The following is a 263,228-nucleotide window of genomic DNA, read 5'->3' on the forward strand; positions in this document are numbered from 1 at the left end:
CGTAGAATAAGTCTTGCTACCAAGCTTAAAGTTTACCAGGCAGCAGTGCTAACTACCCTATTGTATGCTAGTGAGACCTGGACAGGGTACAGGAGGCATGTTAGGCAACTGAACTACTTCCACATGACTTGCCTTCGTAGAATTCTGAGGATCCGGTGGCAGGATAAGATACCAGACACAGATGTCCTCTCCAGAGCAGGCCTATCATAAGTTTACACTCTGTTGATGAAAGCCCAGATGCGCTGGGCAGGCCATGTTGTAAGGATGCCAGATCATCGCATCCCTAAACAGCTCTTCTATGGTGAGCTGTCTCAAGGAAAGCGATCACATGGGGGACAAAAGAAGCGATACAAAGACATGTTGAAAGCCTCTCTTAAGTCCCTGGATATTAACACCATCTCTTGGGAACTTCTGCCACATGATCGACCGACATGGCGCACCTTGGTGTACCAGGGTTGCCAGACATATGAACACAGAAGGACAATCTTGGCACAAGAAAAGCAAGCACTCCAGAAAGCCAGAGCTGCAAATGCTGAAGTAACAGTGTCTACATTTCTTTGTTCAGTATGTGGCAGAACATTCCGTGCTAACATTGGTCTTATTAGCCACCTATGGACACATCGTTGATGGCCCATAACCCACAAGATGTCAAGGTCTTCATCGAAATCGATGGACGAACAACTATATGTTTATAAATGTATAAATTCTTTTCCAATGTTCAAACACTCACTTTAAATATCCCTAATTTGTTGATTCCAATTCATAATAGGCCATAAAGGTGTGATTTTCAAATACAGCATTGTTTTGTTTTGTCTGTTGTTGTTCTACAGGGCTAGGCCATGGTTGTCCAGCCATAGCTTCTAAGTCCTCTTGCCCACCTGTCAACAGATGTCCAGTAATTCTTACATGGTCCTTGATTACCTGGGCAGCAATCAATCCAGTATTGGATTCTCAACAGTTAATGATTTGATGGATACACTTAGTCTGGATTTTCTGCTGAAGCCTATCTGGAATGGATGACCCTTCTGTTAGTACACACTACCACCAATATAGCTCTCATTTTTATTGTCGTTGTTGTTGTTATTGTTATTATTATTATTATATTTATGCCTATATACTAAAGGAAAAGAGAATCAACCAGAATTGCAGATGTGAGGAAGGAATGCAAAAGATGCAGAAATCTAAATCTCTCCAACAAACTGATAAAACACATATCATTGTTTATTTTAATGAAAAGGAAAAAACTGAAGAAGTTTCTTGGATGAGAAAGGAAACATTTTTAAAGAAAAAAAAATCAAGAAAGTCCAATTGCCTTTTGGAAAAGCACCTTTGAAACAACTATGACCTGGATAATTGAGAATCTCCATGTACAAAAAAGGACATAAACTTGAAATGACCGTTCTTGTTCTCCATAAACAAATAAGTATTGTGTCAAGGCCACAGGAAGCAGTTTGAGAGGGAAGGGCTTGTATCGGTATTTCAGACAGAACTATGAAGTTGTAGTGCGTGATCATTCCCTGCCACTTTAGAGAATTGTGTCCAGGTAGCCTTCGAGTGAAACAAATATTTAAGCCTCTCCATTCAAGCATCTAGAATCCACTTTATACTCTTTTTCCATATCTATGAAAACTGATGGGAAGAAGAATTGAGGAGATAAGAAAAGTCCATCATACTGCAAGAAAAGAAAGATGAAATGCTTGATGTATTTGTATTGAGATGGACAATTACAAATGGAAGGCCACTGGGTTTATCTGATCGATGATAAGGAGGGGGGGCAATACATTTCAAGTCTAGCTAGTTGGATAAGAGGAAGCTAAAAACTTAGTAAAAACTGTACTTGGTCTCTCCAAAGTACTTTCTTGCTTATGTGCATTTGCCACAGAGAGAGGAATTTTAGAGGGCAAATGACAGAGTTTATAACAAAAGTTGCTTGAAAGAGTGACCTGCTGATCAAGTAAAGCAGAAAGTTGCTATATACAAATTCTACAAATGACAAATTAGGCAAGTTTTCCCGTTCATAGGAAATGTAACAACATAAAAATTGTACTAGCATAATTTTCTCTGCCCATTTGATGATATCATGATAAATGTATATGAATTCAGCAAATGGAAGAGACTGGATATAAATTGAGTGATGGGGCATATAACAGTTTAATTTGTGAACTTCAAACATGGGTGATATAAAAACTGAAGCAAGAGAAAACTGTGCACACCTGATCTAATGTTTTGATTTTTTGATTCTGCTGTTTTTCTTGCTAGGGACACTTTGCTGAAGATGCCATAGTTCTGGTCTGGCAGGAAAAAGAGTCTTGAGTAAAAAGCAGAAATTCAGTTTGTTTAACAAAAGAGAGACTGTATCAACTGAATTAAAAAGACATTTTTTGAATCCTTAAAAGTGGCTTGTTCTTAAATAGATCCTTTAAATTCATACCCTAGTGCAGTGATGGTGAACCTTTTAGAGACCGAGTGCCCAAACTACAACCCAAAACCCACTTATGCATTGTCGGGTGCCGGGTGGGTGTGGCCCATTGGGTGGATGTGGCCCATTGGGTGGGCATGGCTGTAGTGGTAACAGCAGACTAGGTGGGACTAAAAAGTTCAATCAATCAATTCCAACTTTGCAAGATCTTTTTTTTTCCCCCCGCAAGAAATTGAAATTGACTGAACCTTTTTTTTTTGTACACAGCGGCAGACGCCTAAAGCGAAAAGGTTTTATAAAACCCAGCTGAAGGCCTAGGACTGGGGCGATGGCGCGTGTGCCCACAGATAAGGTTCTGAGTGCCACCTCTGGCACGCGTGCCATAGGCTCGCCACACTGCCCTAGAGGGCACTGTGCCAGATCAATGAAAAATCTTCAATAAAAGTTGGCAAAGCCTAGACAATCTTGGAACTTCTTTGCTCTTCTAGGTGCCTCCCATAAAAAAACTGAGTTTTTGCAGAATTCATCTGCATGCCTTCTCTAGAGATCTGATATTCCAAATATCAGATATCAGCATAGGAACTGAAACACATTCCTGCCATGAGTGTAACTGATGGCTTTTTCTGAAAAAAATCAACATGTAATCCAGATAAACTATTACATATTTGCACAAAATGTCTGAAAATGTCTAAGTCATGAATCTGAAAAATACAGCTGGACAGTTCATTAGACTATAGTGCGTTATTGTGTATTCATATTTGTCATACCAAGGGTCAATGTGCTCATGTCCCTCTTTCATCCAAATCAGATTGTAAGCTGTCCTCTGATTTATCAAGTGGGTAGTGATTTGTAATGACCACAAAATTTATACGTTTGTACAGTAATCAGGTCTTGAAGAAGTATCTTTTTTTATATAAAAAACAAGGTACAGATGTAAGGAAAACAGGTAGATAAATCCTTGTTTTCAGATTGTAGTCCAGAATTTTTTTTAAAATCAGTTAATTCTTGAGTAGATGTGGGATATTGCCAATTAAGTGGGATCTGGGCTCCTGGTATGAGGTTGAAAGTCCAATGTGGAGGTAAAGTTGTGGTTTCCCTCAAAACAATGGAAAAATCCATATACTTTTTTGGCATTGAAAGAGGTGCAGACAGAAGTGTTGAGATGGGGCGAGATGAAAAAGAATCCTACATTTGTTGATGTTGACTTTGTGAAGGAAAAGTAATCCTTTGCTCTCAGTAAATATCAGGATTGCCCGTTTGAAGTCAGGCTATAGGCTTTTCCAGTGGTAAAATGTACTGTAGCACAATAGCCTTATCTATAAAATTGGCAATTGTCCTGGAGCCCAAAAGAGCTGTATTTCTAAACCATGAATTTGCAAAGGCTATCGGGTTATAAAGTACAATTGCATAATGTCACATATTGGACCTAGTGTACTGTAGTAAAAATACAATCCAAGGTTTCACTTTCATTGTTTCTCTTTTGCAGTGAGGGACCTCGTCATTTCTCCTGTTTGCACAGGCTCCACATATTTGGAGTCTTAGCAGGCAACAGGGAAAAAGAAAATTAACTGCCCATGTGGCTGATCCCTCTTTCAGTAGGCCAAGAATAAAGGCAACCCTAGTTCAATCTGTAGGAAATCCACTGGCATGCCCATGATGAACAGTTTACACTGTGTTGTGAAAGTCAGGAATTCACCTTGACCCATTCTGAACCTCTCATGTAGACTTTCAGGAGAATGGAGCAACATTGGTCAGGCAGCAGCTTTGAGGCCTATTCCCAGATGAAGTAAGCTATATCCCAAATGCTATGCTAACTGTATCATTGTGTTGGAAGAAAAATCAGTTCCAGTTCCAATCTGGGAGAAAAGGTGCTGGAAATAAAAATGGAGGCTAGCTGCTTAGGAAAGAAGGTCTGTTTATTGATGAGCAGAACTAACAACAGCATGCAGTTCTGGGACAGCTGACAAAATGGAGTTGAGAGTAGATGGATTTTTATACATTTTTTGTGTCTTTGTGTTTGAGATGCCTGTTTGTTGTGAAATGTACTTTGACTTGTGCTTGACTGTGCCCTCTTAGTATTCTAATTATTGTTGCCTGACTCCTATTGTGGCTAGGTGGTCATGCCCTGTCCTTGGAGCTGGGTGGGAAATGTAGATTTTAAAAGTCTTTGTTTTCTAATCCCATCAGCTCCAGCTTTCTGTGGGAGCTGTGGCTGGAGGTGTTTTGCTTATGAACAGAGTGGTCCAGGCTTTCTGAATGGATTACAAAATCTCCATTTCTAAAGATTAGCTTCTTTGGGTTTCTGCTTGAGGCAGAAAGACTGGGGCTCTTTTTGCATTGCTGGCAATGGGGTGGGTGTGGCTTCAGTATGATGAAACTGGCCCACTGGCCGGCAGTTTGACACCCCTGATTTAGTCATTTGCTGCCAAGAAACAAGGGAATGCCAAGAGATTGAAAGAATCTCAATAATGAAATTGATAAGAAAGAGCTGGGTATCAGCTTTTACTCTCTTGGCATCCAGACAGAAGAAGAGTAAAATGGAAGTTACCTCTTTAGCCAGAAACAGAAGACAGGATCTTCTTCAGTATCTGAGGCTGGCTGGAGCAAATGAGATCAGTGCCCCAATGGAAACTTAAAATGTACAGCAGACTTCAAACAAGGAAATCTGAGACTGCAGGACAGTAGTTGGAAAAGGAAAAGACCAGACATTCTCAAAGCATTCAGATTTCAATGCAGGAAGGCATCAACCACAGAAGTCTGGATTCCAGTCAAGATACTTACAGGAATTAAATTAACTCTTAAGCTATCAGCCAATACTCTGTATCGGTATTGCAAACTGGTACGGTATATGGATGCCAACAGAGCAAAATACAAGACAGATTGTTAGTCCTGTATGGGAGTGAGCCAAATAGCTAGGCAAGCAAAACACAGCCAGTTGTTGTCCTATTGTCTAACAAAGCAAACTTTAGGATACAAGAGACAAAGCCAATAATGTCTTTCAAAGACAAGTAAGGATGTATATCTTTAATAATTTTCAGTTTTTTTCTTTCTTTTACATGTCAGAGAAGGTTTTTGTGTCTTATCATGACATTTACTTTTTTCTGTCAGAAAAGTAACACTGTGTGCCGTGCCTGCAAATTGAATTAAATTTCTCTCCCCCCCCAAAAAGCTGATTTCTAGGTCAAATTTGGAACTAAGGTACACCATTTCTGCAAACTGCAGTTTGTATAATTACCACTAGATGGTGATGTTTGATTTTATTCTAAACTTTTGAGGCTTGTCTTCTGATTGGTGTTGTAGGATGAAAAATTAGAAATCTACTCCATCTTTGGCAATATATTCACCTTACATATTTGTTATTTGGTTTATTTTATCCCAATGTGATTGCAACTTCTGATACTTTACAGAAGTTAGAGGTTTTAGAGAATTGTGTGGGGTTCCTAAGCCAGCAATCTTTTCTTAGAGGAACCTGAATAAATTGGTATTATTCCTGTAACCTAGAATAAAAAGTGTGAATGACCTGTCTTGGTAAACCAATGGTGGGCTATATTAAACAACATGAAATTCATTTCTTATGGTGTTAAAATGAGATATGCACAACAGCTTACTATGTCCTAAAGAACATTCACTAAGTGTTGTGTATAATTACATTATTATTGGACACGGAAAACAGAAATTTGAACAGTAATCAATATGATTAGATCTTAACCTGTGGCATTACATTTGGAGCTATAATGCTTCCTTTTCAGCAGAATGACTGTGTGGCAATCCACAGATAGTTTGGGAATCACTTTGAGAGGAGAAGGAAGAGAGAGGAATAGAACAAAGTATTACATTGAATCCTTGAACAGGAATGTTGTTATGCTATTAATTTTTATTTCAGGTTCCATTTTATATCGTGCATCTTTTTCTGTTGGGCATTCTCATGCTGTATGGCATGAACCAACCATATTAATATGCAGAGACACAATTTAAAAACATAATATTTTGAATCTTTGCCCTTGTTTTAAATTCCTGGATGTATGAAGCACATATGTAACAGGGGTTGGTGTTTTTTTTTCCTCTTTTTTGCTATCTGTACTTTTATTTCCCTTTGAAATTATCTCTGAATAACTTCTTAAAAATCTAAAAATGTCCCTGCTTAATTTACTTACTTTTGGGGAGGAGCAGGAGATAAATTAGTGTAATATATATTTTAATTTATATTTTATCAGCCTCATAATTAGGGAATTTCTCCCTACAGTAAAATACATAATAATGCATTCATAATGTTTGTTTTTAACTTTATTTGTTTTTAATCTTGTTTGTTCTTAACTTTAATTACTTTTTTTGCAATGTATTAACATAAATGGCAATGCTTGCAATAATTGCTAGATTTGGTCTACGGAACTTTTAATTAAGAAATAATTGGTACTTAATAAATACAGAGATAGAATGGATTTATATTTAATAATTCTTTTCTTTTACATTTTAATTATGTTATTATATACTGTTGAATGACATTTTCTAAATATCAGTCTATACTTTTGCAAAAATAAATGCAAACATAACCGACTTCCCCACTCAAAACCTAGAAAGTTCATGGCGACAGCAACTTGAATAATGTCATATTTAGAAATAAAAGAACATACTTTGTGTTATCTTACAAGAAAAAAACTGTAACAAATCCCTTCAATTCTTGTAGGCCAAATTAAACAAAAATAGCCACATATTGGCATGGTAGTGGGAACACTGACAATTATGATTCATTGCTCTCAATAGATGTTTCGGAAGCTGTGACAATTGAAGTTTTTGATTCTACTTTGTTTCTGTTTTTATTCCTTTTAAAAAAATTTACTATCTGGATTTCATAGATATGCAGAAGAAAAGCCGTAAAGAGAATCCCTCCTATTGACACAGCTACAATTGTGCTGATGAGATATTGTCCTGGGAAAGCCAGCGGGGAATCATCGATATATATCTGCAATAAAAAAATATATCCTGGTAAATTGAAAAAATCACACTACTTTAAAAGTTGGGACTTGAGATAGATAACTCAAGTTTACATTGATAAATGTACTTTTGAAGGCAAGGTTAGCATTGCAGGATTAAAATGCAGATTTGAAAATTTATTGCAAGAAAGAAGTGGGAAGAGTTCTTTCAGCTGAATTTTCATTTTAGGAGTATTTAGACTTTCAAATGCAGTATACATAGTCCTTAACTTATGACCACTTAGTGACAGTTTGAAGTTCTGACAGGGCTATCTGGCGGGGGTTACTTATGACTTCAATTTGAAGAACCAATAATTGCACTCTATGTGGTCACATGACCACACTTTAGATACTTGGCATTTAGGCTGTATCTCTAGCCATTTGCGATGTTCTGTGGTCACATAACACATTTTATGATGGTTTTATTGAAAAACCAGTATTTACATCCATTTTTGGGCAAAACTGCATGTATAGTGAAAAAATGGTTTTCTTTTAATGATCACAGATTCACTTAATGACTGTGATAATTCTATTAGCAATTGTCACATAAAAGGTCATAAAATTGGTCATGTAACCAATAATTTTATACCCATCATAAGTTGCAATAGTGATGGGTAGGTTCCAGTACAGTTGTAACCTGAGGTTATATGTATATTATAAGAAATGAATGAATGAATGAATATCAATAAATCAGTCAATTAATCCCTGCCAAATTCTTGTAATGTTATATTTGAATTCCTTAATGGTATATTTACTTAACTTGCTTAATTTCTAGAAAGGGACAAGTAGGGGCTCAGACTTGTGGTATATCCATTGTAGTCCTCAAGGGAACTACATCTACATGGAGGGAAGTACGAAGTAGGGTATCCCAAGGTCTGTCTTAAGTCCAGTGCTCTTCAACATCTTCATAAACAATTTAGATGAAGGAATAGAAGGGGAACTCATCAAATTTGCAGATGACACCAAGCAAGGAGGAATAGCCAAGATAGGCTCAAGATCCAGATGGATTTTGACAAACCTGAACACTGGACCCTATCCAACAAAATGGAATTCAGTGGTCAGAAAAGTAAGGTTTTATGCTGGATAAGAAAAATCAAATGATAGCTGTTGAATAGATAGTACCTGGCTCAACAGTAGTAACTCTGAGAGGGAACTTGGAGTCCTAGTGGACAGTCACTGAAATATGAGCCAGCAGTGTGCTGCAGCTGCCAAAAAAGCCACTGCAGTCCTAGTCTATATCAACAGAAGGGATAGCATCAAGGTTACATAAACTACTTTTACTGCTATATATTGCCTTGGTAAGATCATACTTGGAACAGTGTATCCAGTACTGGTCACTGCAATACAATAAAAAGGATATTGAAGCTCTAGAAAGAGCACAGAGAAGAACAACAAAAAATGATTAGGGGGCTGGAAGCTGAAACATATCATGAATAGTTGTCTAGTCTAACAAAGAGGAGACTAAGGATGACATGATAGCAGTCTTCCAATTTTTGAGAGGATATCACAAAGAAGGGGTCAACCTATTCTCCAAAGCACTTGAAAGCAAGACAAGAAGTAACAGATGGAAACTTACCAAAGAGAGAACCAACTTAGAATTAAGGCAAAATTTCCTGACAGTGCGTACAATTAATCAGTGGAACGACTTGCCTCCAGAAGTTGTGTGTGCTCCAACACTGGAGGTTTTTAAAGAGGAGATTGGACAGCCAATTATTTGCAATGGTATAGGGCAGTGGTGGCGAACCTATGGCACATGTGCCAGAGACGGCACTCCGAGCCCTCTCTGTGGGCACATGTGCCATTGCCCCAGCCTTGTCTCTCCCCGCAACCCCCTCCTCACCAGCAGCCCCCCTGGAGGAGAGTTGCCCCCAAGCGTGGCCCACACGGAGCAGCACAGCCAAGGACATGGCAGCCAGGCAGCGTAGACAAGAATCTGTCCTCATGCCCCATCATGCACAGTTGATGCTGCGGGGCGTGGGCAGAGGGCATGGCCACCATGGCGCTGCTGGGCTGCCTGGGCGATCTATGGCAGGCCCTGGAGTCGGTGAGTGGCCCTGCGGGCAGGCAGAGTGGAGGTGGGGCAGGGGGTGGAGTGGGGGCAGGGCCAGTTTTGGGGCACTCAGTCTCTAAAAGGTTCACCATCACTGGTATAGGGTCTCCTGCTTGAGCAGGAGGTTGGAGTAGAAGACCTCCAAGGTCTCTTCCAACTCTGTTCTTCTGTATTCTGTGTATTTCTGTTACAACAAAAGTATCAATCTTTGTTGTCTGTGAAAAGAAGCAGGAGAGATTCCTCTTGCTACAAGGAAAGGAATAAAGAATCTGCCTGAGCCCATGGCTCTTTTATTATGTTGGGGGCTATGAAGATTGGATTTTGGCATTCTATCAATATTCATTTATAGAAATGTTATCACTCAGACATTGTTGTAGGGACAGTTCAGACAATATTACTTAAATTTGGTGAAGATGAAGTTGTTGGTGGTTATATCTGTACTAAGATACAATTACTGTATATAAATAGTTTTTGCCAACGTAATTATTCTATATATTTGTGATGTGTTTCACATTCTTCTATATTTCAATGCTATGAAAAAATATACCTGAAATTCATCAAATAAATTGCAAAAGGACACTCCGGGAATAGTGGATACTCTAAAGTGGAAAAGTTCAGATCCCTGTTAAAAGAAACATTATTTTTATTAGTGCATAATAATATTTCTTTTGCTACAAATACATTTTCTAACATTGCTTAATCTGTTAAAATTAGTGTCATGTATTAAATTTATATTTTGAATGACATGAATGGAAATGTCTATGGGGATTCTCAGTCATCCAGGTCATGGTTATCCCAAAGGTGCTTTTCCAAAAGGCAACTGGACTCTCTTGTTTTGTTTTTTGTTTTCTCCTGAAAACCCATTCTCCACCATTCAGACAGAATTGAAGAAACTTCTTGGATGAGAAGCAAAATGTTTTCAAGAAAACACCCCCCAAGAAAGTTGAATTTCTTTTTGGAAAAGCACCTTTGGGACATGCATGGAAATGAATTGCTTTCTCTATTACTATTTTACTTTATTTCCAAAGTGAGATTTGCTGCCCTAAATAACTTGATTGGTTTTAGATAGGTGTCTTTATTTGGGCAGATGGACAGGGATTTAAGCGCATGCTATATTTATCCTCTATTTGTCTATCTAGGCCAATTCTGCCTTCTCTGAGTATTCATGAATATGAATATCATGGTGCCGTTTTTTTCTATTGGGAAATTACTAAAATTAGAGAACTATGTGAGAATATTTGTCCTGAATTATTTAATGCAATGTATAGACTAACCAATTGAGTTTATTCAACAAATCATAGATAGCAAAATCATGCAATTTTAACAAATATGATTTCAGATTTTTTGTTGAGATACAGGTATTCAATTTAAGATACAGCAGTAGGGTGGTAATTAACATTAGGATGGGAAAATTCGCCCTTTGGTGCCAGAACAAAGATTTTTCTCTACAGTTAAAATTGCCACTTCTTTGATTGGTCATTTTGACCAAGATCATGACCAAGGAAGAAAGGTTTAACCTATCTGTGGCTTGTGATGCCGATGTCATTCACATTTTCCCCAGACTGTCAGTAGTAAAGAATCTTTTTGACCTGCTTGCCTTGCTGAATTTTCTTTGTGTCAGACAGTTCTTTTCAGGGCTTTTTTTGGTCACAGAACGCCCAGAACGGAGTTCCGGCACCTTTTTTGGATGGAACCTTTTATAGTAGGCAAGGCGGGTTGTATGACGTGTGTGTGTTCTGGCACTTTTTTTTTTTTTTTTACAAAAAAAAGCACTGGTTCTTTTGGTTCCATTGGGGGCGGGAGTGGCGGAGGGAGGGTTACAAATATAGTTTCTATTTGGGTTGCAAAAACCTGGATGATAGGTACTTGACACATGCCCTCTAATGGTCATCCAGATTTTTGAAGCCAAGATATGGTAGCCCTACAACAGGCTGAGGTAGAATTCAACATAAAAATGCTTTATTCTTTATTTCTGCACCATTTTTTATTAACACAGTGCATTCCAAAACAGTAAATAACTTGGCTGTCATCACTCTTGATGAGAGTGGGAAAGGGGAAAATTGGTGCCATTTGTTTAAAAATCTACTCCTGAGGAAGGGGAACATCCTGCTAGGCCAGGGGTAGGCAACCTCGGCTCTTTTATGACTCATGGACTGGGAGCTGAAGTCCATGAGTCATAAAAGAGCCGAGGTTGCCTATCCCTGTGCTAGGCTTTAGTTAAATTGAGCGCATCTCCACCTTCAGGAAAATTGAGTGACAGTTTTAATTTCCTATCCCATGCCTAGGGAAATGGCTACATCCAAATTACTCTGGAACTCAAGTAGGGAATGGAAATGGGGATTACCTAGTGTTTTAATACTAGACAATTTACTCAGCGTCATCTGCAGAAGGCACAAGCTGGTGGCTCTGATTAGGTGATCAAAGTCTTGCCCTTTTTAGTATTTTAACAGTTTTAGCAGCAGGTATGCCAGATTGTTGCAACACTTTCAGTTTTTCTATTCAAAATATGTATTTTATCAGAAGCTTACTGTTATTGATATAGTTAGCCCATCTGGATTATACAACTTGGTTTTGACCTTACTCTCCAAGTGCATCCTTAGTTTTGTCAAACTTAATGTTTCATTGGTACCTGGAAAAAATAAATAAAATAGTTAAAGTTATAGTTCCACATATTGTCTGATTATACATTTCAGTGGTAAATAAATCCTACATAAAAAGGGTGAATTAGCCAGTGCTTTGAATAAAGATATCCTTTTGTAAAAGCTAAAACTAAAAATTTAGATTAGAAATTAGGAATGAGAGCTATCTGCAGCAGAATTTTTTTGTTATGATGATAACTTAAAACTTGGTAAAGCAAAGTATAATCGAAACTCTTTATCATGGATAGTGTTTGGGTGGAAACAGGGTTGGGTGAAACTCTTCAAGAATAGTGAAAGTGAAAATGAAAGTAAATAGATCTGGAAAACAATATTTTTCGTTGTACGTTATTGTAGATATGGCAAGGAAGAGAGCATTAAAGAACAAATATTTTTAATAGAATTTCTCAGAAAGATTCCTTCTGAACCCCAGCAGTCTGCTGATTACCTGAAATTTTCCAGTTGGTTCTATTATTTACTTCTTTTATGGTGACAAAATAAGGAGATGTCAGATTGAAAAAATAACCCTCATCTTCCACCATAAAATAGAGAGGAAGCTTTTCTACTGGAAATTTCATCCGCAGAGCCTAAAGACAAATGAACCATGGAGACAGAGATGTTAAAATCATTATATATATATGAAGTTAAGGATCAGTGGGACAATCTGTTTTGAGAATATTTTTCCATTTGAAAGATAAGAAGTTAGAGAAACTACATAAGAAGAGTTACTTTGTGTATAATTTTGTTTCTCCCTCTACCAATGTCTTATAGGGCAAGAATGGGCAATTAATTTTTTCAAGGGACCATGTGAGAAACTGGGATTATTTTTTTTTAACAAAATTTTATTAAGTTTATATAGATGAGGAAAAATAGGGACAATACAGGTATGGTAAAAGGAGGGGGTGGGAGGAGAGGGGAAAGGGAAGGGAATGAAGGATTTAGGGTAAAATAAGGATAGGTACAATCACGTATTTCAACAAACAAGCTACCGTCCGGATCATAATGAGTAAATATCATTTTCAACCATTTTTACCGAAGCTTAGACTATAACATATTAAGAAAAATTAGTAAACAAATACGTTAATCTATTAAGTAAACACTACTAATAAAATCTCAAAAAATCCTAACAGTCAAAAGTAACAAATAAAAATCAGTAAGTCAGGGAAATAATCATATCATCAAAATGTTGGTTAGAACTCGGTTACAAATCAGTCATCTATTCTAAAATATTGAATCCTTCAAGTTCTAACGTGTCTCTAACCATTGGTAGAATTTTTCCCAAGTTCTAAAATAAATTGAATCATCTTTTTCTTTCATTTCTAATGTTAATCTATCCATTTCTGCACACTCTAAAATTTTAGTAATTATAATCTGGTCAGACGGTAAGTTCTCATTTTTCCAAAATTGGGCAAATATTATCCTTGCAGCTGTTAAAACATGCAATATCAAATAATCATTCTCTTTACCATAATTAGATCTTAATATTCCTAACAAAAACAATTCCGATTTAAATTCTATCTGTAATTTCGTCATCTTTTCCAACCATCTATGGATCTTAGACCAATATTTCTTAGCAATAGGGCATATCCACCAGGCATGGTAATAAGTGCCTGGCTGTTGTTTACATTTCCAGCAAATATCTGAAACATTTTTAAACATTTTTGCTAAGCAAACTGATGTCATATGCCATCTATAAACATCTTATATAAGTTTTCTTTATATGTTACCGCTTTTGTAAGCTTAATATTTTTATCCCAAAGTTTTTGCCAGTCTTCCAAATCTATAGAATATCCAAAGTTCTTTGCCCATACTATCATTGTTTCTTTCACTTGTTCTTCTTCCATCTTCCAGTTTAAAGGAAATTTATAGAGTTTTCTAATCAAATTCTCATCTGTTTTTAACAAAATTTTATCTAATGGGGTCTGTTCTTTGTAAAAACCTGTCGATTTTATATCTTTTTTGTATCTTGTTTGAATTTGTAAATAGGACCACCATGTCAAGTCAATACCTTGTAGTTGTAAAGTTTACTGGTCCTTAAGTTTTCCCTCCTTGTCCAAAATGTCTTTATAACTAACCAGTTTGTCATAGTTAATCAGATTTGGATGAGCAAATGCTTCCATTGTTGAAAGCCACTCAGGTATTTTCATATATATTTTATGTTTAATTTTCTCCCATTCTGAGAGTAGTACATTTCTTATCGCATGATTTTGAAAGTACTTATGTGCTTTAGATTTCTTGTACCATATAAAAGCATGCCAACCTAACTGAAGGTCGTGTCCCTCTAAATAAAGCAATCTTTTATTTCTCAATATAATCCATTCTTTAAGCCAAAGCAAAATAGTCGCTTGATAGTAAAGTCTCCAATCTGGAAGGCCAAAGCCCTTTTGTTAAGAAAGAATACTTAACAAAATGGACTATAGAGCTGCCAGGAGAACCATTAGAGTCCAGGAGACAAAAAGCATATATTTTACGCATTCTGTCTTCTCCCCTTCCAACAATACTTACAAAAATACAAGAACTTCCTGCAATCAGAATGTATCAATTTGAAAAGCTACCTGGCAAAAGAAGAAGGCCAGAGACAGATTCAAGTGATTTGACTCACCCTACCAGATGGAGTATTACTGTACATGAGCAAACACTTGTTTGAATATGCTTAAAAGAACAGATAACTTTGGATATAAAGGGGCCTTACAATAAGAGGGATAAGAGATATAAGTAATATAGTATTTTTCATAATATATAAAATGTAAAAATATTGGGATGATATATGTGAATGAAAAGTTTGAAATTTATTGAAAAGTTTTACAAAAGTTTACAACAAAACAATCCTAAAACCCCCCCATCCCCTCCCCCTCCCACACTTCCCAGAGTTGAATACAGGGTTACAAATATGATAATCATAATCTAAATAACATTAACCAACTATATAAAAACCAAATCCATAATACACTTTAACTCCCTTTTAACATAAAATAAACAAATTCCAAATAAGCATAATACATAAACAAATTAATATCCTAATTCTTAAACAATACGCTATAATAAAAATTCCACTATAATAAACTATTGATGATGATGATGATAATAATAATAATAATAACAATAATACTAATACTAATAATACTCATTATTCAAAAAGTAAATGAAACTTTTTATTCCCATATTTATTTTGAATATAGTCTATCCATCTTCTCCAAACCGAAATATATCTTTCTTGTGAATAATCCTTCAAATAAGCAGAAATTTTCACCAATTCTTCTAAATTAGACATCTTAAGAATCCATTCTTCCATAGCAGGCAAAGAATCTTTCTTCCAATATTGCCCGACCAATAATCTTGCAGCTGTTATAAGATTCCAAAGTTTGAAATTTAAAGGTAAATTAAGTTGAAGAGAATTAGGACTAAGGAAGGATTGAAATACTGAGGGGAAATTAAGCTTAAATAAGAACTTCAAAAATAGGATATATAGTGATTTAACAAATTAACTTTTACAGTCCTAGTGGACAATCACTTAAATATGAGCCAGCAGTGTGCTGCAGCTGCCAAAAAAGCCAACTCAGTGCTGGGTGCATTAACAGAGGGATAGAATCAAGATCACGTGAAGTACTAATACCACTTTACAATGCCTTGGTAAGGCCACACTTGGAATACTGCATCCAGTTTTGGTCACCACGATGTAAAAAAGATGCTGAGAATCTAGAAAAAGTACAGAGAAGAGCAACAAAGATGATTAGGGGACTGGAGGCTAAAACATATAAGGAATGGTTGCTGGAATTGGGTATGTCTAGTTTAATGAAGAGGAGGAGGAGGGGGGACATGATAGTAGTGTTCCAATATCTCAGGGGCTGCCACAAAGAAGAGATAGTCAAGCTATTCTCCAAAGCACCTGAGGGCAGGACAAGAAGCAACGGATGGAAACTAATCAAGGAGAGAAGCAACCTAGAATTAAGGAGAAACTTCCTGATAGTTAGAACAATTAACTAATGAAACAACCTGCCTCCAGAAGCAGTGAATGCTCCAACACTGGAAGTTTTTAAGAAAAGACTGGACAGCCATTTGTCCGAAATGGTGTAGGGTTTTCTGCCTGAGCAGGGGGTTGGACTCGATGACCTCCAAGGTCCCTTCCAACTTTATTATTATTATTATTATTATTATTATTATTATTATTATTATTATTATTATATAAGTGAAATATAAACCAATCAGAAAAGATGTTATAGGCAGATGTCATAAGATAGATAAGCAGTATAGTATTTTTATAACACAGGAAATATGAAAACCTTGGAATGGTATATCTAAATGGAAAATCTGGATATTTAGATGATAAATATTGAGAAAATTATGACTGATAAGAATTGTTTGAATATTAAGGGGAAATTAAACTTAAATAAGAATGATGAAAATAGGATATATGGTGAACTAATAAGATGATGTTTATAAAAACAGCACAAGCTGGTAAGAAAAAAATGTCATACATGGATGTTATTATTTGTACAAACATGAAAAAAATGTTTATATTTAACCATATATGCATTGAAAATATTAAGAATTATATTTGTTTAAGGTTGAAGGAGAATACTATTGGGAGAAGGGAAGATCAAAGAAGTATACTATTAATTAATATACTAATTATGGAAGTTCAAAAATTAATTATTATTGACTGTTAATGAACCACCATTATTTTTTTTTCAAAATATACGAACCAAGACAACACGCTGTACACTAGGCACTAAGGATTGTTACTTAAAAAAATCAATAAAACATTTCTAAAAAAATAAATAAATCATTGATGAAGATGTTGAAGAGTAAGGGCTTAAAACAGAGCCTTGGGGGTACCCTACTGCATACTTTCCTCCATATAGATGCAGTTCCATTAAGGACTACACATTGAGTGCGGTTGGCCAGCCAATTATGAATCCATGTGGTGGTGGTGTTGTCTAACTTATATTTTCTATCTTATCAAGTAGTAGGTTGTGGTCTGTTTTATTAAATGCCTTACTGAAGTTCAAGTAAATTATATCTGTAGTATTTTGTTGGTCCACTAATTTTGTCATCTGGTCAAAGAATGCAATAAGATTTATTTGGCATGATCTGTTTTTGACAAACCCACGTTGGCTTTTGGTAATGACTTTGTTTGCCTCTAGGTGTTTGCAGATTTGTTGCTGGATTATCTTTCCCAGAATCTTCCATGGTATTGAGGTCAGGCTGATAGATCTGTAGTTTCCTGGATCCATATTTTTCCTTTTTTGAAGATGGGAACTACATCAGCTCTTTTCCAGTCCTCTGGTAGTTCCTCAGTGCTACAGGATCTTTGAAAGATATAATTCAGTGGTTTTAAGATCACTTCTGCCAGTTCTTTCAGAACTTTGGGGTGTAATCCATCTGGTCCTGGTGATTTGAACTCATCTATGGTAGACAGGTGCTCACTTATTATTTTCTTCTCTATTTTAACTTGTGTTTCTAATCTGTTTTTTATGCTACTGTTTTTGATAGGTTGGACTGTTTTTTCTCTTTGTGTAAAGACGGATGCAAAAAACAAGTTAAAGAGTTCTGCTTTCTCCCTGTTGCTTATCACTTTCTCGCCACTTTCTCCCACTAATGGACCAATCATTTCCTTTTTTCTTGTTTTTTACATGTTGAAAGAAGGTTTTTTTTGTTATTTTTGACTTGTCACAAGCCTTAATTCATTTTGGGCCTTAGCTTTCCTTACTTCATCTTTGCAGCTTTGCAGCTAATGTATTTTGCCTTAGTTATATGCCCTTTTCCCACTTTTTATATTTGTCCTTTTTGTCTTTCAGCTTATCAGAGAGTTCTTTGTGCAACCATGCTGATTTCTTTTGAGATTTTTCTTCTTTATTAATATTGTGCTAGACTAGCTTTTTATAATCTCATTTTTAAAGTTACCCAAGCTTCTTGGGTCATTTTCTCCTTGAGGATTTTCATCCATGTAATCCTTCCCAAGTTCTCTCTAATTTTATTTAGATCAGCTCTCTTAAAGTCCAAAACTCTAGTTTGGCTTTTTTCTATTCCTTGTGCTTGCATAATGTTGCATTCCAATACTGCATGATCACTCCCCCCCAAGGTTCCTGTAACTTCAACGCCGTCTATCATTTCATCTCTGTTAGTGAGAATTGAGTCCTGACTCTGTACTTCAGGGGTCTCTAACCTTGGCATCTTTAAGACTTGTGGACTTTAGTTTTAGCTGAAGTCCACAAGTCTTAAAGGTTTAAACTTGGGAAACCCCTGCTCTACTTCCCTTCTCTATCTTTTTGGAGACAAAGCTGTCAGCTAGATTTCAAGGGAGCTATGTTTGCATACTAAACTTTCTGTGTATCAACAGAAGAGAATATTTGTCGTTCAGGATTGAACTGTGGGATCCTCGGTGCACTGCTGATGTTACCTATTTTAGTAATGCAACAACTGCAAGCTCAGAGGGTACCAAGGATGCACACTACCTGTACCTTAGAGACTTCTCTTTTTTTTACAAATGTTATTTATAATACAGTTAAAAACAAACAAACATTGGATTTAACGTGACATTCCAGTATATACATTCTTATCAGATTATTCTACTTTTTACAATCAATTCTTCATCTCTACATATACATCTAAGTTTTATATACAATACTTGTTCTAAAATAACATATGTTTCTATCTTAACATTCATCTTCAAACTCCTCCAGCGGTAAAATTTATCCCAGGTTTCATAATAAACTGATCCACATTTATCTTTTAATATCATTGTGAGCCTGTCCATTTCCGCACATGCTAATATTTTATGTATTAACTCTTCCTCTGTGGGAATTTCCTTGCTCTTCCATTTTTGCACTAAAGCAAGCCTAGCAGCAGGTAGATTGTTCCCTTGTCGTATTTTACCTTAGAGACTTCTTGATCCACATTGGGTGGTAACAAATTCTTTCACTTGGACAACCCATCTTTTGGAATTCTTTTTTTAGAGAGGTGTGCCTCTCGCACTTTTTTTTTAAAAAAAATATTGCTAATTAAATATCAGGTAGTTGATTATATTTCATTCTGAATGTTACTGTGTTTTTGTAAATCCAGTCCTTATCTTCAAAAATTATTTCTAGAATGAAGCCCTTTTCAAACACATTGATTTAATTAGGAGGCAATTAATGCTTACCTTCTCTTTACAGTCTGAAAAGGCAACAGAAAATGACAACTTCATATTATCAGCACATTTGCATTCAGCTCGGCTTGATTTGTTAGCACACTGTTTGTACTTTCCAGAGGTCTGTGGAAAAGATATCCGTTGAACTAAAACTGAGAGATCAAAGAATGACTAAACAGTGATCTGGTTTTTAAGTTAGTGACATTTTTTGACTATCATTTGTTCACATATAGGCTCCTAAATGGTAGAGCAGGGACGGAAAGGGATTTGCAACTGCTTTTCAATATTATGAGTGACTTGTAATTTATGAATACACTTGTATATTAACATTGTACATTAACATAATGCATAAAAGCAAGATATTTTAAGTTTATTTAAATCTTAAAAATCATGGCATTCAAAAGACAAACATGATTAATAACCAAAACTTACTTTTGATCCTTCAAAATAATCTCTCATTCTAGGTTTACTTGGATCTGCATTATAAAAATTATCTGTGAGTGGAACAGCAATTCCCATTTCAGATGGTGGTCTATAATTCACCTATATTAATAATAACAACAAAAACTGTGGGGAATATGAAAATTACTTTAGCATCCTTTTTCTAACTTAATTAGAACTTAATTTCCTATGAATTTCCTAGTATCATTGTTTCCTATGAAATTACCCTGATTCCACTGAAAGTGGTCTTTAAATTGTGATACAAATCCCAGTCTTCAGTATAATTTACATAATCAAATATGTATGTGGAGATTTTTTTTCTCAAAAATATTAGCCACCTAGTTGATGCTCATGTCTGTAATTATGATGAAGTGTTGTAAGCTCCAGAGAGAAAAACACTTGGATATAGTAATTTGTTAAAAAGCAAAGAAATGAGATCAACAAACCAACAAACCTCAAATAAACAATAGCCAAACAAAATCTCTAGCTATATTTATATGAGGGAGAGTTGGTCACGGTGCTGCTGCTAAACCCACAGGCTTTTACTTACCAGACTGTTGAGGGCAATCTAGTTCATAGAAAGCAAATGGATTTCAGGAAATACATATGCAAAATATCCATCCAATTCTCACACAAAAGAGGGAATAGGTACATATGTACATATAAAAGACAAATAAAGGATACAAAACTTTACACAGAGTTTAAGTATAATGCACTCATTTGCTTCCCACCAGCTCCGGACTCTCACTCCATTTCACTCTTGGGACCTCGGAACTGCCCTTCTGGGATTCTGAGAGTCCTGCTGGAATTCTAAAGCTTGGCTATGAATTTGTAACCTAAAATTGATGGGATCACCTGGGCTTTTCTATACTCCTGGAGTTTGGAGAGGGAAATTCAAAGTGCACAGTTGTTTCTGATGGATCCAAAAGCCAGGACTAGATTTGAGTTGTTCTCTACAAAAAGGTTGAAAAATATGGCTTCCAGCATTTTCCATTTAATTTTCAAAAAATGCTTGAAAATGTGCAGAGGGAAAAAATGTAACCCTGGAATAGGCACAACTGCTTTAAAGTTTTACATACAGGTGCTACATTATACCGCTATATTCCAGAGACTAAATTCAAACATTGCACAGTCCTAATGTTTTGTGACATATAGCTTTGACCAAGAATTTTGCAGTGGCTGGATTTCTGCTTCACTATATAAAATGATTGTACAGTTGGGTTAACAGAGGCGCTGCCAGAGATCAGGATATGAAAAAAAAAAAACAACCCAAATGATTTGCAAGAAAGCACAAGGTGGGAAATGTTCAGAATTTCTTTCAATGATACTTCGGAACAGATTTTGTTTATTAAATGTCTATGCTGCCCATTCACTGATACAGTGACTGGGTGGCTTTAAAATAAAAAAGTACTAAAAGCAGTTAAAATTAGAAAAAACGAATAGAAAAATTAAAAACCAAGATGATGGGAGGCCTGGGGTGGGAATCTTCTCTACCAGTCAATCACCCTCCAGGCCAAGCAATAGAGTCAAGTTCTTAGGTGCTGCATAAAGCCAGGGACATTTGGGTGGACCTCACCTCTGACAGGAGAATACTCCAGAGGGCAGGGCCCAGAGTAATAACTACTTTTTCCTGGAACCCACAAGCCAACATTCTTTGGCTGATGGGATCTGAAGTAGGCACTTTCCTTGGGAACGAGTGGGGCAGGCTAGTCCCATCACAATGAGACGGTTTCTCAGATAACATACTTTATCATTGTCAGATTGCCATTGTACTTGTACCTTTTTTTTACAAGTGTCCTGTACTCTGCAACTTTTTTGCTGCCTATACTTCTCCTCAAAGTATGGTAAAAAAAATCAAGAGGGAAGTTATGAGATTGAAACTCTGTTTTTTATGTTAATTGCACATGCAGTACACATATAAATATAAGCAAAGTTTCAGCAATCTTCTTGTGGCCCGCCATCTTGACCTTTTTGATCACACCTTGGGGACTTCACTGTATCAACTGAGAGTTTCTCCTAACTTCTAGTTTCCATATGGAGAGTCAGGAAGCTAGATACTACTGGAATGATTATACACTGAAGATTATCAGTTTCTCTCACCTTATTTACCTCATAATAAGTATAATTATGAGGTAAATAAGGTGAGAGAAACTGACAATCTTCAGACAGGTTGCTACGGTATACAATGCTATCTCACAAATAAGCGAAGCACACTCATCTATATCTTAACCATGGCAAATTTGCTATAGCTGCCTTATCCTTTTTAAAAAACAAAAATAATTCATTTCCTAACTAAAGGAATGGTTACAATGAAATTCAGTGCCACACTTTGATTCCAGGTGTCTGATTAGATCCATCTCTGAAGCGGTTTAATCTGTGGCCAAAGACCATATTGCTACACCTTTGTTTTTCTCCTGTCTAAAACATTTTGGAATTTTTTTAGTATCCTTACCGGCAGAACCTTCAAATATTTTCTGATCTCTGAATTACTGTACTCGGCCGTATTCTCTGGAGACAGCCAGTCTGATGGAGACAATTCATAAGGTAGAACATAGTGCATTGCTTTAAGGTAGGAGCAGGAACTCTTCAAGGTTAATACAATACATGCAACATCACATAAGAGACTGGCAAATGGCAGAATCACAGCTAAGGTAGTTTTACCCTAGGGATGATAATTAAAAAGCATAATATTAATTCACCCCAATATAAAATAAATAATTTTTATCCCTTCATAAAGCTTTATCTATGAAAGCCCAATTATTAAAATGGTTAAATATCTATGCTAGTTCAAGAATTTTCAGTGGGAGAAATACGTCTTCAGTGGTGATGTTCTTTGTATATTGAAATATAGCAAATATAATGCATGCATTTTAAGTGAATGGTTTCATTCAGCTAAAAAGAGAAACAATAATACAAAAGTTATCTATTAAAAATTATATATTGTTGCTTTCAGGAATCTTGCAGTGCAGTCCTAGAAATACTTGGAATTTAATTGGGCACAAGATAGTACATATCACAATTTAAAATACAGTAGTTGGAATAGAACAGATGCATTCCCACCCTCACACAAACTTCTTCAGGGATTCTCCTAGAGGGCAATGGCTTATGTATGGAGAGTGATGGGTCTGTATATGCTGGGGGCATACGTCCTTACCTCCCTAACTGTTCTTCCTATTTGAGCAGAGCAAGATGAGTTCTGCTGGCGGTTTGCTTGAATGTGAGTAAAACTCTATTTTGAATTGTGGATCCTGCTTTATCAACATATGCACTGTAATCTCATGAAAAATTATACCATGTTTAAGTTCATATGAGTGAAGTTTCCACTTAAGCTGCCTTGTTTCCGCCTGAGAAAATCTGAAGGGACCGAAGAAAGGAAAAGACTTGCTTTACATGGTGCTGATTTATTCATTTGATCATTTCTGGTCTGTTTTGATACTATTTATCATAGCATCTTCTGGACCACCTGCAGTGTTTGGAGGTTTGGATAATTGTTTTGAAGTAGGTCTGCTCTTTACTATCCGTTGCAGTGGAGAAGGAGAGGTTGTCCCATAGCCCTTCATTAAGGCGTACCTCATCCCCTTGCTTTGTAACATTTATATGAAACCACTGGGGGAGTCATCCAATGTACTGATGGATTATACTATAGTATAGTATAGGATACGATACAATTTGATACGACACGACATGACACTACCCTACCCTATCCTACCCTACACTGTACTATACAATGTCTCATGAGGAAGATCCTGTTCTGACTTGGCGCCTGGCGACTGTTATGGTCTGGACAGGAGAGAACAGGTTCAGATTGAAGCAAAGTAAGAGGTTTATACATTGTGGTTCTTCTTTGGTGTCAATGTTAACCCTAAACAGACAGGCATTTCCTGTCCAAGAATAGGGTCATGATTTAGGGCAGAGGTCACCAACCTTTTTCAGTTGGTGGACCGGAGGGAAAGGGAAGAGGAAGCATTTTAAATGCATGTGCACGGGGCTGTGAGCATGCACATGATGCAAACAGGGTGGCGCTAGTGCACACATGATGCTCGCTAGCCCTGCCCCATTCTTGCATGACACAGCACCCCATTTTTGTGCCCTGTGGTGTGGCTCCCTGTTTTTGTGTCCTGTGCTGTGGCAGTGTCCCATTTTCATTTTCATGCCCATGGCACGGCAGCATCTTGTTTTCTTGCCCTGTTTTTGTACCCCGCAGCATGGTGGCATCCTGTTTTTGCACACCGTGGTGCGTCATCATCTTGTTTTTGTGCCCTGTAGCAAGGCAGCAGCCCGTTTTTGTGCCCTGCGGGCTGCATGAGTGGGGTTGTGTGCACATACATGTGTACACACTGGCCAGCCTGTCCCGCAGCCCAGTGGCCAGCAGGCCATGACCCACTACTAGACTGTGGCCCACAGGTTGGGGACCCTTGATTTAGGGGTCTTTCTGGATTTGTGGCCAAGAGGGATTAAAATTAAATATGAGTTATTTATGTACTAATTTTTTTCCAAAAGGCCCTCAAAACTTAGTTATTATGCCTGGGGTTCCCAGGGTACTAAAGATTACTGGGATGGTTCCATTGTTGAGCTGGCCATTTTTATCCTTCTTGTTGCCCAGGGTTTATATCTTTGGTTTTTCTAATATTAATATGAAATTTTACATATTATATCTGTGGTTTTTACTTTGTTACTTTATCTGATTGTTATGCAGAGTCAAACAAATATGGAAAGTCCCTTCCTTCCTTCCTTCCTTCCTTCCTTCCTTCCTTCCTTCCTTCCTTCCTTCCTTCCTTCCTTCTTTCCTTCCTTCCGCATGACAACTGGGACTAGAAAGTCTATTGTAGCAGGAAGCACAAAGCTTCCTTCATCCTAGAATTCACTATCTACCTATGTGGTGACAGGAATGGATTGGGAATTGAAGGGATGACAACCACTGGTTGAGAATACCTGAAGAAGATAATTGGCTTACAACTGTTTGAACTATTCCACATTTATTCTGTCCTGAATATTAATCCATACTAGAATCTCTCTGTTATACATAGTTAATACTCCTTTAATATTATTTCCCTATAATATACCTACTTGTCTCTAATTATATTAAAAATACGAATCCTGGGTAAAGCCATAAGATAAAAACAAATAAGTTCGAACACCAGGATAACATTAAACCACTAACTGTTTAATACAAGTGCTGAGCTTTCATCGGCCAACACTGCCAACATCGTCACTGTTCTTTTTCTACCTTGGAACAGCAACCTTGGAAACTATTTCTGTAGCAGCAAATGCATGCTCTTTAAAAATAAAACAACCAGAGATGATGAGTGGACCAGTGACCAGGTCGAAAAGTCGAATGCAGAGTCAACTGGTGATATAAGAGAACTCCCAGCAACCTTGCTTTTATGCTCTGACGATGTCGGCAGTGTTGGCTGACTAAAGCTCAGCACTTGTATTAAACAGTTTGTGGTTTAATGTTATCCTGTTCGAACTTATTTGTTTTTATCTTATTATACCTACTGTATATATCCTACCCCAAGAAGAGATTTCTACTATAAGCAGATCAAATCCAAAATAAGTTTATTGTGCTATATGTATTTGATAGAAAGTGCTGGCATAAACATTTGAGATGTAGATACACAGTAAACTTTACCAAACAGTTGAGAAAAACAGTTTATGTATTACCTGTTCAAAAAATTTACTTTGAACAATGATACTGAATACATAACTATGATTATCATCCCAGTAATCTTCTGTAGTCATATCCAGTAGGAAAGGCCTTCCAACTAGTACTCTCATCAGATACTGATGAAACACTAAGAAAGCTGTTGGTTGAAACAACAATGAAAATTATATTTATCTTTACTATTTGCTTTCTGCAGAATAATTCCACGTAAGAGGAGGAGCACCTAGTATTTTGCAGGCCAGTTACGCAGATTATAATTTCTAAAAAATAAATAGAGCCAAATAAAGCTGTTAACTGGAGCTAGTAATTACACATTGTTCCACATAAAGCCAGATTTAGCATTTTGCCTCTTATTATAAAGAAATACACATATGATAAATCCTAATGCCACTTTCTGTCCCTATGTGGGTATTCAGTCTGCACAAACAATGAGACATTGGAATCATGCTAGCTTGGGCAATTCAACTTAATATAAACTTGAATGAATGGGTTTTCACATTTGCATAAGGGTTGTCATGTGAGAAAACCAACACACAACCATACAATATTTGGATAGTTCTCAACATGCATCCTACCACCATGTTTGATTTTCCTAATCCACTTGTTTCCCCCTATTTTGGTTTACAAGGCCATTCCTTCTACAGTGACATCAGTGCCATGATGTATACCCTATAACTCTCAAGAATCAAAACAATATTTTATAGTAGGAGGAACTGCCCTGCCACTCTTGAAACTCCAACCCATAAATACCTTGTTTAGAATGATTTAGTACTGAGTTCCCTGTGAATGTGCCTTGGGTAAGAGATAGTTCAGTTGGTGACTATTTTTCAATTGATTGCAATAAGGGAGCAAAACACTTAAACATTAAAACACTTAAAAACTTCAATGGTAAGAAAAGGTTTTACACATAGGGAAGAAAAATCAAATGTACAGGTGGAACCTCAATAGCAGCAACTGCAAGAGAGATCTAGGACTCCTGTTAGACAACCACTTAAATATGAGCCAGCGGTGTGTGGCAGCCACCAAAAAAGCCAATGCAATCCTAGGCTGCATTAAAAGAAGAATAGAATCAAGATAATGTGAAGTGTTAGTACTGCTTTATAATGCCTTAGTAAGACCACACTTGGAATACTGCATGCAGTTGTGATTGCCATAATATAAAAAAGTTGTTGAGACTCTGGAAAGAGTGCAGAGAAAAGCAACAAAAATGATTAGGGGCTCGGAGACTAAAACATTTGAAGAACGATTACAGAAATTGGGTATGTCTATTCTAGTGAAAAGGAGGACTATGGGTGACATGATAGCAATGTTCCAATATCTGAGGGGCTTAATAATAGAATAGAATAATAGAATAACAGAATGACAGAGTTGGAAGGGACCTTGGAGGTCTTCTAGTCCAAACCCCTGCTCAGGTAGGAAACGTTATACCATTTCAGACAAATGGTTGTCCAATCTCTTCTTAAAAACTTCCAGTTTTGGAGCATTCACAACTTCTGGAAGCAGATTGTTCCACTGATAAATTTTTCTAATTGTCAGGAAATTTCTCCTTAGTTCTAGGTTGCTTCTCTCCTTGATTACTTTCCATCCATTTCTTCTTGTCCTGCCTTCAGGTGCTTTGGAGAATAGGTTAACTCCCTCTTCCTTGTGGTAGCCCTTAGATATTGGAACACTGCTATCATGTCACCTTGGTCCTTCTTTTCATGAAACTAGACATACCCAATTCCAGCAACCATTGTTTATACATTTTAGCCTCCAGTCCCTAATCATCTTTGTTTCTCTTCTCTGCACTCTTTCTAGAGCAGGGGCTCCCAACCAGGGCTGCAAGACGATATTCCAGGGGATGCAAAAACTTGGGTTTTCAAAATTATAGTGTATATGCATAAATCGTGGCTGTTATTTCAAACTTTTGTAAGAGGTGCGAGCATATATCAGAAGCTTTCTAGGGATGTGCAGTATAGAAAAGGCTGTTCTAGAGTCTCAGCATCTTTTTTTACATTATGGCAATCAAAACTGGATGCAGTATTCCAAATGTGGTCTTACCAAGGAATTATAAAGTGGTATTAATACTTCACATGATTGTGAGTCTATCCCTCTGTTGATGCAGCCTAGAACTATGTTGGCTTTTTTGGCAGCTGCAGCACACTGCTGGCTGATACCGTATTTTTCCATCTATAAGACGCACCCTTCTATAAGAAGTTCTGGCATGCGAGTTTCTCCGTGCCGATCAGCTGTTCGGCGGAGCGCTGAACAGCTGAACTGGCAAATCTGGAAGTTCGGCTTGCCGACAATCTTGCCCTCTCCCCCCCACTAGTGGCAAGCCCACAGGGGCTTGACATCAGCACCAGGTGGCATGGCAACCTACACAGGCATGCCCTGGGCTGTGAAGGTTACCATTATTTTTCTGTGTTTAAGATGCTGCACTTGTATAAGACACACCTGATTTTTGAACAGGGTGTTTGCAGGAAAAAATAGCGTCTTATACACAGAAAGATAAGTTATTTAAGTGATTGTCCCACAATTATTACTATTGAGCCTGGTACCACCTATACTATACTTGTGCAATTCATTTTTCTTGCCTAAATGTAGAACCTTACTTTTTTCACCACTGAATTTTATTTTGTTAAATAGGGCCCAATGTTCCAGTCTGCCAAGATCCCTTTTAAGCTTATCTTAAGTCTATCTTCTGGGGTTTTGGCTATTCCTGCCAGCTGCAAATTTGATGAGTTCTCATCTATCCCTCATCTAAATCATTGACGAAGATGTTGAAGAGCACTGGGCCCAGAACAGAGCCCTGGGGCACCCTACTACACACTTCCCTCCAAATAGATGCGGTTCCATTGAGGACCACACACTGAGTACGGCCAGTCAGCCAGCTATGAATCCATCTGGTGGTGATGCTGTCTAATCCACATTTTTCTACCTTATCAAATAGTAGGTTGTGGTCTATTTTATCAAATGCCTTACTGAAATCCAAGAAAACTATATCTACAGCATGTTGTTTTGTCCACTGATTTTGTTGCTTTATCAAAAATGCACTAAGATTTGTCTAGCATGATCTGTTGTTGACAAACTTATCTTGACTTTTGGTTATGATTTTGTTTGCCTCTAGGTGTTTGCAGATTTGTTGCTTAACTATCTTTTCCAGAATCTTCCCAGGTATTGATGTAAGGCTGATAGGTCTGTGGTTTCTGAGTCCATTCCCCCCTCTTTTTTTAAAGATGGAATTATATCAGCTCTTTTCCAGTCCTCTGATACTTCCCCGGTGCTCCAGGATCTTTGAAAAATATAGTTCATTGGTTCTGAGATCACAACTGCCAGTTCTTTCAGAACCTTGGAGTATAATCCATCTGATCCTGGTGATTTGAACTTGTCTAGGGTGGACAGATGCTCTCTTACCGTTTGCTTGCCTATTTTAACGTGTATTCCTAATCTGTTTTTTTATAATATTGTTTTTGATAGGTTGGACTGTTTTTCCTTTGTGTAAAGACAGATGCAAAAGATGAATTAAGCAGATCTGCTTTTTCCCTGTTGCTTGTCACCTTCTTGCTATTTTCTCCCATTAATGGACCAATCATTTCCTTGACTTTTTTCATGTCTTTTACATGTTTAAAGAAGCTTTTCTTTATCATTTTTTTTACTTTTGTCGCAAGCCTTAGTTCATTTTGAGCCTTAGCTTTCCTGATTTCATCTTTGCAGGCCTGGACTATTTGCTAATATTCTGCCTTAGTTATGTGCCCCTCTTTCCACTATTTATTCTTGTCCTTTTTGTCTATCGATTTTTCAGAAAGTTCTTTGTGCAAGCATGCTGGTTTCTTTTGAGAGCTGTTATTTTTCTTCTTCACTGGAATTGTGCTAGACTGGGCTTTTATATTCTGATTTTTCAAAATTTCCCAAGCTTGTTTTCCAAAGCACTAGAAGACAGGACAAGAAGCAGTGGATAGAAACTAATCAAGGGAGAACCATCCTAGAACTAAGGAGAAATTTCCTGACAGTGAAACAATTAACCAGTGGAACAGCTTGCCTTTAAAAGTGGTGGGTGCTCCATCACTAGAGATTTTAAAGAAGAGATTGGACAGCCATTTGTCCAAAATGGTATAGGTCTCTTGCTTGAGTTGGGGGTTGGGCTAGAACAGGGGTGTCAAACTGCCAGCCCGTGGGTCGGACACATCATCCGGAAGCCACGCCCACCCCATTGCTGGCAATGGGAAAACCATCCTGATACATTGCGCAGCTCACGTGATGTCGTGAGTTTGACATGTCTGGGCTAGAAAATCTCCGAGGTCCCTTACAGCTTTCTTATTCTGTATTCTCTTACTGTTTAAAAAATACCATACCATAAAAAATAAGACTGCCTGTTCCTATGTCATTAAACTGAAAGGATTGGATAGATGAACTGTGCTTCACAGAAATTTAACATAGCTAGGTGAGGGTTTAATGTTGTCTATGGAGCTACAATGCCAGCCCATCTTTTTCATTAAATCTTTTAAGTGCTATAGGTAGTCTTCGTTTAGTGAGTGCCTTATTTAGCAATTGTTCACAATTACAATGATGAACATTTTACAATTTTACATTTATGACTTTTACATTTTACATTTATGACCTTCACAGGCCTGTAAAACGAAGGAAAGCTGAAGTAAGATCACAAGCACAATCACAGCTTTAGTTAGCAACCATTTTGCTTAACAACCTAGTTGCTTGTCCCAATTGTGGTCACTGAATAAGGACTGCCAATATTACCTTATTTAAATCCTATTGATTCTAGTTACCTATGCTAATAATTTTATTACAATAATCTTACATTAAAATGATAAGAGCTTGAAAGGCAATTAATGATTAATTAGGGAAGGATAGCATTTTTTTTCCCACTGTGGTGTCAATCACCAGCTAAGAAATTTTCCTTCAGAAGGTTGTAGTTGAAATTTTTCAGACTTTTCTACAAATTGAAAAGCAGATATATGAATTAAGCATTTCAGAGTCCTGATATTCCTATTTTGAACATTTTAAAGATATAAAAGGCAGAGCTGTATATATTCATGGGGTCAAATTGCCTACTCATGAATATTTGCACTGTTACTAAAGACATACATTTAACAAATTAATATTTTCATATTTTAAAAATCTATTGTATACATGCTTATAATACATTGAGAGTTAAAAAAAGAGAGAGACACATATATAATTCCAATGGTCTTACCAGTATTAACTGGAGTTACTCTGAATGAAAAATGCAATTTTTGTCCAAGATCCAGGTATTTAATGGCATGGAGTGGTAGATCATCAAACTGTTGTATTACATATCTACATGTGTCAACTACAATTTTCCATTTTCTACCATTTGTTGTACCAAAGTCATACAGAAACCATTCATCAGGTGGAAAAGAGTAGTTTAGAAGCATTTTTTCAGGCAAAGTGATAGTTCCTAAAGCGTTAAGATCATCCAACACCTTAGTGATAAAGAAACTGCTAGTGCCTGGAATCACCACTGTCTTTTCAACATCAGATGCCTTAAATACATTAGTACCTAAAAAAAAAAAATCACACACATAGTAGTACAACTGTCATTTAAAATGAGTTGACATTATAATGAATAAGGTGAATTTATTCAAAACTAGTTACTTGACCTATGCCAGTTTCACTTAATATAAGGAATCTTAGATTTTATACCTTAGTTAACAATAAATGACAAATTTTAACCACTGTCTACCAGCCATGTATGGTAGTCCACTCAGATTAATTCAGCCTGCCATTCTTCTTTAGAATGAGGAAACCAAAAAAACAACAATAACCCTACAGGCTTTCTGGGAGCTAAGAATGAAAACCTTCTGCCTCAGGTGACTCAGAAAATGGTAAATATGTGGGGGGAAAACCAGGGGAAAGCCCTTCAAATTGATAATATGCTAAATGAAGTTCTTAACCACTGTGCTGTTTCAGCAGCACTGGTAAGGTAAAGATATACTGTAGAAACTTTAGAGTGCATGATAAGTTGTTTTGGATATGTTCACCGCCCCGAGTTATTTGTAAAAATAAAAATGGCAGGACATAAATAAATAAACAAACAAACATTAGTTCAATTGAATAGGTAATCCTATGCAAAGTAACTAATGAACTAGTGAGGATAGCTCACAACAAACTATAGCCCAAATTGCCCAAATGGTAGCCCAAATTGACAAATGTACTCCAAGAGACAATATTACCTGGAATTTTGGGGCTTCATTATTAGCCTTTTAATAAAGATGATATTAGCATTATTAGCATGGCATCCGTGCCTCATTCTGAAGTTCGAGAAACCATGTTTTCTTTATCTAAAAAATGTGGTCTAAAAAGGACTATAGCCACTGGAACTAAAGTTGTAATTTAACAAAAATCAATTTTTCAGACTCAGAAATACAAAGATATATGAATAAAACAAAGGCTGATGTGTGTTTGAAGGAGGCAGACAACTGAGCAGCCAGGAGGAGGTGAACAGAACAGAACAGAATAGAATAGAATAGAACAGAACATGTTGGGAGGAACTCCCCTGTTCAGACTATTCCAGCCAGGATTCTCACAGGCGGCGCAGAGGAGAACAAATAGAACGTGAAGCCAGCTACTGGAAAGAGAGATTTAATCATGAAGATTAAAGTTGAGTGACAATTCAGCACAAATCCCCAGCTAGCTAGACAGAATGGTCCCCAAACGTGAGTTCTTATACCCTTTCATGGTTTTCAAAATTGTCATTTCTGATTTGTGAGTTTAAAATGGTAATTTCTTTATCAATTCTGTCTAGGAAAATCTTTGCCCCAGGAGGGATCCTGTGTGATTTATTTTATTATTATGTACCTTTCTATTTTAATCCTGTCAATCTTAATTGCTGCTAGTGGGTTCTGCATTCCTGTGGTTTAGACTTGATACTTTGTAGCCAATGTGTGTTAAGTATTTGTTTATTTTGCCGCTGAGTCAGACTAATTTGTATTGGGTTCTTCCTGTATTTGCCAAGGTATTTTCTCTTTGGGGTGAGGAGGGGGTGTCCTGCTCTCATCGAATAGAATAGAATAGAATAGAATAGAATAGAATAGAATAGAATAGAATAGAATAGAATAGAATAGAATAGAATAGAATAGAATAGAATAGAATAGAGCTGGAAGGGACCTTGGAGGTCTTCTAGTCCAGCCCACTGCTCGAGCAGGAGAACCTATACTATTTCAGACAAGTGACTGTCTCGTCTCTTCTTAAAAACATCCAGTGGCAGAGCGCCCACGATTTCTGGAGGCAAGCTGTTCCACTGGTTAATTGTCGTCATTGTTAGGAAGTTTCTCCTTAATTCCAAGTTGCTTCTTTCTTTGATCAGTTTCCAACCATTGTTTCTTGTCCTGCCTTCTGGTGCTTTGGAGAATATTCTTTGGAGAATAAATGCTAGCTGATAATCCCTTGGGAGAGAACACAATGTAAAGAAATGGTAGAGAGGAAAAGCACACTTCTGAGGAGCCAGTTGGGGTTCTTTGTTCAGTTGTGTCACCTATACATTGATCAGGAGACAGACATTAGTCATAGTGTGCACAGGAATGTGGACAAATATACCAGATACTTTTCACAGGAGAAGTGATGGTTGCAGTGAGGCTCTTTTTGACTGGAGACTGCTGGAGGCAGTCTAGATGTAAACTAAACAGAACTATCCCTGCCAAATGAACTTTTGGATCCCGTTGGCTGAAATGGCTGAGCAACGAGTAGCCCAGAAGATGGTTGTAAAGATTATGCCCTCACCACTTCCCTTGATCAGCCATCCCCATCCTACTTCTGAAGTGCTAATGATGGTCTAATTCTGGTCTCGTGTCCTCAGGAAGGAGCTGTGAGAGAGCAGAGTGCAATGCAGAACCTGCAACCATGCAATTTGATACACAAGAGGGAATGTATGGGCATGGGAATAGAGTGGAGAAGCCTCTTTGTGAGAAAATCAACTAAACTGCAGAACATGGAATCACAGGAAAAAAGAACAAATCAAGAACCAGCTCCTACCTAAAGCAGGGGTTGAGAATAGGAAATTGATCCTGAAGATCTGCCATTTATTGCTTGCCATTTTTCCCTGGGTCCTGGGAAATGTCAGCTCTGATAGCTTAAAAGTCTCAGCAAAATAAACACCTGAGAGAATTTGCAGGATTAGGACCCCTGATCATGTTGAGGAGACATTGAATGTGGGTGTGAGAAATCATAATTTGGAATTTTAGAATGTTTTCAAGAGATTTGTTAAGTTGGAATTTGACCAATGTTATCCAGCTAAAATCATTCATTTTGTATAACAAAAAATTATGGCTTTTAACATTATAAGCATAACAATTTTTTTCTTATTCTTATAGGATTTCAGATACCACAGTACTACACTTAATGCATTAAAAAGTATACTTGTTCAGAATTTGGAAAATGCTGGCACTTAAGAGAAATATAAGCAAATTCAGAACCAAAAGTTCTTCATTATCAAACAATTGACATACCTGCAGTAGCAAGTTGAAGCTGATATGAAGTAGAGTTAGGTTTAGGAGGTAGAATGGTTAAAGTATTTGCTGTACAAGGGCTGTCAGTTATAGATTCAACAGGAAAATTTTCCAGAACATCTACCAGAACAGATGATACAACTCCTGCAGGATTCATACGTGTGAAGACTGTGTTAATTACACCTGATCCTCCTGGCCTTAAAAAAAGTAAATATTATTATCTTGATAGGTTTGTCCCATTGCATTTTATATGTACCACAATTAAGGCCTTAAAAAAGTAAATATTATTATCTTGATAAGTTTGTCCCATTGCATTTTATATGTACCACAATTATAGCTTGTCATATGTCATTCTTCTCTCAGAAGCCCTGTAGGTCTGATCCTGCTTTCTGCTTTGGGTTAGCACGTGACAGTTTCTGCTGCTAACACCTGTCTTCTAAGGGGTTCCCATTGGGGGAAATAACCAATCCTTGATTCTCTGTAGTATAAGAGGGAGCACTTGATCTTTAATATTCAGATTAAAAACTTTGGAACAAGCTCCATGATAAACAAACTCATCCTCTGTTAACTGGGGTTTTGTGGAGTTCAGCATGATGTCAGTTTTAAGGGCATCTCCATACTTTTCACTGCTGCTATACTCTCATAGGATTTGTTTGGACTTGTTTTTTCCTCCTGAATTCTACTGTGCATAAGATAAGGGACAAAGCTTGAGGAAGAGGAAGATAAGTTTGAAATTATTTGTCATTGACTCATCACAAGGTAACATTTTATCAATAAGTTTTAAGAATTGATGGAGGTTATATCTTGGCTATTAGAGGTAGGTAGAACTTGGAAAGAACTATGTCAGTATGAAACTCTAACACGGTTATTTTTAAATCTTCCAGCCCCCAAAGAATATCAACTAGCTCTTCCTCAGAAAATTGTCTGAAAGAGTTTGACTTAAAGTTTCCTCTATAAGCTGTTCAGATGATGACCTTATTAAGGATTTATTAGGGGTCATAATATCTTTTCTTTTCAAAGTCATCATATTAAGCACATTGTGGCCATCAGTGTTCTCTTCCATTTTATGGGTAATTGCCTTGACATTATTCCAGGATTTTTTTTATTAAGCAGCAGTGTTCTAATATATAGGTCAAACTCCATATTTTGGATAGATTTGAAAACACTCCATGAATTTGTTTAAGTAACATTAATATAATAATTGAACTTTTATATTTAATTATAACTCTATAAGTACTGAAATTTCTTGCAAAACCTATCAATAACTTCCATTAATCTGCAACATTTGGATATGGAGAAGCTGACTCAGAGAAAATATTATTGTTTTATAGGAGACTCGTTATGTTTTGAAATGGAAAGGTTTTCAGCATTAAGCACTATTTGGAATGGTTGCCAAACTTGGAATAGTTTGGAATAGACCAAACTATTCCAAGGAATAGACCCTCATCAAATAGCATATTAGCATATGTGTGTCTTTCTTTACATTGATAACCATTTCTTCAATCATGTGAGCTCTTATAAACCTTATCTTATATTCTGGTCTCCTCCTTATTCGTACTAACTTATTCATACTAACAGGAGAACCAAGGATGGTTGGAATTTCTCAACTATATCTGATCATTCCTGAAAGATAATAGACATTGTATTTACAGTCAACAGACTTTAACTTACCACAAAAGCCATCTAAACGGACTCTGACATAAAGATCCTAGGTAAACAACCATTTTCCTGACTAGTTTTGGCTTCCATTTTCCAGTATTTACAGAAATTATGATCTTTCTCTGCAGCTTAAATCAGAGCCAAAGACTTACTGTATATTGGTTACATAATTGCAATAGAAATAATTAATCTACTCTTACTAGAATACTTTCTGTAGTTGATAGCAAATCCCTAATCCTCAGTTGTTTTGAAGTTTTCCAACATTGTATCTACCCAGAGTTTAGTTTTAATCTTTTTTCAACTCCCCACACCAGAACACTTTGTCACAGAAATGAAAAAAAAAAAACTGTTGGTGTCTCACACTATTAACAAGAAAAGTGGGGGGAAAAACTCTAAAATCATAAATCCAAATGGCTAAAACCTAAAAGATTTAAGTTGACATCTTTATTAAGCCCCCTCCCCCAAATCAATACATTAAGGTGGTACATTAAGGTGACCAACTTTTTTACAATGAAAAGGAGGACACAAATAAATTGAAGAAAAAAATATTATAAATAAAAGAAACATTTTATTCATTGCAACAATAATACAGACAACTTGCATGTGCAAAGTTTGCCAGCTGGATGTTTTGGCGTGCTCAGCAGCAATTCCTATTGGCTTTTGAAAGCCAATAGCGGGAGTAGCACAGCTTATGCAAAAGTTGAAAAAACCCATCCCAAAAAAGGTGCTGGAATGCCGTTCTAAGCGTTCTATGAGAAAAAAAAGCTCTGCAGATTAGTCTTCAAATATCGAAAAGGAGGACATGTAGGAGGACACTTTTCGAGGGAGGACAGAACCTACAAAAGGAGGATTGTCCTCCCTAAAGGAGGACAGTTGGTCACCTTAAGTACATGCACATTTCTGTTAAACATTACCAAGACCCAACAGTAGTGGCAATGTAAAATGCTAAAATATAATCTTCAAAACTGGGTTCTGAATTAGATTTTTTAAATAATTTTTTAAGCCACAGATATTCGCACCTAGCATTAAGGGATGTAAAATCTATGGCTTTTGTTTTACATTTTGAGACTCAAAAGCCCCTGAGGATCATGCCTCTGAAATCTAATGACACTTGAGCATTTTAAGTGGCACAGTATTTCATTGTCTTCCTTTCAAAATAAGAGCTAACATAGAGAAGTCCCTCCCACCCTCAAGAATAGCTGAAAATATCAACCCTGCCCTTTCTGGACCTTCAGCAGCCTGTAAAAAAGTACTACTGTTGTGCTGACCCTTCAACTATGTATGGTACTCAAACCACAGTGGCTGGGTTCATATAACATGCTGAACCAAAATCAAATAAATCATATTATACCTTACCATAATGTACAAACCAGGCCTCTATACTCTAATCAAAAAGAAATGTTAAGGGGGTCATGTGTAGTCTCACTTCTGCATTACTGGAATAATTTAATTTCAGAAGCTGACAAATGTGATTTCATTTTTAAATTAATTAATTAAATAATAATAATAATAATAATAATAAAGTTGGACGGGACCTTGGATGTCATCTAGTCCAACCCCTTGCTCAGGCAGGAAACCCTATACCATTTTAGACAAATGGTGGTCCAATCTCTTCTTTGTGCCAGGTCTGTTAACACTTGCCAGATATATTACAGGTTCTTTTCCTTAAATCTGTATTTTAAGAATGAGTGCTATTTATTTTTAAATTAATAATACAAATAATTAAAAAAACCCAAATAATTTATTTTTAACAGATGGTTCTTAAAGTATATGCTGTTGGTATTTACTCATAGTCTATGCGTTTTCCACTTTGTAAGTTGGAGAATGTTGGTATAGTATTTGGTGGCCCGTGGTGAAAAAATAGCATTTGTTCTTCAGTAACATAATGTGGAGATAAAGGACCATCAAATCCTAAGTCAGTCTCCTGAAACAAAGTGAAGAAGTAATTATTTGGTTTCTTTTTAGATGTACAATTTTTAACTATTTTAGGGGAAAAATCTAAACTGCTCTTGGTCAACAATATGGCATAGTATACACACACAAAAATTGTACTGTATATTCATGTCTCTAGGCAGCATATTGACCACTCATTCTTATATTCAGTCCATATTCTATTCCTATTTATTCACAACCAATTGATCCTTGACTCTGTCTCTACTTGTTTTGCCATGCAGATACCATTTAACCAACACAGTAAAAGCTATTTTGTTGTATCCATTTGTTCAATAGATTTAATATTGGCACAATCTATATAGCTGATATCAGGGGCCTGACCATCTCATATAAACATGAACAGCTGTGACAAAATCACCTTGTTTTACATAGGGCTCTTGGTTATGGCTCATGAACCAGCCAAAGGTGATAGAAAGCATTCCTGTCATCATCAGTAGCTACAAAACAGAAAAATCCCAAATGTTCACCTAGTCCTTTAATCAATGGAAGAGAATCCTGCTCTGACACTAGTCATGTATTTTTACTTGCAGCAAAAGGGTTGCCCACCCACAGTATTAAAATGACTTAGATTTAGGAATGAGGAGCAAGATAACCAAGTTTTCTGATGCTTTCAAATTGCTCAAATCAATAAAATAAAAGATGAATTGCAAAAAGTTCAGTGATGGAAATGTTATGTAAGCAAATGTAAAGTGATGCATGCTCATCCATAAATCTCTGATTTCATATATGCAGTAATCCAGAGCTGATAGTAAAATCAAAAAATAAATATTAAATCCTTGGTTAACAGATCAAAATGTCAAGCTACTCTCCAACAGCAAAGCAAATTCCACACTTGGAATTATTAGAAAGGAAAATAAATAAAATAAAATAAATAAAACTGCTACTTCAATGATACTTATATAGAGTGTGATGGCTCTTGAGATACTGTAAATTTTTGTGGAGCCTGCATCTCAAAAAATATATTGATATCACAGCATGTATTGTATATGAGCATTTAGACAGGCATTCTAAAGATTTAATGGGAGCTAGTGTGGATTTATAACATATAAATCATATTAGACTTGGTTGTAAGTCAAGAACTACATGTACAGATGGAATCCTTGAAGGTTATGACCATTCTAGAGTCCTTCTAAAGCAGTGTTTCTCAACCTTGGCAACTTTACGAAGTGTGGACTTCAACTCCCAGAATTCTCCAGCTAGTATTGCTAGCTGGAGAATTTTGGGAGTTGAAGTCCACACATTGTAAAGTTGCCAAGGTTGAGAAACACTGTTCTAAAGTGACATTAATATTTCATATCCAGATGTACGAAGAATTCTAGGGGAATTTAGATCTTAAAATTTTACTATGTGTTACAGGTTGTTGTTAATTGCGAAGTTGTATCCGACCATCACAACCCATAGACAACGTTCCTCCAGGTCTTCCTGTCCTCTACCATCTTCTGGAGTCCATTTTAGTTCACGCCTACTGCTTCAGTGACTCCATCCAGTCACCTCATTCTCTATCGTCCCATTCTTCTATTGCCCTCAATCTTTCACAGCATTAGGCCCTTCTCCAGTAAGTCCTTCCTTCTCACTAAGTGGCCAAAGTATTTGAGTTTCAACTTCAGGATCTGGCCTTCTAATGAGCAGTCGGGGTTGATCTCTTCTAGGACTGGCCGGTTTGAATGCTTTGCAGTCCAAGGGACTCACAGGAGTCTTCTCCAGCACCATAGTTCAAAGGCCTCAATTTGTTGCTCAGCCTTTCTTATGGTCCAACTTCCACATCCATACATTGCAACTGGGAAAACCATGGCCTTGACTATACGCACTTTTGTTGGCAGGGTGTGTTACAGGACTCAACTATAAATCTAATAGTTACTGAAAATACTTAAAAATGGATATGATTCAATAAAAGTGAACAATTTCTAAAACTCTCACTAATTTCTAAGAAATCTCTAATTCTTTAAACAAGTTTTGTCATAACTTTGGCTTATCTGCTGTTCGTACAATAAATTAGTCAAATCATATTTTAAGTACATTTAGTATCTAGTTGGAAATAATTTCAGTGTATTTAGGCTATGTGTTTTCAAGGAATCACAGTTATAAGTAAATATGCACTTCATACAATCAAATTGAATAAGCTTTACATAACCCTAACATTTTATAAATCATCTTCAGTAGTATACCAAATAAATGATAAATGTCAAACCTGCATTAAAGAGTTCATATCCATCACAGAAACTGACAAACCATCTTCAGATGTGCTATTAAAACTTATATGACTCAAAATTCCCAGGTGATCAAAGTACATGTCGAAAACACCAAGTGGCATTGTTATAAGCCAGGTATATGCAACTATTCCTACACAGAAAAAAAATGTGTGTGTACCCCATCTTACTATCATAAACTTTATGACTTCACACAGAAGTATTTTCAGCAGATATTCAAAAAGAACATTTCTTCTAATCAAACCAAGTGTGCTCTATGTAATCAGGAAACAAGAAATTTGATTTAGAAAGAAGTGAATGTAAATGTTTTACTCCACAGATCCATGTCAGTTAAAGCAATAGTATCAACCATCCCATTGGCATATGCATTAAAAGAAACTACTGGGACATTATTTTACCAAGAGTATAACTTCACTGATAATTGCACAGAGATACAGAAGAAGAGAAGCCAGTTCTGAGGTTTTTGCAGGTGAAATAGTGTAGTTAAACTCCCCTTTTCTCCCTTGGGCCACCCACTGTTCATTGTCTATCAATCAATCACAGTCAATTTTTTTGGGAAATGATCTGAGGCCTTGGCACTTCTCCATCTTTCAGCCTTGGGCACCAGGTCATTGTCAGCAACAATCAGCTCTTGCATTCCACAGGTCCCTCCCTTGCATTCCAAATCTACCCCCCTCCCTGTTTTGTTGTCTGCTTGTGTGTGTGTGTGTGTGTTAGTAGTGAGTCAAGCATGACAAATAGTTTCTTTAAAAAATACATCAGTGGACAAATCTACATGTATAAAGTGCTTCCTGTGCAGAAATGGAGATTGGCAGTACTGATGGCTTCATTTTGGAGTGATTCTATGCATTTTATAAACTGCAGTTTTGACTGGTCCTATGTCTTTTGTCTTTGGATCCTGGTCCTTTGTCTTTGAGTAGAAACTGCATAAAATATTAGTGAATGAAAAATATTCAAGAGCCTATATAGAAGATTGCACTGAGTTTCTTCTATTCCAGCCAATAAGGACCCCCTTTTCAACTCTGATCCTAATGAAAATCAGTAATTCTGACTCTAATCCCCTCCTTTGAAAGTTGCTATAATATTTAGAGAAGGGGAAACAAAATAGCAGATACCAACATAATTTTTGTTTCTGTTGCCAGGTCTTTTTCCAATCCTGTAACTCATTTTTGGACAGCTGCCCAGGGATAGCAGCTGCATGGTCTTTGTTAACCCTGGCAATGACCAATCCAGTATGGGATTCTTTTTCTGTTGTCTCATCATGGTTAATGGGTTGTGGGTATTCTTAGTCTGGCTCCTCAGTTGATACCTATCTGGCTTGGGTGATCCTTGTGCTAAATTTTCTGGTGGATACCTCCAGCATAGCACTCAACCTTAATAGAATACACAAGCCCTTCCCCCATGACAAGGGGATATCCACATGGAGGGGATGTATTCAAATAGGAAGATTTTTATTGGCTAGATGCCCAGTTTGATGACAGCATCTATCCAACTTATACTGATTCTCAAAAGCTAAGCAGATTGAATAGGAGCTCATCTGACCATGCTGTACTAAAGTTATAAGCTAGATTGTAAGTAAAAAAAAAAAAAAGACTGGAGAAAATCATTGTCAAACTATTTCTATGGCGTTGACAAGAAAACTGCAAGATTGTCTTCATGAAATCACCAGAGATCAAGCTCAGCTTAAAGGAGCCTACTTACTTTACTCAACAATTAAAGTTTGAGAGAAAGAAAGAAAAATATTAATACAATAATTTATGTGTCTGGTACACAAAGAGATCAGGTGAGTGACTCCCAGAAATATCAGGCCTAATTCTGATTCTGATTCTCTAAGATGATGATATAAGTGCATAAATTTTCCTTAGAAATGTCACATCTTGTGTTTTATGATCTTTTGGCCCTATCTCACACATCATCACAGCTGCACTAATTTACGCTATTTTCTAGCTATCAAATAATATTTTATGTACACATCTGTTCAGCTGGTCTTGAGAGAACTTAAGCTCATTAAAAGCTTCTTATTTTTAAGACTACCAAGTGTTTCATCTTAACAGACTAATACAGTTATTTCTACTTACAATAAATACATTCTAACCTTTTTATTTGCTATTCTTGATATTTCAATATTTGATGTTTTATTGTTCTATATGCCAATGGGGAAAGGCAACAATTTGCATCAGGTCATATGTTGAAAGCTTCACAATTCAAGAGTAATTTTAATTTTAAAAGAATTTCTTACCTGCTTTAGTGTAATAAATATTTGCCTTGTCTGTAACAAATACAATTCCCTGAGTGTAAACACATGAATCTGCGCGTATAATAGTCTCATTAAGCAGTATAATCAAAGGTATAAATGTGTTGCCTCCATCAAAAGAACCCCACATCTAAAAAAAGACAAAATTGAATATACTTTAAGATCACAATGACTTAAACTTTTTAATTACTTTGTTGGAGCTCAGAAGGAAGGTGTGGTTGGAGGAACTCAGAAATTAGGACCTTTTAGTTAAACTAAGAAAGGAAAAAAATGTCCCAGAAGATGGCACTGTTTCCATACATAAAGAAATGGATAAGGTTGGGTCCAATTTAGTCACCAGGAGTTCACTTGACTTAAAAGCACTTTTAGATTTATTTTACCATATATTATCAAAAAGGATAAATATAAGATTACAAGTTCCTTCAAAAAGTTTTGTTTCACAATAAAGCTCTAAGATCATGAATGCAGACAAACAAGTTCAAAGTAGAATTATTGAATGTAATTTAGAATGTGATCTAAAGATAAATGTATGGTCCTCTTGCCTGCGGACAATAACCAAGCAAATATATTTAACAAGATAATAAAGACACAAACAAAACAATACCACAGAGAAAGAAAAACAAGAGACCAGCACGGTTGTACAAAGAGTCTCTGACAAGCTGAGAGATAAAAAGGACAAATAAAAAAAATGGAAAGAGGGGCCTATAACTAGAGCAGAAAACCAGCAAATAGCCTGAATTCATAAAGAAGGAATCAGGAAGGCTAACAGTCAGAATGAACTAAGACTTGGAACAAATGCCCCCCCCCCAAAAAAAAACAATATGTAAGGGTAAGAAGAAAGTCAAGAAAATGGTCGGTCCACTAATAGAAGAAGATGGTAAGAAGGTGACAGTCAGGAGGGAGAAAGAGAGCTTCCTTAATTCCTTCTTTGCATTCTTTTTGTCTTTATACGAAAGGAAAATCTAGCCCAACCTATCAAAAACAGCACTGTGTGAAAGACAGAACTAGAATGCAGGTCGAAATAGGCAAGCAATTAATAAGAGAGCACCTATTTGCTTTGGATGAGTTCAAATATCTGGGACCAGGTGGTTTACATCCCTGGTTAGTGAAGGACCTAGCAGATGTGATCTTGGAACCACTGAATGAAATCTTCCAGAGATCCTGGAGCCAGAAGTCTGGAAAATGCTGATGTGGTTTCAATCATCAAAAAGGGTAAAAAAATTGGATCCAGGAAACTACAGACCATTTAGCTTGACATCAATACTTAAGAAAATACTGGAAAAAGATAATCAAGCAGTGGATTTGTGAGCCTCTAGAACAGTGGTTCTCAACCTGTGGGTCGGGACCCCATTTGGGGTCGAACGACCATTTCACGGGGGTCGCCAAACAACGCAGTCCGCCATTTTTTTCCCTTTTCCTTAGCTGTGCTACTCCCTTTTATTCTATTGGCTTTTGAAAGCCAATAGAATAGACTCTCTTGAATAGAGTCTAATTCTATTGGCCTTCAAAAGCCAATAGGAATTGTCCAGGCTATCTCTGTCCTGCTGAGCCCGCCAAAAGTCCCATTCTGCAAACGGTGCTGCACCAGTTGAGTAGTCCTCGACTTACGACCGGTTGAGTAGTCCTCAACTTACGACTGGTTGGGGGTTGCGGCATTAAAAAGGTTGAGAACCACTGCTCTAGAAAGGAAGAAGGTGATTATTGGAACCCAGCATGGATTTCATGCCAGACAAAGCTTATTGCCTTCTTTGATAAAGTGACTAAATTAGTGGATCAGAGAAATGCTGTGTATTTCAGTAAAGCATTTGAGAAAATAGACCACAGCCTACTTCTTGGTAAGACAATGTGGAATAGACAGTACCATCACCAGATGGATTTGCAGTTGGCTGACTAAACCACTCAAGAGTGTGATTCTCAATAGAGCTACATTTATGTGGAGGGAAGCATGCAGTCGGGTGCCTCAAGATTCTGTCTTGGGCCTGGTGTTCTTCCATGTCTTCATAAATGATCTACATGAGGGGAGTGAAGGGGAATTCATCAGATTTGTATACAACACCAAGCTGGGAGTGGTGGTGGTACAATTGCAAACACTTTGGAAGACAGACTCAGAAGAATCTTGAAAGACCTGAGTATTGGGCTCTATCTAACAAGGTGCAGGTCAGTGGTGAGAAAAGTAAGGTCCTGCACTTAGGTAGGAAAACCCAAATGCATAGGTATAGAGTAGGAGGTACCTGGCTCCACAGTTGTAACTGTGAGCAGGATCTAGGTATCCTGGTGGATCACTACTTAAGCATGAATCAGCAGCATGCTACAGCTGCCAAAAAGCCAATGCAATCCTAGTCTGCATCAACAGAGGGATAGTATCAAAATCATGGGAAGTGATAGTACCACCCTATATAGGTAGTCTTCGACTTACAACAGTTCAATTAGTGACCGTTTGAAGTTACAACAGTCTTATGACTTATGACCATTTTCCAAACTTATGACCATTGAAGCATCTCCGTGGTCATGTGATCAAAATTCAGATGCTTGGCAACTGACTCATATTTATGAGAGTTGCATTGCCTTGGGATCATTGATAACCTTCCAACAAGAAAAGTCAATGGGTAAACTAGATTTACTTAACCAATTTACTAACTTAACAATTGCAATGATTCACTTAACAACAACAACAATAATAATAATAATAATAATAAAGTTGGAAGGGACCTTGGAGGTCTTCTAGTCCAACCCCCTGCTCAGGCAGGAAACCCTATACCATTTCAGACAAATGGGTGTCCAATCTCTTTTTAAAAACTTCCAGTGTTGGAGCATTCACAGCTTCTGGAGGCAAGTTGTTCCACTGATTAATTGTTCTAATTGTCAAGAAATTTCTCCTTAATTCTAGGTTGTTTCTCTCTTTGATTAATTTCCATCCATTGCTTCTCATCTTGCCTTCAGGTGCTTTGGAGAATAGCTTGACTCCCTCTTCTCCCTCCTCCTGAGATATTGGAACATGCTGTCATGTCACCCCTCCTCCTTCTCTTCATTAAACTAGACATATCCAATCCCAGCAACCATTCTTCATGTATTTGAGCCTCTAGTCCAGTGGTAGGATTCAGCCAGTTTGCACCACTTTGGCACAACTGGTAGCTAATTTTTTGTTGGCCAGTCCCAGAATGGACTTCTGGAAGTGGCATCCACACAGAGAACTGGTTGTTCACATATTTGAATCCCACCATTGCTCTAGTCCCCTAATCAACTTTGTTGCTCTTCTCTGTACTCTTTCTAGAGTCTCAACATCTTTTTTACATTGTGGCAGCCAAAACTGGATGCAGTATTCCAAGTGTGGCCTTACCAAGGCATTGTAAAGTGGTATGAACACTTCATGTAATCTTGATTCTATCCCTCTGTTAATGCAGCCTAGCACTGTGTTAGCTTTTCTGGTAGCTGCAGCACACTGCTGGCTCTTATCTAAGTGATTGTCCACTAGGACTCCGAGATCCCTCTCACAGTTACTACTATTGAGCAAGGTACCACCAATACTGTACTGTGCATTTGGTTTTTCTTACCTAAATGTGACAAGTAAGGTTGTAAAATGGGGCAAAACTCACTTAACAAATGTTTCACTTGGCAACAGAAATTTTGGGTTCAATTATGGTTGTAAGTCAAGGACTACCTGTACTGCATTAGTGAGGTCACATTTGGAATACTGCATCCAGTTTTGGTAACCATGATACAAAAAAGATGCTGAGGTCCTAGGAAGAGTGCAGAAAAGTGTAACAAGGATAATAAGGAATTTGGAGGCTAAAATCCTATGGCTAAAGGAACTACATATGTTTAGCTTAGCTAAGATAAGATTGAGCGGAGACATGATAGCAATCTTCGAACACTTGAAGAATTGTCACAGAGAAGAGACTATCTCCATAGCATCTGAGAGCAGAACAAGGAGCAACTGGGTTAAATCTTATCAGAGGGAGTTTCAACTTGTAGATGCTCCATCATTGAAGGTTTTTAAGAAAAGTTTGGACAGCCATTTGTCCCTGGGCCCTTTTAGCCCTATGATTTTATGTTTCTACAAACTATTCAAATTGCTGTCATATGGCAATTCCAACTAAACGACCTGATTTTGAGAAGTTTCCAGAACTGTAGCCAAATTTTGTACCAATGCTGGGACCTGATTGTTTTTCTTTCTTTTGACAACGCCTCATTTCATAATTGTTATTTGGATTATTTTTTAATGTTATTGCTTTAGAAAAAAATTAAGACTTTTTGGGTTTTGGGTTTTCTAAAATATTCAACAAAAGGATGAGTAGAGTGTTGATTTAAGGAAGTTTTGAAATATGTTAATGAAGGCTCAATCAGCCAGGCCAAAGTTAGACAACTTTGGCCTGGATGATAGAGTCTTCATTGACATTTTGGAAAGAAACCCCTGAAGTTGATTTAGCAAGAGCTGATACATTCCAATGACTCTCTGACTTTGCCTAACTAATTTTGTTCTGACTGATGAAGTTGCTTGGATGAGCAATGAAACATTTCAAATTAACAAAGTTTGGTCCAGTTGCCATGATTCAACCTTTAGACACAAAGTTTTGAAATGTACTAAGGACTCAGATGGATTCAGATTAATTATTTTGAAGTCAATTGAATTCTTTCCCCAGGAAACTATCTATGATTACATTTGGGATAATTAATAAGATGGCTTTGAAGGTTGCCAACTAAATGATATCTGATGGAAACAAATAGTAGATCTGATGAGAATTACTATTGGATTCAGAAAATTATTTAAGAAAGACATACATAAAATATATTACAATCATTTTAACATAACAGTTCAATCCACAGTATTCACACTATCAAATCTCCACTAAAAATAACTAAATCAGACATCTGCATCAAATTGAATCATAAGAATACCAACAGTATTTCTTCATTGGTTTTGAAGAAACATGTATTCTACACTAATAGTTCTACACATAGTTGAAAAGTATCCCACTACACGATCTTGAAAATAAATTTTGCAACTTCTTTTAAAATTTCTTTTAAATTTTTATTTGTGTCAGCTATAGAAGAATAACTGAGTTTATAAATGTCCCAAGGTTTCAGATGGTACCAGGATGTAATCACTCTTTGTTTTCTGTTACATAACTCTTCACATATACTTACAGCCCCCTCCCCCCAAAAGCAACAGTTCAAAGAATAGCCGAAGATAGTTTGAAGGACTTAATCCATAACAAAATAAAATACTACAAATAATATCATTATGGAATTCTAATTTTTAGTTTCATATCTCTTCCATTTTACACACCTGGTTTCCATACACATACAAAAAATGACTTCCTGGATGAAACAAAAATCCAGTTGGCACAAACGAATCACTTGGAAATGTGAAAGTAGGAAATTTGGTTTTTTTATTCAATGCACCATCTGTTAACTTGTGTACAGATACAAGTTTTTTGTCCTAGGAAGAAAAGAAAAAAAAATACCAATCTTTTTACCTTAGCAAGGGCACAGAATAAACTAACTACATGTAACTTAGCAAGTAAATTTGCCAGTGGAACAGCATTCATCTGAGCTTATGAGGCCATTATAAGAAACTAGCATTTTTCTTAGTACCCAGAAAGCTAGAAGAATTGGGGTGAGGGTTGCATAGAGAGAGAGAGACAAAGAGAGTAAGAGAATAAGCAAAATTGAGTGGAAACCTTTCTTCCAGCTCAGCTGTGGTATGGAGACCAAATTGCAATATACATACTTTCCTGTCTTTTGATGAGGAAAACATCCTTCCACCTCTATAAATGTAAGAATTCATCAGAATCATTTCTTCTAATTCTAGCAGGAATTCAATGAATCAATGAATGTGAAAACATAGTATACCCTAATGGCAGACAATTACACTATTTATTATTTTTTTAAATTCCTTTGCCTCATAGGTTCCTAAGGATCTGTGTTACAGTAGTTAGCTGCTCAAGACTGACATTGACCTGGAAAAATTTGTTTGGTGTTCTTGTGAAAAAACATGCCAATATCCAAAAGACGGCTTGTGGGTCTCTTTCAAATCTTCCTCAAATACTACAGAAACTGCTCTACCTACATAACAGAATTCAATTTCCTAAAGAATGGTCCTATTATCCAGGAATTTTGAGAGAAAAGGAGCAGGAAAGGACAACTGCCTGTTATTTTTAATTTTCTCTTTGTAGAGTGGGGAAATTCATTCTACAGAAGAATCTGGATATAAAACTGTTCTATTGTAAGGGACAACACAATAATTTTTCTTTGCTGATAAGACACATAAGGCACTTTTTTGATCCATATGAAAATATTTTTAACAGGTGCTTATTTTTAAAGATGTTATTCCCAGGAGACTTATTATAAAAACTGTAAAGGCACAAGTTTATAATGAGAAAATATCAAAGAATGATAATAAAACTGGACAGTTATTTGTTCTTCAGGAAGTGATAAAGGGTAAAATCCTGGTAGTCTTTATAGTGGATGTGAGCATGCCCAGGTTAGCCATACATCTAAAGATGTAATGATCCCCATACAGGGGAATAGATATTATTCAGGATTGAATAGCTGTGTTCTTAGTAGTTTCTGAGTTTTTGCTTCTCTGTAGGAATAAAAGCAAGTTCAGAGAACACCAAGAACTCAACCCTCTGCTGATTATTATTTAAGACTAATTAAAGATCGTAGCAACTTTGAAACCTATAAACTCGTAAGATGCTCCAGACCATGAAAACTACCTTGGTGTAACAGGCTACAATACCAGTTTGAAGGGCTCAGTGAAATGAAATAACTTTGGTTCAGGTTCCTTGAGAAAACCTTGTTGATTAATTGGCTCCTGCTATTTATACATTTTTATAAATGTATTTATATATTTACTTATTTATTTATTTACAGTCAATGTCCAGCAAATTAGCCTTAGCACTATAACAACATATCAAAGCAAGCTCAAATAATAAAAGCAACAAAACCACCATAAAGAACAGCCAATTAACATTTACACACATATAACAAAGAGATTGAAATAAAACAAAACAAAAATAGATGTTAGATAAAATAAAAGGACTTCCTCTTGACATTGTTCCAATATTAGGATAGCTTAAACCTTGTTATGGCAATAGGTGCCAATAAGAACTTGGGAATTCTGCATGTAGTAGCAGGCTTCTGGTCTGAGAGTGTAAAACAAACCACTTAGGCCTCATTAAAGGCTTGAGGTCTACCAGGAGGCAGTTTAAATATTCTAGCATATCGCTTCTCGTAGAACAGACTGTGAACAAATACATATTTTAAAATCTCCTTGTGGGTGAAATGCTTCAAGAGAAGCCAGTGTTCAACTACTCTCTTTACCATGCTAAGAGCAGTGGTGACTGTTTCTTTTTGTCTTTCCTTCCAAATAAAAAAAAATCCGAAAATCTTATTGAAACATTTATTTAAAAAATCATAATACCGATAGTTTGAAAGAAAAGCTTCAGCATGTATACCAGTAACATAAGGATGAAAATGGCAAAAAGCATAAAGATATCCAACTTATTTTTCAAAAATATATTTAAAGAGAAATAAATTTAAGTCACTGAACCATCAAATATAAGCACTGAGGTAAGAAGCAAATTGAGGCAGTTTTATAAGCACCCAAGGACAAAGGAAAAGTAAAGTCCCGGGTTGCTTCAAATCTGTTATTCCATTGTTGTTCTCTATACATTGCATAATTGGAATATCTTCATCAAATAATTGGGTTATTAAACACAGTTTTTAAAAATACAGAAGAGAAGAGAAGAGAAGGTCTCAATAGTAACAAAGTATACATAAATGGATTGATAATTGAAAAAGTACCATTTTTAATACTATACCTTTTGAGATAATAGAGCTATACCAGTATTCTGCTCATAATCAACCACAAAAGAAATTACCCGTCTAGAAATATGCTTTTCGGCTAGTGGTTTATGTGGTAAGCAACTGTGCCATTTTGTAAATGAATCGTTACTATAGAAGCAGGTGGATTCCTGTAAAAGCATGAGAAAGGTAAACATAAAGAGCAAGATATTAAACTGTTTATATATCTAGAAATATATTATATTCTTGACTTAAATGTGCTGCCAAAGAATCTGTTCATCATATTAAAACAAATCAAAAGGAAAGGGATGAAAGCCAAGAGTTCAAGCTTCCAATCAGAATGCGCTTCTGAAATGCACTGGGATCCTGTATTAATTTTGTATTAAAATTATTCCTCTCTCTGTTCATCCTGCAACTGCAGGTACAAAAACTAGCAAGGCTGATGGGATTTCCAGTTGGAAATTACCTGTATATATAAAGCACAAATAAAACAATCATATAGTTGACTCTAGCAAGTAGGTTAAAAAAAACAAAATTGAATTCACAAAGGACCAAGTATCCTTCTCTGAGAATGCACATATTATATTCTGCTATATTGGAGATTTTCTAGTTGTGTGAACAATTTCTGATTGGCAAACAATGTCTTTAGATTAGAATTATGCATGAATAATTATACATTATTAGCCAATGAGGGCTAATAATATTGGGAATACAGTTGATATTTTAATGCAAGTATAAACTTTTGAGCACGTGTGCTTTCTTCACTTCACCTCTATTTGGTCCACTGTTCAATATGTTCACTGTCCAATATGTTCAACTTGTTTGAGATTTGATGGAACTTTCATTTTTCCATCACTTCTGGTCTGAGTATTCTTGCTAACATCTCATAACTTAATTTATAATCTAGTAAATAGCCTAGGCTCTTCAGTCCTGAAAAATGTTATTCATCTACATGCTAATAAACCTTTATTTTTCCTCATTGTCTAATGTTTTCTTCCTTCTTTTTTCTTTTTTCCTTCCTTCCTTCCTTCCTTCCTTCCTTCCTTCCTTCCTTCCTTCCTTCCTTCCTTCCTCCCTCCCTCCCTCCCTCCCTCCCTCCCTTCCTCTCTTTTTTTCTTTCTTCTCCACATAGCATCAAACCTTCTCTCCAATGAACAATGGCAATTGAAATTTCCGTAGCAGTAGCAGCAAAGCTGTTGACTCTGCATGGTTATCAATTAGTAAAATTGGATTTTTATGGATATTGTGCTCAATCCTCTGTGTGGTGTTTCTGGATCAACTTCTATACAGAACAAAGTAGACCAAGCCATGATGAAAATGATCATTATTTGTCTTACCTGACTCAATGTCTTATCTTTGTTGAATGAGAGACTGACATAATCCACTAGAAGAAAAACGAACTGCATGTAATTGTTTGCATTTTTAAAGATGTATGCATGCAGTTTGATATGAACAATTGCAAAAAAATGTAGGTTTTTTTTTAAAAAAAACAAGCTAGCACAAATTAACATGAGCTTCTTTTTTCAAAAATCTTTTGATGTGTAATTCATTTTTGAATAATCACCCAGTCACCTTATAGAGAAGATAACATAAAATTTAATAAATAAAATGGTCAGTAACCTTGTAGCATCTCCATACTCAGACACAGTATATCTTTTAATTGCTAAGAGATAAATAAAATAGGGGAATAAATAAATAAATAAATAAAAAATAGGATAACAAAGTGATCCTATATAAAAAAAACAAAGACTCTGAAATGCATGGAGACCTTGGTTTGATCCAGTTGGGCTATTCTGATGCTCTTATGATTTAATTCAAAGCAAATACGCCAAGCAACTCATCTTTATTTCTTCACTTCTGAATAGACACATGCTTCTGGGGGGCATTAAACCGAAGCTACTCATCTGTAATATTATATCTTTTATTGCAAAGATGTCTCTGCTAAATTTAGTTAAGTCTAGTTTAAAGGTTTTTTTTTAAAATGTGTCAATACCTGACAAAGAGAGAATTCATATACAGAATAGGTTCATACTTACACACTTTACGCTAAATCATAATTTGATTTGTCTGGTTTTATCTTAGTATGATGTGTGATTCCAATTATAATATTGGAGTATGGTTAAAGATTAGCTATGATTAACAGTTTGCTATGTTTTCTTGGTATTTTCTGAGAGAATAAAAAACCATTGGTTGCCTTATATCTTGTGAAAACTAGTTCAATTAATTAACAGGGATTCTGATTTTTTTTAGCATCAAATATAAATAATTAAGTTAACGTATAATAAACATTAATATTTGGCAGGATAGCTTTCGCAGACTTTACTAAACATTTAAATTAGTTTAATGGGATTGCATTGTAGCAAAGTATCTACTTTGTCTCATGAAAATTTCTGAAAACATTTGATGCATTATATACTGGTTTATAGACTGCCTTTCAAACAGGAGCTGAAAGCACCATATTGTACATATCACACTCCCCCCCCATAGCAATAATTCTGGGGTGTACATGGGGATGAAAAACAATGGTTGCCCCAAAATCTCCCAGTGAGCTTCTATGACTGAGAGTGATCTTGAATTTGGATCAGTCCAACATTTTAATATTACAACGAAATATTGTGTGTGAAATACTCTATAGAGAGAAAGGAAGTTCTGTACTTAAACTCAGCTATGTGTGAGTTTACTCTTCATTCTTTAATGGACTTAACAAAAGACTGGATATTTGTCTAATTTTGATCGACTATTGTGGACTTGAACATTCCAATATGGTTTAAAAATGAAACAGTTATTGATCTTAAAATAAACTTGTTTTAGCTCTTAATGTGAATTTAAACTTTTTATAGTGCTATCTTAGTTAACCGCACATTTTTAGTTTCAACATTTTATAAAGAGTTTATAAAGAGTTTATAAAGAGTTATTAAACAGAACTCTTGAAACTAATCTTTAAAGGAATTAGATCTTCATAGCTTTTACACAAAAGATCTGGTGTGGCTTTGATAACATCATGTAATACTTATTAGTGGGTTCAGCCATGATGTCTTTATCACTAAATCCTTACACAGTTGCAGACATACATCAAGACAATCACTTAAAAAGCACTGATAATATAATTTTCATTTAGTATTTTTGATATTGCTTTATGCATCATACTTTTTGCAATTGGAAAAATCTGGTTTTCTTACCCTCATAGTCTTCTCTATTAGCTAAACATTGTTTATTATACCAGATTTTTGCTTCATAATAATCATCCTGTCGAAATCAAAATGTGAAACAATTACGTAACATATAAACTGGAACATGATCTATATACTGTAGGTAATATACACAATTTCAACTTCATTATCCTTCTGCCACAAATGAAGCTGAAGAAGACAGATGTTAGGATTATCAAATGCCAGCAAGGATAGATGAGGATCCAGGATCTCTAGTTGTTGTTCTGGTGATAATGGCAATTAATAGCAGTGACCTTCACTATAACATTATTATGGAAGAGTAAGTCTAGTAACTCAAGAATAAGAATGGAATTAACCAGACATGGTCAATAAAAAGAAGCACATAGGCCACATAATAATTACAAATACATAATTCACAGGTCCTTCTTGATGCAAATCAGAATTTTGACTCTTGCTAGGGATTGAAAGAAAAAAAGTATAGTTATAGATGATGACAATTGGGAGCACTACTTGTACATATGCCATAAACCAAAACACAAGACAGGGCTATCAGATCCAGTTTTTAAAAATCTACCCAACATCCAAAAATCTCTAAATTCTTTGCTTCTGTTCCAGGGTTACTACTATATCCTTGTTTTTTTGTCCAATCCTGGACAGCTCCATGGATGGTAGCTTAGCTAAACACTTGCAATCAACATAATCTTGACACCAAATACACACTGCTACTTCATATCCCTCCCAAATACTTTTTCTTATCAGGCATGCAACCATCATAATCCATCAGTAGAAGAGTAACTGTAGGAGATACAATGGCCTTGTGACCAGTATGTCTTGAGGTGGTTTTGAACCCTCAGCAATAATATTTACTGCAGTATAGCCCTGCTGTAGAATAGGATAAAGTAGGCAAGACTGGAAATATGTCAAGAAAAGAGGAGACATTAACTAACTTCATAAATTTTCTTAGAACATTGCCTGTCCATTTCTTATCCCAGTCAACGAGTCAGGGTGGGGTACAGGATTGTGATCAATTCTGTAGTAAGAGTATGACACTTGCCCAGCAACAATATGGCTTCACAAAAGTTATTTAATAGAATCATAGAATCATAGGGTTGGAAGAAACCTTGGAAGTCTTCTAGACCAATTCTCTCCCCAAGTCAGGAGTCTTCATACCATTTCAGACAAATGGTTGTCCAATCTTTAATGAAAACCTCCAACAATAGAGCACCCACAACTCTGGGAGACAAGCTATGCTACTGATTAATCATTCTCACTAATCAGAAAATTTCTCCTTGGAAGATTGGCATCATATCTCCCCTCAATCTTATATTTGTTAAATTAAACATATATAATTCCTTTAACTATTCTTCATAGGACTTAGCCTCCAGACTCCTAATCATCTTTGTTGTTCTCTGCACTCTTCCTAGGAATTTAGCATCTTTTCTGTACTGCGGCAACCAGAACTGGACTCAGTATTGGCTCACCAGTGCCATATAAAACAGTACTATGATGTCCATTGGTCTTGGTACTATTGCTTTGTTGATGCAGCCCAGGACTGCATTGACTTTTTTGTCAACTGCAGCACATTACTGGCTTATACTTAAGTGGAGTTCATGAGGACACCTAGATTCCTCTCATAAACACTAGTGTTAGCTAAGTACTGCCTATCATGCATCTTTGCATCTGATTTTTCCTGCTTAAATGAATGACCTTATATTTCTCATCACTGAGATGCATCTTGCTGGATAGGGCCCAATGCTCAAATCTGTCAAGAACCTTCTGAATCTTGAGTATCTTCCAAAGATTTAAAAATTCCTTCCAGCTTTGTGTTATCTGAAAATTTGATGAATGCCCCTTCAATTCTTTCATTTAGGTCATTTATGAAGATGTTAAAGAGCACTGGGCCCAAGATAGAACCTTGAGGAATCCCTCTGCATACTTCCCTCCAAGTATATGTAGTTCTATTAAGAACTACAAGAAGTAGGCTGTGATCAAATAATGTACTGAAAACTGTATACTACATTTCATAAATTGGTTATACAGTAAATTATTAATGTATCATTTTGAAGACCCTCCTTCCTTCCCTCCCTCCTTCCCTCCTTCCTTCTTGTCTTGTCTTTTCTTTTCTTTCCATTCCTTTCTTTCTTTCTTCTTTTTTCTTTTGAAATAAAGATGTTAAAAACGAGTACTTAGAGAAGTCAAATGCTTCCAAGTGTTTGTTATTATGTTGTGAAAGAAATAGATTATGTAGTGAAATAGCATGGCAAATAATTGAATGCTATGCCTAACTATAGCAAAAATATTAGCAATTTCTCACCATTTCAAAGCCACATAAAGCTGGTTTGTTGAACTGGAAGAAAGAAAAGGTAAAATGAAAAAGCAGAAAAATATGAATGAATTAAAACTTCTAAACCAGTGGTTCTCAACCTGTGGGTTGGGACCCCATTTGGGGTCGAACGACCATTTCACGGGGGTCGCCAAACAAGGCTGTCCACCATTTTTCCCCCTTTTCTTTGGCCATGCCCCTGGCACCCAGTGATGTATAAGTGGTTGGGGGTCACCACAACATGGGGAATTGTATTATGGGGTCGCGGCATTAAAAAGATTGAGAACCACTGTTCTAAACCTTGCAAAGCAAGAAATCAGAAATATATAGATTATTATATATTCACCTAATACTTAGGCTACTTTGATACAGTACTGTGTCCTAATATTATACATTTTTCTTGCATTTATACTAGCATTTAAATGTCAAATATTTCAGGCATGGGAACTTGGTTTAACTGAGGAATTTGGCCACTAGAATTGCAAAGGAGGGGTATCTATATCATCATTCTTAGGTCTCTAGTCTCAAATGTTTATACAGAACCCATTGTTTTGGGTTCTTTGTGGGCTGTTTTTTCACAACCACAACTGCTTATCTGAATGGTTAACCTTGTCCAAGTTAATTTTTTTTTTGTAAATTTTTCCTATTTGCTTAGAATGAGTGCCACAAATAGCAGGAATTCTTACACTTATAGAAACTATTTCTAGACCACAAAATCTTTTACTAAAAGACTTCAAGTGGAAGCTGTACTGGAATTATGTTACCAGAAAGTCGGTATCTAATTCAATTTTTTTTTTAAAATCAGCTCCGTTTACATTGGCATTTGTTCTAAGCTGCCATGAGGGAAAAAGCTTGATTGCCTTGAATTCATAGCAGAACAGTAGAACAATAACAAGGACACCAAAGAACAGGATAAAAAGTTTAACATCATATTCTCTATTATAGCTGCTTTGCCATGAGAACAAGTTAATAGCTTTAAAGCAGATCAATGACTTAAATAGAAATATAGGCTATGTATCTTTAAAATAAATGCACGAAAATAAAGTGTTTATTTGACTACATCAAGTCCAAATCTTGAGCTATAATCTTGATTTTGGATGATTCAATATATAGCCATCATCAGATTTGCCAGTAGTTTTCATTGTTATAGAAGAGGCAGAGAGAGTAATTATGAAACAATTTGTGAATATTTTTCTACAGAAACAAACAGCGTATTACTCTGTTTCTGTTCCTTACTACACAGAGAGTTTTCTAACTTTTTCCTCTAACTCTGTGTTCTACTTCTTTAGTTTGATCTAGCTTACTGTCACCCCTCACTTTCCCTCAATGGATTTCTGAAAGCCTAAAATGTCACAGTTCAAATGTCCTCTGAACATTTTTTCAGTATGTTCTTTGTTAACTTTACTACATCATATCATAGGGGAAGGATACATTCAAAACATACTTTCAATTTATGTTCTGAAGGATACCGCAGATCTTCACTGACAAATAGACCCAATGTAGTAAGTATTATTAAACGAGTATTTATTAGAAGGATATCCACAAGTGCAAGTCCAGAGCAATCTGTGGAAAAGAAAAGGATTCATGGTTATTTTGTTTTTATATCTTTCAACATGCATCATGGCTGGGGACATGAAGGTATGTTTACATTTGTATGCAGAAAATATTGTGTTGCTATCTGGAACTTGAATGATTTACAATGGATTTTAGATGGAGTGTATGATGCAATAAGGAGTATGGACATTTATGTTAATATATTAAAGACCAAGGAAGTTGGAGCTGACAGATAAATAAACAACAGCAAGGTATACACAAATAACAAAACATTTAAAGCAAATAGATTTGTGTCTTGCAGAATTTTTAGTAAAGATTAAAAACTAGATGGAGAAACTGTTAAAACCATGAAACAGAAATATATATAATATTTGTCTTCTGAGTCCTATCAGAGTGAGTTTCTTAGCAGAAAGGACCAATAACATGCTCCTCTTGCCAGACCTGATGGGATGAATAGATGTAATTAGGGAGAGATGGTCCCTCAGATAACTCAGCTCAATGTCATGTAGGATTTTAAAGGTCAAAGCCAATAGCTTGAATCGGAGCCACAAGCAAACTGGCAACCAATGAAGTTTGTGGAAACAGAGGTATAACATGTATCATTCTAGGGGCACAAATAATTTCCCACACCAACTTATTCTGCACTTGCCTCCTAAATCAGGAACACACACACTGGGCACACAACACAAAGTTGCTCCCAGCCACAGCCTCTGCCTGCTATTCAAGCAGGGATCATGACACTAGAAGAACTCCCCAGACTGCACACTGGATCTGTTTGGGGCAGTGCCATCCATCCAGTAGCAAAGAGGTAAAATGGCCCTAGAACTCAGAACCATGGTTTTGTTGAAGACTGTTTTTCTCCATCCAACCCCCCCCCCCATCCTTCTGGCACCAGGACAGGACATCAACAGCATACTTAATTTTCTAATGGCAGAGTTGTGATGGAATATCATCAGCATACTGGTGAACATTGTTGCCATGGGTGAAGTATCATCAGCTTCAACATGTAAATGTTGAAGAGGTGTGGAGAGAATACTGAACTCTGCAAAATCCCACATAGTAATGGTCAAGTATTAGATCATTCACTCCTGATCAACAATGACGGTATACCCCTAGGGAGGAAAAGAACCAGTACAATATAGTTATGCCCACTTCCATCCAATCCAGAAGAATACCATGGTCGATGGCATTGAAGAATGGATGCACTATCCCAAACCTGTTTTTGAGATCATTCAAAAGCATGACCAATGCTCTTTCTGTCCCATCCTCAGGCCTGAAACCTGTCTGAAAAGGTTTCAGATAATCTATTGCATACGCAGTCCACTGAAGTTTGTTGCAATCACCTTTTCCACAATCTTCCCTAAAGAAAGATCAAAAATTGTCCAGTATGGTGGGATCTAGTAATATCTTTTTGAGAAGGGGGTGAATCAATACTTCTTAGAGTCAGAGGAACAACTCACTCTTCACCACTGCTAGAACTCAATCACACATCCCTCCTCAGCAGCTTAACTAGCCAGGAGGAGCATGGAACTAATTGGCAGGTGGTCGAGTTCGCAGTCACAAGAGCTCTGTTGTCAGATAATAGGGAAATTCCCAGATAACAGAGCATTCTGCTAGTGTAGTGCCCACCTGGTATCCATCAATCTCCCTTCCTGGGCTGAAAGATTTGGTTTTGGACCTGGGTTGAGAATGCCCAGACTGATTGTCCTGGGGGATCTGAATAAATATATTTATTCTGGAGGAGAGTAGGTCTCCATAGCTACCCTGGGACTCCCACAACATGTCATTAGTCCAACGCATATTGCAGATCTTATTTATGATGAGGCGTGGTGGGTCAGCAGTTAAAGATGCTAAGCTTGTCATATGATAAGCTGAGAGCCTGGGTTTGAGACTCAAAAGCTGCATGACAAGATGAGCTCATGTTATCTGCCTCAGCTCCTGTCCACCTAGCAGTTTGAAAGCATGCAAATGCAAGTAGATAAATAGGTACCACTTCGGTGGGAAGGTTAACAGCATTCCGTGTGTCTTGGCCTATAGTCATGTTGGCCACTTGACCATGGAAATGTCTTTGGACAATGCTGGTTCCCCTGGCTAAGAAACAAAGATGAGTACCACCCCCTAGAGTCAGACATGACTGGAAAGGGGAAACCTTTACCTTTTTATTTGTGACATAATTTTCTTAGCTGGATGGTATAAAGGTGAACTCAATGTGGGAGACTTGCTAGAATGCCCTTCCCAGAGTGGCTTGACTGATGCCCATATTAGCATTATTTTGTCATTGTGGGAAGACCTTTTTATTTTTCCTTTATTTTCTTTTAAATTGTTTTAAATTCATATTGTTTTAGATTCTGAAGACTATCTTGTTGCTGGCTAATTTGCATGATATCTTTATTTTATTTTACTGGATATGTTTTAACTTGAATTGTATTATTTTTTGTTTGGTGTTTTTATTGTAATCTATCCAGAGAGCTTCACTTATTAGGTAGTTTATTTAGAAATAAATGCTTAAAATGGGAACAGAAGCCTATTTCCATTGCTCATGTGTCTAGTCTACAGTAGGTTTGTTTTGTCCTAATTTTGTATATGTTTTTTAAAAAATTAAAGTATTTATAATTAAATGTTATTCTAAGACACTGATATTTGTACAGCATTAAGAATTTATGAACTGGTTTGAAATTTTGGGAGAAATGCAGAATGTATTTGAACCCATATATTTAATCTAGAAATTGCAAATTGGGTGCATTTCTATAAAAAGAAGACAAAATGAAAATAGCATTGATAAGAGGATGGTTTAAAATACAGGGAAGGATCTGGGTATGTACAGGGATACCGATTCACTCCAGCTTGGACCTGGAAATTAAATAATCGTGACTGAAACATCAGCAGGACAATTCATGGGAAAAGCCAGTTGCTTATGAGGCATTAATTGAAACCCCTGAACTCCAACTGCTTATTTGACTTCAGAATGAAAGGGCACTAGCAATTATCTTTTAGGATTAAAAGGGTAATGATTATCCTGAGTCAGTGATTTGGAGAGTCTGAAGAGATGACATAAGTCACATGACACATCCTGATCTTCTCTTGAAAGCATACAATTACAATACAGAATTCTAATAGGCCTTAAAGAATGGGGTGTACAATGTTTTCAGGCTCTTTCTCCAAAAAACATCAGGTAACTAAATTTAATAAAGGGACCTTGAAGGTGTTCTAGTCCAACTCCTTGCTCAAGAAGGAAACCCTGTACCTTTTCAGACAAATGGTTATCCAATCTTTTCTTAGAAACCTCCAGTGTTGGAGTACCCACAACTGGCAAGTCGTTCCACTGATTAATTGTTCTAATTGTTAGGAAATTTCTCCTTAGTTGGTTGGTAGATTGGTTCTCTCCTTAATTAGTTTCCATCCATTGCTTCTTATACTGCCTTCAAGACAAGAAGCAATGGATGAATAGGTTGACTCCCTCTTCTTTGTGGTAGCCCTTTACATATTAGAACACTGCTATCATGTTGCCCCTAGCCCTTCTTTTAATTGAATAGGCATACCCAATTCCTGCAACCGTTCTTCATATGTTTTAGCCTTCAGCCCCCTAATCATCTTTGTTGCTCTTTTCTGCACTTTTTCTGGAGTCTCAACATCTTTTTTATATTGTGGCAACCAAAATTGGATGCAATATTGCAAGTGTGGTCTTACCAAGGCATTATAAAGTGATATTAACACTTCATCTGATCTTGATTCTATTTCTCTATTAATGCAGCTGAGGACTGTGTTGGCTTTTTTGGCAGCTGCAACACACTGCTGGCTCATATCTATGTGATTGTTCACTAGGACTTCTAGAAGCAGGCATTGCCTATTCTGTACCTGTTCATTTGGTTTTTCTGGTCTAAATGTAGAACCTTACTTTTCTCTACATTAAATTTCATTTTCTTAGGTAGGGAACAATGTTCAAGTCTGTCAAGATCCTTCTGTATCTTGAGCCTATCTTTTATTTTCATTAAGCTACAATTAAATTAGTATGTTTTCTTTCCAATCATATTATTTAATATTTCTCCTTTAGACTTATCAAAAATGATAATTGGTACAAATTGGGGAGAGGGTTCTGAAGCCTACAGTTAAATTTTTTAGGGCTACATGAGTCTTATGCCCTTTAGGATCTATATACAGAAATCTACAAATGAAAAAAGACAAACACTAATTGAAAAGAAAAATTACCATAATCCATGAGAACACAAATGTTATCTGTTAAATTATGCCAAATTACATCTCGATTCATAAATCCATCTTCAGTGACTCCTATAACTATTCCTATAAAAAGTATACAGACAAGAATCATAGAATCATAAATAAATCTGGATACATAGTACAATATTGTATGCTGCTAATTTCTACAAGTGATATAGAAATTTCAGAGGTGTAACAGAGATTTGGATTCCTGTGGATGAAGAAAAATAACACATTTCTTTTATATTTGATTTTACAGGATAGGTGGAAACAACACTGCAAAAGGACAACATCTACTACAGTCATAGCCCATCTCTAGATGGAAGCCCTTTGGCATCTTCAGAAGCTTGCAGAACATAATAGCTCAACTGAATTTCTTGTTCTTAACAAAACATGGTAGGTAGGAGTAGCTAAATAGACTACTGTGGAGTTTTATGTATGTGCGTGATTCTGAATTCAATTCAGCTAAACCAGAAAAAGATCAACTCAAAGTCCATGTGGAAATGTCCTCATTCAACACGTTTCCCAACAGAAGAAAGATTTCTATGGAGATTCTCTGTCATCCAAGTCATTGTTGTCCCAAAGATGCTTCCCCCCCCCAAAGGTAACTGGACTATGTTTTTTCCTTGAGGAAAAAGAAGACATTTCACTTCTCAACCAAGAACCTTCATCAGTTTTGGCTGGATGGTGGAGGTGGGGAGGAATGGAAGGTTTAATTCTGACTAGTCATCAGAACTTATCCTTCCTGTTATGTCCCGAGCCTTTGCAAACGGCTCGGGCGTTTGCAGGCAGTCCCAGGCAGGTGCAAAGCTGCCCGGGACCAGACAGGCTGTCGCCAGCGCCGTGCGCATGCGCGGGTGCTGGCGCGGGAAAAGTAACCCATTTACCCGGGAGTTGCCTATATAAGAGGCTGCGAGGCGTTTGGGCGAGGCTGAAGCCATCTTCCTGTAAGCTGAACGCTGAATAAAAGAAACTGAGAACTCCAGCTGCTTCTCGTGTCTGTTTTCCCGCCAAGGACGCAACACTGGCGACGAGGTGGGATGCCTTGCACTACCTGGAAAGGAAGAAGTGTAAGCTTACCCAAGGAGTCCTGAGCGGCGGAAGAGGAACGGCGTCGACTCGGCAGCTACCCGCCAATCCGGTGCGCATTCGGGGGTAGGCTGGCTGATAGACCCGTCTCCTGAAGATCCGAAGATGGCGAAAATCGGAAGGCTTTCGGAATTCGACGTCTCACATCCAGAGCGGTGGGAGTCCTACGTATCCAGAATGGAGAACTACTTCAAGGCAAACCAAGTGAGGGAAGATAGCTTGAAGGCCGCCACCCTGCTTTGCGTTTGCGGCCAAGACGCCTTCGAAATCGCAGAAAATCTTGCAGCACCTGTTCCAGTAGAGTCTGTAAGCTACGCAGACCTGAAGAAGCTGCTGAAAGAGCACTTCCACCCCAAGGTGTCCGTTATCTCATGGCGCCACACCTTCGAGCAGAGGGATCAACGGTCCGGTGAAACAGCCAAGGAATACATCGCCGCGCTACGGAAGGCCGCCAAGCCCTGCGAGTTCAAGGACCTCGAGGAACGACTGAGGGACCGATTCGTGTGCGGGCTAAGGCATCGAGAGCTACAACAGAGACTTTTTGCCAAGGAAGAATTATCCTTCCAAGACGCCTTAAGGGAAGTCACCGCAGAAGAAGCAGCAGGCGGCGCCATCAAAAACATGCGGCCGATCAGAAACAGTGCAGAGGGTGCGTCCGTGCACCAGGAAGACGTCCGACGAAACTCCGAGGAGGATCCGGACGAGGAAGTCGACCGTCTACACCCCGCGAAGGAAGAGAACCAGAAGGGAAGCTCTTCGGCTCTGCTCAAGTGCATCGGCTGTGGAGGTCGCCACAGGAGAACCGACTGCAAGTTCCGCTCCGCTACCTGCCGGGCATGCGGCAAACAAGGGCATATTGCAGCTGTGTGTCTGAGCCGACGAAAGGCACAACCCCAAGAAGAACGCCTGAAAGGGAGAAGTCCAGCTGAACTTCGTTGGGGGCGCCAACTTACTACTAGACTTGACCGGTTGCATCCGGACAGACTGCCTTCATCTACCTCACATCCTAGGGCACCTAGACAACTACTTGTGGGTGCCCCGGTTTGGGCTCGCAATTACGGGCCTGGTCATACATGGGTCCCCGCTTCTGTGTCCAGGATCACAGGTCCTCTCTCCTACGAGGTTGCCCTGGACAACGGTCGTGTCCTACGTCGGCACATCGACCAACTTCGCTCTAGGCGAGACTTTTCTGCTGAGACTCCTGGGTCTTTTCCAGGGGGGGAGGGGGACCCTTTGGAGCAAAGGGAAGGGCAAGAGTTACTGCCCATCTCCACTGAGGGAGCCACAAACGGCCCATCCCAGGGTTCCGCGAGAGCTCCGAACAAGAATTCCATGAGCTTACCTAACTACCAGGCATCCACGCCTACTCCAGCCAGGGAGTCACCCCGGGGGCATACTCACGTTCCACACACGTCACACAGCACTCCAGTCACGGAGGATACCCGGGGGCATCCCAACAAATCATTCCCCGCAAGAGAGCTGGCACACAATCCCCAAGGTTGGCCTGACCTTACCCCAAATCCTACAGGGGGTCAAACATACACAGAGCTAGTCGAGGAACCAAGTCCCGACTACAACAACCCTAGCACAAATCAGGGAACACCTGAGTTTTGGGAAAGTACAGAAACCCACACGAGCCCGAGCACAGAATGGGGTTCAGGGAATGGACAGCCTCCTGACAGGTCTTGGACTGACCTAGGAGGTTCTACAGAGACGCCCAGCAGTGGCTATCACTTCAAGGGGCCTGAGGGTCTACAGCTAGGTAGGTCAACCAGGTCACAAAGCAACAGAAGCCCTGGCCTGACGAGCCCGGTGGGCAAGCAAGCAGGCCAGGCATCGGGGCACAGTCCTTGGAAGACACCAGGGCACAATAGAGAGAACAGGCTCACGCCTCCCTCCAGTCAGGGGACTTATGCCAGTAACCCACAGCTAAGAAGGTCACAGAGAGCAAAGAAATCTCCTAAGTACTAGAAGACTACATAACATTGCTGGCAAGGCAAAGGCCAGTAAACAGTGGGAGCACTGGGGAGCAAAATGTCATATAAAATAAATGTTGTATGTTGGTAGTAGTTTTAGCCCGGGGGAAAGGGGTGTTATGTCCCGAGCCTTTGCAAACGGCTCGGGCGTTTGCAGGCAGTCCCGGGCAGGTGCAAAGCTGCCCGGGACCAGACAGGCTGTCGCCAGCGCCGTGCGCATGCGCGGGTGCTGGCGCGGGAAAAGTAACCCATTTACCCGGGAGTTGCCTATATAAGAGGCTGCGAGGCGTTTGGGCGAGGCTGAAGCCATCTTCCTGTAAGCTGAACGCTGAATAAAAGAAACTGAGAACTCCAGCTGCTTCTCGTGTCTGTTTTCCCGCCAAGGACGCAACACTTCCCTTCTCCCCCCCCCCACCCATCCAGCCAGAACTGATGAAGCTTCTTGGATGAAAAGCAAAATGCCTTCTTCTTCCTCAAGAAAAAAGCATAGTCCAGTTATCTTTGGGGGAAAAAAAGCACCTTTGAGACAACCAGCAGAAGAAAGTTATGCAATTTTTTTTTAGAACTAGTCACAAGATTCACCATTTTAGCATTCTTTGAAATTACTGTTATTACCAATCACTTCTTGGAGATCATAGCTAACTAGAAAAATAGGAAGGCAAGTGATAATCAACTCAGAAGCCTGCTGCATTGGGATCTTCTCTCATCCCCTCAGAGGACTGTTACTTCCAGAAAATGGATGTTCTTGTAGAGAAAAAACAACAACATGCAACTACCAACACAGAATCCTGCCCAGTAAGATTTTTTTCCTCACTCAACTTAAGTTAGAAACATGAAAAATATGGGGATGAAGTACCAATAAGAAGAATAATCTGGAAGATGCCAAATTTCTTACACTTTTGCTTGTCTCTGGGTGTGTGTGTACTTGAAATAAATTTACTTAATTCTTGTATTTATAGATTTCTGGAAGTAAAATAGTTTCCAGTCTTAAGCAAATCCTTACAGGTTTAAAAGACAAAGTCTATTATGAGTTGAGCTCAACTCCCGATGAATTCATTTATTTATTCAGAAATTAAACCCACTGAGCTCACTGTGATTTATTCCTAAATAATAATAGTAATAGTAATAATAATAATAATAATGTTGGAGGGTACCTTGGAGGTCAACTAGTCCTACCCCCTGCTCAGGCAGGTAACCCTATACCATTTCGGACAAATGGCTGTCCAGTCTCTTCTTTAAAACTTCCAGTGTTGGAGCATTCACCGCTTCTGGAGGCAGGTTGTTCCACTGATTAATTGTTCTAACTGTCAGGAAGTTTCTCCTTAGTTCTAGGTTGTACAGATAGTCCTTGACTTATAACAGTTCATTTAGTGACCATTCAGAATTAAAACGGAACTGAAAAAAGTGACTTATGACCGTTTTTCACACTTATGACCATTGCAACATCTCCATGATCAAAATTCAGATGCTTGGCAACTGACTCATATCTAAGATGGTTGCAGGGTCCTGGGGGTCATTTGATCACCTTCTTGCAATCTTCTGACAAACAAAGTCAATGGGGGAAGCCAGATTCACTTTACTAAACAACTGCAGTGATTAAATTAACAACTGAGGCAAGAAAAGTTGTAAAATGGGGCAAATTTCACTTAACAAATGTCTCGCTTTTGGGCTCACTTGTGGTCCTAAGTTGAGAACTACCTATATGAATAGGAACATGTAGTGAGATTTGGTTCTAAGTACACATAGATCAGATTACCTTGTTTGATAGCAAATCTATTATCATTGGTGGTTACAGCTATGCAACACTCATCAAATAGTATGCAGTCACAAGATGTTGTACTTACCTGTATCTTTCTTTCTATAAATCACACCAATTATTGCTACATCACTTGCACAAGGACTCTTTGTTATTGACAAATCTGTTATCTCAGACATTGTTTTATTAATATTTACATAAGTACCAAGTTTATGAAGCCACTGAAGAATTGGCTCTGTAAAATATAAGACAGTGAGGTTAATATGTAAGAAATGTGTATTCTGCACAGTTTTGTAACTTTACTATAAAATACGGAAATATAGATTTTCATTACTAAAATGAATGAAAATATATTTTCAGCCCCATTATTATGAGCCCAATCCTAAATACTATGCATCTAATATCTAAATTCCAATACTTCCTGGAGAACAATGCCATTAAAAAGAAAACATAGCAAGACTATCTATCCTTATTTGATTCTGATTTATTTGCCTTAAATACCAGGAATAAAAATCACTTGAAAATCTATCTCAGCTGCCAGCAAACAAATCTCTCCTCATGAGCACAGTGTTTTAGCCATTCAGATGACGAACATTTAATATTTGAACACCTTCAGAAAGCTTTGAACTGAATGTAGCTACTACAAGTTATTTCACCGGAATGGAGCTATAACTTACCTCGCTTTATATCCAATAATGTTCCTTCAGTAGTGAACATACCTAACCCATGATGCATATTGAATTTTACAAACCATTCCTCTACTGGAGCAATATCTAGTCAAACAGGAAATAGAAAATGAGGATAATTCCTATGAACATCCAAGTGTAATATTAACATTTTTCTTTAATATACAATACAGCCAGGCATATTCAGTGGACTTTTCAGTAATGAGTATGTTTCCATATTTGGGGGTTCATGTCATTTTCTTATTTTATATTAGCATTTTACATTTATATTTATCATTTTATATTGTTTATGGTTAATATGACTTAAAAAATAAAATAAATGGAAAGATAAGATATAAGATAAGATAACCTTTATTGTCATTTTTTTACTGTGGGCACAATGGCACATATCAAAAATGAAATTTAGTTGCCCGTTCTCAAAGTGAAACCCATACATGACACACACCTAAACATACTATATACAACATAAGGATCACACTACTGGAATATTGGTGCAAATTAAACTAAGGAAGCAGCAATAATCCCATTAACAGAAACAGGCTATTATAACAATCTCTCACCTGTATTGTATGTAATCCTTTCTCTAGGGATATCAATAAACCATGAATCCACTTCTTCGTCTCCTTTTCCCTTTAGAAATTGTCAGAAAAAAACTTTCAATCTTAAAGTTTAAACAGCCATAGTCATGTATATGTTCTTAATTATGCATCATGATTTTAATATATATTTAGTACTAGCTGTACCCAGCCACGCGTTGCTGTGGCTCAGTCTGGTTAAATGGAAAAGAAAGAAAAGAGAAAGCGCACGTTTGTAATATGTTTAACTTCACAATACTTGTGGGTATACAATATTTGTTGTTGTTCCATTGTCTGTGCAGATATAGAGATTATCTGAAATCGTAGCGTGTGTTGCTTTTACGTCCAACAGATGGCGCTGTTTTTCAAAAAAAGCATGTTTTTACCTGTCACTTGTGTGACATCTATATAATATTGGTATATAAAACACGCACGTATTCGAATGCAACTTTGTGTCAAAATTTCAAAGCAATCGGTGAAGAACTTTCGGAGATTTAAGATTTTGAACAAACAAACATTTACATTTTTATTTATATAGATTGTATGGTATGGTAGGTTTAGATTCAGTTCTCTTCTCAGCCAAATTTACAAGCTTAGCCTGCGTGAGCCAATCTTTTAACCAAATTTATTGTTTGATGCTTAGGTGGGGATAAACTACTTTTGAACAAGTTACGAGCTCCTTGGAAAAAATGAAAAACATAAGTAATGGAAATTTCTTATTTTTATTGGGACATCTTGCAAGAAGTACACAAGGTCAAGCTTGATTAGTATTTGGATAGAAGACTACAAAAAAAACCTCAAGATTATAGACTAGACGTAAACTAGGTGTAGATACAGTATATATACTGGAAGAAAACAGTGACAAACCAACTTTGGCCAAGAAAATAAATGAGTATGTATTACAAATATCAAACTAAAATAACATTCTGCCATTTCAGAAATGAACATTTTAACCTTATAGGGGAAATGGGCAGCATAAAAATGTAATAAATAAATAAAACAAACATTTTAATTCAAATTAATGCAAATTATTTTTGCCCAATTCAGCAGTCTTTTCTCCGCAAGAGCTGGTTATGGCAGCCCATAAATGGACTAAAGTCATCTCTTGCTGTAATTCACAGTAATTGATGACTGAGATCTGATCCTGGAAATAGTATAAATCATTATGAATGCAGCATGTACACAGACACAGACACATATATACAGTATGTCGTATATGTATTTGCTTGAAATTTTATATTATCAGGTACAGTGGTCATAATATGCCTTCTCTGTTCAACTACAATACACTTTCAGCCTGAGCAATGTTATGAATCTCAACTTTTTTGTTTACGAAGACCACTATTTTTTATTTAGATCTTCTAAGCACTGTGAAATCTGGTAGTCCAATTCTTGCAGGAATCATGGCACACATGATTCTCTTAAAGGAAACCAAAATTAAATTTAAAAAGTAAGATAATTTATTTAAAATAAATGGTGTAAATTCCATGAGATTGCCAAATTCTATACAATGTTAGTGGTATAAAAAAGTTCCAAGTCTTGTAAAATTACTATTTTTGCATGACAACTGCAAATTCAGGCATTCTTTAAAAAAAAAAAAAACACTGTCATTTTGGAAATGTTCTACATTTTTGTAATACCTTTTGTAACATGTAAAATCAGACAATAATGCCCATCATCTGAAAAAATTGCTGATTTCTGCTACAAAATAATACAAAGACGAGATGCTGCTGTGCACCAGATCTGACTATTTTAACATTTATCTATTCTTGCCTCATACTACTGGCAGTCTCTCTCTCTCTCTTTTACATCTTTCAATCATTTGCCACTTGAATCTAACTGGTGATATCAGGAAAGGAATCTAAGCTTTTCACTTTGCAAATCCTGTTCTCTCCCACTGAACAATTTACCCTCCCCAAATGCTTTACCAGAGTCATTTCGAAGAAGAAGACGTTTGAGTAGGTACTATTGAAGATCTGTATGCTGGGAGCAAGACCTGCTGAAGTATAGAGCAGTAGATTTTTTCTTCTGTTCTCCTTGGTATCCTCTTCATTAATATTATACAAATGGCAGATGACTTTCTTTGAGATGAGATGCACAAAAAAAGGAAAAAAGTATACACAAAGCCAAATTGTCCAACCATAGCACCGAGCATCTTTAAAATGTTAAATAATATGCCAATACATTGACAGTGAAATTACCTAGTGAGGTGATGGATTTTCTGTCATTGGATTTTTCAAGCAGATAATAGACAGCCAGCAGTCAGAGTACTTTAATGTGAATTCCTATACTATTCCTATATATGTGTGTGTATGTGTATATGTATATGTTTTCTGAGGTTTTCGCGGGTATTTGTATGTAGGTCTTTGGTTGTTCGGGTTTTCTCCCGCGTAAAATTGGAATCCAATTTTACGCGGGAGAAAACCCGAACAACCAAAGACCTACGTATATGTATATGTGTATATATATATATATATTCAATAACACAGCCTTTGACCTCTGGGAGAGGTATAAAGAATCTCCCTACCCCCTAAGCTTTACTCTGAGGACGCTGGCAGGGGATCAGCGAAAGCTAGTAGTTGTTTCTTTTAACATTGTAAATAGTTGTTTTTATTGTTTTTAAATATCTTTTTAGCAATAAACAACTGGTTTATACCTCTCCCGGAGATCGAAGGCTGTGTTATTGAACAAATATGCCTGGGATTCAGATTTTTGCAGCTATCAAGGAGATTTCCTTTTATAACACCGGCCAGTTTTGTGCACGGCTCTTGGACCTAGTCATCGGTCCCTCTGATGTCTCTGATTGTTTCATTCTTGAAAGGCACATACTCGCTGTTCCCTTGATGGTTTTTAAAGCCGCAATTCCCTTATCCACTTTCTTTTCTCCAATCTCCTCCCTTGTGCACCTCCTGCTGTCCGTCATTGCACCACCAATTTCTAGGGCTGCTGTTCCCCCCCTCTCCTTCCTTTTGCCCAATTAAGGGTGGAGTAGAATTCAATGCACACCTTGCAGAGAGTTTGGTGTTGCAAGAGCGAGGATCACGGATGATGAAAGATCAGAGTTAATGCCAGGAAGGAGGCTCTCAATATGCCTTGGGGCATCCCTTGAGAGGGACAACATCCTCCAATAGAAGAGTGGAGGCAGGAATGGGCATGCCAGAGCCCTCCTGGACAAACATTCAGACCCATTTGGTGGACCATCTCAGAAACACTCACGCATGCGCAGGAGTAGCGGAGCGAAAAAGCAAGAGGACTTTATTGGATACACATCCTGCCAACAGCCCTCCAGGGAAAGAACGGGTGTGCTTTGGGGTAGAAATGAGGAGAGGGAATGAGCGAAAACATGTAACACAATGGGGTGGTTGGAAACACATGAACGAATCAACGGTTGAAAAGGAGGAGGGGGGAGTAACGACCCTAAAAATCATTGAGATTACAGCAGATAGCCGTGGGCAGGTGAGGAAAACGACCGAAAAAGAGGGGGAGGAAGGAACAATGAATCTGGATGATGGGATGCATATGAAGAAAGCGATGGGCAAAAGAAAGGGGGGGGGAACAGCAGCCCTAGAAATTGGTGGTGCAATGATGGACAGCAGGGGGTGCACAAGGGAGGAGATTGGAGAAAAGAAAGTGGATAAGGGAATTGCAGCTTTAAAAACCATCAAGGGAACAGCAAGTACGTGCCTTTCAAGAATTAAACAATCAGAAACATCAGAGGGACTGATGACTAGGTCCAAGAGCCGTGCACAAAACCAGCTGGTGTTATAAAAGGAAACTCCCATTGACTTGTTTCTATGCTCTGATGATGTTGGCAGTGCTGGCTGATGAAAGCTCAGCATTTTTATTAAACAAATCCTAGTTTGATATTATCCTGGTGTTCGTATTTATTTGTTTTTATTACACACACACACACACACACACACACACATATAGTTAGCTATACAGGTAAAAATCCGACTCTTGGGTATATCCATGTTACAAAAAACAAATAAATAGTGACCACCAAGAGAATAAATAGAAAATATTTAATAACCAAACCTAGCTTTCGTCGGGTGCTCCCGACATCGTCAGGGTTTAAAAAAGGCAGTCATTGGGGGAAGCTTATATGCAATCCCTAATTGTCTGCATCTGGCTTTTAAATCATGTAACTGGCCCCAGCTGGCCGTGCTGAGTTCCGAGTGCATCTCTCATGTCAGCATGTGATTCTTTCTTATCACCTCTCCGTACTCCACCGTGCATACTTCTATCATTGACCCTGGGGCTGGACAGGATCCTTTCCCTTCTCTTTCTAGCAGTAACCCTTTCCATTCCCCCACCCCTATCAGTGTAACTCTCTTTATTAGATGGGGGGTGCAGATCATTCAGTCTTCCTCCAACCCCTTTGTATGTCTCAACCAAGTTACAATCGATCGTAACCTAGGTGTCTCACCCCCCGCTCCACAACATCCACCCTCCTGTCTCCTTCCATGCATGCCATCCCAGTTCATTCACCATCCAATCCGACAACCCTCCCTCTTTGTTCACAAGGACTATCTCTTCTCGCCATGGCAACAGCGGCACTCTGTCGTTCTGTTCACCGCCGATCGGTATCCCATCTGCTCCATTCAAATCTCCCCTTCTCATTCTCCACCAGAAGACTCCAAACTCCAACAACAGAGTGCCGCTGTTGCCATGGCGAGAAGAGATAGCCCTCGTGAACGAAGGGGGAGGGTTGTCGGATTGGATGGTGAACGAGCTGGGATGGCATGCATGGAAGGAGACAGGAGGATGGATGTTGTGGAGTGGGGGGGGGGTAAGACACCTAGGTTACGATCACCAAGGGTGAGAAAGATCGATTGTAACTTGGTTGAGACATACAAAGGGGTTGGAGGAAGACTGAATGATCTGCACCCCCCATCTAATAAAGAGAGTTACACTGATAGGGGTGGGGGAATGGAAAGGGTTACTGCTAGAAAGAGAAGGGAAAGGATCCTGTCCAGCCCCAGGGTCAATGATAGAAGTATGCACGGCGGAGTACGGAGAGGTGATAAGAAAGAACCACATGCTGACATGAGAGATGCACTCGGAACTCAGCACGGCCAGCTGGGGCCAGTTACATGATCTAAAAGCCGGATGCAGACAACTAGGGATTGCATATAAGCTTCCCCCAACGACTGCCTTTTAAAAACCCTGACGATGTCGGGAGCACCCGACGAAAGCTAGGTTTGGTTATTAAATATTTTCTATTTATTCTCTTGGTGGTCACTATTTGTTTTTTGTAACATATATATATATATATATATATATATATATATATATATATATATACACACACAGTATATATACACACACACACACACATACACGGGCTTGATAATTAGGTTGCAAACATTTCATCTCCATTTGAGGGGATATCTTTAGTACAGTTTGAATTGTGTTCAGTTTGTTTGGAATGTTGCTTCTGGTATTTCACTTGAAGCAGCCCTCTCTCTCTCTCTCTCTCTCTCTCTCAGTGGTTGGTAGGCAGAGTCGATGTCAATGTGTCTGTTTACTGATTGGTTGGTGGAGAACCAGGCCTTGAGGAATTCTCTTTCTCTCCTTGACTTTGCTTGATTATATTTGTGGTCCCGGTTAGATTGAATCTGTGTCCTTCTGCGTCCTTGTGGATGGACATGAGGGACAATTAAGATTTCTCCCCGAATGGAGACGAAATGTTTGCAACCTAATTATCAAGCCCAGAGATCAGAGCTATTAATATTCAAACACACACACACAAACACAAACACACACACATACACACATACTAATTTGTAATTCCTACAAAAACATCTTCCAACATGCTACTTTTGTGATGTAGCTAAATAGATTCACTCTATATCTTTATTATCAAAGCTGATTTTTCTGGCCTCTGTGGAAATAAAGCTATGGGACCTTAGAACCCAAGCATATTTGAAAGGACCAGATTCAGAAAGCTTCCTTTAAGTAAATATAAATCAAATCCCCCCCCTTTCTCTCACACATACACACAAACATTTTTGTGGACCTCTCTCCAGTGCTTAAGGGTGATGCTTAAATGATAGTGTAAATGAGGTAATGGAGGATTTTTTTGTTTGTCTCCTTCTGCCATGGAAAAGGCTCTCTCTTGGCCAATGACAGCAAATAAATAAGCTGTGTTTTGGCTAGTGAAAAGTGCATACTGGAAAGCTTTGTAGCTGCTACCAGTAGCCATAACAAAGTTGTATTTTTAGTTTTCTTTTCCAAAAAGGAAACTACTTTCCAATCTTTACAGGTATTATATCCTTCAATAGGCCAATTAAGATTGTATAAGTCTTTCCTCTATTCTTGCTGGTTACTTCTCTTGAGTTGAGCAAATATAAAAAGGTGGTATACTACTACTACTACTACTACTACTACTACTACTACTACTACCAATAATAATAATAATAATAATAATAATAGACAGCAGAAGAGAAGAGAAACAATTGAAAAAAACTACAAAATACAAAGACTTACAAATAGAATAATTGTGATAAAAGAAAGCAAAGATAATAACATTAGCCAATAATAATAGATGCATTGGGTGCAATTCCAAAACATCTGGAGCATCATTTGAACACCATCAGCATTTACAAAATCCCTGTCAGTCAATTGCAAAATGTAATTTTACTTGGAACAGCTTATATCCTGTGATGATGCCTCACCATCAAACAACATTTTCCTATCTCAGGTCCTTGGGAAGGACTCAATAAATGGATAAAAATGCTAAATCCACTCTAAATATCATCATCATCATCCTCATAGACTTCACCATTCACAATGAGTGAAGTTGCTGATGTCAGCAGTTCAGTTTTCAGAAAGTGGAATCTTAGCTCCTCTAAATCCTTGTCTTATCAATGGGGAACCATACAAAGAAGTGGTTCTTCCCAGGCCTATTGCCATTAGTACATATTTTTGAGATTAGCTGTCAACCCTGAATGAAAACGTACTGCTGCAAGAGCTGCAGATGTTTTTTCTGAATGTTTTTCTTAAGCATCAATACATTAGAAATCACAGTTCACATCTCCACAACTCTGTCCCCTGCATCCCGTTTTTAAGATCCTTGTTTTCCCTTGTTGCTCTGGGCAGGAAGTAAATGCTGCCCTTTGAAAACAGGTGTGAAACGCCAGAATAAAACCTCATCAGTACCAAGAAAATGGTACATGTGGAAAGACTGGACAATATGATTACTACTTTTTATTTTATTTTATTTTTTAAAAAAATAATCTCACCTTTATTATTATTTATAATAATAATATTCCCTCCTCCTATTTTCCTCATAACAACAACCCTGTGAGGTGATTTGGGATGAAAGGGAGTTACTGATCCAAGATCAGCAGGCGGCTTTCATGCTTAAGATGGGAACTAGAACTGATAGTTTCTTGGTTTAGTGCCATTTCTTTTATTTACATTTTATTGTATCCTTTCTATACTTCCATAGATATAGAAAATGTTCCTAAGCAAGTAAAAACTATTTTTTATTTTCGGACATGTTTTTTATCCAAAGTACTTGTATAAATTCAAGCTGAATTTTATAGAAATAACAAACTTTCATTCATACAAAGAAGAAACCCTTGATTTAATGGACTCATGGGAGAGAAGCAGAATCGTGTTATGTTTAAATAAAATGGCATTTTGCCTGTTGTTTATGAAGTCTGTGAAACAGAGATTTGGTAAACCTCTTTACTGAATAGTGAGGTTTTTTTTTTTTAAATGTCATTGTTAATTGCCATAATTTAAGTTTCTGTACATTATATGAAACTGAATGGGAAACTCACTAAGCTCGTCTGTGGAAGATACAGTTTAACTGCTTTAGTCTTTGCAGTATCCTTCGTGAAAGTATCTGTGTAGCAGGCAAAACTTGAAGTGGACACCTCTGAGAGAAAATACAGAGATTAATATAATACCATCTCTAAACATGTCTATTTATACCAAGGATGTACAAACTTTATGGGGTAAAGGCTGCACCTGGTCTTTGCTCATGTATGTCTATGACTAGAAGGGTAGCAGGATAAAAACCAAATTTCAATTTAACTAAAATGAAATTAAATGTAATTAATATAACTCAGTGACTATAGTATTTTTCCTCTTGTGTCACATTACAAATTCTAATATGATTTTTCATACATTCTAGGAACAATGCTCAAGACTTGGGCAAACAGTATGCAGCCAGTGATGTTTAATGTAAATGAAAAGTTGAAGCAGAAACAGATAAAAAGTTTAGAGAAATGAATGGGAGATGAAGAAAGAAAGAAAGAAAGAAAGAAAGAAAGAAAGAAAGAAAGAAAGAAAGAAAGAAAGAAAGAGAAAGACAGAAAAATTATCAGTGTTGTCTACTGTTAATATTATCTCTTGGCTTGTAGTAAAAATTAAGTTATATAAATTGCCACCTTGCTCCCTCTTTTGGGCCAAATCAAATGCTTAATTGCTTACAGAAGTTTCATATACCATAGAATTGCAAACAGAGAGATTATTCTTTTAATTTAAATAACTAAATTTAATTTAAAGTACAACTACCGCTTTTATGAGTAATAACAAATTTTGCACTAGACCAGAATTGGTTTGTTGATATTCTTCTCTAATGAAACCGTGGTGTAAGAATGATTGTTCTGGTGTATATATGAGACTGAGGTTAATTAATATTAATTTGTTTCAATTCTGACAGCAACAAGTTCTACATAATGCATTCAAAGAAGAGATAGATTATCATCATAACATCTAATACTGTATGTCTTATTTTGAAATTTTCAATAGCTATATTTGCAAGATAATCAAAAGTTTTCCAGGATGTATACAGTAGGACTGCCAGATCTGGGCTGCAGAAACCTGGAGAACCACTAGATGGCAGCCATGAGTTCTTTGCCAGGATCATCTGAATTTTTGCATTCTGGATTTGCTAGACCTAGGATATAATATGATTCTTTAGAAGTCTAGTCAGGAAGATGAGGATGCCCTTGTAGTGAATGATGCATACCATATCAATTAGTATTTGTGCTGCAGATGGATTTATTCTAATTCCTGGAATCACACATGTACATAGATAATTTTTATTATAACATAAACATTCAGGTAATGGTTCTCTTATAGCTAAAATTCACTGTGGTATAAAGGATGAATGATGGTAGAATGGGATTATTTAAAGAAGGATAGCCTGAGGTCATAATGTTGGAAAGAATGGAGCTAAGTAGAAAACAGAACAGAGTAAAAGGCTCTGGACTGGAAAGCAATCTGAAATCAAGCAAAACAAAACAAAAACATTCAAGAACAATTAGACAAAGCAATGAGAGAACAAAATCTCATAATGAAACAAGGACATTACAACAACTGAAACAGAATCCATCATGAAACATAACAAGCATGATTTCAGCTGTCATTAAAGCAAAATTTCCTTATGGTGTCAGGAACATGACTGATGGTCATTGCAGCTGTCTGGAACTGCATTGTATGCACAAAAAAGCCAGCATAAGCCTTCCTATGGCATAAACAGGCAAAGAAAGAGAGAAACGAGCAAATTCCTCAACCTGAGTGTCCATCTTTCCCTTTTGAACATCCTAACAATCAGAAATGAATGCATTTGAAACCACAACTTGCCTTTTTTATTGTAGGCAATGCCTGAAGAAAGTTTCAAAACAGCTCCAAGCAAAATATAAAGCCACAGCAGCTCCATCTGTGAAATAAGGAAGGAAAAGAAAATGTGAATATAACACTATACTTAAAGCTATTTCTCTTCCAGGCATGGTCAAATAAAGTCAAGATAGGAATCCCAGCTGTGAGACCCCAGCTGCATCTGGTTTTATGTGCATTGCTTGGGCAGATGGCACTTCATTATGCTGCTGTGTATGTCATATTGATCTTTTCAACCCTTCAGATACTGTTTACTGTGCTGCATCCCACTCTCGTGATATCCCCTACTTAGTGACTGGTTGATCCTTATTTAGCCCAGGTTGCTAGGCTGTGCTATCCTCAAGGGATAAATAGTTTCCTTTAAAAAAAATAAAATAAAAGCCAGTTGATCACTGAATCCAGTAAATTCTCCTGACTACTCTATTTTCCCCATCAGTTCTTCTAGCCCTCCTCCACATTAACTTTATATCACTTGCGAACACTGTTTTTGACTTTATTTATTTATTTATTTATGAGACTTATATACCGCTTTAAGTGCAAGCACTCTCTAAGCGGTGTACACCAGTAAGCAATGTATATATATATTTACATTGCCCCCAACAATCTGGGTCCTCATTTTACCTACCTCGGAAGGATGGAATGCTGAGTCAACCTTGAGCCGGTGAGATTTGAACCGCTGACCTGTTGAACACAGTCAGCTAAAGTGGCCTGCAGTACTGCACTCTAACTGCTGCGCCACCTCGGCTCTTTGCTTACATTCTCCTTTCCTTCTGATCCAATGTCCTTTGTATTACAATAGTCCCCTTCCCCGCTTTTTAAATCTTTAAACTACAATTTAGGCATGTTGGAATGAAGTCACAATATTTCAATGAATACTATTTCTTTGCGTCTATGAACTATCAGCTTTTCATTGCCACAAAATTGTTATGTACCTAACAAAGGAACAATGTGTTCTTTTCACTTTAATCTTTCTATCAATAAGGCAACAATAGTACAATATAAGAGAAAAGAAAGATAGAAGAAAAGAGAGAGGAAAGAAAGAAAAAGAAAGAAAGGAGAGAGAGAGAAAAAAAAGAAAGAGAAAGAAGAAAGAAAGAAAGAAAGAAAGAAAGAAAGAAAGAAAGAAAGAAAGAAAGAAAGAAAGAAAGAAAGAAAGAAAGAAAGGATCTGCTAGTGTCAAACAAGAAAGTGTCAGAGTGGGTTCCAAGGTGTAAAAATATTTGGAAAAACAATGGGGACTAATGAAGAGGGATCAATCCATAAAAGAAAAAGATAGACACTGGTAGACCTGTCCACACCAAGTCCAGTCAGCAAGACTTATGTTTTGTGTATGGTAGGGAAGGGTAGGATGCAAGGGAATGACTAGTTACGGCCTTCAATAGCCATACTCTGGAGGGAGTAGCAATCAAACCCGAAAGCTAAACCATTGTAACCTGGACTTTGTAAAGTTTGCTTTAGAAACCATTGGGAGCATCATGGAAAACAAGAAGGTTAGGGTGTCATTTAGAATTGCCCAAAGCATGGCTCAAAGCCACTCTTTCTCGGCCAAAGATTATTGTTATTGTTGTTGTACACCATCTAGAGTCACTTGTTATGAAATGGGTAGTTATATAAATTAGGTAAATAAATGAATGAATAAATAAGGTCTAAAAATTAGATATTCCTGTTAAAGTAGAGGTCCCCAAGCCTTGGTCTGCAGCCTGGAAACGGACTGCGGCCTGTTGGGAACCAAAGCACACAAGCGGCGGGTGAGCACATGAGTGTGCAAAGCTCCATTTGAGAAAACAGCAGGCACACATACAAAACCATCCCCTGCCACTGCCATTGCCACTGGTCCACAGAGCTGGAAAGCTTGGGAACCACTGGGTTATAGCATTGCACCTTGCCTACCACACCCCACTGACTTTCAATTTTTTCCTACTACCAGTCAATATCTGTAAATCTCCCATAAGGAAAAGCATAGTACTGGACTTATAGAACCAGGTTTTGAAAAAAACAAAATCCCACTTGCTACTTACTGCAAAGTAGCAATGACCTAACAAAGCGGACTTTCCCCCAACAACACATTTTGAAGTATTTTTTCAAGGATCCGGTCATTGTTTTGGAAACAGATGAGAGAGGGAGAAGTAGCTGTGGCTGTGTAACAGCATCCTCTAATAGCTCTTTCCTAGGATTGGGTGTGATGATTTGCTCCCTGATGGTATTCTGTACCTAAAATTCTCTCTTTTAGTCCTTTTTTTTTGCTTTTTTCAATCATTTCCCCCAAGGAGCAGTATGTATTTTTGTTCTTAGTGTGCTATCGATGTTGCTTTACTTGCTGTCTAAGCCTTAACCTTAATATGTGAGCTGCCTAGAATTACAGAGGTGAGGGTGTCATATAAATAAGTAATCATCACTTCCTGTGCTAAACACACTGATAAATAAGGAATGAAATATATAAATCTTACCTAACTTCACCACGGATAACTTTACCAATAGGAGAGATTAAATGAGATGCAGCTTTGTTAATAGAAAGATTATCTAAGTAGTTCTTTCCTCTACTTTGTAATTGTATACCTTATGAAAGACAGAAGTGTTTTAGCAACTGGCGGACGATATTAATGATGGGGATTGTCGTCAAGTATATGTGAGAAACATAGGACTAGGGCAAATAGTCACCTTCCTCTGCTTTCTGAGGTCTTCTCCCTTGTGCTTTTGCCTAGTTCTACCTGCCTCCCATGTAGGGCTTTGAAAGAGCCAGTCAACTGATTCTTCATTTGAATCTTCAGAAAGGCAGTTAGAAGAATTCAGATTCTCTTCCAACCAACATGTTACACAAGCAGATCAAACTTCAGGTTGTTGCTGATTTACAACCATTCGCTTAAAGTTACAGCAGCACAAAAGTGACTTATGACTATTTTTCACATTTCTGACGATTGTAGCATCCCTGTGGTCACATGATCAAAATTTGGATGCTTGGCAACTGTCATGTATTTATGGCGGTTGCAGTGTCCCTGGGTCATGTGATCACTTTTTCTGACCTTTTGACCAGCAAAGTCAATTGGCAAGTTAGGGAAGTTAGTGTTACTAACTTAACAACCACAATGATTCATTTAACAACTGTGGCAAGAAAGGTCATAAAATGGGACAAAACTCACTTAACAACTGTCCTGCTTAGCAATAGAAATGTTGGGCTCAATTGTTGTCATACGTTGAGGACTATTATACAGTGATGTTACATCCAGACAGTTGTTTTTCAGAATTATTTTAATTGGAAGCCGAAGATTGCCAGAGACAATCCCATTGCAGAATATAATTCCTAAATATAAATTGGCAGAACTAATTTGGAAAAGCTATATGTTTATAAGGCAGTAAAGTAAATAAACTGTATTTATAGTGCAGGTCAATTGCTGGCAATTTATTTTGGCAACAATATGGAAATAAACCTCATGGAACTCTTAGAGAAAAAGAAGGATATAAATTAAAAGAAATGAAAGGACATAAATAATTATCTAAATCTAACATTTAGGCTTACAAAAGAAGATTATGCAACACTTGACTGCAGAATAGTAGTGTCAACTATATTGAACTAATAGCATGCCCCCATTCAATTTTTGTCCTAACCCCGCCCACTTTGCTTTGGCCTCCCACCACAGACTCAAAGACTGGGTGAGAACTGGAGCCCAGAAAGTCACCTTTCTCTGACTCTTTAGTGATCCTTTGCAAGAGAGTGTTCTCTGTATGCTCTGACATGCATACTCTTCCTGGTTTTGAAGCCCCCTTCCTAATATCTCTGACACCTTCCTGGATGGATCCCTTAAGTACCAGTTGCAGGTATTAAAAATGTTGCCCACACTTAAGATAGTTGATGATATAAGATGCCACAAGGACTTTATTTTCAGAGTTTAATTTACAAAAAAAAAAAAAAGGAAAGGAAAGAAAAATAATTTGTCACCAGGCTTTTGAGTGTAGCTTAACTGCAGTGAACTGGACAAGTAGAAAAACATTTTTTTCAAATGCCTGGAATTAAATCGGTAAATTGGCAGAGAGCCAAGTGACAAAATGCTAGGTGTTCTGGGCCTGATGCGTTTGGTTCCAAGCCAGGAAATTATGTGTGAATCTAGTCTGTATAAAAAAAGCATGCAGATAAAGGTGATGCGAGTAATCCTTGGCCCTGTTCCCTGTTTATAGCAAGTGGGACCATAAGGGAGAGGAGAAATGTGTTATGCAATTGTTTTAACTTGCCCAACTGACTTTGATCCTGGGGGGGGGGGTTGCCCAGTGAAGTTGCTCTAGTTCCAAACAGACAAAAGTTTGTTTGAACTAAAACAATGGAAAATGAGTGTGATTGCTTGTGGTTAAAGTGACTCCACCCAGTTAGTCATGTACTAATTCTTCATTATCGCCTCATTTTGTCATTCAGTGAAGAACGATAAAAGGATCTCACTTAACTAGAGAAATGGACATCAAACCAGCAAATGCAGCTCAGTTGTGAACATTTAAAAAACATTTCCTGAGTTCCTATGTAATCAACTCCAACTAAAAGCCAAGTTTATATTTGTTTATAAGTTCACTTTTCAATTAGCTAGGTCTCCGTCAGCATAGAAATATATACCGTAAATGCCGGCGTATAAGACGACTTCCGCGAGCGCTGAAATCGGCACCAAAGATGGGGGTCGTCTTATACGCCGGAAATACTGGTAGTTTCCGGCGTATAAGACGACGTTCTAGGAATGCGGCCCGGCTATAAAGACGGGGGTCGTCTTATACGCTGGGTCGCCTAATACGCCGGCATATACGGTATTCATTTTTATGCTATGTCCAAAAAACTGGGTTTGGTCTTGTTATTTAAGGGCTATTTTAGCCAGAACACAACTAAAACATCAACATTTCTTCTTAATAATAGCCCCCCTCAGGATTTAGTGAAGTAAATAAATAAAGCTGCAGTCAGTTTTTCTTTGCACAAAATGCTTAATTCACCAGCTTGTTTAATAAATATCTCAATGCTTTATCACTGGGGCAAAGATCCATACAACTGTATATTCTGTGAGCTTGAGCAATTGAAGAAGAGAGCAGAGGTTTTTGTTCCACTTGTGCAGTCTAATTCAGTGTTTTTCAGGCTTGGAAAATTTTAGATGCGTGGACCTCAACTCCCAGAATATAAAAATATTCTGGGAGTTGATCCACCGATCTTAATATTGCCAAGTTTGAAAAAACATATGTCTAATTGGTCTTATGGCAGCCAGAAGCAAACCAGTTAGGAGATTGCAGAATCCACTGGCACTATTTGATGCTTATAAGCTTTGTTCAGGTCTGCCTGTCCCATAAAGCAGGGGTCTCCAACCTTGGCAACTTTAAGATGTGTGGACTTCAACTCCAAGAATGTTGAGGACCCCTGCCATAAAGGGATGCAACTCTATAAAGCTCTCCATAAGAGAACACTGAATTTTCTATTTCACTTTTTTGACCTACCATTAAGGCATCCCTCTGTATATTATCTTAGTAACCATTATATCACTTTGGCTGGGGTATCCAAGGTTTGGATTTGGGTGTGAAGCTGTGAAATTTCAAAGCCTCATCCCAAGTTTGTGAGCTGATTAACTAACTTTCCTCCCTCCATTAGCAGATGGCAAGAAAAATGGCATCAGGTTCATGCCATCAAACCTATATACCTGCTGTTCCTGGAAATTATCCAACACATGAGCTCCCAGAAGATTAGTCACAGCATGGAAGACATGGTCTGGATGCTATTGTGCACCAGACATTTTGAGAAATTGTTATCAGTTATCAAATGGTATAAGCTGCCCAGAATCTCTTTCATCTGAGATGGATGGATAAATCAGCATGATTGCTCCAATAGAAGAGAGTATATGTAACTCAGGTTGAAACTGTTAGGTTTTTGTTGATCTCTGAGCTTGGCTGTTTGCTTAAAGATGTTTCATTTCTAGCCTAGGTGACATCATCGGTACTTGCAGAGACCACCAAAACCCAACCATACAATTGTGCCCAAGATTTTTCCATCAGCTCAATTACTTTGTCAATTCTTTTTAGACATTTCTTTCACTTCTTCATTCTTGCCATGGCTATATTTTGGACAAATACACATATCTTTCCTGCTGCAATCGAGGACCATGTTTATACTTCTGCATATAAATTATGAATATATAAATCCAAATCAAAGTTGCAAATATTCCTCCACAAATTACACTTCAATACATTTATGTATTTATTGAATTTGCATGCATCCTATTGCATCAATTGGATTCATGGTAGTTTACAGAACAAATAAAATCCCCACAGTACAACATGAAAGTAAAATAATAAAAGATCTATAATAAAAATATAAAAAATAACTAACACTGAAATATCTATCACAATTTCAATCAGTAAACATTACGTAAGTATTCTCATGCAATATTTACATTAACAATACAATACAAATTATATTGACAGAGAACTATACAATAGAAATCCACAGAGAATAATCTCACTATTATATACAAGATAATATTCCACTAAGGCCCTTCATAAAAATTTGATTTCCATTGCCTTCTGAAATTTCACCACCATAGAAACTAACACAATATCCAAATGGAGTTGTTCTATAATATCAGTGCCTTAAAAACATTGGTTCCTAGCTTCACTCTTCATTTCATGAAAATGTAGAACTTCCAAATTCTTTTCCCATTACGACCATGTCAAATAGATAAAGTCTAGTCAAAGAAGATGCTCCTCAAGATGCCTCAATGCCAAACCATAGATGGCTTTATAAGTTAAAACCAGGAAACCTATCAGCAACTAGGGCAAGCCTTGAGCACAGAATATCCTCATGGCAGTCAGCATCTGTCAACAGTTGTATTTTGTACCAATTATAGGTATAAAATACAGAAGTTTTCAAAGGCAGCCCTATAAAGAGGATGTGATTAACACATGTGATGAGGTCTTGAGTTACTGTTGCAAAGCTGTTGTGCTGTAGGTAAAGTTACTACCAAAACAGCCATGGCCTCACCTACTTGATAGCTTGAGACATTGCTGCTACCACCCAAAGGGTATTTACCGTATTTGTGTGAATGGTCGCTTGACCTGCATAGCAAATACTTGGTGGAATGGGACTGTGCATATTACCCTATTCAAAATATGTTTTCCTGCATATTTTGTAGTTTAGATCTGGAACAACCACAACTCCATCATTAGTGAGGGAGCATGACAATATTTCCTTCCTTCCTTCCTTCCTTCCTTCCTTCCTTCCTTCCTTCCTTCCTTCCTTCCTTCCTATTAGAAGTACTGCCCCATGGGTGACCAAGTGTGAGTTATTTGCATGTGCAGTTTGGGTTGAAAGGCAAATGCATTGTTGTTGCCTGGTAGCAGCCTTGCATCAGCTTTTGGAATTCATATCTGGCCTGACATTGGAATCTTCCAAACTTCTAGTGTTGACAATTTCAATCTCCATATCTTGAAACTACATTTTGGTTGGGCTTAAGATCACTTGAGACAGCTCTATTTGTGCTTATTGTTTCTGCACTCAACCTTCAGGATTAAAACTGACGGATTATTGTGATCCACCCCAAGCACCTGAGAGATGTTGGGTTTTTGAGGAATTCCTCAGAGATCAAATAGGCAAATTTATCACATCTCTAGTTATACTTCTCTGGAGAGCATTGGGTGAAATTGCCCCCTCAAGTGGCCTATCCTAATTTGCAGATCTCATTGGAAAATCAAGGAGCTCCAGGAAATAAAACAGTTGAAGAAACATCAAAGCAGAGGGTAACATAAAAGAGTGAACGTGATCAAAGAAATGAATATACTGTATCTTTAATATTATTACGTCTATACAGTACTTTTATTGAACCTGCATGTTTCTGTAAAGCACCCTTAAGTTTATTCTTATTTGGAAGGTAAAAATAAAAAAGGTGATCTTCTTACTGACTGCTACCACATACTGTATTTATGAGACTCTTTGCAGATAAAATTGTTCATATTTGCTCATAGCTAAATTGGCATCTGAAGAGATGATTCAGGTGATATCTTGCAAAACTAACTGGGAAGTTCACATATAGACACAAGCTTCACATATAGACAGAAGTCTTCATAATAACATAGTGATGAGTGACCAATCAGCAAATGACGTTAAATGTAAAAACTTCTGAAATAATTCTCAGCTTCTTAATTTTCAGAATGGTCCTAATTTTAGCAACACTAAGTACTCTATTAATCAACTTTTTTATTTTAAAGCATTTTTATAATTTTAAAAACTAAATTAAAAACAAGTAATATGGGAAGGCCAATATAAAAAGAAGAGTTGAGAAAGAGGTTCAAAATGTATTAGTTCTCTTGGTCCAGCATACTGCAGAAGGAAGACCATTTCTAAGGCCAGGTATTGTTTTGAAGCCATAGGTAGCAGCCAACAAAACTAGGGTATAGAAAGCAAGTTATTCTCAAAAAATTGCAGGTGTTACAGAATTGCTGTAATTATTCATACAAGAAGGTATACTCTGCTAGTTTTCTAATAATTAACTAAAAATATGCCCAGGTTATGGAGTTAATTGTCAATAAAAACAGCATGTGGGTTAATAATAAGACTTGAAGTGTACTGTACAGCTGTGCCAGGATCCGGGATTATTCATGAGGTAGATTAACAGTGACATCACTGTTAGCATTTGGCATAACCCAGCCTGTTAGTCAATTCATTTCACACCCTTCTTAAACAAAATCTTGGCATGAGGCCCAGCATGTTGCATAATGTGAAATTCTAGGTACTCAGGTTCAAACCATCATCAGGAAGCTCTGAGAAAGATTTTTCCCCTCTTTGCTTGTGTTTTGTTCAATAAAATAATCTCTCTGTGTGTGTGTTTGTATGTGCACTAATATGAAACATTTGAAAAAGCAAGCTAAATATTTTTGGCTAGAGATTTTTGCTAAACAGATCAGACCACAGGTAGAAGGCAAAGGCAGGCTAGAATCTATTTATACAAATGCTTCAGTCATTATATTTATTTCATTTGTTCATTAAACAAATTTATATGGCTGCCCAACTCACACAGGGTGACTCCAGGGGGCATCAACACACACACACACACAGAGAGAGAGAGAGAGAGAGAGAGAGAGAGAGAGAGAGAGAGAGAGAGAGAGAGAGAGAGAAAGAAAGAGAATATATTCATAAAAATATGTATTAACATATACATATACAATAAAACATCTGGTCATTTGTGTATTACAGTACTATAAATTCAATAGAACTTCTATATATTCCAATGTTTGAATGTGAGCTCCCTAAGAATGTTATTATTGCATGAAGCCCTCATAAGATCTGCATTTATCCTACTAGACAACATGTACAATGTTTATAAAAAAGAATAAAGAGAGGAAATAAAATACTGTACCAAGACTGTTAAGCAGCTTTGCTCATAATTTCATTGTTCTAATTTCAGTGATTATTTTGCTTAAAAAAGTTATTTTTTCTATCAATTACTTTGCAATACAGTAGATAAATGATTTTTACAATGACACACTAACATCACCTTTGCCATGAACTGATGCACATGAAGTATGCTGTAAATAAAAATTGTAACCAAAGAACTGTCGAATATTTAAATTTTGATTTAAATTTCTAATGCAACTTCTAAACAATCAGTTTTTTTTCCAACTATACAGTGACTATATTGAATGCATTGTAAGCCACAATTTTCTTTTTGCTTTTTATTTGCGAAGATTGAGGACCAATGCTCTTCCAAAAGACTAGCTACTATATCTACCACTATTTCATTTGCTCCTCCAGATTTAAATCCAACTATGTTAGCATTGAATTCATGCAAGTAGTCCTCAATGTACGACAATAATTGAGCCCAGAATTACAGTCTCGTCAGCTTAATGGCTACAACAAAAAAGGTTGTAAAGCCATTGTGGTTAAGCGGGTCACCACATTATCATGCCTGATTTTACTACTTTTTGCTGCAATCATTAAGTCAACCTGTTTATCCAATAGATTTTTGACTAGAAACCAGAAATAAACACTCGAAACCATCCCAAAATGGCAAAAATTGCAATCACATGACCTTTGGACACTGCAAATGGCTGTAAATGCAAGCCGGTTGCCAAGTATCCAAAATGAGATCACATGATCATGTAGGGGTGAAATTGGATCGTAAGTATCCTTTGGGGGGGGCTGCTGTAACTTCAAATGGTTGCTCAGTGACTGGTTAAGCAAGGACTTAGTTTTGCTATCTAATTATAATATTTGAGGATACAAAGAGACATTTTTTTTCTGAATTATTCAAGATTTCATTGTTTCGGGGGTAAGTGTGGTTCTATGTCTTCTCCAGTTTTATGTTCCCATTATTCTTTTCATTTGCTTTTCTTAGTGTGGCTTTTAGTTTGATCATTTTTTTTCACTTAATTCAATTTCCTCTCTCCTGAATGTTGGTTTTCATGCTGTCATTCTGCCAGCTTTTCTACACAAGCCTTTTTTGTCCTCCTTCCTCATAAAAATCTGGATTCTTCCAGCTAATCACGGTATAAGTATACCTTCTGATTCATAGTTCATTATGCACTGAGGGCATTCTCTGTTTCATGCATGAATACCAGCCAAGTCTGACTGAAACAGAATTCAGATCTGAGCCTTGTCATTTTTGAAACCAGTACACTTTAAAATAGTATAACACTCTGCAGACAGCAGAGAATAGTTTAACGATCTACAAAAATATTCATTTGCTGGAATTCTACTACGAAAGTTACAATTATGTATGGTTTTACTTTTGATCATTGCATGTAAGCATCCTATGTGCTTTAGATGTTATGAGAAATAGGAATGGTATTGTGAGGGCTGATGTGATGGACTATAGTGAGGTGGCAGTCTCCCAGGAAGGAGGGAGCATATTCCAGAAAGAGAAGGAAGACAAGAGGCAGCGCACCCCAGAGCTGGAGAGGAGGCAGAGGAAGAAAGTAAGGATAACCATTCCTTAGAATATCTCAGGGTGCCTTCATAAGGCTGGGACTAATAAAGGTTTAGTCTGGCAAGAATCTGCCTGCTATGTGAAAGCAAATAAAGAACTGGCATCACTTATGGTTCAATTGTTCCATGTCCTTCTTGGGCTTTGTCTGACAAATAGGCCTGAGATTACATCAGCATGAGGATTCACATGTTAAATGTGCCCTTCCAGGTTCATATGGCAACAGCTTTGAGGCAAACCAAATCCTATTTATTGAAAGCTCAGCGTGAACTGTTAATCTAATGAAAGAGGCAACGAAGACATTCAAGTTAAATCATGCTGCATTTCAAATCCCCACGAAAGTTTTTCAGATGTTAATGATCCATTTTTCCCAATGGCTTCTCTGCTGCACAGTGCCTACCAGTATTTCTACTACCAAGCTTTTTGCCAAACATCTCAGTAGTCAAGACATTGTATTGTCTTGATTACAACGTCTTGTGCCTTAAAAATGTTTTATCTCTAGAAAGTACTCAGAGCACCTGCTTGATTACAGCCAAAGATCTCTATATAAATCTATATAAGTGGTGCCAGTTTAGTTATCCATGGACTAGTTAGGCATACAAGCTCTATTAGCCTTTATCACTTTATATGTTATTTTAAAATACTGAAGGTTGGGAAGGTGCTTATTTCTCAAAATAATTGGTTAGACTGATGATTGCATATTTTGTTTTGTTTCTTTCATTTTATAAGGATTGGTGACTTCAGTTTTCTTAAAACACGGAATAGTTCTAAGGATGAGATCAAATTCTATTGAATTTCACCATTAGAGTACTTCTTGTTAATCTATCTCTCTGTTCAAAACAGTAAAGCAAATTTTATGCTGCAGAACTATGAAACTGAATTAATTAACAAAAAAATTGTTACTTCCCTGCCTATCTCTCAAATTTACAATCCAACATAACAACTATTCTTAAAAATTGACCTTAAAATGATTATTTCAAGAATTAAATGGTAAAGTATTAGTTCTACTTTCCTGCCTGCTTTATCTCACTTGTTCAACATATTGGTAGAAATAATAAAGTGTCCACAGAATACTTTTAGAAGCAAAACAATAGCTGGAACATGGTGGTCAACTAACTAACATGGAACACAATCTTCTTGAAGGATAGCTCTTCCGTGGTATTTTTTTTACTAAAATCTATACAAAGTTTTTAAATTAATTTTTACTTTAGAATATAAATATTTGAATGTTTCATATGTACGCTTCATAGTTTTTTTAAAACAGTCAATTAATAATCAAGCCATTATTTTTCAACGTGGCTTTTGAATTTCATGTACTTTGCTAGGATTTCCAACATCCTTCCCTTTTCAACTCTATTGCTTCCTCTGTGATTCTCTTGTGCAGAGATGATATTGTATGTGTCTATATAGATATTTCTTTTCTGTTTTTTGTTTTTTTGTTATCTGATGGCTGGTCATTTTAAATAAGTGCAAAAGTCTCTGGAGTCAAATCCAAATCAGTACCAAAAGGGCTGTTCAAAGCAGTATCACACTGGAATAATGTTATGCCATTTAACCACAACCTTCTCTGGATTAGCAATTGTGTCCCTCCATTGATCAGCAGCTTCTGCACTGTTACTGTCACTGCTTAACCAAACCTGCATGATAAGAAAAACAAAGAATCATTGTAAAGAATCCAAAAACTGTTTTTGACATTTATCTTGATCAGTGTATAAAAACGATGTTTATACAATGCAGAACATGAATCAAGAACAGAGAGGACGCTAAGATGAGATACAAATATGCATTTTATTAAAAATGGATTCTAATAAGATTATGGTATCTTTTATCTTGATTTTAGGATTTTGAAAGACCAATTTTTACATCCCATGATCTGGGATTTCTGCTTTAATACCTTCTGAGCATTTGATCTTTGCCTTCTAATAATACTTTACCTGTCTTTTATAAAATTATACTCTCTTACATAGTGATTCTTCTAGCCTATTAAGATTGTTTTGAATTTTATTTCTGTTTTCTAGGCTGTAAGATATCCTATTTCATGTTGAGTCATCTGCGTAATCTACAAATAACATCTTCAAGATTTAGCTTTATTGAATTCAATTTATGATATCTATAGTTTTATGATGGATGGATGGATGGATGGATGGATGGATGTGGCTTCTGAGCTATTCACAAATTTATACTTCCTAACAATTTATAGAATGGAATCGAATGGATATTTGTATCTTCTGACAAATCTGAATTGTAAATTTGAGATCGCTGATATAAAGTTGCATAAGAGGAAATTATTTATGGTACAAAATTGTTTATTCATAATGAGATAAAATTTTAAAGGATCTAGCCATGAAATTAAACCCATATTTAAAGAAATTGCTGAATGTCACCTGGCTAGACAATATTCAGCAAAATCTAGAGGGCTGCAGGCTTCCTATTCCTGTTTTATTTCAACCAGGATTATATTAATGGTAACATGTTTTTTTTTTAAAAAAGCAAAGTCTATGGTCCACATAAATTTTAAGTTTTAGAATTCAGAAACTTGCATTGGGTGTCATAGGTGGGAAAAAAAAAAACCAACCTGTCCCAGGAAATGTTTTCTTCTCACTGAGCTCCTACTATAGAGTTTGATGAGAAAGTTTATTCCATGTTCATTCTGGCTCACAGGGAACATCAGGGTTTCTCCCCATTTTACTTGACTGTTAGTAGATTTCAGCAGACGAGTTTTTTTCTTATCAACCAAGCCTTCAGTGCTGAGCATCTCAATCTTTACAAAAAAATCTATGGTAGAAGCAATGACTTTTTTTTACCGTTTTCATTGTGTGAAGTTTGAAATCCCAAAGAATATATTACTGTTAATTATAACTGATGCAAAGTCTTTGAATACGATATACAAATGGGGAGAGAGGGAGCCACTGGGTGGATGCAATTTAATGGATAGAAACATAGTGCTCACTCCTTAGAAACAAGTCTCTGCTCACTGGAAAGCAGCTTTGATTCCCAGTATTAGGCTGTTATAAAGACCAGTGGAATTCACCTTTCTACTTAAAGTGCAGATTTTTGCTTTTTGAACCACTAATGCCTACTTCCTGAAGTGGGTCCATTTCCTAGTGAAAACTTTCTGGATGATGCAATTTTGCCTGTTAAATTTGTCCATACCAGTCAACAAGTGTAACAGATAGCCTGCTGCTATCTCAACTGCAACATCCCCACAATAGTATAACTCTACTCTAACCTCTAAACATATTTGACTATCAAATAATAAGCTTTAAGAAAGCAGTTTTTAAAATAAGCAAGATCAACCGGGAGGATTCAGAGGAAATCTTTTTAGTTTTACTTTATGCATCTGAGAAGCCTAGATCAAGTCATGACATATATGTGACTTTATATAAAAGTCATTCTACAATCAGAAAAGAACAGTAGCAGCCACATATGTATTTAAACATGCTCTCCTTTATGGAGTTTGAGCAATAAAACTATAGTATTTACTTGAAGACAATGGTGTGGATGAACTTGGAAGGTTCTGAGCTTCTAGAATTTGCAACTGGATCCGGCTGTTTACTGCTTGAAAACAGGTGCCTATTTTCAATTCTGCAGAACACACCTACACAGAGAGTCAAAGAGCAAAGGAATGTTCCATCTTCATCTTAGCCAACTTTCACAAATCAAATATTTTGTTACACAGGTGTGAAGTGAAAAGATCAGACTTTTCATTTTGACAAAGAAACATCAGCCCTATCTTTTTGTTTAATGGCCTGATAATGCTACTTTTGTATGCTATAAAATTATAATTTCTAATCCTTCCAAATTTGCCAGAATCAAGACTGGGATCCAAAAAGCTACTATATATATTTTGGGGAAAGTTCTTTCAGGATTTCTGTGGAATCTCTTCATTTTTTAAAATGGCAGGATCTCTTTTTTTCCAGATTATAAATTGTTTTTTAAAAACTGCCTTCCATTTCTAAAGACGTTTTCATGAGGTTGGGATGACCTTTGGTTTATGGAATTCATTTCCTGGTTCTTTAGAGCCGGTTCTGGCAGATGTTAATAAGTGAAACTACAATACTACTTCCTTGTGTGAAATTCTATAGTGATGAATTTTTATAATTAAAATACTTTCATTACTAATGTAACTCCATGTCAGAGGAATGCCAATCTGTCCTAAATATGGAGAGTAAAGAAAATGACCTTGATAGATATTTTCAAAAACTCCTGCCACGCAAAAAGGGCTTACAAATTCTAGGAAGCAAGATAATATTCAGAAGCAGGCAAAAACCTCCCTGATTCATGGAGTAAATGAAGGAGAGTAAAATACAGAACACTCTGCCTTGCAAGGTCTCTTATTGTAGCTTATCTCAAGAAATTATAGTTCTGATTTTCTTGTGGAGATATTAGCCATTCAAGTTAGGCCAGACCAGAAAATAATTGACAGACTTATTAAGGCTGTCCTTTTCAAAACAGATCAAATCCTGTTAAGTGATCCAGCCTCAGAATAAAAACTACTATTATATTAGAGATATATAGCTATTGTGAATTTATAGCTGGAGTGGAGGGGAATTTATAACAGGTGAAGGGAAAGAAGAAGTTGCAACATACAAAAAATTACAGGCTTTGCATCCTATTTATAATTTTTCAGACATTACCTTGGTAGATAAAAAAGAACAGGTTGCAATTTGGCAATGGGAGAAGTGCATGTGGAAGTTTTAGCTGATAGGGCTACAAGTGAGGGGACTCTTTTCTCACTACATCCCCTCCCCACCCAGCGTTGCAGGCTCCTGACAGAAGTGGGGAAGAATCAATGAATATTAACAAAAAGGAAATGACAAAAAAAAAAAAAACAATTATACATTTCTGTTCCTGCATAAAACCCCATGTATCTCCTTCAAGAATCCTTAGGATACTTTAACTTACTAAAGCTTTGGAAGGAGGCGTTATCATCAGCCAATAATCCACTTCCTGTGAACTGAGGTCTCGCAGTGGCAAAATACATTCTCCTATAGTTTTTCTTCTGGGAATCAGAGATTGTACTTTGAACACAAGTCTTGCAGTTTGGAGGAGTTGCAGTTTAATAGCAAACACAAAGGTTTCCATGAATTCAATGTCCTAGATGCAAGTGAAAGTCAAATATGAGATTTGAAAAAAAAACCCTCCTTTTTCATAATCACTCTCGTGTCTCTGGTTTTATCAATTCACATATTCACATATGGAACAATTTTGAATTTTTTTTTAAAGTGCCACTTACATTGGAAGCTTCTTTTGCTAAACATCTGAATTGCACTGGTTTGTGTAGGGTGAGGATTCCTTTGATGGAAATTTGAGGATGTTCTTCACAAGTAGATGACCAGTTCAAATCTTTGCACTACAAAATTGAAAATTAAACAATTACATGCCTAATTTCCTTATGTCAGTTTGCTTTATTTATGATTAACATTATTCATCTTCTCGCTATAAAATATGCTTTTTCAACTTTATAAAATCTCAAGGCAACTGAAGAATCAACCCTTGCCGATTCAAATTAATTGCATTAGATATTTATTGCTGAAAAAGTGATTTAATACTGGCTATCTAAGATATAAGTTACACTAATGTCTCCTTATATCTTCATAAATACCGAATAGTTAATAAATATTAACACGATAAAAACTGTAATGAAAATGAAGTAGATTAAAGTACAAATTATTCTTTTTCCAAATAATGTTATGTCTGAAGATGCACTGGTTTATGAAACAATATATTCTCTGTACATAATCTGTCCCAATCCAATTCCTCTCATTTTCAAATAAAAGGATTTCATACAGCAAAATTTGTATGGTATATCGTCTACTGCTAATAAAACCTAGCTAAAACAATAATGACATTCATATATATAATAAAAAATGCCATTGTCCATTAAGATTTGCTTAGATGGATCTATTGTTGAAGGGGGCATTTTTCCTCCCTTCACACAAGATTTGTATATTTGTTTTTTTATGATAATTAATGTACTTTTTTACATTTTTATCTGTTGTTTTTATATTTGATGTTTTATATGATTGTACACTGCCCAGTATCACTTTTGGTGAGACAGGTGGTTATACAAATTCAATAAATAAACCTTTGTCAACCCAATGGTTCTTGCTTAACAGCTGAGTTTAGGATATAAACTAGATTTTTTTCACCAGTGCCCTTAATCTAACCATTCAAGCACCAGTAACTGAATGCTTTTTAGGATTACTTACTTTCAAGATGGTGATCCATATCTGTTCAACAGAAAAAATGTAGCACACCTTCACGTTCAGCCTGCCAAATTCTCTTTCGTCACCTGATAATGTAATTGTATCTGGGGATAAATCCAAAAACACTTTTGGAACTTGTTTTCAAAGGCTGAAAAAACATTAGTTTATCCAGTGAATTCAGACTTCTTTTTAAAAACCTGTTCTCATTACTTAAATATTTATCCCTACTGCCAAGATATGTCAGTTGTTATGTATAAGGAAATACATGTGTTTGATATAAATCAAATCTGCCAACGTTTCAGCGTTTATGAGTAATCCTATCTAAATGCATCATAAAAGGTGTTTTCAAAATTACATAAACAATATAGTGGGTTGCCAACTTTCTTCTTTGGCATACACCTGCACTGGCAGAACCAGAGAGATTAACCTTTTCACCAGTGTGGTATCACTCTGCCAAGCAAAGTTTATGCTAAACAGCAGAGGACCAATGTCATAAAAGAAGTGGCAATTGAATCCAAAACAATGTACTATACTAAGCTTTAGTTTACAGCAACCTTTGCCAACCTGCCACTTTTCAGAGCAGTAGGACTGCAATTCCCAGAATTCTGAACAAGGATGACTTAACACAGGATGCACTGTGTCAAAAACACTTTCAGTAAAGTTCACTCCAGTGTAGTGTGAGAAATATTTCTTTATACCAATATAATGCTTGCTTCCTTGCCATCAGCTTTGGAGCAGGGATTTCATGAGCTGCAACTTGAAAACTCATTTCATTCTCTTAATCCCATTATTTTCTACATGGTACCCTCACTTACTACTCAATATTTGCCTATTTCCTACAAATTTTGTTTTAGTGGATTTTCCCAGTTCTTGGCTCTCTTTTTCCCTATTCAGAATTTCCAATCATTCTTTCCACCTAAAAAAAGCATTGGTTTTTAAAGAGAGTATATGGTTCAGCCATTCCATATTTGTACCAATTCATATTGTAGTTACATATTTGAATATATAGAGATAAAGAAGTTTCCATGTGGAGAATAAGGAGGTCAGCAAACCACTATTATGAACTTCCTCTACTCTGGATATATTAGCTTTCCATTAAAGGGAGAGAGGGTTCTTTCTTTTAATACAGAGGATTAAAAAATGTGTAACTCATGTTTCTATTTATTATATCAAGTACTGTAGTCTAGGAAGTCATGCAACATATTTTAACTAGGTCTTATTTTTGTTGGGTTCAATCAACTTAAGTTAAGGCTTAAGGCTATACTGTAACTTATTCCAACCTATATTTTTCTTCCAATAAAATCCATTTTTAACTATTATTAAGATACCAGTGTAAGCTCCGTTTCTAATAAAGCTAAAAAGAGAAGTGTAACAGAATTCTAAGTCAAAATATATTTTCATTTTATAAAAACATAATGTAGGGCCTATATTGGCCTACATCTTTAGCATGCTTGTACCAGATATTTCTGGACTTCACAGACCTCTCTCATCATATGAGACCCAGTTTACCCAATCTCTAGCAGAAGCAAGATAAGACAACACTGTTTATTACCTAAGCTCCTATTACTACCTTGTGAATTATTTCTGGAGGAGATGCTGCTTGGTGCACTGGAGGCGGAATCATACCTCTTCAACAAACAAAAAAAAGTCTGATTAGTTAACACAAAACAAAACAAGAATAAGGAAATACAGAACTAGGTGTGAGATCAAAATATATTATTAAGGAATTACAGGTAGTCCTCAATTTATGACTTATGACTGATTGTTTAACAACAATTTGCAGTTATGACACTCAGAAAAAGTGACTCATCCTCAAAGTTAAAACCATTGCACTACCCTTGCAATCATGTGATTGCAATTCAGGCACTTGGCAACTGGCTTGCATTTACGAAGTTGCAGCATTTTGTTATGCAATCATGATTTGTGGCCTTTCTGGCAGGTTTCTGAGAAACAAAGTCAATTGGGGAAGCCAATTTTGTTTAACAACTGATTTGCTTAATGATTGCAGTAAAGGTGGTTATAAAATTGGATCCAGTCACTTAATGGCCACATCATTTAGCAACCGATGTGGTCTTAAGTCAATACCTGTGGTCAATCATTTACAGTTATTAATAAAGCTTGGTATCACAATAACACTAAATAACACTTATTTACCTGAAGAAATCGGTGGGGTGGACTTGTAAGATCAAACATAGAATGACTTAAAGAGGAAGAACAGGGCAATGTGCTACTTCTTAAGTCACAAACTGAAAAAAGAAACAGAAAAGGAAGCCCATCTTAAAAATTTCAAGATCAATTTAGTTTTTTTAAAATTCTATATCAGAACGGGGTTGAGATGAGGTTGCTATAAAGTGTTATAACATTTCATAATTTAGTTTGATTCATAACCAAGTGAGAAATTGCTATCACTTCCTAAGAATAGACAAGTCTAACTCTGTGTCATTTAAACAATCACAAATAAAAATACGGGAAATCAGTGCAAAACATCACCACTTGAAATGTTACAAATTGACTGCATTTCAATGGAAAACAACCAGACATTTCTAATATTCTAGACAATACAGGAGGAGAGCTGTGTCAATCTATAGAGGCAATAATAGGAGGAATCTGGTATCATCTTTTCCTATTAATGAATATCATTAAATTGCATGAACTTTCATGAGCTACAGCACACGTTTGATAAAGTGAGCTGTAGCTCACAGAAGCTTATGCCTTTTAATGCAACCTGTTAGTCAGAAAAAGTGCTACCAGATTCGTTTCTAATGTTCTAACCATAGCAAGCAATGGCAACCGAAGATCAGAGCTTTTATTATAAAAGAGGAGGTCAGGTGTCTCTCTATTCTGACTGCTATTAGAGACAAAACTGGAAACATACAGTAATTGCCAGCAAAAGAAAAAAAAAGCACTGGAAAAAGACAAGAACTGAAGCAGAGGTTGAATCTTTTATCAGAAAAAGACTGCCCAATCTTATGACAGAGAGAGTTTTCCTTTACATCCTTTGCATTCCCTTAAATTTTCCCTACCAAGAACGTAACACAAGACAAAGAGAGCCACGCTTTAACTCCTATATGAATCGACATGACACTACAGCACAAAACTGCAATGGCAAGAAGCAAAAAAGTCAACAACCTAACAAGAAGTTCTGTCCTAGGTTCTATGAACAGCAAGCAAGTCTGAAAAAGCTTCACACCCATCCAGAACTGAGTCAGCAAAAATTAAACAGCGGAATCAAGTGACAAAAAGAGTGCGGTATGAAAGCAAGAGTCTTCAACTTAGGATTTTAAAATATATTTTAAAATTTAACAGGGCACAAGAGCATATAAAAAGTTGATATAGGCCCAAAATTGCAATAAAACAGTCCAGACCAGGGGTCTGCAACCTTAAACACCCAAAGAGCCACTTGGACCCGTTTCCCAGAGAAAAGAAAACACTGCAAAACTTGTGCGCGCAGATGTGCGCAGAAAGGGTGGAGAGCTTCATTGAAGAGTTTAATTAAAAAGAAATAGAGGCTGCTGTGCATGACTTCTCTCTCTCTCTCTCTCTCTCTCTCTCTCTCTCTCTCTTTCTCCTCTCCCTCCCTCTTTCTTTCCTCTCCCTCTCTTTCCTCTTTCTCTCTCCCTCTCTTTCTCTCTCTTTCCTCTCCCCCCTCTCCTCTCCCTCTCCTCTCTCTTTTCTCTCTCCCTCTCTCTTTCCTCTCCCTCCCTCTCTCTCTCTCTTTCTCTCCCTCTCCCTCTTTCTCTCTCCCCCTCTCTCCAATCTTCTGCTCACCTGGCAAGCTGGCTTCAGGCTGTTCTCCAACAAGCTGACACACATTCTTATTGGGCTGGCTCTCTCCTGCCCTTCCTGCTTCCTGCAGAGATGCAGCCAAGGCAGGAGCCCCACCCAATAAGCTTGTCAGCTCCTTGGAGAACAGCGTGACCCACTCTCTTTTTCTCAAACACACACAAACACACACACACACACACACAGAGAGAGAGAGAGAGAGAGAGAGAGAGAGAGAAGGAAAGCGCAAGTGCCTCTCTCCGTCTCTCTCTCTCTCTGCAAATGGCGGAGGAGGCTGGGAGCTGCAGAAGAAAGCTCAAAGAGCCACATGCGGCTCCGGAGCTGCGGGTTGCCGACCCGTGGTCCAGATCAACATGGAGACTCTACATTTTTACCTGCATTCAGACATTCAGCATCAGAAAGATACAACAGCATGCAAACAGTAAATCAACCCAGTTAATGTTCTATGGATATTTAAATAGCTTTGTACAGCGTGAATAGCAACATCTGTGTAAGTCAGTCTAATATGTACATGCATGCATGTATAAAAGCACATACGTACATATACATGAAATATATATCCAGTATGAACAGACATACGATATCTATTTGTATAGTACAATGTAAGTGAGCTGCTCACCTACAGGAATTCTTATTTCCCTATGCCAAAAATTTTGTGTTTAATAGCTGTTCTCCTCTCCATATTCCATTCACACATCACTCCAACTAATCTAAACTAACAACAGATAACTGTGACTGCTGCAATACTAGCTGAGCTGGAAAACATTTGAAAGGAAAGCAACCCAACTAAAGGCCAGAAAGTAGTATGAATAGCAGTTAGAAAAATCAAAGATGATGCCACACAAAATATCTAAACTTGGTTCCAATAGCAAAAACAGAGCACATTTTGTTCCTATTTCAGTACAAAATTCTTAAAATACCACAACTGCACCAAACTGGCTTTCAATGTTACAGAATGCTTGTGAAAAACTATTTATTGATTAATCCTCTAAAGCAAAACCATTAAATTGGGCTTGAACTTTTCTGTACTTCACCTGGTCAGTCTAGGTCAAACAATGATCATCCTTAAACTATTTTCTTCTTTAGACAATATCGGCAGCTTCTGCTTTTGCTTCAAAGAAATGCAGTCCATATAAATACCACATAGATTTATCTTCTCAAGTAAAGCTGCTCTTTAAATTAACGTGTTCTTCTTCCTTTCAAGGTTTTGCACCTAGAGTATGTGGCTTTAGGGCATTAAAGAGCTTGAATATCTTGCCCAAAAACTGAATACAAATACAAGAATGACCTGAAAGAACAAAATACAGTACTGTACTAATAGGAGCAGCCTAAATGGAAGGCTATTTAGGAAATCAATCAGAAATAGACACATAGACATGTAGAATAATATTAGCCTTGTTTTGGAAAATAGTTTTTAGGACATTTATACTTTCCTAGTTTAATGCAAGCTTACTTTATTCACAACTAATATAAAAAGGCAGAATTCATGTCTGCTGTCTTCTAATTCTATTCTTTAAAGTGGGGGAAATGCATGGTGTTACAACTGATGAACTCTTTTACCTGATCCATATAATCTCCTCTTCGCTATTTTTTCTGTGTGGTCTCGACTGAAATCCGGAGAAAGATGTGGCAGTTGCATATAGAATGGGTTATATACCACATCAGCAGGAGGTCTTTGATGGTATATACCAGAAAGTTCTGCTTTCCGATCACTGAAAGACGTTACAACTGAACCTGAAAAGTATGATATGATATATGTATATTATTAGGCAAATCAAATGGATATGGCTGTTGGGCCACTCTACAGCAAAACTTTATGGCAGTCATTATCCTTTTGCAGAAATGTCGAAGGGAAGATCATACCTTTTAAAACTGAAAAGCCAGGAAGCATTGGTCCCAATGAAATGATACCAAATTGTCCAAGTAACAAGTCACTGTTGGAGATATACCTCCCTCACCTCAAAAAAAAAAGTATTGTTTCCAAAGATGGCCAAGATGGTGAGGAAAAAATGTAGTGATTTTATTCAAGCAGAAGGCCAATACTGACTTTGGAAAGAAGGAAATATCAGGCTTCCGGTTCCGGGTCGCAGCACTGCGGTCATGCAGACAGACTCGTCTCTTTGCTGGCTGAGTTTCCCCCACCGGTAGACCCTTGATTGGGTCGAAAGTCGCCCTGGAGGGGCGACCACCGTTGAGGAGGCTGCCTGTTTGACAGCAGAGGGGCGGCGGCACCCTCTGCTGTCCAAGCGAGCTCCTTTGGGCCGACGGAGTAAAGATCGGTCAGTAAAATGGCCGATCACTTAGCTGCACCAGCCATAAGCCACAAGAACATCTAAGCGAAATAGAACTACCGTGGAAGTTTCGGTGAGACCTTTCCTTGCCTCTCCCTTTCCTATTTATTCCTGTGAAAAGCCTTTGGAATCATTTCCTTATCTTTTTAAAGTAGCTTTGTTGATGGGGGAAGAAAAGCCTTGGAACAAAAGAAAAATTAATTTTAACTTTTTCAATGGTTGATTTTATTTTTGAATATTTGGGAGTCCTAAAATCCTTGTTACAACTTAATATGCTAGCAATTTGGAGGATTTTTTTATTTTCTACTATTTTTATAACTAAAGAAAAGAAGGAAAAAAGGAAAAGAGGAAAGAAATTATTTTTATTGAGGGTCTGGAAAGACTGAACAACTGGTTAACCCTCGGGAGACATCTTGTGGTGAAATTATTTACTGCAATTGTTATTCCCTTTCTTTGGACTCTGAGTCTGACTTTGACCTTCAAGTTATCTCAAAAGGGAAAGATAAAGAAGCTGTATAGCTGGGTAGAAGCGGATATTGACTGATTGTTATTAAATACAGCCTCCACCAAAAGAATAATGGCTTTATATACTACTGAACTGGAGGAACTCTGTCCAGATTTCAATTACAACTATATATTGGACAAAATTCTTGAAAATACTGAACAAATAATTGCCTACACAAAAGAGATTATTTTTCAATAACAAATTAAAGCACAAGGTATAAGTGAGCACTAGTAAGCCAAGAAACAGCAGAAGGGTGTATACTCAAGAGACCCGTCTTCAATCTTATCCACAATTTACTGAGATGAAGGAATTAAACTTATAGCAGGACTACCAGCCTACACCGGAAATTTTTTTTGATGCTAATGCTAATGAACAAATGACTTTTAGCACGGAAACTAAGGATGCTACCCCAGAATGGCAGGCTGATCTCCAGACTCTAACTGATTACCTGACAGATAAAATACCAATAGGAGGAGAGCAAAATAATATTAAAGAAGACTTTACATTATTTTATAGACAATCTATTGAGACTTTGGGTGATTCAAAAATGACTGTAATTAAACTAGATGCAACTTCAAAAAAGATGAAGATGGATGTTCAACCACGAGCTATTGAGAATTGCTACAACTTTTTCACTAGCCTATTAAAATGGACAATGGAAGATTCTCCCCGACTTATGCGCTATGGCAAGAAATGGAGGGAGTTTTATTTGTGGACTTAGAGGCCTTACTATGGAAACCTGTTTGGAACAGAAAGAAAGCTAGAATAAGATATAAATATGGAATTTAAGATTACATTTATGGGTTGCAATGGCTTTATAGAGATATGGATTGATTTGGATTTTTAAAAGGTGTTTTTAGGATAAGATTTAGAATTTAATATTGAAATATAGTAAGAATATATTTTTGTAATAATAGATCTTCCTTCTTTTCTCTTTCTTTTTCTTGGTTTTTTTTGTTTCTTTCTATTATTTTTTTCCCTATTTTTCCTATGCTTTTTTATTATTAAATATGATAGCTAATTTGTGGAGCTATAATGATAAAAAGATTGTAATGATGGAAGAGATGAAATTAATAAATGAATAAGACATAGAATATAGTTGAGAAATGTAAGAATGTAGTTATGGAAATAATATGCTTAAATAAGAGAAATTATGGACACCCGAATTGTAAATAATATTTTTATTTAAGGCTAAGTTAGATATGGTATTTGGAAATTAATAAACCTAAAAACAGGGTTTGATTTATATCGATGAAAGGTTGCTGATAATTTCTATTGATTAATTGAATTCTTATTTAGGAATGTATTAATGAATTAATTTTACCTAGAAATGTATCAGTTTGACTATACTATTCTAATTGTTAGAGAGGGAAATTTCAAGGAGCATTATTTGAGCTATATATGTATGATGTTATTGTACCTAACGGATTACCCTATCTCCACATTGTTTCATAAGCGTTCTGGTGTAAAAAGGGAAAAATCAATAAAAATTGTTTGAAGGAAAGAAGGAAATATCTGGGTGAAGGGCGAGCAGGATCTTTTCATAAGGCAAACCTTGTACACCGAAAAAACTAACAGCAATTAAATGAGGGAAAGAAGCAAGTGAGTGTTCTGGTTGCCATACATCTTTCCTCTAATGTGTTTTCTAAGTTATAAAGCTGCTTTTACTTCTAAATTTCCAAGATAGAGTTTGCAGATCCAATCATAGATTAGCTAATGTAATGTAAATGAGTTTTGTGGTGTTAGTTAGCTTTTAAATAGCATAAATAAATAAGCACACTTGTAAGTTGCTTTGCTCTTCAGTTTGCAGGCAATCATATTCATCCTTGGTATCTTGTTTCATACCCAGTGGAAATTATATTTAATCACTTAAACAACTTAATATATAGAAGCTAACTTTAGAACAAGGTTTATCTTAGATGGTTAGAAATTACTCAGCATTGTTCTCATTTCTCTTCTCATCAATAAAGAGGCAAAGGGGTTACAAGAATCATCCCAATTCACTTTCATGATCAAATTTATCATTATGGTAACAATGCTTAGAATTGAGCATTTCAAAAAAAGAAGGAATTGCAAGTATCCTCTCTATATCATATGGCTAGCTGGGCAATTCTGGGAGTTGGGACTTCACGTCTTAAAAATGCCAAGTTTGAAACCACAAGGGCAGATTCAGTGTGCAAACCTTTTATTCTAGAATTGTTATGTGGTTTAAACTATGTTTAAGAATAGCTTAAATATTTAAGATTTCCAGTAACACAATTTCCAGTAACGCAAAACATTTGACTTTTTGTTATTGTAAGGCCAGAAATACACTGTGCTCTAAACTTGTGGCTTGCACAACTCTCTGCTGAGAGTCCTTGAGGTGCATACATTTCACAATAAGATACTGTTCTTTCATTCAACAGACTCTAGGGACAAGTAAGGCTAGCAAGTTCAGAAGTACAAACAAAAGAGCATATTGTCATGAGAAGGGAACTATATCTGGCTGAAACAAGACCTTTGCTCTATTGTCCAATCCAGATTAAGTCATGGAGCTGGAATAAAAACTATCATCTGAAAAAAACAGCAGTTTTTAAAAAGTTTGATCTCTATGTTTAAATAATAAAAAGACTAAAACCAATCTCAGTAGAAAACAGGAGTTTTCTTCTTGCACATGATGAATGAAATGCATTTTAGGTTAACAAGTGGTGGATAGGACAGACTTCTCTGAAGTCACAGAATAATCCGAACCAGTAAGAATACTGTACATATTTTAATAACCTACAATCCATTGTAGAATTTGGAAACAAATCAACCTTTACAATACAGTATAGTATATATTATTTTTTGGTCTTACTTTTTACTAAACCACAGTCAAAAATAGCTAACAATCCAAAAGAGTCAGCCACAAATAAAAACATCAAATAAAATAAAACAAAGCCTATGGGGAAAAGCTGTGTTTTTACTTTATTCATTAAAGCTAAAGAGTATCAGTGGTCTGCTTCTATTTCAATGTTGTTTGTGTAGAGAGGACTGGTGAGAACCGGAGGAAGCTGTCTACCTAGTTTTGCAAATGTTCACTTTTTGCTACATGTATCCATACAGTTTGATCTTGAGTCTTAATTAGCAATTTGAAGTGGTAGTCAATTGCATAAGCAAGTTTCCAATGCATCTAAAGGCAACCTGTCAAAAAGAAACATTAATTTTACACTGTTTCATCTTTTTACCTTGAAGTCCCCCAAGATGTGGATTACCAAGATTCCGAGGTTGGATGTAAGCAAGTTTGAACTGAGGAACTACAAAGGGTATTTCTTTGCCACCTGGTGGGAACTTAGAGAGAAGATAATCTTCTGAACAGCCAACCTGCCTTTTCATGGATACAGAAGACAAAGGAGGTTTCTCCACTACTTTTGATCTATATTGGTCAGCAACTGCAGACTGTTTCTCCAGGGAAGCTGTGATAAAACACAAAAAGAAGCAAACACATCAGTACTCAATTCATGACCTTTTGTATTTTAAAAGGGTCACATTTCCAACATATTGATTGAGATACGGAGTAGTTTAATGGTCAATATATAAATATTGAGAAGGTTTTCAATGATTCCAAAATATTATAACTGATGATTTCAGTTATTTGTCAATGTTAGTTAAGAGAAGGTCACGGAATCTGTAAATTAGCAATTTACTTAAAATTATAAATGCAGACAAAACTTAATTCTAATCATTACAGTATATATGTATACTGGAAAAAGGGTAAAGTGCCAGTTGACTGGAGTATGGCCTATTTCATGCCTCTTTAAGCAGCTGTAAAATATTTGGATTTTGGCAAACCATTTCATATGACATTCTGGTTAGCAAACTAGCTAGCTAGCAAGTGTGGGCTAGATAGTATGGCTACCTAGGAGCTGAATAACTGATTCAAAAATGCTGCCCATCAAATTGGAAAGAGGTACATTTAGCGACTGTTCAAAGTTACAACAGCACTGAAAAAGGTGAGTTATGACTATTTTTCACACTTACTATCTTTGCTGCATCCCCATGGTTATATGATCAAAATTCAGATGCTTGGCAACTGGCTCATATTTATGACGGTTGCAGTGTCCCGGAGTCATGTAATTATCTTTTGTTACCTTCTGACAAGCAAAGTCAACGGAGAAGCCAGATTCACTTAACAACCATCTTACTAACTTAACAACTGCAGTGATTCATTTAACAATTGTGCCAAGAAAGGCTGTAAAATGGGGCAAAATTCACTTATCAACTGTCTTGCTTAGTAACAGAAATGTTGGGCTCAACTGTGGTCATACATCGAGAACTACCTGCACAATAGTTAGAGTGCAAGTGAAAGTGAGGCAATGGCTACTAGTTTTGTCATGTCACCATTAAAAAATTAAGATATTTACATTAGCTAAACTTACCATCATGCTTTTCTTTATTAGTATATAAACATCCTCTACAACAATTCTTAATGCATTCTGTTGCCATTACTGCTTCTAAGCAAGCTGGAATCAATGAAGAAGGCAGACCTAGAAATTATTAGAAGATTAGATCAGAAATACAGAAAAATTCCTCCTCACCCACCCATCTTAAAGTTGCCAATGTTGAGAAATACTGGTCTAGGCCAGTGGTTCTTAACCTTTTTGAACGAATCGCCCCCTTGAGCCAATGAGGAAGTTGTCATCGCCCCCCTCCCCCAACATAACCTCTCAATCACAACATAGGAAATAATTCTTCAATTTATGCAAACACTTTTTTTGTTTTCTTTAAAATTGTCATCAGGACATATGATGCAAATAATTTATTTCCTGTCTTTTTCCCATATCTCAACTGTGTGAAAAATTTTGGTGCCACCCGTCACTTTATTCCCAAACTTTGTGATACATGCATTTCATTATTATCTTATTTACTCAAGACCCTAAATGTAATGACCATTGTAAACAAAATTCAATTGCAAGAAAGTGAAATGCCCGAAAAGAAAAACAATAACATTTAATGATTGAATTACAAGTGAAATTTAAGATGCAAAAAGAAATATTAAATATTTAATATTAAATATTAAATTAAGATTTGAGGAAAGTATATATAGTCACGCACACTGTAAAAAGGATTAAAAAGACACAAAGAAAATATAATATCGAACTGGAGTGCACGCTAAAAAAATACAGTACAAAGAGACACACAAAACAGCATGCGATGTTTCGAAAGAAGCACTCCCCCCTCCATCACTGCCCATTCTGGCCAATGGCGCGCCATTGTATGGGTAGAGCAGGGGTAAGCAACCCAAAATACTCAAAGAGCCACTTGGACCCATTTCCCACCGAAAACAAAACACTGGGAGCTGCAAAACCCTTTTGACAACTAAAATGAAGATAATACTGCATATATTCTTTTTACCTTTGTTTTATATATATATCTTCGGTGTTATCTTCATTTTAGATGTCAAAAGGGTCTCTCTCTCTCTCTCTCTCTCTCTTCCTCCCTCCCTCTTTCTGCCCTTGGTCTGCCAGTCCTCTTCCCCCACTCAGCGTGTGTGTGTGTGTGTGTGTGTGTGTGTGTGTGTGTGAGAGAGAGAGAGAGAGAGAGAGGGGGGGGGGGAGAGAGGCACTTGCACTTCCTCTCTCTTTCCTCTCTCTTTCTTTCTCTTTTTCTCTTTCCCCTCTCCCTCTCTTTCCTCTCCCTCCCTCCCTCCCCCCTTCTTTCTCCAGGTGAGGAGAGAGGGGGGGAGAGAGAGGCACTTGCGCTTCTTCTCTCTTTTTCTCTTTCTCTTTCTTTCTCTTTCCCCTCTCCCTCTCTCTTTCTCTCTTTCCTCGCCCTGCCTCCCCCCTTCTTTCTCCAGGTGAGGAGAGAGAGGGGGTAGAGAGAGGCACTTGCCCTTCCTCTCTCTCTCTTTCCTCTCTCTTTTTCTCTTTCCCCTCTCCCTCTCTCTTTCCTCTCCCTGCCTCCCCCCTTCTTTCTCCAGGTAAGGAGAGAGAGTGGGAGAGAGAGAGGCACTTGCACTTCCTCTCTTTCTCTCTCTCTTTTTCTCTTTCCCCTCTCCCTCTCTCTTTCTCTCTTTCCTCTCCCTCCCTCCCCCTTCTTCCTCCAGGTGAGGAGAGAGAGAGGGGAACAGAGAGAAGCACTTGGGCTTACTCGCTCTCTCTTTCCTCTCCCTCCCTCCCCCCTTCTTTCTCCAGGTGAGGAGAGAACGAGGGGGAGAGAGAGAGGCACTTGCACTTCCTCTCTCTTTCCTCTCTTTCTCTCTCTCTTTTTCTCTTTCCCTTCTCCCTCTTTCTCTCTTTCCTCTCCCACCCTCCCCCTTCTTTCTCCAGGTGAGGAGAGGGGGGGAGAGAGAGGCACTTGCGCTTGCTCTCTCTTTCTCTCTTTCTCTTTCCCATCTCCCTCTCTCTTTCTCTCTTTCTTCTCCCTCCCTCCCTCCCTTCTTTCTCCAGGTGAGGAGGGGGGAGAGAGAAGCACTTGCACTTCCTCTCTCTCTCTCTTTCTCTTTCCCCTCTCCCTCTCTCTTTCTCTTTCCTCCCCCTTCTTTTTTCAGATGAAGAGAGAGAGAGAGAAAATGAAAGGCAGAGGGCACCGAAGGGGCAGGGGGGGCAGGAGGCAGCAGAAGACCCTGTCGCTGCTGGAGGCACCAGCTTCGCTGCCCGCCGGGCCTGTAGGGATGCCCCGGCTCACGGTCACGTTGGCAGGCCATCCCACGTGCTGCTGGCATCCCTGAGCTCAAGTCGGAGCCACGGGGCATCTGCGGAATGCCCCGCCCGTCGGCTGCATCACCAAGCCTCCCCTTGCGCCGCAAATGTCCCCGGGCTTAACTCGCAGGGCACCTGCAGAACACCCCCATCAGCTGCTGGAGGAGCTAGGGCCGCTCCGCAATGCACGATGCTCCCGGCCATCTGCGACCCTCCAGCGTCGCCCAGGGAGTGATGCCCCCACGGCCGCCACCCCAGCCAGGACTGCTGCCCAGGGGGCAACAGGAGGAAGAAGGGGAGGAGGAGAGCAAGGAAGCCGGCGCTGGACCTCAGGAGGAGGCGCTTCCATGGGTCTGGTTGGAAAATGCCTCCCCCTCCCTTTCTCTCCCCCCCCCATCTTCTACTCACCTCTCAAAGTAGCCAGGACTCCGGCAAGCCTTCCTGGCCAGCTGGGCCAACAGTCCCATGGCTGGGGATCGTAGGGGCAGCTCTCCCTCAGGGCCGCGGCTTGCAGGAAGGCTGGCCCGCTAGGCTGAAGCTCTGGTGGGCTGCTCCCAGTGAGGATCCCGGAGATCCCCTGCACGGTTCCCCGGCCATGTGCACCTGGGACAGGGCCACCCAGGGAAATGGATTTCCTGGCTGTGCATAGTCCCAAGAGGCGGGGCACCCGGGCGCAGGGCCAACCAGGAGCCCTGTGAGGGGACCAATCCGAGAGAGAGAGAGAGAGAGAGAGAGAGAGAGAGAAAGAAGCACAAGTGCATTTCTCTCTCCAAATGGCGGAAGAGGCTTGGAGCCGCAGGGGCTGGCTCAAAAATGTCCCCAAAACTTCTTGCTCCATCGCCCCCATATCACCCCCTTTTCGTTCCTTTGCCCCCACGTCGCCCCTTTTCATTCTATCGCCCCCCTGAAAAACAAAATCGCCCCCTGGGGGGCGATATCGCCCAGGTTAAGAACCACTGGTCTAGGCAATAGGTTATTTCCCAGTGCAAAATTATGTGTAATAGAAGCTCCTATGAAGGAGATCTACTCTGCTTCTCCAACGTCAATATGGCATTGCAGTGGCTTATAGGGGATCCCCAAAGACATCTGAAGAAACCCGTAAAGTATAATTCCTCTGTGCCCTGTCTTCCTGCTGAAATAAACTGCTATATTCTTTCTCATCATTTCATTGGGATTAAATTAAATCCAGTTTTTCTCACCAGTAATTTTTTTTTAAAAAGATTATGCTTGAGATTTATACAAGACAAAGTATCAACCTTAAGTACAATTTTATTTCTAAGAATATGTCTGACTCAGAAACGCCTGGGGCATTCTTCAGAGAAAAAAAGCCATGATTGTATGGGGAGGAGGGTTATAGCTTTGTAGATTTTTTTGTTTGATTTTGGAAATATGTCATCTTATAAACAAATACTTTTAACTTATCTATCTAAACGACTTACAAGGCTGCCTACCTTATATAATAATCCTAGACAGCTAACAATAAAATAAAAAAAAAAATATGAGCGGTAGTGGCACAGAGGTCAGAATGCAGTATTGTAGGCTAATTCTGCCGACTGCTAGCAGTTTGATCCTGACCAGCTCAAGGTTGACTCAGCCTTCCATCCTTCTGAGATCAGTAAATGAAGACCCAGACTGTTGGGGGCAATAGGCGACTCTGTAAACCACTTAGAGAGGGCTGTAAGGGACCGTGAAACAGTATATAAGTCTAAGTGCTATTGCTAAAACAACAACATAAAAATACCTCATACCCTTCCCACCATGGCAGTCTAATAATTCATGGGCTCATCCCCCTCCTATTCCTGAATGTTCTTAATATTTTCTTCAGATTCCAAATATAATATATAACAGCAATGCTTCTTTGAATTAGTTCATTTAATGTTGGCTTAATCTGATGTATGAACTCAACCATTTTTATTTGTAAACCTCAGCTATGCAATATGTGTGAATCAGTTACTATGGCTTCAACAAACCATTTTGTACTTAAAATAAATTATGGATTAGTATAACATACACAAATTTAGTTACTAATGTAGACAGTAGTGAGCTAAGTAGATAGTCTGTCTCTATAAGATGGTCAACTTCCTATTATTTCCAGAGACCGTGAAATGGATCTCTGCAACAGATGACTCACTCTTACTCTTACCCTCTGGAACTAAAAACTAAAATGAGCTGCTCTCTACTGTCGTGACAAAGATTTTCACCAGAGACTATTACTGATACAGGGTCCTGGAAAAAATATCCTATCAATGGAGAAAAAGAAATCACATATTATACCTTGATTATAGAAAAATACTCCAGCATCTCTGGAATGAACTTCTAATTATTAATGGTCCAGAGGTTCTCCGTTTGCCTTTCATTAGCAATGGTATGTTTGTGTGTATGTGTGTTCTCTTTGTTACTGCTGGCAGGAAAAGGGAAGAATAGTTGGGTGAGGGGACAAACTCTAAATCCTCCAAAGAACTAAAGGTAAGTTTTTTTTAAGTGCAATAGGCAACTAAAGTCAAATGAGTTCCCTCTCTGCTTGCAGAGTGATAAATGTTAAGTATCAAGCAATGTCTTTCTATAAATACTGTCCTGAGGCATGTCCTAAGTCAGCAGATAAATCATTTCTTCAGGTATTAAATGATCTTAGGTAAATACTCATGTCTAAGTCATGTATACACAGGTTAAATATTCAGTTATGCATAATAGGTTACTGTGCTCAGTTTTAATCATTATGAAAGTTTAGAATGAACTGATTTTACATTTGCAAACAGAATGGCAAAAAAAAAAAAACCCAAGAACTGCTATACTGTAATATAGGAAGTTTACATTAATGCATGGGTATCTACAGAACAAAACATGGCATCTTAACCTATTGAGTCATTTTGCTCCTAAGTGAGCACAAGAGTCACATTGAAAGCCTCTGGTTTGTTACTCTTTTAATTTCTCTCCTATAAGGAAATTCCCTTAATTAAATTGTATTTCTAGAAGGAAATAAAGTTAGTATTGATAAGGAGAAAACCTCTATGAAACAGAAAACACCTCCTTACCAGCAATAAGCAGAGATCAACACCAAAATCAACATTAGACCAACAATCAAGAAGCAAACAATACCCAATCAAGGAACTACCAAATCAGACAAAGAAGCTAACAGTAAACAATAACCCAATTAAAGAACCACCAAGACCACTCCCACCAACATTGACAGGGCAAATCACTAGTATATAAAATAAAGCAAACCCACTCCCTACTATCACTATCACTGATGATACTACCTAGTTTGGTAGTGAAATGTCCGCCATGAAATAGCCAAGCTCAGAGAGCACCAAGGACCCTGCAGCTCAACCTTGAACTACAAATATTATCTTCTGTGGATACTACCCAGAATATTCCAGCATATTCATTTAAATAGAATTGTCCCAAGTGCTCTAAGGGAGGGGTCCCCAATGGATCGAGGTAGCATGTGAAACTATGACCCTCCAATCCCTGGTGCCCAAAAGGTTGGGGGTCACTGCCCTAAGGGTTAATGTCAAACTGCTATACAAAACTTTCTTATATACAGCCTGTCTCAATTATATGGATTCCCAACTTCTGCACTGCAAATGGAGCATCAGCCAGTAAAATTAGAAGAGTACCCAGCAGTTTGTAAGTGAAATTATTACATGGCACTGCAGCATTCCTATTTCAGTTACGGAACATGATCAGCAGGCATGGTTAAAAAGTAAATAAAAATAAAGTGGAAATGCAGCCTGACTCTTGATTTGGTTATGTGCATATTCTGTGAATGCTAAAATGTTTAGCCAGTTACTCCTTGTTTAATTCAAAACAATGAGGACACAATAGTTAATTTATACAAATGAAGTTTCAGAAGTAGCTTGATATACGACTTCTTCAATATAATCATTTTGCTCTTGAGTGAGTACAAGACTCAGATTGAAAACCTCTGGTTTATTGTTATTTTCTCTCCTATAAGAAAATACCCTTAACTAAATTGTGCTTCTAGAAGGAAATAAACTTGGTACTCATAAGGGAAAAACCCCTCTGAAATGGATCTTGTTCTGTAAATACTGTAGTGAATCAAATTAAATTAAATTGGGCATTAAAAATGGCAGACCACAAAACTCTACACAGAACATAATGTAACAGAAATATATCAGCTATTCAAACCCAAACAATGGGTACATTTAATTATTATTTATCCCTACTTTCATATCCTATTTATCTTCTATTGCTTATGATAGTACATGGTGGTAATATTTTAGTATGACAGTTAAAGTCATCTTTATTTGGTTAATGACCAGCACAAGGTAAACAAAAGACAGGCAAATAAAAAAATCCAAAAAGTATCAAACAAGAGGAAAAAAGTAGCAAAGGGGTACATTACAACGCTATAAAGTGTAATTAAGATCAGAGTAATTCTCAAAAACATAATATTTTTAGCATTAAAGTTATAAGTTATAATCTTGATCACAACAGATCTAAAGCCATTGCAAAATAATTCCTAAGAATGATTTTCTTAGGAATTGTTTCAACAAAATAACTATATTATTAGAGCTCAATGAAATTGAAGAAAAAAAAATCAACAACACTTTCCTTGTCCCAGCTTTTGCCTTACTTCCATTGTGGAAACCCAGAACCTAGCTACTAAGTAAATGATGGAAGGTTTCAAATCTTCCAAAAGGTCTGATTGTCTTCAACAGGTTTATATAACAGGGGTAAAATAAAATAGATCTGAACAACCTTGTAAAATTTACAACATGTGGCTTAGCACAACATGGACAGGTGCTCTGTCAATGGAATTTTTAATGTCCTTGCCTTGCAACAATGTATATAGTAGGATGCTAGCTTTAAAGAGTGGTTTTCTCACCTGGGACGGAAGGAGGAATGGATGAACAGATAGATATGATATAGGTCAGTGGTGGCGAACCTATGGCACGTGTGCCAGAGGCGGCACTCAGAGCCCTCTCTGAGCACGCGTGCCATGCCCCGGAGATGGCAACCGTCCCTCTTCACCAGGCATCTGCTAACTCACTGAGGTCCCATGTGGCCAGATGCATCCCAGCACGGCTAGTTTCCCTCCCTTCCGTCCCATCTCTCCTGGTCTCGCATGTTCTCCTTTTCCCGGGCACGACCCACTGCATTGCCTCCTCAGCTGTCGGCTATCCGTCCAGCTCAGAGGCGGTTCTCTAAACTGCTGGTGGTGGGCTGCGGAATCCCAGAGTGCACCGGTCGAGGCGCCGGCAGGCTGTGGCTGCTGATGGACACTGTTGGCCCTCATGCGCTTGCTGGCCTCTGTGTGCGGGAGCCGATGGTGTCAGGCAGCAGCTGCCCCAGCCCCTGTCTCGCCCTGCGACAATGGCACCCCCACCCTGCCTTGCCTTGCCTCACCCCGCAGGACGAGCCTCCTGCCTACCGCCCCATCTGCCAGAGACCCCCAACCCTGCCCAGCCCCCACAGGCGTCCCTCCCCACAAGCAACATCGAGGTGACATGCCCACCTTGGCCACACCCACCCAGTCTGCCATGACCACCATAGCCACACCCACCTAGTGGGCCACTGCCCACCTGGCACCCGGCGATAAATAAGTGGGTTTTGGGTTGCAGTTTGGGCACTTGGTCTCTAAAAGGTTCGCATTACTAATATAGGTTGCTATAATTTTATGGGGACCAACAAACTATTTATACATTCTTGGGTAAATACTATTCAGGTTCCAATATAACCTTAGTAACTCAAATTTTATTATTCTGGGACAACCTGTTTACCTCAGCCTGATGATCCATATCATTCACTCTTTGGATGACCATGTGTCTATCCCGGTAATATCATAATATTAAAAATGGTATGTAAGCCTGCATGATGCAAGCTTCTACTCTACCATTAATTTCCATTGGAAATGGAAAAGTCATCAGCAAAAACAAAAAGCAGCAAGCCTCCTGGAGGAAAATGACTTTTAATTAACTATTAGCCTATAAGCTTGTACCTGAATTTTGGGTTCTTTAAAAAAATTACAATCTTCAATTCATTTTTGAACAAACATCAGTTTAATTTCACTTGTAAATTTCAGACAATGCACCATTTATCATAATATTATGGTTGAGATGGTCATAGTGGTTGCCAGCTTATATGTGCTGTGTAGCCTTCTCAAGCATTTAAAATCCCTAATTCAAAAAAGCAAATTTTCAGAAAAACCTAAATCATATCTGCCCAACATCAGGGATGGCCACAACCTATTCTTTAGCATTCTTCATAGATAATTTATCAGCTGATCCCAGAGCAAATACACTATGAACTATACAAACTAATGTCACAAATAAAATTAGAGCACTAGAAATGCAGATTCAATAGATTTGTGCAGATGGTGGTAGATAAAGTCATTGCGCAGTAACTTTACTATCTTCTTATTTCATAATTTGAATAAAATACCCATTATGCTTTAGCGTATGCATGAAGGGAAAAGCACATAGAAGTTGAAGAGATGAAGACTCTTAACTTAATATGTAACTTCCTTGTTCATGACCATTGCTGGCTAACTTCTAAACTTCCTACATTGAACAAATCATAAAAGGATGATTAGGTTACAGTCTCTATATGACTAAGAATCATCAACCTGTAAACAGAATCCCAGCAAAGTATATTGTATATACATGGTGTTTCCTTATAACTGCCCTCAAAACTAATAGTCATGATTAAAATAAAAATATTTAAAATGTCTGAATTTTAATTCACAGGTGTCTCAACATCATTAATAATTCCTAGGCTGCATGGCAGAGTAATGGTAGGGAGTATGGATATCCAATCTCTCCTCAAGCAATCATAATCACAAATAGATTATTTGGGTGGCTCATGCTGGTGACCAATACCATGTCTGTAGTAACACATCCCTTAAACTCCATGTATCATATCTAAACTAACACATCTTTTTGTCTTCTGAATTTCTCATAATCAGTACCATTGAATGAATCTTTGTTCTAGTATTATTGATATATAGAAGAAAACCTTGCAACACCTATTTTTCCCAGCCTCTGCACAATTTCAGAGACCTCTAACAATATTGTTCCTCTTTTACTCCTTCGTCGCTCTACATTTAAAAGCTCCAATACTGTAATACAGTTTATTTTTTTCAAAAATTGTTTGAGAAACCTAATAATTTTGATTGCTTTTAGTTATGACTTGTAAAAAATCAACATTATTTCTGAATTATGTGTGACATTATTTATATTTATTTTAGTGTCAGCTAAAGGCACAATATACCCAACAAACTAAGCCAATATTAGTTTTGGCTTATATTTAACATATAAAAGGAACAACTAATCACATATAGAGTGCTTATGAGCTTGTTTTCTTAGGTGAAAACTTCACCCAGCTAACTCCTACTTCTGTTCTCTTTGTGATCTTTATTATTTAGGACATTGAGTCTTTTTTCTCCTATTCACTTATTAGAATGGCATTTCACCACACTAGCATTCCTACCTATAGCTAGGAGTGTTTTTCTGCAGTCTCATTTTCAAATGCCATGCTTCTTAAATATTAGTTTGTTTACACTTTCACTTCTTTTAATCATAATAAACATATTGGTTCACGTCGACCACAAATACAATAGTAAAAGTTACTTTTTACTAAGTAGTTCAACTTGCTATTATTTCTGCATTATCCAACTTCAATGCAACACTACCTTAGGATTCCTTTCTGCTGGCATGAAGCATATAAACAAACAAACAAAACGCACTGCTTACACTGCTCAATTTAATTTCACAGTCTCTTGAATTATAAGTAAAACCATTGAAGCTTCTTGAGTTTTCTTCCCCTAGAAAATCGATTAAATCATATCTTGCTTCAGCTGAATCAAAGCAAAGCAGAAGCCAACAAATGTCCAGAGCTGTTGACATTGACTTTATCTCTTCTCCAACAGAAAAATACTTTGGTGCATCATTTTTACCTCTAAGTTACCATGCATTATTTTTGGTCTCTCCAAACATTACAAATTTACAGTGAAACATAAAGACAAGCTGTGGCCCATCTGGAACTGTTGCACAACATATGAAACAAAATGAAATTCAAGAAAACTAAGCAACAACATATATAGTAAATATAATCTCTTAATAAACTGCTGATAACTCAAATTACTATAGAAATCACCTGGCCAATGACAATCTTTTATTACACATTACATAAACATGAATGAAGATACCCAGTTCTAATACTGGCCTGGGTTAAAACTCACAATGTTATCCCTTTGTTATTCAAGGAAACCACTAATTGCTTTTAACTAAATAATTTCCTCTTTTGGTTGCTTATTGCATAATTACCTGTTATGGTACCATATACCTTTCTTTTCCCATTTCTCAAAATGGTCTTTGCTAAGAACAAAAACCAGCTCTTCAGTTACTGCTAACACCATGACTTCTCTAATTATATTTTTCTTCAGTTGTAGGCAGTTGGTATTTGTATTTCCATTTGCTAACAACCCATTAATGTGGACTATGACATGTTCTTTATGTCATAGTATAGGTCTAAATGACTGAAGATTTAACTAAGAGCTCACTTAAAACTGGATGAACTCAAGCTTCATAAATGGAACTTTAAAACTGAGAGATGTAGGAAGAGTTAAACCACTATATTCTACTTTGCAAATTAAAATATATGCATAGTTTTCATAAAAAATATAGAGAAAATATAAGGTTGTAAGAATTAATGCAAGACCATAAAATTAATTGCTCAGAATCAGGGTTTTATTAGACAAGGCTCTGCATAAACTAAGGGCAGCTATGAACACTGGAAAAAGGTCAGAAACTATTCCTATCCTCCAACTGAGGGAGGAGAAATGGAGCTCAATTCACTATGAGCAAATGAATAAATTTGTAGATTCCTAATCAGTAATGAATAAAGAATCTTTGATGATGGAATACTGGCTGTAATTTATATCTCAAACTAAAAACAAGATATCACATAAAGAATTTCAAATAATCAAATTATTTTTCTTCTTTAAAAATAATCATAGTTTTTGGTCATTTCATTTGTGTATGGAAGATAGTGGCACAGCTGAATGTCTCAAGATTAAGAAATTTAAATTTATACTGAATGCAATTTAATTACTTTTCCAAATGTTAATTGTTGTTGTTGTTAGTTGCGAAGTCGTGTCTGACCCATCGCGACCCCATGGACAACGTTTCTCCAGGCCTTCCTGTCCTCTACCATCTTCTGGAATCCATTTAAGCTCACGCCATTCAGCCACCTCATTCTCTGTCATCCCTTTCTTCTATTGCCCTCAATCTTTCCCAGCATTAGGCTCTTCTCCAGTGAGTCCTTCCTTTGCACTAGGTAGCTAAAGTACTTGAGTACTATTATTCTCCTGGGTTGATTTGCAATGTTTCAATGAAACTTTGTCCCTTGCATTTGTCTATATATTTCCTTATTATTACTTACATGCTAACTTTAGTTCATTATACTATATAAACTCAATTGTTACGATCCTTTAATTCACTTTATAGTTTAATGGTTTATATGAATAGTGTCAACCTTAATTATTCAGTGATTTTTAAGCCAGCTAGTAAAATGCAAGGGTGTTCCTATGCATTGACTTATAACCACAGTTGGGACCAGAATTTTGGACATTAAGTGATGTGATTATTAAGCGAGTCATCATATGTTAAGTAATTTAAGCACCATATATACAGTAATGCAGTCTCAGAAGAAAACATTTCCATTCTTGTAGTATAATTTGATATTCTAGTATTTTTGTATAAAAGTTTGCAATATTTATTTGCAAACTGTGATGATTATGAGAGCTTGTTTGGTGTAGTCGTTAAACATCAGGCTAGAAACCAAGAGATTGCGAGTTCTAGTTCCACGTTAGGCACAAAGACAGCTGGATGACCTTCGGCCAATTACTTTCTCCTAACCCTAGGAAGGAAGCAATGGCAAATCACTTCTGAAAAACCTTTCCAAGAAAATTGTGGGACTTGTCCAGGCAGTCTCCAAGAATCAGACATAATTCAACAGAAGGGGGGAAAAAAGATTACATTTTTTGTTTTATGACAGCATTTGTTAGTTAAACTATAATTGTAGGGCACTCAAAATATTTCCAATTCATAACATCTTGGACTTTAAATACTTTTAAGTCCTGTTTTAACTGCAAAACAGTTTCGATCATTTTTGAAGTATTTCAAGTTCATAACTTGCATTAGGGATGCATCATTTCAAGCTTAAGACACTTCCAAGATGATAAGACAAGCCATGTCATGTATACAACAGCATGATATGCAACAGTTTTGCATTTGAATTAAGCATTTAAAACTCCAAATAATTTGAATTCAAAGTGTTTTGTATATCCTCATGTGTGAAATTAATAACATTAGATATCTCTAGTGTGAATTTGTAATTATCTTTATCTATTTCATATTATTTTTTATTTATCTTTAAAGATATATGCTGCCATATTTGGAACATAGTGTGCACAAATTCAAGTGTAGCAATTCCATCTGCTCTCTTTTGATTCTAAGCAAATGGTACCCTTAGATGGGGAAACCATCAAAAAAAATCTCAGAGCTAGATCTGAAAATAAAAAATAAATTCTGAAAGAAGACAAAGGCAACTCTTGTTGCAAAGAAAACATGTATCTCTGATCATGTAGGCACCTGGAGTTGAACTTGACTCAAACTTGCCTTACTGCGAAAATTTAAAGTGAATGAGTAATATGATAACTGAAAAGAGGTGCTAGATAATTTCTTTTCCATTGTCTAGAGCAGGGGTGTCAAACTGTCAGCTCGCAGGCTGGATGTGTCACGTACAGGCCACACCCACCACGGCTCCGCAAAGGCAAAATGTCGCGATACATCACGATATGTCATGTGATGCGATGGAGTTTGACACCCGTGGTCTAGACAGAGACATAATATATAATACAGTACTTGTAGGTACTAGTGAAATGACAGGTAGTCCTCAACTTACGACCATAATTGAGCCCAAATTTCTTTTGCTAAGCAAGATATTTGTTAAGTGAGTTTTGCCTCATTTTATGACCTTTCTTGCCACAGTTGTTATGTGAATCACTGTAGTTGTTAAATTAGTAACAAAATTGTTAAGTAAATCTGGTTTCCCTACTGACTTTGCTGGTCCAAAGTTTGCAAAAGGTGATCACATCACCCCAGGACACTGTAGCTGTGATAAATATGAGTCACTTGCCAAATATCTGGATTTTGAACATATGACTATGCCGATGCTGCAACGGTTGTAACTGTGAAAAACGGTCATAAGTCACTTTTTTCAATGCCGTTGTAACTTTGAATGGTTACTAAATAAACTGTTGTAAGTCGAGGACTACCTGTACATTGTAAATCCTTTCCTAAGATGAATCTTAGAGAAATTGGTTCTGTCATTCGATGGCAGAAAGCATCAGTTTATGACAGTGATTGGCTCAGACTTCCAACATTACAAACCCACCATCATCCCAGAAGCAGTTTTGCAACTTTAAAATTTGTAAAGCAGAACAGATTAAGCATTAAGGGAATAGGGTTGAATGACGCTCACTTGAAAGTGTGGGTGAGGAATGTAAGGCAGATGATAAGAATCACATTTAAATTGCTAATAGTTCATACTTAGAACACTTTGAAGGCAGAGAAGAACTGGCCTCACTCTGTGAGAATGGGAAGAACATGATCATATTTTTCTTGTAGTGTGGTGCATAAATGTAATCATATTTTAAAAAATAACAAATACATTGTTTAGAGCCATAAGTCATAAGCAAAATAGTCTCTTAATAAATCAATTCTGAGAAAATACAAGTAGCATACTGGAACAAAACCAATGCCAGACAATATAGCAGAAATGAGACAATGCACTATGGAATCTAAATAGATCCCAAAGATGCTTTTTCAAGAGTCAGAGCTGAAGAAGCTTCTTGGATGAGAAGCAAAATGTCTTCAAAGAAAAACAAGAAAGTCCAGTTGCTTTGTGAAAAAGCATCTTTGGGATAAGAATGACCTGGATGACTGAGAATCTCCATAGACATGAATCTAAATAAACACAGTGGGGCACATTTATTTACTGTACTTTCAGCTATAAGATATCTTTTTAATACTATAAATTATTTGTATGCACTGGAGATTATTTTCCAAAAATATATATTTCTAATAAACAAAAGTAAGCCTAAGTTTTAGTACCTTGTTTCATTATAAGGAAAAGAATTCAAAGAATATTCAGACTTAACCTCTATCTGAATTTCAAGTTGGAACTGCAAAAAAGCAAACTTTGTTTAAACTGATAGTTTCACCCATCCTTGTAAGAATATTTACAGATTTACTCATTTAACAATTCAAAATGGAAAAAAATAAGAGGCTGTGGAAAGGGAAGATAGAAATATTTATTTGTATATTTTGTATGCCACTTTTCAAAATCATTTTCCCCAGAATGGTTTACAGGACAATACAATATCTGGAAATGACAATTATCCAATAAAATAAATGCATTAATTACAATATAAAATAGTTTACATGAGAATAATATTGCAAAAAAAGGTTTACCAAAATGTTGTATGAAGAAAACCCTACTTCTGCTTATTTATGCAACAGCAGTAATTGAATCAATGCTATTATTGTGGTCCCTTCAAATACACCTAAGGCTTAGTGGCTGATTCTACTCTCTACCTTAAAAAGTAAATTGAATGATGACTCTAGGACCTCTTCTCTTAGATACAAAATAGCTAGGATTTAACTAGAAAAAATACACCTAAATGAGGATCTGCCAAGACTTCATTTGAAAGAAAATTTTAAAAATTGTTTATTTTTAGACAGCTATGTGACATGGCTAAATATTCTAAGCACACCCAGACAGCTAGATGATCAAAGTTATGCATCAGAACAGAATGTCCTAATAGTACAAATTTTTAGTAATGGAATTTTGATAAAAAGTGGTGTAGGCAGGTGAGGAAGAAACTTTAAAGAAACTTTAAACTTTGAGGGTGTTTTTTTTTTAATGTTATTTATTTTAGTACTTAAAGGGCACTTCCATGTGTAGCCATTCAAGGAGAAGGAAAAAATTATGGTGAGACTTACCTATAAAAAATGCATAGACAAGGTCTACAATGGTATAGGTAACAAGGAAGAAATACCATTTGACTTTTAACTGCAATGAACACTTCAGAAACTATTCAGGAAGAATACATTAGCAATTAATTGAACTCATATCTCTAATTCAAGAGTATCAAGTATACATATCTGTAGTCATACAAAAATAAATGTAATAAAGTAATTGTAAAACAATTTGATGGCATAGGCTATCCACAGTTTATCAATTCTGAATAAATATTATTAATGCAATGGGATAAAAGCAATAGAAATTAATATTTTCTTATGGATAATAAATGGAGTTCTTTGAGCCAAAGATTACATAAATAGAATAAAGTAGACAAATACAATGTAAAAAACTGAGAGCATTTATGAACTACACCATCCTTTCAATATCTGTCCAAGCTTCACTGACTAGGGCAGGATATGAACACTCAACTGCCAGGTCTGCATGACTCTTTTTCTTTAAAATCCTTTACACATGCAAAATTCAGCTTTACAGAAAACTATCAATTTAGTAGAACTGACCACTGATTGAAATATTTCATTTGTTGATATATCTGGATTTACACAGAAATGTATACATTTTGCCAAACCTCTGTGAAAAGGTATTTTTGATGATCCTGAAGAAAGCTCTTATCTATATGAAACACTACATTGCCACTCACTGGCTATGTAGGTTTATTCAAATGATATTAAGCAACAAAGTTTGTTTATTTGTTTTGTGAATATCACTTTAGTGGTTTGTACAGAACTGTTTATATCTACCATATTGCATAACCATTCGAAGGGAAAGACATATTTTAAAGTTAATTATGATGTATCTTAAATCTTTTTTTTAAATTCTCCTTTTATCAGCATATTTTAAGATTGAAAAGGGTTGGTTATAACCAATCAGCAGAGTAGCCACATCAGAACTGAAAAAATCTTGAGGACCATTTAATGGCAACAATGCCATAGATAGGTAATCCTACCTTTGTGCTGTCATCTAGCTGAAATCTTAATTTTGGTTACCCTATAACAGCTCATTCTGAAACGTAAAATAACTGAGTTTTGGGTGTAAAGCCTATATGACATTAGTATTTCTTATCACACAGACTGGAGAAAATCTATAATAAAATGTTTTAATTGATTAGCTTGCAAATTATAAAATATGATAATCTAAGGTCTCTTGCCCAATTAAAATAAATGAAGATGTTAACTCAGGAGATATCTAAGTACTGTTGGTAAAATTCAAACTCAGTTATTCATTTGTAGTTGGCAAGGTTAGCATTTAAAGCCGTGGAACACATTAATACAAGAAAATTAAGCAGTTGCTGGTTTTACTGTAGCAAACATGGGATTTGTTAGCATTCTATTGCTTTTAAAATATTACGTTTTGTACAAAGAAGTGTAGAATACAAAGGCTGACACGTTTAGGAGAAAGCAATATATTCCGGAAACGTTAATCGAACAGGCTGGGTTCGCTCACCCACTTAGTAAAAGTGTTGTTGGCTAGTGTGAGGCTCTATGTGATGCCAACACAGCCACAAGTTGAAAGCTCAAAACAGCTAAACTGAATGAATAACGGAGATACAACACTAAAGTAATTAATTTCAGAGAAGCGTTAAGGTATCAGCAAGAAATGAACTTGCTTTCCAAATGCTTCCAAAGCAAGAAAGACCAATTTTCTCCCAGACCAAGAAAATAGTGTCCCGCTTAGTTGAAGACGCCTTTTCTTCTGGCACATTTCCCGAATCGCACCCTAATCTCTTGAGTCAATCCTATGCAGCACTCCTTATTAATACCGGTATCAGGCCAGGCAAAGACTCCTGCGCCGGCTTCTTTTGTGTTTCCAATGCACTAAGAAAAGGGTATTATTATTATCTGACTCCGCTGACCCAATCCCGATTCCCTCATTCAGACTCACCGCAACCCAGGAAGCTACTGTTCGGGACGGCCGGCCAACAATAAACTCCGCCGGTCCTCGCTTCTTTTCATCGTCCGTCTCTTCGCTTCTGTTCTCCAGCGCAAGTCCTGCTACAGGTAAACCGGCAGGCAGGGAGCGCGCCTCAGCCCTTGGGGCACAAATGCCTGACTCCTCCCCGGGCGCGCGCACCAGCCTCGGCCGCAGCCTTCGCTTTCGGGGCGGACGCGAGTCCTCTTCGCCCGAGCAGGAAAACCGACGCCAGCGCCCAGGTGGCCGAGGAGGAGGGCTTCCGCGCCCCGCAGGAGAAAACTTCTTTTCCTTCGGGATTGCAGAGTAAAGAATGTGCTCTTCTTCCGCCAACGTGTAATTTCTCTCTCTCCCCCCCCCCTTTCTCTCCTCCCCCGGTTTAGCCCCTACGTCGGTTTTGCCGAAGTAGAAGGAATTAACCGCCGCCCCCCGCCCCCCCCCGGCACACTTCGTGCTGCCCTTTTCAACGGCGGGCAGCTTGCCGCCTCCAAAAGTGGTTTGGAAATGCAAATCGCTTTCCTCAAGATTTGCGCTTGGTTGCCCGTAGGTCGCTGCCAGCAATTTGTTTAGCTGGCAAATTGGCGCATTTTCTGACCTTTCCCGGGTTCACACCCTCTTTTCTTCGCTCCCGCCGGCCGGGTTATTTGGGCTCCGGTCTCGACCTCCTTGGTTTGGATTCTCACTCACTCCATACAACGTTGGCTCTTCATCTAAGTAACAGAACAGGTTTTCAGGCTGTGAGTGTGGTGTGCTTTTTTTTTTTTTTTCCTTTCTTGGTAAATTATTATTGCCCTTTCGAAAAAACGAGTCTGGTTTCCTCCCCTAAAGGTTGCAGGCAGGTGTAACTGCCCTTCCGCTCCCGAATTGATTCTTCAGGCATGAAGCTTCTAACTTCCTTAAGGGCTTCGGATTTCTCTTTAAACTGGATGTGATCCTCTTGTATAGGCCCTAAAGCTAGGCAGGTTTTGATCTGCAAATCTTGGAATTCCCGCGTTTGCAGGATTTAGGTAAAGCAGCATATCGTGGTCAGTTAGTGATTATTTAAATTGGGGACAAAGAGAACAGAGTTGCCACCTTAGATACTTGTGATTTGCAGAACAAACATAATGGCTGTGTTCAGCGGCTAAGCCATAATAGGGCTTTCTTTGTTCAGCTTAATGTGAACTCTGGCACTTATTGGGAGTGTTAAACCTATGGTAGGTAAAAGTCATTTCTTAACAAATACATTTTATTTATTTTTTAAGAAAATTTTATTGGTTTTCTAGTTTTACATTTAAGTATTGGAAAAGCAATGTGGTGGCTGAGTTGGTCAATAATTCCGTAATATACAAATATCTTTAGTACAAATCTCAAACTATTACATTAAGTGTTTCCCCTCTTTTCCCCTTAGTGTTTACTGTCTCATCTTTAAATTAGTACAATTCTTATTATATCAATTAAATAAAAAATAACTTTCTCACATTTATCAACAATTTTTAGTTTATAATATCCTAGTTGTTTTAACATTCAATTTTTTTAGACAATGTCCTGATTAATTTTCCCCAATTTTTGGTTTCCCATTAATATTTATATTTCATGTTTGATATTTATAATTTCCAAATTTTAAATAACCCTAATTCCCTTTATCACAATTCATCACAAGATCTAATGTTCTGAATACACATCTTACCTATTTGAGTTCTCACCATCTTACATCAGCTAATTAGTAATACAATATAATATTCTTATTTTCTGGTAATTTCCATATATCTTAAATTTAGTAACCAAAATTCCTACTATTTCAACATTTAATATTTCCTGTCTTTTTCTCTTAATATTTACTATCTCATATTTAAGCTAATAATTCTTACTATTACTGCTAGGTAAAAAAATATTTATTACATTCATCGATTGATTTTTAGCTTATATATTAATTATCTTTACATTTAACCTTTATAAGCAAATCACTGTTCAAATTTAACTATTAATGTTTATACTTCTAAGTTATAAATAACCAAAGTTCTTTATCTCATCTTATAACAAGGTCTAATATTTCAAAGTACATGTCTTATCTATTTGGGTATATTCTATTTTAATTCACACAAGTAAGTCAAAACCCCAATTTTCTTCAGTCTTATTCTAGCTTTCTTTCGTTGCCAAATCGTCTTCCATGTCCGTGCTTTAGGATCATCAAACAAATGTTCCTGTATTGTTATATAGATTATTTGACGTAGAAAAAACCAGCTGGTCGCTATTTTTTTTGAGAGTACTTCCAAATTGTTTCTTTATTTTTCCATCTTGATGTAGTTGTCCTGAACTGTTTATCTTCTCTTCAATCTGTTCTTCTTCTTGATCCTCAGGTTCTTTCTGATTTATGTGAAAGTCTTTTCATTTTTCCATATTGTCAGTCCCTTTTCTGGGTTTCCTGTTGACTGTATTTGTTGATCAGTTGAATCTTCTATCATACTCTTTAATTGTTCTACCTTTCCTGTTATATTCTGTGTAGTTGATTTTTCAGATGTAATGAAAGTTTGATTTTGTATATCTGGGCTGACATCTTATTCTTTTTTATAACCTCTTATTTCATCAGTAGCTGTAAGAAGAGTTTGATTAATTGCTTTTAACATAGAGAGAATCTGTTCTTGATCTTCATCCATATTTTCTTAGTAATGTATTAGGTTAAAAGCTTTACAAACAGAGAATGCAAAAAAAAAAAGATTTTGTCAATAAGAAACACAGCTGGGCTTCTCTCAAGGTTGCATAAGTGTTATCTATTTTTCTGGGCTGCTGGCCAAGTCTTTTTTAGACAATAACAAATTGTAGTATCAGATTTAGCCACAAGATGTTGCTCCTACCCTTAAAAGTTTTCTTTTGAATCCAAAGTTTTTATAATCTTTTCAGTTTTGCTTCTTTCTTATAAGTAAAAACCTCAATCTTCAATAAGCAAAGAAGATCTTTTAGTCCACAAACTTTAAAAAATAGAATTCCAATTAGGATCAAGTTGTTCTTTAACATTTTAAACTCCCCTGGATAGTCGCCATTGTTTCTAGAGGGAGGGGTAACATCTCCCTTCCCTCTGCACAGGGGGGAAAAGTACTTAAGGCAGCTTATGCAGATAAAGAAAATAGTTAGGATTTAAGAGAGGTAGATCTCACCCAGTCTCATCCGTGCTGCCTTAAAATTGCCTGATGGTATGTGTGACTTTGGCTGTCTGCAGCCTAGTGACGAGCCATATTGCTATGGCTGGTCTTTCATCCACTGGTTTGGAGGGCTGCCCTGGATCAAGCGGAAGAGCTACTGACCTCCTGCAATCCAACAGGGATCCCCTCATTGCTGGTCGCCCCTACAGGGCGACTTTTAACCCTTTCCAGCATCCCCCAGTGAAGCGAAACTGAACGCGGAAGACAGAGCTTGCCTTCCAGACGTCCATATCGGCTGCCTCAGCAAACTGAAAATCCTCAACAAATACATTTTATTAAAAGGCTACATCTCACTTTTGCAGTCTAACTCACTAAACCAGTGGTTCTCAACCTGTGGGTCGGGACCCCATTTGGGGTCGAACGACCATTTCACGGGGGTTGGCAAACAACGCAGTCCGCCATTTTTTCCCCCTTAGCTGTGCTACTCCCTTTTATTCTATTGGCTTTTGAAAGCCAATAGAATAGACTCTCTTGAATAGAGTCTAATTCTATTGGCTTTCAAAAGCCAATAGGAATTGTCCAGGCTGTCTCTGCCCTGCTGAGCCCGCCAAAAGTCCCATTCTGCAAATGGTGCTGCACCAGTTGAGTAGTCCTCGACTTATGACCGGTTGAGTAGTCCTTGACTTACAACCGGTTGGGGGTCGCGGCATTAAAAAGGTTGAGAACCACTGCACTAAACTAACGTAAAATTTAAAGTGGGATGGCAGGAGTGGCCAAGACAGGTTGATTATGCAGATTATATTGATGGATTTAAGTTTCACTTCAGGACTCAAACAAGGGCAAAGAAATATTAGAATATTTCAAACTCCTGGAAGTGGAAAGAAAAATAAAAAACATAAGAATTTAAAGGAAATTAAACAAAGAATAAAATAAAATCTGTTCAGGCTGTAAATGAATACATATATAATCTTACACAAAGATACAGAAGTTGTCAACGATCATATACACCATTTCTGTCTTGAAAAAACAATGATCATATATACCATTTCTGTCTTGAAAAATAAAGTTTATTATTTATAAAAAAAAAACCAGTTTAAATAGGAAAATAACGGTGACCAGGTCTGAGTACGTCTGTCTTTAACTGTAAGATTAGTCCAAATTGTTTAGAAATCCCAGAGATGTAGACTAGACTGGATGTAAAATTTGCAAAAGATGACAGTGAAAAAACATTTCTGTATTGCTAAGAAAACTACAAGTCCATGTTCATATAGTTATCAGGAGTTGATTTTGTTGCAAGAGAGATTTTCACCTGATTAACTCTTAAGCAAAAACAATTTCTAACACTTTTAAATATCACTTCCTGTAGAAATGTGTTCTTTAATTTTTCACTGTACAATAATAATAAATCTTCTGATCTTTCAGACGAGTTTCAACCTCAGGCCTCATTATGTAGCAATGGACTCTGTCCTTGACAAATAATATGACCCAAAATAAGGAAGGCAAGTGACAAAAATAGTATTGTAAAATAGAGATAGGTTGTTACAAGGATACTTAGAACTAATTCCTTCCTTGTTTCATTAGTTTCCATTTGAAACATACAGTATGTGCGTATATGGTTATATGAAAAAATGCCATTGTTTTCTATGTGGCTTCAAGACATTTCATGACTGAAATTTGTATTACTGAAAATAATCAAGTTGTTTCTCTAAAGTAAATCTAAACCTATTATTGGTTCTATTTCAATACTATTTAATATTTGTTGGGGTAAGGAATGATGCTGGAAGAGCTGGAAGTCCTATTGTGAGGCAAACAGAAATGCTACTCCAATGTTGAACAGGTATTTCCTAAAATTGTGACGAGAATTCCCAATTTTTTGTTAATTTGAAAGGGCTTAGAATTTAAAGCCCTTTAAAGTTAAGGAGATACTCAAGGGGTTCAAGATACTGTTCTTTGATTTCTGTGTACTGCAAATCTTTTGTGAATACATACATCTGGTGTCACATTTGTGAAATTCTATCATAAGCAAGTTCTTGAACATAATATTGAATGTGTGGAAAGATGAGATTTATTGCTACATCTGGCTTGAAGCCTGACAGTTGAAGCTTTGCAGAGTTTAGGGTGTGGACAATTTTCCATTGATAGGACTATTGTTTTTGCTTGTTTCCCAGTTTCTCCTTCCCGTTAAATTAAGCCACCTCAGCACATCCTGCTTTTTATTTACCTCTTTCTAACCAGACAGAGAATTTGAAGGTCCTTCTCAAACTGACCAGTTAAGTTTTTCCAGAAAAAAGCATCAAAGCAATGAACACAATATGAATTATGGATCTGGAGGGGGAGTGGGACACTGCCTGGATGCTGATTTTTATGTTCTCTTAATGATCAGAACAAGTGGTTGGATCATGTATTCTTGAAAATTTGAGGTCAGTTGAAATATTGACACATATTTCTTAGGATTTGGAAAGTGAAAATAGTGATCCTATGCCAGCAATTCTGCAGTTCGACTCTCACCAGGCTCAAGGTTGATTCAACCTTCCATCCTTCTGAAGTTGGTAAAATGAGGACCCAGATTGTTGGAGGAAATAGGCTGACTCTGTAAACTGCTTAGAGAGGACTGTAAAGCAATGTGATGCAGTATAGTAAGTCTAAGTACCATTGCTATTGCTATGGAAGTGATTTTGTTAAAGTACTTCTACTTCATTCATGTATTGATTATTTCAAGTAGAAAAAGATTTGGTGGATAGAAAGGCATTAGTTCTAAGCCAACTGCATATCACAGGGGTGTCAAACTCAATTTCATTGAGGGCCGCATAAGCATTGTGGTTGCCCTTGGGGGGGTGGGGGGGTGGCTCACTGTGGTGCGTGGCCAGCTCTACATCGTTTACGTCAAGGGGGCCTGTGGCGGCCTGGGCAGGAGTGGGATCTGAGGGTCTCTGGCAAAAAGGGGTGGGACCAGGGCAAGTGTCAAGGCATGATCCACGGAGGAGCCTCACTGTTCCTCTCAGGCCATGTGGAGGGGGGCGCTGGATGGTGGTGCCACCACAAAATTGTACATTAGTTCCCGGCCGGCCTGTGCCAGAGCCAAGGCAGCGGGGGCCGTTCCCTCACTGTTTCCAGGATGGCTTCGTGGGCCACATGAAACCACTTTGCGGGCCATATCTGGCCCCCGGGCCTTGTGTTTGACATGTCTGGCATATCATGTTATTACAAGAGAAATGAGGCCATGGCTTTATTTGTACAATTGTGTTAACTGCCATTTATGGTAAAACAGATTAACTATTATTGATTTAGAATTCTGTTTTGGCGTGTGTGTATGTGTGTCAAATGGTGTTTATGTGAGCAGTAAAACTATTAAGGGAATATTGTCAGTCTGAACATTTGTCCAAGTTTTATAAAATGGGATAATTAAATAATTTTGATTCATGTAACTGAATTAAAAAAACCGTTTATACTTTATTATAAAACTAGACCATCTCCTTTGCCTGATGGTTCTGTAAGATTTCCAGCAGAGCTACAGACATTATGCAAATGACACATTTATTAACCTCCTTTTTTGATTGACATCAGGCAATGAACAAAATAGTTTGTATTCTCAATGTGATTAGTTAATTTGTTTTTCAGTGTATTACAAAAACAGTTATATTTGGGGTTCATTTTGCTTTTATTGCTTTCAGTGTTTGGTAGCATTGAAATAAACTATGTTTTTGAGCTGCCTAAGATACTAGGAACAGAATCTGCTCTGTCAATAAGATATAGTTTAACACTTGTTATACAATAAAGGTTTGCTGCAGTTATTTTCACCTGTCATATCAGAGGACATTGATATATTTTCACAGCACAGAGATCAAACAATGCAAAGGAAACATATCTGTAAAGTATGGTAAGCTGTGTGGCTGTTATTGCACATATTTTACCAATAAAAATAAAATTCACAAAGCAATTCAAGTGTCTCCGAAATTAATTTTTAATACTGTATGTGGATTTCTTTATTGCAAAACAATGATGGTTCAGTGTAAATTCAGACTATTGTTTCTGTATAGCAATGTAGACAGCTTCATCCATAGACAGGCCTGAAGACATAAATCAGCAATACATTATACTTAAAAAATATTTCTGACCTTTGAGGAATTCAGGGGGCGTGGTCAGTGATATCACAAATGTGTGAGAGAGACACATTTGGTCCTAGTTTTGAACAGTTACAAAACTGGCTTCATGTAACACTTGATTAAGGCATCATCCAGCCACAGTAAAGAACTGGAAAGAAATATAATTAGTGACTACTTTCAGATTTGAAAGCCAAGATATTTTATACTGTTCTATATAATGATCATGTTATCTCATTTTTAATCTCTGAAGGACATTTAATATATCACATTTGGACCATGACAATAAGCTTTTCATATACACTTTGAAGAATGTTTGTATCCTTGACTCTGAATATTTATTTTAAAAAATTGTCAGCAGTTAGTTTTGTACTGATGAAGCAGCAAGACTGGACAACAAAATTCTAATTAGCTAATTTAATTATTATTATGGTTCATTACATAGCCAGATGTTTAGATTGGATTTGGCATTTTTATCCACCTATCAAGTCCTTCCCAAAGACCTGGGATAGGCAGATGTTGGGGTAACTATAAAGCTGCTTTTTGCAATTGATTGATGATGATTTTGTCAAAGCTAATGATGTTCAAGTAGTTTTTCAGTATCTAAACTGCCCTAGGTCCTTGCAACTTTTTTCAGTTCATTATTTAAAATTGAATCACAACATTGAAATATAGGAAGCCCTTGGCTTATGATTATAATTGAGTCCAAAACTCATATTTTTAAGTGAAACATTTGTTAAGTGACTTTTGCCCCATTTTACAACTTTTCTTGCCACAGTTGTTAAGTGAAGTGTTGCAATTGTTAAGTTAGTAACACTGTTGTTAATTGAATCTGGCTTCCTCATTGATTTTGCTTGTCAGAAGGTCACAAAAGGTGATCATATGACCCCAGGACTCTGCAACCGTCATAAATATGAACTAGTTGCCAAGCATCTGAATTTAAATCATGTGACAATGGGAATGCTGCAAAAGGCTGCATTTACAGAGGGATAGAATCAAGATTACATGAAGTGTTAATACCACTTTATAACGCCCTGATAAAGCCACACTTGGAATACTGCATCCAGTTTTCATCACCATGATGTAAAAAAGATGTTGAAACTTTAGAACAGTGGTTCTCAACCTTTTTAATGCCACGACCCCCAACCGGTCGTAAGTCGAGGACTACTCAACTGGTCATAAGTCGAGGACTACTCAACTGGTGCAGCACTGTTTGCAGAATGGGACTTTTGGCGGGCTCAGCAGGGCAGAGACAGCCTGGACAATTCCTATTGGCTTTGAAAGCCAATAGAATTAGACTCTATTCAAGAGAGTCTATTCTATTGGCTTTCAAAAGCCAATAGAATAAAAGGGAGTAGCACAGCTAAGGAAAAGGGGGAAAAAATGGCGGACTGCGTTGTTTGGCGACCCCTGTGAAATGGTCGTTCGACCCTAAATGGGGTCCCGACCCACAGGTTGAGAACCACTGCTCTAGAAAGAGTACCGAGAAGAGCCACAAAGATGATCAGGGAATTGGAGGCCAAAACATAAGGAATGGTTGCTGGAATTGGATATGTCTAGTTTAATGAAGAGAAGGATGAGGAGGACATGATGGCAGTGTTTCAGGATCTCAGGGGTTGCCACAAAGAAGAGAGTGTCAAGCTATTCTCCAAATACCTGAAGGCAGAACAAGAAGCAACAGATGGATGGAAATCTAGGAGAACAGCAATCTAGAACTAAGGAGAAATTTCCTGACAGTTAGAACAATTAATCAGTGGAACAACCTACCTCCAGAAGCCGTGAATGCTCCAACACTGGAAATTTTTAAGAGACTGGACAGCCATTTGTCTGAAATGGTATAGGGTTTCCTGCCTGAGCAGGGGGTTGGACCAAGATCCCTGCCAACTCTATTATTATTGTTGTTGTTCTTGTTATTGTTATTGAAAAATGGTTACAAATCACTTTTTTCGATGCTGTTGTAACTTTGAACGGTCACTAAATAAACTGTTGTAAGTTGAGGACTAACTGTATATGAAATTCTGCAGATTAATAGTATGTAATCATTAATACTAAATATAGAGAGAAATAGATCTATAATTTAGGCTCATAGATATATTTCTTTTTAAAAAAACTTTCTGATTAAACTTATAGGATTATTTTGTATTTTCATTTCCTGTTACCTAGAATCATTATTTCTTTTTGTGTTGTGTGCTCTAGTGTTTTTTAGTATCAGTTTTTCCCCTGTTGAACATATAGGTTTCTTTTTTTTAACCATATAGTTTCTTATAAAATAGTAATATCATTATATTATATTGGTTTTCATATAATATCACAAATTGTTAAGGCTTTAAAATATATTTCTTAATTGTAATGTTTCTCAAATGTAATAAAGTAGAATAGCATTTAAAAACGGATTTGTTCACCAGTTGATTAGGTTCTTAAAATATTCATTTACAACATGATGTTTCAAATAACTGCAATTTAAAAGATATTCACTTTTGACCTTTAACAAATAATTCTGTTTACCATATATTGCTGTGCCTTTTCAAATCTGCCAGCATCCTATTGCCTGGAGGTGTCTTTCTGTTGCAATTATTCTGATGCTTGGCCATTAATGCCTTATTTTTATTCTTAGGCATAAAAAGGCATTTATTTCATAGCAGCTTAGAGATCAGCTTGACTTTCAGTGCTTGCTTGCCATATGCAAACTGACAGGGAAGTTGAAATATTCCCTCCACCAGATTCAGAAAGCAATTCTGTGGCATGTATCTTTAAGCACTTAATTGACTTCTCATTGCCTGATTTTCAGCCCTTCATGTGTTCTAGCTATTTATTTACCAAATACCTGTACCTGTTCGAACAAACTAGTGTACCCAGATGATGTGTTTCAACTGACATTTTCATATGAACTGGGAAAGAAATAGATAATTACCTATGAAGGGCTTTGTAGCATTATCTTTTATAATAGGAAGGATAACATTCATTCTAGAGCAGGTACAGTGGTACCTCGGTACTCATCATTAATTGGTTCTAGGAAGTACGATGAGTACCAAAAATAATGACTACCAAACAGATTTTTCCCTTAAGGAGTGATGTAGTGAGTCACAAGGTAGTCAACACCAACAAGCTCTAGTGTGTGTTGAGTACTAAACAAATAATGAGTACTAAACAACTAATGGGACAAAATTTTAATGTCAAAATGAGTTGAGTACCAAATTTGATGAGTTTCAAAGCAATTGAGTACAAAGATACCATTGTATTTTGCACAGCAAATAATCTAAATTCAGTCTCTAATATGTATGTATTAGAACCATAGAAGGAAGCGTAAGGAGAGTAATAAAGAAACATCTGGAACACTAATTAACCGGCCGGGACCGGTGACGCGGTCCATGAGCCGGGTGCAGATGCCGGCAAAATCCATTTAAGTCATCATTGTTTACTGGCTCCTTAGCCCTGATGATGTTTGGAGTTTCCAAACGAAAGCTTGGCAGCTTTTAGTAAAGTATATTTTTATATTTATACTCTCCTGGTGTTCGTATTTTATTTGTACCATATATACCTATATATACATATAGGTATATATGTATATATAGTAGTTAAATAAGGTAAATAAAGCATGAATAGTATAGCTTCTGGAATTATTTCCAATATTAACAGGAGCCCTAGGAATTTTCTGGAAATGTCATTGGTTTTCCTGGTTATAAGAGAAAGAAGGTGGTGTGCATAATATATTAATAACAGGGAATTACAAGTTATTTTTTGATGCATTGTTATATTGCTATTTATTGTTGATCTTTATATGTTACTTAGTGTCATTTGAATGAAGTGGCATAGAAATTCTCATAATCAAAAACTATGAGCATCTACAAAAATTACTGTGTATGCTCCAAAATAAAATTAATATGTGAAATAATTTCCCCAAAAGGAGCCACTGTAGCACATCACCATATAGTATCATATAAACAATGTAATTCAATAATATTTGTTGAATTAATTGTAATGTTAAATCAATATAATAGTAGTAGTAGTAGTAGTAGTAGTAGTAGTAGTAGTAGTAAAGTTGGAAGGGACCTTGGAGGTCATCTAGTCCAACCCCCTGCTCAGGCAGGAAACCCTATACCATTTTGGACAAATGGCTGTCCAGTCTCTTCTTAAAAACCTCCAATGTTGGAGCATTCACCGCTTCTGGAAGCAGGTTGTTCCACTGGTTAATTGTTCTAAACTGTCCTAGTTTTCTCCTTAGTTCTAGGTTGCTTCTCTCCTTGATTAGTTTCCATCCGTTGCTTCTTGTCCTGCCTTCAGCGCTTTGGAGAATAGCTTGACTCCTTCTTCTTTGTGGCAGCCCCTGAGATATTGGAACACTGCTATCATGTCCCCCCTTGTCCTTCTCTTCATTAAACTAGATATACCCAATTCCAGCAGCCGTTCCTTATATGCTTTAGCCTCCAGTCCCCTAATCATCTTTGTTGTTCTTCTCTGTACTCTTTCTAGAGTCTCAACATCTTTTTTACATCGGGTTAAGAAAACTGGATGCAGTATTCCAAGTGTGGCCTTACCAAGGCATTGTAAAATGGTATTAACACTTCACGTGATCTTGATTCTATCCCTCTGTTAATTCAGCCTAGCACTGTGTTGGTCTTTTTGGCAGCTGCAGTACACTGCTGGCTCATATTTAGGTGAAGGATAAGTGCTAGTGGACTTTCATTGGTATTTATTAATTGGATGTTCCAGTTGCATATTCCATGTCTCATTATACTTTTGAGTATTTAATTTAGCATATTGTGACAACTGTTTATAAACAGTTATTATTTTGTAAAGACAATGTTAATACATTGAGACCCAATTTGGCATATTTAATGCATAAAGTAATGGCTCAGAGACTGGGAGACCACGAGTTCTAGTCCTCCTTCATACAGTGCTACCTTGACTTGCACAAAATAAAGGTTAGATAGAAATCTAATAAATAAATAAATAACTCTTCTTAACATGTCCTGGAGAAAGTTCTGAAGCACTGAGGGCTGCAAGCCTATATCTAATTTTCCTACATATTTTTCTAAAGATATTGTCAGTGTGCTTTTTAGCAAATAATAGTTAAAATGCAATTCCTCAAGTAACAAAAAATCTTTTTGATCTGTGCATTCCATACACTCTCTTTACACTCTTCCACATTCTGACACCAACAAGGTGATTACATGTCCTCATAGTACTGATTTAGCATAGTTATAAAGGTCAGTGCCTATTCACATGAGTTAGACTTGTACACAGGCAATATATCTTAAATGGATGCCTTGCTGACTCAGTGTGGAAATTCAGTAGGGTTAATACTTTGTTGAAAATGGTTGCCAAAATCAAACCTTCCATAAAACTGAAATCCTGTCTGAGCAAGTGATCTCTCTTTGAATCAGGACGGACAAAGAATTAGGCAGTCTTGGGGCATTGATGACTTGGTTAACAACTCATGGATTTATCAGAGATACAGTGAAAAGTATTACTTGGAACAAGGGAAATAGTGCAGAATGGAACCCAGGTAAGGGCAGTATCACTATTGATAAGAAGCTTAGGACAAGGGACTTCCGGTGGTTTAGCGTCGGTGATGGCGGCTACTTTGTAGCCGTCCTCCTGGGAAAGCGTTAGAACCGCAGAGAACAGCAGGCACCAGCTGTTCCGCGGCTCAAAACCTCCCTCCTGGGCAAAGGGGGGGAGGGGAGTATCACCTGAATAGAGATAGAGCCTCTTGGACCCCCCAGGAAGTTTTCTTTGGGGGGTGAAAAGAGTGCTCCCTCGGAGTTCGGGTTGCCTCCGCCTCCCAGCTGTCTTTGTCCCTCGGGGACAAAGCAAGACGCCGCTCCCACCTCCGCACTTAAAGAGACCGGGTGAGTTACTTTTAAAAGCGGACAGAGTTGGATAAAGGATTTTTTTATTGGATTTTATTTGGACTTTAGTTTGAAAGGTTGATTTTTATTTCCCTTCTTTTTTCTCTTTTTTTTTCCTTTTGTGAGAGTGAAAGTAAAATGGCGATCGGAAAGTTTTTTTTTTTTAAAAAAAGCGAGTGGAATGTAATGGATTAGATTGTTCTTTTTTTAAAAAAAATTTCTTAAGGTGGATTTGTGTTTTGGGAAGATTCCTTTTTGTTAAATTCTCTTTTGCTATCTTTTTTTTTTCTTTTAAGGGATTTTTTTTGTATTTCTTTTTTCAAAGAAGGAGGAAGGAAGAAACAAAACTTTTTTTTTTGAAAATGGTTCTTAACTTTTTTCCTTTTATTATAATGATCTCCTTTTGAAGGAGTTTTTGATTTTTGGGAGTTAATCTCCCTTTTTTTGCTTAACTTTTCTTTCCCTCCCTTTTTTGGGGAGGGGTAATTTTTAAGAAGGAGTAAAGATTTTCTAAGATGGCTCCAAAGCGTCCAGTAATTCCTACAGCTTCTAAGGTGGTTTCTTCTTCGGTGATATCATCAGTGCAACAATCTAAATCAACAGCTTCACCCTCTCCTTTGGCACAGTTATTAACGATAAAGGATTTGCAAGACATAATGGGAAATGCTATATCTCAAATCAGGGGAGAAGTGAAAGAGATTTTAGCAGAAAATAATAGGACTCTGAGGCAAGATATAGTTTTGGCTTTAAAAGGAGTTGCCTCTGTTCTTGAAAAGTTGAACTTTCGTGTAGAAGAAAAAGTGGAGCTGTTGGAGGGAAAATTTGAAGGCATGGAAAAAGAGATGGAAAATTCTCAAGATGAGATTCTTATGCTTCAATATAGTGAAATGGAATATGCTTTAAGAATTAGAGGCTTGAGAGAGTCTTTGCAAGGAGATCTGAGAGAGATGGTTGCAAATGACTTTGCTGTGATTCTGGATAGAGAAAAAGAGGAAATATTCAGCGCAATTGAAAAAACATCTAGAGTTAACTCTGTGGTGGCAAAGCAAAGAAATCTGCCAAGAGATGTGGTGATTTATTTTGAGAAAAGATCCCTGCGCAATGAAATTATACAAGCTTTTTACAATAAGAGGTTTCAGATTGCTTCACAAGACGTTATAATTTTAAAGGAGATCCCATCTAAAATTTTAAGAAGAAGAAAGTAGTTTGCTTTTTTAGCAGATGAGCTTAAAAAGAGGCAAATGTTGTTCAGATGGGATGTCTCGACTGGAATGGTGGTGAACTATCTGGGGACACATTATAGACCTAATACTGTTCTCAAAGCAAAAGAGTTTTACACTTGGGTCCTGGGGGTATGTTCATCGCCACCTATCGCTTCGGAAGAGAAGAAGGTAGAATTGCAGTCTGAAGAGCCTATATTGATGAAAATTGGGAAACCTCAGACTGAGGGGCCTCAACAAGTTGAGATGAAGGAGCAGAGGATAACTCATGTATCACATAAACGCAAAGAAAAGGAGCAACAGAAGAAGGAGGTTAAGGAAGCCTCACAAGTATTTGTTTCTGAGTCTGCGGGAGAAGCAAGATCTATAAACTTTTTGAAGCAACCTTTAAGGGCAGATTTCCAAGCACTTCTCTCGAGGTTTTTGGATAAGAGAGATTGATAAAGAATGTAGAGATTGTTTTCAGGTCATTGATAGATCATAGTTCACTGTGGATGGAATTGGTTATTGGTAAAGAGGAGAGAAAGATTATGGAGATCGAATGAAAACTTTAGATAAGAAGTTTAAGCTTAGTAATTTAAGGAGTATTCAAAAGAGTATCTTGTTTTAATGTTATAACTAATGTTTATATGTTTATTTTTGTGTTTGATGATAAAGAAAGAGGGAGAGATTAGATTTTATATAATATAAGTATGATATTATGGAGATTGAATGAAAATTTTAGATAGATAGCGTATGTTTAGATATCTAAGGAGTATTTAAAGGAATATTTTGTTTTAAATATGTATAAGGGAATTTCAATGTTATAAGTAATGTTTATATGTGTGTTTTTGAGGGTGTTTATAAAGAATGATATCTCATACAATATAAGTTGGATAAAAAAATATTACTTAGTTTTTGAATAATTTATATTTAAAATTTAAGATATTTTATAGACATTTTTTTTAATTTTCTTTTTCTTTTTATTTGATTTCTTCTTTTTCTGTTTCTTTTTTCCTTCCTTCTGGTATTTTTTTTATATATATATTGTTGTTAACTATTTTATAATTTGTTTAATTAATGTATTTAGATTTGCTTATGGTTTATATGTGTCTTAAGATTTTTTTAAAAATTTTTTTAATTAAGCCTTTATTCAGCTCTGGGAAGGTCGGGGAAGGGTAGGGGAGGGTTGGGAGGGTTTGGGGAAGGGAATTGTTTTGTAAAACTTAAAAATTTTCAATAAAAAAAAAGAAGAAGTTTAGGACAAATGAAGAAGCAGACATTTAAAGAGATTTTGGGAAATATGCATGTATATAAATATAGATGGGATGCTACCAGTAGAGTTGCTGAAAATCTGCAATATGGCTTTCTACTAGAAAATATCTATTAAAAAATAGGCTTTACATTGTAATCTCCTCCTGCCCTAGCCCCATTCATGTGTGAGAATATTGCTGTACCCAAATTGTATTATTAGTGCATCCATTGTGGCCATTTTTGCCCCAAATACTCTAAATACACTGAATACACCAAACATCTGCCCATCTTTCATTTATTTTAGGCAAAGGAAATATGGTTAGACCAACCTTCTTAAATTAGAAGCACTCCAGATATGTTTGAGTGCAACTCCCAGAATTATTCTGGCTAGAAATCATTTTTATCGAATATATTATTATTTATATATTTATTTGTATCCCACCTTTATTATTTTTACAAATAACTCAAGGCTTATCCAACACATTTTTCACCTCTTATTTTCGCCACAATAGCTTTGTCTGGACGATTGAGGAAGGCTAAGTTAGAAGCCAAACTACATTCCAAATATACCCTAATAAAACTTTATAGGAGAACATTCCAATGGAGAAAAATACTCAGAGAAAAATCTGTCATGTAGATCAACTGGAAATATTTTCCTGTATAAGTACAATACAATCTGAAAAAAATATGAAGTAGCTAATGGATAGAAAATTTCAGAAAATATGCTCGGAATTTATAATCTTCAAACTGTGAAGTTCTTAATCTATAGACTGCATTAGGTTATTTAAGATTACTTCAAGCCTGAATGACCAGAGGACATAATACAAACTAAATGACTATTGATCAAGAAACTTAATCCTGAAGTTCCTGAAAAGCAAGTCTCATGTATTCAGTGGACTTTTTATAAACCATTCGTCCTGTAGTAAGTTGTATCTGTAGATACTGTTAGTAAATTCTGTGCGCATTCTGATGGAAATCCTATTATGGTAAATAGAGCTTACTCCCAGATAAGCAGTATTAATTCAGGTTACTTGTGACTAAATTAATACACCAAGATACCAATCTATATCTGTCATTTAACATCTTTAAACAACATCTTCTCATCTCATGTCCTTGGGAAAGATTTGATAGATAGATAAAGATGCCAGATCCAGACTAAACATCTGGATCTGCAACAAACCATAAATAGGGCAGTAGAAATAGGGTTACAATATAATTAAGTGAACAAGAATGAGGAACTAGGAAAGAGGGTCCTAGGGTCTAAGGGAAAGGCTGCATGGAATGTAGAAGCAGCTATAAAAAAATTTTCAATTCATACATAAAAGACAAATTACAGAGTTAATTGGAGACACATTCAGAAAAGGGAACGTACATCTGAAGTTCAAGCAAGCTCGTTTACATAAAGCTAATCTATGCTATAGTAATAATATATTCTACTAGACTTATATAATTATAATTAATTTAGTATAACATTACTTTTGTCTGTAGATATTTGGAATACTTTATCAGAACTTAATCCCTCCAATTAATTTTACTGTTCATTTAGCGCTTAGGAGTACTTAACACTAATGAACAGATTCCCTTTTCTTATGAAGAATATATGAGGGAAGAGCAGATGCATTCCAGCATGAATAAACAAAGATGAAATAATATGAGTAACATTCAGTCCTAGTTCATTCAACATGGAAAGCAATGCTGTGGTTTGATTCATACTTTGTAATCTGCAATTTGTGATTTAGCAAATTGGGATCTAGCCAATTAATGTTTGTTTATCAGACCGACAAACCATGTGGTTACCTGTTAATGTGTATGGATTGCATTCATTCAATATTTGACGACTGCAGCAGGACTATCTTCCATTCTTTCATCAGATCTACACTTTATTATGATAGTCTAATAAACTAACGAGATAAGAGTTTTATGACAGCAGTTGTCATAAAAGGCTGGCAAGAAGTAAATGTGGCTAAACTGGTTAGCGAAAGGACAATGAGAGAGGACAAAAGATGACTAAGAATTATGCTGGACTAGGATCTGGACCCACTGAAGGCTTGTTTGTTCCTATTCTGCCTGGGCTGAAGAGTAGCAGAGTTGCCTGAATACCATAAAGTAGTAGAGAATTAGAGAAGGGAACTAGGGGATTAGCCATCTTGGATCTAATTCTCACTAACAGAGATGAAGTGATAGACGGTGTTGAAGCCATAGGAACTCTGGGAGGAAGTGATCATGCAATATTAGAATTCAACATTATAGAAGCACAACCAATAGAACACAGTCAAACTAGAGTCTTGGACTTCAAGAGAGCTAATTTCAATAAACTTAGAGAGGGCTTGGGAAGGATTCCATGGATGAGAATCCTCAAGGGGAAAACAACTCAAGAAGCTTGGGAAATTTTGAAAAATGAGATAATAAAAGCACAGTCTAGCACAATACCAACAAAGAGGAAAAACAACAGCTCTCAAAAGAAACCAGCATGGCTGCATAAAGAACTCTCTGACAAATTGAAAGATAAAAAGGACAAGTATAGAAAGTGGAAAGAGGGGAACATAACTAAGTCAGAATATCAGCAAATAGCCCGAGCCTGCAAAGATGAAGTGAAGAAAGCCAAGGCTCAAAATGAACTAAGGCTTGCGACCAAAGTCAAAAATAACAAAAAAAGCTTCTTTCAACATGTAAAAAACAAGAAAAAGTGAAGGAAACGATTGGTCCATTAGTGGGTGGAAGTGGCAAGAAGGTGACAAACAACAGGGAGAAAGCAGAACTATTTAACTCGTGTTTTGCATCTGTCTTTACACAAAGGGAAAAAACAGACCAACCTATCAAAAATAGTGCCATAAAAAACAAAACAGAAACACAAGTTAAGATAGGCAAGAAAATGGTTAGGGAGCACCTGTCCAGCCTAGATGAGTTCAAATCGCCAGGACCAGATGGATTACACCCCAGAGTTCTCAAGGAACTGGCAGATGTAATATCGGAGACACTGAACTATATTTTTCAAAGATCCTGGAACACGGGAACTACCAGAGGACTGGAAAAGAGCTGATGTAGTTCCCATCCTCAAAAAAGGGAAAAAAATGGATCCAGGAAATTACAGACCTATCAGCCTGACCTCAATACCTGGGAAGATCCTGGAAAAGATAATCAAACAACGAATCAACGAACACCTAGAGGCAAACAAAGTCATTACTAAAAGCCAACATGGGTTTGTCAAAAATAGATCATGCCAGACAAATCTTATTGCATTCTTTGACCAAGTGACAAAATTAGTGGATCAGAGGAATGCTGTGGACATAATTTACTTGGACTTCAGTAAGGCATTTGATAAAGTAGATCACAACCTACTACTTGACAAGATAGAAAAATGTGGGGTAGACAGAACCACCACCAGATGGATCCGTAGCTGGCTGACCGGCCGTACTCAGCGAGTGGTCCTCAATGGAACTGCATCTATATGGAGGGAAGTGTGTAGTGGGGTGCCCCAGGGCTCTGTTCTGGGCCCAGTACTCTTCAACATCTTCATCAACGACTTGGATGAAGGGATAGATGGGGAACTCATCAAATTTGCAGACGACACCAAGCTGGCAGGAATAGCCAACACTCCAGAAGACAGGCTTCAGATACAGAAGGATCTGGACAGACTTGAACACTGGGCACTAACTAACAAAATGAAATTCAATGGTGAAAAAAGCAAGGTTCTACATTTAGGCAAGAAAAACCAAATGCACAAGTACAGCATAGGTGGCACCATGCTCAATAGTAGTAACTGTGAGAGGGACCTCGGAGTCCTAGTAGACAATCACCTAAATATGAGCCAGCAGTGTGCTGCAGCTGCCAAAAAGGCCAACACAGTGCTAGGCTGCATTAACAGAGGGATAGAATCAAGATCACGTGAAGTATTAATACCACTCTTCAATGCCTTGGTAAGGCCACACTTGGAATACTGCATCCAGTTTTGGTCACCACGATGTAAAAAAGATGTTGAGACTCTAGAAAGAGTACAGAGAAGAGCAACAAAGATGATTAGGGGACTGGAGGCTAAAACATATAAGGAACGGTTGCTAGAATTGGGTATGTCTAGTTTAACGAAGAGAAGGACAAGGGGGGACATGATAGCAGTATTCCAATATCTCAGGGGCTGCCATAAAGAAGAGGGAATTAAGCTATTCTCCAAAGCACCTGAAGGCAGGACAAGAAGCAACGGGTGGAAACTAATCAAGGAGAGAAGCAACCTAGAACTAAGGAGAAACTTCCTGACAGTTAGAACAATTAATCAGTGGAACAGCTTGCCTCCAGAAGCAGTAAATGCTCCAACACTGGAAGTTTTTAAGAAGAGACTGGACAGCCATTTGTCCGAAATGGTGTAGGGTTTCCTGCCCAAGCAGGGGGTTGGACTAGATGACCTCCAAGGTCCCTTCCAACTTTACTATTATTATTATTATTATTATCGATCATCGCACAGTCAGCCAGATGTTCAGACTGGATTTGGCATTTTGTCTACCTATCGAGTCCTTACCCAGGACCTGGGATAGGCAGATGTGGATGTTTGATGGTATTACAGATATCGTCGCAGGATGGAAGCAGTTCCTAGTAAGGCCGCCTTTTGCAATTGACTAATAGCGAATTTGTCAATGCCAATGGTGTTCAAGTGGTGCTCCAGTTGTTTTGGGATTGCACCCAAGGAGCCTATGACTATTGGTACTACCCTTGCTTGCTTTTGCCACAGTCTTTCTATTTCTATTTGTAGGTCTTTGTATTTTGTTATCTTCTCCAGTTCTTTCTCTTCTATTCTGCTGTCTCCAGGCACTGCCACGTCCACTATCCAGACTTTTTTGTCTTTCTTATCGACAATTGTTAAGTCTGGGGTGTTATGTTGCAGGTGCTTGTCTGTTTGAATTCTGAAGTCCCAGAGCAGTTTAATTTTATCATTTTCTATGACTTTCTCTATTTTATGATCCCACCAGTTTTTGCTTACAGGCAAATGATATTTTTTGCAGATCTTCCAATGCACCATTGTTGCTACTTTGTCATGCCGCTGCTTGTAATCAGTCTGTGCAATCTTCTTGCAACAGCTTACCAAGTGGTCCACTGTTTCTTCAGCTTCTTTGCATAGGCGGCACTTACTGTCTGTTGCTGTCTTCTCAATTTTGACTTTGTATGCATTTGTCCTTAAGGCTTGGTCTTGTGCAGCCAGAATTAGTCCCTCGGTCTCTTTCTTCAATTTTCCTGCTCTTAGCCATTGCCAGGTCTTATTATTATCTGCTTTCCCAGCTATTTTTTTCATGTATTGGCCATGTAGTGCTTTGTCTTCCCATGCCTCTATTCTGTTCTTCATTTGGTCTTTCTTGTAGGCCAGTTTGGTCTCTCCAGTAGTTAGTAAGCCTTCCTGATATACTAATTTCAGTGCATCTTCATCATTGTTCTTCAGATATTCTTCCAAAGCCATTTTTTCTTCTTCAACCATCTGATGTACTTGTAGCATTCCACGCCCACCTATTTGCCTTGGTAGATAAAGTCTATCAATGTCACTGCGTGGATGAAGGGCATGATTCATTGTCATTATTTTTCTGGTCTGCCTATCCATTGCTTTTAGTTCTGCTTGAGTCCAGTCCACTATTCCAGCTGTGTACCTAATGACTGGGATTGCCCAGGTGTTGATTGCCTTTATGGTATTTCCTCCATTGAGTTTGGACTTTAAGATCTTCTTCACTCTCTTGATGTATTCACCTCTAATCTTTTTCTTGACTTCAGTGTGCTTGATGTTGTCAGCTTGAAGGATACCCAAGTATTTGTAGTACTCTTCCTCATCCAGACTCTTAATGTTATTTTCGTGGGGCATCTTGATTCCTTCAGTTTTCACTATTTTTCCTTGTTTGATAGTAAGTGTGGCACATTTGTCCAAGCCAAACTCCATTACAATATCTTGGCTATATATACGGACAGTGTTGAGCAGCGATTCTATTTCAGATGATGTTTTTCCATACAGCTTCAGATCATCCATGTAAAGGAGATGGGATAGTCTGGCAGATGTTTTTGATGTTTGATAGCCATGTCCTGAGTTATTCAGTATTGTTGACAGAGGAAACAGTGCAATAACAAATAGTAATGGTGATAAAATGAATCTCCTTGAAATATTCCTCTCTTTATATTAACCTCTCCCAGTCTCTCACCATTGATCTGCAACTGTGTCTTCCATTGTGCCATCGATCTTTGCACAAATTTTCTGATGTTTCTACTGACTCCTGTTATTTCTAGGCACTTTATTATCCAATCATGTGGCAGAGAGTCAAATGCCTTTTTGTAGTCAATCCATGCCACATTCAGGTTGGTCTTCCTTCTCTTGCAGTTTTCCAAGATCATTTTGTCTATTAGGAGTTGATCTTTTGTTCCTCTGCTATTGGGGCGGTTTCCTTTCTGCTCAGGTGGAAAGAGATTGTTTTCAACTAATGCTGTTGTACTGCATCAGCTACCACACCAGTTAGTAATTTGAAAGTTGTTGGTAAGCAGGTAATTGGCCTGTAGTTACCTGGTGTTGCCCCTTTTGCTGGATTTTTCATTATTAGGTAGGTTTTCCCAGTTGTTAGCCACTTTTCAATTTCTCCTCCTTGTAGTATATTGTTGAACTGCTTGGCAATGAGTGGGTATATAACAGTTAGATGTTTCAACCAAAACCCATGCAGTTCATCTTCACCTGGTGCTGACCAATTTTTGATTTTCTTTGCTCTTTTTTCTACCATTTTTGTTGTTATTACTAGTTCTTTCATTTCAACTTCTGTTTTATTTGCATCCACCTCTTTTAACCAAGCTGCATCCTTTTTGTATTTCTTTGGGTTTATCCCATATCTGCTTCCAGAACTGCACTGTTTCTTCCTTGTCAGGTACTGACTGATTCCTTGCAGTTTCTCCATTGATGGATTGGTAGAAACGTTTCTGATTGGATTGAAATTGGAGGTTCTGCCTATAGTTTGCAATTCGAGCTTCATATCTACTGATTTTCCTGGCTATAGCTGTTATTTGTTGCTTTATTATTTCCAGTGCTTCCTTGATCTTCCTTGTTTCTAAGTGGTATTTCTTGATTAGGTATTCTTTGGTCTTCTTGTTCTTCAGCTTCTTTTCTTTCATCTGTTCTAGCTTGCTTGCATGTGATCTTAACTTGCTGATCTTATTTTCTAGTCTAACTTCCATTTTTCTGGTGCACTGTTTGTTTGTTTTTCTTCTTTGTTGATTTTGCATCCCAGGTATTCTGTTATAACTGCAGCTGTGCTGTACATTAGTTGGTTTGTTTCTTGCAATGAATTGGTGCTTATACTTGATATTGCAATATTTGCATCTTTTAATGCTTGTGCTAGCTGTTTCTTTGGAACAAGCTTCAATGCAGGTAGCCTTATTCTGTTGTTTTTGTGCTGTTCTAGATGCTCAGTTATTCTTTTGTTTCAATTCTTTTTATTTCTTTAGTTAGAGGGTTTTGTTCTTCCTGAGGTAGAGGTGCCTGTTTCCAAATGAGTTGATTTCTTTGCCCTGGGTAAACCTTTGCAGTTCGTCCAATTCTGTTTCTGTGAATATTTTATTTCGTGTTATAAATCGGCGTTGATCTGCTAGCTCTGTTCTGTTATTTCTGATTCTGGATGTGTTCTTTCCAGAATTGGTGCATTCGTTTTAGATATCCTCTTCTTGTTGGACTTGATCTGTAGTAACAGATCATTATTTCTTTGTTTTCCATCACTGTGTATCTGCGACGGGTAAACACCTTTTCTTCCAGTAGTTCTGCAGCTGCTGGCCCTGGTTGCTCAGCCAACAGTCCTGAGTCCTGTAACCCATTTTTCACCAGATATCCAGGAACTCCAATATCTAGTGCGGACCTTGTTAACCCGGGCGACGTCCGAGCCGGTATGGCATTCTGAAATTTACGTCTCACCATATTTTTTATGGGAGAGACACTCTTTGTCTGACTCCTCTGATGAGACCTGTCCAGTATGGTTGAACCTCTGGCATAGCTCTCATCTTCCTCAGAGTACACAAGCCCCACAACCACGTCAAGGTAGTGCCTCACTGGGGGGGTAGTGTTGTTGTTGTTGTTGTTGTTGTTGTTGTTATTATTATTATTATTATTATTATTATTATTATTATTATTATTATTATAGAAAGGAAATGGTAATCTGCACCAAAGGAAGAAAATTGAGGACAATGGTCTGCCAGTCCGAGAGATTGCCAACCAAGTGTTAATTAATGTCTTTACTTAACTCTACAGGAGATAAAAAGGAGAATTAGAAATAGCTGTCTGCTGTAGAGACATATAATGATGGCCTGGGAGGGAAAGGATTAAATTTGCAATACTAGTACAGATAGCAATAAATCACTCCTGGATTCCAATTCCTTTACGGCTGAAACAGAAGAGTGGATGATGAAAAATACTGGTTTAACTGTCTGATTATAATACTATTTATTTATTTTACTCTGCCTTTATTGCTTGTACAATTATTTTTATAAATTGCCCAAGCTGGCAAACATATAATTAATCTTTTTCCTATCTCTGTGTGATTCAACTGGGTGGCTTTGGGCCAATCACTCTCTCTTAGCCCAACCCACCTCAGAGGTTTATCTGAGTGATTGGTCCAAAGAAGAGTAGGAGGCATGAGTACTAGGTGTGTTTGCTGTCTTGAGTTATTTATCCTGTCTTTATAATTTTTTTAAAAAAGTAATAAAGGCAGGACAAAACAATAATTGTTTTAAAAAACCCAAATCTGACTCAGTTTGCTGGTTTGCATAATGTATTTAACCTCAGCAACATATGGAAAAGTAAGAAATTATGACTTGCTAACACTATTTTTTTCAAAATAAAATAATTAATAATAAAATGAAAAGAAACATTTGGTAGCAAAGAAGGAAGAATTTACGTTTGATCTCTACAATAGTAGCCAAGCAGTACAATCTGTTGAAAAATCCTACGGGAAACCCACCGTAATGCATGAGAACCACCCAGAAGCAAAATTATGTCTTCAGGCATAGTTTATTTACTTAATAATTTCCATATATTTCAGCAGGGTTTTCACCGGTTAATAATTTCCTCAGCACATTTTTCATAAAAGTATTTCACCATTAATATTGGCTTTTTATACAGCAAAGAAAAAGTATTTCTAACCCTTTGTGTCCAAGCAGCACTGACGCAATTGCATTGCCTCATCATATAATGCACGGCGGGGGGGGGGGAGAGAGAAATCTTCCTTTTGTGACTGAGCTGGAGCAGGAAACAAAATCATTTCAGTAAAGCGCTAGTAGATGATCATTCGATTGTTAGGGAGAAAAGTAACATAGTACAATAGTCCTCCAGAAAATGGACAATCAAATAACCATCACATATTTTTCCATCTGCACATGTAAAATACCTGTTTTGGACATACGTTCAGCATTATATGCATGAGCAACAGTAAACCTTTGGAACAAGTTTGTGGAACTTTAAAAAGAAATAAATGCTCTCAAGCCAGGTCATTCATATAGTCTGAAGTAATTATAATTATACAAAAGAAGTCATCCAAGGTTTGCTGCTGTTTTAGAGTCCAGACATAGATATATTGCCAAATATAATTTTCCTTTTTAAAAAATCTGCACAACTTTTTTTTTTTTTACTTTGAATAAAAGTTTAAACAACTTACAAATTGAGCACAGCTGGACTAGGAATAGAGCCTCTTACATGATCAGAACATTCAGGAAAATATAGCCCCTTAGTGAACATGTATGTTCACACTTTGGTTCTGAACAATATATTTTTGTTCCCAGAAAACTGGTGAAGCCAGTGAAAAAATAAAACAATTAAAAATAAAAATACAGTTTTTTAAAAAAATCAGTGTTTTGTTTGAGTTATTGAAACTATTACAAACCATATGTGCAGGAAAGCAACTTTTAAAAATATATATATCCTGCAAATGACAGAACTATGTTCGTTTCCACTATGATTTGTTTTGATTTTTACTCCCATAAATAAATGTTCCCTAAATATGTGTGGAAGTGCAATCACAACTATGATCTCAAGTCCCAGGACAGTGCAATCAGCTTTTTAAAAATCTAATTCTTACTGAGCTTCTGTTGAAATTTGGACCACATACTGTACATTATTTTGAATATGCATTGAGAAATCAGATTCAGCATAGCTAGTTCCTATTTTCTTAATCTCATGTGATTTTATCCATACTGGAAATCTTAAAAATGTTCATAATATAGTAAAAGTATGAAGTAATTCATGTGTTGGAAAAGTGGAATAGCCTGCCTCCAGAAGCAGTAAATGCTCCAACACTGGAAGTTTTTAAGAAGAGCCTGGACAGCCATTTGTCCGAAATGGTGTAGGGTTTTCTGCCTGAGCAGGGGGTTGGACTAGATGACCTCCAAGGTTCCTTCCAACTTTACTACTATTACCATTCACTTAATGACTACAATAAAAATGATCATAAAATTGGGTTCAGTCATGTGATAACTGTTTTATAATTGCACCAATTTAGAATGGAAATTCTGGTCCAACTGTGGTCATAAGTCCAGGACTAACTGTATGTTTTAATATAATGCCTACAGGTAGATGTTGGGTAACAACAGTAATTGGGACAAAGAGCTCCATCACTAAGCAACACGGTTATAAACTGTGTTACCTGGCATTTCCATTTTAGGTCATTAAGCAAATCCTGTTAGCTTTGATGTCACATGATCACCATTTGTGACCTCCTGCTGGTTTCCCCATTGACTTTGCTTGCCAGAAACCAAATGGCAATCACATGACTGCAGGACACTGTAGTGTCGTAATTGCAAGCTAATTGCCAAGCAATAGCAATAGCACTTAGACTTATACCACTTCATAGTGCCTTACAACCCTCTTTAAATGGTCTACAGAGTCAGCATATTGCCCCCAACAATCTGGGTAATTTTTTTTACTGAAGGATGGAAAGTTGAGTCAACCTTGAGCCCATCAGGATCGAACTCCAGGCTGTGGACAGAGTTAGCCTGCAATACTGCATTCTAACCACTGCACTCCCAGGCCAAACACCCAAATTGTGATACTGTCACCTCCAGAGATGCCACGACAGCTGTAATTTGAGGGTCAACTGTAATTTGCCTCATTCAGAAGTGTCATAACTTAAAACTGTTGCTGATCGAGTGGTTGTTAATCAAGGACTATCTGTATTTAGAACATATATCACTGAATATAGTACATCTAGTTTTTTAATATGCAAAAAAAGCTTCCTTTTTCAAGGTCAAACCAGTAACCAATTTAAGGGATGCGGTTACTTGTTACAATTCTTTAAGGCATTAGATATTCCCATTCTGCTTCCCAAGGTCTTTAACTGGAAACACTGGGAACTAAGCTAGGAACTTACATACTCTGTTATTGAGCCATCCTAATTACTAGCCTGGGTATTTCTTGAATTGCAGATGCATGTTTTTCCTATGCAGAAAAAAAAGAGTAATATAAAATAAGCATAATAAAACTAAGAATAAAAATGGTTCTGTTAGAGTTGCTAAAATGACATATATGTGTGGATTTTTTCTGCTGATTTCATATTGAACTATCATTACACAGCAGTAGGCTGCTTTGTGACTATTAAGGAAATGGGCCTGGAATAGATAATGAAAAGATAATGGCCTCTTTTTGAGTAAATATTTTAAAGTATGTCATTAAATTACATCATACTATCCGTAATGGCCATATCCAAAGAATTGTTTTATGTGTGCCTGTTTTTTTTGTGCCTGAAATGACTTTTTAAAAAAATATTTTAAAGTTGAGCATTAAGTTTGACATGCCATTCTAAGTTGTTTCAAAAAGCTGTTTTTGAAAACTATGTCTATTTTAAGAACAGGTTGCCTAGAGTGTAAATGGGTATACTCAAGAAGTATACGTGCAAAGTTCTCTTAAGCAAGTGTTATAGCTGTGATTGGTTTGGATTCTAGTTAAGATCTCCAGGCAGTCAATTCCCTGGCCTGGAAATAAAGGGGGAAAGTATAAAACAAAGCCAATAAGGAATTATTCTCCCTGAATCAAACCCAGGGTTCGGAATGTAAGATTATTCCATAAAAAATTTTTTTGAGAGAGTAGCTGATGCTTTCCTGGTCCCACAAGCATTTTTTACTTGTTTTTCTTTAGTTTTTAGAAAACAACAGTAGAAGCCAACTTTCCCAGTTTCTCTAGTGTTTTGGCTAAACAGCATTGCCATTACAGTGAAAATCTTCACAGTTTTTAAAGCTTTTAATCACACTTTAGAAAAAGTTTGGAAAGCAAGACCAAAGTACCTAAACACTCATGAGCAAAATAAAATAAAATAACTCTATGGAATCCACTGATAATTCAAAGCTCAGGTGCCTTTAAACCACAAGAAGTACTGTCCAGTTATTGTAACATGAACCATTGTGACATGTCTGAATATTAATTTCAAGTTGAATTGTTAGAAGAATTGACTTCTGAGAAAAAAAGTTTGGGCAGAAAAGGGTCCTTTTTCAGCTGCTGCTGTGGTAGTTTTAAAGAAAGCAATGCCAGTCTAGGTTTAGAATGGATATTGTGATACATAAATCCTCAGTCGAATGACAGAACTTCCTCTGAAATTGATGACAGTGTTAACAGTGACCATCTCCAGGTCCAACACAATGTCACGTGGCCCCTTCAGAGGACGAGTCATCACAAGCGTGGCACTGATAGGTCCAGTTTGCTGTGTGGAGAAAGCCAAGGAAAGATGTTGAAGTATTTCAAGCATAGCATGTGGCCAAAAGCTGTCCTCTTAAATATATATAACAAAATCGTGGCTCTGTTGTATAAGATTTATTTTTGTTGGTGACTCAAGACTATGGCCATAATCACTACGGAGAACACTTACAGCAAATCTTGCCAAACCAGAGCATGGTGATGGTGGTGATCTAGAATGTATTGGTTGGGGGAGAGTGGTCTGAATCTGAACTGAGTCCTGCACCAGCAGTTTTACTGAAAACAAGTTGCCACTTCACTTCTGTGGATCTAGTGTTGGATAAATACTGTGTGAATGCAAAGGGCTATTGACTGCTGCCTTTTCTGGTTGTGTTTTTGATTGACTTTATTTTTTAATTGCTGCTAATGTTCTGCAAGAATTGGAGTAGCAAATAGGATGGATATTTCCCTGCCTTATGGGGAATGAACAGATTGGGAAAATAGCTCAAAAGAAAAGAGTCTGAGATCAAAAGACATAGGAGGGTGGATTATATTATTTAATAACTGATTATTTAAACTACCAATTTTTCACCTGATTTGGTTCCCAGTAGGTGCAACCACTAGAAACAATAGAACCAGTCTTGGTTTTCAGAGATTGTAGAAATTTAGTCTTAAAGAAATAGGTGTCTGAATTGTTCCCCTTGCTTCTTCCTTCTTTCCACTGATGGAAGCATTTGAGAGGGCAGAAACTGCTTTATCAAAGGCCACTTAAATCTGGAGTAAGGCTGTTGTAAAATTGCATTCCCATCTAGCCCTTCATGAAGCCTTCTTGGGAAGAAGACTTTAATTCACTGTGTCACATTCTGGAGTGAATTGGGGTTCTCTCTTCTGCCTCACTGCCTATTCTACAGTGCTCAAAAATAAAATGATTATATTGAGTAAGTTGGAAATTCCTGGGAACTAACGCCTTTTTCCCAGTTAGCATATAGCTCCCTGAAAAAGTCACAAACAGGTTTTTGTGGAGATAACTTCCATGTTTGCTCCAGTGCTTGCTACACTGCTTGTGAATGTCTGAAACTGCTTTTTACTTTATTTCAAGTAATGGCACTCATCTAGCATTCTTTATAAAATGAATACTGTATTGTTGTGATGATTTTACTGTTCAGATAGGCAATGTAAGCAAATGTATAAGACAGGCTACTAAATATATTATCATTGTATAACATCATGGTGTTAATGATGATTTAAACATAATACAGTGCATTATAGTGCTGAGTGAATAAGCACCAGTTCACGAACAAAGTTTAAGTTATAAAAATTTTCAAAAGTATAATTTTAAATTTTTTTAAAATTTTAAGATGTAAACTTAAAAACCTCTTAAAATAGTACAGATTATTTTAAAAAGAAGATAATGAAAGTGTCTATTTGTAAATCTCACTCACCCGCATATAGAATTCTCTGCCTTCATTTCCTGATTTAATCTGAAAGATGTAGTAAGCCCCAGGGTAGCGAGAGGTTGCTTGCATCTGAAATACATCGGAGGGCACAGTACGTCCTGATACATCCATGTCTCTGTACAAGATGGTGAATGGCTGGTCTCTACAGCTAGGGTTTTCAGTTGGACATATACAATGACTGCCAAAACAAAAGAAGTATTATTATTATTATTATTAATTATCTGGTTGCATAGTCAGCCAAATGTTTAGACTGGATTTGACATTTTTGTCCATCTATCAACTTACTGATTTACAAGGACCTTGAATATTTTTAACATTATTTAATAAAGCTTAACACATTTATTATAATGTGCATTATGATGAATTGTTATTGTTAGCTAAAATTTCATACCTATTATTATTTTTGCTGTTATAATCAAATTATTATAAGCAAATAAGAATGCTACTTTCTGTGTTGTTTAACAGCAAACACATGAGTGCTATTTTTATGCTGAGATAGTTAAATCTTAATGTATCTGTTTGGATGTTTTAATATTATATTTTGTATTTTATTGATCTACACATTTTGCAAACAGTCCAAAAATTTGGTGGTAGTGGTGGTTGTTATTAACATATTGTGTATTACATTATCCAGGAGACCACAATGCTATTGCAGGGTAGTTGTTTGGCTACCAATTTACCAGTTCTGTTGTGAGACATGCTTGCAATGGTGCACCACAAAAAGGTGAGCTGGCTTCACACCAGAAAGAAAGACAAACAGCTCTTCTTGCAGCGTTACCCAAGGCCCCTCCCTTCCCTGGAACCACCTTGCAAATGGTGTCACAACTGAGAAGATTCAGAGCTGGCAGGAATCTGGCTTCCTGTACAGAGGACCAACTAGTCTCCCCACCGAAGTAAGGAGTAGGAAGGGGGGATTTATCTACTTGCATATAACAAACTGCTAGGTGGACAGAAGCTGAGGCAAGTGATGGAAGTTCACCCTGCCACAGAGTGCTGGGATTTGAACTGCTGGAGCAAAGACCATCTCTAGCGTCATAAAACCACTAAGCCACCGCGCCTCTCAAAGGCTTGGTCAGTGGATGATATAAAAATATAATAAATAATATATTGCAGAACGTAAAAAGATAGTTTTCATTTCACAAATAAGATGATGACCCTTGTTATAATGTAATATACAGGATAGAAAAAAATGAAAGTAAAAAAAGTATATCAGGTTTATTCCATAATTTATTTAATTTGGTATGCACAAATTATTTGAGCATAAATTAGTGTCAAAATATTTATAGTTTGAATTCATAAATCTAAATTCAGGCATAAATCATTGTCTGAAGAAATATTTTTAAAACGTTATTTTCCATTTCTTTTGTTTCTCTGGGTGTTTAATTATGTATATGACATTGCATTTTTAATTTTGAAAAGAGATTAGAGATGACTTTGCCTTGTAGGGCCTTTAATAGAGTGTGTGAAATAAGCATGTATTAACAACATACTTATGAAATAGCTCTAATTAATTTTAAAGGCAATTGTATATATATCACAGGAGAAGAGAAATGTTATTATTTCATAAGCATTTCTTCTGTTTTAGTTGTAAATAGCTGAGTATCCTGCCACCTGGTGACCGGATAAAGAAGTATTTTTTATCATTGAACATTTCCATTCTGAAAGGAAAAAACTTGAAAGAATGAGTTTAGAATGAAACTATGGAAAATAGCAAACTGTACTGACAAATATTTTGTATATTTGAAAATGCTATTTTAGAAAGACATGCATACTGTAAAAACTGCATTTTTAGATATTGGCTATTTTATATATAACACAGCAAGAAACTGGGTTTGACAATGGCTATGCACTTAACAAGTGGCTATGCAACCCTTGATTTCTTTGGGAAATAAATATTTTCAATCATTGGTCAATTTCACACTGAATTCATCTCTCAAAAATAATGGGAGAATACATTCTAAAATCAAGATTGAACAGGGCTAGCAACCAAAAATAGCAAGTGCAATTTGAAAAATAACCAAGAACTATACTGTATAATGTGCTCCCTGTAGAATATTATTGCCCTAATTTTTTCTATTAATATATTACCCACTTTTCATTGATCCGGATATAAGGATCCTCGCATCTTACTGGGTCTAGGCATTTGAATCCTCCTTGGAAATTAAAACATGTTTGCTGCACGTTACAAGTGTGATTCCCAACCTCACATTCATTAACATCTGAAATGAAGAAAAAACCCAGAAAATATGGCATTATAATAAATATGTTAGTGCACAGTGTTCAGTCATAATATAAACAAAAGTTTTAAAAACCTTGTCGGGCTGTGCCAATAGGATGAAAGACTGGGATCTCCCACTTCTGGGTCTACATATTCTGGTCCTGCCTTCCTGGCTTTGAATAGCAGCCTGGTGGTTTGAGCTGTCAGTTCATACCCTGCAGTGCCTTACTTGGCAATCTCCCTTTAACCCCTTCATTCTTTAAGACTCCACCAATTCATTCTTGGAAATAAAACAACTGTAATGCAACATTCAGATCACAATGATTTATTACACTTTGCTTATTCTTTATACTGAGCAAAATTATAAAGTGCAAGATTCCTGGTTAAAACATTAACCTATATTTATGAAATAAAACAGTCTTGAAATAGCAATAGCACTTAGACTTGGATTCACGAAATTTGAGGCTTTTTGGAAATTTGGGTATCATGGAAGGAAGGATATTCAGGAGAAGTTGCTAGACCAGTGACGGCGAACCTTTTAGACACCAAACTGCAACCCAAACCCCGCTTATTTATCACCGGGTGCCGGGTGGGTGTGGGCGCGGTGGTCATGGCAGACTGGGTGAGCGGGGCCTGGGTGGCGGGGGCCAGTCCCTCACCATCTCCAGGGCACGGCACGTGTGCCCATAGAGAGGGCTCTGAGTGCCACCTTTGGCACGCGTGCCATAGGTTTGCCACCACTGTGCTAGACCAAGCCAGAAATCAGTGGAGTTCCATAGTTTCCCATGGAATTAACTTATTGATTTCCAGGAAAAGGGATAATCCAATCAGAGAGGAAGCAACTGATGTGATTCCTTCGTGTATGATACAAAGTCTGGCTGAGTGTTACAGTTTGTAGTCTGTCACAAAGGCTGGTAAGTTTTAAGTGACTGTTTTAAGAATGCAATTTGCAATAGTCCTATCAGATAGTCCCCTTCCCTGAAATGATACTTAGTATGTTTAGGGGAGTCTTTCCCAAACATTGCCCAATGCTCAATAGTCTTGGGGTATATTGGATTTTAATTCCTGCTATCAGTTAACAATGATAATATCATCTTATATAATCTAACACAGCTGTGGAGAATAACAGATAGGGATGTTGGAAATGGACCATGAAAATTTGGATTTGAATTTCATCACTACAAAGCTTACTGGGCATCCTTAGGGAGTTTATGCACTCACAACTCTAGTGAGACTAAAATGAAATTACACACTAAAGTCTAGAGATCTTCAAAGGTTGGGTGAAATGTAATATGAGAGAAAACAAAACATGTTTCCATTATGCACAACTCTGGACAATGAAGCTTTCTGACGTGTAAGAAAAATAACCGAACAATGATCAATACAGCAGATTTTATAATAGCAGAGGAAAGGAGAATTATTAATAGGAAGAAGAATAAAATGCTTTCTCTGAATTTGTTCAGGAAGTAAGGCAAAAGAGAGATCTCAGATTAGCACCTAGCTGTATTCGTGTGTGCGGAAAGCAGAAGCTGGCACTGGACCTGGCCAAATACGAGGCAGATTGCAACACAAGGCAAGATGAGACCGGCGTAAGGGCCTGGAAGAGCCAGCAACTGAGGATAGGCATCCAAGCGTCAAATGGAATGAACTAGCAATTTAGGCTGTCAGGACTGCATTGGGTCTAGGATGTGTAGACTTCCCTGATGTTGTATGCTATTCGCTAAATAAATAAATAAATCTCTTAAATAAGGAGCCAAGTGGAGGGGTAAAGAGGGAAGGTAGACCTTAACTTTTTATCTACTACCTGCTGCCCACTTGTGGTCAGTAGGTCATGTGCAATTAGATTTGGACTTCCAATACCAAAGGCACTGAATGAACACAGCTTTAGTTTCAATTTTGAGAAGGATTAGATTTCTAAAGAGATTACTTAACATTAATTACAAGAAGTCACATAACGTCTTTCACTTTTCCGTTTCTGATAATTTTTCACATACTGTAGTACTTTAAAAAAAATCACTATATCTCTTTAGCAAACTAAAACAAAAATACTTGTTTTCTTGCTAATTGTTGTTGACAGGCATTGGGAACTAAGAGTTGAAAGATGTTTAGTGGCCTTTATAGCCAAAGTAGATCTATGATCAGCATTCTCCACAGTGTTCATCTGTGCAAGAGAACAAACACTTTGTATAAATGAAATAAGTTTCACAGAAAAGAGAAACATATCAGAAATGACTAGAAGAATGAACCTTAAGAGATCCAAGTGGATTCTGCTTACTCTTGGGGAAAACTTGCATAATTTGTGAAATATCTGGGTAAACTCGTCTACTACACAGTCTAGAAATATATTTTCCAATTTGTAAGCCAGTATATTTTTGGCAAAAAGAAACAACTTTTGGCTGATTATTATATGTTGGAATGTACCAGAGGAGAGGGATATATTCATGATTATTACATTTACTGTAAATAAGATAGAAACTGACTAGGCCAATCTTATATGTAGAAATACTAAACATAAGAAGCAAACTCACCAACCCACTTTGAAATTTCTACAAACTACTAAATTTTTAACTATGTGGGTTTTTTGTCACAGTTTCTAGGAAGATACATAAAAAGAAGTTTTGAAGGCATTGCTTGGACATGGTTTTACTATAAAGAGAAGAATTTAGGAGAGAAGACTATCAGACATCAATAAGGAATCCCTACTTTCGTGATTTGACCACTAGTGAGTAAATTGTGTAATCCATTATGCTTCCACTTATGTTTGCTGCCTTTCAACTGGTCTGTCAATATAACTAGTTGAGTTTATGGACACTTGCAGTAGTTTCCCCTTTCTAGATGGGTTTCATCATAAATTAAAAACTTACTTGTTTACCCAAGCCTTTTATTGGTTTCTGTATTTTCTTTCTTATTACATGCCCTAATTACTGTTTTTAGTATTTTTTATTAATTTATTTTAGTGTTTTAATCATTTCTGAGTTTTTGTGTTTCTATTGTAATTTCCCCCTATTTTTAGTATATTTTTTGCTAATTTCTTCAACTTTTTAAATGAAAAGTTGTGCAGAAATACAGCAAATAATTACATTAAAAATGAGCACTTAGTACACACAGCTTTCATAAAAAATGTTATTTATATCCCATTTTTCATTTAGGAACTTAAGGCAGCATGCACAGCACTTCTCATATGTTTCTCATAATATTTTATTTTTTAATTTATCAAGTTTCTACACCATCTCTTGGAATAATAATCCTGTGAGGTAGGTTTGGCTGAAAGAGAGTGACTCAGCAAGCTTGATAGGTACACTACAACTTTTAAGCTACACTAAAAGCTGGGTTTACCTACTCCTAGCCCAACACTTTAATTACTATGCAAGACTGGCTCTCATTTAACATTACCAGAAGTCAGGAGGGTCCACATGATATGGTTAAAAAAAAAAGATCAAGATGATGGTCACAGTGATTCAATCAAAGCTCAGCACATAAAAAACAACAACAGATGGAACTGTGATTATACCATGGTGGCTGACATCTTGACTTTTTAACCATAGCCTGCGGATACCCCTAATAGAGACTGAGTTTTCATTACAAGTCTTATACTATCCTTTCTCAGTTTGGATATAAACGTATGAACAATTGGTTCTCTGTAAATCTAATTATTTATGTTTCACTAGCTACACCAATTGCATTGTTGTTTGGAGGAAGAAAGGCAACAAGCTTATTGATCTTGGCCTCTTCCTAAATAAGAAATAGAAATTTTTTTGAATAACTGGTATGGTATACCCAGATGAAGGCTATGTACTGATTAATCTTATATTTATACCCAGCTTAAACTCAGCAAACAAACAAAAAAGGGTAAGGAAACTACTGAAAAGGAAATTGTATTATAAAAGCTTAGTTCTGCCAAGTAAGTCAATCAACAGATCTTTTGAAATGTGCTCAACTGGAGGGAAGTACTCACAGATGCATAAAGAAAAGTCTTGCAACCACAAAATACTTGCAGAATGTTTTAAAAGGTTCTCTGCTTTCAAAGCTAGTAAATAAGAATGCAGTTACTATAGAATCAGCTTTCTCCATTAAAGTCTTCCCTTTTGGAAAATATGATACAATATACAAAATACAATATGTGTAGAAAAGTATCACAGCATTAGGTGACCTTTAGCTGCTCTGGAAAATAGTTGGTTAGCCAGAAAAGCCATTAACTTTGAAACATTTCTTATTTAGTTATGCTTCAGTGATATTGTGTAATAGCTTTCAATACTATCTTTTTGTAATAAAATTTTCAAAAACTAATTCTCTTAAGCATTACTATTATTACTACTATTTCCAAAAGAGTAACTACTGGCTTATTTGCCCTCTAATTATATTTGAAAGACAAATAAATGGAATATTCTTACCTTGACACCGAGTGTCCTCAACAAGAACGTAGCCAGACGGGCAGAAACAGTAGTAGCTACCTGGCTGATTAACACATTCATGCTGGCAGAGAAATTCTGAGAAGCTGCATTCATCCATATCTAGAAATGTAAGAATATGAAAAAAAAGTTTGCTCATTCTTGATAGAATTGCTATTATTTCTAAAATTGCTATTAGTTAATATAGATTAAAGCTCCTGAAAAACTGTTGTAATGATGCTTCATAACTGCTTGGATTGCAGTTGGAGTCAGGCTCGTAGAAAACCACAAGTACCATGTAATCTTAGATAAGCCTGCATAGAGAAATAACTTTCCATTTTCTTCTGTCTTAATGGCACATTTGTACACATCATATTCATCATTATAATTTCCTGAAATAGTGTTTTTAATCTTCCTAATTATTTTTCTCTGTTCTGCTTACAGAATTCATTCACAAATAAATTCACAATCCATTCACATTTTGTCTACTAATGTTTTGTATTTGTGACTCATGAATCCCTGGAAGAGGAATTCTATTTTGTATAAATTATTCTCTAAAACAGGTTTCCATAACCTAGTACTCTCCTAATGTACCCCATGCTTACTGACAATTTTTGGAACTTAAGTATAACACATTGGAAAACACACAAAAATCTTGTGAACATTAATAATTCACTGTAGGTTCTGCAAAGGGCTACTCAAATAAAGAATTTCACAATATAGCAATGATTATGCAATCTTCACAAAGTTTGATGGAATCCTGATGCAAATTTTTGTTACATAATACATTTGGGGAAAAGAGGCCAAAGCCATTTTAATGCACGATTCAAGTGAGAAAAAAGACTAACAGTTTAAGTCATTAATATTTTGACAATAATAGGGCAGAGGAAACTAAGACAGTCAATTACATTTTCTTTATTTTTGGAGCTCCTGGAATTAAATCTGCCTAGCAGAAATTTATTTCCTGGCAATAAAGAAAATCAAGCCTTCCAGCCTGAAGATGCCATACCTAAAATCATTGACAGCCTAAATCAATTCCCTGGTGGACCATAATCAACCACAATTATATAGATTTTGTTTTACTTCTCACTCTAAGTTTGAGAGAGAATGGCGTTTATATGTGCCAATATTTCTCAATTTATGAATGAAAATGGGGCAAAGGCAAAGACATTTAAGAAAAGAACATTGTTTTAAATCTTTGAGCAAGTTCTATATATTTTTTAATAAAAAGTAATATGAGCATTGAGGTTTGGCACATAGATATAGTAATCCTTGGACTATAACTAATAAAACCAGATTCTGGAAAAACGAATGTAAATTTGTATTTATTATTTGCCCCAATAAGAAAATAAGCTCTATCCTGGATGATGTGTCAAAAATAAGTGTTTAGAATGAGTTGTGTTAATTCTTGATCCAGCACAACATCATGGAAAAAATGCTAATATAGGAAGATGAAGAAAAGTCAGATATCCTTCTTTATGTCTGGATCTTGAAATTGTTTAAAATAGCTTTCTACACATATTCTTGTAGCTTCCAGAAGGCAAAATTAACAGATACTTATAGTAAATTGGAAGAAAGAGAATTCACATCCTCCCTCAATACTCATTTTTTGCGCTGCTTGAGTAAATATTCTCATTTAAACAAGCACAATTGATTTTCAGAATATCATTTTCATACTAAACCAAATGCTTGTGAAAACCAAGAAAACCCCAAACCACAATTTCCCAAATAGTTATATATATTTTTGCTGCTATTCAAGTAGTCATTTTTAGGTATTTTTGTGACAAGAATATGGGCTGATGCTTTTCAGTTTCATTGCTGAAGACCAAGCAATCTGTAACTGAGGATGTTGTGTACCACCAATGCAACAAAATACACATGGCTATAATCCTAGGCATAAGATTAATGTATTTATTTTGGCATAGACTTTCATGAATTAGAATCAGTTATGCAAAATGTTATCTGATTCCCCAAACTGAGCATGAACATGAAGTCAGAAACATGAAATACAAATAATAATTGAATATGAAAATTCAAAAAAAATATTGGGTTATACCAACCAAAAGGAGATTATTGGAGGTGCATTTCTCTTTGTGCTTATAAGTTTTTCTCATTCCCCCCCTACCTCCACGGAAGGATAGACTTAACTAAATATGCTGATATAAAAGAGAGGCTCATTTCTGGATGGCCCTGATGGATAGATGGCTTTGCATGCAGCAGATCCAAAGTCAGTATTGTTCATCTGTGCTCTGTCCCCAGACAAATGCCCAGAGTGTCCTGTTTATAGGGAGGAATTGTTCAGTGCTAATCACCGACAGGAACACTATAAATTGTATTTTTATACATAAACAATTTTTCAGCTGATGGGGACTTCTGACCCATTCTAATTTATGTTTAGAACTGAAATATTTTTAAAACAAAATAAAATTATGTTTAAAACTGAAGAAAAAATGTGCTCTTTGTATATGCTTACAGTTACTTTGTGTGTGTCTTCAAATCAATCTAAACTTCTGTCAACTACATAGTTAAGTCCCTTCAGATTGCTTGACAATGTTCTTCAGAGGTGATTTGCCAATGCCTTCTTCCTAGAGCTAAGAAAAAAGGACTGGCCCAAGGTCACTCAGCTGGATTAGAATTCATAGCTTTCCGATTTCAAGCCCAGTGCCTTGAAATCAAATTGCCCCACTATTAGGTACAGATACATTTTCCATTTGATTAAATTCTCAATTGAGAATTGAGTATTTCTTTCAGAATGCATTCTTCTCCAAAGTTTGATTTCCTTTTTCTAACATTAGATTGTACTGTACTGTGGAATTATTTGAAATTATTGAAGAGTGAATACAGTATATGCCCCTGATCATGTTGCTAATTGTTTCCTAATAATTGCAAGAATATCCTAACTATTATAAGAATTAATTTTCTTATTCATGTCTCAATTTCTGAATTGCTATCTTCAATGTTACAGTGAGAAAACATTATGTGTATTCCTCTCCCCCCAAAAAAGGTTTATTTCCTCCCATAGTCAAAATATTTCACAATAATTTCTACTCACCAGTACAGCTAATGCCATCGGTTTCCAATTCATAGCCCGGATCACAACGACAAAGGAATGAGCCATAGGTGTTGATACAGTTTTGTACACAAGGGTTGTTAGTTGTACATTCATTCACATCTGTGGATAGCCAGTACTTAAAAAATTAATGATCTTTCTCAAGTTTTAATTAATATTTGCAGCTTTGAAAAAATATCTACAATTAATACTGCAATCAAAACTTATTCTTAGATGTTTAAAATAATAATATAACTACTTCCCACTCTCAAAAACTAGGATCCCCCTTTATTTCTGTTTTGTTCTGTTCCAAATTAATCACATACAGTAGTCCAATCTTCATATGGGGATCTGAATTTGTGTTTCTTATTTCCTATTAGTCCATAGATAAGTATCTTCAGCAATGCAACAAACGTTGACTCCATTGATTGGTCTTCCAGATCACCTGTTGGCTAGCCAAATGTAATCAACTTCTGATAAAGATTTATGTCACCATGTAGGTTCTAGTTTATATAGACATTTTATTCCATGTGTTTGGTTTCTCAATATTCTACATGGTTGATTTTCCAATATAATATAATATCAGCTTTCATATTGCTTTCAACTGTTCCAACCATCTTGTGCTCCTGATAGGAGTTTGCAGTGAGGTGGAATAGAGTCATAAGAACTATAAATCATGATTACAGTCTGGCACATGTGTATCAGTTTTTTATTCTGTCTTTTTAAGACATGGTGCCCCCTTTCTTTCTCTCATGTAAGGACAGACATATTTCAGAAACTCAGTTTAGGAAAAACATAGATTAGGGTAAAAGGAAATGTTTCCAATTTTCTCAACATTAACAGCATGGATGCCCAAAGAACATTGGAAACTAGTACAAACTAGTACATGACTGAATATAAATGCATTGTATTGCCCCAAGTACAATAAATTAGCCATTGATGTGGTTTTAAGTATTATACACGCTATTAGAAGTTACTACTATAGTACAATATGTAGTACTGGACCCAGGGGGAATGCAGGCCAATCAGAGAATTCTTGCATCAAGGTAGAACAGGCCAGTTATTTCTTATTTCTAGGCTAAATAAGGGATATTTAATATATTTACAGTCTGGGACAAAATAACAAATGCTTCCTTCTTATCACTTCTGAAATTGAGGGGACATAATACATGTTCTCAGCTTTCTGTCTGCAACTATGCGGGAGATGACCCAATTAGGAAGTCAATTTATATCAAATCAGACTATGTTGTCATTACATTTCATTCAGAAGTGCCTGTTCAGATGGGCAGAGAAGATTTATAGTCAAAAGCAGGAGTTTTTCACATTACCTAATATCTAACAGCTTTTAAATTGAAGATGCCTGGATTGAGTACAGGCAATTCTTGACAATCATTGTTTTAGTGAGTATTTAAAGTTACAACGGCACTGAAAATGCGACTTATAACCAGTTCTCGCACTTACAAACATTGCAGTATCCTCAAAGTCACATGGTCAAAATTTGGGCACTTGGCAACCAGTGTGTATTTACAATGGTTGTCATATCCCAGGATCATTTGTGACTTTCCCAGTCAGCTTCTGAGAAGAAGAGTCAATGGAGCAAGTTGGATTTGCTTAACAACCACATGATTCACTTAACTGCAGTGATTTGCTTAAAATCCATGGAAAAACAAGGTTGTAAAATAGGATGTGACTCACTTAACAACTGCCTTACTTAGCAATGGAAATTCTGGTTCCAGTTATGGTTGTGAGTTGAGGCATACCTGTATAGCATCTTCTGCAGACAAACATACGTTCTGTGTTTCATGCTACTTTCCTAAGGAGTCACAGAGTAAACAAAAGCTCATAGCATATCTCATTGTTTTTAAGAAATGTTGCAGAGTTCATGAGAAATAAACAAATTAAACTCCTGCCAAAATGTTAGGAACAAATAATGTACAAGTCACTCTAGCCTTCCATGCAGAACTTGTGTTTTATAAAGAGTAAGCATCCACTATATGAGGCAAAGGGAGGTATAGAAAAATATTCTTTATGCTCTATTTGGGATTAGACCAATATGGCAAACAAAACTTAATGTATTTTGCAGATGTTTCCTTGTTTATCTATTAATTTTAAGACTCCAACTGTTTAATCATAACAAAAACTGACCAAATGGAGCAGGACACACAAAAAAGAAAAATGTACAAAAGCCAGGGATTGCCACCCACAATAGGATCATTGGGATCATTTTTTTTAATATCCAAGTTTTATTCCCCACCTTCAAGATTAGACAACTGACAGTTTTGCAATGGAAGAACTAGCAGAAAGCATTTTCCCCCAAAGCCTTAAAAAACAAAAACTGTCTGCAAGGGAGGCATTTCATAATTGTACTACACTATAAATTGGCACATATTGCAAAATTCATCTAGACAGCTACTCTAATTGGAGTACAGCTGAACTGCAGTTGGAAAACTGTAAATGCATGCTGGTACAATTATCATCAACACATGATGTCCAGGTAGTCCTCAACTTACAATTGTAATGGAAGCCCGATTTTGCATTGTAAGTTATGATGATCTTAAGTTGAAGCATACACCTGACCAGACTGAATTTTATAATCTTTTTTGCAACAGTTGTTAAGTGAACATTGTGGTTCTTAACTGAATGTGACAGTTAGTAATAGTAATAGTAATAGTAATAGTAGTAAAGTTGGAAGGGACCTTGGAGGTCATCTAGTCCAACCCCCTGCTCGGGCAGGAAACCCTACACCATTTCGGACAAATGGCTGTCCAGTCTCTTCTTAAAAACTTCCAGTGTTGGAGCATTTACTGCTTCTGGAGGCAGCTTGTTCCACTGATTAATTGTTCTCACTGTCAGGAAGTTTCTCCTTAGTTCTAGGTTGCTTCTCTCCTTGATTAGTTTCCACCCGTTGCTTCTTGTCCTGCCTTCAGGTGCTTTGGAAAATAGCTTGAATTCCCTCTTCTTTATGGCAGCCCCTGAGATATTGGAATACTGCTATCATGTCCCCCCTTGTCCTTCTCTTCGTTAAACTAGACATACCCAATTCTAGCAACCGTTCCTTATATGTTTTAGCCTCCAGTCCCCTAATCATCTTTGTTGCTCTTCTCTGTACTCTTTCTAGAGTCTCAACATCTTTTTTACATCGTGGTGACCAAAACTGGATGCAGTATTCCAAGTGTGGCCTTACCAAGGCATTGAAGAGTGGTATTAATACTTCACGTGATCTTGATTCTATCCCTCTGTTAATGCAGCCTAGCACTGTGTTGGCCTTTTTGGCAGCTGCAGCACACTGCTGGCTCATATTTAAGTGATTGTCTACTAGGACTCCGAGGTCCCTCTCACAGTTACTACTATTGAGCATGGTGCCACCTATGCTGTACTTGTGCATTTGGTTTTTCTTGCCTAAATGTAGAACCTTGCTTTTTTCACCATTGAATTTCATTTTGTTAGTTAGTGCCCAGTGTTCAAGTCTGTCCAGATCCTTCTGTATCTGAAGCCTGTCTTCTGGAGTGTTGGCTATTCCTGCCAGCTTGGTGTCATCTGCAAATTTGATGAGTTCCCCATCTATCCCTTCATCCAAATCGTTGATGAAGATGTTGAAGAGTACTGGGCCCAGAACAGAGCCCTGGGGCACCCCACTACACACTTCCCTCCATATAGATGCAATGCATCTATATACACTGCAATACACTGCAATCATGAAGTAAATCCATGTATTTCTATGGGTTGTGGGTTGGTTGGTTTGTTTTTTGCCAGAAACTGCCCTAAAAAATCCTCACCCAGCAAAACAATATCATAAATCATAGTCACATGACTACAGAATGCTGCAACCAGACATAAAGCTGAACTGGCTGCCAAGCACCTGGAATACTATCATGTGACCACAGGGCTATGTGCGGCCATCAGAACTTGGGGAGCAAGTTGTAAATAGCTTTTGGAGGAGTGTTGTAACTTTGAGTGGTCATTAAGTGACCATTCATTAAGCAAGCTCTATATGTACAGCCCTTGGATCTTAAGGCCATAGTAAATTCCCCTGAACCTATTTATATTTTTACTGAAAAATGGTTGTATAGTATTGGGTATTCTTTAACTGCTACAGTATCAAATGTTCAAGAGAAATGTATGTCACTGAAATGGCAACTTCCACCTTACCACAACTCACCAAACTAGGAAGTGATCAATTGAAGGGCGGTTTGCCAAATAGAGCTAATCTCCATTTATGAGCAGAAATCCTGTGAATACAGGTGGGAAAGGAGAAGTTTCACATATAATTCTTTCTTATTTCCTTATATTTATTAGTTGCCATGGTTCATAACATTTATAATGTAGTCAGTTTGAAATATGATTTTTTTTCTATTTTTAAGCCAAATTCATTCCCCTGAAAAACTATTCTATGGCTCAAGACATAAAATGGAATTCTACCAATAAATATTGCTTCTCAGTGCTCATTACCAATGACCCATTTTTGAACTTGCTTAATAACCATTTTATATACAAAATTCAACGTATAATGGCGTAGAGAGTTTTTTCCAAAAGAAAAAAGTAGAGATAAAGAATAAATGTAGAAGATGTAACTTCAGTATATCATTAGAAAGGTAGCAATAAACTTAGAGAAAATAGAGGGGCTGGAATGGCTTTCAGTGCCCAGTAAACATTAAGTCATATGATCCAGGCCTTTCTAGCTGTAAGTGTGAATATGTACATAAAAGTTGGAGTTTAATGCATTTAATTGTTTAATTATGAAAATGCATATTAATATACTTAATTATAGAATAAATACATTATTCTGATGACATATTATTTTCAAAAAGGGGAAAAAGATATAAAGTTGCTGGGATAAATATATTCATAATGTTATCTGAATACCAACAAAAGAGAATATTTGTAGGTCAGGGTTGAAATGAGGGTTCCTTGCTGCTTTCTGAACTTGCTTGTATGTTATATGAATGTTGACACAATTCCTGGTCTGGGAATTGGAATCCTGCTTTTCCTCCCTCTTCCCTCCTCTACACAATACCTTGACACGATCTTCCGTCTTCATTCAGTACAAATCCTGGGTTGCAGGTACAGGAATAGGAGCCAGGTACATTGGCACATAGCTGATGACAGTATCCATAGCGACATTCATCTATATCTAGTAAACAAATTGAATAGAAGTGAAACCTATAGTTGCATTTGCCACATTAGAAAAAAAAATTAGAAGCCAGTATTTCCTTACAATATTTGTTAACAGATTTTAAATAATTATGATATGATCAATAGTTATGTTATTCCGGCTATCACAGTGGTTCTCAACCTTTTTAATGCCGCGACCCCCAACCGGTCGTCAGTCAAGGACTACTCAACTGGTGCAGCACCGTTTGCAGAATGGGACTTTTGGCGGGCTCAGCAGGGCAGAGACAGCCTGGACAATTCCTATTGGCTTTTGAAAGCCAATAGAATTAGACTCTATTCAAGAGAGTCTATTCTATTGGCTTTCAAAAGCCAATAGAATAAAAGGGAGTAGCACAGCTAAGGAAAAGGGGAAAAAAATGGCGGACTGCATTGTTTGGCGACCCCCGTGAAATGGTCGTTCGACCCCAAACGGGGTCCCGACCCACAGGTTGAGAACCGCTGGGCTATCAGATTTTATGCACAACTTTATTTCATCAAATATTGCAATCCCCTTTCATTTAAAGTCTCCTTCAGCAGCTTACTAAGGGCAAGTGGCATCAACACCTTCTTTGTAACTGCACTCTATTTGCTTTTAGCCTAATTCAAGTCATGCAAGCAGGGATCAAACTGTTTGACATGTCTGGAACTTTGGCATTAAGCAAAATCTCTATTTGAGCTTCTGATAAGCATAACACATCTGGGCTTAGATATGAAGGGCCTGATTGCATGAACTGGTGATGAAGACCCAGACTTTTTGCTTCCTGAATCAATGAAAATGGTGCGAACTTTCCATTTTTATGTACAGAAGCCAATTGGCTGGCAGTTGAATCTTATTTCATGCCAGATAACACGATGACGCAATGGAGGAACCAAATGGTAGACAGTTATTTTCATTTTGTTAAGTTCTTCTGAGGAAAGGACCATTGAAATGCCTAAATAGACTTAAAGGTATATAGGGAAAGCCATTTTTGATCATTTCCATGAACTGCCAGATTGTAGACGGGACATTCTAGGAGTTGGACTCTACATACTAGTTAGGGGATAGCTGCTTTAATTAATCTACTATGGTGAAGTTCATATAACACACATTGTTAGGTGGTTGTACTAACTGAATATCTGTTGTTTGTAGAGCATGGCTCAGTTCAATATGCAAATTCAGGCAACTGTGGATTATTTAGCATAAATTTAATTCACAAATTCTTTAGTGGCCACAGATTGTTACAATGCTGTTGGCAAATATTCAAAATCCAGAAGAAAAGAATAACAGATGGTGGATGGATGGATGGAACTAATAGGGAACTAATAGTAAGATGGGTGGCCAATAAAGTTAATAATGAAAAATAAACAAACATATAAATCATTTGGCATAACAGCTAACAGGTTGATTATTGTCCCTTTGGTGCACTTATGTTTTTTTAAACATAGTTAATAACTTTGTTATCTGAGCTCATTGATAGAATAAAAAAATGAATTGACATGAAATTGGGAATAGGAAGGCAACTGTAGCACTATGCGTACTCCAGTTGTACAAAACATATATAAAGAATGTGGTCAGTTTTAAAAAGCTGGAGAAACACAAATCCACAGCAATTGATAACATATGTTATATATTCAGTTAAAATATGTTATTTTACAGCCCAAGGAACCATATCCAAATACTTTAAACATCTTTTAAAGTACACCCTACTTCATATTGTTTTAAAGATAGACTCCCATACTTTGTTAATATTCTCCTTCATTACCTGCTTTACTTTATGTTTGAACTTTTACAAATATCAAAATACATGGACATTTATGTTTTATAAATGTTTATATTTAATACAGTTAAAATTCAAAATTCAACAAACAAGACTGGCTTTTGTCATTCTAACAGCCATCCACCACGATATTTTCACCTGCATTATAAGACTATTTCAGAATTTTTAAAAAGCAGATGTATTTATAGGAACTGCAGCCAGAAAGGATTACTTTATTTCTTCTTTGTTCATGCTAAAGACACAAGTATGCCCAAAAGATAATTTCATTATTTGAAAGAGTTGAAGTCAACAATTCTGATATTGGATTGCATTTTTTTTCTTTGTCAGAAAAGAAGAAGAAAAATAATTCTATTTCCTAATAATTTCCCTAACCACCTGCTTAATTTGGTTTCGATTCTGCTATTTCTCTGGTTTTACAATTGGTTGCATTCTAGACTGTGTTTATTTGCCCAATAATTTCAAGTCCATTACTCTATTCCAAGAGTGCCTTTTGGATGATTCCAACAGTTTTTCATGGAAAATTCTCTGATTATATTCATGGTCTACTTTTTCCAGCACCTCAGTTATTTTAGCAAACAGTGGAAGAGAGTACTAGAAAACATTTCTCTCTATTTCCTGTAAACAAGTCATGATGGATTTTTCTTTCAAATAGAGATGTTTTTTCTCTCTCAAAATGGAATGATTTGCTATAGTTGGGTCAAGTGTAGCCTGGAAGTTCACTATTTTTCAACCTGGGGCTAAGAGGTCAAGTTTCCACCATAAAATGTCTGTGAAATAATAAGGTCATGAACTACTAAAGCTTTGTATCCGGAAGAGGCTTCAAGTGGTTTACTAGCCAAATCTGGGCAAAAACCTTCCTGGTCATGGCTTCTAACTGCTGTTGCAGCCGTTAGTCACAAGTCAAGAGGGGCTTCCAAGTTGCAGACCTGATCCTACAAGATAGTAAAACTCTGTCCAGAGCTAAAGATGGAAGAGTTATGGAGCCTGAGATTTTCTAAACAAACAGTAACTTGCTGGGATTTATTTAGGCCTGTACCATCCCATCTAGCCCCACATAACATCCAGGCACAGCATAGTGACTCCAGCGTCATCTCTTGCTTGGCCTGTGGTGGAGATATAAAAATGAGTATCAGCAATCTGCTGATAGACCAAATCAATGAATGATTTTTTTTAATGTTAAAAAAAGACAGGCCAGGGTCATGAAAAGGTCCAAATAATTCAGTTTAGCCAAAGCCCTTCGTAAATGTTGCTCCATACCTTCTTAATCCTCTCTAAAAAGGAAATATAATATCTTTCTTTGATAGAAAGTAAGGATGAAGTAAACAGCTAATAAATAATAAATAAATGTACTTTTGCCTCCTTCATATCCGAGAGATTGACTCCACACATGACTAAACCGCCTGCTTGATTGTTGGGAAAGGATCCATAAGAAAATTGGGGCAGCCCCTCTTGCTTGTTATCTTTTCTTTGAGAAATTGATGGTGCCAATTAGCCTCATAGTAATCACAGAAAGGTCAACCTGACCCAAAAAATGATGTTGTTCTCCATATCAAGAACACATTCTCACTGTCCCAAAAGCTAGAGCCCAAGAGTGACTCCCTATATATGGTGAGCCCACGATCATATTAACATCATGAGCTCATAACTCATAGTTATCATGAAACTATGAAAATCCAAGGAAATCCTGAACTCGTCCCCTAGATCGAATAAAATCCAAAATACGTAAGATGAGGTTGAATACCTTGGATAAGGAAGCTTCAGTGTGGCAAAAAGGGTGATATATTTAGTTTTTACTTGGTGCATATAGGAATCCATATCCAGCAACCTGTGGAGCAGGGCAATTGACCACTATCCATTTTAGTTAAATGCTTAATTAAAAGCACCTAGATTTGGCACCAGTATAAAAGAAAATAATAAGAGGAGTATTCTAAAGATGTTGCTTCATTCTGCAAAAAGAATAAAATAATCACAATGGCTTGCAATTTAAAAGCATGATGCAACAGAAAAAGGAATGAAAACAAACTCTTTCCTTGCTCATTCATATATAAGAGAGAGTCGGGCAGATACACGCACTCTGGTCATCATGTCTATATGATGAGCAGAGGAATGTGGCAGGAAATTGTTCTGAAGGGAGAGAAGCCAGATATCTGCTGTTCCCAGTAAGGTTGTTAGACTGAACTAATGTATTTCACCATCTGATGAAATCAGCTGGAAAAGCCAGTCACAGCCAACAAAAGCAATGCATTCAAAGCAAAGAATCCATTATAGAACCGTCCTGGTGTTTCAGCTAGTTTATTCCTTTGATAATGTTTTGGGGGCTCTTAAAAAAGTCGCCCAAATTTCATGCCCTTTCATATAGCATTCTAAAAAAAAAAATCCTCTTGATAGTTGGAATTCATGATCTCATCAATTGATAAACATGTCATGACTATGACAGTACTGTTTGCTAATGTAACACCATAATTTGGCTATGTGCTGGTATTGTGCAACTAAATACAAGTAAAAGGAATGTTTTCCACATTAATCAAGAGAGGAAAATATGTTAATCTATTGATGCCAGTTATGTCCCTTGGAATATGCACAGAATCTGGAGAGGGACATTCAAGTAACACTTTCAAGAATAGTAGTTCTCAAGTCATTGCAGGCAGTCCTCATTTAGCAACTGCCTCATTTAGCAACCATTCACTGTTATTACAGTGTTGAAAAAGTAATTTTGCAGGCTTGTAAAGAAAAAAAAGCTGAAGTAAGATAAGCACAGTCACAGTTTCACTTAATCACCACTTTGCTTAACGATCAAGCTGCCAGACCCAATTGTGGTTACTAAATGAGGACTACGTGTATTGAAGTCATAAGCTATTTTTTCTCAACCTCACTTGTAACGTAAAGTTCCCTTTCTTTCCCCATCTATCTTTGTTATCCTTTAATAGAAGTTTGAAGAGAGAGGGTCACTGGTATTTCTTCTGGGAATCATGTAGAAATTCCAGATAGCAGTTTCTAAAAGAGTAGCTGATCCCATTGTAACATACCTAAGCATTGGCCTTCTAAAAGCCAATATCCTTCAGTGCAGGAACAAGTATATCCTCCTTCAGTGTTGATGCAGATTTGGGTAGGATTGCACTGATGTGATTCAGTTGCGCATTCATCGACATCTGCAATGCAGATAATAATTAAGGATTACTTGATTATTGAGAAGAAAAGCAACATTTATTTTAAGTTCTGGTCCCATCCCTTGTGATACAGCATAAAAAGATTCATATAACTAAATAAATCAAAAGAAATGCCAAAATACAGTTGGAGTTGCTTTAAGAATGTTTCTGAGGCGGACTTCCGGTGGATTTTGCGTGCGTGATGGCGGCTACTTTGTAGCCGTCCTCCTGGGTAAGTGTAAGAACCGCTATGAACAGCAGATATCAGCTGTTCAGCGGTTCAAAATCCCCCTCCCGGGCAAAGGGGGGGGGGTAGAGAGTGTCTGAATAGTGGTAGAGCCTCTTTCTCACCCCCCAAGTTTTTTTTTGGGGGGGGTGAAAGGAGTGCTCCCACGGAGTTCAGACTTGTCTCCGCTTCCCAGCTGTTTTTGTCCTCAGGGACAAAACGAGCCGCCGCAAACACCTCCGTGCTTACAGAGAACTGGTGAGTTTTTTTTTTTTAAATGGACAGAGCTGAGTAGAGGATTTAGTTTTTGCTTTCTTTGACTTATTTGGATTTTAAGTTTTAAGATTTGTTTCTAGTTTTATTCTCTCTTTTTATTTTTTTTCTTTGTTGAAAGGGAAAGTAAAATGGCGATCGGCAAACTCCTCGGTGTTTTTTTTTCTGGAAGTTAGAATGCTGACCGGCAGGCTTTTTGGTGTTTTTCTTTCTTTCCTTTCCCTTTCTCTTTTTATTTCCTTATGATTGGAATGGTTGTTTTTGGTATCTCTAAGTATTTTTTTTGGAACGGACTTTTTTTATTTAATTTTTTTTTTTTTTTTCCTTCTCCCTTTTTTTTTCCTTTGAACTCCCCTTTTTTTTTTATTGTAATGACCCTTTTTTGAAGGACTTTTTTTCTGTTTAATTTTTTGTAATTTTTAAGAAGGAGTAAAACTTTTTTTTAATTCTTTTTCTCTTCCTTTTTTTCCCTTTTTTCTTTTTATTATAATGACCTTCTTTGGAGGGAGTTATATTTTTGAAGGAATTTTTATAATTGCTTAAGAAGGACTACAGGTTTTTCTTTAAGATGGCTCCAAAGCGTCCAGGGATTTCTACAGTTTCTAAATCAACAGTTTCACCCTCTTCTGGGGGTCAGCTAATAACTATGAAGGACTTGCAAGACATGATGGGAGATGTTATAATTCAAATTAGGGCAGAAATGAAAAAGATTTTAGAGGAAAACAATAAGATCTTGAGACAAGATTTTGTTTTGGCTTTAGAAGGTGTTGATTCTGTTCTTGAAAAGGTGAACTCCCATGTGGAAGAGGTAGCTGAAAAAGTGGACATAATGGAGGGGAAAATTGAAAGTATGGAAAAAGAAATGGAAAATGAGATTCTTATGCTTCAATAGGGACAAATGGAATATGCCTTAAGAATTAGAGGCCTGGGAGAGTCTTTGCAAGGAGATCTGAAGGAGATGGTTGCAAAGGACTTTGCATTGATTTTGAATAAAGAAAAAGAGGGAATACTTAATGAAATTGAAAAATTATTTAGGGTTAACTCTGTGGTGGCAGCACAGACGAATCTGCCAAGAGATGTGGTAATTTACTTTGGTAAAAGATCTTTACGCAATGAAATTGTGCAAGCCTATTATAAGAAGAGATTTCAAATTGCTTCACAAGATGTTATAATTTTTAAAGAGATCCCATCTAAAATTTTAAGAAGAAGAAAGGAGTTTGCTTTTTTAGCAAATGAACTTAAAAAGAGAAAAATTTCATTCAGATGGGATGTTCCGATTGGAATGGTGGTGAATTACCTGGGGAAATGTTATAGACTTAATACTGTTTTTCAAGCAAAAGATTTTTATACTTCGGTCCTGGGGGTATGTGCATCGCCATCAATTAAGTTTAAAGCTTTGGAAGAAAAGAATGTAGAATCACAGTTTGAAGAGCCTATATTTATGAAAACTGGAGAATCTTTGTGTGAGAGGCCTCAACAAGTCCAGGTTGAGGAGCAGAAGATAACTTGTGTAGTATATAATCCCAAAGAAAAGCAGCAACAGAAGAAGGTTAAGGAAGTTTCATATTTAGTGGTTTCTGAATCTCTGGGAGATGTTAGATCTACAAAGTCTTTGGAGCAATCTTTAAGGGTAGAATTGTTGCCTGAAATGGAAACTGGGAAATCTCAGTCTGAGGGGCATCAACAAGAGAGGAACGGGCAGAGGATAACTTGTACAACTTACAATTGTAAAGATCAATACAAGGAGGAATTTAAGGAACCCTTATTGGCTTCGGAGTTGATGGGAGATTCAGGAATTTTGGAGCAGTCTCCTAAGGCAGAACTTGCAGCATTTCTTACGAGTTTGATACAAGAATGGAGAAGGGAAATGGAAGAATTGAAGAATGGAGAATGGAAAAAACTGGAATGTGAATAATTAATAATACTAATATAATTGAGATTGATAAGGATGTAGTTTTTTACGGAGGGAATTAGTTATTGGTGAAGATTGAAATGTTTAATGTGTTTATTAACTTTGTTGTTTTAAGTTTTGAACCTTTAATGATAATATTGTTTAAATTTGTGTTTTGAAGGGATTATAATTTGCTTATTTTAGTGAGTGGATTCTAATATTTTAAATTTTAAAAATTTGTGGTTTTGGAGGGAGTTTAGATAGAGTGATGAGTGTATTTAGATTTGTTTAGGATTTAAAAGTGTTTTTAGTTTTTAAATATTATTATTAATATTTTTAAGACAAAATAATTTGTTTAATTAAATGTGCTTAGATTTGTTTAGGACTTATAGGTTTTTTAAGTTTTTGTTTTTTGTTTTTTTTTTCTTTTTTTCTTCTTTTTGGATAGGAGAGAAGATTATGAAGATTGAAGGAAATATGTACTTACTTTAAGTTCTTTAAGAGTATTTAGCTTTAATGGTATAACAAAGATTTGTATGTTTATTTTTTCGTTTTAGGATAAAGAAAGAGGGAGAAATTAGATTTTATATTATAGATATAGATATTCAAAGAAAGTAATGTTTAAATTTGTGTTTTTGGAGGGAGCTTATATAGACTGATGATTGTATTTAAATTTGTTTAGGTTTTAAAAGTGTTTTAAGTTTTTTTTTTTTTTTAATTAAGCCTGTACTCAGCTCTGGGAAGTCCAGGGGAGGGTTTGGGAGGTTGGGAAGGGGGGGGGGGGGAGGTAGGGGGGGGTATGGGAAGGGGATTTGTTTTTGTAAAATGTAAAAATTTTCAATAAAAAAAAAAAAAAAAAAGAATGTTTCTGAGGCATTGGAGATAATTCACTCTGTGCCAAGAGCTGAATGAATCAAAATCATTGGCAGTTCAGAAGAAACATCTCCACCCATCAGATACTCTGTCTCTTATCAAATTGATTCAGTGTCAGGGGGTGTTCATAATTTCTTGTGTTACATTGACTGGTCCAATTCCTGGAAAACAACATTTCTGAATGCATACCAACTCAGCATCCAGCATCCTGTTTCTCTCCTTGTTTCATTACATTTGTTTTTACAGAGAAGAAAACCCAAGGGATGGTAAGAGCTGCTGCAAAATCATTCTTCAGCATTATTTAGGAAACCTGGTATAGTAGTACTGTTGTTTAGCAGTTGCAAAGAAAAGAAAGCTAATGAGATAGAATTTAGGAAGAAACCTCATCAGTGGGGGCAAGATGGTGATGATGATAATTTATAGGCTGCCCATCTCATATAAATAACTCTTGCCAGCTCACAATCAAAACACAATTAAAACAGAATATAAACAGTGAAACACAACCAAAATAGCTGAAACAAAAACAACATAAAAATAGCTGAGAAAACCCACAACTGATGATACAGGATCATCCATACCATCAGGGCCCCAAGCTTAATGACAAAGCCAGGTTTTTATGCCCTGCAAAAGAGCAACATGGCTGGGGCAAGTCTAATTAGGCGAGAGATGTTGTTCCAGAGGATATGAGTCACAGCACAAAAATGCTGCCCTCCTAGATACTGACAGGTGACATCTTTTCATAGACACAAAGCATGCCTCTCCTGCCTTGAATTTTATATTAAAAATGCAGAATAAAATAATAATATTAATAATTGTCAATAACAAAGACAAAGAAATGTGGATGGTGGATAATGCAGTACCTGGAGACAGCAGAATAGAAGAAAAACAATGGACAAAATACAAAGACCTGCAAATAGAAATAGAAGAACTATGGCAAAAGAAAGCAAAGATGGTGACAACAGTAATAGGTGCTTGAGTACAATCCCCAAACAACTAGAGTCCCACTTGAACACCATCAGCATTGACAAAATCGCCATCAGTCAATTGTAAAAGGTAGTTTTACTTAAATATATTCCACTGAATATTGTCAGTAGGAAAGGGGGGGGTATTAATGAGAATCACCACTCAGAACCAGAAACTGAACCCATCTCAGTCTTCTGTAGCCCATATTTAACTTAAAATCAGATTAGAATAGGTGATTGAGGTGAAATAAAAAATGTAATAGGAAAAAAGCAAACACAACTGTTCTAGAAAAGACAGTAGTGTGTAGGCTTATTGACCATAGGAAGCTACAGTAGGTATACAAAGCCCGAACAATATCAAATCAAACAAAATTGAGAGGGAAGAAGAGAGAAATCACACACACAAGTGTTCCAAGGACATTCTTTGGCATCTTTTTGTTCTTTGGAAAACTATTACTAAAGTAAATGGACCAGAGAGTATTGTGCAAACACAATTTCCCCATTCAATTGCTCAGTTTAATGCAACCCACCAATCTGCTGCCGGGGCCTTGAATAGGAACATCCCTGAAATATATAACCAAATATGGTTTATCAAATTTTTCACTTTTGTCTTTTACAAAGAATTTGTCTGATGGGCCAAGTTAGAAAGTAATGACCATGTGTGACCCAGAGATAGATCATCTGCAATGCTAATACTGCGTTAACATGAAAGAACAGCACAGTTTCAATGTTAATTGTATGTAACCTTCACCCAAATGGACTTCTTGTACTCACTAAGCATGCCTTTATTTACTTTAATCCCCCTTATTTTAATTCTTTATTAGAATGTTACTTGGTTTTGCACAAGGAACTCCTTGAGAATGCTTGTCATGAACAAAATTTGGCAGAATACTGTATAAAAAATATTTAAGATAGTTTAAATTTCCTCTTTTTAGATACTGCTCCTCTATACATTCAGCTTCATATAATTCTGTCTGTCCTAACTGTATAATTTTCTCTGAGCTACAGAAACACATTGTATGATGTTGCATTTGCATCCAATGATCTATTTGACATGGTTTGCTCATATGAGGAAAAACCATAATTTAAACATTTGGAAATTACATAAAAAATAATGGCAAGTTATTCTAAAGTTCCAGAGTACAGTACTAAATACATTATGCTACAAATACATAATCAAGCCTTTGATAACTATCACAGCATTCACTTTACAACTGTGGCTTTTGTTTTATGACTTCCACATAAAACAATCACCATTTTAAAAAAGGTTGTAAAATCAGATTGGTTATGTGATGACCCACGTAAAGACTGTCCCATGTAAGTCAAAGTCTGCCTGTAGATTTTTAAGGCTGTGTTTCTATGCATACTTTGTATTTAAATGCTTAGATCCTAACGTTTTGGAATTAATTATGCAAAGAAATCCAAATACATTCATTCTTTGCCAGTACTGTTGATAATGCAAACTAAAATCCTTGAAAGATTTTCAAGTTCAAGTAAAGATGTAAAAATATGTAAAATGCCTTCTTAAGTATTTTTTAAGTATTTTAAAGCCTGCATTATGAATTATAATGTAAAGATAGTCTAATAAATGGTCTACTTGATACGGATTTGGGAATTTTTCTTCAGACCAAACTACCAAACTTTGTTTTCCATTCACATCAATTTAATTTATTCCATTTAGGCACCACCTGACTCTGAACTGGCTCCGGGTGGTATACAATGAAAGCAGTCAGAATAGAAATATAATACAGCAAATAAATAAATAAAAAGTTGCCTTCCTATGAATGGTATGTGTCTTCCTCAATCTCAGATCCTCCATAGGAGGCTGTGAAATGGAGGGGTCTATGCAGCATCTTAGCTGTTCCTAACATTTCACTCTTCTGGACCGAGAGTTCCAATATTGATCATGGGATCTATTGGAACCACTTTCCCAGCTTAGGGCTTACAGCCCTGAGTGCTCCTACCACCATTGAAACTACCTTGGTCTTTACTTTCCACATCCTTTCTAGTTCTTCCTTCATGTTCTGGTACTTCTCCAGCTTCTCATACTCCTTCTTCTTGATGTTGGTGTCACTTGGCATCACTACATTTATCACCCCTGCTCTCTTCTGATCCTTGTCTACTATCACAATGTCTAGTTGATTGGCCAATACCTGCCTGTCTTGATGAAGATAGCAATAATGATACCAAAGCATTCATAATATTAATATATCAGAAGCAAGAAATCAACCATGATCGCAGGTGGAATAGCAGAAGAATAGAAGGGAATTAGGAGATTGTTAATAGTATTTTGCCTTTTTTTTTTTAATTACTGTACAGAAGAAGTAAGGCAAATAACAGCACCTTAATCAGCATTTGAATGTGGAAGGCTGAAAAACATAGACTATTTAAAACATTGACAAACAGCACACATCAGCAAACTATTCCCATACATCAGAGGTGTCAAACTGCTGGCCCGTGGGCTGGTTGCATCATGTAGAGGCCGTGCCCACCCCAGCTCCGGCAATGCAAAAAAAGTCACGATATGTTGTGACATGTCACGTGACGCAGTGAGTTTGACACCTGTGCTATACATCAAGTTCAGATTCATCAATCCAGATTCATCAATCCAGATTGTTTGAGACATCCCCATATGTGAAATAAAATTTTATTATTTTTTCCTCAGTTTAGCTGTTCAGTTGCCCCCCTCCCATTAAAAAAATTTAATAAACAAACAAACAAACAAATAGCAAACTTCTGGCTTTCATTTATAACAATACTGGGACTTCTTTATCTTGCTTTTGGTTTTGTGACATTTCAATGGTCTACCTCTCTTGATATATTTATTCTTTCTCTGTGCTTGTCCTTTTAGACCAGGGTTCATGGTCAGTTTCTTCCCCACCCTCATGTGAACATTGTAGAATCATCCTCATCTCCCACAGAAGATTTTTTTCCAACGGAATGCTTGGAAATGCTTGTTGGCTTTCCCCCAAGATGAATATTAAAATAACATTAAGCTCTGTTCTGACTCTTTCTGCACACTTTCTAGTTTTAGGATATCCGTTTTGAGATGAGGTGACCAAATGGTACATTCCAGAATGTTGTTTTTGGCCAGGTTCCTCATTAGGAACAACTTGTGGGGCACAAATAAAGTTATTATGAGACTACCCACTACTGACTGCCTGTGCAACTGCATGCTTTATAATATAACAACCAGCCCAAGAACAAACTCAGATAGAAGCTCTTGAATCACAATATGCCTCATTTGTATTCTGAAGTCAATTAACAGACTTAGTTACCAAACATCAGAAGGATAGTGTTTTGGTCTTGGCAACTGGCAGACATTATTATGGCAACACATGATTTTTAGAGTTTGGTAGAAACTTTTTAAAACTAACCAGTTTTAATTATAGGCATAAGCCTTCATGAGCTTTATGATATTTAAGAATTTTCTCTTAGCTCAAAGATAACGAGAATCTTTTATAAGAGAGTTGGTGGAAAAGGTGAATTTCTCACTGGTATCTCTAACCCGCCATCTTGTCAGTTGCCTTGGGAAAAGTCTTGATAGGTTCTGGAAAAGAAAAGATTGTCCATTCTTTATGTGTGATCTTTGGCTTTGCTGAAACCAGACAGCTTATGCAGGGGAAAGTAAATTGCTTTTCAAAAGTTATTAAATTTTGGATCTGATCCTTAGCCAGCTGTGCTCCAAGTGCAACTCTCACAAAGCTACACTAATTCTTCTCTAAGCAATGTGACTTTGGGGATTTTTTCTAAGTAAAGAAGATGTATTGGACAAATGCCAGCACTGGAGAAACATCTTTGAGTAGTTTTGGCTTGAAAAATATAACAGCTGTGTCCTCATTACCATTAAATGGACAGAGTCTATGTAATGTTTTTACCAATGTACACATTACAAACCCCATATCCACTTTACTTCTTTCAAGTACTAAAGTTATTTAGAAATGCCTTTAATATCAGTTCAAAGAATAATTCATTTATGCTGCAATTTAGTACTTATTGTAAAAAGGTATTCTACTTTAAAACATGAATAAATGAAGGAAATCAGGATCTGATGTAATACTTAGCTGTGTGTAGTTTATCCTTAGTAATTCATTTGATAAACTGCTTTACAGTATTGAAACTTTTAAGGAAGGCAATTACTATGTTAGCCTTTGGCAGAAAAACACACAGAATAATTGTTACACTTCTACTAGAGTTTTAATTTTAAAAAATAGCCTAGTTCTTCATTTGGTCCACAAATGCATATGTTATTTGTTTATGCATCTAAGCAGAATTATTATGATGGTAACCCCAAAATAATAACGTCTATGAACTGGAGAATCAGAATTTGAAGAGATTGGAGGCATATAATCAGATAAAAAAGGAGAGGGAATGTAACCTGAACTGGGGGTTGGTGATGGGGGGGGAGTTCATGGCAATCAGTTAATGGCAGGGGAACACATACTGAATGGTTGATAGCTCTCTGTGCTATTGGTCAAAAGAAACTAGAGGTAATCAGCTGATAGTTCCTGTATGTAAGTATGCCCAGATTCTAATGTTTGAAAAGAGCTGAAATGGAATAAAATGAAATAGCATGGTTATTCTTAGGGCTATACACTAAATGGTGAATTTGCAACAGAACTAATCTCTTTGTGATGATATGTATCTATGATCTGAATACATGTTCTCTCTGTTGTTAACCTCTGGACCACTCCATTTGCCTCTTATGCAAAGGTTCAGATTATAAGCATCTCATGTAGGAATCCTTTTGTCATTTTACGTGAAGAGAAGTCATCAGCAGAAGCAATAATATATCACTACACACTGTGGGTCAAGCTAGATATTACCTATATCTGCATGTAACATTATTGGCTCAAGAATCCCTTGGCCATTACAAGGCTCGACATCTGGAGCCTGAAGGGAAGAATAGGCTGAATCTGTGCTCTGTTGGGTTCTTTCTATAAGCTCCATGTCAGTTGTTTTATTATTGTGTCTTTGGTCTCAGAATTGGAACTTACAGATTATTATTTTTGTAATACATCATATATGCTATATTGTCAAAGTCAAAGAAAATAGACTTGCTACCTCATAGAATATGGCTGCAGAGTAACATATAATGTATAGTTCTGCAGGGCCTGTTCACATAGAAACTATGTGCTTTGGCATGAAATGTTAACAACACTGATGTTATAAATAGAAATATCACAAGGCATATTTAAGTAACTGTGAAAGGCATAATTCTATTGGGTAGGAGGGCAATGGAAGTAGAATTGGGTCATAACTAATCCATATAATGATCAAAAAGGTAGCTAAGGGGGAAATGCCAAATAGTCTTTGAGTGAGTCAGAGACAATAATTTTTGCAGAAACATTCTCAGAACCGTTATTCCATTGACAAGCACTTCAGAGCAACAAAGCATTTAGTCAACCCTCCCAGGTAAACCAGATCGGAAACATAACTAGATGGCTAATTCTACATTATTGTAAGGCTTCAGTAAAGTTGTGTCCAGCGATTCCTGTCCAGCAGCTCTGTTCAGGGAAATGCAAATTATTTTTGGGGAGGAACAAGAATGGGGGTGGGGGAAAGGGACAAGAAGCCTGCAAGCCACTGGGATGGTTTTGTTCATTTCTTTGTTGTTAAAATTGCTCATGTTCACTTAGGATTAAACAACATTTGGGCAGATCCATGTGACATGAGTGGAGTGATATCTTGCAATGTAATCCGAGATTGTTCTGAATTTGTGCAACCCGAGGAAGTAGACTGGATGCTCTGTAGTAAGAAATCTTCCATTTGTGATCTGCACCCATATTTAATTTGGTTCCTATGTTGAGTGTGTGCGTGTGTGTATGATCTTTATATCTTAGCTCATTTTTATTGAAAAACTTCTCTATTAGATGGCAGGCATGTATAAACATATTACATCTTGATTGTACTAAAGCATTTGATGAACTATCCCATGACATGCTGATTAGGGAAGCTAGTTTATGAGCTGGATGTCATGGCAATAAAGTGGTTACATAGCTGTCTTGAAAATTAAGAATGGTCATCAAATTGGAGTAGTAAGATTTGGATAAAGAGGTAGATGGGATACATATTCAATCTGCAATGTCACAAAATTGTATGGGAAAATTTACATCATAGAATATTGACTTAAAATTTAAAATGATCTTGATGGCTTGGAGAAATGGATTGAAAATAACAATAAAACTTAACAAGACAGGTGCAAAGTTCACTTAGAAACAAAACTCGAATGCACAAATATAGGAATATTGGGCTTGATAATAGTAAGGGCAAAAAACCTATCTTGGAATAGGAGTCAATTGCAATCTGATTACAACTGCAATATAAACTCAAAGAAGACATTGCAGTCTTAACAGCATTAAAGAATACAATTTGTACTAAGTTTTTCTTGGTCAGATCCCATCTCAAGTACAATGATCAGGTTTGAGGATCACACTTCATTTCAGAGAAATCAGAAAAGGTTCAAATAAGGACAACGATCACAGGGTGAGAAGATAAGCCCTCCCCCCCCCAAATAGCCTGAAAGACCTGAGTATGAGAAATGACAAGTGAGTGATATGCTCTTCAAAAATCTGAAAGGTTGTCAGAGGACCATCAAGACCTGTTCTCTTTCCTTCTAGAATAGAATACATGGAATAATGGTTTTAAGTGACAGGGGGACAGATTACGATTGACTATTATGGTAGAAAATTAAGGGCAGTTCATGGTGGACACAGGAAAAATATGAACATTTAAAAATAATTCCATCTGCCTATATTGATTCTTACTAAACTTAAAACTGAAATGAAATGCATACCCATCTAAATACTTAAGCACTCCACCAATTGCCATATGTAATAAAATCACAAATAGCATATTTATAGTTCACCCAGACTGTGAGGATACTTACAGGAAAAAAAGATTATTTTCTGTAAAATTTAAATACCATATCATGGTACATCTTTTGTTGACCACTGAGTGTATAATCAACAGCACGTTGCAGCTAGTGTTGATTCTGATATGATAAATCCATTGATATTTCTAATTATAGTCGCATTTTAAATGTTTAGATATTTAAAAATCATATATATCACAAATATAATGTGAAAAGAGACTCAGTAAAGGAAATATAACTGTAAGAATTGGCAAAAAAGTAGGTCAGATATATTAAAAGTCCACAAGGCAAAATGCTGCATTTATGTTTCTAAAAAGCAAAAATACGTTTGTTCTTAAGACAAGATATTAAAGTAACATCTGCCTTTCCTTGTAAAGCAATCTTGGCCAACCCTGTGCCCTTTAAATCTGAAAATGCTGTCTGGCTAATCTGCAAATGTTGATAAACGAATTCATATTTCTATATATTTTGGCCAAACATCTTGATTGTGGCATAGGAATGCAGCCAGATTTAGATCTGGAATCAAAATGAAGAGAACAAATAATCTGAACCAAGAAACGTAGGAGCCAAGAATAGCAATCAGTTTGATGTGTCAATATGAGTGCTGCCATCTCTTGATGCTATATCAAAGCTAAGACAGCACGATTTTCCAGAAGACTGAAAACTATTTCAACATGACAGAAGCCATGTGGAGATTTCAAGAAAGTTTCCATAGTGGAGAGTAACATGGAAAATACCCAAACTAGCAGCTTGGAGCAGCCACAATTACAAGCTCTTTTCTCTCAGAGTTTGACAGAAGATGTACCCCAGAGATATTGCAATCACATGACCGTGAGGGATGGTGCAATGGTCGCAACTTTTTCCAAGGCCGTTGTAACTTGAAACCATTGTTGTAAATTGAGGACTATCTGTCACTTCTCCAACTTAATCCAAGGCCATAAATACATGTGCAAAAGCTTTTGGTGCACTGTACAGATTTTTTTGTCTCAATTATCTCGTGGCACATAACAAAAAGTTACTAATGGTCAATGTAATTTAATTGTTTCTTATATGCTTTTTTATTCAGTACTTGAAATGGTTCCTATCCTAAATTATATTAAAATAGATTGGAAATATTAAAACCTGTATTAATTTCACATTTTGCCAGTGCTAAATGAGAGAGAGAAACGAATACTGCAACGAAAGGAAAGCCAGATAAGAGAATTGAAAAAGAGAATAAACAACAAATGAAAGAGCTACTTGCTTCATTTAGACATAATCTTAAATTAAGCACCAGATATAATAACTTCCTGTTCTTTTTTGTCTTTGGGTAAAGTGAGAAGAAAGAAAAACCAATTGCTCTTGTTTTTCATATTTTTAACCATGGTAAATTGCAAAGCTGGGCTGGTGAAGAAAGAGAAGGAAGTAAATGACTCTGAGGTTCATTCACACCGCTCTAAATCATATACATGAGAATCAAATCCATTTGCTACAATTGAAAGTTGGAGCAAATCTAGATTTTAATGAAATAAAACTTTGGGCTTCAGGCTTTAGTCTAACATTTTTATCAGGATTTTTGTAAAGACAATATGCAAAATGAACACTCTTCTAATCTCTCAGAAAGAAGAGTAGAATAAAAGTATAATATATAATTAAATTCTGCATGTCTGGAGAATCCATTTTTTCCAGTTCAGACTTGCTCTTACTATGATGAACCTGCCTAAATGACAGGAAGTCTCACTACATTGTGAGGACTGTGTTGTCCAATGAAAGAAAAACTGGCTTTCCGTTATGAAATTTAATGTCATGAGAAACCAACTCTTCACTACACATTTATACAAGTGAATAAAACTAAAGGAGTGCTGCAAGCAAAAGAAAAGCCAAGAAATTGTTAAAAAAATTAATACATCTGTAATTTGGAACTAGAAGGTGCTTTTTCAGTGCTTTCAACACTGAAAAACATCCTAAAAATGATTAAGAATAGGGACAACACACATTAAAATTTAGTGCCTTCTAGTCCCAGATGAATAATCAGGAATGAAAAACAAATGTAAAAAGAAAAGAGCCAAAGGACAGGGTGTTACATTTGGAACTTGAAATAGTAGTTCAAATTCCAGCTCATAAAAATGGACTCATTGGGTGGGAAAAAAACATTATGCCTCAGCTTCAATTCCACATCTGTAAAAATAGGATGGCTGAATCCAAAAGCTGATTGTGAGAAAGAATAAGAAAAGAAACTAAGAACCATGAAGTGCTAAGAATACTGATGTGGAGGGGTTAAAAAATTGGGACAGCTAATTTTGGGCAGGGAATCACCATCCCAGAGTAAAATTAGAAATATCTCCAAGGGGACCTAGAGAGACATGTGAGGAGTGTGAACTTAAAACTAAAAGAGAGGGGAATCCTTTATGTGTGCACTTTTTAACTTAGCCACACTAAATTTTGAAAGGTTAGGGCTGTTCTGAAGAAGCAAGGACAATAATTAGGGAAGGATTACCGGGCACTTGCTCAGCTTGATTGTTTTCCATCAATCTTTATATGAGAAGACATGGTACCTGCCATGACATACATCGCATTTAATGTACCAAACTTATTTCACAGGGAAAGGCCGTCACCTGCAATGGCATACAAGGACAGGTATCTAGCCAAACAGCCTGCAATCAGGGTTGCTGTATTTTAGGAAGATTATATTTAGGTTGTGTAGGATATGTAACCTTTTTTTTTTTTAGTTGCCAGCGTGGAATTTGGATTTTATTTATGCAGCTGAAATTTTTCAATGCAACTATCATCTTTCCAGTTTACTGTTGTCCAGTCAATTCATGTCTGAGGACTGCTAGCTATCAAATCTTACCTAGGTGAAAAAGGGTACATTAAAATGCTTAACAGGTTTAAATATTGATAAATAAGCATGAATTTTGTATTTCAAGACCAATAAGGACCTGTGGTTCCAAGGGAATGTTGCTGTTTGGAGATTGGATACTTTAAAAAACAGGACCATCTCTTTGGGCATGGGTCTCTCCTCTGTGCCATTTTTGTACACTTGTAAATAAATAGGTATTACAAAATTACCAGAAGTCTCCTATAGTTTTTTTCCTGGTAAACGCAGGACCAAATGGCAATATGTGGAGTATACAACGGGCTTATTTCTTATTTTTCGCCTCCTTTGTTCTCTACCCTTGTTACTATGTACTTAACTGGCCTTTTTAACCAACCATTTATTAAGCATTTTAGCCAGAATGAAGACTAACGATGGAAATGAGAAAGAAAGAGAGAGACAGAGAGTGAGAGAGTGAGTGAGTGAGTGAGAGAGAGAGAGAGAGAGAGAGAAAGAAGGAAAGAAAGAAATAGATCTTTGCACTACATTTCTAGCAATACTGAACAAAGATTACCAAATCAGTATGAATGAGAAAATTATGGGATGGGATGAAGGAAATTTTTTAACTTAGAAATTGTAGTGAAAGAATAAGAAGACTACAGGTGGTTACTAAACTGAATTCTTTCACCAAAAAGATTACTATGGCTAAGCAGTCTAGAGCTTAAAGTACATGATTAAATGGGTTAAATATGGAAATAGCCAAAACAAAAACATTGGTCTAGATATGACACTGTGTTTTGCTTCAGAATTATAATCTATTTCGACCAGGAATTAAGAAGTTTCAAAATAATATATATCCTGGATGTAATCATATTCTTTCTTTTAAGAAATATATTTAAAAACTGCAAAGAAGTATCTGGGAGATATTATCCTGCTGCCTCTCTAGGATGTTTGTGTTGATGCTTACTGATTATTCATGTGTCAACAAGTTGTATTTTTCTGGACTCAGAAGTTATACAAGATCAGACCTAGTTAATACTTGAATAAGACACTAATGCCAGAACTGTAGATTATTGTAGATGGGAATGTCAAAAATCATCTTAGAAGAAGACAGTGGCAAACCACGTTAATAACATTGCCAAGAAAGCTTCATGAAAGAGTCCATGAAGTCAGCAAGGGTCAGGTTTGACTTGAAGGAGATTGACCTTTAGTTAGGATTCTCACTTTTAACTCTGGTGTTTGTGTATGTGTATATCTGTGTGTGTTATTGAAATCCAATCCAATCTCTCTCAGAAGCAGGCACTAAAGCAAGCCCTAGCCCAGGGGTAGGCAACCTTGGCTCTTTTATGACTCGTGGACTTCAACTCCCAGAATTCCTGAGCCAGCTGTGTTGGCTCTGGGAGTTTAAGTCCACGAGTCATAAAAGAGCCAAGGTTGCCTACCCCTGCTAGCCCAACAAATCATTGTTCCCAAGAACAAAAATAGAATATAAAATAACTCAATTCCTTCATTGTGTTTGCCTTTTTTCTTGAAAAGGATATAAATGAAAACAGCAAAATTAAGACTAAGAGAGAGGAGTCAAAAGGATTGATCCATAGGCTGATTGTGGGTGCATTCTCATCTAATGGGAATTTCTAAAGTTTGTATTGGTCAAGATGTCTGTTACAGGATGTAAAAAGAGATTTTCACCTATCAAACTTTGTGTATGAGTAAGTAGCTAAATGTTTTTGTATATTTTTAATGGAATATGACTTGTCAGTTTGGTGAAGCTGTCTAGATTGTTCTAATTATATTTACCTTTGGTCTTTCTCTTATTCCTTAGATTGATGAGTCATATTGTTTTCGTTTCACTCCAGTGATTCTTTGATATTGAGTCTGTTCTGGGACTAATTTTGCATCACCCTTCTACATTTCTCTGTATACACGGAGAAACCACAATTCTGCAAACTAACATCGCCAGAACCAAGTAGTTATAACAACTGATTGATTTCTTTTTAGCTAGACATACTGTCCATGCTGAATTCCTAGCACAGAAGCAGTTTACAGTTGTTATTTTATATGTATATATATTATATATATTTAAGGAAAAAGAGTAACTTTTTTGAATTAGCCAAAGATGATATTTAGCTAATATTTTGACCCCAGTACTCTTCAAACAATAAAGCTTGGGAAGGTCACAGGTATGATGCTATATAACAACTTGGAAAGGATATACTGCATGCTATCATGATGGAAGCACATCTCTTTCCTAGGTACATCTTAAGTAACTGATAATGAATTAACATGAACAATAAATCAAAATCACACAATTAAAATATAGTTTCACAGAGGCTCACTCATAATAAGCAAACCTAACTACAACAGGTTTATCCAGTGCAGATGCAATTAACAGTTTTACAGATATTTGATGTACATTTGATGTCTTTCAGCTAAAATTAATTTATGATAAAATTATGTTTTTGAATGTTATTTTGGAATAAACTATTTGTTGTAAGAGAGGATTGAAGAGGAGAAAGACTAATGGAATATGTTGAGAGTGAAACCTTGGTTGGATAACATTTTGAAGGTGGTTATTCTGTCCCATGCCAGATGACACTAATAATGCTGGTTGCATTTCTTATTCTTTCTTTATAATTAGATTAATATATATTGGTTTGCTGTGAATGTTCAAATTGATTACACAGTATACCAAGTTAATGCTTATTAAGCAAGTCAAAGTACACAGTATACCAAGTCAAAATGCTAATCAATGTAAACAGAGCAAATAAGCATTAACTTATTGATAAGTTAAATAAATAACTTATTAAGTTAAATAAAATGGATTGTACCACAACTATGAAGCATATTACAGGTAGTCTTCATTTAGTGAATGCCTCATTTAGTGTCCATTTGCACTTACAAAGGAGATGAAAATGCAATTTCATGACCAATCTTTGCATTTATAAACTTTGCAGCTCTATAAACCAAAAAAAATTAAAATTAAAACCATAAGCACATTTGTAGTTTCATTTAGTGACCGTGTTGCTTAATGACCAAGTTGCCAATGGCAATTGTTGTTCCTAAACAAGTGCTACCTGTAACGAAACAGCAATGTCCAAATAAACAGCTGTTAAAGCAACAATTCACAAAGAAGATTGAAAGAAAATAGCACAGTTAGAGTCTGAAGCCTATTATTTCCTAATGAAGACAGTTGGCACATGAATGAGATATATTCACTATTTATCCCCCATTAGATGGTTCAAACAGCTGGCAGTCAGAATCATCAGCATGAACCTACGTGCCTCATGTGCAGGGTACTAGTCCAAAAGACAAATCAACAAAACAAACATTTCACCATGATAAATATCTTGCTTTGGCAGAATCAGCAATTCAAACATGGTACAGAGGCCATTGACCTACTAAAAGATAAACAAGGCACAATAAAGCAGGAAAATGCTGCCTGGGCCTTTTGCCAGGGTTTCGCTATTCAGTCATGAAATCAATGGACCAATGTATGCAGGTATTCCTTGACTAACGACACAAATGAACCCAAAATTTATGTTGCTAAGTGAGACATTTGGGTGTACGTGTGAAAAATGGTCATAATTCACTTTTTTCATTGCTGTTGTAATTTCAAATGGTCACTCAATGAATGGTTATAAGTCGAGGATTACCTAGACTCTTGTGTTTTTTTTCCTCTCTCTCTCTCTCCTTCCCTCCCTCCCTCCCTCTCTCTGTCTCTCTCTCTCCCTCCTCTCTCTCTTACAGTTCAGATAGCAAATTGTGACAGGCTAAAAATCTGTACATGACAGGCACAAATTAAACATCTTGCTATTTACCTACACACTGGTTGTTTTCATTCATTCGATACCCAAACCGACAAATGGGAGGCACTCTTCCAACAGTAGGATAATTTGGAGCAGGAGCTGGGACTGGAGGTGGTGGGTACACACTAGGTACGTAAGGATTCATATATGGGGATCGCTGGACAGGATTTGTTCGTGGAATGCATAAATAGCCACCATTTTGGTTGACACACACCATGTCTCCTCTACAGGCCTCAGCAATAGTGCGGCATTCATCAATATCTGAAATAATCCAGAAATGGAAATGTTAACTTGGCTCTTTGCTGATTGATAGTTTGTGTCTGATTAATCACTTGTTCTAACGGTCAACTAATTAATGTATTGACTTTTAATCACATCATAAATTATTTATCCTACTTTTCAATTTCAAATTTAATAGTTCAGTATAAATTTCTTTTTGAGATAATTTAAGAAAGGAAGAGGTTTACAGACATAGACTGATTTTTAATAATATCCATCCCTACCCCTCAAATGTAATACACGTGAACAGCAAGAACCGAAACCCACTAATTTCAAACAAATAAATTGAACCAAATAAATAGAATGGGCCCAAATACAGGTAGTCCTCAACTTACGACCACAATTGAGCCCAAAATTTATGTTGCTAAGGGAGACATTTGTTAAGTGAGTTTTGCCCTATTTTACAGCTTTTCTTGCCACGGTTGTTAAGTGAATCATTGCAGTTGTCAAGTTAATAACCCGGTTGTTAAGTGAATCTGGCTTCCCCATTGACTTTGCTTGTCAGAAGGTTGCAAAAGTTGATTACATGATCCTGGGACACAGCAACCGTCATAAATATGAACCAGTTGCCAAGCTCTGAATTTTGATCACATGGCCATAGGGATGCTGCAATAATTGTAAGTGTGAAAAACCATCATAAGTCACTTTTTTCAGTGTGATTGTAACTTTGAACGGTCACTAAATGAACTGTTGTAAGTTGAGGACTGCCTGTAATAAATATATAAAAGCTCAGTCAGCTGTTGATTTTAAAGTTTAGTAATATATCCATTAAATTGATATTCAGAACAATACCATGCGTGTCCAATGGGTCTTACTCACAATACCGTTAGACTGTTTCCTAAATATTATGGTTTAAAGTTGTTGTTTTCCAAGCAAAACTCAGATACAGTGGTACTGATCCAGGCTGTTAATCTCAATTTACAGAGTGCTTCATAGGGAAATGAAGCTATAGTTTTCACATGGCCTTCCCATTTATTGCAATTCCTTATGTCCCTTAAAAGCAGGCACGCTGGCTGAGGACTTCTGGAAGCTGAAGTCCATGAGTCATAAAAGGGCCAAGTTTGAAGACCTGCTTAAAAGCTATTGCATGGGGGCTGCGGAGGAGGATCCTCCAATCCTCATAAGATTGGAGGACAGAGGTAGAATAATATAGTGGGAAGAGCATTCAGGGAAAACCTTCTCCAACCTTTTCCTCCAACAAAAGCCATTGCATTATAATTGACTTCACCCATCATGCTAAGTTATAACGGAATTCATCTGTCTTTAGCTTACTATATTGCATGAGTCCACATGTTATTGCTTTAATCAGATTTATATCTTATCATAGAAGTGAATATTTGTAGCTCACGGTTGAACCGTGGGGTCTTAGGTGCTCTCTGAGCTCAGTTTTTTCTTGCAGACATTGCTATTCTAGAGTGCTACCTCACTCCCTACTAGCACTGATGATGCTACTTAGTTTGGTAAAGAAACATCTGCAAGAAAACATCCAAGATCAGAGAGTGCCAAGGTTCCCACATATCTTATCATATTGTGCAAACCTAACTATGATGAATTTAGTACGCTATAGATAGATGACTTATCTTAACAAAGTGTAAGAACTAGGTCAATATGGATGTTTTATGCAAAAGGTCAGATTAAAATTTATGCTCAGCCCTAGACTGATTTACCTTTCAAAAAGTGGAATGTTTCATTTTGGCATGTGTGATTTGTAAATTAAGACAAAATTTGCAAAACCATAGTTTGGTGAATACTCCTAGTTGGCTGTGATTACCCCATACACAGTATTAAGGCATAGACTAAATTGATCCTATTTTGGTATCCGCTGAGTAAAAATCCATCTTACCTTGCTGTTTTGTTTTCAGTAAAAGTAGAAATGGTCTGACTTCCTGTTCTTCCTCTAACCTAGAGTTCTATTTCTAATTACAAAAATGACAAACTTTTCTTGTTCAAATCACAGCATTGGCACACATGTTTTTGGTTGGCTTTTTTTCCTGAAGACAGCAAAGATTTGATTTGGCAGCTGTAGAACTTGGCTCTTATTCGAGAACTGCACGCGCCTTATATTCTTTTTTGTGTAAACATCAGTGCAAAATTTTGAACTTTCAAGAATTCATTTGAGTTCTCCTGTTAACTCTCAGCCACATTTTAGGTACTTTCATGGAGTACTAAAGTGTAAACTGACTTCAGAAAAGCACAAACAAACCAATGAACAAGATCGGACAGCAACAGCCATTTTGGAGAACAAAGGTTATTCCCATTTAGAATAATAGAGCTATGTTGTTATTTGAATATGCGTGCATCTATGTGTCCCTTTTGAGAGAAAGAATGTAAAGGCTTGGGATATAACATGCAGCATCATTAGTGTTGAGTCCGTGGCGGGAAAACAGACACGAGAAGCAGCTGGAGTTCTCAGTTTCATTTATTCAGCGTTCAGCTTACAGGAAGATGGCTTCAGCCTCGCCCAAACGCCTCGCAGCCTCTATATAGGCAACTCCCGGGGAAATGAGTTACTTTTCCCGCGCCAGCACCCGTGCATGCGCACGGCGCTGGCGACATCCTGTCTGGTCCCGGCATCTTTTGCACCTCCCGGCGACTGCCTGCACGCCCTGAGCCGTTTGCAAAGGACTCGTGACATAACACCACCCTTTCCCCCGTCCTAAAACTACTACCAACCTACAACATTTATTTTCTACGACATTTTGCTCCCCAATGTTCCACTGTTACTGGCTTTTGCTTTGCCAGCAAATGTTATGTAGTCTTCTTAGTACTTGGGAGAATTTCTTTGCTCTCTGTGACCTTTCTTAGCTTCTGGATTACTGGCATAAGTCCCCTGACTGGAGGGAGGCGTGAGCCTATTCTCTCTATTGTGCCCTGGTGTCTTCCAAGGACTGTGCCCCGATGCCTGGCCTGATTGCTTGCCCACCGGGCTCGTCAGGCCAGGGCTTCTGTTGCTTTGTGACCTGGTTGACCTGCCTAGCTGTAGACCCTCGGGCCCCTTGAAGTGATAGCCACTGCTGGGCGTCTCTGTAGAAACTCCTAGGTCAGTCCAAGACCTGTCAGGAGGCTGTCCATTCCCTGAACCCCATTCTGTGCTCGGGCTCGTGTGGGTTTCTGTACTTTCCCAAAATTCAGGTGTTCCCTGATGTGTGCTAGGGTTGTTGTAGTCGGGACTTGGTTCCTCGACTAGCTCTGTGTATGTTTGACCCCCTGTAGGATTTGGGGTAAGGTCAGGCCAACTTTGGGGATTGTGTGCCAGCTCTCTTGCGGGGAATGATTTGTTGGGATGCCCCCGGGTATCCTCCGTGACTGGAGTGCTGTGTGACGTGTGTGGAACGTGAGTATGCCCCCGGGTGACTCCCTGGCTGGAGTAGGCGTGAGTGCCTGTTGTGTGGGTAACTCCATGATTTCTTTTCGGAGCAATTGCAGAACTTGGGGACGAGCCGTTTGTGGCTCCCTCAGTGAATGGGCTAGTAGCTCTTGCCCTTCCATTTTGCTCCAAAGGGTCCCCCTCCCCCCCTGGAAAGACCCAGAGTCTCGCAGAAAAGTCTCAGCCTAGAGGCGAAGTTTGTTCGATGTGCCGACGCAGGACCTACCGTTGTCCAGGGAAACCTAGTAGGAGATGAGGACCTGTGATCCGTGACACAGAGCGGGACCATGTATGACCAGCCCGTAATTGCGAGCCAAACCGGTGCAGACCACATTAGTTGTCTAAGATTCCCTAGGATGTGAGGTAGATGAAGCAGTCTGTCCCGTATGCAACTGGTCAATCTAGTAGTAATGTTGGCGCCCCAACGAAGTTCCGCTGGACTTCTCCCTGTAGAAGTGGACGGTGTGGTGCGATAAGAAAGGAGAAAGTCAGCCAACCTGTGATGCCAGTCCCCGTAGGTGAGTCTCTTCAAGGCGTCCTTTGCGATGCGCACCATATGTTCAGCCATACCGTTGGTGGACGGGTGAAAAGGCGCAGACGTGGCATGACGACTCAGGTTTGCCTGTCAGAAAGCTTGGAATTCGGAGGAGGTGAATTGAGGGCCGTTGTCGGACACAATGACATCTGGCAGCCCGTGTGCAGCAAAAATCCCCCTCATTACCTGAATAGTCTTTGCAGTGGTGGTGGATGAGACAGGCACAACCTCAAGCCATTTTGAATGGCTGTCAACAAGGACCAAGAAGAACTGGCCCTGAAAGGGCCCAGCGTAGTCAATGTGCACCCTAGACCATGGGGACTGTGTTTCCTCCCATCTATGCACAGGAGCTTGGGGCATCTCTGGGCGAGAACGTTGGCACAGGTGGCATGCGTGTACCGTAGCCTCAATACCTTTATCTAAACCATGCCAGGGCCCGCAAAACACACGCCCGCCACGAAAACACAAACCGCAAACCGCAAAAAAAACCCCAAAACCCCGCCACAAGTGGCTTCGTGCAAGAGCCTTCATACGGACAATGCCAGGATGACCCTCGGGGAGGGATTCTAAGACCCTAGTCCTCATTGAGGTGGGAATGACAACTCTGTTTCCCCAAAGCAGACAACCCTGAGAAAGGGACAGTTCGTTCCTTTTGGACCAGAACTCTGAAACTCAGGACTAGGGCAGTGCTCAGGCCACCCGGACAGGACCCAGGAGCGGACACGTGAAAGTGTGTGATCTGTACCTGTTTCAGCGGTAACATCCCTGGCACTAAGAGGGAGCTCGGGCAAGGCTTGGTGATAGAATGTTGCAGCTGGCGCGGGTCAGCTTCACGACTGGTTACAGAAAAGCAATCCACCTGAGCCATACAGCATGGCCCATTTCTTTCCCATGCTTTGAGAGTAATGAAAAATACAATGCAGCCGAAAATAGACCACCTAAGCATTCTAGGGGAAATGATGTGGGGAGTCTGCTTACGTGTGGTAAACAGTCCCAGCAGAGGCTTATGGTCAGTGAAGACCGTTAAATGCCTGCCATATAGAAAATCGTGGAATTTTTTAATTCCAGCAACAACAGCCAGAGCCTCCCTGTCTATCTGAGCGTAGTTGCGCTCGGCAGAAGACAGTGTTCTGGAGTAGTATGCAATAGGAACCTGAGTTCCATCAGACCTGAGGTGACTCAGGACAGCTCCAACCCCGTAGGGGGACGCATCACAAGCGATGCACACAGGGAGAGACTCGTTGAAATGTGCAAGAACACTGTTAGAAGTGAGCAAGGCCTTGACTTCTTTAAAGCAAGCCTCATGCGCTTGTGACCACAGCCACACAGCCTGTTTGTCTAGTAGCCTGTGAAGAGGCTCAGCTACACTAGCTTTATGTGGAAGAAAAGAATTGTAGAAATTCAGGAGGCCTAGGAAGGCCTGAAGTTCGGCCTTAGACTTTGGCCTGGGTGCATCTAAAATAGCAGTTAGTTTGGATTCAGCAGGATGAATCCCAGCAGCATCAATTTTGAATCCCAGAAATTCAGTAGAAGGCACCCCAATCTGGCATTTGTCTTTTCTGAGCTTGAGGCCTGATTTCCTGAATCTTAACAGGACAGCCCTAAGCCTTTCAGCTAGAATGTGTGTGGAGTCTCCTGCAATCAAGACATCGTCAAAGTAGGGGCAGACCCCTGGTATACCTCGTAGTGTGTTTTCCATTACGCTTTGGAAAATCCCAGGAGCGACATTTACTCCAAACTGTAGCCTTTTTACTTTAAAGGCTCCCCTGTGGGTCACAATGGTCTGAGCTATGGCAGCATCATCATCAACAGGCAGCTGTTGATATGCTTGAGCTAGGTCAAGCTTTGCAAAAACACGCCCCCCCTTGAGAGAGGCCAGGATGTGACTGACCACAGGAACAGGATAGGCATGTTGCTGCAATGCCTTATTGAGTGTGCATTTGTAATCAGCACAAATGCGAATGTCCCCATTTGCCTTTAGAGGCGTGACAATGGGGGTCTCCCACGGGCTGGAATCAACAGGTTCTAGGATTCCCTGTTGGATTAGTTTGTCTAGTTCAGTGTCAATCTTACTTTTTAAAGCAAAAGGGACCCTTCTTGCTTTAATCCTAATGGGAGTGACAGTGGGGTCTAGCTTTAAGGACACAGGTGGTCCTTTGAATGTGCCCAGCTGGGGGCTGAAAACATCTGCAAATTCTTTGCAGACTTCCTGTAGGTCGAGTGTTTGTAAGCTGTTGAGTCCTGTGACGTGTATCCCCAGGGCCTCAAACCAATCGAGTCCTATGAGACTCGTTCGTTCACCCCCTACTACTAATAAGTCTAGTGGACCTTCAAAACTCTTGTATTGCACGTTAAGGGTGGCCTCCCCCTTAACACACACTCTTGAGTTCTGAAAATCTGTTAATACAATATCAGAAGGCCTTAACTTGGCCTTAGATCCACTTCTGGAACAAATCTTCCTAAATGTATGCAATGAAATGATGGACAGGGCAGACCCTGTGTCTAGTTCCATAGATAATGGAACCCCTTGTAGCTTCACGTTGAGTGACAGCTTTTTCTTCATGGGCTTGTGTGTGCCTGTTCTACAGATGCTTCTTCGCGAAGCGCAAAAACCTACCCTATTCTGGCTGGGGAATCTGGTACCCTTCAGGCGTTCTTCTTGGGTTTGTGCCTTTCGTCGGCCCAGGCACACAGCTGCAATGTGCCCTTGTTTACCGCATGCCCGGCAGGTAGCGGAGCGGAACTTGCAGTCGGTTCTCCTGTGGCGACCTCCACAGCCGATGCACTTGAGCGGAGCCGAAGAGCGTCCCTTCTGGTTCTCTTCCTTCGCGGGGTGTAGACGGTCGACTTCCTCGTCCGGATCCTCCTCGGAGTTTCGTCGGACGTCTTCCTGGTGCACGGACGCACCCTCTGCACTGTTTCTGATCGGCCGCATGTTTTTGACGGCGCCGCCTGCTGCTTCTTCTGCGGTGACTTCCCTTAAGGCGTCTTGGAAGGATAATTCTTCCTTTGCGAAAAGTCTCTTTTGTAGCTCTCGATGCCTTAACCCGCACACGAATCGGTCCCTCAGTCGTTCCTCGAGGTCCTTGAACTCGCAGGGCTTGGCGGCCTTCCGTAACGCGGCGATGTATTCCTTGGCTGACTCACCGGACCGTTGATCCCTTGTTCGAAGATGTGGCGCCATGAGATAACGGACACCTTGGGGTTGAAGTGCTCCTTCAGCAGCTTCTTCAGGTCTGCGTAGCTTACAGACTCTACTGGGACAGGTGCTGCAAGGTTTTCTGCGATTTCGAAGGCGTCTTGGCCGCAAACGCAAAGCAGGGTGGCCGCCTTCAAGCTATCTTCCCTCACTTGGTTTGCCTTGAAGTAGTTCTCCATTCTGGATACGTAGGACTCCCACCGCTCTGGATGTGAGACGTCGAATTCCGAAAGCCTTCCGATTTTCGCCATCTTCGGATCTTCAGGAGACGGGTCTATCAGCCAGCCTACCCCCGAATGCGCACCGGATTGGCGGGCAGCTGCCGAGTCGACGCCGTTCCTCTTCCGCCGCTCAGGACTCCTTGGGTAAGCTTACACTTCTTCCTTTCCAGGTAGTGCAAGGCATCCCACCTTCGTCGCCAGTGTTGAGTCCGTGGCGGGAAAACAGACACGAGAAGCAGCTGGAGTTCTCAGTTTCATTTATTCAGCGTTCAGCTTACAGGAAGATGGCTTCAGCCTCGCCCAAACGCCTCGCAGCCTCTTATATAGGCAACTCCCGGGTAAATGGGTTACTTTTCCCGCGCCAGCACCCGCGCATGCGCACGGCGCTGGCGACAGCCTGTCTGGTCCCGGGCAGCTTTGCACCTGCCCGGGACTGCCTGCAAACGCCCGAGCCGTTTGCAAAGGCTCGGGACATAACAATTAGCATTTGAGAATCATGACCTCTTTTCCACAGCAGGAGATATGCACTGGTGAAAACAGAATAATAGCCATTCTGACCTTTTAGGATATGATTTATCACATAACTCATAGAATAGCAGATTCTGGGCAACTGCTGCAAAATCCTGGAAATAGCTTATTCAGCATGATCCTTGGATAAGATTAGCTCCTATTAGAGTTGAATAATGCTTTATAAATTTGTTTTTGTGTTAGATTTATCTTCAATAGCAAATAAAGATGCCTATATGAATAACAACAATAATGAGGATGAAGAGAAAGAGGAAGCTGCAATTTCCCAAAACTCCCTTGTAGCAGCTGGGAGGACTGTAAACATGGCTGCTCCACAAAGAGCCCACAACACTGAAATGGTTGGATGATTAGAAGAGGAGACCACCAAGTCTCTTGCATTGTTCAGGCAGGACCAAAGTGACCCAGAAGTCAAATGTTGCCTCTGAATGATTGTACTCCAAAAATCACTGAGAGACAGATCAAAGAAGTGGATGGACCAGGAAAAAAAATGAGTTGGATTTAATAAAACTGACATTTATTTATTTATTTATTAAAATTTATAGATTGCCCCACTCCCGCAGGACTCCGGGTGGCTAACAATAAAAACATAACATAACTTAACATTTAAATTTAAATGATATCACCAATACTGTTAATTAAATATTTTAAAACAATTATTTTCCAGTTTTTCTTTTCTATTATAAAATGATTATGATTTGGCCATACTGTTTAGAGGTCTACATGTGGCTGTGATCCTTGAGTTTCAGGCTTTGCATTCTTGTTTCAGAGAATTAACTCTTCTAAATTCCTATGACAAACTTTTCTGCCCAGTGTCATGGATGACAACTGCCATCACTTGTAAACAGGATGGACATTTTTGTGCCTGGCTGGAAATGATAATGAGACATGTAGGCCATACATCTGGAGGACATTAAGTTAGCAAAGCATGCTAAATACTATTTAGAAACACATGTCATATTGGCATTACTTGAATTATTCCACTATTTACAAGTGGGACTGATGTGATGAAGGAAGAAAACTGTCATTGTGTTGATTATTAGAAGTAAGCAGCGGGCTACCACAAGGCTCTGTCTTAGGTTCAGTACTCTTCAATATCTTCATAAATGACTTAGATGAGGGAATTGAAAGGGAACTCATCAAATTTGCAGGTGACACCAAACTGGCAGGAATAACCAACACCCCAGAAGATAAACTCAGGATCCAAAAAGATTAGACAAACTTGAACAATAGTAACTATCCAACAAAATGAATTTCAATGTGGAGAAAAGCAAAATTTTACATTTAGGCAGGAAAAATCAAAGGTACAAGTACAGATTGGGCAAGACCTGGCTCAAAAACAGTAACTGTGAGAGGGACCTTGGAGTTCTGGTCTAGTGGACAATCACTTGACTATGAGCCAGCAGTGTGCAGCAGCAACCAAAAAAGCTAATACAATCCTGGGTTGTATAAACAGAGGCATAGAATCAAGATCACACGAGGTATTAGTACCGCTTTACAAAACCCTAGTGAGACCACATCTGGAATATTGCAACCATTTTTGGTCACTATATCACAAAAAAGATGTTGAGAGTTTGGAAAAAATTCAGAGAAGAGCAACTAAGATGATCAAGGGCCTGGAGACTAAAACATCGAAGAACGGCTGCAGGACTTGGGTCTGGCTAGTCTAAAGAAAAGAAGAAATAGAGGAGACATGATAGCAGTATTCCAGTATTTGAGGGGCTGCCACAAAGAAGAGGGGGTCACGTTATTCACCAAAGCACCAGAGGGAAGGATGAGAAACAATGGTTGGAAACTGATCAAAGAGAGAAGCAACTTGGAATTAAGGAGAAATTTCCTGACAGTGAGGACAATTAACCAGTGGAACAGTTTGTTTCCAGAAATTGTGGGTACTCCATCACTGGAGATTTTCAAGAAGAGACCAGACAGCCACTTTTCTGAGATGGTATAGGTTCTCCTGCTTGAGCAGGGGGCTGGACTAGAAGACCTCCAAGGTGCCTTCTAGCTCTACTCTATTCTATTCTATTAGATCTGCATCAGAATCAATGTATTATCTAAATACATTGTTCTATAAATCTGTTTAATAAATAGCTTACCTGATTGTGTTGTTGCCATCGTGTGTGTTGTGAGGGTTGGGGGGTTGAACTGTAGATTTTTAACTGGATTTTTAATGTTGTATATCATCCAGAGTCATTGTATGCAAGTTGGGCAGCTATATAAATGTATTTAATAAACAAATAAATATTTTTCCCATAAGTTCCATAATATTTTAGTTCTATATCTCTATTTAATAGTTTCACTGCAGGCTTTCAATAGCAGCAGTCCTATTTACTTTTTGCTCTTATTGTTTTATTTTCTTTATTATAAAGCAGGACTTCAAAATTAATCTTTTTGTAGCCATATTGGATGTTGTATTTCAAATTCAGCAATCAAGACATTGATTCTTCCCTTTCATGGTCAGTTCCAATTAAATGAGTTGAATCTAGTCATATTCATTGGAAGATGTAATTAATAAATCATACTTTTTCATACTGAAAAATATAAAACATAACCCGAAGTTTCCAGCACACATAGCTTATACTGTATCATGTGTTATAATATTAGCTGAGAGGAACAGGTATAATCAAAATCTTACCTAAGCATTGGCCTGACACACGCTCCATCTCAAACCCATTTGAGCATTGTTGCTAAACAGAAAATAAAAGAGGATCAAACAATGAACAATTGGAAGAATGCAAAATTATAAATCAGAGAGGATATCATGCTTTTCTTTTTCCCTTGGTAGCAGTGAAAAAACCAGCTACCAAGATGAGATGATATAGCCACATGCATTTTTTATATTTGGTAAAGTTTATAATGAATCTAATATTGTGTCATTTTTCTCTTTCCCCTATGCCAGCTCATGTAATCCTTTCTCTTCTTTCTCACACAGCCTGTATCTCACCTGTGTCATTCCATGACTAATGAGACAGCCAACAGCCATGAAAATGGGCATTAACCTGCAAGAGATATAACAAAGTTATTATATGGATATTCACTATGGTGATTTAAAGTAAATAGAAACCAGCTGTTTTTTAACATAACAGGACAGCTTCCAAAATTATATATATATATAGTGCAACAAACTTGAAACAAACAAAAAATAAGAGAGCCAATTTCAATTCAATCAGAATAGAGCTGGAAGGGATTTTGGAGGTCTTTGAATCCACACCCCTGCTCAAACAGGAGACCCTATTCCAGTGGTGGGATTCAACTATGGGAACAACTGGTTCTGTGTGTGGATGCCGCTTCTGGAAGTCCATTCTGGGCCTGGGCAACAAAAAATTAGTTACCAGTTCTGCCAAAGTGGTGCAAACCAGCTGAATCCCACCACTGCCCTCCATTTCAGATAGGTGGGTGTCCAGTCTCTTCTTAAAAATCTCCAGTGATAAAGCACTTACAACTTTTGAAGGCAACCTGTTCCTCTGGTTAATTGTCCTCACTGTTAGGAAGTTTCTCCTTAAATCCTGGTTGCTTCTCTCCTTGATTAATTTCCATCCATTGTTTCTTGTCCTGCCCTCTGGTGCTTTGGAGAATAATTTGACCCCCTCTTCTTTGTGGCAGCCTCTCAAATACTGGAATACTGCTATCATGTCATCCCTAGTCCTTTTCTCTAGACTGGCCCTACCCAATTCTTGCAACTATTCTTCATATGTTTTGTCTGGTTAAGGTACTGTCAACAATGGCTGCAGCCATTTCCCTTGTCCTAAGTTGCCATAGGATTGGGAAGGGGATGGAGGATTTCTGCTAGTCTAAACATTTTACCGTCCTGTGGGAAAACAGGAGACTGTGATGGTTGACTTTGTGCCAGCCACTCTCTCTCAGCCCAATTTACCTCTTGAATTGCTGTGGGGAAAATAAGAGGGGGGAGGAGTATGAAGTATGTTCTCTGCCTTGAGTTATTTATAAAAACAATAAAGGCAGAATAAAAAAAATTAAAAAACGAAACAAAAACTTGGAGGGCTTCCCAACCATGAGCTAAATGTAAATAATCTCAGTACTGCATTCTGACAATATATCCCAATACCTGCAATAATTTAAAGCAGTGGTTCTCAACCTTTTTAATGCCGCGACCCCCAACCGGTCGTAAGTCGAGGACTACTCAACTGGTGCAGCACCGTTTGCAGAATGGGACTTTTGGCGGGCTCAGCAGGGCAGAGACAGCCTGGACAATTCCTATTGGCTTTGGAAAGCCAATAGAATTAGACTCTATTCAAGAGAGTCTATTCTATTGGCTTTCAAAAGCCAATAGAATAAAAGAGAGTAGCACAGCTAAGGAAAAAGGGGAAAAAATGGCGGACTGCGTTGTTTGGCGACCCCCGTGAAATGGTCGTTCGACCCCAAATGGGGTCCCGACCCACAGGTTGAGAACCACTGATTTAGAGCTAACATGGCAGAACTAAATCAGTTTGGTGTAGTGATTAAGACATCAGGCTAGAAATCGGGAGACCATGAATTTGAATTCTGCCTTAGGTACAAAGCAAGCTGCTGACCTTGGACCACTCAGTCTCTCTCAGCCTTAGGAAGAAGGCAATGCCAAACCATTTCTGAAAAGTCTTGCCAAATAAACTGCAGGGATAGTTCAGACAGATGCCAGGAATCAGCATAGATTTAGACACCATAAACAAAACAAACAAACAAACAAATGGCAGAATAACAGAGATTGAAATTGCCAGGAACACTAACTCTTTATCATTCTGTGTTATTTTGCTGTTTGTTTATTTATTTATGATAGCTTCACATTATATAGAGTATAAATATTATATACAAAACAGAGACTGAAATCAGGTCTCAAATAGTCAAGAGACTGACAGCTCAGAGGCAAAATGTACACTGTTTGCTCCCCATATCTGAGGAACCAGGATCTCCAACAGAACAGCCTCTGGCAGCAGTGTCTTCTAGAGATGTTAGGACTATAAGTCTCAAGTATCCTGTTGGTCAGAAATTCTCAGCATTATAGTCTGAGCATTCTAGAGCAGGGGTGTCAAACTTGCAACGTCATGTGATGTGTCGCAACATATCGTGACTTTTTTGCCATTGCTGGCAATCGGGTGAGCGCAGTTTCACTATGATGCATCCGGCCTGCGGGCCGTCAGTTTGACACCCCTGTTCTAGAGGGTACCACATTAAGGAAAACTGCTGGAGAAAAGTGGCTGCAATTCAGAAGCGTTGTCATCTTTTCCTTTCCAGCTATTTTTTTCTGTTCCACATGGTCCTCTCACTGTATTTTTTTCACCAAGGAAAAACCCATGGCTCATCACTCAACAGGATGACAGCCATTGATATGGATGAGGATGAGGACAGTAGAATCTGAGCAGGAAAAATGGGTAAGGATGTTGGGAGCTATAGTCCCAACATAATCAGAGGCACTCATCTGGGAGAACCTTCTGCATCATCTATCATGTCCTGCTGTATTTTTTTTCTCTTAAAATCTTTGCCGAGAGATGGTCCAAGTACAAAGGCAGACTGCATATCCCAAAGAAAGATTGTATTCCAAAAGAAGATTGTAAATTGTGGTCTTACTAAGACCACAATTAGAATATTGCAGCCAGTTTTGTTTACCATACTATAAAAAAGATGTAGAGATTCTGGAAAGAGTGGGGGGGAAAGCAACAAAGATGATTGGTGTCTGGAGGCTAAAACATATGAAGAACAGTTGCAGGAATTGGTTTGTCTAGTCTAATGAAAAGAAGGACTAGGGATGATATGATAGCAGTGTTCCAATATTTGGGGGCTGCCCAATGGTGGGATTCAGCCGGTTCGCACCACTTTGGCAGAACCGGTAGCTAATTTTTTGTTACCCAGGTCCAGAATGGACTTCCAGAAGCGGCATCCACACAGAGAATCAGTTGTTCACATATTTGAATCCCACCACTGGGGCTGCCACAAAGAAGAGGGGATCAACCTATTTTTCCAAAACTCTAGAAGGCAAGTCAAGAAACAATAGATGGAAACATCAAGGAGAGAAGAACCTGGAATTAAGAAGAAATTTCCTAACAATGAGAACAATTTAACCAGTGGAATGGCTTGCCTTCAGAAATTGTGGGTGCGCCATGACTGGAAGCTTTTAAGAAGAGATTGGACAGCCACTTGTCTAGAATGGTATAAGGTTTCCTACTTGTGCAGGGGCTGGACTAGAACCCTTTCAACTCTTGTTATTCTGCTCTGTTAAGGAAGAATCATTTCACAGGACTGGCATAAGTGACAGCCAGTATCTAATTCAACCGGACATTGTAGCCAATCTGGGCACCCTGAAAAACATATTCACATCTTCCAATGACTGCAAACATATATGGATTAGAATCATGTCTCATAAGAACTTTGAGTGCGTGCATGACTAGAACATAAGAAGATAAATAATTACTCTGCTAAAGCAGGAAAAATTTCTGCTGAATCCAGAATCTTTTCTATAATAGCCAGCCTGATGCCATTAAATAATTTCCCCTCCTAAGATAGAAAAACTCTATTAGTTGTGTCTACTGCTTGAGAGGGAGTCATTTTCAGAGGCATTAAAAGAAAAACGAAAGGCCATACCTGAGGTAAAGTAAATCTAGCAGCATGTAACTGAAGGTGCCAGATATTTTCCCCCTCATTTTTGTATCTCTTCCTCTGTTATGTCTTCTATTCAAAATCTAAACTGTATATTCTTTAGCACAGTGATTTATCCTTTATGAAACCCCACAAAGAACATTGAGCAAAGCCATAGAGACACTAAATAGCAATATAAAAACCAATCCAATATTGTTTTATCATTTCAGTTACTTCTTCTTTTTCCCAGCAATTTTTTTTTCCTAGTTTGCAAAATAAGAGAAATGTCCTCCTATAAGAGTGCAGTCTGGAACTACTTCAAGATAGTTATATTCACGGGGAAAAATAATAGACACAGCATATGAGATGTCGGTTCAGTTCCCTCAGGAGAAATTGAGTTAGTCAACAGCATATTAGTGGAAAATATTTTTTTTAAACATTCCGTTGCTGTAAACTGATTTTGATCTACAATAAATGTTGAGGCACTTCTGCACAAAAACTTTTTATAGATTCTGTAAATGGATGGCTCCAGTGATAAACAGCTGGATTCAGTACAAAGAGGCTGTCAGATACTAGATCTGCATAATACGAAAGGAATAAAATTATTCCTCCCCTCTCCCGCACAATCTCTTTCAAATAGAATGGCATGTATAAGTTAAGCAGCTGACTCAGAACTGCATTCAGCAAAGTATCCAAAAAGAAACAAAATAGTAACGTAACACAGAGAACATACCTTTTAAATGCTGTCATGTCCAAAACTGATGAATAAAGCCAAGGAGGTAAAACAGTAATGCCCGTACAGCTGAATATCTAAAAATGCTTTTGTACATTAAATCTTTTGCTAGAACTTCAGACCTACCATCATTTAATTTCCAGAGAATAAAAGGCCAAATCATAGAGAAACGGGGAGAGAGAAAGAGAGACAGAAAGAATGAGGGGAAGAAAGGGGAAGGAAGGAGGAGGGAGGGGAGGAGAGGGAAGGGAATCAGAGAGGTCTGCTCCTCCTCAGACACTGGAGTGAACACAGCAAAAGCACCTGGTTTTGCTTAGTTCCCTTCTGTAATTCAGCATTAAACCAATTGGAGGAGGAATGTTAAAAATGAATACTTCATTTTCTAAGTATGTTAAAACAATGCAAATGGGAGGCCTCAATTTAGGGACAGCTGGTTTAGATTAGAGAGCTCACCAACTGGCTAGACTCCTTACAACACTCCTAAGAAGCCTGTCAGATGAAAAATAAAGTGAAACAAATAAAAGCAAGGGGAACACTTCCTAAGCAGTGTAATGTAGGTCTGGCAACATTGGCATGAGCAATCAGCTTCTATCAAGATCTTTTAGAGAGATCTGCAAATATTGAGTTGTTCCTCTAGAATCTTGACTGCCTGGGACTTCTAGAATTGTAGCCCCAGCATATCTGGAAGGCATCAGGTTGTGGAAGTCTGCTTGAGAATGGCCTTACTTGAGGCTGTGAGGAATAAAATTCAACTCCAAAGGTATTGGAAAGCAAAACAAGATTTATTGAAGAGTTTGCAAAGGCTGATGGATCTCTATATCTGCAATCAAGAGAGCACATCCAAAATTAGTTCAGCATAAACCTTTACAGTAGTGGCCAAAATTGTGGAAACCTTTTGGGAAAAGTGTATTTTGATGGCTAATAACACCATTTTGGGGGGGAGTAGTACCATAAATTATATATCAATGGAAACAATTAAATCAAGAATGTAATGCAACAAAGTTTGTACAAGTATCTGTGCTGTATTCTATGAAAAGTTATAGCCAAATAACCAGAAAAAGGAAGTGCAACTTGCTTAGTTTGATATCAGGTAGCTTTCCTTCATCTGATTGTAGCCAATGAGCATGAGTGTTTAGAGAATCAATCAGGTGTCATCTTGTTTTGACAATGAGCCAAACAGATCACAGTAGGATTCAGTTATTGATGTCATGTATTGAAGCTGAGAGGAGGACATTTGTCAGTGTGTTATGTGATCGCTATCAAGTTGGTTGGGGTTTTTTTGTGTTCTTTCATTTAGTGAGCTTGTAAAACGTAATAAAATTAAAGTAATGGTGCAAAGAGTTGACTGGTTGTCCAGAAAACAATGTAAAATAGTATTATTAAGTGACAAGGCTACAGTTACAAAGAAATTAAAAGAAAAATTGGTGGAAATTTAACCAAAGGTGGCATTTCTACTGTACACTTTTCCCAAAAGGTTTCCACAATTTTGGCCACTACTGTATACCTGTCCCGTAGAATTACACCACATCCTTCCTTTCTAGACTTGGTTGATAGGCCCAGTCTGGCCACATGCTTTCCGACCCTGAAGCTTTGTGATTAATAGCTCCTTTGTTCTCATCTTATCTCTCCTTCTTTGTATGTGACATTCTACTAATTTAGGATGAAACTTATCTACAGGAGGAGCCTATCTATCTAAGCTGGATAATTTCAACAGTTACAAATGATTAATTTCTCAAAAGGCTCATTTTCTTTTCCAATATCAGCCATTTCTTGGCAATAGAATATATGAGAAATGGCTTCATGCAACTGATATGTTAGAACAGAGTTCCCCAACCTTTCCAGCTTGGTGGAAGGAAGGAAGCAGCAGGAAAATGTGCACTTGCATGGGCCATGCACACATGAGCAAAAAGGCGTGTGCATGATGGTGGTGCTAGTGTATGTATGCATGCGCAAGTGAGCTGTACACACCCATGGCAAATGTGCTGCTGTCTGCGTGCATGCGCAAATGGGCTGTGCACACCCATGGCACATGCACACATGTGCAAACGGGCCACTGGTGCCGTGATGCTGGCAGCGGTGGTAGTGTCCCAGCGCATGTGCAAATGGGGCCGCTAGTGCCAGCATGGTGGTGCTACTGTGAGTGGGGTGGGGCCCAGTGGCCAACAGGCCACAGCCTGGAACCAGGCCATAGCCCATAGGTTGGGGACCCCTATGTTAGGTTAACTTTGTCAATTGCCTCTTCAAGGATCAGTTATAACCATGTTATTCAAAATATGCAACAAATTAAAATGTTTGAGGAACTTTTATACGGTAAATGTTGAAAATTCCATTTTGGATTCTTTCTTCTATATGCCTCCTGTGTCAGTATGCTGAGATGAAGACTTCAGTTTGCCAAAATGGAGGCATGTGAGCATTTCCTTGCAGGATTAACATCACATTAGAACTACCGTATATGTATTGCTAAAATCTGTCCATTACATAGTGGTGGTGGTGGTGGTGGTGTTCTGTGTTTCTTTGCTGCCACCTTGAGGTTCCTTGGATTTTTGCAAACCTGATATGGTAGCCCTATATCACATGATTTATCTTCTAATCCAGCGGCTCCCAACCTTTTCTATACCCCACACCCCAGAACGCTTCTGATATATTCTCGCACCCCTTACAAAAGTTCAAAATAATGGTAACAAATTATGCATATATACTATAATTTTGAAAACCCAATTTTTCACACCCCCTGGAATATCGTCTCGCACCTCTTGTTGGGAACCCCTATTCTAATCCCAAACCCGTTCTTCCCCTCCAGAAAGATCCTGACATATTTGCAGCATACAGTACGAAAGTTTATTGGCTGGGTTACTACATGACACAGAGGGAGATATATGGAAAATGTATCATATTGACTGAATTCACACCCTGCGCAAAGGCAGGGTTAAGCAAATATTGTATTCCCATCATCATCATTCCATCATCATTGACCATACGTCCTAGGTAACCAACATCTATAATGCCACAAATTGCATACTAAATCTATTCAAACAATGATAATAAGGTGCTTCATAGCACGTATGAGTGTGACTCAAGCATTTCTGTTTTAAATTACCAAAGCTGCTGTGTCTTTTGCAAGGTTCCAACTGTAGAGACAACTTGCACCACAAGTAGATGAAAACATTGATATACTAAACACTGGAAATGTTGAGGTGTTTCATTATATATGATTATAAAAATTTCATTCAAGAAGATCTTGCCTTTGGTAAATTACTTCCAACAAGAACAGCTGAAATCATTTTATGCTAATTGATGAATTTATTATTGTAAACAATAGTAACTTAGAAAATAAGTGCTGGACTGAACAATGTTTAGACTGAAGCAACAGCAAAGTCCTAGGCTGTGTATGATTGCACTCTAGTATTTGCAGAGAAACACTGTGATAACTGTACCCTCACTTTTGAATACCTCTCTTAAAATATGTGTTTTATGAATTATATAAAATCTCATATTTTATATTCCATAATATGTACTGCTTTGTGCAAAGTGTTATGATGTATTGATGAAGTTTTCTTTTTACACCAGGATGTGCAATGACTATCTAAAATAAACATTTTGGAAGAACTTTGAAATAAAGAATTACATCCTCCATTAGTTAAAATATTTGAAGTTGAAAGATAGGTTTTGTGATTTTAATTTAATTTTGTTAACATTTGTGGGATATGTGACATACTCGCTTTTTATGTGACTTAAACCTGAAATTACAAAACACTTAATATTTTCATTGTTCATCTGAAACAACCATCTAAAAGCTTCATTTATGGACTCCTATTAACAATAGTCAATAGGAGAAAATTTTAAATCATTATGCATTTCAACTAAATTCTATGAGTAATGTGATGAAATGAGTACTTTGGCTGTGATTTCTGTAAGAGAACATCTCTTAGTGCTAACTTCAAACTTAAATTAATATTTTCCTCCGAGTGATGCCAATAAATTATGGATTAACAACCACTATTGATGCAGAAAATCAAGCCTTAATAAAATTTTACTATAATTCTACCTTAAAATGCATTTTAAGAAATTCTTTGATTTTGAATTTTTAAAATATTCACATTTATCTGAAAAAGCAGTCGAATACTGACTCCATTTCATCACAAAGAATTTGTATTCTTTTATTTTTCCATTTTAAAATTATGTATAGTATTTATATATCTGGGCCACAGAACAGGTACCAAAAATAATCAATCCCCATCTATTATTTGAAAAGCCCTGCATTAGTCACTGCTTCATGGGGCAAAATGGGTCTTCAGAGCCTTGTCTCATGTTGCTGCTTTTCTCAGTTGAGTTGGTTGTATGAACCCAGAAAATTTTAGTAAGGAAATCATAGTTAGTATACCACGCAAATTTATTCCCAATTAAATACAGGTCATTATATTTGAATATGAATATATTCCTCTACATCTGCAGTGTAATCAGAGTCATTTGACAATGAAATGGGCGTCATATAAATTTAATAAATTCCACTGTATGGCAAATACTGTGTCTCTGTTGTGTGGTGTCCTTGTGTGTATCTCAAGCTTCAATATAATTTCATTCACATTAGGATGTACAATTTTTAAAATAAGTCAATTATGAACATTTATTAATTTATTAGATTGTCTACCAGAGGCTCTTAAACATTATTTATAATTAGAGGATTAATTCTTCCAGTGTCTGTCTGTCTGTCTGTCTGTCTACCTACCTACCTATCTATCGTATATGGATATATATACATATATATACAAACATATATATATATATATATATATATATATATATATATATATATATATATATATATATTTCGACGAAGTCCCATTCGTCATCTTCAGGCTGGTGTTTTCAGCTTCATGCTTCGAGCAGCTCTAGAAAAATCGGATCACAAACCCAAACTCTGGCTCAGATACGTAGATGACACCTTCATAATCTGGCCACATGGGAAAGAAAAACTGGACAACTTCCTCACACACCTCAACAGCCTACACCCCAAAATACAGTTCACCATGGAAACAGAAGCTAACAACCAACTTCCCTTCCTGGATGTCTTAGTCTACAAGAAATCCAATGGCTCCCTAGGACACACCATCTACCAGAAGAAAACACACACAAACCGCTATCTGCACGCTCTCTCACACCACCACCCAGCACAGATCAACTCTGTAGCCAAGACACTCATCTCCAGAACAAAACGCTTAGCTGACGAACAACACCTAAAACCCGAACTACACACTCTCACCAATGTACTAACATCCAATGGATTCCATAGAAATAAGATTACAAACCTAATCCAAAAAGAAACCCCCACTAAAATCCAAGACAAAGAACAAGAAAACGGCAAAGCCCTCCTCCCATACATAAAAGGCACCACAGACAGAATCAGTAAGATCCTCCATAAACACAACATCAAAACAGCATTCTGCACAAACAGAAAAATATCCACCATCCTTAGAAACCCCAAAGATAAAATTGAATTAGAAAATCAAGGAGTATACGAAATCCCATGCACCACTTGTCCCACCACATACATCGGACAAACCAACAGAAGAATAAGTGCACGCATTGAAGAACATAAGAACTCAGTCAAAAAAGAGGAACCAACATCTTCCCTGGTCCAACACCTTAAAGCCACAGGACATGAAATTGACTTTAAAAATACCAGAACCATTGCCAAAAGTGAACATTTTAATAACAGAATAATCAGAGAAGCCATCGAGATAGAAAAACGCCCACACAGCATGAACAAGCGAGATGATACCTCCCGCCTACCAGCCATTTGGAAACCCGCCCTTATTGACAAACGACTCCCTAACACAAAAAATGATACCAGACCCACACTCACAAAAACCACACAGGATGTCACCACCACACATCCACGCAAAAAACAAACCCAAAGCCACACCGATGACGAGGCACGACCACAAACCAGAAGCCAGACCACAGCTGCATCATTAGCCACTTTAAACCCCTCCAATCCATACATGAAGCAAACTGACACCCCCCATGAAGAGGAGGCACGACCACGAACGCGAAGCCAAAAAATAGCAAGGCAGCCCAAAATCTTAAACCCCTCTGCAACTCAGACTAACCTGAGCACAACCAAACAGAACACTCCCCCAGCCAATCAGAGCACAGCCAAGCCCCTAACCATTCAGAACACACCTCCACCCAATCAGAACACAGCCAAGCTCCCACCCAATCAGTTCATACCCCCACTGGCAGTTAAAAGGAAGAAACAGCTAAGACCACACATTGCTGCTCAAAGCACGAAGCTGAAAACACTAGCCTGAAGATGACGAATGGGACTTCATATATATATATATATATATATATATATATATATATATATATATATATATATATATATATATATAAAAACAATAAAATATACGAACACCAGGAAGTTATAAAACTATAAAAAGTTTTAATAAAACCAGAATAAAACCAAGCTTTCACTGGCATCTGCCAGCATCATCAGGGTAGTCTCCAGTCGATGGGAGAAGCTATTTATAGATGTGGCGTTCTTTGCGCCCGGCTTCTTGACCTCGTCATGAGTCCCAGCCAATCCACCTGCGTTTTGATCGTAGTTTCTGTGTTGCAAGCTGTAATTTCCTCACTTTCCTTACTTGTGCTGGTACCGCAGCTCTTCCTCCCTTCTTTGCATAACTGTAAGTCGGGGGGACTCCTTAATTCCACGTAATTACATGCGCACTGTCTGTGCTTATGTTGTTTATTCTCCTCATCCTCCTTCTTGGTATTCCCTATTTCTCTTCTCCCATTTCTTTGTTTACGATCCTCTTTCAAAACTATATCCTCATTGTTTGTCTCTGTAGCCCAAGATTCCATTGTGTTTACATCATCCTGTTTCCTGATCCTTCGTATCACTTTATTAACTCCCCTATTTTCTCTTCAATGGGGGTGATTTTAACACCCTCTCCAGAATTCATGGCGCCCACAAATTGATTGCTGACCCCTTTTTCCAAGGGGGCTGTCCCTTCACTGTTGTTTGTGTATTTGCTCATTACTTGGGGGTATGCAGTCTTCCTTAAAAGGAGAGAGGCGAAATCCTTACGGTCGTGACTTATATCTCCTTGTGCATTCCTACGGGGAGTCGTTCCTCTCAAATGTCTGTAGGAGCGTGTGGAAGCTCTAAGATTATAGCGAACAGGCTTCTCATCTCCCCGTTGTTCTCCTACGTTCCCAAGGCAATAACAGCTCAAACGGGACATGCCATTAGTGAAGTTAGTTGCAGGATCGCCGGTGGGATTACACGTGGCATTCCAATCCTTCGAATCATGATTGTAATAACCCGAAGTCTATACCAGATCGCTTTTTTGTCAAACTCCTCGCTGTGCTCCTAGAAGCACGAAGCCGAAAACACCAGCCTGAAGATGACGAATGAGACTTTGTCGAAACGTCGCCAAGACACTTCCAATTTGACGCGGGAGAAAACCCAAAAAACCAAAGACCTACATACAAACACCTGCGAAAACCTCAGAATATATATGTGTGTATGTGTGTGTGTGTGTGTGTGTGTGTGTGTGTGTGTGTATTATCCTTTGTTCTTTTACTGCTAGGGTTCTAATTGCCACATATGTCATCTTCAATTATTTTCTTTCTTATCTTGATTATCTTTCAGTAAAATTAACAAAAACAAGGAAGATGCCAAATATAAATAGGCAACATCAGGTAATACTAACATTTAGTCATACCAATCATTCCAAACAATCACAAAAAAACAGGAAATGAGATCAAATGATAGGACTAACCTATCATTTGACACGAGTTGGACCTCATCTGTTAGTGCAATTGTTTTGTAACACATTCAAATGATCTCACCTTTAAAAGCACACTTATAAGGCACATGTATAATTTTGTCTTAATTCTTGCAATAAAAGCAGACCGCTGTTTCTTATCTGAATGGAAAATGACTATAATTCCAAACTCCTGATTTTCTGATCATTACCACAAAATCATAAGGCTGGAAGGAATCTTGGAGGTTTTCTGTCCTTGGTGGATAATTAATTTCTCCTTCATCTCCCCACTTTTGAGTTTGATTAGGTTCACACAACAGAAAAACAAACTGCTTTTTTTGTTGCTTAGTGTAATGCATAAATCCAGCCAGGGTAATTTGTAAATCATGGGCTATTGGATAGCATATTGAATCAATCTACCAATTACTTGGTAGATTCATTGTTATTTAAACATGAGGATCACAATAACAGTGATGCTGCTAAGAGGCTATCCTTCAGTTTCATTTCTTCATTCCCAATATTGTGTCTTTATTACATATGATTGGAATTACCTAGGAATTCCCCCAAGGGACTGAGTAGCATTTACTACCCAAGTCTTATGCTGTATTCATAACATTGATTTTGAATAGTTACAAAATGATATTTACCTAGTCAAAACATGGCATCTTTCTTTAAATGCAGGTAACATACAGCAGGTTACAACAACAAAAAATTCACACTAAATAATAGAGAACTCAACAAGGTATTTTTGATATAAGAATGTTGAAAGCACATGAGCAAATCATTATTTTATTCAATTATCAAGAAATATTAACCTACAAACCTCCTCCAATGTGAATCTTAAGTTATTTTGCTTTCAAGCAAATTCATATTTATATAAAATTTTAGCATTTTGAGTTGAATCACTTTGCGGACTTTCAAAGAAGGATATTTGTTCCATATGAAGGATGGAGTATTAGGAAAACAGAGTAACTATCCAACTAATACAAAGTAAGTAAAACTATGATAACTAAGATAGTTAGGCATAATAAAAAGGAATATTTGCCCTATGCTTATGTTAGATCTTAATTTACAGTAACCCCAAGAAGTGACTTTATAAACAAATGACTATACATTAATCATTAATTAAAACAATTTATCATTGCCAAATATCAAATATGAATGTATACTACAGGCCCTAAGTATTTCCTATGACCATCTGTCTACCCTTTAGATTAAGTTCCTAAGCTGTTTTTAATGTTATTAACAAAAGAACAAAATGTTATCATTCACTGAAACTGCTGTGAAAGCACATCCTTTATGTAATCATTTGTACATCTTCATGTATTTCCATAAAGTACCTGTCATGAGGTTGTATCTATAGTTATGTATTACCACATACACATTCCCTATGGATATGCACCTAAATTTAAATCCAAATATTTATGTATGGATAGGTATTTGCACATTCACAGATATGAATCCAGAAAGTCATCCATTTGTATCATTTTCAATTAAAATGAGCATATTATGTAGCAGTGCTGGGCCACAATCAGACATAAGTTTGCATATCTAGAATTTCTTCAAAACAAAATGAACGTACTAGAACTAGGATTGCAAAGATCTGATCTAATGATACCAAGTCTTGTGTTTTCATGATAGAAAAAGCATTATTTCTAAAAAAGACAAATGAAAATGTATCTTTAATATAAATATAACCACAATCTTATTTTAGTATTTTCGTTTAATGTTTCTAAATAATGTCTTCTTATAAGGTATTAGGTAACAAGTTGAACTATATGTAATAAAGGACTGTATGCACTAAATTGTGTTCAAAGGATAAATGAATGTTTCGATCTCCATAAATCATTCAATTTGTTATCTTAGAAATTCTGCTAGTTTTTGAACTATTGTAAAGCTTTCATCTCCCTCTTGACAGTGCTAAGGTCTATGGATTATATTTTAAAGAATAAATAGGAATGCTGATATCCCAATAACCTGAATTTGTACCCATATTAATGTATCTGCAATGCATAAATATGAAATATACAGAATTCCCCATAAAAATTGGTATATAAATGCAGAACCATTAGAGTGTGCAGCTTCAAGTTGTTCCTAGGTACAAATCTGTTATAGTCATAAGCAATAAACAATCTGGACATTATGCTAAAAATCTTTGATATAAAAATGTATGCAAAAGATATAAAATATCTTTGAAATCTATTGGAAAAATGTTTAGTGATAATAAAAATTGCCTATGAATTAATATTGAGAATTAACTTTTCAGAAATTGATATAAAGCTCCTAAACTACAGTCCATTCTTGACTTTTTGTTTGGAATAAAACATCCTCTTCCAATGTATAAAAAAACCAGAAACAATGAAAACTTCTGTTAAGAAAATGAAGTCAAAAAATAGCAATTATTAACAGTTAGTTTTGAAACATTGGCAGATTTGTAAGGATGTGGAATTCTAAATAGAAACAAAAGATGTTTCCCATGCATTTGGAAGCATCTAACTATATTCTCATGATTCACTTTATACTTAAATATCAATTCAAATAGCAGAGGACAAAATAAACATTGCAGAAAACAAGGCTCTAAATTCAAAACCCCACCCACCCCAAATGCAAGGTTTTATTACATAACTTTTGTTCTTTCAACATAACATTATTTTCTACTTCCTTTTCCTTGTACCAGCACCACCAGCAACCCAGTCCCATTTACTCCACCATTATACTTTCTGAAACATAAAGGGACTGTTTGGGGAAGGGGTGGTATACACCCCTCTTCCACTGATATAAACCATTTGACAGTAAGAATAACTAACTGGATTTGATGTAAAATTTTCATTTAACCCTAACCATAAGAATGCCATAAATCGTTTTATGGGAAAAAGACACTTTGTAAAAATGTGATGGGTCTCAAATAATTGCTCCAAAAGGGAAAGAACAAGTCTGTACAGCTAGTTTTGCAGAAATCTATTTGTTCTTATTTGGGCTTATTTACATATTTGGATTAAGCATCATCCTTCATTGCAGCTTTATACATATATTCATACTTAAATTCTCACTGAAACTTATGAATATAAATGATTATCTCTTAAATATACATTTTAACTCATTACAGTATTTTATGTTAAACACTCTTACACCATGAATTTACATATCAGGTTTCTAAATAGTGGTCAACCACTAAATATGGTCTACAGAAAACGGAAAAATGTCTATGAACTCCTTAATGCTGACAGATTTGAAAGTATAACTCATAAATAAGAATTAAGAAACATTTTGCACAAAAAATGAAGAATGGCATTTATAGTTCTTATAGAACTTTAAGAAAGCATTTTCTTTTGCAACCAATTATGTCAGAGTTCAAGAATAATGTGTGTGTGTGTGTGTGAGAGAGAGAGAGAGAGAGACAGAGAGAGACAGAGAGAGAGAATGAAGACAAACTTAGCCCTTCTTAATGTATATGTTCTATCTCAGCCAAGTGTTACTTAGCCATCCAGAGATGACACTGATATGTGACCTTGTTTTGAATATTTTACCCTCCCCAAATACAGTTGATCAGTTGATTCATATTCCTTTATCATTTCTTTTGATCTAAATCCAAACATAAAAGTGTTCCAGATTGATACTGTAACTGGATAATATGCAGTTCCTCATTTAACAGCATTTTGCTCCAGATTAGATCAGAATCTGACTGAATGCACAGACTGGGATGTCACATGCAACAGAACATAGCTCCTGTCTGACCATTCCAGGCCCTCTAAGGTGTGAGAGGGAATAGCTACAGTGATATTTTACTAAACCAGATGGGTTTTGCAAACCACCTATTTCTATCACTATTGGACTGGATGTATACATAGACACACTAAAAAAAACCAAGAGCAGATGCCTATTAAGGAAAAGGAAAGATGTGTGACTAGACTGACAGTAGTATGTAGAAACTGGTGTTGCATAGTTGAAGAATTATGAATAAAAGATTTAGATCTCTAATACTCCTTTGTTTTTATCTGTACAATGGTTTACTTTTAGAGCTACTGAAAATTAACAACTTTTTACAAAAGGCCTCTTTGTGATCAATACAGTATAGTATTTTTAAAGTGCTTTCCTCTTCAATCCATCCAAGTCTATTGCTTTAACAGGTCTTTTAAGACTGCACCTGCACTAGCATCAGGTGCTACTGGCATTGGGGTGAAGGTAGGCAAGGCATCTGAAATGGGTTTCATTAGCAGATGCCCAGATCTGCTAGTTCCAAGATTAGCTGGAGAGATGAGTGGGACTGCTGCTGATCGAGGCGCAAGGAATGGATTTACATCTGGTCTTCGACTGGTTCCAGATCCTGTTGCAGTTAATAAAAAACACAACAATACAGTTAATTATTCAACAACATGCAAGACATTCTTCACAATTGTTTTATTTTCAGTTTACAATTGCGTATGCTTCTATCCATCATAAGACCAATTTAATCCTTTCTAAAGATTTATCATGCGGACATTAATAATAGATTATTATTTATTTAGTTTATATCTCACATTTTTATTTGAATATTGAGGATGGTATGCAAAATATAAAGAAATAAATCCAAAATGATAACACATAAATTATAAATATTACAATAAGGAGGGGGGGGGAAGGAAGAGAAACGCCTCTAAAGATTTTCCAAGCACTAAAAATATGGGGGTCAAAAACAATATGCATTTCATATACGTAACTACTATAGGCAAATCACAATAAAGAGCCGAGGTGGCGCAGCAGTTAGAGTGCAGTACTGCAGGCCACTTTAGCTGACTGTGTTCAGCAGGTCAGCGGTTCAAATCTCACCCGCTCAAGATTGACTCAGCCTTCCATCCTTCCGGGGTAGGTAAAATGAGGACCCAGATTGTTGGGGGCAATGTAATATATATATATATATATATATATATATATATATATATATATATATATATATATATATATAATAAAATATAAAAATGAACACTAGGGTAATAAAAACTAAAGAAGTTTTTAATGGGTTAAAACTATAAAAGTTTTAAAAAGCGCCAAGCTTTCGCCGTCACCTGCCGGCATCCTCAGGGCTGGCGTGCCAGAGAATGAGAAGGTCTTTTTATAGGCGTGCCGAGGTTTGCACTCGGCTCCTTGATCTTGTTATGGGGCCTGATTGGTTCAGCCGTGTGTAGTTGGCCTGCGCTTTTTTTCTCTTCTTAGTTGTATTTTTATCCTCGTCCGTCTCCAGTTCTCCCAACCTCAGATTAGCTGAATGGCAATTCCAGTTATTTCGGTTGCTTTCATGTTCCGATCTCCCCTCAGGCTTGGGTGGTGGTGGATGTTCCAAGTTCCTTTCTCTGCACTAGTACATCCAAAAATGCTAGACTGCCCTGATCTTCTTCCTCCATGGGGTTATATATGAGCAAATTAAAGGAACACCTATGGGGTCGCCGATCTCTAGTGTGGTTGCAGAGATGGTACTCCAGCAGCTGGAACACATAGCGATGGCCCAATACCAACCAAAATTTTGGGCCCGCTATGTGGACGATACGTTTGCGGTCATTAAGAAAAGACACAAAACTGAATTTATGGGCATCCTGAATTCGGTATACCCGGACATCCAATTCACCATGGAGGAAGAAGATCAGGGCAGTCTAGCATTTTTGGATGTACTAGTGCAGCGCCAGGTGGATGGATGTCTAGCTACCAGGGTATACCGAAAACCAACGTGTACAGAGAGGATTCTCCACTTTAGGAGTAATCACCCGATGGCCCATAAAGCCAGTTGTGTCAGGACGCTATTCAAACGAGTGGAGACACACTGCAGCACCGTCAAAGCCAAAAAAGAAGAGAGAAACCACCTCTTCCGAACATGTAGAGGCAACGGCTACCCGGTTAAAATCATTAATCAGTTCAGGAGACCACCCGGACTCCGGAGTAACCCTGCATCTCAAGAATCCGTGCCTCAAGCCACCACACGTATTGCCCTCCCCTATATCCATAACGTATCGGAAGCCACAGCTAGGATCCTGGCACCACACAAAATACAGGTGGCCCATAGACCCAACCAAACACTGCGAGCGGCCATAATGCGCCCAAAGGACCCGCTCCCCAGCACCGAAAGATCAGCAGCCGTCTATAGGATTGACTGTACGGACTGCCAATGTAATTATACTGGGGAGACTGCTAAACGCATTAAGACCAGGGTCCATGAGCACGAATTAGCAGTGAGAAGGAGAGACTGTCACTCCCAAATATGGGCCCATATGGTGGATCTAGGCCATAAGTTTAACTTTAGTGACGTCAGTGTATTGGCAAATGATAACACCAAAGGGGGCCGCCTTCTTAGAGAGGCATGGCTCTCAGACAGTAAGTCTATTAATAGGCACATTGACCTATGCCCATCCTATTTAGCCTTAAGATCATGGAGTGCCAATAATCGGCGGCAACACCCCCGACGGCTTGATAACAATCTGGGTAGCACCCGCACCGCCCAACGAACCAGGTGCAATTCGAAAGAAAGGAAGCAAACGCGAGGCACCTTGACCATCCCCGCGGGACTGCCGCAATCCCAGAAGATCAGGGGAGGGACAGGAACCAAGGTCCGGACCCCCGGCTACAAAGAGGAGATGAGGGAAGATACGGCAGGTGGAAATGCGGAGGAATCACCAAACGCAATGGCCTGCCCACACACCAAAAGAAACATCGCAGCTGGTCGGGAAAGGAGGAGAAAACCTCCCCATGTAGCTGGAACGATCAGCTCCTATGAGGACAAACCACGGGAGGTGGTTGATGATGAACCCCTACATACCGTTGGAGAGGAGGAAGGAAAGTCGGAGAGCGGCAGGGGGCGAGAGATCGAGCTGTCATACCCCCTACCTGACGATCCTGAGGATTCCCATAGAACATACGCGAGCGCTTCCAACAAGGTAAAAAAGGGGAGAACTAAGGAAGAACACGGTAACCAGGAGGGACGCGCCCCGATGACTGTGCACACACCCCCAGGATTGAGCACTCGGAGTAAGACACGTGCGAGACAGCTGGGCATGACAACGAACAAGAGACGACCCCTCCACCATGCGGAATACCCCCCCACGCTATACCAGACTCGTAACAATTTACGGGATTACCAGGATGATAAACATATTAAAACTGAAAGCATTGAGACCGGAAATATATGGGACTCTAAAAGTAGCAACCGGACAGAACGGGGCGGAGAAAGGAACTTGGAACGTCCACCACCACCCAAGCCTGAGGGGAGATCGGAACATGAAAGCAACCGAAATAACTGGAATTGCCATTCAGCTAATCTGAGGTTGGGAGAACTGGAGACGGACGAGGATAAAAATACAACTAAGAAGAGAAAAAAAGCGCAGGCCAACTACACACGGCTGAACCAATCAGGCCCCATAACAAGATCAAGGAGCCGAGCGCAAACCTCGGCACGCCTATAAAAAGACCTTCTCATTCTCTGGCACGCCAGCCCTGAGGATGCCGGCAGGTGACGGCGAAAGCTTGGCGCTTTTTAAAACTTTTATAGTTTTAACCCATTAAAAACTTCTTTAGTTTTTATTACCCTAGTGTTCATTTTTATATTTTATTATGAATATCCCTAGGGTTCACATTTTTAACCTTTTTAATCGCATATATATATATATATATATATATATATATATATATTAATATATGTTTTCTGAGGTTTTCGCGAATGGGACTTCGTCGAAACGTCGCCAAGACACTTCCAATTTTACGCGGGAGAAAACCCGAACAACCAAAGACCTACATATATATATATATATATATATATATATATATATATATATATATATATATACACACACACACACACACACACACACACACATTGCTTACTGCTGTACACCGTTTAGAGAGTGCTTGCACTTAAAGCGGTATATAAGTCTCATAAATAAAATAAATAATAAATAAGTACCATTGTTTTATAGCTATTTGAAGCATATAACTAAGTGAAGTAAGGGAAATAATAATGAAAAAGTGAATTAAACACAAAAGTATTATTAAAAGTATAATCCTATAAAATTTCATTATGAAAATGAATTGTAATTTTGTAATGCTGAGACCTTGTGAAAAAAGTAAAGTTAATGTTAAATGCTTCTGGTTATTCTATCACAGGGGTGTCAAACTCAATTTCATTGAGGGTCGCATCAGCATTGCGGTTGCCCTCAGGGGGGCCAGGTGGGTGTGGCCAGGGTGCGTGCAGCCTTCTGGGTGGGCGTGGATGGAGTGGGTGTGGCTTATTAGGTGGGCATGGCCAACTTTACATTGTTCGCGTCAAGGGTGCCTGTGGGGGCCTGAGCAGGAGTGGGACAGATCTGAGGGTCTCTGGCAGAAGGGGCAAGTGCCAAGGCATGGTCCATTGGAGGAGCCTCACCAGTCCTCTCAGGCCATGTGGGGTGGCTGGATGGTGGTGTGGGCTGCCTGGAGCCTGGGCAGAAGAGGTTAAACGCCCAGCCTGGCCCTCAAGCACCTGCAGCACCAATCCCAGCCCCACTTCCCCAAGGGGACGCCCAGCTGCACTTACCCCCTCCTCAAGGCTGCTGCTGCTGCTGTGCTTGTTCTCCTTACCCAGGTTGCTCATGATGGGTATGAGGGCAAAGTCAAAGGGAGGCCCATTCCCTCTCCATGGGAGGAGATCCGGCTTTGTATCCAAAGCTTCCTTAGCAATAGGATGGGAGACCCCCAGCATAAGCCAGGAGGAGGGGGCAAGGGGATGGTAAAAGGGCAGCAGGGCAGGACTAAGGCAGGAGTTCCCTCAGACCCTCCCTCTCCTTCTTTCCTTTCTTCCTTCCTAAGTACAGAGTGGTGGGAAAATATTTGAGATGACGGAGAAAAATAGGCAAGAAACACAGCTGGGGAGATGTCACCCTTCATGAGGAATGAAGAAATGCACTATCGCCTGGAAGTGGCCAGCACATGGTCCTCACCTACTTCACATATCTGGCTTGGTGGGCTCTGGGGGAGAGGGTGCCATGAGCAGCATGAAACATTACCTACGCAATGCCGCCCAGTCCCCAGCCTGCCCGGTTTCAGCAGGCAGTGGGGCGCTCTCCTCATAGCGCCGAGAGGCTGAGCCAGGCGGCATGAATCTGAAAAGAAGTGCGACGCCACCCAGCCCCGGGCCTGCCTGGTCTTGGCAGGCAGCAAGGTGCTCTCCTCACAGTGCCAAGAGATTGAGCCGGGCGGTGCGAAGGTTGCCAGCTTTGGACCTTGCTACCTGCTGAAACTGGTCAGGCTGGGGGCTAGGCAGCATTGCACTTCTCATCAGTTTCGTGCCACCCATCTCAGCCTCTCAGCGCTGTGAGGAGAGCTCCCCACTGCCTGCTGAAACCTCTCTCCCTGAGCCCATCAAGCCGGATATGTGAAGTAGGCGAGGGCCATTTGCTGGCCACTTGCAGGCGATGGTGCATTTCTTCATTCCTCACAAAGAGTGACATCTCCCCAGCATGCACCCAGGGGGTGGGGCCAACACGGTTCCTTGGTGTTTCCAAACGGCCTTGTGGAGCTAAGACTGAATGCGTTTCAGCATAGATGGCCACCATAAAATTGTACATTGGTTCCCAGCCAGCCTGGGCCAGGGCCAAGGCAGTGGGGGCCGTTCCCTCACTGTTTCCAGGATGGCTTCGCGGGCCACATGAAACCACTTTGTGGGTCGCATCTGGCCCCCGGGCCTTGTGTTTGACATGTCTATTCTATCACTATGAAATCGATGAAAAATTGTTTGTACAATGATGCTGATAGTTAACACAAGACTTACATTGGCCAACAATTTAATTTTGGACTGTCTGAATCCTCATTTGTCTAGATGTTTCAAAACTAGTAATTTATGCTTCTGGAATCTGCACATTTTCATGTCAAAGTTATTTCTAACACGATTCCATTAATAGATCCAAGACAATCAGAGGTTGTTTGTGTGTATGTGTTGGATTTTCTCTGTCCATTTTCTGGTCCAAATGTCTTACCAATGAAACCAAGTCAGGTTTCTAGTTTCAAAAGTGCAACAACTTATTTATTGTCTATCCAAGAATTATTTCAACAAAACCTCAACGAGGACTATTTCTTTCTTCAAGAACTGGCACTACCTCTACTACCCAATGTACATATCGTATTTTATAGACAAGTTCAGGTGTTTGCAACCCTGAGTCTGTATTTGTATGTATACAGGCACCACTGAGGCCTTTAGCTTTATTTTCTCTACAAAAATCTGAACAGAAACTTTATTTTCCTTCAAACAAACAGAATTCACAAATACTAATCACAAATCTTTCATTCGTAGAAATTGATCTGAGAAATGTGTTTGTGGCTGTCAATCTACTCTTAATATAAAAAGTAATCTTAATTACCCAAATTGTTAAGGGATAGAGAATATATGTCTGGTTCTATAAGGCAACAATCCAATTCCTGGAATAGAACTTGTCTTTTAAAAATTTAGCCAGACAAGAAGTTTGGGTGATCGCCAAGCAAAATAGGGCACTTTCACTATTGTACTAACAGTAACAAGAGAACAAAAGGAATATAAAACATAAATGACTGAAAATACAAACTTTCAAGATAAGGTTTCAGATTGGAAATCTTTCAAGTTTACTACAATAATTTAAAACCAACAACAGTATGAGCCAGCAGTGTGCAGCAGCAGCCAAAAAGGCTAATACAATCCTGGGTTATATAAACAGAGGCATAGAATCAAGATCACACAAAGTATTTGTACCACTTTATAAAAACCTAATAAGACCACACCTGGAATACTGCAGCCAATTTTGGTCAACATACTACAGAAAAGGATGTTGAGACTTTGGAAAAAGTTCAGAGAAGAGCAACTAAAATGATCAAAGGCCTGGAGACTAGAACATATGAAGAACGGCTGCAGGACTTGGGTTTGGCTAGTCTAAAGAAAAGAAGAAACAGGGGTGACATGATAGCAGTAATCCAGTATTTGAGTGGCTGCCACAAAGAAGAAGGCATCAAACTATTCTCCAAAGCACCAGAGGGCAGGATAAGAAACAATGGTTGGAAACTGACCACAGAGAGAAGCAACCTGAAATTAAGGAAAAACTTCCTAACAGTGAGGACAATTAATCAGTGGAACAGCCTGCCTTCAGAAATCATGGGCGTTCCATCACTGGAGATTTTTAAGAAGAGACTAGACAGTCACTTGGTATAGGTTCTCCTGCTTGAGAAGGGCTAGACTACAGGACCTCCAAGGTCCGTTCCAACTCTATTCTGTTCTGTTCTGTTCTGTTGTGTTCTATTCTGTTCTATTCTGTTCTATTCTATTCACAAGTGCTAAACTTTAGCAACTCTGCAGCAAGCAATGTTCTTCTTACAGAGACAAGCTTTTAATGTAACATTAAAAACCATATTCAATATTCCATGTATTATTTTGCTGCTATGAAACTGTTGCCCTTGAAATGCAAATCATAATTTACGATCCTGTAATAAAAATGCTAAAGAATCAGAAAATTCATTTATAACCATTGATTTGTTATTATGAGGTGATCACTGGTTCTATGAGCTGGTAACACATTAATCTGCTATATTAGCATGCCTAAATCTACCCACTTTTCCCCTTATGCTTTGCTTTAAATAAATACAGTCTTAAAAATGCAATATAATATTATAAAATTCAATGTAATATAACATTTATGAAAATAGGAGACATTACCTGCCACATTGCTGGAAGGACTAGTACTTCCTGTCATTCCTAAAGGCTTCATGTTATCAAGAGAAAGTTTTGGTGGGGGAAGAGTTGGGCGTGATTCTGTTTCAAGGAACTTCACAAATAGCTCTGAGAAAGACTGAAAAGATGCATCCCAATTAAACTACTGGAAACAGTTTAGGAAAGACATGATGCATTTCACTTATTAATTCAAGATGAGTTGATTAAGAATTTGATACCTTCACTAAAATTTTGACAACCTGGTAGCTGATTTCTAATTCCTGGATCAACTGAAGACCAATGCCCCAGAGAATATTCTTAATTTATCTAATAATCTACTAGTATATTTACTTAAAAAGAAGGCAACCTGAGTTTATGATATTCCCCCTCTATTCAATACTTGGTTCTATTACCAGATTTTCAGTTAACCTAACAAATGTCACCCACTCTAAAAGTATATTATTTTGGGAATAATATTTCAATTTAGTTCAGCATGATTCCAGAGCCTACGAACATAACATCAAAACCAATTGAGATTTTCATTAACTACAATATCTATGTCCCCTTGTGTTTTTTAAAAATCAAAATCAACAGACATTAAGGAGAAAGTTCTTGAGCAAAATCCTGTATGAACTGTATATAACTAAAATCAATCAACAATGTATTTTTCCCAAAGAAAAAAACAACTAAACACGATAAAGACTGCAAAAAGTGAATAAGTAGAAAATTGAAATAGAAAAATAAAAATATCAAGGTAGACCTTCAACCCTTAAAGCTTAAAAGAAATGGCTCAAACATCACCTTTTATGTTCTACATTTTCTACAAAGGAATTAGGGTACTTAAAACACTTACACTGTTGAAAATTGATTGTTGGCTTGGTCTGAGAGGTGTGTTGGGGACACTTTTGGATTCGGCAGCTCTTCCACCAAACCAACCTGTCACCCATCGTGTAACACCTTTGTGATCTTCAGTCAGTAACTAAAGAACAATTTAAATCAAAAGGAAAAGTTCAAATTGGCTATTTTTCAAGTAGAGTATCAGATTTTTCTTTTTTCATTATTGACCAGAAAAAGCCATTTATGCTTAAAGAATGGAAATACTACATTGCTTCAAATGGCAAAATCTACTCTCCCACATGGAATACTTGGCTGTTGTTTTCCCATTCTTTATCAGGATCTACAGCTAGAAAGTAGAAGATCTTTTGTCTCAAAGGAATTTTCTTTCTTCTCACTAATGATTAAATCAAAGATGTGTGGCACTGGATTCATCAGGTTTAGCCCAGCATTTAAATAAGAATAATAATATGTTATTGATATTTAAATACACAAAACACAAACAGAGATAAAATTACCTGTTCTAGTTCATCCTTTTTTATTCCTAGGATGCTTCCCATTAGCTTTAGCACCTCGTGACGCTTATTTTTTGGAGTATGGAAATGCCCAATAAAAAGATTTCTCATCAAGACTCTGTTAAAATGAAAACAAATGTAACTTAAAATGGCTTAAATCTGAGAAAAGAAGTTGGGGAAGTACAATATGTATTTTGCTATCTCTCCTAATGCTATTTTTAAATAACGAGGAATATAAGTTATAATGCAGAGGCAGTTTAAGAGGAGAGGAGAATAGAGGAAAGAATTTCTAAATAAGAGATTAGAATATGGATGTATTTGAAAGCAATTTTGACCCTGACTGGGAATGAAGGATGAAGATTTCTGTGTCAACCACAGAACTGAAGCAGTGTGTATACTATTCTTTCCTTCTTGTATACTATTGCCTATATGATGCAGATTATTTCAAGAGGAAATTACTCATGTGCAATTGACTTTCTGACAAAAAAGCCTGCTTCATGTATAAGATTATACTCTGACCCTAACTCGTCTTTTCTGTGCCACTTATAATGTATCAGCCTGAGGGAAAATATGTGAAGAAAAAGAAAGTTTATCTCACTTGCACTAAAACTAATGGCTTTCATGAAAAATATTAAGAACTTCCATGCAGCGCCTTGCATACGGTATATTTATTTGTAGCAAACATCAGATTTGATAATGAAAATTATTTAGGAACATAACACCCTAGATGTGCACTGTGCCTTCTCAATCATCTTAATACAGACATCAGCACTGTGGTATTGCAGTGCTGATGTCTGTGTTAAGTCTGATGTCTGTATGCAGTCATGAATACTAGTAATGACATCCAATTATTTTGCTAACTGATTTTTGTCAGTTAATCAAGTTTATGCAGAAGTAGTCATTAAGAAAAAAAAACCTTTCCAAATAGTCTAGTGCAGATTAAAAGAATATATATTTAGTATATTTAATGCTAAAGAAATTTCCAAAAGAATGATCCTAAAAAGATCATGATAGGATCAGCATATGCCAGTGATAAGCCAGAAATCACAAAAGTTCTATTCTGAGAACCAGCACAAGACTGCAGAAATAAAATACAGCTAATTTTAAAATCCTTTATATTGATTAAAGCTGTGGTGTTTTATTTCTTCAACTACTGAACTATTTATAATTAATTTTCTTAAATTATTCCTTTTAATAAAGCATTACATTGAATAAAAATGTCCTCTCTCTTCCTGTTTAAATTATTGCCATCTGTTCCATTAAGAGAGCTTGAATAATGTATTTAATAGTGTATATTTAAAGACCATTTAAAAATTAGCTGTTTTATTTTTACAAACTTCTGCTGACTCTCAAACTACAGAATTTATATTTACAAGTAAAATACAACGTGGAAAAACAAATAACTCACTTATCTACTTTTCCTTCAGTACTATTTATGAGGTTCATTAATTTATCTTGTGCATCTTCCAACATTTCTTGTTTGATTATACCTAGAGAAATAAGTTACATTTATTGTATTAAGTAAGACATAAAGAAAAACAGATGCATTAGTTGAATCTCCAGCAGGAAAAAGATTTTAAAAAATGAGATATACGCTAATACGAATAAGTAAAAACTATCATATACAAGCACATTTTACAATTTCTATTGTTTTTATTATCTTAGATTTGTTTTAGTGCTCTGTTGTTCACTGTCTAGAATCTGTCAGATTCTGTAAAACAGCAGGGTATACAAAGTGTGAGATTATGAAAACCATTTGGCTTTGATTAAATTAATTAAATTTGAGAAAATTAAGTTCCCTGCATAAAAATGTGATTCTGATTAAATACACTAGTGAAATTGTCTTCTATTCCCTTCCATGTGCACTTCCAATCTCTTCCAGATGTTACCCAATGTCACAACTAGATATAACCCATTCCCTATTTAGTGGAGCATTGTCATTTGAGAATATAGACACAAAACACTGGCAAATGTTGGCAGCATTAAATAAAACTGCAGGAAGCAAGAGTGAGGCTTTTTAACAATTTCATAAATTGTAGAATAAAAAGTTTACAGATCTAATAAAGTCAAGTTAAAAAAACAACCATCGTAAAATCCGTAACTATGAAGTTGATGTGGTCAAGGGGTAACATACTGTATTTCACAAACTATATTAAAACAGGAGTGCACCATTGGAAGACCAGGTTAAGGACAAGCTGTCATGGACAAAATCTATTCAAGCCATTGCTAAATGTCAAATGACACATGATCGAAGAGATGAAGGTGCTGTAGCGTCCCAACTGAGTTCCAAACAAAAGTCTAGTTGATAATACCTTTAATGCAGCAGTATAAACAATGCATCTCTAGAGTATTAAAAGACTTAGACTTGTAGTTGAGTCCTGTAAAATTTGGATAATATACAATTCTATATGCGTCCTGTTCTTACCAGATGAATTAATCTAATCACTAAGTACCTGTCTCCCTCAATTTATTCTATCCCATGATGAAATTCAGTAATTGATATAATACTTTATCAATGAGGATAAGTTAGACAGAACAGGACTAAATTTCAAAACTTCTGTTGACCCAGACACTTAAAATATTCTCTTTCAATTTGTTAACCATTTATGGACATTAAAAACCTAAATCTAGTATGTCTTTTGTTTTTCCACAATTGTAATATCTGGTGCCAAAATAATCAATTTAAAAATCCTTCAGCAGTTCAGGCCAAGAAAACCTTGTCTAGGAATGTATCTGGCCACTATTCAACACGACATTATAAGTTTTCTTGTGCAAATAATAGCCTTTGAATAAAGTCTCCATTACTTGACAAAGGAAAAAAGTAGACTAGTTAAAGGTAAGATTTGATAGATATTAACCTCCCAATCATTGTCATGACGTTTAACTGGGCAAAACAGTGCATCATAACAATTTTTGAACCAAGATACCTTAAACAGGTTACAGAATGTGTCCCAAATCCAGGACTCACAATTCCCAAAGGAATGAAATTTGGGAACGTTGTGGCTGCTTCGTTGCTATTGGTTGTTGCTGAGATGTGATCGTCATGTTCAATGAATGAAGGTACATATGCGTGTCCCAGGATAATGTTGCAGGATCCAATATAAATTGGTCACTGGGACTAAAGATTTATTCTTCCAAGCTTTCGGAGTCGAGCTTGAGCCAATCATCAGGGAACTTCCCTCTCTCCAGAATATATGCAAATGGAACAGCCCAGTGTACATATTCTGGAGAGAGCGAAGTTCCCTGATAATGGGCTCCAGCACAAACCTGAAAGCTTGGAAGAATAAATCTTTGGTCCTAATGACTGACTGAGATTGGATCCTTCGTTTCAATGTTCCTTGACAGTTTCCCAGCCAGTCTCACAACACCTTGCTTCCTCACCCATCCAGGAGCAGCCACATACCTGCTGCTGGCAAGTGTTTGTGTTAAGGTCAGGGAAGGGAAGGGAAGGAAGACTTCTGATCATCCCTGCTAGATTCCCACAAGGAAACTCAATGGGGAAATTGGCAAGAACCACCAGATTCTGCTCCCCCTGTTTTTTTTGCTTGTTGTTGCTGATTGTTTCTCTGTTTAGATAAGGAAATATCTCTGAAACAATGACCCAGTAGGGCATTGGTTCTCTAGTATATTTTAATAGCTCTGAAGCTATCAACAAGCAGGCTAGATGGAATATTCTCCCTTTGTCTATTACACAATAATTTACTGAAATATTTTTGCAAATTTCCTCCTCCTATACACTGCAAAGTCATGGCATATCTCTGTGGAATAAGTTTGTCCTGTGCCCTGAATGTTTGTGGATTCAAAAGTAGCACTTGCCCTTTTCCTTTGACTTAAGGCCTTCCTTACAGAATAGAATCATTCAACTGCATTGAGAACTGCCAGCCTCTGGATTCAGGCAGATGTTCTGCTTGCTGCAGCACAAAGTTGTGTCATTGACCATTTTCAGAAGACATAACATTATAATGTTACCTTTCTGTCTCTGTCATACTAAGGTGCTTTAAAAGTTCCCTCTTATTCCAACACAAGACAATACAAAGTATATGAAAGGGGAACCTCACATCCATGTCAGTAATCTGTTCATCTCCAACTGGCTACAGCAGGGGTCCCCAACCTGTGGGCCACGGACCACTACCGGGTCATGGGCTGTTGGCCACTAGGCCGCCTGAGTGGCTGGCCAGTGCATGCGCATATGCCTACTTGCTACTTAACCCTACTTGTGCTAGCATTGCGGCATGATGCGGGCGCTAGTGATATCATGAGCATTGTACAGGCGCTAGTTAGCATCACAAGCACACTCCTCCATTCACGCTAGCATCATAGTGTTGTATAGATGCTACAGTCACCATGAGTGCACTTTCCCCTCACGCTAGCATCGCGGTGGCGTGTGGGTGCATCGCCTGAGCATCACGCGGGTATTCATGGCCCCGTTTGCATTGCGCACACAATTGTGGCCCCGTTCGCGTGTGCATGTGCATAAAGGCATCTCCACATACCGCTACACTGGGCCACCAACGAAGAAGACCCCTGTGCTAGAGAACACTCTCTCCTCTCTAACTGCTGGGTCATATATCTGTTCTGTGATATTGCTCTGAGAAGGAAATCTCAGCCACTTTATTTGCTGAAAATATTGACATGCTGATCTACAAATCTCAGAATAAGATTTGACACAGGAAAGAATATCTCATAACTTAAAATATGTTGTGCATGCCAATTGCAATAGGGCAATTCAAAGGTAAAACAATGGGCATGAAGCACAGTGAAACTTGGCTGCAGGATATACTATGTGCTTTACGTGCTAATATCCTATTAAAGTACAAACTGAAAACACACAGCTGGAATTTAGGGCAATGTTTATGCAATTAAGCAATAAATATCACAGTTTCTCGTGCAGTGGCTGCTGATCTCATGTGGCCATATCCCAAATTGCTCCATATCCCCAACCGCTTCACAGACCACAAACACTATTCTCACATCTAATGATCAAAGCAGCTGTGCATTACATGATGGTAAGATGAAATAGTATCCTGCTCAGTATAAACCAGATACGGTTTTTACACTTTGAACTAATTCTGATTAATATAAAGTACCTTGATTTTATTTACTTTTCTAAATAGAGGCAACTGCTTTCTTTAAAGGACAAACAAAACAGTTAATGCTTCTAAGAGCAAGTAATGATAAAAATGCAATCTGGCTTTTTGCATGCTGTTCTTTCTCCTGAAAATATTCTTATTTTGGATTGACAGAATTTTCATTCAAGAAATTAGCATAATAATGAACGATTGCCATGAGAGAAGAGCTTTTAAGGCATATTTATTTTATAAAAAATATTGCCATGAAGAGAATTTCAGTTATACTTTGTTAAAATAGAAGTCCCTACGAGTATATTTAAATTGTACTATTAAGAAACAATCTCCATTAGACTTATGGAAAATATTAATCTGCCCTGCTATTCTTACAAGTTATATATTTGCAATACTAAGATAAGCAGGATTGGCTTCATTTTTGAAAAAGAAATGTTTCTTTTGGCAAATCTTTCTACTGTCTGGCCAAGATGTAAATAAAATATATTATGACAGCATTTATCAACACTTCAGTATGTTTAGTCCAAAAATAAAGAGGCAAAGCTGAAGGCAAACGCGCAAATGGATTTACTATTTGTAGTGCCGAGGGTCTGCTTGAAATTGTTTTTTAGTCTAGAAGTTCATATTTTCTGAATAAAAAAGCTACGTAGTACATATTTCTTCTTGTGAAAAGGAGATATTGATACATATTTTATTGTATCAATATAACACTTGTAATTTTTACTACTAAGTAGTAATTTTTACTACTAAGTAGTAATTTTTACTACTTAGAGGTGAACATCATTTGGCCCTACCACAACTCTCTCAGCTTCAAATCCAGTTGTTTAGCCAGTATGGCCAATGATGACAGATGCTGGAAAATAGAATTCAGAAACATATGGAAGGCAATAGGCTGTCTCCCCAACTTTAAGTTAATGAAAGCACTTCATGTAGTAGGCATCAATATTAATAGGGTATTTTCAACTTCTTTTTTTTTAAGATAACATGTTTACCATTTTTATTAGTTTATAATATAAAATACAAAAGCAAATAGTAGGAAAAAAAGGGAGGGAAAGGAGAAGTGGAGAAAAGAAGGAACAAAAAAAAAAGGCGTTGATTTCTGACTCCCTCGAGTGCAGTAGAATAAAACTGCTAATATCAAACTTCAACTTTTTACTTTTACATGATAGTATCAACTAGCCTTTTCTATGACAACAAATCTACCTAATCAGTAAAACCCAAAGGGATCTTTTCAACTTCTGAAAAAGGTATGTAGACCTTTTTATGTATATAGAATATATCCTGATGTAAGAATGTAATGGGAGAAGGGATCGAACAGTGCTGTGGCACAAGTTCAATGACTCTCAACAAACCAGTAGCAATATTTTTGGCTCTCATCTGCCCAATAAAGAAATTAAATATTTGTACTTGGGAATGGATAAAAAAGTTGAAAACAGATGGTTTACTATTTGATGAAATATTATTTAGGAGAAATTTTTGGAGTTTGATCAGATTATATTCTTCACAAAGTAGTTTTCCCATTCCCATTTTCTTACAAGGACAAACTGTCTTGATTTTAATGACCAATGGGATTTCTATGCAGTACAGAATTAAATAAATTATTTTACCTTACTTGTTGTTTTAGAAGTTTTCAAATAAAAATAAACAATATCCACAAAATATGTGTAATTTTCTAATGGTGTTCAAATAAAAGTTAGCAATCAAGAAGTCTTTTTATTTTCTATTAATGTATTCATCAAAGTATATGGAAATGATTCGATTGTATTCCATTCTTAAAAACTCTTTAAAAAGTTTTTGAAATAGCCAAAATTCAAGATGGAGAAAGATCTTGATAGACTTGAATACTGGATCCTATCTAACAAAATGAAATTCATTTTGGTAAGAAAAGTAAGATTCTACATTTAGGCAAAAAACCTCAAATGTATAGAATAGGTGATATCTGGCTCAATAGTAGTAACTGCAAGAGGGATCCTGGAGTCCTAGGGGACAATCACTTAAATATGAGCCAGCAGTGTGCTACACCTGCCAAAAACGGCAATGCAGCGTTAGGCTACATTAACAGAGGGATACAATTAAGATCACGTGAAGTGTTAATACCACTTTATAATGCTGTGGTAAGACCATACTTGGAATATTGCATCCAGTTTTTGTCGCCATGATATAAAAAAGATGTTGAGACTCTAGAAAGAGTGCAGAGAAGAGCAACAAAGATGATTAGGGGAATGGAGGCTAAAACATATGAAGAACACTTGCAGGAACTGGGTATGTGTAATTTAATGAAAATAAGGACTGGGGTAACTTAATAGCAGTCTTCCAATATGTAAGGGGCTGCCATGAAGAAGAGGGAGTCAATCTATTCTCCACAGTAGAATAGAATAGAATAGAGCCGGAAGGGACCTTGGAGGTCTTCTAGTCCAGCCCCCTGCTCAAGCAGCAGAACCTATACCATCTCAGACAAGTGACTGTGCAGCTTCTTCTCAAAAATCTCCAGTGATGGAGTGCCCATGACCTCTGAAGGCAAGCCGTTAATTGTCCTCACTGTCAAGAAGTTTCTCCTTAATTCTAGGTTGCCTCTCTCTTTGATCAGTTTCCAACCATTGTTTCTTGTCCTGCCCTCTGGTGCTTTGGTGAATAATGTGACCCCCCTCTTCTTTGTGGCAGCCCCTCAAATACTGGAATACTGCTATCATGTTTCCCGTATTTCTTCTTTTCTTTAGACTAACCAGACCCAAGTCCTGCAGTCCCACACTGTTCTTCGTATGTTTTAGTCTCCAGATGTTTGATCATCTTAGTTGCTCTTCTCTGAATTTTTTCCAAACTCTCAACATCTTTTTTGTGACATGGTGACCAAAATTGGCTGCACTATTCCAGGTGTGGTCTTACCTGTTTATACAACCCAGGATTGTATTGCTTTTTTTGGCTGCTGCTGCACATTGCTGGCTCATGATTAAATGATTGTCCACTAGGACTCCAAGGTCCCTCTCACAGTTACTGTTTTTAAGCCAGGTCTTTCCCAATTTGTACTTGTACCTTTGATTTTTTTCTGCCTAAATGTAAAACTTTGCTGTTCTTCACGCTGAAACTCATTTTGTTGGATAGGGCCCATTGTTCATGTTTGTCAAGATCTTTTTGGATCTTGAGTTTGTCTTCTGGGGTGTTGGCTACTCCTGCCAGTTTGGTATCATCTGCAAATACTTGAAGGCAAAATCAAGGAGAACCAATTTAGAATTAAGGAGAAATTTCCTAACAGTGAGAAAATTAACTACTGGAACGTCTTGTCTTCAGAAGTTGTGGGTGCTCCAACACTGGAGGTTTTTAAGACGAGATTGTCTGAAATGGTATAGGGCAGCGGTTCTCAACCTTTGGGTCGCAACCCCATTTGGGGTCGAACGACCATTTTACGGGGGTCGCCAAACAGCGCGATCCACCATTTTTTCCCCACGGGGGTGCCGCCGCACATGCGCGCCGCATGCATGGGGGCTCGCCGCGCATGCGCGCCACATGCATGGGGTGTGCCGCGCATGTGCGCCGCATGCATGGGGCAGCGGCACGCATGTGGGCGCCGGCGCGTATGCGCGGCGCGTCCTTATGACCGGGGTCGCCATATAAAAAGGTTGAGAACCACTGGTATAGGGTTTCCTGACTGAGCAGGGGTTTTGATTAGAAGACCTCCAAGGTCCCTTCCAACTCTGTTATTCTGTTAAATTAAACTGTTAAAGTATGTCTTATTATGATTCTAGAATTGCTTCACTACAGTAGGAACAACATGGGGTATACTGTGGTCGTGATCAGAGAATCCACAATACTTATGAAGGAACAAATAATTGTACAAACACAAAGGAGCTACTTACTTTCTTTTTCTTTACATTAATTGTAGAAAGTAAATTGACTTTTAAAGAGGAAGATTCAATCACAACTTTACACTGACTTTTAATGTTAATAAAATAGAAGATAATTTACATAATAGTGCTTTGCTTGCAAAAATTTCAATAAGCTTGGTACCTTGTCTTTTAAGTTCTTCAATTTGTTCTTCTTTCAGATCCAGTTGCTCTGTTAATCTTGATGCAGAACCTAGAGCTTCATTTGCTTCATCCAACCTTTCCTGTATGATGAGATGGATTGTTAAAGTTTTACCATGGTTATCACAGCAAACAACATTTATCTTATATTTTACGTATATCGATTACACATAAACATATATATTAATTTTATTAAAGTAAAACTTTTTATAGGCAGTGAGTGCAATTGAGACATTTCTATCCTTCTCACAAATTCTTTTAGATACTTTTTACTCTTTTCTTTCTAAATCCATCATCTAGCATCTTGCTTCCTATGTTGTTGTTGTTAATTGCGAAGTCGTGTCCAACCCATCGCGACCCCATGGACAACGTTCCTCCAGGTCTTCCTGTCCTCTACCATCTTCTGGAGTCCATTTAAATTCACACCTACTGCTTCAGTGACTCCATCCAGCCATCTCATTCTCTGTCGTTCCCTTCTTCTATTGCCCTCAATCTTTCCCAGCATTAGGCTCTTCTCCAGTGAATCCTTCCTTCTCATTAGGTGGCCAAAGTACTTGAGTTTCAACTTCAGGATCTGGCCTTCTAAAGAGCAATCGGGGTTGATCTCTTCTAAGACTGACCGGTTTGAACGCCTTGCAGTCCAAGGGACTCGCAAGAATCTTCTCCAGCACCATAGTTCAAAGGCCTCAATTCTTTTGCGCTCAGCCTTTCTTATGGTCCAACTTTCACAGCCATACATTGCAACTGGGAAAACCATGGCCTGGACTATACGCACTTTTGTTGGAAGGGTGATGTCTCTGCTTTTTAGAATGCTGTCTAAATTTGCCATAGCTTTCCTCCCCAGGAGCAAGCGTCTTTTAATTTCTTGGCTGCAGTCCCCATCTGAGGTGATCTTGGAGCCCAGAAAAATAAAATCTGTCACTACCTCCATTTCTTCCCCATCTATGTGCCAGGAATTGAGAGGGCCGGATGCCATGATTTTGGTTTTCTTAATGTTGAGTTTCAAGCCTACTTTTGCACTCTCTTCTTCACCCGCATTAAGAGGCTCTTTAGTTCCTCTTCACTTTCTGCCATTAGAGTGGTATCATCTGCATATCTTAGGTTGTTGATATTTCTCCCGGCAATCTTAATTCCAACTTTTGATTCATCTAGCCCTGCCTTTCTCATGGTGTGCTCTGCATATAAGTTAAATAGGCAGGGCGACAGTATACAGCCTTGCCAGACTCCTTTTCCAATTTTGAACCAATCAGTGGTTCCGTGTTCGGTTCTCACTGTTGCTTCTTGACCCACATATAGGTTTCTCAAGAGACAAATGAGATGGTCTGGCACTCCCATCTCTTTAAGAACTTGCCACAATTTGTTGTGATCCACACAATCAAAGGCTTTTGCATAGTCAATGAAGCAGAAGTAGATGTTTTTCTGGAACTCCCTAGCTTTCTCCATGATGCTTCCTATAGTGGTGCTTAAAAGTTTATGAGATTTTTTGAATTTTCAATATTTCTGTGTAAATATGTAGATTAAAATAGAACTTTTTGGCTTGAATGAAAACTATTATGTTAACAAAAGGCAACACCATTTTCCCATATAATAAATTTATTATGTTCACCTGTGAAGCATGGCGGTCAGAGTATTATATTTTGGGCCTACTTTGCTGCCTCTGGGCCAGGACAGCTTGCTACTATCAGTGAAACTATGAATTCTGAATTGTACCAGCAAATTCTATAAGAAAACGTCAGATTATCTATCTGTGAACTGAAACTCAAAAGAAAGTGGGTCATGCAGCAAGACAACAACTCAAAACACACAAGCTGTATGATTCAAGAATGGCTAAAGCAGAAAAAAGTTAATATTTTGGAATGGCCCAGTTAAAGCCCTAACTTTATTCATAGAGAAATGTTAGGGAAGGACTCAAAGCAGGCAGTTCATGCAAGGAAGCCTACCAACATCCCTGAGTTAAATTGCTCTATAAGGAGAAATGGGCTCAAATTCCTTCAAACTGATGTGCTGATCAACAGCTATTGGAAACATTTAGATGCAGTTATTGCTGCTCAAGGGGGGCACACCAGTTACTGAAAGCAAAACCATACTTTTGCCACACACAATATGTACATTTAGATCATTTTCCTCCATAAATCAATGAACAAGTATAATGTGATTTGTTTAATTGGGTTGTCTTTATATAGTGTTAGGAGTTGTGTAGAAAACAGATCGTGTTTTGGGTCGTATTTGTGCAGAAATATTGTAAATTCGAAAGGGTTCACCCATCTTTAAGCATCACTGTACATCAACTGTTACTACTCCTTAAAATGTTCTGATTCTTTTTCTTTGCTGAGTCAGTTTGAATAAATAAGCTAAGCTAGAGAATCATCTCAACTTACTTGTAACAAAACCACTTTGTCTTCTAGCTGTTCTGCTTTCTTCTTCCATTCTGCAGTCTGCTTTTGGGCTTTTTGTAGCTCAGCTGAATACATGGCTTTCTCTTCTAAAATTAAAATATGCTACTTTAGCTTTTTAAAACTCATTCATTATTAAAATCAGGTATTGAGAGAACAGCTTGTTCAACAGATTTAGTATCACCAAAACAGTATACAGGACTTACCATGAAGGTCCTTTTTCCAGAGTGAAGCCATGAAATTCTGAAATGGGACATACCATAGCTGTCCCAGAGTGTTTGTGTGTATGGGGGGTGTGTGTGATCATACTTTGAGGAGGAGGGTGGCTTTCTGCTGGAGTATTTTTCTGAAGTACATTCCTAGCAAAAGATCTTTTGGCCAAGGGTGCAAGAGTTAATCTTATAGTGCTATATAAGGAAGGGCACAAATACCACATAGCAATCCTACACGTTTCCAGGGAGAGGCAATAATGTCAAGGGGAGCCAAGCTGCTGTGCCATCTTGTCAGCGATACAACCATCTTGCCACCCAGGGATATGATTAAATCAAACAGATAATCCTTTAAATTTTTTCACCATCATCATGTATGAACTCATTTTAGTCTTCCTAAACCAAGAAAGCACTTTGCAGCCAGCATGTCCAAGAGGGAGCCTGTGGGAAAGCAAAGTTGGTATTTCAGGCCTAAGTTTTCACAGACTTCTCTGAGTGGAATAAGAAGTGTCCTTGTCCCCACCTAGTGACTTTTTTCTTTCCTACAGTCTTCACTCTCTACAGCAGGGATCATGAGAAAGGTCCTAAGGAGGGACGCACAAGAGGGATTGGCATGATTTTTTTCCTCTTTGCTTCCTCCCTCTGGCTACAGGTTCCAAGATTGGACATCCTGCTTTTCCAGTTTCAGTCAAGAGTGTGTAGGTGCAGGGGTGGACCTCCTCTAATATCAGGAACCCTTTTGCCTTCACTTCTTTGCTTTCTCTTCTTTGGAGAAGAGAAAGTCATTGATGCTTCAGAAGGAACTACAGGAAGTCCTTGACTTACAACCAGATGCTTAGTGATTGTTCGAAGTGAAGATGGACCTCCCCAGGGCTACTTACGATCCAGATTCGACGTTCCTACAGCCGCCACCCCGCTGAGGTCATGTGATCGCATTTTGGGCAACTGGCAACTGGCCCTCATTTACATGAAAACCTGACTGCATTTTTGCCAGCATTTACTTCCTTTTTCTGGCAAAAAAAAGTCCATGGCAGACAATGGATTCACTTAACAACCATTTAACCACTTAACAGCCACAGTGGTTCATTTAACAACAACTGCAAAAAGGTTGGCAAAATTGGTCACATTCACATGGTAGCTTGCTTAACAACTGGCATGACTTGAGTCCATAATTTTGGGCTCAATTATGGTAACGTTAAAAATTAATTGTATTGCCAGTTTGATGACCAAGAGCCAGGAAGTAGTGGTAAAAAAAAGGGTGCCTTTGGTTTACATTTCCTCTGGTTCCCAAGCCATCGAACAGTAGTGATAACAGGTACGTGTTTTTTTTATTTATTTGACTTCTATGTTTGCCAAATCAGAAAGAGTCAAAGTAACCTGTAACACTTGACTTGGGAGCTTTGGTTTGACTACATTCTTCCGAAAGAATCAGAAGAGGGGATACGATGCTTTAAGGAATTCCTAGAGAGTGTTATTTCTGTGTTTAGTTTGTCAGCCATTGAGCTGAAGTTACCGTAAAGGAAGCCCAGAATAAAAGAAATGGAAAAACAACAAACAAACAAAATGAGCAAAATCTGTAATCAATGCGAGCTTGCCCATGTAGAGGGTTAGCAGAGAATGTGTCTGATCTCCAAAAAAAAGGAAGGGCTAGAACTAGAGAAGATAGGTATCTCTTCCTACAGGAAGAAAGTCTTTCTAGTCCTGTCTCCAGAGTGAATGAGAGGGAGATTTCCATTTTAAAATGCACTGCTTAAGAAAAAAAATAGTAATAAAATTGTATTTACATATTTAGATTAGAAGGAAAGACAAATCATGGCAACCTATACATTTAACTTACCCCGTTGAAATTGCTCTAGCACCATCTGCAGGTTTGTGAGGGATATGGCATACTGCTTAACTTGGTCTTGTGAAAGTGTTAGCTGAAGCATGGTCTCATCTCTTTGTACGGTAACAAGATTCAATTGTTCTTGCAGGGATTCCGCCTGCATGCTTGCCTGGTGGCTTCAGATAAAACATAAATATTTAGAAGTACATTTTTTTATTGCTGATCTATTTTCTTTTATTACACACATACATTGTTAATACTTTGGGGGGGGGGGCTTTATTATACTCTGCCCAGAGTCCATTATGACTGGGGCAAGTAAAGTTTCTTGTATCCATTTTTTTTTTTTTAAAACATATCCATGCAAACAGCAGTTACTGAGGAGGCAAACTATTACCTGACATTTTCCACTACAGTTGATGAAGACTGAAGCTTTTCCTCCAAATTGTGGACTTTCTTTTTTAGCTTTGATTCCCGATCCTCAGCAGCTAAAGCTTCACGTGTGGAGGTATCTTCCCTTTCTAAAAGATGATTGCGTAACCTGTCTAGCTCTTGATTTAATCGCTGCTCCTTCTCACGTAAATACTGCACCTGTATGTGATTGAAGAAATATTCTTTTGGTTCCTTATGTTACTGTCATCTATTTATCATTCACTACTTTCTTGCACCTTTTACCTCATTCTGTAGAGCACTCGTTTCCATTTGTTTCTGCTTGAGGGCCAACATGACTTGATCTCGCTCTTGCTGAAATGCAACAGCTTTCTCATGCATTGACTTGGCTTCATTTAACAGCTGGTTTAGTTCTCCTGTCTTTCCCTTTCACAAATAAAAATAACAAGAAGATTAAAGCTCTGGGATATCACATCAAGACAAGCAGACTTTGTTTGTTTGGACATGTATAGATCCCCAAAATGCTGCAGTTGCCTATGAGGCTTGATTCCCCAAACATTCTTTTAAGTAAAATTGATTTGAAAGGCTGAAGTTTTGCATTATGCCAGCTTCCCATATAAGTTAATTAAAAAAACCCTTAAGAATACAAGCATGGCCCTGTGAGGAGTTGATGATCATGATAATAAATAATATACAGGTAGTCCTTGACTTACAAGAGTTCGTTTTACATTTGGATGCTTGACAGCTAGTTCATATTTGTGACAGCTGCAGTGTCCCGGGTCTTGTGATCACTTTGTGCAACCTTCTGACAAATGAAGACAACGGGGAAGCCAGATTCACTTAACAACCGTGTAACTAATTTAACAGCTTCAGGGATTCACTTAACAAATGTCGCAAGAAAAGTTGCAAAATGGGGCAAAACTCACTTAACAAATTTCTCACTTAACAACATAAATGTTGGGCTCAATTGTGGTCATAGGTTGAGGACTACCTGTATTAAATTTATATATTGCCTGACTATCAGATCCAATTAAGGCCCATCTAAGTTTGCCATTTTGTTTCTCCTATGGCAGGGGTAGGCAAACTTGGCTCTTTTATGACTCGTGGACTTCAACTCCCAGAATTCCTGAGCCAGGAATTCCGGGAGTTGAAGTCCATGAGTCATAAAAGAGCCAAGTTTGCCTATCTCTGTCCTATGGCCAACCAGAAAGTAATTCAAGTCAGGTGGGCATTCACAGGCATGCTAGAATCCATAGGCCCCATTTTCCTTACCTATGCTCTAGTGGGGGGGGGGGGAAAGCTGGTATTGCTTTTCCAAATTCAGCATAGGAAATGGGAATCCTACTTTAGAGTTTAAATAACGTGACATAATGGCAGTCACATTTCCTCCCATGTGATTTTGATGGAGAAGAATTCAAACTCATTGCATACCTGTTCTCTTTCTTTCAACATCTTTTCAAAGGTAAGCGCTTTCTCCTTCATGGAATTATGTTCAAATTCCTTCTCCCTTAACATTATTGAAAACTGCATGTTAGTCTCTTGTAGTGCTCGGAATTCTGTTTCCTTTTCCTGGCTTTTTCCTGCTATTCTGTCATTTTCTTCCTTCAATTTACAAACATCCATTTCTAAGATAAGCGTTCTCTCTTTCAGGTTAGTGACACTTTGTTTTAGCAGCTCATTTTCACTCTCTTTATTACTAAGATTTTCACTCAGAGAAAGCAACTGGTCACTTTTTGATTTTATCAGCAGATCTTTTTCTTTGAGGGACATCTGTAAAATGTCAGATTTCTCTTTTAACTGCTTCATTTCCAAGCCAAATTCCTGTTGACACTTTCGTTCGACCTCTGACGATGCAGCCATAGAATCAGACAGTCTCTGATTATTTTCTTGTAAAGTCTGGATAAGCGAATCTTTTTCCTGCAATGTTTTCTTCATGAATTCTAGTTCATTTAGTGATTTACGCTCACCGTCCAACATTTGAGAAGAAGTATTACTGGGAACTTCTAATGGTTTTCCCTCAACAGAAGAAGTTACCAATAGTGGCGTTCCCATATCAAGCTTTCCAAGAATTATATCCCGAGTATTATTAAGGTTTCCTATGCTCTGCTGAATTTGGGCTAATTCTTGAGTAAATGTTTTTAACTTTTTCTCATTTTGTTCATAGCCCTGTATTAAGCCACTGTACTCTAGTTGTAGCTGGGAATTGTTTTCACTATCAACAGAAATTTGTATATGAAGCTTTTGTAGTTCTTCTTGGAGATGACCAGACTCATGCTGCATATTTTGAACAGTCGTCATTACTTGTTTCTTCCATTCTTCCATTTTCTTTACTTGCTGTTTCAGTGTGTCACGTTCCTGTAAAAGTTTTTCAAACTGATTACTATTAATTCCTTGTAACTCACTGTCTGAGTTTATACTGGAAGACTGCAGGACAGTTAATAAAGTTTGGCATTTCTGACTTAAAGCATCCATCTCAATATCTTTCTCTCGGATGATACGGGATAAGTTCTTTATAGTTTCTCGAGACATATCATGACTGCTACTTTCAAATTCACTGAATAGTTTTTGGTTTTCTTCTTGTAACTTTTTCATGGTTGATTCCTTAGCTGCCACAATATCTACTAATTTGTGATAATCTGCTTTTAACTGACTGTTTTCTCTAGTTTTTTCACTAAGAACTGCTAGCACTTGTTCTCTTTCCATGGCATAGGTCTGTAATTGCTGTTGAAGGAAAAGAATATCTTGCTTGTAAGATGGGGAGGAAACCCTTGCATGCAATGCTTGTATTTCTAAGTTTTTTTCTTGAATGACCTGTGTAAGTTTGCCAACTTCATCTTTAGATAACTGATCAATCTGTCTACTTAGCGAAACATTCTTTTCATTCAGAAGCTTGATTTCCATTTCTCTCTCCTTAATGCCTTTTATCAGCCTTTCAATTTCAACCTTAGACAGGTCATGTTTCTCATTCCCATTTTCACCATTGAGTGTCTGAACTTTAGATTCCTGAAAAAGGTCAGGAGGATCTTGCTGAATTACCTTCCTTTGCTTGTTTAGTTGCATTTTAATTTGTTCTACTGTTCTCTGTAAGCTTTTGATTTCTTCATCCTTCTCCATGCACACCTGCCTATGTACAATGTTCATTTGTTCATGTTGAAATTTGGAGTCCTCAGTTTCCTTTTTGTATTCTTGAAGGGATTGCTGTAGTTGAGTCATTTTCAAGTTCTGATCCTCAAAAGTCTTTTTGTTTAATTTTGCCTCTTCTTCCAGATTATTTTTAAGTATGGTTAATTGGGTTATTTCTGCTTCAAGTTCTGTGATGATATCTAAGGTTTTGGGCTCAGCCAAAGGAGGTGACCTACTGTGTTGTTCTTTTAATCGCTCATTCTCTTCTTTCAAATGACTGGTCTCTTCTTTCATAGCAGAAAGACTTTTCTCCTTTTCCTCTAAATTCTGCTTCAGTCCCTCAATTCTTTTTGCATTCTCAATATAATCTTCATGTTGTTGCTCTAACTCAAAAACTCTGATTTTAAATTTTTCAACAAAGATTTCTTTCTCTTTTATGAGCTCTGTCAGTTGTTTTTGCCCAGCTAAACTAGTGGTTAACATCTCTTTAGTTTCTTCATGATCTACTTCCATCTGTTCAATGTTCCTTTTGAGTTCAGCTATCTCAAAGTCTTTGTCTTGAGAAAGTTTTACTAACCGTTCATGTTCAAATTGTAAAGCAGTGGTATCCATATTACGTGCATTTGACAACTCCTCAATGGTCTGTTCATATTTATGAGCCTGTTCCAATAATCGTTTTTCAGACTGGTTTAATTCTCTTTCTAACTGTCCCTTTTCAAGTTTCAAAGCTTCCAGCATAGTATCTTTTTCAAAACCAATTTTATTCTTCTCACTATTAGCTATTTGTAACTGTTGTTTAAGTTCCTCACACACGAAATGAAGTCTTCCCTTTTCTGCTTGAAGATTCAAGATGGATTTTTCCAAATCTGTATTTAATAGTTTATTTTCAGAAATTTGCTCCTTCAGGTCTGATATTTCCTTTTCTCTTTCAGTGACTGAACGATCTTGATTATAAATATCAGATTTCTGAAGTATCTTGGTTAATTCATTTTTGAGAAGAGAACATTCTTCTTCTTTTTCAGTTAGGTTTTTCTTTAATTCTATACTTTCCTGTTCATTTTTGGCGCTATAATGTTGGGATGTTTTAAGTTGCTCTTTTAACTCTTTTATTTTATTTTCCTGGTGTTGGTTAGTCATGTGCAAATCATTGAGGGCAAGAGTGCATTGATTCAGTGTTTCTTTCTGGCTTTGCAGTTCTTTGCTCAATTCCATTTTCTCTGCTTCCAACATAGATATTGTTTTTTTCCCAGATTTTTCATCCAGTTTTAGCTGGTTGATAACTTCAGCAGCTTCTGCATTTTGTTTGGCCAGCTGTTCCTTCAACATTATCATATGCTAAAAAAAAAAGTATTTTTTTATTTATGACACACAAGTAGTAAAGCTTTGAGTGAAAATACTCTTGCTTCACAATGTTTTCAAAGTATTGTATTTATGTTACTGTAAAATACTAATATCAATCATCAAAGAAATATAACGCATAACTGTCCAGCACCATTGCATTTTACAACTTTTTTAACCGGGAACAATTGCCTCCTCGTTAGCAGAAGACTGACCTTCAGGGTTTCATTAATTCATAATACTGGCATTTTGCTGGGTATCCATCTTGTTCAATCAGAGCAAGGGGAAAGGGCATTATTTCAGGAAAATCTGCTAGGGGCAATATTGGGGGGAGGCAAAGTCAGTCAAAAATCAATGGAATTACCTTTTGCCTATCTTTTCCCCTTTCCAATCTATCCTCTCACCTTTTCCTTTTTTCAAAAATACTAATTCTTCTCTTTCCAGAGAAAAAGTAGATTATATTAGTTAGAGGTCTGAACAGGGCTTTTGAATTTTTTTTTTTTAAATAGTTGACTAGGAAAACCTAGAAACTTTTGTACTTTTGTTGCACAGATATTTAAACACAAAAGCACATCTTTTGTAAACCACACAGTATTCCTGCCTCTCCCTTATATTTCTCACCTGAGTAGCTTCTTGGTTCTGCTTGTCCAGTTCTTCCAATTCTGCTATTAGAGTTTGTTTTTCAGCACTGCTTTCATTCAAGCCATGTTGTTTCTTTAGCATGTCTTCTAGTTGATTTAATTCCAAGTTCGGTCCTTCCATACTACTAACAGGTTGTAAACTTCCCATTTCTTTGTTAACTTCTCCCTTAATTTAGACACAAAAAAGATCTTAAATTTAATAGGATAAAATCAGTTTGAACATAACTGTAAATATCTAACAATCTATGGTATTTTATGCCATCAAATTTATAAAACACATTTAAAAATATTTCTGCAAATTCTTCAAATTCACATTCAGCAGCTTCAAAGCGATACTAGGTTTGCATACTTCCTTTTTTATCAGTTTTGGAAATTGCTTATCTGCTTTTCAATATGTTTTGCAGCAACAGGTGCATTTCCGTCAATCCTTAGCAAAAAAAAGTTTTAAACAGAAGTTTAAAGACTTAATTTTTTCCTGAAACAAACAGCCAAAGGGTAATTAAATTTTTAATTTTAGAAAGTTGCAAATGGATTCAGGGACAGATAAAATTTGAAATAAGATTTTGGAATTAATTATAAGAATCCTTATAATTTCATTTTGAATTCTTTAAAAAACATGGTAGGAAGGGACTTTGAAGATTGGTTACTAGAGGGAAATAGAAGGAACAAAATATTATAATTAAAGAAGAACATTCAACATACTGAAGAATATTTTTGAAGAATGGATCTTTAATGTTGGACATATTGAAAGTTATTTCGAACAACAGATCCAGTAATGGATTCTAAGGGTATCTGTATAGATACACTGCATTTAAAAGATGTTACAAAAGAGGAAAAAATTCCATTGGACAAGACTGAGACTGATCTGAAAATAGATTTAAAGATAATAAGCTACAAGAATGATGTGAAAAAAGATGCTACACTGGACACACAAAAGAAACTGGTTGATATCTTAATAATTGCTGGAATTGGGTATGTCTAGTTTAACGAAGAGAAGGACGAGGGGGGACATGATAGCAGTGTTCCAATATCTCAGGGGTTGCCACAAAGAAGAGGGAGTCAAGCTATTCTCCAAAGCGCCTGAGGCAGGACAAGAAGCAATGGATGGAAACTAATCAAGGAGAGAAGCAACCTAGAACTAAGGAGAAACTTTCTGACAGTTATAACAATTAACCAGTGGAACAACCTGCCTCCAGAAGCAGTGAATGCTCCAACACTGGAAATTTTTAAGAAGAGACTGGACAGCCATTTGTCCGAAATAGTGTAGAGTTTCCTGCATGAGCAGGGGGTTGGATTCGATGACCTCCAAGGTCCCTTCCAACTTGATTACTTTATTATATAATTAAACGGGATAATCAAATAACCAACCAAGAGAGTGAACAGACTAATTTTCCTATATTGGATTTATAAAAGAGGCATGTTAAAGTTTGAAGAATTTTGTGAGAAGAGACAAAGAAAAAATGAAAAGATTTCAAATTTTAAATCATGATTTGAAGAGACTAAAATCAAGACTGCTAAAAGTAAATGGAAGGAATATAAAGTTGATTTATTTGATCAAGGTTAAAATACGTTATTGTTTTTGGTAACCCTTAATGATGTTTGTTGATTAGGACTGAAATGGTGAGGGTTTAAGGATTTATTTATGGAAAGGTTATTTATGAAATAATGGAATATGGGAAGAAGAGATAATTTGTTGCATTTTAAAAAAAAGTGCTGTTACTAAAATTGTTTATATTTTTTCTGATGGAGAAAGTCAATAATGATGATGATGATGATGATGATGATGATGATGATGATGGAAAGGATCTTGGAGGTCATCTAGTCCAACCCCTTACTCAGGCAGGAAACCCTATACTTCTTTTTTCTTCCTTTTTATTTTATATTTTTTTCCTTTCTATTTTCTTTTTCTCTTCTGCATCATTTTTTTCTTTTTTATTTGTTATCATTGTAGTAATAATTTTTAATAAAATTACTATTAAAACAGAACTTGTGTGTGTTCTATAACTGACCATCTGAATTGCCTGTCTTATTCTAAAATGAGTTAAGTCCAAATATTTGCCTGATGCTAGATTGGAAATACAGGTTGTCTTCAACTTATGACCACAATTGAACTCAACATTTATGTTGTTAAGCGAGAAATTTGTTAAGTGAGTTTTGCCCTTTTATGACTTTTCTTACCACATTTGTTAAATGAACACTGAAGTTGTTAAATTAGTAACACAGTTGTTAAGTGAATCTGACTTCCCTATTGTCTTTGCTTGTCAGAAGGCTGCACAAAGTGATCACATGACTCCGGGACACTGCAACTGTCATAAATATTAACCAGCTGTCAAGCATCCAAATGTAAATCACATGACCACGGGGATGCTGCAATGGTCATAAGTATAAAAAATGGTCAGAAGTCACTTTTTTCAGTGCCATTGTAACTTTGAATGGTCACCAAATAAACTCCTGTAAGTTGAGGACTACCTGTAAAAGACTGTGCCTTTGTGGAAAAAATAAGCCAATAACTTCTTAAAAGTTATGTATATACTTAAAAGGAAAAAAAAGGGAGAGGAAAGAGGAAAAATATTGAGTTATAGAAGCCAAGTTAAGGCTTATCACTTGGAGTTATTTGTTTAACCATACAATAGCTCTGACATAGAACTGGGCTACAAATTTACTTTTGATATTTTTGTTATAATTGGTTGAACCATAATGAAGTTAACCTAATAAATCCTTTAAAAGCTTTATGTTCTTGTAGTGTTTTATAAATTTTAGTATTATTTATGTCCTTTTATAGTTATCTAGCTTATTTATTCATTGTAAAATTATTTGTAATTTTATAGGATTCTGATCACTGGTGGGATTCAAATATGTGAGCAACCAGTTCTCTGTGTGGATGCCGCTTCCAGAAGTCCATTCTGGGCCTGAGCAACAAAAAATTAACTACCGGTTCTGCCAAAGTGGTGCGAACTGGCTGAATCCCACCGATTCTGATGTTTTTTAATTCCTGTACTCTGTAATTTTACATTAATAATCTTCTTTTTAACTTTAGTCTATCAATATGATTTTTATTTATTTTTATTTTAGACTGAAGTGATTAGTTATAAGTTATATAGTTATATTAGTTATTAGTTTTGGAAGGCTACTGGTTCGCAACTGTTGCTCTAACAATTTTTATTTATATAGGAACACACTTTTTAGCTTTTCTAACATCTTAAAAAGTAAAAAAAAATGTAATTATACTTACAGCATAACTTTTGTATGCTATATTCCACTATGATCCATTTGATCCTGAAATCTTATATATATTGGCAAACAACAAAATAAACATAGTGCTTATTTTTATTTATTTATCCAATTTATATGACCACTCATCTCACTTAAGGTGACATTGGGCAGTGTACAATAAAACTAACAATTAAAACATAAAACCCCTTAAAACAATTAAATTAATTAAACATAAATAAGAACATGTTTGCATGTGACTACAACTTACAGTGTGGCCAGAGGTAATGCAAGAACTACAGACAAAAAATATAATTAACTAAAGCCTGTATGCATATATGTATGTATACAGATTTGTATATGCGTACATATGGTTATTCATCAGAACAATAGTAGTACCAATTTAAGAAATATATGGTATAAGATAGAAAACAATTGTCTTTATTCTAACCAAAACAGAAGTGGGTTCCTTGATTTCAAAAGCTTAATCTCATAAAACTAATATTTATCTCTATACAATAATAATACCATTTCAGGAACATTATTTTTTTTATTTTATATTACCTTTTACATAGTTACCTGATTTAATGTTTTCAATTTTGTTATTTCACTTTCTGCATCTGTAAAAATGTAAGCAGAAAGTTTGTTGATACACAGAGAATTCAAGTTGTTAATAGAAGAACATATCTTCAGATTTTATTTATTTATTAAATTTATATGCTGCTCATCTCACTTTGAAAAGTGACTCTGGGCAGCTTGCAATTAAAATTATAAACATAAAATATATTAAAAAGATTAACTACAAAGACAAGGAGCAAATATGGGAAGATCAGTAAGGCAGTAGCATTTTCTCAGTTAACCCACTAGCCACTTCCAACATTGAGCTCTTCCATTAAGACTCCAGGTTGTATCTCCTTTCCAGAAAGCCAAAAGTGTGGGAGCAAACCTCAGCCCAGGCAGATCTCAAATATAAAGACGTATTTCATAAAATGGAGGCCAATACCATTGGGCCAAGACAGTTCCTCAGTTAATCTGGACCCATGAAGAGCTTTAAAGGTGATAACCAACTCTTTGAATTGGACTCGGGCTCAGAAGCAAACAGTAGCCAATGCAGCTCGCATACCAGAGGTGTTATGTGCACCATTCTAGGAAAACCAAAAATGACCAGGCTAGCTATATACTCTTCGAGGATAGCCCAATTTGGAGAACATTGCAATAGCACAAAAGAGAGATGATTTAAGGAATGAGTGTCTGGCCTCACTATCCATAAAAGAGTTCAGGAGTCATGAAGGACTCCAAGTTGTGCATTGAGTCTGTCTAGAATAGTGAAACTTTACTCTAGAACTATAGATGATGAACTCCCAGATTCCAACAATCCCCACAGCCACTCTTTCTTACCCGGATTCAGCTGAAGCCCATTGTCCCCCATCCAGACCCCCACAAATTCCAGCACCATGAAGGCAGCTACAGCATCACTTGGATCACCCGCGATGGAACATATAGTTGAGTATCATCAGTGTACTGAAGATACTTGGTGTCAGATGGACTCAACCAGTGGTTTTATGTAGATACTAAAAGGAAGCAGAGAGAGTGCCGATTCTGCAGCACCCCACAAAAGACAATCCATGGGCTAGACACTGATTGGGACCAACCGTGGAGGAAGGAGCTGGATCATCAGAAAACTGCGCCCCTCAACCCCAAGTGCCGCAAGTGGCCCAAAAGGATACTATGATCAATGATATCGAAAGCCACCCAAAGGTCGAGAGCCAGGATGGATGCACCACCTGTATCCCATGCTTGTGCTAGAGATCATCTACAAATGCAACCAATATTGTTTCTGTCCCAAACTAACCAAACAGGCCTGAAGCCCGACTAGAAGAGGACCAGATAATCCATTTCATCCAGGATATTCTGGAGCTGCAGTGTGACCTTGTCTACCTCCTTCCCTAAAAATGGAAGGTGGGAATCTAGATGAAAATTGTTCAGACAGTGGAGTTAAGTAACGGTTTCTTGAGATATAATGAGTAAAAGTAAAGCAACAATTAAGTAGGACAAATACATTTATTATCATCTTTTGTATCATTTCAGAACAAATTAGGTTAGGAAGAAAGACAGCCAAAAGAATTGTTTTTCAATATTATAAAGTACAGTAATACAAATACGCTAATGGATTTTTGTTTTTGTTTTTCTTAAATTTGTTTTTCTAGAAAAGTTTGATCAGCTCTTTTTAGGTATGAATGTTTTTCTCACAAACAGTACTTGGGCTAGGAATCAAAGAGCAGTATATGAATTGACCACTTTTCAGCTTTCTTTGAACAACAACTTCTAATACTGAAAGAAACAGAGGAAACCACCAAATAAAAATAGAACACTGCTAAATGAAGAAGCATTTTGTGCATAAATCTCTTTGATCCAATCTATATTTTATAAAACTTTGTTCAGACATTAAAATACAATATGCTATTATAGTGAATTTGCAGTGTTTTCATACCAAGTAGTGCTTGTTGCAATCGTTCCACTTCGGCCTTCAATGATTCTTCTATAAAACTAGGGACTTCCTCTACTTTTACACTGGCCTGTTTTTCAGGAATAGATATTTGGAATTTACTGCATTCAGATTTTAGCCTTTCGTATTCGTCTCTTACTTGATTTTTCTCTTTTTTTACAAATTCAAGTTCTTTCAAGAGAATATTTTTCTCTTCTTCTGCTGAAGACAATTGTTGACTTAAACTTTCCACTTTATTTTGTAAGCCACTCAAGTTTGATGGTTTTGATTCATTTTGTAGATCTATTTCAGAAGATGCTTCAGTATTTCTACCAACTAAGCAAGGAAACATAAATTTATATTAGAACTAAGAAGTACTGTATAATAATGTTATAATTATATTGATTAAATAAGTAAAAATAACAAAGCTAAAACATAAATAAAAGGTAATATTTTGTAAAATTAAGTATTTCTTAATTTCTTTTGCATAAAGTATTAAAAATAAGTACTTTGCAAAGCTTTTTTTTACAACATTTTTACTGGTACTGTCAAGTTTTACTTGCAGAAACTCATAGACATGGTTCGGCTAAATTAGAATTTTTACTGCCAATGATAAGGAAGCCATGTACTTGATTGCCTGCTGCACTGCAAAAATGTCTGGATTGTATATATTCTCATAGTTTTAAATTAAGCTTTCTCATGACCTATTGATTTAATGGATAATTCCATCCTTCCGAGGTCGGTAAAATGAGGACCCAGATTGTTGGGGAGCAGTATGCTGATTCTGCAAACCACTTAGAGAGGGCTGTAAAGCATTACAAAGCGGTATATAAGTCTAAGTGCCATTGCTATTATAAACACAGTAGGCATGTGAAGAGAGATGTATTATAAGGCCTTTCTGTTGGATTTGCAATTATTGCTAATACTTGAAACACACATAATTTAACCATATATCCTGCACACATATCTTCATTACGAGTGAATACTTCCCTCTTATGCACTGTAAGGAGAAAACTTATTTTGAGATCGTCCTCTACCTCCATCACCCTAATGTACTTCAGGTACTCAGTGGCTCAGGTCAGGCCTACAGTTACTATAGTAGCCATGAATTCCTAAACTACTTCCAACTTCATGCTCAAGAAAGACAGATTTGTTTATTCGTTTACATATTATATAGCTGCCCAATTCACTGTCAATGGTCCCCCATGTCCATAAGCCTGAGAAACTCAACCATCAACGTGGTCATGGCGTCCAATCATTCCAACATTTATAAAGCTCCCCTTTAAATTCATTTTACAATTGTGAATAGTCAGAACAAATAAATGGTTTTTAAAAATTATTTCTTGCAGGTTATACCTACAAAATGTCATTATCTGTTATGGGTGCTCGGCAGTTCAGAATTTGTAAATTATATAAAGTACTGCTTGGAATAAGATTATACTTGAAATCTGGTACTTATTTTACATGCTTAATATGGTAATAATTTCTTAAAATTCTTTTAGAACACTTAATCAAGACCTTTTGGTAACTGATCCTCCAATTCTTCTATTCGTTCCTCATATTCACTTAGTTCTTCCCTATGACGTCGGCTTATCTCTGCTAACTTCTGATGATGTGCATCTTGCAATACTGAAAGTTCATGCTGGTGGTCATCTATTTCTTGGCTCAATTTCTGTTTCAGTTCCTAGAATATGCAATTAATGAAAAGCAAAGTTCATGACTTTAAAGTTTATTATGGTTTTTAAATTTAAATGTAAAGTTTAAAATTCATTCTGGGATATTTTATTCACTAGCAATGCAAAATATCTGAAAACTGAATCACTTACAAAGTAAACTATGGAACTTTTAATAAGAAATGTCCATGAATGATTCTGAGGCTCTACCCTGTTGTTTTATTAAGCAGCAGTCAAAAGATACAATGCAAATTACTGCTTTGATTAATAAGAAAACATGAACAAATATTTCAAGATTTATATTTATATTCATATTATTTTATTCAAAAGAACTTCAAAAAATATTCATAAATGTCCGTGCATTAGAGGATTATCCTAAGCCTATAGTAACTATAAGGAGTGATCTCATTTAGGAAAAGAGATGTTGTTTTTTTTACCTTAATAATATTTTGCAGTTTGCAGATTTCATTCTGATCTGTACTATTTTCACCTTGAGGCTTAGAAAACTAAATGAGATGGTGGAGAAAAAAGAAATTTAAAATGCTGAAAGTGGTTTAGGCTTAATAATAGTGTGCAGCATCAACATGGAAGGATCTTAAAATTTTAGAAAATTATTCTCGAACAGTTTAATAAATCAAAAGTTTTAAACTATACTATGAGTATGGTCTAATGAACAGAACACCAGGACCCACCACAATGATTAAACATGTGTCTTGTATTTTACATATTGCATTTATGTTAGCTTCAGTCAATAATTTAGGAGCTTACTTTTCAGGATGCTTATATTATGAACATCCTGAAAAATCATGCTAGAGCTTATTTTCTGGTTAGATCTTATTTTTGGGAAAACACAACATATACTGCCCCCATAATGCTTGACAAATATAAGAAAAAAAATGAACGAATCAAGCAGAAGTGGAAAGTCCAAGCAAGTGGTTGAGGAAATCTTCAAAAAGATGAGAGTTTTAAAGAGCAAAAAGCAATGAAACAGTGTGGGAACATGGTAGGAGCAAAGATGGTTTTCAAGGATAATTAGTACATACAGAAATGTAATGACAGGTTTACTATAAACTAGATTCAGCAACATTTTTGCATTGCAGAAGTATAATTTGTTTACCTATTTCTCATCCCCTTTCTGTACTTTTGTACAATATTGTATTTTCTGAAAGGAAATAGTGTGATGGATACAAATGTATATATGTAATTCAAAGTAAATGCAATACATACAATGTATGTAACCTATTTTACGTTATTCAGAAAAGAGACTCACTTGTGCAATCTGCTTCCAGTGTTCAACTTCAGATTCGAGCCTAGAAATTTCACTGGACAGTCGGTTTATTTCTTGTTGAGACCAGATCACATCTCCAAAATCCATATCATCTCTATGAAAATCAGAAGAATGATGTCTAACAACAGGAACAAAAGAAGCTGATGTAGTGGCTGATGAAGAAACAAGAGTTTTTAACTGTGATGACTGAGCAGCTGATTGCATTTTCTGTAGTTGCTCCTGTAAAGCATTCTGCCTGGCTTTAAGATGGCTGATTTCCACCTAGATCAAGACACGCATATTTCAGTAAAGAAAATGTTCAATCCAACATTAACTGCAACTTTTAATTTTAATTTTTCTTTTAAATATTGTTAAATATTGCTTTTAAAAAAATTTGATATAAGAAAACATAAATTACATGCAATGATTTGTCAGAGAAAGAAAATTACTTATTAAAATATAAATGTTTAAAAATGTATTAGCTCAAATGCTGAATGTAAGATACATACATATGGGAATTTAGTATAATAGCAAATCCATATTTTTGGTATTTAAGACAATTAAACATGGATAAAATAGCTGTTTAGTCACTCAACCACTTTAAACTTTTCATGACAGAAAGGATAACATTTCATCAAGGCTATGTAGCAGCAACTTGTCTTCTACCGGTCTTTTTTTTATTGCCTTCTATTTTTTCAATCTTCACAGTCTTTTCTAGTGAGTCTTGCATTCACATTTTATATTCAAAATATTTATGCTCTAGCTTTATTAAGCAGTCTGGTTTTACTTTACCAGCTATTGAATGATTTGTTCTTCCTGTAATCCAAGGAAGTCTGCAAAAATCTCTCTAATACCACAATTCACAAGATAAAACAGACTGATACACTATAGGAAAGTGGTTCGGACTAATTCTAATTACATTTTTATGTTGTTGAACATATTCTATGTTGCACTGATTTCTACATATCTGTATACCATTTTTCTGGGGTTCAATACTCAGAGAAATGTCAGCAATCTCCCTAAACTAATTCCAGACCTCATAGAGAACAGTAGCTATTCCTCTTTCAAAAAAAAAATCTATTACAAATGAACCATAAGCTTCCCTAAACATAAGTAGAACAACATAAAAACAATATAAAGAATATCTTTTTATGCAAATCCTTAATGATTCAAGATAAAGTATGATTTGTAAAAAGGTTTGATGCCACATAATTTACCTCAAAAATGACAGATAAGATTTCAATAAAAGAACCAGTAACACAAATTTACAACACACACCCATATTGCACATCTTCCTTTACAAACTAGCTTGCAATCTTATTAAGTACATAAAGTCACAAACTAAATGTTGTCCAACTAGTTTGAGCCATTATTTACCTCTTTCTGCTGTAGCTGATTACGGTACTCTATACATTGTTGCTTTACCTGAAGCTCTGCTGCTTCATTTTTTTCTTCAAGATCATTGCAAAACTTTTTCAACCTGTTATTCTAGGGACAAATGCATGGAAACATTAATAAACAATAGCCGAAAGCTAATTTAATTCAGAATACATACTGGGTCTGACTCCCAAACACAAGAACAAAAAAGTAATTTTTCTATTTGCCTCTATTTGTTTTTCAGAAATAGCATCCTACCTCTGATCTCAGTGTTGCATGAAGGCTTTCTACATCTCTCGGACTACTGTTAGATGCAGGAAAATCAACTGCAGCATCTGAAAAGAGCAGGAATGGAATGAAGATGAAACCTGAATAATAAGACCTAACTGGAAAATAAGCCCTAGCATGATTTTTCAGAACGCTAATAATATAAGCCCCATCCCAAAAATAGGCCCCAGTTAAGATTGTCACCCAGACGGATGCATTTAGTACTGTATTTCCCCGAAAATAAGACCTAACTGGAAAATAAGCCCTAATGCGTCTTTTGGAGCAAAAATTAATATAAGACCCGGTCTTATATTAGGAAATATGGGTATTTGAAGTACACGTGTATGTACGTGTGTGTGTGTATGTTTGTGTGTGTGTGTACACACAGACACACATATTACATTAACACAAGTACCAAACATGGGATTTCTGTTTAATTCTAAGGAGCTCAAAATGCCTCATCTTGAATGATTTTTATTATTTTTTGCAGATAAAATTGATCAGATTTGCCTTTAGTTTTCAACATTGAGCCAACAGTGGGATGTTGCTCCAAAAATGCAAATCTACCAAAACAAATATAATTGTGGAACTCACAATAAGTAGTTATGTAACTGTACTTTCTTTAATCAGATTCCCACCTTTGAGTACTGCGTTCTTTGAAAAGAAATCAGAAAAAAATTATAATAGGTTCAGACCATCAATAAGAATGATCAAGGGATTAGAAACTAAGTCCTATGAAAAGACATTAAAAGAGATGGGCAAGTTTAACCTAGAAAAATATGTCCAAATGGGAAGATTCAGTAGCATGTTCAAAAACCTGAAGGATGTCATACATAAGGTCAAGAATTCTTCCTTTTTCTCTTTTTATTTATTAAATAATAAAATAGTAATAATAAATATAAACAATAATAAAAATAATAAATATTTTTATTATTTATCAATTGCAAACATTTTATTGTCCGTGAGAGTTTTCCTCATTTATTTTAGCTGCTACATACTTTTCACAAGTTGGCATAAACAATGTTCAAACTGTAGCTGATCAGATACTGTGGACTGAACAGAAATATTCAGACTCGCTTCTCATTGTGTTAGGAGATTTCAACAGTGCTAACTTAATCCAAAAGCTGCCAAAATACATTGAGCATGTCAACTGTCTTACTAGAGGCAAGAATATTTCCAATCACTGCTACGCTACATTAAAAGATGCTTACTGGTCTTTACCATGATCACGATTCAACTTGTACCTGTTTATAGACAAAGGCTTAAAACCATAAAACCAACAATTAAATCAGTAAATTCTTGGACTGAGGAGGTAAAGTTAAAGCTACATGCACAGATTGGAATGTTTTTAAAGCTACCTCTGCAGTTTTGGATGAATTCAAAGATACTGTGACATCATATGTTAGTTTTTGTAAAGTCCTATGTGTGCCAACCAAAAGCCTGCGAATACACAACAACAACAAACCTTGGTTCACAGATAAACTCAAGCAGCTATGTCCAGCCAAAGAGGAAGTCTACAAGAAAGGAGGTAGCATGCTGTATAATCAGGCCAGAAATTGTATTAACAAGGGATATCAGAGCAGCAAAAAGAAGCTACTCTGAAAAGCTGAGGAATGAAGAAATGCACCATCGCCTGGAAGTGGCCTGGAATCATCTACTTCACATATCTGGCTTGATGGGCTCTGGGGGAGGGGTTTCGGCAGGCAGTGGGGTGCTCTCCTCAAAGCGTCGAGAGGCTGAGCCGGGCAGCACGAATCCAAAAAGAAGCGCAAGGCCACCCAGCTCCTAGCCTGCCCAGTTTCGGCAGGCAGCGGGGAGCTTTCCTCATAGCACCAAGAACTGAGCTGGGTGGCACGAATCTGATGAGAAGTGCAATGCTGCCTAGCCTCCAGCCTGCCCAGTTTCAGCAGGCAGCAAGGTGCAAAGCTGGCGAGCTTTGCACCACCTGGCTCAACCTCTCGGCACTGTGAGGAAAGCACCCCGCTGCCTGCTGAAACCAGGCAGGCTGGGAGCTGGACGGCATCGTGCTTGTTTTCAGATTTGTGCCGCCTGTCTCAGCCTCTCAGCACTGTGAGGAGAGCACCCTGCTGCCTGCTGAGACTCGGCAGGCTGGGGGCTGGGCGGCATTGCACAGGTAACGTTGACTCTCATGCTGCTCATGGCATCCCCTCCCCCAGAGCCCACCAAGCCAGATATGTGAAGTAGGTGAGGGCCATTTGCTGGCCACTTCCAGGCAATGATGCATTTCTTCATTCCTCATGAAGGGTGACACCTCCCCAGCTGCATTTCTTTTTTTTTTTTTGTCTCTCCCTCATTTCAAATATTTTCCCACCACTCTGTACTTAGGAAGGAAGGAAGGAAGGAAGGAAGGAAGGAAGGAAGGAAGGAAGGAAGGAAGGAAGGAAGGAAGGAGGAGAGGGAGGGTCTGAGGGAATTCCTGCCTTAGTCCTGCCCTGCTGCACTTTCACCATCCCCTTGCCCCCTCCTCCTGGCCTATCCTGGGGGTCTCCCATCCTATTGGTAAGGAAGCTTTGGATACAAAGCCGGGTCTCCTCCCATGGAGAGGGAATGGGCTTCCCTCTGACTTTGCCCTCGTAGCCATCATGAGCAACCTGGCTAAGGAGAGCAAGTACAGCAGCAGCAGCCTTGAGGAGGAGGTAAGTGTAGCTGAGTGCCTCCTTGGGGAAGTGAAGCTGGGTTTGGTGCTGCGGGTGCTCAAGGGCCAGGCTGGGCATTTGACTTCTGCTGCCCAGGGCTCTGGGCAGCCCGTACCACCATCCAGTCCCCCGCACATGGCCTGAGAGGAACAGTGAGGCTCCTCCAGTGGACCATGCTTTGGCACTTGACCTGGTCCCACCCCCTTCTGCAGAGACCCTCAGATCTATCCCACTCCTGCCCAGGCACCTACAGGCACCCTTGATGCAAACGATGTAGAGCTGGCCATGCCCACCCAGTAGGCCATACCCACCCTGGCCACACCCATCCGGCCCCCCAAAGGCAACCGCAATGCTGATGCAGCCCTCAATGAAATTGAGTTTGACACCCCTGTCTTACAACATCTTGAATCTCCAAGGACCTATGCAAGGGTCCTTTTTGTAGATTTCAGCTCTGCATTCAATACCATCATCCAGTAATGAAAGAACATTTAAAAAATAGGACTGTAATTAAATAAAAAGGCCAAGGTAATGTCAATTGGTTCAGCAAACAGCCTTAGAACTGACAACGAAGACACAGAAATAGTGGATATTTTCTGTTTTAGGATGAGTACTCTACAGTAACAGAACCATCAGTCAAGAAATACACTACAAACTAGCATTTAGTGGAGTATAAATGAAATATATAGCATCTGATTATCTTTTCCAAATAAACTTTGGAAAAGTTAATCAGATGCTATAACATATTATCTATAAAGATTAGAATTATGCAAACAATGGCTTTCCTTGTGACATTCCATGAATATGAAAGATGGACCTTTGAAGAAACAGACTAGAAAGAACACACTGAACTTTGGTATTGGAAAAAACAGTAAATAGCAATGAAAACAAACAAATGGTTCAGGAAACAAATCAGAATTCTTAGTCAAGGTATAAATGACCAGGTTCAAGCTGTAAGAATTTGGATGCATTATGTAAAGACCCACATCCCCTGAGAAGTCCATAATATTGGGAAAAGAAGAACGAGAATGAAGGGTAACCAGTAACAAGAAGGATGGAGTTGATTACAATAGCAATGAATACTCTACTGAGAGACTGAAAAAGGCCAGACTGAAGACAAGATCATCCTGAAGAAAGTCTATCTGTATGGCTGCCAAGAGTGGAAACAAACTTAAGGCCATATAATCCATCAATTAATCATCAGTTTAGCTATTGAGGTCCTTTCTAACCAATCTGCCAGATTAATTTCAAATGTGGAACTATAATGTCAATCATCTGATCTGCCTCTTTGGCTTACAATTCCATCCAGACTTGTTTTTCTTGTTTGGCATTATATTTGTGAAACTTAGATCAGGGCTTTTCAACCTTTTCACTCATTGTACCACTTTTAGGATATGGCAATATCCTAAAAGTGGTACAGTCCTATCCAAATAAGCCCAAAACAGGTATGACAGAAGGCTATATAAGCCCTCCCAATCAACTTTATTTCTTCAGAATAAAATAAAGAAGTTCTACAATAAATTATGTTACCTTAGAGGCGACTTTATTAATACATAGCATGATTGTTAGGAAGGCCACTTCCATGCAGGAAAAGCATACGTACTATGCATATAATAAGGTGCAGAAAGAACTCTATGTATATTAATTAGCAGCTTTTCTTAAAAGAAAGTAATACATATAGAAGAAAACACTAATCTGTACAGGAATTATGGAATGCTGTTGTCTTGTCTGAATGTAATAATACTTATAATATACCGTAGATCTTGGACTTTGGCACTTTCTTTTCTATCCCATCTGTTGTCATACAGCTTGCTATCACTTCTAAATGAAGACAGTGCATTACTTAGATCAATGCATCATTAGCAATTAAATTATCTCCTGGAAGCTCACCCACTACAGGTTTAATTTAAATCTGTAAATCTCTTTATTTAAGCAACTCTCTCTATATTTGAATCAAAATTATTACATACAGTTAGTGGTTCTCTAAAACTGCTTTGTGACATACGGTAATTTATGGAAAATTACAATCTAAAGAGCCTTTTGATACACTTGTCATGTTTTGTCCAGTACTATCTTCTTCGTCTATATTACAATGTTGCTATCCTTCCTCTCCTAAGATATGCTTATTGTAACAGAATTATTCATAATAAGAATTTGAAGATATTAAATATTTTTATCAGCTGCATTAATGCTTATTTCTTAATTCAAATCAAATGAGTGTTTTAATACATAAAGCTATAAAAACCTTTAATAAGAACCTTATTTGAAAATCTTTAGTTTCAAGAAATTACTTTGGGATAATTTACCAGTCTTATCTACCTATAGCCTTTTCTTTGGCTCCTAAGATAGAGAGTAGAATATCTTACAAAAAGAAAGCCATCAATTTATAATCCAAACACCCAAGACTTTTTCCCCCTATGGTATATACTTTGATCCTTGGGTTATGTTTTTTTTAAAGGTAGCCTTCCCTAACCTGATATTTTCAGATATATTAGGGCAGCAATTCTCAGAATTTCCAGTCAGCTTGTAGGTGCTAGCTTGGAGGCTGGATGGGTGGGAATCAGTCTTAGCTCAACCCTGACAAGACAGAATGGCTCTGGATTTTTGCCTCCCCAGGCCCAGAAGATACTTCATCTGACTCTGGATGGGGTGGCACTGAATGAGTATGCAATTTGAGGAGGCCTTCTAAACCCACTACTTCTGCTCAAGGAGCAGGTGACAACTGCGTGGGGGGGGGGCAAGGCTGTCTTTGTACAGATTCATCTGGTGTGCAAACTGCATCCATTCCTGGACTGTGAAGGCCACTTCCCATATGGATTACTACAATACACTATACATGTGGCTGCACTTGAAGACTACCCAGAAGCTGCACCTGGTCCAGAATATGGTGGTGCATGCAGTGATTGGTAACCCCTAGGTTTACCCATATGAGACCTCTGTTGTGTGAGCTGCAATGGCTCCCAGTTTACTTACAGATGCAAGTCAAGATGCTGCTTATTACCTTTAAAAGCCCAAAGTCAGGTTATCCACAGGACTGCCTCGCCCTACCACAACAGATAGGGTGGGCATGTTCCTAGTCCCTTCCTTTAAATATTGCCATCTTATAGGTCTAGAAACTATGCCTTTTCTGTGGCAGTCTCTACCCTCCAGCCTTCCTTAAAAGTACCTAAATCCAAGTGCTGGAATAGGATGAGGTGGATGAGAGGATTTATGGTTTTAATTCATAAATATGTTACGTTGTTTTAACTGTTGATCGGAGACACCCAGAGTTTGATATAAGTCGAGGGCTACAATATATAAATGTTTTAAATACATAAATTACGAAAGTTGCAGTTCCAAATTCTCTGTAGTATACCAGGCTGGAGATATATTTTTTTGCTTATTTGTTTGCAACATTCAGAGTTGTTATTGTTTAAGGGAGGCAAGACAGAAAGGCTGAATTAAAAAGAAAACATCCTATGTTCAATGTTCAAAACAACTGCCTTCCTCTCTTTCAGAAGTACCTGGGCCAAGATTCCTTCCTTGTTTTTCCCACATGAGGGAAACATAGGCCACCATTCTCCACCTGCAGGCTACAGGTAATATTTACGGAGAATATCTCCACAACCTCACTGGAGAATTTTTGAGGAGAATCCCCGTCCCCGATCCGGAAACCTCTAACCTGGCCAACTGGATCTTTGCCGTTTGATCCTAACTCCCCTCCCCATCGCCGCCTTTTCTTACCTCCCACCTCTTCTGTCCCTTCTAATAGCATATCCTTCGTGAAGCTGGAGATTTGCCCGGTCAGTGTCGACAAGCTGCCTCCGACCTGTCCCACCAGGGACTGGCCGAAACCCGCACCGAGGCCCCCCAGCCACGACGACATCCCAGCCAGGGCTCAACACAGTCCACGGAAAGGAGAAAACACAACAGTAACAATCAGCTGGGTTCTCCGACGCCGCTTTCCTCAACTCCAGTCGGGTGCGTACCCTGATTTAGCCGCTTAAAAGCAGAGCAGCAAGTTGCCGGGTGACTTTTCTGTTCTAAAAAAGCTCTTATCGTAGTAGTTCTGCCGGCCAGCTGTCCTGACCGGAGTTTCTCAATCAGCTGTAAGGCCTCCAGATCCAGCTGCCACCTCGACGGCCGCCATGACACCTCCAGCTCATCATAGAGCACGAAAGGGTAGAGTGCCCCTGTATGCGCTCGGGGATGCGTCTAAAAAGAAACAAAGGTCGACGGGACGCTGGAGAGCGGAAAGGTTGCACTCCCTCAGCCTAAGAGGACCGGAAAGGGTAGCTTTAGTTTCACCTGGCTTTACCCCGTTCCCTCCAAAAATTTGGGTAGTGCAGCACGCTTTTTGGAAATCCATTAACCCGTGGCTATTTCCCAACTTGGCATGCAACTGAATTCCTATTCTTTGAGGATAGGTCTTAGACCTTTCCCCAGTATACACAGATGTGAAATATTTCACGAAGCCTTACGAGGTATCCAGAAATATTTGTGGGTGCCTCTCCTTTGTGATTTTATCAGTTTTTAGGAATAGTAGCAGCACTTTTTAATCTGTTCCAGTGCATTTCTTTTTAAAAAAAACAATACTTCAGAATAAATGTCATCTTCCGTTTTAGTCTGCTTCCCAAATCTTTAGCCAAATAATAGAATACAGTAGGTACTGTGTATCTTTTAAGGGTAGTATTTATACTAGTTGAAATTTTTCTTGTGCAACTTTGCATAATATAGGAATAATACAGGGCAGAAAGCAGGAATAAATGGTCTCCAAGGTCCATCATAACCATTACATTCAGCCATGTTTTGAAATAAATGATGGAGCAAGGATTTTCTACTTTATATACAGCCACTTTATATATAGTATATAAAGTAGAAAATCCTTGTTCCATCATTTATTTTAAAACGTGGCAGAATGTAATGGTTACGATGGACCTTGGAGACCATTTATTCCTGCTCACTGCCCTGTGAAATAAACCATGAACACAATAGCTTGTACAGATGCCCACCTAGCCTCTGTTTAAACACTTGTGTTAAGGAGTTTTTTTCTGCTTCTAGGGCAATTTTGTCTATTGCTAAACGGCTCTTAACCCCCAGGATTTTTGTTTCCTATGGTCCAATAACTTCCTAATAATTTAAACTTGTTTCTTTTCTTGTCTTCTGGAACAACTTTGAGCAACTCCACCCCCTCTTCTGCAATGATATAGTGCAGTGATGGCAAACCTTTTAAAGACGGAGTGCCCACTTATGTATCATCGGGTGCCGGGTGGGCATGGCCCATTGGGTGGGCATGGCTGCAGTGGTAACGGCAGACTGGGTGGGACTAAAAAGTTCAATCAATTTCAACTTTGCTTGAGATTTTTTTTTCCAGCAAGAAGTTGAAATTGGCTGATTGATTGAACTTTTTTTTTTTGAACACGGCAGCAGAGGCCTAAAGCGAAAAAGTTTTATAAAACCTAGCTGAAGGCCTAGGACTGGGGTGATGGTACGCGTGCCCACAGAGAGGGCTGTGTGTGCCACCTGTGGACACGTGCCATAGGTTCGCCGCCACGGATATAGTGTCTGTGTAACTTTCTCTTTCTCAGCTAATAAACTACATGCTTCCAACTGTTCCACCAAAGTGGACATGCTGTAGATTGTGGTGACCAGAACTGGAGACTATCCTAGGAGATGCTTGTTTGCTTGCTTACCAACATCACAGTTATCTCAAGTTCATTTTAGGAACCACAAAGAAACCTTGTTCTTTTTTGTATGCACTACTGTCCAGTATGATCTCCATGTTCATGCCTTTGTGTATGTCATTTATAACCACCCATAATTTGGGAGTTAAATGAATATTAATATAACACAAATATTTGAGAAAATTCCTTGTTGAAATAAGGAGTAATTCTGGGTGTTTCGCTCATTAATGTTAAATGTGAGCATTTGTTTGAAGAAACTTCACTGCGTAGTTCTAATGAAGACTATAGCTAGTTGTCAAATTACAACAGGTAGGACCAGAATTTCTGTTGTTAAATGATCATGTGACTGTGGGGATGCTGCAACGATCATAAGTGTAA

General features: G+C 37.4%; 4 protein-coding genes across 8 annotated transcripts; all 4 read right to left on the bottom strand.

Annotated features, from left to right (window-relative positions):
• Window positions 1-6,564: 6,564 nt before the first annotated feature.
• CATSPERB (cation channel sperm associated auxiliary subunit beta) lies at window positions 6,565-79,411 on the bottom strand. Of its 2 annotated transcripts, XM_039346954.1 has the most exons (27): window positions 79,197-79,411; window positions 76,608-76,683; window positions 74,795-74,892; window positions 68,930-69,082; window positions 66,987-67,056; window positions 66,418-66,513; window positions 65,829-65,975; window positions 60,911-61,003; window positions 56,595-56,713; window positions 55,142-55,174; window positions 52,837-52,903; window positions 50,995-51,041; window positions 49,675-49,827; window positions 47,136-47,288; window positions 41,834-41,978; window positions 39,576-39,727; window positions 37,222-37,358; window positions 33,776-33,972; window positions 30,505-30,831; window positions 25,310-25,449; window positions 22,098-22,307; window positions 19,637-19,747; window positions 19,217-19,327; window positions 12,524-12,662; window positions 11,968-12,068; window positions 9,987-10,061; window positions 6,565-7,379 (listed from the first exon to the last, which is right to left on the bottom strand). In XM_039346954.1, the coding sequence occupies exons 2-27, from the start codon at window positions 76,681-76,683 to the stop codon at window positions 7,158-7,160; spliced, it is 3,372 nt and encodes a 1,123-aa protein (XP_039202888.1). In that variant the 5' UTR covers window positions 79,197-79,411; the 3' UTR covers window positions 6,565-7,157. The 2 variants fall into 2 exon arrangements, with proteins under 2 accessions (XP_039202888.1, XP_039202889.1); XM_039346955.1 differs by lacking the exon at window positions 68,930-69,082.
• A 3,421-nt stretch (window positions 79,412-82,832) lies between these two features.
• Window positions 82,833-123,652, bottom strand: TC2N (tandem C2 domains, nuclear). 4 transcript variants are annotated; one of them, XM_039346960.1, is made up of 13 exons: window positions 122,587-123,652; window positions 121,965-122,282; window positions 104,751-104,858; window positions 103,560-103,787; window positions 99,118-99,291; window positions 95,929-96,020; window positions 95,345-95,402; window positions 93,778-93,878; window positions 92,802-92,918; window positions 92,471-92,662; window positions 91,049-91,163; window positions 90,141-90,340; window positions 82,833-89,202 (listed from the first exon to the last, which is right to left on the bottom strand). In XM_039346960.1, exons 3-13 carry the CDS (start codon window positions 104,815-104,817, stop codon window positions 89,092-89,094), a joined length of 1,455 nt encoding a protein of 484 aa, XP_039202894.1. In that variant the 5' UTR covers window positions 104,818-104,858; window positions 121,965-122,282; window positions 122,587-123,652; the 3' UTR covers window positions 82,833-89,091. The 4 variants fall into 4 exon arrangements, with proteins under 4 accessions (XP_039202894.1, XP_039202890.1, XP_039202892.1 ...); XM_039346956.1 differs by having other exon boundaries at window positions 95,327-95,402; XM_039346958.1 differs by lacking the exon at window positions 121,965-122,282 and having other exon boundaries at window positions 95,327-95,402.
• Window positions 123,653-146,497: 22,845 nt separating this feature from the next.
• On the bottom strand, window positions 146,498-204,930 carry FBLN5 (fibulin 5). The gene is made up of 11 exons (XM_039346961.1): window positions 204,453-204,930; window positions 200,097-200,151; window positions 199,788-199,839; window positions 189,039-189,287; window positions 171,208-171,330; window positions 166,288-166,404; window positions 161,277-161,396; window positions 158,228-158,347; window positions 153,711-153,837; window positions 151,604-151,796; window positions 146,498-150,189 (listed from the first exon to the last, which is right to left on the bottom strand). Exons 1-11 carry the CDS (start codon window positions 204,467-204,469, stop codon window positions 150,028-150,030), a joined length of 1,335 nt encoding a protein of 444 aa, XP_039202895.1. The 5' UTR covers window positions 204,470-204,930; the 3' UTR covers window positions 146,498-150,027.
• Window positions 204,931-213,891: 8,961 nt separating this feature from the next.
• TRIP11 (thyroid hormone receptor interactor 11) lies at window positions 213,892-261,290 on the bottom strand. Its single transcript, XM_039346962.1, has 20 exons — window positions 260,911-261,290; window positions 254,525-254,601; window positions 254,267-254,377; window positions 252,893-253,171; window positions 252,060-252,128; window positions 251,468-251,633; window positions 249,956-250,285; window positions 248,044-248,084; window positions 244,235-244,420; window positions 240,584-243,610; window positions 239,438-239,578; window positions 239,160-239,353; window positions 238,778-238,941; window positions 236,717-236,820; window positions 234,322-234,421; window positions 226,647-226,728; window positions 225,242-225,356; window positions 224,743-224,868; window positions 223,896-224,028; window positions 213,892-216,551 (listed from the first exon to the last, which is right to left on the bottom strand). The coding sequence occupies exons 1-20, from the start codon at window positions 261,050-261,052 to the stop codon at window positions 216,340-216,342; spliced, it is 5,799 nt and encodes a 1,932-aa protein (XP_039202896.1). The 5' UTR covers window positions 261,053-261,290; the 3' UTR covers window positions 213,892-216,339.
• Window positions 261,291-263,228: the final 1,938 nt, after the last annotated feature.

Source organism: Crotalus tigris, unplaced genomic scaffold (assembly GCF_016545835.1).
Source record: "Crotalus tigris isolate CLP2741 ecotype Arizona unplaced genomic scaffold, ASM1654583v1 scf7180000018040.1558517, whole genome shotgun sequence".
Classification (NCBI taxonomy): Eukaryota; Metazoa; Chordata; class Lepidosauria; order Squamata; family Viperidae; genus Crotalus; species Crotalus tigris.

Bases quoted from the DNA above. Each gene is read 5' to 3' on its own strand.
- CATSPERB (XM_039346954.1), bottom strand. From the start codon at position 76,683: ATGGAGCTGCTGTGGCTTTATATTTTGCTTGGAGCTGTTTTGAAACTT. The intron at 19,748-22,097 runs GTAAGGATACTA...TTATTAATATAG, and splicing joins AATATTTGAAGGTTCTGCCG to GTGAATTATAGACCACCATC. The intron at 12,663-19,216 runs GTAAGCATTAAT...ATTTGTCTTTAG, and splicing joins TTTCAGACTGTAAAGAGAAG to GCTCTGCGGATGAAATTTCC.
- TC2N (XM_039346958.1), bottom strand. From the start codon at position 104,817: ATGGCAACAGAATGCATTAAGAATTGTTGTAGAGGATGTTTATATACT. The intron at 95,403-95,928 runs GTAAATAAGTGT...TGTTTGTTGAAG, and splicing joins CACCCCACCGATTTCTTCAG to AGGTATGATTCCGCCTCCAG. The intron at 91,164-92,470 runs GTAAGTTAAAGT...CTCTCTGTGTAG, and splicing joins CGCCTCCTTCCAAAGCTTTA to GTGTGTTCTGCAGAATTGAA.
- TRIP11 (XM_039346962.1), bottom strand. From the start codon at position 261,052: ATGTCGTCGTGGCTGGGGGGCCTCGGTGCGGGTTTCGGCCAGTCCCTG. The intron at 224,029-224,742 runs GTAAGTGTTTTA...GCATCTTTTCAG, and splicing joins AACAATCAATTTTCAACAGT to TCTTTCTCAGAGCTATTTGT. The intron at 216,552-223,895 runs GTAATGTCTCCT...TAACTGCAACAG, and splicing joins TCCTTCCAGCAATGTGGCAG to GATCTGGAACCAGTCGAAGA.
- FBLN5 (XM_039346961.1), bottom strand. The intron at 151,797-153,710 runs GTGGGTAATATA...TTGTTTTGGCAG, and splicing joins TATATCCGGATCAATGAAAA to TCATTGTATATGTCCAACTG. The intron at 150,190-151,603 runs GTGAGTGAGATT...TTCTCCACACAG, and splicing joins GCAGAGAATTCTATATGCGG to CAAACTGGACCTATCAGTGC.